The sequence below is a fragment of the Lynx canadensis genome, chromosome C1, assembly GCF_007474595.2.
Source record: "Lynx canadensis isolate LIC74 chromosome C1, mLynCan4.pri.v2, whole genome shotgun sequence".
NCBI classification, from domain to species: domain Eukaryota; kingdom Metazoa; phylum Chordata; class Mammalia; order Carnivora; family Felidae; genus Lynx; species Lynx canadensis.
Genome location: NC_044310.1, coordinates 166,420,509 through 166,649,253, shown reverse-complemented (window position 1 = coordinate 166,649,253; position 228,745 = coordinate 166,420,509). Strand labels below are relative to the sequence as shown.

Sequence of the window (228,745 nt, the reverse complement as noted above, 5' to 3'; positions counted from 1 at the left end):
AAAATGGCTGCTAAGTATATTCTTATATCCTGAAATCTCTGTTGCAACAAGAATTCTCAAGATGAGGCTATAAAAAGTTGACCTTGGGGCACCTGGGTGGCTCAGTCAGTTGAGCCTCTGACTTCAACTCAGGTCATGATCTCATGGTTTGTGAGTTCAAGTCCCGCATCAGGCTCTGTGTGCTGGCAACTCAGAGCCTGGAGCCTGCTTTGGATTCTGTGACTTCCTCTCTCCCTGCCCCTCCATGCTCACTCTCTGTCTCTCAAAAAATAAACAAACATTAAAAAAATAATAAAACTGACATCTGCAGGAGGGGTTAAGATGGCAGAGGAGTTGAGAGACCCTAGTCTTGCCTCATCCCTTGAACACAGCTAGATAAATAAATATCAAATCACTTTGAACACCCAAGAAATCGATTTGAGGACTGGGAGAGCAAAACTGCATGACTAGAGGCAGAAAAAACCCTCCACATCATGGAAGATAGGGCCTGCAGAGAGTTGACCTGGGGGAGAGAAGAGCTGCAGTGCTGCAAAGAAGAGGAAGCCCTGATCATGGAGAGAGGAGCGAGAGAGAGAGAAAGCATACACAGGAATTGCACAAGAAAAAGTCTTCCCCAAAACCACTGACCGGGAAAGGGAGAAGGGCTGAATACTGCAAGTTTTTATAAACAGCAGAGTGCAGAGTCTGACGTTTTGGAAGTCCGTGCCATCGCTGGGATTGTGCCTGGTGGGCTTGGTGGTGCTCTGGTGGGGAAGGAGGGTGGAGACCCAGGAGCCGACAGTGTGGGCCGAGGATCTCCTGGGTTACACAGTGAGAACCAGTTCCCCTGCTTGGAGTGCTTTTGGGAGTGGCGGCACAGCCTCTGGGGACAAAGGAACCTGCAGCATGCTGCCCTGTGTCCTAGCATAGGAACAAAGACACCAGCTGAGGGCAGCAAACCTTGGTGCTGGTTTTTAGCTGCACTTCACTGTGAACTCTGAAGCACCGCACAGTCACACAACTGATTTCTGGGACAAGCCAGCACCAGCCATAGTGCAGCAAGAACCCCAGAGGATCAGCATGGTCCACACTGTGCAGACCTCTAAAATTTGGAGTTTTGAAACCCAGCCACCCGCCTGAGGTAAAACACTGGAGTGCTTTGCCACCGGACAGGCAGATAGCTCAAATGCAGGCAGGGTGAAGGCAGGGATCTGGAAGAAGCTGAAGACCCAGAGAGGTGATTATTTGCTCTTCTGTGAGGACTTCCTGAAGAGTGGTGGGCACAAGATCCCCACTCCAGGGATAAGAGGTCAGAGTGATAACATTTCCCCTCCATCCATCAGCACTGACCAACTTCAGGGAGCAAAACAGCGACACCAGTGAAGGCTGGACACCTTTAACACCAAACGCCGCCCCCCTGTACCCTGTAGGTGCATCTCCACCAGGGCAAGTCCGCCTGAGAAGACCCCTCGCCAGTAAGACCAGACAAACCCTTCACACACACTAAGTCTAATCATAGAGTGCTTCAGATTTTGGCTGTAGGGTACTAGGATCTAGCTTCCATTTTTTTAATTAAAAATGTTATATTTAATTTTTATTTATTTTGGATCTAGCTTATTAAGTGGGCCAAACCACACCTGGGATCTAGCTTTTTTTTTTTTTTTTTTTTTTTTTTTTTTTTGGGGGGGGGGGAACCTCTTAATATAGCCATTAATCTCAGGAGCAGGAATGCAACAGGCTTTTCTAACAATCATACACACATACAAAGTGACCCAGTCAAGGGGCACCTAGGTGACTCGGTCAGTTAAGCATTTGACTTTGGCTTAGGTCATGATCTCATGGTTTGTGATTTTGAGCCTCATGTCAGGCTGTGTGCAGACAGCTCAGAACCTGGAGCCTGCTTCGGAACCTGTGTGTGTGTGTTTCTCTCTCTGCACCCCTCCCCTGCTTGTGTGCTCGCTCTCTCTCAAAAATGAGTAAACATTAAAAAAAAATTTTAAATGTGACCCAGACAAAATGACAAGACAGAGGAATTCACCCCAAAAAAGCAGGAAGAAGTCACATCCAGGGATTTAATCAATACAGATAAAAGATGTCTGAACCAGAAAATAAGACAGTAATCATAAGGTTACTAGCTGGGCTTGAAAAAAACATTGAAGACACTAGAGAATCCCTTAGTACAGGGGTAAAAGGACTAAAAACTGGTGAGGCCAAAATTTTAAAAAGCTTTAATGGAGATGCAAAATTGAATGGATGCAATGGCATTGAGGGTAGATGAATCAGAGGATTGAATCAGTGATATAGAAGATAAAATTACGGAAAATAAGCTGAAAAAAAGAGGGACAGAAACGTATTGGATCATTAATGTAGACTTAAAGAACTGAGTGACGCCACAAAATGTAATAATATTTGTTCATAGGAGTCCCAGAAAAAGAGAGAAAAAGGAGCAGAAGGTTTATTTAAATTATAGCTGAAAACTTACCTAATCTGGGGAAGGAAACCGATATCAGAATCCAAGAAACACAGGGAACTCCCATTAAATTCAACAAAAGCCGGCCATCACCAAGAACTATCATGGTCAAATTAAAAAAATATACAGACAGGAAAGAATCCTGAAAGCATCCAGGGAAAAAAAGTCCTGAACCTACTAGGGAAAACAGATCAGGTTTGCAGCAGATCTGTCCACAGAAACTTGGCAGGCCAGAAGGGAGTATCCTGATATATTTAACATGCTTAATGGGAAAAATACACAGCCAAGAATCCTTTATCCAGCAAAGCTATCATTCAGAATATAAAGGGAGATCGAGTTTCCCAGCCAAACAAAAACTAAAGGAGTTTAACTACTAAACCATCCCTGCAGGAAATTCTAAGGGGGACTCTTTGGAGAAAAAAAGACCAAAGAAACAGAGAGCATCACCAGAAACACCCAACTTTACAGGTAACATAATGGCACTAAATTCATATCTTTCAATAATCACTTTGAGTATAAATAGACTAAATGCAGTCAAAAGATATGGTATCAGAGTGGATAAAAAAAAAAAAGCATCTATATGCTGCCTACAAGACACTGATTTTAGACCTAAAGACATCTGCAGATTGAAAGTGGGGAATGGAGAATCATCTATCATGTTCATGGATGACAAAAGAAAGCCTGAGTAGCCATACTTATGTCAAACAAACTAGATTTTAAACAAAGACTGTAACAAGAGATGAAGAAGGGATTTATATCATAATTAAGGGGTCTATCCATCAAGATCTAACAGTTATAAATACGTATGCCCTCAACTTGGAGGCACCCAAGTATATAAATCAATAACAAACTCACTGACAATACAATAACAGTAGGAGACTTCAACACCCCACTTCTAGCAATGGACAGATGAAGCAGAAAATCAACAAAGAAATAATGGCTTTCAATAACACATTGGACCAGATGGATTTAACAGACATATTCGGAACATTTCATCTTAAAGCAGTGGAATACACATTCTTTTCAGGTGCACAAGGAACATTCTCCAGAATAGATCATGCACTGTGTCACAAATCATCCCTGTGCAAAAAGATTGAGATCATACATTGCATAGTTTCAGACCGCAATGCTATGAAACTTGAAGTCAAGCACAAGAAAAAATTTGGAAAGACCACAAATATAGAGAGATTAAAGAACATCCTACTAAAAGATGAATGGGTTAGCCAGGAAATTAAAGGAGAAATTAAAAATTACATGGAGGCAATTGAAAATGAAAACACACAGTCTAAACCCTTTGGGATATAGCAAAGGCGGTCCTAAGAAGGAAGCACATTGCAGTACAGGTATACCTCAAGAAGAAAGAAAAGTGTCAAATAACCTAAATGTACACCTTAAGGTACTAGAAAGGGAACAGCAAATAAAACCTAAAGCCAGCAGAAGAAGGGAAATAATAAAGATTAGACCAGAAATAAATGATACAGAAACAAGAAAAAAGAACAGATTAACAAAACTAAGAGCTGATTCTTTGAAAGAATTAATAAAATTGATAACCCCCTAGCCAGACTTCTCAAAAAGAAAATATAAAAGACCCAAATAAATAAAATCATGAGTGAAAGGGGGAGAGATCACAACCAATACCACAGAAATACAATTATAAGAAGATATTATGAGAAATATATTGGCCCCCAAAACTGGGCAATATGGAAGAAATGGACAAATTCCCAGAAACATACAAACTACCAAAACTGAAGCAAGATGAAATAGAAAATTTGAACAGACTCATAACCAGCAAAGAAATTGAATCAGTAATCAAAAAACTCAACAAACAAAAGCCCAGGGAGAGATGGCTTCCCAGGGGAATTCTACCAGACATTTAAAAAAAAAGTTAATACCTATTCTTCTCAAACTGTTCCAAAAAATCAGAAATGAAAGGAAAACTTCCAAACTCACTCTACAAGGCCAGTATTACCTTGATTTCAAAACCAGACAAAGATTCCACTAAAAAACAGAACTACAGGTCAATATCCCTAATGAACGTAGATGCAAAAACTCTCAACAAGATACTAACAAATCAAATGCAACAGTGTATTAAAAGAATTATGCACCGCAATCAAGTGGGATTTATTCCTTGGCAGCAGAGGTGGTTCAGTATTCACAAATCAATCAGTGTGATACACCACACTAATAAAAGAAAGGATAAGAACGATATGATCCTCTCAATTGATGCAGAAAAAGCATTTGACAAAACACAGCATCCAATCTTGATAAAAACTTTCAACTAAGAAGGTATAGATGGAACATACCTCAATATCATAAAAGCCATATACAAAAGACCTACAGCTAATACCATCCTCAATGGGGAAAACCTGAGAGCTTTTCCACTATGGTCAGGAACAAGACCTGGATGTCCACTCTCTCCATTACTGTTTAACATAGTACTAGAAGTCTTAGCTTCAGCAATCAGACAAAAAGGAAGAAAAAGTATCCATATCTGCAAGCAAGAAGTCAAACTTTCACTATTTGTGGTTGAGAAAATGCTCTATGTAGAAAACCTAAAAGACTCCACCAAAAAAATTGCTGGAACTAATACATGAATTCAGCAAAGTCACAGGACATGAATTTAATGTGCAGAAATCTGTTGCATTTCTATACACTAACAATGATGCAGCAGAAAAAGAAATCAAGGAATCTATCTAATTCACAATTGCATCAGAAACAATAAGATACCTAGGAATAAACGTAACCAAAGAAGTAAAAGATTGTACTCTGAAAACTATGGAACACTTAAGAAATAAATTGAAGAGGACATAAAGAAGTGGGAAAAAAATTCCATGCTCAAGGGATTAGAAGAACAGACATTGTTAAAATGTCTATACGACCCAAAGCAATATATACATTTAATGCAATCTCCATCAAATTAACACCTGCATTTTTTGCAGAGCTAGAAAAAACAATCCTAAAATTTGTACAACCCCCAGAGACGCCAAATAGCCAAAACAGTCCTGGGGAAGAAAGGCATCACAATCCTGATTTCAAACTACATTATAAAGCTACAGTAATCAAAACAGTGTGGCGCTACCATAAATGTAGACACATGGACCAGTGGAACAGACTTGAGAACCAGAAGTAAACAGCTATATACTTAAACAATACTTAACAAGGAAGTCAACTAATACTTAACAAGAAAGCTAAAATGATTCAATGGATAAAGAATGGTCTTTTCAATAAATGGCGCTGGGAAAACTGGATAACCACATACAGAAAATGGAATTGGAGCCTTATCTTACACCACTCACAAAAATTAACCTATAATAGACTGAAGACTTAAACATAAGACCTGAAACCATAACACTCCTAGAAGAAAAAACATAGGGAACAATCTCCTTGACATTGGTCTTGGCAACGATTTTTGGATATGGTGGCAAAAGCACAAGCAGCAAAAGAAAAAATCAGTAAGTGGGACTGCATCAAACTTTTAAAAAGCTTTTACACAGAAAAAAAAAATCAAAATGAAAAGACAACCTACAGAATGGGAAAAAGTATTTGCAAAGCATATATCTGATAATTCATTAATATCCAAAGCATATAACCAAAACAAACAACCCACAATCATACAACTCAATAGCAAAAAAAGAAAAAAAATTCCAATTAAAAAATAGGGGAACTGTGGGATGTCTGGGTGGCTCAGTCGGTTAAGCGTCTGACCGGCTCAGGTCACAATCTCGCGGTCCGTGAGTTCAGGCCCCGCGTCGGGCTCTGTGCTGACTGCTCCAAGCCTGGAGCCTGTTTCAGATTCTGTGTCTCCCTCTCTCTCTGACCCTCCCCCGTTCATGCTCTGTTTCTCTCTGTCTCAAAAATAAATAAACGTTAAAAAAAATTAAAAAATAGGGGAACTGAATAGACATTTTTCCAAAGAAGACACACAGATACAGATACATGAAAAGATGCTCAACATCACTAATACTAAGGGAAATGCAAATCAAAACCAATGAGATATCACCTCACACCTATTAGAATGGCTGTCATCAAAAGACAATATAGATAACAAGAGTCGGCAAGGATGTGGAAAAAAGGGAATCCTTGTGCACTGTTGGTGGGAATTCAAATTAATGCAGCCACTATGAAAAACAAGATGGAAGTTTCTTTAAACATTAAAAATAGAACTACCATATGATCCAGGAATCCCATCTCTGGGTATATATCCAAAGGAAATGTATCTTTAAAGAGATGACTGCACTCCCATGTTTACTGCAGCATTTTTCACAATAGCCAAGCTATGAAAACAACTGAAGTGTCTGTCAATGAATTAATGGTTTAAAGAAGTGATATGTGTACAATGGAAAATCATTCAGCCATAAGAAAGAAGGAAATCCTGCCATTTGTGACAACGTGGTTGGACCTTGAGGGCATTATGGTAAGTGGAGTAAGTCAGAAAAAGACAAATACTGTATGATCTCTCTTAAATGTGGAATCTAAAAAAAGCCAAACTCATAGGAACAGAATAGAATGGTGGTTCCCAGGGGCTGGAAGATTGGAGTAATGGGGAAATTTTCGTCAGAGTACTAACTTCCAATTAGAAGATAAGTTGTGGGGATCTAATGCACAGTGTGGTAATTATTGTTAACAATGTTGTATGGTACACTTGAAAGTTGCTGAGAGTTCACCTTAAATATCTTCACTGCAAAAAAGAAATGGTAATTATATGAAGTGATGGAGGTGCTAGCTAATGCTACAGTGGTAATTATTTTGCAATCAGCACATTGTACACCTTAAACTACACATGTTATATGTCTCAATAAGGTTGAAAAAAAAATAGTTGGAATACTAATATTTCTAAGTCTAAAGTTTGTGATATCTCAATGTATCTTCAAATATCTCCACAAGAATTTAAATATTTTTTATTTTTATTACTATTATTTGTTAATGTTTATCATTTTAGAGAGAGAGCATGAGCGGGGGAGATACAGAGAGACACAGAATCTGAAACAGGCTCCAGGCTCTGAGCTGTCAGCACAGAACCTGACACAGGGCTTGAACTCCAGCACAGGCGTGACCTGAGCCAAAGTCGGACACTTAACCAACTGAAACACCCAGGCACTCCAGGAATTTAAATATTTTTTAAAACACCTTAAAATACCTGATTAATGTTACAACACAGTTTAGTACCTGATATACCATTGGCAAGAAGGGGTAGTAATGGGTTAGTAATTTCACAGATTAAACTACAGAGGGTAGTATCTTTTTTTTTTAATTTTATTTTTTATTTTTTAAAATTTACATCCAAATTAGTTAGCATATAGTGCAACAATGATTTCAGGAGTAGATTCCTTAGCCATTTAGCCCATTCCCCCCTCCCACAACCCCTCCAGTAACCCTCAGTTCTCCATATTTATAAGTCTTTTCTGTTTTGTACCCCTCCCTGTTTTTATATTATTTTTGTTTCCCTTCCCTTATGTTCATCTGTTTTGTCTCTTAAAGTGCTCAGATGAGTGAAGTCATCTGATTTTTGTCTTTCTCTGACTAATTTCACTTAGCATAATACCCTCCAGTTCCATCCACATAGTTGCAAATGGCAAGATTTCTTTCTTTTTGATTGCCGAGTAATACTCCATTGTACATATATATTGGTATATATCTTCTTTATCCATTCATCCATCGATGGACATTTGGGCTCTTTCCATACTTTGGCAATTGTTGATAGTGCTGCTATAAACATGGAGGTGCATGTGTCCCTTCGCAACAGCACACCTGTATCCTGCGAATAATGCCTAGTAGTACAATTGCTGGGTCAGGGTAGTTCTATTTTTATTTTTGTGAGGAACCTCCATACTGTTTTCCAGAGTGGCTGAACCAGCTTGCATTCCCAACAGAGGGTAGTATCTTAAAGATTGGAAATTATTACATTAAAGTATGAATTAAAGAAGTAGTGGAAAGGTGAAGGTTAGTGGACTCATGTCTTTGGGGAGTCACCCAATGTTTAAACATGGTCCTATACATCTCTACATTTTATCTGTATTAATTTTTTTAATGTTTATTTTTGAGACAGAGCGTGAGTGGGGGAGGGGCAGAGAGGGAGAGGGAGACACAGAATCTGAAGCATGCTCCAGGCTCCGAGCTGTCAGCACAAAGCCTGATGCAGGGCTTGAACTCACTAACCATGAGATTATGACCTAAGCCAAAGTCAGACGCTTAACCAACTGAGCCACCCAGGCATCCCTACATTTTATCTGTATTAAATATACCTGTATTGAAGGTCTGCTCCTTAGAAAACCAATACAAAAGCTAATACTCAATTTCAGAAAGTAGAGGGGATTAAAAAATCATGACTGCTTAAATGAGGACAATTCTACTAGTTAAAGACCTTCATTTTTGGTACAGGCTAATGTTGCCGTACATATCAAAAACCCATGTATCTTCCTTTTTCCTAAGAATGAAGAATATTTAAGCAATAATGTTTATCAGATTTAGAGGGGAAATTTACATTTTAAAAATAATTTTAAGTCTTTTCAATAGTAGATTGTTTTCTCTCTTCACGTAATTATAGTCACCCTTGATTATTCATAATCTGTGTTCATCACCTTGAAGACTCTTTTGTCTTTTTATTTCCTTTACTGTGTATTCCACTTCATTTAATCTTTTATCCTCTGCAAATGTTTTCTAATTCACTTTTCTAATTTTTAAGAACAGTGCAAAAATTCTCTAAGCTCTTTTGTGCCTATTGCATTATTCTTTGTATTACTCTTCCCCTCAAAAAGTAATCAGACTATCAAACTATAACCTCTTTTTACTTGTGAAATTACATCCATTTTCTTTAAAATTAAGATAAAATCAGGCCAGGCATCCTCATTCATCCTTATCCTCTCCAAATTTAATTTAACAGATATTTTTTACTGCTTATGGATAAACCAGAAAGTGCTGAAGAAGCAATAATCCATAGAGAAAATCTACTCCAAGGAGCATATACAATCAAATTTCTTGTATATAAGTGGGGATTATTCACCATTCAATATATCCACATCACTAAGCATTCTAATATTCATTGCTCGTTAATCTGATTTGTTCTGCTGAATCTCTTCATTTGAAGTTCATACCTATCTATCCTTAAAGAGTAAATTTCCTTTACTTCTGATCTTATGATTTTACATCAAATTCAAGCCATTCAGTTCTAAGCTCATGTACATGACCAATGGAGAGATGCCTCATCGTAAATCTACTTTATTAAGAAAAGAAGAAAAGAAGAAAGGAAGAGAGAAGACCAGGAAAGAAAGGAGAGAAAAGAGAAAAGAAAGAAAAGACCGGAAATAAGGCTGGGTAACAAATCCATGAGATTTTCTTTGTACAAAAAGAAACATTTTAGGACATACAAGTCCGTTGTTAGCTTTTGTACATTAAAGCCTTACACTTGCCCCTCTGTTCTGGATTTCCGTTCCTCCCAGAACAAAAAAATAACCTTTTTAAAGCTATTCAGTAAACACTTCCTAGGCATTTTAAGGTTCTTGAAATTACCTATCTCTGAAAAGTAACTAACAGCTCTTCAAAATTATGTTAAATTTAAAATTAATGAATATGGTGAAAACATTGTCATCTTACATATTAATATATCTGTATTAAAATATATATCATATTTAAATACTGAAATAGATATAAATATATATGGTATATAAATTTATCTGTAAATATATATATATAAATTTATAAATAATTCCAATGCACCGCAAGTAAAATAGATTAAATTTCAACATGGCCAATTTCAAATGAAGCTAAATATTATTTCCTTCTCCATGGATTTGTTTTTCTTAAATACCAGCGAGGTACATGGAAAAAAATGAAAATGCAAGAAAGTCATTTAAAATATTTATATTTACACTTACCTGTATAAAGTATGGGGAAATCAGGAAGATAGAATTAGGAATCTGAGAAGGTAAAACTCCATAAAATAGGGCGCCTCGGTGGTCCAGTTGGTTGAGTGTCCGACTTCGGCTCAGGTCATGATCTCAGGGTTCCTGGGTTCCAGCCCCATGTCATGATCTCAACAATTTGTGGGTTCAAGCCCTGCGTGGGGCTCTGTGCTGACAGCTCAGGGCCTGGAGCCTGCTTTGGATTCTGTGTCTCCCTCTCTCTGCTCCTCCCCTGCTCACACTCTGTCTCTCAAAAATAAATAAAGATTAAAAAAAAATGTAAAGTCCATAAAACAGATTTTAAACATTTTTTTTATTTTTTATTTTTTTATATTTATTTATTTTTGAGAGACAGAGAGAGACAGAGTACAAGTGGGGAGGAGCAGAGAGAGAATGAGACACAGAATCCGAAGCAGGCTCCAGGCTCTGAGCTGTCAGCACAGAGCCCGATGCAGGGCTCAAATTCACCAACCGCGAGATCATGACCTGAGCTGAAGTCAGATGCTCAACTGACTGAGCCACCCAGACGCCCCTAAGCAGACCTTTGAACAGCAGATGCTTCAATGTATACTTTGTGCAAATGCCTATAAAATTACTAAACAATCCTATAGTGAATGTTACTAGGGGAATTGATTTCCATTCTTCTATATGTAAAATCCTTGATAATGTGACTTCATTTTAACAACAAACAAAAAAATAAAATAAAAGTAGGAAGAACTCTGACACAATCCCAAAGCAGTATTATTACGATCTTAATTTACATTCATGTATAAAAAACTATTCTGTATTATGATTTCTCACATTGATTTGGGAAGTTCTTTAACAGGGTTCTTGTCATTTCCAGGACATTAGGCTTGGTATATTTTCTATGTTATAAAAACCTTCTTGGGGCGCCTGGGTGGCGCAGTCAGTTAAGCGTCCGACTTCAGCCAGGTCACGATCTCGCTGTCCGTGAGTTCGAGCCCCGCGGGGCTCTGGGCTGATGGCTCGGAGCCTGGAGCCTGTTTCCGATTCTGTGTCTCCCTCTCTCTCTGCCCCTCCCCCGTTCATGCTCTGTCTCTCTCTGTCCCCCCAAAAAATAAATAAATAAATGTTGAAAAAAAAATAAAAGCCTTCTTGTCAGAGTGCTTCATGTATGTATTTTATCTGTAGTTTTCTAATGGGGAGAACTGAGAACACTCTGAGATGACGTTCGGTATGTCTTGGTGTAGGGTTCTGACTGAATGAAGGGTGTGTGTGCCCTCCAAATGAATAATGTTTGACTTCACATTAGGATAAAAGAGCTTCCTCTCTGCGGTACTGGAGCAAAAGACGGAGAGGGAAGTGGCTGGGCTGGCTGTGGACTGACTTGACTCATCAACTTGAATAAAGCCACTGAATTTCTTCTCCCTTAATCCTCCAACTCCTGTGACAGAAATAATAATCCTGTATTAACTGGAGTATAAGGTTGCTGAGGGTCCCAGCCAGATTCAGTGGTTACTCATTTTACAAATCTAAAAGTATTTGATGAGGATGGTGCTAATATAGGAAATCAGGGCCTGTGCACAGCAGGTGCTCAGCAAACATTTTGTGGTGAGGTCATCAGCTCACCCTGATAGCAGGAGCTTAAAGCAGGGACATGCCAGAAGCAGAATCCAAACTCTACATAGAGTAAATTGACTTTGCTTTTGAAGTTCTTCCTTTGTGATGTGGAATTTGTGATAGGAAACTGGTTTGCTTAGGGTGGTGTTAGTTGTGTGGGGTGGGGCACAAATGAGCTGCTACTTTTGTTTCCATGTTTGATTTCCAGGTTTCTGTGAGTTTCTCTCATCTTGTTTCCTGTTTTCCCTAAAACCCCTAGGATATGAATATCTTTTTTCCTGCAGGTGTTAGTAACTTTATCCTTCCGGACATTCTCCGCAATCATTGCCTTTCATGTTGGGTTCGATGACTTGGGTGAGTGATGCATTAACAAAAATGAAGATTCTCATAACAAGGGACCTCTGTGTGAACACTGGTATGAGGCATTCTTACTTGGAGTGAGGATGCAGATCTTAAAGTCCATACAGTAAATTTTTAGAAACTCAGGCCTTAAAAAATATAATCTACAGTAGAATTTTGTTAAAACTGGCTTTGTCATTAAACTGATGCCAATAAACTGTTAGTAAATTATGAAACATCATCCCATATAACTGAGAAAGCCCATTGTAATACTACTTAAAAGAGCCTTATTTTATATAAAATATGTGGAATGCCTGGATGGCTCAGTCAGTTAAGCGACCCACTCTTGATTTTGGCTCGGGTCATGATTCATGTTTTGTGAGATCAAGCCCTGAGTGGAGTTCTGTGCTAATAGCACAGAGTCTGCTTGGGATTCTCTCTCTCTCTCCCTCTCTCTGCCCCTCCCCTGCTCATGCTCACTCTCTCTCTCTCTCTCAAAATAAAAAATAAACATTAAAAAGTTATTATGATATACATATCTGCACACATATGCATATTATTACACAAATGCAATATACATATTTACATTTGTTTCTTTATATCTTTATGTTTCTTACTAAAACCTCATGTTTTAAAACGACACATTTCCTCCTTTTACCTCTTTATATACTTCCTGCTAGAATCCATGGCTAATACCATCCTTTGTAGGATATCTGATTTTTATGTCCTCGGGTTTTACATTATATGATTTTTCCTTCCTTGGCAAAAACTCTTGCTGCGTGGAGAAGTGACAGTTTCCCCTCAGTGTCAGTGCTGGCTTCCCAAGCAGTTGGAAGACCTTCTGCTCTTTAGGCCTCCCTGGGGATTACTCTGGGATGGAAATTCTCAGCCTCAACTAGAGTTTAGTAACAGTTGGGAAAAACAAAAGAAATTTAAATTTCCAAAATCAAATTGACTAAGACTCCTATCTTCTCATATAACCAACCACCCACTGTTCTGAAGGGTAACTCTTAGGACACTTCATTATGTTAAAGGGAACTCTATCAGACAGTGAACCCTGCTACATCAAAGCCTAAGAGCACAGCTCAACACAGGTAGGAAGTCTTGTGACTTAAACTTTAAAAAATAAACACTGCACATGAAAGTTTTTTAGTGATCTTTTTTAACTTTTTCTGGTTTGAAATATTATACAGCTCTCTCATTCAGAAAGGAGTTTTCCCAAATCAGTAATAGTCACATGGTTACTGTTCATTTTAATTGGGGTCTACACATATATTTGACAGTTTTCCAGGTCATACGTTTCTCTCAATGGAGAATTTTCAAGAAAAGATGTACACAAATATTGATATTTTGCACACCATCTTTGGTATACAGTTACTTAAAATTATAATAAACACAAGTCACCTTTGATCTTTTGACCAAGTATTCTTTGGATTTGCCTGAGTTTTGTTTTATTTTCCTTACCATTCATAGATAGGAAATTTGCTGGATACAGAAGTTTTGTTTATAATTATTCTTCCAGGTCTTACAGAAAAGCTAAGGATTTATATGTCATTAAATATGTTTAGTAACACAATCTTTGGAAGTCCATTTACAGAAAGAATAAAACTGTCAAAAGGAGACATGATATTTTGGATATGTTATTCTTCTTAAGTGAAACTTATATCACTATAAAGAAGTATCCCAAAGGAGCATTGTGTTGGTATTTGTGTGTTGGGTACTAAGGAGTTCATCCTACAGTCTCTTCTCCACAAAGAGTGTTTTTTGTTTTTTTTTTTCTTTTTTTTTTTTTTTTAACAATGTTATGTCAAACGATGTCATTCCTTGGACGAAAACCCTGCAACACTGCGCCCTCTCACTCAGAATGAAATCCAAAGTCCTTACTTCAGCTTAATAGCAGGGTAGCCACATAATTTATCATCCAAATAGGACTCTTACAAGTGAAAGGGCCTTAAGAGTAATTATGCCAGGGCAACAGATGTAAACCATGATTGCCCCAAGCAAACCAGGATATAGAGGCACCTACAGAGAGGACCCTAGATGAACTAGGCACCACTAACTCTAGGGCTCATGTTCCATCAGACTCCTTTTCTCTCAAGACACAGCTCCAGCTACCCTGACCTACACTGGATGCTTTTTAAATATAACCTAATCATGCCCCAGCTACCTGGAATGTTCTTCCCTGAGATATGTGCGTGTCTTGCCCTTTTTAATTTAATCCTGGTCTCTAACCAAATCTCATCTATTAGTGACACCTTTCCTGACTCCTTCCTAAAAGTATCCCTCTTCTCCTGTTCACTCTCTCTCCTTACCTTGCCTTATTTTTTTTCCTTAACATTTATTACATCCTAACATAATTATATATGTACTTCTTGTTCCCTATTTGATTATGTCTCTTCCACCAAAAGGCAACTCCATCAGTGAATAAACCTTGTTTTGTGTATTGCTGTGTGCCTGGCATCTAGAATAGTGCCTGACACTTAGTAGGTATTTAACCATACTCAATGAATGAACAAGTGAATACATGCATAGAAGAATAAGCTGATGGCTAGAATGGAGGCTGTTTTAAGAGGAAAGAGCAACTTCCATTTACTTATGAATGGCAATTAAGCGAGAATGCTTGTAATCTAAAATAAATGAGAGATAACAGGAGAAGTATTAAATAATATAAAAAATGACTTAGGAAAAATTTTGGCTAAAGTGAATGATAAAGATGAATTCTAGAAATGATGACTCACTGAAATGCTTCTACCATCTGATTATAGTAAAATAATTTCCTCCCTGGTAATGCATATTTTGTGTCTTTCTAATATATTTAATCCATTTGGGTTGTTAAGCATGTGTTTTAATTCACCTTAATTTTAAAAATTTGTTTCAAATTTTTTGGTGGTTGCTAGATTTAGGATATCCCTTAACAGATATTGTTCATCTTAGAAATAATCACATATGCCTATCAGAATACCACCTATGTACCAGACATTGTTTTAAGTGTTTTTACAAATATTAACCTATTTTCCTCCTTCAAAAAATATGATGTAGGTATTCCCATCATCCCCAATTTGCAGTAAGGAAATAGGCACAGGGAGATTAAGGCAGTGGGACTTCAGAACCCATGCTCCTAACTCATTGCCTTTGCTATATTGGGTGATTTATTTTGTTGTTGTTGTTTTGTGACAACTATCAGTTTATTATTCCTGTTAGTCTCTATATTCTAATAGAAATACCCTGAACGTATCCCCTGATTTCTCTGGAAAATTCTAAATATGTGATTCAGTCTACTTAAACTACTACTAGTTGTTGTTCCCCTAGTTTTTATCACAGTATATTTTTATCTGGGTTGCTTATTTTATTGGTTATGATCCATATTTTCTTCCTGGAATATCACTTTTTCAAGGTTAGGGACCTGTGTTTCACTCACTGCTGTATTTCTAATGCCTAAGTGATTGGCATAGAGCAAATGCTAATAACTGTTGGTTGCATGAATAAATACTGACTTAATTAAAAGTAACTTTTTGTTTTATATAATGTGATTCAGTCAATCAACCAGTATTTATAAGCACCAATTCTGTGCCTAGTGTTGAGCTCTGTATATGGCACTTGCTAAATACCAGGTCCTCTTCCAAGCACTCTATGTAAACAACTCTTAATCTTTGCGATAATCCTAGGAGGTGGTCTGAAAAGATCCTCCAAAATGTTAAGACATGGCTCCTTTCCATACGGAGCTTCAAATCTAGTTGAGAAATAATACTAATGGAAATGAAATAGTTAGAAACAAAGCAAATGTGTACTATAAATATATAATTATTAAATTTTGAGAACAGTCTTATTTTAAAAAAGAGGAATATAAAGGCAGGTATTTCAACTTTTAAAAGGAGTTGGTACTTCATTTTGGTCCTAAGTGGATAGAAGAAGGGAAGAAGGGGATAATACTCCTGCATAGAACAACTGAATTATAATAATGGTGTATGTCATTGGGCAGGTAGAAGGGGCCAGGACATATATAGCTTTGAAACCCAGGCAGAAAATTTTGAACAAGAAGTGGTGAGTATCAGTAAATCAGTGTGTATGTGTGATTTATAAAGTCAGGAAAATAAGTCTTCCAGTCTTATTAGTGGATTAAATAGAATAAAGAGCATAAAGCACTTGTCCCAGTTTGTGCCATATAGTTAACTATCATTAAATGGTAGCTATTATTACTGCTAACAATAATAGTAGCAGAGGAAGTTTTGCCTTGAAATTTTAAACTGGATAAATAGACTCATTCTGTTTTATTTATGTCAGGTCTATCTAATTTGTCTTTATAAAGTTTAAGTATTGATAGTATTAATTAAGACAAACACCTGTGATTCTCTATGAAGAAATGAGCAGACCTCACATATACTCCAACAAAGAAAATATGTTTAAAAATTTTATTTTTTAAAAATTTTTAATGTTTATTTCATTTTGAGAGAGAGAGAGAGAGAGAAAGAGAGAGAGAGAGAGAGAGGGAGACACAGAATCTGCAGCAGGCTCCAGGCTCTGAGCTGTCAGCATAGAGCCCAACATAGGGCTCAAACTCATGAACTGGAGATCATGACCTGAGCCGAAGTCAGATGCTTAACCCGACTGAGCCACCCACGCACTCCAAGAAAATATGTTTAAAAAAATTTTTTTTAACGTTTTATTTATTTTTGAGACAGAGCATGAGCAGGGGAGGGGCAGAGAGAGAAGGAAACACAGAATCTGAAGCAGGCTCCAGGCTCCGAGCAGTCAGCACAGAACCCGACACGGGGCTCGAACTCCCAGACCGTGAGATCATGACCTGAACCGAAGTCAGACGCTTAACCAACTGAGCCACCCAGGCACCCCAAAAATATGTTTTTAATGTGATATCTATAGACAAAAGTAAAATGTAATCACATGATCAAGTTTTCAACTACTAGCTACCTATATTTTATTAAAATGTGCTATATGCCACCATGGAAAATAATGTGATGTTTCCTCACATTTAAGAAATTAAAAATAGAATTACTATATAATATGGTGATTCCATTTCTGGGTATACACCCAAAAGAATTGAAAGCAGGATCTCAAAGAGATAATGTGTACACCCATATTCATAATATAGAAGCAACACAAGTGTCCACAGATGGATGAATGAATATAAAATGTGGTGTACACACACACCACACACACACGATGGAGTGTTATTCAACCTTAAAAAGGAATGAAATTCTGACAGATACTGCAACATGGATGAACCTTGAAGACATTACTCTAAATGTAATAAGCCAGCTGCAAATACTGTATGATTCCACTTCTGTGAAGTATTTAGAATAGTCAAAATCATAGAGACAGAAAGCAGAATGGTGGTTGCCAGGGGATTGGGAGAGGAGGGAATGGAGAACTATTGTTTAACAGGTATAGATTTTCAGTTTTACAAGATTAAAATAGTTATGGGGATAGGTAAGTGTAATGGTTGTACAACATAGTGAATGTATTTAATGTCTCTGAACTGAACACTTAAAAATAGTTGAGATGGTAAATTTCATGTTATGTGTATTTTACCATAATAAAAAATATTGGGGGAAAAAAGTGCTATTTGTAACTCTTTAGAATCCAGTTATAGCCCATGGAAGATGGGCTTGATATACCCCATGGAAGATGCTTCACTAAAATTCAGCTAGTATAAAAACAGGCATTTCCCAGAGGGATAAACAGAGACAGAATAATAACCCCTGAAAGATCCTCCATAAACTTCAAAGGATATGAGAATGCCTGTAAGGTTTTTTGTTTTGGTTTGGTTTTGGGGTTTGTTTTTGGTTTTTGTGTGTGTATGTGTTTTTTTTGTTTTGTTTTGTTTTTTTGTTTGGTTTTTTGGGTTTTTTTTTTGATGATAGGGGAGGTGGAGTATAAACAAACTGTATCTCAAAAAGCTTTTTTTAAAAAAAAAAAACTAATTATAGTGTACCAGTTTCTGTAGTACAATATATTTTATACCAACTATTCTCCAAACTGTTTCCCAGTGTTAATGGTGCAAGTTGTAATTAAATATCATGCTAGATGAAGAAACACAGGTCAAGGTTCAAAACTAGCTAGGTATGGATGGACCTTCTGTAAAAGGGGAAAGGACTAAAAAGTCAAAAAGGAAGAAAATAGAAAGCAAGGGACAGAGAGAAAAAAGTGATTAAAGTCTTCTAAAGGTTTTAAAGCCAAGAATTCGAATTTGAAAATATTAGTCAAAAATCACCTAAATTCATGCATGCAGTTTATGTTATTTTTCATGTCTCCTAACATAGAAAACAATTTCTTAATGCAACACCCCAGGCCTGTTCCATCTACTTAACAAAGAAAGGTCATCTATACATAAAAAGGGAAAAGTACTACCTTTGCTGCTGAAGGGCTGGATTAATCTTTTAATAAAGTCTTAAATATTTCTAATTCCCTTTGTCCTTAAACTGGAATTAATCAGACTTGAAGCCATGTTTTCTGTCCTTTTTATCTCTCTTCTCCTTTGCCTTGGTGTGGGCCAGCGGTGCCACACATTCCACCCTGCCGTCCACACCCGTTACACAATCCTCCATCTGAAGTGGAGCTTTACGGACATAACCACTCTTTTCCCAGCCATAGTCTTTGCAGCCTGCTGACAAAAGGTCTCTCTGCCTCCTGAGGGTCTGTATGCAACTATGACACACTGAGTTTCTAACAAGAAGATTAACTTGGAGTGAAAGTGCACTGTGGATTTTGGGTGCAGGTCACTGTTTGCTGTTCTGGCTGACAATGTACACAGTGATTTAAGCAACGCTCCTTTGGGCATTTTAATTTAGGTTGTGGGTATTATGTGATACAGTTGTCAACTCTTGGTTTTTCTTGAGGGCAATTAGTGGAAAACTGGTTTTTCTCTGTTTGTTTTGGTTTGTTTGGACTATTTGCTCAAGTGGAAGGAACCTGCCTTTGACACTGAGGCAAACTCAACAAAGAGTTCAGGTTGGTTCTCCATCTCTGCCGTGAAATGAAATCATTTATGATATTTTCGACATCATGACATCTCTTGGTATCTACTCTCCCAAGCTTGTTCCAACTGCACCCTTATGGGTCAGACAAATTTGTGGATCCCAGCACCTGGGATCCAGGCGTGGTTTCCGTTTTGCTGGCCAGCAGGCAGATGCTGAGACCAAAGACCTGGGTCATGGCTACGTAATTGCAGAGCAGCCATGACACGTTCTGAGAAACAAAAATAACTGCTGAACACCAAAGTATATGTGAAAGCACTTCCCCACTTTGACTCAAGAATATTATCACGAACCTTAACAAAACAAAGCAATGGCTCTGAGTCAGTCTTCTCAACATTAGGCCTGAACCTGAGCATGCTTTTGAAACGAGCTAAAGGTTTAAACAGTGAGCAGACTCTGTTTCACTCTGTTTATTGCTATATCCTCCATTCTGGCTTTGTCCCAGAGATTTCCAATGGCTCTAGCGGCTTTGGAGTCAGTATCTCTGATGTATTCGCATCTGACCTCTGACCTAAACTTCAGTGTTATTTTCAGCTGTTCTTTGACAGGGAATCCAACAGCTGCTGTTTAATACCACAGACAACTTGTGGCACACGCTGGGTTTCTAGCAATAGGATTAATCTGCTGATCTTAGCTCTGATTTGAAGCTGCATAGGTGGTGGGGGGAGAATGAAAACCAAACCTGAAAGTATGTTGTTATCCTTTTTAAAAAAAAATGTGTACAATATACAATGTTATTCTTTAATTAAACAAAAAACATTTTCGTGATGTAATTAAAAGGTGATAGCAAGATATATTACTCCCAGGTAGTTGTGATAACTGAATTAAAAATGCTGCTCAGTGGAGTGCACTAGTCACAGAGAAATCCTGAAATGGTAGATATCTATTTGATAACTGCTCATTGAAATATTTTTAAAATGTCCCTAAGATATATGAAGCTCTGAGAAAATGTGACCATGCTGCATAAACTTCATTTGACAAAAGACATTAAGTTTTAGAAAATCAAATTGGTCTAAAATTACAAGCAGTTCTGTGGCTTAATCCCAAAACAAATTCTAGAACTTATTTTTAAAGTACATTTTTGGGGGTTTTCTTTGCATAAGGAAGACTTAAAAATCTTAAAAAGATTAATATTCAGGTCCATGACTGGCTGGTTTCAAAGTCCACTGTAACTGTATAGAGTCAATGGCAAAACTAATTTGAATTGTCAGGATGTAATTTTTTTCTTTCCATTTGCTATCAAGCATCAGCTGATAGGCAGAGAGTTTAGAAAATGCCCTCCCTAATTAAGATAATGGCAAAAATAACAGGCACTTAGTGTTACCATTCTAGGGGTGTGGCGATTCTTTCCCATTCTCTCTCTCTCTCTCTCTCTCTCTCGATAAACTCAATGGGGTTGTCTATTTTTAACCTCCTGTTCTTTCCTTTTGGCAGAGTAATCAGTGCAAGCTGAGCTCTTTCCCTGAATGAATCCAAGTAACCCCAGTGATTGCCTTCTGAAATGACCAGCAGACACACTTCTGTCCAGAGGCTGTCCAGAGTATAAATTCTGGTTCTGAAGTACCATGTCCAGCCGAGGAAGTCCCGGTGTGGAGTTTTCCACGACGTCAGTTCAGTAGCTGTTCAGGCCGGAGACTCCAAAATTGTTATAGCTGTCGTAAAGGTAAGGTAACAACTTTCTTTTTTCTCCGTGGCTGTTGGCTTTGTGCTGTGTGTTGATAATCCTAGAGAACATTCCACACAGTCGGCAGCACACAGCATATAGAAAATAACACAGCAAGTACATCTTCCTGCTTTCTTAAATTGGCAACTAACAGAAACAAACCTCTAAGTCTCAGCTACTTACTGTAGTTTCTCTTTCAGTTAGTAGGAAAACATCTGCGGGCAACTTAATTAAAACAAAATCAGAAACCTCTACCATGTACTTTCGGTTTGACTTTGAAAGACAAGGTATTCATGACTACAAGTTCATGATTACCAGGCTGGAGAGTCAAGTGGACCAGTAAAATGTCTGTGATTTTTTGAGAGTGGATATGATGGAGGAGGGAAGAGGTCGGTCCCAGGAGACAGGGAGTGGCACTGTTTTGAGCATGATGGAGGGCAGGGAACACCTAATAAGAGGCTCTGATATGTGCCCTCCACAGCATTGGTTTTGACATGGGGAAGGCACTAGTAAATTCTTAACACATTTTGGGGGAGTGAAGACCCTGCCAAGGAAGGTGCAAAGGGCATGCGTCAAATTTGCCCTTAACAGCAGGAGGTGGAAGCCACTTGAGGCTTAAGGCTATTGGATATTTTATGTCAAACAATTTGCTGATTGCAAAGATGGCCACATGCCTTTAGGTTGAAGAAGATATCCATGATTTTTATTTCCTATGAACATGTCCCGCAAAAATCTCTGAAGAATTTTGCTTGCATTTAGACAGTTCACAACCTCAGGAATTCAGTGTTTAATGAAGGAAACCGGGCAAACAAGCTGATGCTCACCAGCGAGTTACTTCCAGGACCTCACCAGCCTGAGTTGAATGATTTTTCTGGCCTTTGTTAGAAGCCTGAACCGAGTCCTGTTCAGTTTAATGTAGTTGCTGCAAATTTTATGTTAATATGAAAATTTGTAACAGGAAAGCAGCACTTGATACTGAACACTATACTTGATACGATTCACTATAGAAACACTGAATGTGAAGTGTTCCTACCAGCATTATTCCATTGCTCTTGAGACCTGGCCCTCATGTAAACAGCACCTCTGCTGACTACCTTGCCCTCAAGTCCTTTCAAAGGCAATAGGTGAACATGAAAAGAAGCCTGGAGCAGAAGTAGCAAAAGTTGATCATTTGCATGTGATTTTATGATGCTTTGAGTAACTATAAATTTCAGCAATGAGGGAAAAGAGGCAAACTCATTGTTTAAAAAAAGCTAACTTTTCTTTCCCTCAAACAGGGAACGTTTCTTAGAGCAGGAAGAGGAAGAATGTATATGGAATAAACTATATGAGAATCAGAGGTCAATTGACAGTACAGGAAAAAAAACCCTAAAATTACACTGGAAATACTTGTTTTAACTAGACTGTGTTTCTAAGAATGTTCCCTCTGATTACCTTCCACAACTTCTTTAACTCACTGGTGCCCCATATCAAATAAATCTCAAGCTATTCAAAGTAGAAAGGAGTAGAAGTGTCTGTGTCTCATCTGTATGGGTTTGTTTCAAAACTGTCTTAGGCACTAATGATCTGGACTGGCCACACGTTCTTTTTTTTCATTTCTTTTCAGCGATTTGCTTATCCAAGTGCACGTGCCTGTTAGTAGTTCCCCTTGCTTCATCAGTTGTTGCTTCTTAGAAAAGAAATTCCTCAGGAAATGCAGTGGTGAATTACATTTTGGAGCAGTGGAAGTGCCCTAAGTGTGGAAAACAAGCTGGCTGCATTCATATGGCTGTTGTCAAACACATCTAATTTTATTGACATTTTCATACCCACGTTATTGATTACTTAACAACAAAAGTTGGAAAGTGTTATGTTTTTATTTCACTATAAGTTAAAAGTCTGTTGCTTCATCTGCTGTTTATTCTTTCCAGTTGAATGAGCAGGGTCAAGGTAAAGACACTAATCAGCTTAAATTGCATTTACAAAACCTTTCCCCTTTGGTGAAGTTTGCATCCTGCTTGATCAGGTGCAATTTCACTATTTTTATGGTATTAAGTCTTGTGAGAGAGAGAATGTACAATTGTGTCACAAATTCTGTAACTTTGTGCTTTTCAATAATAATCTACTGCATGTGTTCTTCATTTGGCAATTTTCAACTTAAATACAATATGCCAAGAGAAAAGAATTTACCCTAAGAATAAAAAACAAAACAGTGCATGGATTTATATTAAACTGTTAGATTTTGGGGCGTCTGGGTGGCTCAGTCAGCCAAGCATCTGACTTGGGCTCAGGTCATGAACCTGAGGACCTTGGGGTCAGGTTCATGAGTTTGAGCCCCACATCAGGCTCTGTGCTGACAACTCAGAGCCTGGAGCCTGCTTCAGATTCTGTGTCTCCCTGTCTCTCTGCCCTACCCCTGCTTGCGCTCCGTCTCTCTCTGTCTCTCAAAAATGAATAAACATTAAAAAAAATTTAAACCTGTTAGATTTCAATTTAAATAAGGCCTATCTCTATGAAAAGAATAAAGTGTTCACAGTATAACTGAAACTAAAAAAGAAAGAAAAAAGAGAAAAGAAGAAAAAAGAGAAAAGGGAAGGAACAAGAGGAATTGAAAGTACATTTTATTTCATTTTTATTTTTAGTGTGGCAAGTGGGTACAACTTCAATTGGCTGAATCACAGCCCAATCTTCTAGAAATTGGTAGCAGTCAAGATGAGACCAAAAAACTTCTTCATGATCATGAACTTCTTTTGGCCAAGCTCAAGGTAAGATATTAAAATGTGAAGCAGGTACAAAATTAAAAAGAAATAAAAAGCTATTTCTTATACTTCCTCTTGATTTCTCTGATATCACTGGCCTATGGCCATTTTAATATAGTGCCACATAGATAATGGAAAAACTCTATAGTTATTTATGAGCAAATACCAGCATTGGAGAGAAGTAGCAAGATTTTTAAAACCCTTCCCCAAATGTGATCGAAAATATGGAGTGATAATATTTCACTGTGGAGAAATAACTATTTTTTTTCCTGGCTGTCTCAGTGAAAAAAAAAATTCCATCATTTTTCCATTTCATCCATTATGCTGTCAAATCACAACAACAGATCCAAACTTTTTATTGTTAATGATACCTGCTGGCAAGAATAATATAGAAGCTTATTTTGCCTCTGTTGAACTATTGAAAGCATCTGATTTTGTATTTAATATTAAGAGTTATTGAAACCAAATAATAATTTTAGTAAAATTAGAGTTATTATTCCATATATATATTGTGGTTATTTAGTTCAGAATCTAAAAATAAAATTATCTTGAGATTGCCAGATAAAGTATCTATTCAGGGCCAGCTACATAATCTGTGGAGCTCAGTGCAAAATAAAAGGTGGACCTCCTGTTCAAAAAGCAAGAAAATGCTTTTTCTTGACCTGTCATATTGTATTTGATCTACTATTTAATGTCTAGCTCCTTCTGGCATGGGATACGTGTTGGGCGAGTGCATAGCCTCACAGGTTCTGGGCCCTGGCCATGACTCAGTGCACAGGGTGTGGGCCTGATCTCAACCTTTCCCAACTGTGCCCTGACCCCACCAAGCAGATGGCAGAGGTCACTGAACAAGGGCGGGGGAACAGACAGGATAGCAAAGAGAATTTCCCTGGGAGGCAGAACCCCATGTGAGATAAGACTCCAATCCTCCAGCACTTCCTCTGTTGTCCCAGTGAACTTTACTTACAAAACACAAATTTGGAAATCAAATTATTAAGAATTTCAAGGCAGTGACAGGTAGAGTCACTTTAAACCCCAAGTGGTGTCCCCTTCTAAGGACAGAGCTCTGATGCAGCCAGCCCTGTGAGTAATAGCCCTTGCGGGTAAATGAATGTCTTCACTAAGATCAAAGAGTGTTGATTAGGCAGCCTGCAATGACTCTGTGTTTTTAGTACTTTAATATTACTGGCTTCTTTGAACATCTAGGCTGGATTTTATACTTGCTTCCTAGATTTAGAAGCAGATATAAACTGCATCTGATATATACAGACAGTGGTTTCCTGATTGGACAGTAGTAAAAGTAATTGGGTATATCAGACTGGAAAGTTGAAGAAAGAATTAGTACTGAAGGAGGGAGCCATTAGAATCCAGAATTTATTTTCCTATTTAGACAGCTCCTTGCTCTGGTCTCTGTGCTATCTTTCAAAGGAGAAATCCCTGGCCACCAGGAAGTCCTTTGTATATAAGAACAGAACACATTATGATGTGAAAGAACATTGAACCAGGCATCAAAAGATCTATGTTTTAGCACTAATTATACCACTAACTAGCATAATTCAGCTGAAAATTCAAAGTCTTGCTACTGCTACACAAAAAAAACTGAATTCCACGAATTGTGGAAACCCAGCACTTCCTCAAAATTCCTGCTTATCCCCAGCAGTTTACTTTCTCATGGTCTCCTGTGTCCCCAGCTCCTTCTTCTACACCTGCCAGCTGTTTCTGCTGAAGTTAACTTGGACTCGAAACTACATCCCTTCCCCAGTTCCCATTAACAATTCATGCCAGCCAGCATTTCCTGGTCTATTAATGAAGTGTGAGTGGTGGGGAAGCTCATGGAATTCTGGACCTTTTAGGCTACCTCTCTTTTCTCCCAACCCTATTCCTGTCCAGGCCCACACAACTCCTGGGGGAGTGCTCTCTTAGGCAAAGCAGTTCAGCTTCACAGCAACTATGCTCAAATTTTTATTCCTAAATCCATTCAGGAGCTCTGCTGGAAAAGGGCTTCCCATTTAACAGGATCCACCCTCAGAAGGTGCTTGTGATTCTAGATTTTAAAGTTTTGTTGTCCTTTAATGCCAGTCTTCTGACTATGGACTAGCCTTCTGGACATCAGGCTTTTTAACTGTAAAATGAAGAGAGAGGATATAGATCAAAGCTTCATATCCTTTGTGGATCTTACCATAAGGTGCCATGGGATCACAGTGTGGTTTTAGGTAAAAAGGCCTTTGGCTTCACCTAGGCCTCATTTTCATGATGACCTCTTATGTCTATCTCCTATACCCTCCCTGACCCCCCGGGGTAACTACAAATCAACTCAGCCACCCACCGCCAAGAAATTTTAAATGTGTAGCATCATCCTCCAATATTGGAGGATTTGATTAAAAAAAAGAAACCAAGGAGTCTGAAGTCTGTTCCAGATTGGCTGACAAAAGCCTTTTTAAAATAACAAAAAGGTAAATTCCATATTGCAAATACGTAGATCACAATTTTAATCAATTTATTAGCTATTATGCTGTCAGTGTAGGCACAATTTAACCTGTAGCACAAAATTTTGGATCCAAGTTAGTTTTAATATGAGCTTTTGAATGATAAGAACATTAGTAGTTCAATAAGCCAATAATATTTAATATTAATGTTCATTCCAGTTTTTTCCTATGCACAGCATTCTGCAATTTGTTCTAATTATAAGAAAAATGCTCTTTAAGGGGTGTTGGCAGGGTGTAAGCTTCAGCACTGAGTTTACTCTGATTTGGGCGTAACAGCCTCTCTGGTCTCAGGTTCTTCATTTGAAAAATTATGATAAAAGCAATTACCCTCAAACAACTAAAAAGAAAATGTTGGGGGACAAATGCAATGATATATAGATAATAATAATAATAACAATTGTGTTAATAATTGATATATCAGAGTAATCTGGATATTTAATTTGATAGAAAAGCAATTTTCTTCCCTCCATTGAAAATTATCTCAAACCCTAGTATTTAGACTAAAGGAAAAATTTCTGGAAACAACAGAATTTTATGAGTTTTTCTAATGTTGGTAATGTTTATACCTGAAGATATTATTTTCTTTCAGCAGTATAGTACTTAGTTCCAGTGGAATGTCCAGAGAAAAAATATTCCTATTTTCAGTGGTGAAAGCATAATCATGTGGAAAAAACATTAACTCCCAAAAGGCATCTAGATTCCCAAACCTTACCCAAATTATTTCTAATGAGAAAGAAGAAATTCGGGAAAGGGGAGACAGATTTAAGTCAGGTGAAGATCTGCCTATAGTTGCTCTCGACATTACATTCTAAGTGGTTACAGGAGGTAAGAGGAACTGGAAATACCTTAGGGGATATTGCTGAGAATATTCTTCTCCTCAGCCTGTGCTTGCAACAACTACATTGCTATTGTCCAAAGGAATGATACAAACCAAAAAACTTCCGGCCACTGGCTTGTCTATTTATACATATGCAATATTAGCATTCAGTGAAGAATGACCCTTTGGAGTATAAAATACTAAATTTTACCTCTGATTTGACTCATAAAAGTATTGGTTTACCAGATTATGACTAAATTCCTCACACAATGAATACTCATTTTTGTCCTATTCCATTCACTTAGCTGGAAATGAATGAATAAGAGATAGTCAAAGTATATTAGTAGTAAAGCTAAAAGTCTTATTAAAACTTGCCTTAAACATGGAATAGCATGATTTTCTGCTGTAAACTTGATTATTTACTAAGAATATATAGTCTTTAAATTTTTTTGTGGTGAAATATAATATAACGTAAAATTTGCAATTTTAAGTGTTTATTCCATGGCATTAATTACATTAGTAATTGTTGTACATAGTGTTGTACAACCATCACCACTATTTCCTGAACTTTTCCTTCACTCCAAACTATGCCCTATTAAGCAGTAACTCCAATTGCTCCCTTCTCTGGTAACTTCAAATCTACTTTCTGCCTCTACAAATTTGCCTGTTTTAGGTACCTCATATAAATGGAATCAGATAATATTTGTCCTTTGTGTTGGGCTTTATTTCACTTAGCATGTAATGTTTTCAAGATTCATCAATTTTGTAGCATTTATCAGAACTTCATTCCTTTTTATGAATGAATAATACTTCATTGTATGGATATGCCACATTTTATTTATCCATTCATATATTTATGGACACTTGGGTTGTTACACTTTTCCACTATTATGAATAGTTCTACAATGACATTGGCACACAGTATCTGAGTACCTGTTTTCAGTCATTTTGGGTATATTTAACTTTTTGAAGAAATACCAAAATGTTTTCCACAGCAGCTGCATTATACTGTATTCCCATCAGTAACATACAAGTGTTCCAATTTCTCAACATTCTTCCCCCCAAATTTCTATTTTCTGTGTTTTGATGATAGCCATTCTACTAGGTTATGAAGTGCTTTTGATTTATATTTCTCTAATGACTAATGATGTTAAGCTTCTTTATGTACTTACTAGACATTGCATATCTTTCTCTGGATAAATGTCTATTCAAGTCTTTTGCCCATTTTTCAGTCAGGTTGTTTGTTTGTTTGTTGTTGAGTTGTAGGAGTTATTTATATATTCTGGATATTAATCCCTTGTTAGATGTAGGATTTGCAAATATTTTCTCACCATTCTGTGGGTTGTCTTTTCACCTTCCTGATAAGGTCTATTAGAATGTATTTAATAAGTAAATCTGTGTGACTTAACTTATTATGTATTTGTACACTACAGAAAATTTATAGCATGTATGTTGAGAATATGATGGAACCCTTTAGGACAGTATTAGAAGAGGACTAACCTATTTTACATTATCTGCACCATAGCAGTGTTTTATCCTGAATGTTACTTCATACAGGAGATTCATTTTCTCTTTCCCTATTTTCCCATAGCCACAAATCTGATAGATTTTACTCTGTCAGAAATTCTACTCTCTTAAGTTCTTCCACCCATCTCTCCTGCTCCCCTTTCTCTTCTCTACAGGAGTGAGGGGGTGCTGTGTTACCTGACTGGTGAGACAAGGAAAAGTGGCTGCCATGCAGAAGCCAACCTCAATGTCTCTCAGCACAGACCCTGACTGCCCATGGGCTACATGTTCTTTATTCTCTCTGCTGCTGCTGACCTGGCTGGGAGCCCCTGCCCAGCAGAGGCAGGACACCATCTCACCCTCTAGGGTGGTTCAATGTGTGTCTGTGCCTCAGACCCAAAGTCTTCACAGGCAGGTCCCATTGACATAGGTTTTAGGAAAGAAAAAGTAAAAGCCAAATCAACCCATCTTCTAATCCTGATAAGAGCAGATATTTGATTTGTATCTGACCTTGATGTCTACTTTCAGTTGATTTGTAATCTTGACAGTATAGAGGTGAGATTAATTTGTACCATTCAAATTCCAATACTTAAAAACGTTTTTTTTTTAATTTAATTCCAGCATAGTTAACATATAGTGCATACAGTGTATATTAGTTTCTGGTATACAATATAGTGATTCAGCAATTCCATACATTACCCAGTGCTCATCAAGATAAGTGTACTCCTAATCCCCTTTACCTATTTCACTCTTTTCCCCCACCCCAACTCCCCTCTGGTATCCATCTGTTTGTTGTGTATAGTTAAGAGTCTACTTTCGGTTTGTCTCTTTTTTTTTCCCCTTTGATTGTTTTGTTTCTTATATTCCACATATGAGTAAAATCATATGGTATTTGTCGTTCTCTGACTGGCTTTATACTCTCTAGCTCCGTCTATATTGTTGCATATGGCAAGATTTCATTCTTTTTTATGGCTGAATAACACTTCATTTTGTATGTATATATGTGTATATATATATCACATCTTCCTTATTTGTCAAGAGGCACTTGGGCTGCTTCCATAATTTAGCTATTGTAAATAAAGCTGCAATAAACATTGGGGGTGCATATATCCTTTTGATTAGTGTTTTTGTATTCTTTGGGTGAATACCCAGTTGTGCAATTACTGGTTATAGTTCTATTTTTAACTTTTTGAGGAACCTCTGTACTGTTTCACAGTGGCTGCAGCAGTTTGCATTCCCACCAACAGTTCACGAGTGTTCTTTTTTCTCTATGGCTGAAAGGGATCTGTGCCTTAGTATTCTACACTTGTGAAGTACCTGTCATATTTTTCACTTGATAATTTTGGAGAAAGTCACTGGAGGACTATTCCTGGGGGAATAGAAACTAGTAGGCAGTTTAATTTTTCTTTTACACTTTTGAAAAGGAGACCTTTTCTGTTAAAAAACAAAAAAAGCCATCTTACAATTATGAAACAGTATAACTTCCTAGTGATTTTGCCCACCTCACTTGGCACTTTTCTAGTCTACAGGGTATTTCTTTTCTGAGATTGGTCAGCTCCAGTGAGTACTTAGAGGTATGGAGTGAAATAAATTTGAATAGCATTCTTTAGATTGGAAAGTGCCATGGACAATGTGATAAGATATTGTTTTTATAAGAGAAGGTTGGTTTAAGTGAAGTCAGAGAGTCAATGACAATAGGCTTTTCAGACATGGAGTTAAGGTACATTAATATTGTAAATATCACAAATAATTTGTTAGTTCAGGCTAAGCAACAGTTCAGAGTGTGATAATACCTAATGAAGTGTTGATGGGAATTGATTTAGTGGAGGGGAAGGAATTCTAAAAGTGGAATATTTTGTAGGCATAGGGACTGTAGAGTAAAAAATTGGGGGTGGGGGACAGTCTATATTATCCCTGACCCTGGTTCAGCAGTAAAGGTTGGGCTTGACTCCTTGGCAGAAGCTGAAGGGCCTGTGGGAAACACGAGGCACTCACCATATTGCTCTGTGGCTGTGGCACCAAGTGACAAAGAATTGGCAAGAAAGAGAGGCATCTTCCATGTTTCTGTAGAAAACAGATAATGGCTTGGTTATAGCAAATACTGACACGTTTTTGACAACTTAGAAGGACTCAGTACACAGGTAGATTATGGTAGATTAAAGATGGCCATAAATATATTGGCACTCCTCCCATTGAGAATTGGAGTCTGTGTCCATTCTCTTAAAACTGAACAGACTCTGAGACTGCTTTGACTCAAAGAATACAGCATAGATAATGCTGTGCCAGTGTCCAGACCAAGTATCAAAAGACTGGCTGTCTTTACTTTCTGTAATTTCAAATAGTCACTCTTGGAACCTTACCAACTTGTGAGGAAGTCAAGCAGCACTGTAGAGAGGCCCATGTGGAGAAGCACTGAGGCTCCTAGCAACCACTCTGGCTGAGACCTTGGGTAACAGCCACCAACTTGCTACTTACGTGAGTGAGCCATCTGAGCCATGTTGGAAGTAGATTGATTCTCAGGCTTGGTTACGCTTCCCAGCTGAACTGTGTGAAGCAAAGACAAATCTTCCCCATGGAGCCTTGCTCAAGTTGAGGATTGTGAGCAAAATAAGCAATTATTTTAGGCCACTAGAATAGGCAGCAATTTGTCACATAGCAAAATATAACTAGAACTGAGGGTAACAGCAAGCGTGGCATCCTAAGGGGATTTTGAAGTCAGAAGTCATGAACCAAAAGGGACAAGAAGAAGAAAGCAAGATTTTCATGGGGAGACAGTTTAGAAGTCAAACTAAGTTTTGCTAAAATGAAAGATGGTGTCATGGTACTAATGATAAGCAAAAAGAAAATTCTGAAGCTTATAAATGATTTGCTTTCCGAAAATTGAAAGCAGATTAAAAAATATATCTATTATAATGTTACTCTATTTGAGTAGCATTTTGGTATAATTTCTTGAACAGGAGGAAAAGGTTTGTAGTTATAATTCAGCACACAGGTATATGCACAAAATATTATGGGTATAGTATGGAAAGAATGACTAACTGCCAGGGAATCCAAGGGAATCTTGACAGAGAAAGTGATATTGGCTGTCATGAAAATGAAGATGAGTTTTCCAGACACCATAGCCCAATTTAAAGCACAAACAATAGACTAGGAGAATATATTTGCAGTTTATATGAAAGGCAAAGGGTTACAATCCTTCATATTGAGAAGAGAGACAAATAAACCAATAAAATCAATAAAAAATACACAATTCACAGGAGGCAAATCGCCAATAAACCATGTAAAAGGGATGTTCAACAGCAGTAATAGCCTGAGAAGCAAAACTAAATAATAATAAAAAATAAACCATGATTTGCCTAATATCATTAAAAATTCAAGATATTTATAATATCTAATGAGTGAAAATATGAGGAAAGGGGCATTCTGCCCTACTGTTGGTGAGAATTTGGGTTGACACACTCATTTTGGAAACTTGCATTAAAAATGTAAAGTGCTTACATTGTGTGACTCAGCAACCTCACTTCTCTGAATCTCTCCTCAGAAATAAAAGCACCGGTAAAGATATAGATATGAAAGTGATTTTGCTATGATATTGAGCATCTTTCCACATGCTTTTAATGGAATAATTTAATTGGAAACAAAACAATGTCCAACAGGAGGGGAATACGTTTATAAATTGATTGTTTATGCTTCTTTCATCCTGTGGACGATTATGCTGAGTCCCAGGCTTCTTGTGATACAAGATGCTTAACCCAATGTTGGTTGGCTTTGTTAATTGTCACCAAATACATTCCTATTTGAAATCTGGGTCAAAAGTTAGGATCACACCTAGCATGTTTTGAGATCATAGGTCTGTGATCTCCAAGCTATTAGTTATTTAGAAAACAGTGCTTCTTTAAAATATAAATCTACAAACAAAAATTTTTCATTGAAAGTAAAACCCATAGCCTTACTAGTTATCACAAAAATGGTCTTGGTCTGAGATTTGAACTGACAGGACCAAACTCTTGACAGTTTAAGAAACACCAATAAGGGATGGCAGAGATAAGATGGTAGCACAGGACCCACTCACCCCTACTCTCAATACTCATTACTGCTGAGCTAGCTTAAATGTTAGTGTAATAATATCCCTTTTGCATTCTATACAGATGGCAACAGATCCTTCGGCTCTAGAAAAGGCCCAAATATATATTGTACTTACCCAAGAATGTATCTTTTCTAAATATAGACTTTGTCTTAGATATAATGTGTAAATGTGTAAAACTCAAGAGTTTTTCAAATGGCTTGGCTATATCATTCTCATGACAAATTCATGAAGCTATTAGTCCTTAGGAGAATAAAAGGCAAACTTCTGATTCTGTGGTTAGCCCAGTCTTCCAAATTACCCGTATCTTCTATCTCCCTCCTACCACATATTTGAAGTTCAGGGACTTGAATGAGATTAGCATTTTTGTCTTAAAAAAATTGTCTTAAAATGGAATACTGGTTCCAGTTCCAGGCAAGATAGAATAAATACTTTCCATGATACCTTCATTAAATGCAGCTACAAACCCTGGCAGAATGCAGGATGCTGAAAAGTAAGAGCTAATCAGTAGATTAAGGAAAGAGATCAGGATTCCAAATACCACCAAACCAGCAGTGTTTTTTTTTTCTCCCTCTACTATTGCCCAGCTTAGATTCAAAGGCAAGTTGACATCCTCAAGTATGCACCAGATGTGCACAGAAAAGGTTCTAGGAAAGTCTTCTCTTTCACGTCTAAGCAGTAAAAAGAGGACTTCTATGGGCCAGACAGAAAGGGAGGAAATACCCTGCTTTTGTTTTTGCTTTTTGTTTTTCTCTTTTTTCTTCCCCAGCCCAGGCAGTCCCTTAGAGTCAATCATGATGGAGAAAGTGGAGGCAACCAGGCAGGTGCTAAACCTCTGAGAGAGGGGAAACCTCTCTCTGACCGGAGGAATTATTGTCTCAGAGCTTGTGGTGAATTTACATTGCTTTTTTTTTTCTTTCAGGACTTTATTTAAATTCAAATTAGTTAACATTTAGTGTAGTATTGGTTTCAGGAGTAGAACTTATTAATTCATCACTTATGTATAACACCCAGTGCTTATCCCAACAAGTGCCTTCCTTAATGCTCATCACCCATTTAGCCCATCTTTCCTTCACTTCCCCCCATCACCCCTCTGTTTGTTATAGTTAAGAGTCTCTTATGGTTTGCCTTGCTTTTTTCCTCCCTCTGTTCTCCCCACTGGTTGGTCCTGCAGACCCAATGGTGGGAAGTGCACAGTGGAGTGAGGAAACCAAAGCTCCAGGTTTCAGTGCAGAGGACCAGTAAGGGGGCTTCTGTGGCACAAATTTCAGGCAGAGTCAAGCCAGTGAAATTAAAAGAAGCAATCTTGCCTTCCAACTCCATAACTCATATTTTTATAGATGGCTCTCTAACTTTCTTTTTAAAAAGCCCAATTACTATGTCTGTAGGCAAGGAAATCTGAAGAACTATAAGCTCTCAAGTTGTTTCATATGACACTTCTTAAAATTTTAAGTTTCAACTCAAAACATACCAAGTTTTTACATAATTGTATTTGGAGAAACTCAAATCATTCAAGGCTATTGCTCACTGCTTTCTGAGAACCTGAGATTCTTTGGTTCAGTGATTCCATAGGCTACTGAATTTTTATTGATGTTATGGGGAAAAAAAGAAAACTTCTCTGCTAGTGTGTTACACTTATTAAAGCAGCAATAGGTACAAATATATAATGCAAACCATACATGGAAGTCAACATACGTAAATTTAAGTTTTCTAATTGCCATATATAAATTTTAGAGCATAAGATACCTCTGGTAGAAAAGGATAAATGTTTCGGTTCAACATTCTAAGTTTCCACCTTATGAAACTAGAAAAGTAAGTGCAAATTTAAACCAAAGCAAGCTGAATGAAGGAAAAAATAAAGAGCAGAAATCCATGAAATTGTGAACAGGAAAACAATAGAGATGAATGGTTCTTTGAAAAGGTCAATGAAATCAATAAGCCTTTGGCCTAAGAAAGGAAAAAAGAGAGAAGACTAAAATGACCAGTATTAATGCAGGAGAGATAAGGCATCACCGTAAACCTCACAGACATTAAAAGTATAATATGGGAATACTATGAACAACTCTATGCAGATAAATTCAACAACAGAGAGGAAATAAACCAATTATTTGAAGACCATAAATTGCCAAAACTCACCCAATAAGTAAAAAGAAACAAGTGAAATTAATTTAATAATATGCTTAATTAACCCCATCATATCAAAAATATTATCAATTAATATGTAATCATTATAAAAATAATGAATGAGTCATTTTAATCTTTTTTGTATTAAGTCTTCAAAATCCAGTATGTACTTTGTACTTACAACACATCACAATTTGAAGTAGCCGCATTTCAAATAACTAGTGGATATCATGTTGTACGAGGCAGATTTAGAAAATAAAGAAGAATAAACCTTTTGGGAATCAAAATTTTTTACTTATATTTTTTAGCTCAGGAGAAGTCTGCTTATACCCAAGGCAGCATATGTAGGCCTGAAAAGGAAAATTGTGAAATGAGATCTCTTTCAGAGACAAGAAATGAAAGAAAACCAGGCCAATTTATTTCCAATAGGAAATTTATGAAAGCAGTTAGTAAAACCGTTATTACACACTGTCATAGGGGGAGTGGGAATATTTTTCCTAGTGTGATATTTTAAAATATGTGTGTGCATAAATGTATTTGTGCATGTATTTTGTGCGTATTGCAATTGATTTTACTTGAAAAAGTTTTTTTCAAACAGATAAGTTCCATAAGCATTTTTTAAAGTTTTATTAATTTATTTTGAGACAGAGAGAGTGAGTGTGCATGTGCATGTTAGAGAGGAACAGAGAGAAAGGGAGAGAGAGAGAATCCCAAATAGGCTCCATGCTCAGCACGGAGCCCAACAAGGGGCTCAATTTCATCAGGACCATGAGTTCATTACCAGAGCTTAAATCAAGAGTAGGACACATAACCAACTGAGCCACCCAGGCACCCCAATCTACCAATTTTTATTGCCAGCTAATGTTTTATGCTTGAAGAAGAAAGAATCATGATCTGTATATCATTACCTACATAGATGAGGTAAAGTTTTAAGTCTTTGGTAAAGCCTACTTTCCAGAACTAAGCCATTCACCTGGAAACAGTGTTAAAAATTAATTAGGAAGACAAAAATTATACATTCTGGATTTTTTTCTTCTAAGAACAAAAAAACTTTCTTTATTGCCTGAGACTTACAACTGGCTTGTAGAAAAGATTAAATAAATATAGGAATACCAAATGACATTTTCAATTCTGAAATTTCCATCCTGACCAATTCATTGTCATCATGAGAGATTTCTTTTAATTGATCAAATTATACTTCTTCAAAAAGCTAGCTAAATGCAAATGGGATTTTGCCATAGTTACCAGAACTTCTATTGTTAATTTAGTAACCCAATATATAGCTATAGGACCTAATCTGTGTACACACCTCAGAACTGGGTGCACAAAGGGTTGTGGGCATAACATGTTAACAAAATGAAGAGAAATCCCTACCTCTTGAAAAGGTTGCAGATGCAATAATGGTTACTATTTAATGATCATATTCTATGTGCCAGCCATCATAATAGATGCATTAGGTATTTAATGCTCACATCAACTTTGTGAGGTAGGAAATATTCACATTTAACAGATGATAAAACAAATCCAATAGTGGCTTTTGCCCAAGTCCTACAATGGTTTATGCCACTATATGTCACTTCCACTCCACTTTATTTAAAGAGGTAGGATAAATATTCAAAATGTAATCGTTGCCAGATAACATATGGAAAACTATGTACGAAGTACTGACAAATGGCTCATGCAAGAGTCATCAGCGCAATAGAAGAGAGTATTTATTTGAATCTCAAAGGAAGTGATGGGCAAGAATTGGGAGTCAAAATGATATTCAGATCAGAGAAAGGTGTTAGCAAAGCTGTTGAGACAAGTATAAGAAAGATACACATGGTACGTGAAGAATCCTGCAAGGAAATGTCAAGAGATGAGACTAAACTGGTATGATGGAAGCTTGGGCTGGAAAGCAGTACATGCTGGGCTACACAGATTTGATTGTGGCAAAGAGAGGGTTCTTAAAGCAGGGGAAATATTGGGTAAAAATTAAGTTTGAGAAAGATTACCTTTATAACAATATGCAGGGTGGACTTGGATGGAAAATCACTGGGGTTATAAGGTGTATATGGAGGCTTTTAATAGATATTGGAACTTAGAATTCTGAGTGTAAGAGTAAAGAGAATAAAATTTGAAAAGTTGTATTGTAACAGTACCATATATTATGAATAGTAGAAATATACTTTGATGAATTAAAAAATTATAAAATATTATAGAATCAGATAATTTATTTTACATAAGGAGTAAGGGAAAAATCAAGGATAATCCCAAACTTTTAAAGCTTATAGTATAAGAAAAATAGATGTCCCGCTGCTATTGTTACATACTTGCCAAAAGGGTGCCATTTTGGTTTATTTTTTATTTTTTATTTAATTTTTAATTTAATTTAATTTATTTTTATTTAAATTTTAGTGAGTTAACATACAGTACAATATTGGTTTCAGGAGTAGAATTCAGTGATTCATTCTTACATACAACACCCAGTGCTCATCACAATAAGTGTCCTCCTTAGTACCCATCATCCCTCTAGCCAATCTCCTACCCATCTCCTTCTGTCAATCCATAATTTGTTCTCTATTATTAAGAGTGTTTTGTGGTCTGTTTCTCTCTCTTCTCTTCCCCCTCTTCCCATATGTTTATCAGTTTTGTTTCTTAAATTCCACATATGAGTGAAATTATATGGTATTTATCTTTCTCTGACTTATTTCACTTAGCATAATACATTTGACTCCATCCACATCATTGCAAATAGCAAGATTTCATTATTTTTGATGACTGAGTAATATTTCCATATGTATATATATATACACACACACACACATACACACACACACACCACATCTTCTTTATCCATTCATCTGTCAATGGACATTTGGGCTCTCTCCATAGTTTGGCTATTGTGATAATGCTGCTATAAACATTGGGATGCATGTACCCCTTCAAATCTGTATTTTTGTATCCTTTGGGTAAATATCTAAAGTGCATTTTCTGGATCATAAGATAGTTCTATGTTTAGTTTTTTGAGGAACCTTATACTGTTTTCCAGAGTAGATGCACCAGTTTGCATTCCCACCAACATTGCAAGAGGGTTCCCCTTTCTCTCCATCCTAGCCAAGACCTGTTGTTTCTTGTATTGATAATTTTAGCCATTCTGACCGGTCTGAGCTGGTATCTCATTGTGGTTTTGATTTGTATTTTCATGATGATGAATGGTGTTGAGCATCTTTTCATGTGTCTGTTAGCCATCTGGATGTCTTCTTTGGAAAAGTGTCTATTCATATCTTCTGCTCATTTATTCACTGAGTTATTTGGTTTTTGGGTGTTGAGTTTGATCAGTTCTTTATAGATTTTAGATACTAACCCTTTATGAGATATGTCATTTGCAAATATCTTCTTCCATTCCAAAGGTTTCCTTTTAGTTATGTTGATTGTTTCCTTCACTGTACAGATTTTTATCTTGATGAAGTCCCAATAGTTCATGTTTGCTTTTGTTTCCCTTGCCTTTGGCGATGTGTCTAGTAAAGGTGTTGCTGCGGCCAGGGTCAAAGAGGTTGCTGCCTGTGTTCTCCTCTAGGATTTTGATGGTTTCCTGTGTCACATTTAGGTCTTTCATCCATTTTGAATTTATTTTTGTGTATGGTGTAAGATAGTGGTCCAGTTTCATTTTTCTGCATGTTGCTGTCCAGTTTTCCCAGCACCATTTGTTGAAGAGGCTGTCTTTTTTGCATTGGGTATTCTTTCTTACTTTATCAAAGATTAGTTGATACATTTGTGGCTCCATTTCTGGGTTTTCTATTCTGTTCCATTGATCTATGTGTCTGTCTTTGTGCCACACTGTCTTGATGACTACAGCTTTGCAACATAGCTTGAAATCTGGAATCGTGATGCCTCCAGTTTGGTTTATCTTTTTCAGGTTTGTTTTGGCTATTTGAAAAGGGATGCAATTTTGAATTGGAATGTTCTTTATATTGGACAGATTGGAGGTTAGTGATATCATTTGCTAGAGTGGTTTCAGGGGAACACTGATGCTGAACACCAAATTGCAGTTGTTTAAAGAATGAATGTGAAGAGAAGAATCAGAGATAGAAAGAATCAGCCATTTCTCCAATAAATTTGACTGCAGCAAGAGGGTGATACTGACTGAGAAGTTTTTGTTAAGATGGGAAAGGCCAGGTTTAGTGGAAATGGGAAACTTTCACTTAAGTAGTGGAGTGTGAGAATTAGTGAAGAGTATTTTATTCTGAATCTGAATTTCCATGAGATACAATTGTGAATTTGGAAGGATAGAGGAACAGTAAGAGTAAGAGTACAAAGAGGATAGATGACTAGAAGGTCTTACACAAGTGACCAAGGACCAGGGAATATGAGGCAGTTTTGAGCTTCCAAATGGTCATGGTGGATTTGATCCCAAGGTATCCTTGGTGAAGAAGTCTGGGATGGTAACTTCCTATTCCGGTCATTCTCAGTCTGATGATTATTTCCGGGCCTAGAACTCTAGGCAATTCAGGAAGCCAATGGGAGAGAGAATGATGAAAATAAACAATCTCCACATGGGACAAGAGGAAGGAAGGCCTCATTAGGTAGCTCTAAACCTGGCTGGCATCAGAGTTGCCTAGAAGCTTAAAAAGAAAACACAGGATTCATATATCCATGTTTCAAACCTGAAGAAGCAAAGGAAGGCTGGGACACTTGTATGTTTTTAAGATTTGGGGCAGAAATTCTGATGCACAATGAGGAATAAGAGGCTGTGGCCCAAATCAAAAGAAACAGCTACTATTAAACAATCACATTAATGTGCTTGAACAGAAGTGCTGCCAATGGAACTGGGACAAGGGGCCATGCAAAATTAGAGGCAAAAATATTCAGGGACACATCACAAAAGTTTGGGGAAAAGGAATTTCGAGACAGAAGTATTGAATAGTGTTAGAAGCAGCAACAGGTTTGAGGCATTTGTCATTAGATTGGACTGGGAGGAAGTTATTATTGCTCTCTGAAAGCTTTCTGGAGGGCTCCCCATTTATGCTATTGACCATGCTCTCCTTTGAGCCTTTTCTGTAATTTGTGGCCTATGTATCTCTACTTTAGATCCGTTTCATGGAAAACCCTTATATGTTTCATTTTTGGCTTCTTCATCAGACTTAGAACATATTTCTATCCGTAAGGCCTACCACTGTTCTTGGTATATATATTCAGTAAATGTTTGTAGAATGAGTGAATAAATCAGGCATGGAAGGAATGAATACATGTATCCATTATATAACTTTAGGAACCGGTCATCTCTGTGTACTAACAAAAGAAACATGCATAAAAGGACAGTGGGTAAAAAAAAAAAATGAAATAGTGATAATTTAAAGGGTATTCACATACCTTGCTCTTCCTGTTCACAGTGGTTCTGAGGGTTTTAAGGAGACTCAATTATTAATGTACAGAATATTTGGGCTCCTAAGAGAAAATGGTGGAAGTGATAAAATATTCATACTATAAGTTTTTCTGATTTGTGTCATCATTCTTTTAACTGAGCTGGATGATGAGTTTCTGAGTACATTATTGATATCCTCATTTTGGAATGCTAAGTCCCCCTCCTCTGGGAAGTGTTCCTTAAGCTCTGGCCCCATCTTAGGCCATCTCTGTCTATGTGTTTCCATTGCACTTCTCAGTCAGCACCTCATTATATATGCAAAAACTTATACCCTGATGTGGTACTTGTTTGAGTGCAGCCTGTATAATGAATGTATTTAAAGTGTAGTTTATGAATATTTACACCAGAGTTACCTTGGATACCTGTTAAAAGGAATTATGTAGACCATATGAGTTAAGACTGTCTGTAAATAGGACAATTTGCAACCTGCAGCGCCACTGGGCTCTTGCTCAAAATTTAGTATCACTTTTAACATTAGTTTGCTTAATTTTTTTACATATGTATGCAGTTCTTATAAGAGTGCAAGCTTCCTCTGGGCAGAGATTGTGTTGGCACATATTAAGGTATTATCTGGATAATTTTTGTCTAAATTCATTTAAGAGTTTAGGAGTCTAAATCATGACCTAAATGTATACATAATACTTTTGTTGAGTGCTTACTATGTGTCAACCACTTTTTAAAATTCAATAAATTAAATATATTAAATGTTTCAGGTGTATTAATTGGTTTAATCCTTTACATAACATATGAGATAAATTTTATGAGAGGTAATGCAACCTTAGAAGTTGGGCATGTAGGGATGCCTGGGTGGCTCAGTCTATTAAGTGCCCAACTCTTGGTTTCAGCTCAGGTTATGATCTCATGGTTCATGAGACCGAGCCCCGTGTTGGGGCTCCATCCTGACAGCATAGAGCCTGCTTGGGATTCTCTCTCTCTCTCTCTCTCTCTCTCTCTCTCTGCCCCTTCTCTGTCCCATCTCTCTTTCTTTCAAAATAAATGAGTAAACTTAAAAAAAATAAAGAGGTACTGTCTGCAAAGACTGTGTCATAGGAAAAAAGAAGTTTAGCATGTAAGCACACAGCCTGCCTGAATATTTATCCCAATATTTCTGCTTAGTTTTGTAACTCTGGGAAAGTTACTTATTCTCTCTCTGTCTCCGTTTCTTCATCTGTAAAATGGGTATAATAATAGTGCCTGCCTACCTCATAAGGTAGGTGTGAGAATTCAATGAATTAAAACACTAAAAGAATTTAGAACAGGGATACACACATACTGTTAAATGATTGGTAACTATTATTATTTTTACAGATGAGGAAACTAATGTACACACAAGTCATTTGCTACAAAGCTAGGAAGCAATGGAGCTGGACTCCAACTCCAGGAGTGTGCCTCTGTGACATACCTATACTTCGCATGACCATTGGTCATTGATTGTACTATAAAATCCCACTCATTTGGGAGAGTTATAAGGATGGTATGAGTAACTTCTCAGCTTACTGAAAAGGACCACTCAATAATTTCTTAGCAACGTTATGGCCATGGATCCTATAGGATTTGCAGGAACCAAGTCACAGTAGCATCAAGATGGTTCTGCTCTTTCAGGCTAGATTCCCTGTCTACTGTGTTCCTGACTCTATGCTTGGCTTTAGGGGGTAGAGAGACACAAAAGAAATGTGAAAGACATCCTTGGCCTCCAGCAACTTATAATGTATAATAACATAGGTCAAGACCCTGGTAGACCCATGAAGCAATTAAATAGCAATGAAATCACAACATCGAGGCATTGGATGATTAATTAAGTTCCCAGATGAAAGATGTTGATAGGCAAATTCAGAGAAAAAAAGGAAATTAATTCAGCTGGAGTGGTTTCTTAGTGAAGGTGGAATTTAAGGTCAACCGTGAAATATGGGGCTGTGGGAGTAAGTGGTGTGAGAAGAGTTTCTGGGCCAGAGCAGAGGGCTGACTCTTCAAGCCAGAAGTAGCTTTGTCTTTCCTCCACTTTGGCTTCATCCTGTGTACAAATGCTAGCTTCATACTCATATTTATTTATCCTTCTTTTTGATAAAAAAAACTTCCCAATGTTCTAGCTTTCATCTAGTCTTAGGGAATGTGTCATTCTCTTTGTTACTGTTTTTGTTTTTTATTCAAACATGGTAGAGTTCAAGTTCTCGAGCAAAACACACAATGGCATTCTTGATAAGCGTTCAGAACTCTGTTTTTTTCAGTAACATAAAAGACCACAGAACTCTTAGGGAAAGGTAGTAAATCTAAACAAATCCAAGACAACTTCCACAAACAATAGAAGCCACAATTAATAATCTAATCCACACACCTGTATATTACTTCTAATTACATTATTTACTTCATTTCACAGAGCAGGCATGGAAGAGTCATTTACATGTAAAATATCTGAGAAGGAAAAATTAAGAAAATACAGTTTTGAAAAATAATGTTGTAGAACTTTTTGGGTACATTTAAAAATCTGTTTTAAAATGCCATCTTTTATTGGGTCTATGAGAAAGAAATCTTTTTTGAACAACAATTGTTCGACACTAAACTGAGGAAAAGAAAATATCTGGTTCCATTTACACTTAATTATAAAGAGACTAAGTTGTAACTTTGAAGGGTAAAGTTGTTCTGGCATTTTCATTGTGAATGGATTTTATGGTACCTTAGTAAAGAACTCTGGTTGAAAAGTGACCCCTTTTCCCCCTAAAAAACTTACTTTTTATTTTATTTGTTTGTTTGTTTAAATTCAAGTTAGTTGACATACAGTGTAGTCTTGGCTTCAGGAGTAGAACCCAGTGATTCATCTCTTACATACGACACCCAGTGCTCATCCCTAAGAAAAAGCTTACTTTTTAAAATCCAAATCGACTGATTCAGAACAATGTCAGAATTTTTCAAGTTGGTTTTGTTTTCTTTTTCTTTTTTTTTTAAGTTTATTTATTTTTGAGAGAGAGTGCATGCATGAGCAGGGTAGGGCAGAGAGAGAGGGAAACAGTGAATCCCATGCAGTTTCCATGCTGTGAGTGCAGAGCCCGATGTGGGGCTCTATCTCACAAACCGCAAGATCATGACTTGAGATCATGACCTAAGCTTAAATCAAGAGTCAGATGCTTAAATGACTGAGCCACCCAGGTGCCCCTAAGTTGGTTTTCTTAATTTTGCCTCTTTCTGTTATTGCTTATTGTTACTGACATTTTGTAGCAACAACACAATCATCTGATATTTTACTAACTTGGTTTTAGCACAGAAATCCCTGAAAGTTAGAGCTGTCACAAGAATTTTTCATTAAATGAGGCCTCGTCTAACTTTCAGTTAGAGGCTATTTCCACTCAGGACAGCTGTGGCCCATGGGGTTTGCAGCAGCCCATTAGCTGCAGCTTCTATTTCAAACTGGAAGCCAACCAGAAATCTAGTTCTTCCATTTGTGTGCCAGTTTGGATTAGGGGCAGCCCAAACGAATAAAGCAGGGTGATAACACCACCAAACAGGCATGTGCAATTAGGTTTGCCTAGCCAGAATTAGGTGGTGGCTTGTTCATTTCTCTTGCATCAGAGAAATGGCTGGGGTGAACACAAGAATTTGATGCAGGAGGCAGCAATGGAATTAGGACCTGATGCCTAACAGGTTTTGGATAGGCAGAAATGAAAATATAAAATATTCTCATTAAAAAGAACAGCAAACACCAAAACAATCTGTGATGTTATTTGCAAGAGACTGACCAAAATAATCGAACTTAACTGTCTCCTGTTCTCAAAAGTTTGTGAAATGTTCATTCTTTGCTGTCAAGTATCCTAAGTTAATTTTCTTCAGTTTAGTGGTCAAAAATATTATTTCTATGCATTAGTGACTCTACCTGTACTCCACAGTCTATTTTACAGATAGACTGTGCCGTGTCAGGAAAACATATGCAGGATATGCCACATATATTTGCTCTTTTAGAAAATTGCTATTCAGGGGACCATTTAATGCTCCGCTGACGAGAAAATCCATAATCCTTTTTGTGTGCTCTGCGTGGCGGTTGAGGTGGTGTAATGTCCATAAAATATGCTATACTTAAAACCAGTGATTTCAAAGCTACACTTAAAAAGACAGAGTGCATTTTTCAAGTATCATAGAATAGCCTTGGTTCCCTATTCTTTTGGAACCCAAAGGCAAAGTAGTGTCTTTTAGCATCTCTTTAAATAACCAGTTTTATGATGCTGGCCAGAGTGTTTTTTTCTCAGATCCAATTCCAAAATACTTCCCTGAGTTTAATGACTAACCAAGTGGGAGAGGAAAACTTAAATTAAACTGGCCTTGACCAAATCCTGAGGCAAGCCATTTTTCATGGATTGCTCATCTTAGAAGCTCCATAGCTCAATTGTCAACAAAGTCTGCTTACACTGTAAACTGGGCATTCCATTTTGTTCTAACAACTAGCTTTCTAAAAACAAAACAAAACAGAACAAAAAACATGTTATTACTGCTGCTGTTAATTAATCTAAGTGTTATATTTAGCGAATGCCCTGAGGATTCTTTAATTTGAGGATAGATTGTTTTTAACCTGAAAATATCTTGTTTTTCCAAAGTAAGGACAATAAATCAATTTTTTAAGACTTTGAAAATAGATTGAATTATATATATACATATTTGCACCACTGACAGTGTCTGATTTGTCTTTGTGATTTTTTTTGTGTAATCCAACTGCTACTTTCTTCATATTTAAGGATGGCATCCAGGTGAAGGGAGAGCTTTATTATGTTCTAAAGCAGATGACAGGGAATGAGGGTCTAAAGAAGGGCATAGAGAAGACTTGAGAGGTAAAGACCCAGTGTGTTTTACTCCCAGGGATAGGAAGGAGAGATTACCACCCACCTCACCCCCTTATAAAGCATCTTTCTCGGAGGTGTTGGAAGATGGCGGTGTAGGAGGACGCTGGGCTCACCGCGCGTCCTGCTGGTCACTTAGATTCCACCTACACCTGCCTAAATAACCCAGAAAACCGCCAGAGGATTAGCAGAACGGAGTCACCAGACCCAAGCGCAGACGAGAGGCCCACGGAAGAGGGTAGGAAGGGCGGCGAGGCGGTGCGCGCTCCACGGACTGGCGGGAGGGAGCCGGGGCGGAGGGGCGGCTCGCCAGCCAAGCAGAGCCCCCGAGTCCGGCTTGCAAAAGCGGAGGGGCCTGACGGACTGTGTTCCGACAGCAAGCGCGACTTAGCGTCTGGGAGGTCATAAGTTAACAGCTCTGCTCGGAAAGCGGGAAGGCTGGAGGACAAATGGAGGGAGAGCTGCGGAGCCCCCGGACGACATAGCTCAGTTTGGAGGGGAACAAAGGCGCTCGCCAGCGCCATCTCCCCCGCCCATCCCCCAGCCAAAATCCCAAAGGGAACCGGTTCCGGCCAGGGAAATTGCTCGCTCCGCGCAAACACCCAACTCTGTGCTTCTGCGGAGCCAAACCTCCTGCAGCGGATCTGACTCCCTCCGGCTGCCACAGGGCCCCTCCTGAAGTGGATCACCTAAGGAGAAGCGAGCTAAGCCTGCCCCCCCTGCCGCCGTGCACCTTGCCTACCCACCCCAGCTAATACGCCAGATCCCCAGCATCACAAGCCTGGCAGTGTGCAAGTAGCCCAGACGGGCCAACCACCCCACAGTGAATCCCGCCCCTAGGAGAGGGGAAGAGTAGGCACACACCAGTCTGACTGTGGCCCCAGCGATGGGCTGGGGGCAGACATCAGGACTGACTGCGGCCCCGCCCACCAACTCCAGTTATACACCACAGCACAGGGGAAGTGCCCTGCAGGTCCTCACCACACCAGGGACTATCCAAAATGACCAAGCGGAAGAATTCCCCTCAGAAGAATCTCCAGGAAATAACAACAGCTAATGAGCTGATCAAAAAGGATTTAAATAATATAACAGAAAGTGAATTTAGAATAATAGTCATAAAATTAATCGCTGGGCTTGAAAACAGTATACAGGACAGCAGAGAATCTCTTGCTACAGAGATCAAGGGACTAAGGAACAGTCACGAGGAGCTGAAAAACGCTTTAAATGAAATGCAAAACAAAATGGAGACCACCACAGCTCGGATGGAAGAGGCAGAGGAGAGAATAGGTGAACTAGAAGATAAAGTTATGGAAAAAGAGGAAGCTGAGAAAAAGAGAGATAAAAAAATCCAGGAGTATGAGGGGAAAATTAGAGAACTAAGTGATACACTAAAAAGAAATAATATACGCATAATTGGTATCCCAGAGGAGGAAGAGAGAGGGAAAGGTGCTGAAGGGGTACTTGAAGAAATTATAGCTGAGAACTTCCCTGAACTGGGGAAGGAAAAAGGCATTGAAATCCAAGAGGCACAGAGAACTCCCTTCAGACGTAACTTGAATCGATCTTCTGCACGACATATCATGGTGAAACTGGCAAAATACAAGGATAAAGAGAAAATTCTGAAAGCAGCAAGGGGTAAACGTGCCCTCACATATAAAGGGAGACCTATAAGACTCGTGACTGATCTCTCTTTTGAAACTTGGCAGGCCAGAAAGACTTGGCACGAGATTTTCAGTGTGCTAGACAGAAAAAATATGCAGCCGAGAATCCTTTATCCAGCAAGTCTGTCATTTAGAATAGAAGGAGAGATAAAGGTCTTCCCAAAAACAAAAACTGAAGGAATTTGTCACCACTAAACCAGCCCTACAAGAGATCCTAAGGGGGACCCTGTGAGACAAAGTACCAGAGACATCACTACAAGCATAAAACATACAGACATCACAATGACTCTAAACCCGTATCTTTCTATAATAACACTGAATGTAAATGGATTAAATGCGCCAACCAAAAGACATAGGGTATCAGAATGGATAAAAAAACAAGACCCATCTATTTGCTGTCTACAAGAGACTCATTTTAGACCTGAGGACACCTTTAGATTCAGAGTGAGGGGATGGAGAACTATTTATCATGCTACTGGAAGCCAAAAGAAAGCTGGAGTAGCCATACTTATATCAGACAAACTAGACTTTAAATTAAAGGCTGTAACAAGAGATGAAGAAGGACATTATATAATAGTTACAGGGTCTATCCATCAGGAAGAGCTAACAATTATAAATGTCTATGCCCCGAATACCGGAGCCCCCAAATATATAAAACAATTACTCATAAACAGAAGCAACCTTATTGATAAGAATGTGGTAATTGCAGGGGACTTTAACACCCCACTTACAGAAACGGATAGATCATCTAGACACACGGTCAATAAAGAAACAAGGGCCCTGAATGAGACATTGGATCAGATGGACTTGACAGATATATTTAGAACTCTGCATCCCAAAGCAACAGAATATACTTTCTTCTCGAGTGCACATGGAACATTCTCCAAGATAGATCATATACTGGGTCACAAAACAGCCCTTCATAAGTTTACAAGAATTGAAATTATACCATGCATACTTTCAGACCACAATGCTAGGAAGCTTGAAATCAACCACAGGAAAAAGTCTGGAAAACCTCCAAAAGCATGGAGGTTAAAGAACACCCTACTAACGAATGAGTGGGTCAACCAGGCAATTAGAGAAGAAATCAAAAAATATATGGAAACAAACGAAAATGAAAATACAACAATCCAAACGCTTTGGGACGCAGCGAAGGCAGTCCTGAGAGGAAAATACATTGCAATCCAGGCCTATCTCAAGAAACAAGAAAAATCCCAAATACAAATCTAACAGCACACCTAAAGGAACTAGAAGCAGAACAGCAAAGGCAGCCTAAACCCAGCAGAAGAAGAGAAATAATAAAGATCAGAGCAGAAATAAACAATATAGAATCTAAAAAAACGGTAGAGCAGATCAACGAAACCAAGAGTTGGTTTTTTGAAAAAATAAACAAAATTGACAAACCTCTAGCCAGGCTTCTCAAAAAGAAAAGGGAGATGACCCAAATAGATAAAATCATGAACGAAAATGGAATGATTACAACCAATCCCTCAGAGATACAAACAATTATCAGGGAATACTATGAAAAATTATATGCCAACAAATTGGACAACCTGGAAGAAATGGACACATTCCTGAACACCCACACTCTTCCAAAACTCAATCAGGAGGAAAGAGAAAGCTTGAACAGACCCATAGCCAGCGAAGAAATTGAATCAGTTATCAAAAATCTCCCAACAAATAAGAGTCCAGGACCAGATGGCTTCCCAGGGGAGTTCTACCAGACGTTTAAAGCAGAGATAATACCTATCCTTCTCAAGCTATTCCAAGAAATAGAAAGGGAAGGAAAACTTCCAGACTCATCCTATGAAGCCAGTATTACTTTGATTCCTAAACCAGACAGAGACCCAGTAAAAAAAGAGAACTACAGGCCAATATCCCTGATGAATATGGATGCAAAAATTCTCAATAAGATACTAGCAAATCGAATTCAACAGCATATAAAAAGAATTATTCACCATGATCAAGTGGGATTCATTCCTGGGATGCAGGGCTGGTTCAACATTCACAAATCAATCAACGTGATACATCACATTAACAAAAAAAAAGAGAAGAACCATATGATCCTGTCAATCGATGCAGAAAAGGCCTTTGACAAAATCCAGCACCCTTTCTTAATAAAAACCCTTGAGAAAGTCGGGATAGAAGGAACATACTTAAAGATCATAAAAGCCATTTATGAAAAGCCCACAGCTAACATCATCCTCAATGGGGAAAAACTGAGAGCTTTTTCCCTGAGATCAGGAACACGACAGGGATGCCCACTCTCACCGCTGTTGTTTAACATAGTGCTGGAAGTTCTAGCATCAGCAATCAGACAACAAAAGGAAATCAAAGGCATCAAAATTGGCAAAGATGAAGTCAAGCTTTCGCTTTTTGCAGATGACATGATATTATACATGGAAAATCCGATAGACTCCACCAAAAGTCTGCTAGAACTGATACATGAATTCAGCAAAGTGGCAGGATACAAAATCAATGTACAGAAATCAGTTGCATTTTTATACACTAACAACGAAGCAACAGAAAGACAAATAAAGAAACCGATCCCATTCACAATTGCACCAAGAAGCATAAAATACCTAGGAATAAATCTAACCAAAGATGTAAAGGATCTGTATGCTGAAAACTATAGAAAGCTTATGAAGGTAATTGAAGAAGATTTAAAGAAATGGAAAGACATTCCCTGCTCATGGATTGGAAAAATAAATATTGTCAAAATGTCAATACTACCCAAAGCTATCTACACATTCAGTGCAATCCCAATCAAAATTGCACCAGCATTCTTCTCGAAACTAGAACAAGCAATCCTAAAATTCATATGGAACCACAAAAGGCCCCGAATAGCCAAAGGAATTCTGAAGAAGAAGACCAAAGCAGGAAGCATCACAATCCCAGACTTCAGCCTCTACTACAAAGCTGTCATCATCAAGACAGCATGGTATTGGCACAAAAACAGACACACAGACCAATGGAATAGAATAGAAACCCCAGAACTAGACCCACAAACGTATGGCCAACTCATCTTTGACAAAGCAGGAAAGAACATCCAATGGAAAAAAGACAGCCTCTTTAACAAATGGTGCTGGGAGAACTGGACAGCAACATGCAGAAGGTTGAAACTAGACCACTTTCTCACACCATTCACAAAAATAAACTCAAAATGGATAAAGGACCTGAATGTGAGACAGGAAACCATCAAAACCTTAGAGGAGAAAGCAGGAAAAGACCTCTCTGACCTCAGCCGTAGCAATCTCTTCCTCGACACATCCCCAAAGGCAAGGGAATTAAAAGCAAAAGTGAATTACTGGGACCTTATGAAGATAAAAAGCTTCTGCACAGCAAAGGAAACAACCAACAAAACTAAAAGGCAACCAACAGAATGGGAAAAGATATTTGCAAATGACATATTGGACAAAGGGCTAGTATCCAAAATCTATAAAGAGCTCACCAAACTCCACACCCGAAAAAACAAATAACCCAGTGAAGAAATGGGCAGAAAACATGAATAGACACTTCTCTAAAGAAGACATCCAGATGGCCAACAGGCACATGAAAAGATGTTCAGCGTCGCTCCTTATCAGGGAAATACAAATCAAAACCACACTCAGGTATCACCTCACGCCAGTCAGAGTGGCCAAAATGAACAAATCAGGAGACTATAGATGCTGGAGAGGCTGTGGAGAAACGGGAACCCTCTTGCACTGTTGGTGGGAATGCAAATTGGTGCAGCCGCTCTGGAAAGCAGTGTGGAGGTTCCTCAAAAAATTAAAAATAGACCTACGCTATGACCCAGCAATAGCACTGCTAGGAATTTATCCAAGGGATACAGGAGTACTGATGCATAGGGGCACTTGTACCCCAATGTTCATAGCAGCACTGTCAACAATAGCCAAATTATGGAAAGAGCCTAAATGTCCATCAACTGATGAATGGATAAAGAAATTGTGGTATATATACACAATGGAATACTACGTGGCAATGAGAAAAAATGAAATATGGCCTTTTGTAGCAACGTGGATGGAACTGGAGAGTGTGATGCTAAGTGAAATAAGCCATACAGAGAAAGACAGATACCATATGGTTTCACTCTTATGTGGATCCTGAGAAACTTAACAGGAACCCATGGGGGAGGGGAAGAAAAAAAAAAAAGAGGTTAGAGTGGGAGAGAGCCAAAGCATAAGAGACTGTTAAAAACAGAACAAACTGAGGGTTGATGGGTGGTGGGAGGGAGGGGAGGGTGGGTGATGGGTATTGAGGAGGGCACCTTTTGGGATGAGCACTGGGTGTTGTATGGAAACCAATTTGTCAAGAAATTTCATAAAAAAATAAAAAAAAAAAAAAAAAAAAAAAAGCATCTTTCTCCCAAATGAAGACAAAAGCAGGAAGTAGAAGCTCATTTGTAGACAGGTTTCTCTAGTTTACAGTGGAATGATGCAGCTTTTTAGCACAGCCAACACTGTTAAAAAATAGAACTAGAGTTAATTTTTTTCCCCAAAGGTCAACTATTGTTCAGATAGAAATCAAGAAAGTAAGATGTGGTGAAAGTTGGACTAAAAGGCCACTGTCAGGCACTTACTTTTTTGGTTACTATTCATTAAAAAAGTTCAAAATATCTGGATAACATTGAAAGTTTGATAATTTTAACTTACAAGTATTTCTGCTATGTGAAAATAGAAATTCTAAATAAATAAGTGGATGCATTTTTATGCATGTTCAAAATCTACACCATCCCCTACTTAAAAAGAGAGAGAGAGAGAGAGAGAAAATTCTTGAAGCATGGGGGCTGATGTAAGTTTTGCCTGGGAACCAGTTCACTCAAACTTCACCATTTCTGTCACCTTCTACTCTTTAGAAACACAGAATCTCAGCAGCTCATAAAGTCCAGACTCCTCTAGTCCTGAACCTTCACCATAATGTCACCTTCCACCCTCCATCCTCAGCCAGGATTCAACCTATTTTCCACTAGGTAAAAGTTAACTCATGCACCAAAATGTATCAAGATATTAATATGCCTACCCTAATTCTCACCCTCGCCATACCCTAGATTTGAGAAAGTGGCTTCCTAAACACATGATAAGAAAAGCTGAGAAGCAGCCTAGTTATCCTGGAGAAGACCCCAAACACTTAAGAATTGGTAGTATTTCTGAAAATGGGTGTGAAGGTAGAGATTTAAAAAAAAATACTAATGTGTCATTCCTTCTACTCACTAATTCAGTAGGTAGTGAAAGCAGGTACTGGATTATACGCAGCCTGGATTATACACAGCCAACACAAAGATGAAAACAACATTGTCTTTGTATCATGGAGCATACATGAAGGTGGGCCAGCTTTTGCAGCTTTGCATTTTGAAACATTTCGAACTTACAGAAATCCTTTACCTAGATTTACTAATTGTTAACATTGCATTATATTTGCTTTCTTTTTCTCACCAAATGATAAGAAATTATATACTTTTCTTTTGGGGGAAGGGAGAGAACTATTTAAAAGTAAGTTTCAGACATCAAATGTTGGATGTTTGGAGGGGTTTGGAGGGGTTTCAGCAGAAACCCATATAAAATTTAGTTATAGGGAAAAAGGAGAGTATAGGAGGAAATCAGGAAATTCTTCATAAGATTATTTTCCAGGTATATATGGGGTGGGAAGATAGCCTATGTAATAAGAAAAGCATGTACCAAGGACCCAGGACCAACCCAGTGTGGAGCATTGGGAGAGCGGTAAATAGCTTTGCATGGCTGGACCATGGACTAGGGAGAAGGTGTTTAGAAAAAGGATCATGGGAGAGATAGGATGGTCAGGTAGGCAGTGACCAGATATGCCATAGAAAGCAGGATTCTCTTTATCTTACAGTTGATGAATAATCACTGGCAAGTGTTAGGTGGGGAGTGACCTGATTTGTACACTGTTGCCAGAACTTTATAGAGAACATGTCTAAAGTTAGAAAAACTACTGTAAGGGAGAAATTTTCAGATATGTTGATAAACCTAGAGATAGAAATATTTTAGAAATTGATGGCCTTTTAAAAGCCCTAATAGTCACTCATGAATAGATGTTCTATTTTCCATCCCCAGAAGAATGGATATGTGGAAATATGCTTCAAAAAAACATGGTTGTACAGCAGAATCAGTTGAGGAGTTTTTGAGAAACAAAGATCTCCAGGTTGATTTTTTAGGTCTTGGTTTTGGTTTGTTTGTTTGTTTTACTCCAAACCTATTGAGTCAGAATCCTCTGAAGTGGGACCTGGGAATCTGTATTTTTTTATGTTTATTTATTTTTGAGACACAGAGAAAGAGCATGAATGGGGAGGGGGGGCAGAGCGAGAGGGAGACACAGAATCTGAAGCAGGCTCCAGGCTCCGAGCTGTCAGCACAGAGCCTGGCGTGGGGCTCGAACCCACAAACCGTGAGATCATGACCTGAGCCGAAGTCGGACATTTAACCGACTGAGCCACCCAGGCACCCTGGGAATCTGTATTCTAAAGGTCCCCCCCAGGTTCACTGCCTGGAATTTGGGGTCACTGACCAGTAGAGAGGCACAAGGAGAATCAGCAGCAGGGGTCTTTGCAAAGGGCTGGTCAGTGCCTGGGACAACTCTACCAAATGCTAGGGGAATGCTGTTTTGCATAAGCCTGCATTGTTCAGGTCACCATGTCATTCATCTCTTTGTGTCCTTAGAAAATATCACAAAGTCACATACAAGGTAAGGGCTCCACAGATACCTGGAAAATGAATGAGCATTGCTTAACCCTAATGATAGTAAAGGAGATGGCTAGCATTATGATTGTGTATCTTTGGCCAAAGCACTCTAAAGATACCAATTTATTAAAATAAATGATAGAGGAAGCCTGAAGCCCAGATATTTACTCAGACTTTTCAGCAATTCTATTTTTTTTTTAAATCAGACTCAGCCATTAAAAAAAACACAAAGAATCAGCCATTTTGATAAAATGCCTGCTTTAAAGAGAAGAACAATATAGGAGATGACATCAGTCACCTTGTAAACTCTGCCACTGAGATTTTATGGGCTAAACTAAGAAAATGTATTCCCTGGTACTCCTTCTGAATCAATTATCATCACTGTGTGATTATAACAGATAATCTATGTGATGACAGGTGGAGAAAATAATGAGAGTTAATTCAGACATATATTAAATAATGGAGACAGGAAAAATCATTTAAAACTAAACTTGACAGTCATTCCATGATGTTTATTTCAAATGTTTTGAAATAAATGTTATGAAACTTATTATCTTACTTGGCAAAAGCAGAGATAGTATTACTGCATAATCATTAGCTGGCATTTCATTATAGATGTCAAAACCAAGATTCTTGTTAGACATTAAATTTTTTTTCCTAAGTCTTCCATTTCTAACCATCAACTACTTAAACCATCTTATTAATGCATCATGAATATGAGGAGGGACTGAATGGGCAGTCAGAAAGTGGATGTTGGGGAAGAGAACTGATCTTCAGGAATTAATACTTCACTCTGTTCAAAATCCATATTCCAGAGCCACATGCATCTTAAAGTAGCTAAATAATGATATGGATCATGCAGTTCGTTTGCTTACCGTCAATTCAAGAGTGGAAGTGATTTTAAGATTTTAATTTGTTTCACATATTCATTAAGTAATTTCAGCTTGCAGAAGCCATGAAGAATGTTAACTAAATGTCTGAATGTGTTTGTGTAAATAGGAGAATCAGACATGGCCAGAATCAGGAACACAGTAATGCTGTCAAAGCTGTCTGTCCATCTCTTGGAGAAGCTCTCTATACATGGCTGGTAGGATGGCCAGTCAATTACATCAGGCTCATGTCCTACCAACTTAGTAACTCAGGTAGAAAGCCTTTCTAGAAAGCTCCAGCAGGAACTTGGAGGAATTACATTTTTTAGGCTTGCATCATCTTCCATCCCTGATCAATCACATTTTGATCCTTGAGCCAACCAACCAATCCAGGGCTGGGATAGATAACCCCTGTGGGCTAGCCTTATGTCACTGCCTTCCTTTGTTAATTGCCAAGGAGCAGCGTTGGCCCTTGCTAGAGTCACATGTCATGAACTTTTCACATGAAAGAAGGGTTCTTTTGACAGGGAAGAAAAGGGCTATTCTATTGGCAAAAAGGAAAGAATCAACAAACTTTTCCGTTAGTGTTTGTGTGTGTAGGAAAAGAAGAAAAAGTACAGTATTCAATGGCAAAAACAAAATTTGCTCTATTAAGTGAGAAAAAAAACACATTTCTTCGACAATATAGGCAGTGTTTTTATTTATGTATTTTAATAAGGTCTTAAATATTATCAGCCTCTCACCAATTCCAAATTTAGTATGAAATGTGGTAAAAAATGAAGTTAAACATTTCATATACAAGTGTCTAGATTTCAGCGACTACCTATACACTGGAAGTGGTAGGTACTCAATTAATGTTGAATAAATGAATGAGTTATTATACTGCAGAACCATGGAATTCAAAGGGACTGTGGAAATCACCCAGTTAATCTCTTAGATAGATATGGACTTCCCCTACAATATCCTCAGAGTGGTATTTGAACACTTGCATATGAAAATCCCCACTGTTTTCCTCTCAAGGGAGTTTGTTTGCCATATACTAACATCTTATAAAGTGATTAGAAGCTGATAACAGTGAACAAAGGAGCATTCACACTGTTTCATTTGTTTTCTTTCTCTCTCCCTCCCCCCTCATGCATGTGGGATGCAAATAACAAAGTTAGTATTGAGTAATGTCTCAAGTACTATTACCTGCCAAGGAAACGCAAATGAACAAACTGGCCTTTGTTGGGGGGAAATGTGAGGACAATTCTGGTCAAGGAATTGATGGAGGGGAGACAGAAATGAGGCCATGGGGCACCCTTTCAGGTCCAACCCCCTCAAAGTCACGTTGGAGCCGCCTAAGTAGGAGGCTGTGGTAATGGTGGTACCTAGTAGTTGACACCTGTGCCGATTGCCCCTGTGCCTTCCTTGTGGCTGGTACAGGTGTGTCTTCACTGGGATTGCAGAGAAAAGGGACATGAGGTGCTGCCTCATGTGAAAGGTGGGAATATACCAAGTACCCCAGAGACATAGTTTATTTTAAGAAACCCACACAGTATTGAAGCAGGGGTGGGGAGAGTAAGCACACATCTCACACCTCTTGCATTATGATTTGTTACTTCCGGTAACAAAGGTTGTTAGAACATAATGTGTTTGTTCATTGCACTGTGACTTTTTGCTGTTATTTTTCCATAGATGAATCATGTATGAATCTCTAAATACATCTCACTTTGGGATTGACTTGCTTTTGTTCTGTTCTTGGCTTGAATAGAACACCTTAAAATCTTGTCTAAATTTTGGTGTGTTTGGTAATTTCAAAACTGTCAAGAAACCAAAAGAAATTTTGTGGCTTTAAAAATCAAATTTTATGCTCTTCTTTACTTCAGAAGTGTCTTAAATTACCCAATACAGAGGACAAGGTATGGTTTCAAGAAAACCAGAAAATCAATATTCAGATCTCATCTGTAAAATAGATATTTCGGTTGGCATCTTTATCCTGACTCTGAAATGTAATAACTAATAACAGAAATACTTGGCAGTAGAATTAGAATTAGATTGATAGTAAACTCAAATACTTACTGATTCAAACAACGACTGTTACATTTATACATAAACACAGTTCACCTATCAGTAAATGGCTATTATTCTTAAAAATTGGTAGTTAGTATGCATTGTATGATGAGTTTTGAAACAAAATTGTTAGGACAATTATTAGCATTAGAATAAATGGCAGAACATGACTATAAACATTGCTAGAATACATTTGATATCAACACTCGCAAAGTGGTTGCAATAAAGACAGAACATATTCACTTTCACATATGTTTACTCTGTTTTACTGAGGGATGCCTCAGAGATACATAAAAAAGGAATATGTTGATGTTTTCCTTGTCACCAATACAGTTCTCAGCTCCAGGAAACCACAAATCCCAGAATCTAACATTTTATTCTTAAACATGGATTTCAGAAACTAATGGACCTAATTTGATGATGTAGTTGGACTTACTGTGAAACCCAAAATGGTGAGACTTGAACTTTGCATAACATAGACTTTTGTCAAGTTTGCTACATTTCTACACTTAATTTTAAGTGGTGAATGTTTGTATTATCCATTTCATATGTGTTATGAGCATATGTGATATGATTACTTGTTTGCATACATAAAAGGAAATATTTAACCCTAAAGAAATAGTGTAAAATTTAAGGACAAAATGAGTGATTGACAATTTTTCTGAAACAACAATCCTTTATAAAATATATTCTAACATATGTGTCTTTGAAGTGAGTTACTGTTATTTAGACTCAGATTAAAATATTTTATATTTTGAACTTTTATCAATCTTGAATTTACTATCACAGGCTATAGTGATTGGCAAGTCACGTAGCCACTTCAAATCAGTAATAACTTTTTGTTGGAGGCATCTGGGTGGCTCAGTCAGTTAAGCCTCTGACTTTGGCTCAGGTCATGATCTCACAGTTTGGGGGTTCAAGTCTCGCATCAGGCTCTGTGCTGATAGCTCAGAGCCTGGAGCCTGCTTCTGATTCTGTGTCTCCCTCTTGCTCTGCTCCTCCCCTCCTCATGCTCTTGTCTCTCTCAAAAATAAAATAAAAACATTTAAAAAGTTTAGGAAAAAGAAATCGCTTTTTGTTTCCTATTTGGGATATGGAGTCATTTAGTTTATTACTACTCGGACCTCAATGTGTTCTTTATCCAGTGCTATTGAATACATAAAAACAATTATGGTAAGAAGGTACACATGGACACGATTAAAGTAATAGCTAACGTTTATTGAATGCTTACTGTATACCAGGCACTGTGCTAGGAGCTTCCATGGATTATTTCCTTTAATTGTCACAAAACTTTATAAGGTAGCTATTACTATTGTTCCCATTTTATAATACTCTGAGACTCGAAACAAAGTAACTTGTAAAATGTGCAGAGCTACTAAGTGGAGCCAGAGTGTGGACCTCAGATTCTGTGACTGGATCACTGTGTTATATTGCATGCCATGCACCACAAAAGAAACAATATTACTATTTTGTAATGTAGTCATTATATTACAGGTAGGCAATTTCATCTCCACTACTGGAAAAACACCTGATGTTTGTTGGTCAGAAAATAGGTCATCTTCCTTTAGGAAAGACCAGACATTAACCTCAAAATTATTTTCATGAGCAAATTTTATTTCCTCTTTGTGAGAAGAAACAATTTTAATTTCATCAAGAAATGTTAAAATACACAGATGAAAAATATCAGGGTAATTCAATCCAGAAATAAGCACTGAGTAAAAAAGATTTTTATACCATTTTCCAGATTGGCTGGCTGCATAAATCAAATTATCTGAGTAATTCTTCAACTCTTCACTTATGTTTCTTGGCAACCTGTACTTCATAGCTATTGTGATTCTTCAAGAAGCATATCAAGTATGCTGTGTTTGTGAGATGTATCATTTTGATGTGTTTGTGATGCTTCCTGGAGCTTCACCTCATCCATTAAACTGTCCTTCCTGGTCTCAATCTTCTTGCATCAAGCTCTGGAATGACCGGCATCTTCCTGGCTCTGTTAATCCTGCCATTTTTGCCTCTGTTTCCTGAGGTTTCCCAATTTCCAGGTGTTCTGCAATCAAGCATATCTCTTCTCACTTTATACCTCCTTCTCCAACCTTTCCTGTTTAACCCTGTGGTTTTTGTCACCTGAAGCGGCTCCCCTCTACTTACCTCCCCCAAATGGTGCAATCGTAAGGCTGGAAAGGCACAAGTGGTTTCTACTCAGGGAACATATTGATCACATTGTTCTTCAGCATAGAACATCTCTGGTGCTCCTTGCTCTCTTTGCTGCTGCGCATTAGCACAGTTAGGCACCCCCCAGGGCCTACTCATCTACTTCCTCTATTGCATTGTTTGTCAAACGGTGCTTCCCAGATCCCTGGTTGTTTAGAGACATAGTCTCAGAGATCCATGGATACCTAAAATGATTTCAAGTTTTTGATTATTTTTAAAAAATTTAATATAAGACATCAAATTTCACTGCTTACACTTGTGTTTGTGTTTTTCATTTCATTGGTTCCAAAAGAGTGGCAGTTTGACTATTTTGGTGTTTTCTCAAATTGGGAGTCCACGCACTAATTCTGAGTTCCAGAATTCTTTTTTTTTTTTTTTTTTTTTTATGAAATTTATTGACAAATTGGTTTCCATACAACACCCAGTGCTCATCCCAAAAGGTGCCCTCCTCAATACCCATCACCCACCCTCCCCTCCCTCCCACCACCCATCAACCCTCAGTTTGTTCTCAGTTTTTAACAGTCTCTTATGCTTTGGCTCTCTCCCACTCTAACCTCTTTTTTTTTTTTTTTTTTTTTCCTTCCCCTCCCCCATGGGTTCCTGTTAAGTTTCTCAGGATCCACATAAGAGTGAAACCATATGGTATCTGTCTTTCTCTGTATGGCTTATTTCACTTAGCATTACACTCTCCAGTTCCATCCACGTTGCTACAAAGGGCCATATTTCATTTTTTGTCATTGCCACATAGTACTCCATTGTGTATATATACCACAATTTCTTTATCCATTCCAGAATTCTTAAGCAGTGTTGAAAAACACTGCTCTACCATGCTGAAATGGGCCTGGACAAATGATCAATTACCCAGGCCTGGCTACTCATTCCTCATACATCTATTTTATAATTCCTATGAGCCTCACACTCTGCTACACACTGTGAATTTATAAAGTCCCTGTCTTCAAGGGTTAGTGGGGAAGTCAGATATATAAAAAGACAATTTTGATATATTGTGATAGTGCTAGTCAATTGGTACAAACTTGCAGGAGAGCAATTTAGCTGTTTCATCAACAACCTTGAAAATGTGGGGTGCCTGAGTGGCTCAGTTGGTTGAGAGTCCCACTTCAGCTTATGTCATGATCTCATGGCTTGTGAGTTCAAGACCCGCATTGGGCTCTGTGCTGAAACTTCAGAGCCTGGAGCCTGCTTCAGATTCTGTCTCCCTCTCTCTCTGCCCCCACCCCCTCTCAAAAATAAATAAACATAAAAAAAAGAACCTTGAAAATGTGGGGCAATACTTGACCTAGTCATTTCACACTTAGGAATCTGTTTTATGGAGAGAACCACAAAGATTTATAGGAAAGAATCGGGAAATCAAATGAATTGAGAATTGTTGGAATTAACTCAGGCCAATATTACTTACAATCTTACAATAGTTAAAAATGGAGACCACAATTAATATTTACAAGAGAGAATACCTAAATAAATTATTGTACCTTATTAATGGGATATTAAATAGCCACTACAAATAATATTTCTATAAAATATTGAAAAAGAAAAGATACATAATATAATGTTAGGCAGAAAAAACAACACATAGCTGTCTATACCAGGGCTCAGCAACCTTTCTGGTAGATGGTCAGGTAGTAAATATTTTAAGATTTGTGGATCATATTATTTTGTGAGTTGCAACTATTCAAATCTTGCTACTGTAGTGTGAAAGCAGCTATAGACAATCCATAAACAAAGAGATTTGCTCTGATAAACATGGTTGTATACCAATAAAAATGTATGGAAACTGAAATTAGAATTTTGTATAATTTCCATGTATTATGAAATAGTATTTTTTGAGATTTTGTTTTGAAAACACTTAGTGTAAATGTAAAATGTAAAACAATGTAGAAATAATCCCTAGTTTGTAGTCCATACAAAACCAGATTATGGCCTAGATTTGGACTGTGGGCCATAGTTTGCTAATACCTGGTCTGTATGATTCTAATTATATATGCATGTGTATGTGTGCATGTGTGTGTATAAAACCATATGAATATTAATGTGGCTATTTCTGGGTAGTGGGATTATAAGTAATTTATTATCTTTATTTTAAAATTTTTTCCCATTTTTAATATAAAATTATTTTATAATCAGAAAAAAAATAATTTGCTATAATAATTGCTATAATAGTGGAACGCACTTTAAAGGGGCAAACACCCCAGACCCATGGAGAAGGGATGAGGGAAGGCTTGCTGAAAGAGTCAAGCCCTGAGCAGTGTCTTGAAGGATGACGAAGAATTATTCAGGCATAGATGAGTCACAGGAGGGGGCAGGAATAGTGGAGCCAAGAAGGGAAAGCTTTCTGCACTGAAACATGAAGGTTAGTCCATGGGAGGGTCAGGGAACCACAGAAAGTTTAGAGGGCTGGAGAGCAGTGTGAGGGAATGAGCAGAAACAAGATTAAAAAGAGAATTGAGCACTGAAGGTCTTACATGCTATGCTTACACTCTGAATTTTATCATAAGATCAGTTGGAAGCCACTGAAAATTCCTAAGTTGCTTAGTGACACAATCCTATTTCTGGTATAAAAAGATCTGCATGGCCTCAGGACAGAGAATGGATTGGCCTAGAGTGAGCCTAGAGACAGAAGGGCAATCTGAGAGGCTATTGTAGAAATTCAAGTGAGAAGTGATGAGAGACTAACCAGAGGTGAGGGGTGGAAGTAGAGGGGGGAGAAGGTTTGAATGGTATGTGGGAGGTTGACTCAATACAGTAGGCCTTTGTGACTGATTACATATTGGAATTGAAGGACATGTGGGGGAGAGGAGAGTAAATACAGGATGTCTTCCTTCTTTCTGCTCTGAAAGCCAGGTGAGTAGGAGATTTGGTGGAGAAGATGGCATGATCAGTTCTAGATTTTTCTTGAGTTCCCCTGGCTGATACAATATGGACAAGATTGATTCATTACTCATTGTTTTCAATTAAAGTAGAGTTGACATATAATATTAGTTTAGGTGTGTAACATAGTGATTAGACAATTATCTACATTATGAAATGCTTATCATAACAAGTGGGGTTATCATGTGTCACCACAGAAAGTTATTACAATATTATTGACTGCATTCTCTATGCTGTACTTTGTATTCCTGTAGCTTTTCACTTTATAACTGGAAATTTGTACCTTTTAGTATCATTCACCTACTTTACCTATCCTTCCACCTTCCTCCCCTCTGGCAGCCACTGGTTTGTTTTCTATATTTATGAGTCTATTTCTCTTTTGTCATTGTTTGTTTGCTTCTTTGTTTTATTTTTTAGATTATACATTTAAGTGAAATAATATGATATTTATCTTTCTCTGTTTGACTTATTTCACTTAACATAATACCCTCTAACTCCATCCATGTTGTCATGAATGGTGGGATTTCTTTCTTTTTTATGGCTGAGTAATATTCCATTGTGCATATGTACCACATCTTTATCCATTCATCTGTTGGTGAACACTTAAGTTGTTTCCATATCTTGGCTATTGTAAATAGTGCTGCAGTAAACGTAGTGGTGCATGTATATTTTCAAATTAGTGCTTTCATTTTTCTCAGGTAAATACCAAGAAGTAGAATTACTAGATCATATGGTGTTTCTATTTTTAGTTTCTTAAGGAAACTCTTACTGTTTTCCATAGTGGCTGTGCCAGTTTACATTCCTACCTGCAGTGCATGAGGGTTCTCTTTCTTCCACATCCTCCACATTATTTCTTGTCTTCTTGATACTAGCCATTCTGACTGGTATGAAGAGATATCTTATTGTGGTTTTGATTTGCATTTCTCTGATGATTGATGATGTTGAACATCTTTTCATGTATCTGTTGGTCATCTGTATGTCTTCTTTGGAAAAGTGTTTATTCAGGTCCTCTGCCTATTTTTTAATTGGATTATTTGTATTTTTGGTGTTGATTTGTATGAGTCCCTTTTATATATTGGATATTAATCCTTTATTGGATATATCATTTGTAAATATTCTCTCCCATTCAGTAGGTTGACTTTTCATTCTGTTTTAGATGTTTTGAGTATGAGGTGGTTGTTGGATATTTGAGTGAAGATTTTCGGTAGAGCTTAAAAATCAGGAGAAATAAATTATATAAACAGTTGTAGTTATAACAGCTTATGCATTCACTTGCAAAGATGTATTGAGCAATGATTCTACTCTTTCTCTTCTACTTTCCACCCATGAATTATATGGAGACACAATCTAATCAATACTTGTGGCTCATTGTAATAGTCTGCCCAAACTTTGGGATCACTTGCCTTCTGCCCACAGGTCCACCTCCAGAGTTCTAGAAGAAGTATAGTTTGAAAAAGTCACACAAATGACTTTGATATAATCTCCTCAGCCCACTCCTACACCTACTTGTTTAGTGAGAAGAAAATAATAAAGACCATGGTCTCCTGGAACATGTAGACATTTAAAATTAGGCAGAAAAGGTGGATTTGTAAAAGAGAGACAAAGCACAGAAGGAAAATCTGAGTGCAGTAGTAGCCAGTGGAAGAAAAAAAATTTAAGGAGCATGTAACAGTATTAATTGTAAAAAAATAAAAGAGGATTGTTGGCATTGACAAATGTGAAGTCATTGTGGACCTATACAAGAATATTTCAGTAAGGTAATAGAGATGGAAGTTATTCAGAGATGGGCTAAGGAGTGAGTGGGTATTGAGAAAAAGCTGAAGTATCAAAGAAAAGAAAACAATACAATCCTAACTAGATGTCCCCTCCCCAATCTCTCATATCCGTTACCACAGTTTGTATGACTTGATTAAGAGATGCTTGGAAAATTCTTGCTGAGTGGGTGAGAGCAAAGATAAGTGAATACATTCTTGAATAACTTCAGGCCCCATTAGGTGTTATCTTCTCTGAACCATAAGAGTCATTGAGAGTATTATTATATTGTAGTTGAACAAGTGACAGTTTGGTTTTAGCTTCAGTGGAGAATAATGAGCACTCTTTCCATTCAAGTGAAATACCTTCTGTAGCTCCCTGTTGTTTGAGGATATTGTAGTACTTCAGAGATATTACGTAAATCTTTAAACTCTAAAGCACTATATAAATACTATTATTTATATTGCAATATTATTACTGCATTGATAAATAAGACATGCAAAAATGAATTTTCTCCCCTTTTAGATGTGTTTTCAGATACTAATTAATCTTTTTACCTCACAGTTTTTGATAGTTTTTAATGTGGAAGAGCTGTTTCTCCCCATTTAGACAAGCAGTCCATCTGTAGCCAGTAGTGACTGAGAGAGGCAGTTTGAAGAGATGGGGTAAAGGTGGGAACAGCGCCAGACTCACTTCAAGTGTTCAAAACTACATCCTCAAGGTTGTCTTGGCTTAACTTCCACACTACATAAATCCTATGAAACTTTTACAAGAACCCTTCTGGTCTAAATAAGAATGGAGAGCTGTAGAAGACCTGCAGGTTGTCAGAAGTTTCTCCACACTTGCAAAGCTGGGAGGTATGGCATTCTAGGGAATAAGGAGACAAATTTTGGACCAGTCCAAGAAAACTTTTCCTAATAACCATGGAAGGGTTTGATCCAAAGAAAAATGGACAACGGCTACTCTAGAATCAGTGCTGTGTTGCAGTTTTGTTAGAGGGGCTTCCTAAAGTTGATGTCAGATTGGAATGACTGGCCTCTAAACTCTCCTCCTACAGCCTGTGAACTAAGGTGAAATGATTTTCAAGGGAAAGTGAAAGAAACCTCTTAGATCTCTCCCACACACTCTACCGCAAACATTTACTGAGTGCCTACTAGCTGCAGGGCATTCAGTGTTTCTCAGTAGTGTTTCTGTTCGGTGGGACAGTATGCCATCAATCCTCTCCCCACCACACAAACACATTGTGACAACTAAAAATGCTTCAACAGGTTTCCAGACACTCCTTTGGGGCATTTTGGTTGAGAACCAATGATAGATGCTGGAGCTATAAATATGAGTAAGACCAAACGTAGGTCTCTCTTGACTCCTTTACAGACTTGAAATCATTATGATTCGCATGCATAGTTCATTCATCCTCTCCGTTAGCACGTTACTTGGATTTGTGTTTCAGGCTACCTAACTGGTTCACTGATTTTCTTGGAAAATCAGCCCTTTAGATATAGACAATCTCTCTCTTGGAGAAGAGAGAAGAAAGAGGTAGTCTCCACAGGGGCTCAGCAACTAGCATTAAAATAGAATGGTATTTTCTGAGTGCTGGCAGCATATGAGATAGCACCAGATTCAGAAGGGAAGGCTGGCTAATAAGGTGACATGTATGTGGGCAAACATGAAAAGTTGGAGAACACTAAAAAAATCACATGGCCTTCCTAACACCTTCAAGGCTGCAGAAGACAGAGACCCAAGTGCTAAATATCAAACACCTGAATGGTGGATTTTGGCTTAGGATTCAAATCATGCTCCATTTCAGGAATCTCATAGAAATATACTTCAACTGATCATTATCTTGAGATTTTGAATTGCTCAAAAATATCCCTGTTTCATGAATCCTGCCTATCTCACTCTGCCTGGGTACCCTCTTTCCTCCGGTATTTTGGATGATATTTCATAGACCCTGGGGAGCATTGAACTGTACCTGGCCTCTGATCTCAGCACCCCAAGAGTGATCTAAATTCCAACAGAATTTGGAGCAGATAGTTTTCTGCCAATCCTCAAAGCAGAATGTCTGCAGGCTTTCTTGGAGAAAATCCCAAGTGCAACTTGTACCAAATTAAACCCAGAGGGTTCTGCAAGAATGTTCTGGCCTTGGGATTGCAGTGAATAGAACATTTTTGTGGTTCACACTGGAGGTCATGGGAGAGTCCAAAGGAAATATTGGAAGCCAGAATTCTAGTCTTTCAAACTACTTGTCCCCAAAACCTTTGCATCACTGCTTTATGAAGTATTGCTTTAATGGGAAAAGAACAATATTAAGAAGAACTATTTTATATGTGATTAACAAGGCTTAAAAACACTTCTGAAGATGGCCCTATTAGATATAGAAATAGCCAACTTTCAGATTTATCTTATCACCTTGCTGTCAAACCTGAGAAATATCACTGAAAGGTTGTGTTCACTTGTTTTGCTCTAGAATGAAATTATTGCCTATTTCTTTTTTCCCCCTGAATTTCTGCTATGGAATGCTCCAGTTTTCCTTTCAGTTCTTAGTACAGTCTGTCATAAAATGAGATCTCTTAGAATTTAAAACTCCTAATATAATCTCTTTCTTCTCTTGAGCTAACACCCATTATAAGTATAAATTAGGGCCAAGTAATTCCACTTTAATGACAAAGAGTATAAAATGAAAAAGCATGCACAATACAAAACTCATCAGCCCTCCGGATAATCTAAAACTTGTCACAAGGAAGAAAATGCCCAGATACTGTGCTTTCAAATAGCTAGATAAGAATGTGTATACATTTGATCTAATTCTTCAGGCAATTTAGACAATCATTTGTCTGGTTTAGTCCAACACCAAAGAGATCAGAGCTGGCAAATGTTCAGTGCATATCTGAAGAGTTCATTGGCATGTTCAACCCAGTCTGCCTGAGACTTTGAGTTAACCATGATATTATCAGGCTCTGGTCTAGATTTTTTCCTTTCTTGCAATACAAATTCTATTTACCTTCTTTATTAAGCATGAGAGAACGTTGGATGTATAACACATAACTAAAGATTTTACTTTTGTGAATGTATCTGGCAATGCTAGGGTACAAACAACCCCTCAACAGCAGTGACTCAGTGTAACAGATTTTATTTCTTACTCGTATTACATGTTGCCTTTATGGTGATTAGACTTCAGCTTTGCATGTCTTCTTTATTTTAGGATCCAGAGTGAAGGAGCAGTCCCTTCTATGAAAAGAGATCTGGTGGAGTCACTCATTGGTTCTTAAAACTTTTGCTCAGGAGTGGCGCACAAAACCCCTGTTCACATTTCATTAGTCTAAGTAAATCACATGAACAAGTCTGATGTTAGGAGGCATGAGAATATAATCCTCGTACAGGAAGAAACAGCAAGTAACTGGGAATAATAATACAATTAAAATATATAACGTGTCTTAGGGTATAATGTGAAAGCGTAAGGAAGGGAAGAGGGGCGCCTGGGTGGCTCAGTCGGTTAAGCGTCCGACTTTGGCTCAGGTCATGATTTCCTGGTCTCTGGTTTGAGCCCCACACTGGGCTCTGTGCTGACAGCTCAGAGCCTGGAGTCTGCTTCAGATTATGTGTCTTCCCTCTCTCTACCCTTCCCCTCCCTCCTGCTCTCTCTCTCAAAAATAAATAAATATTAAAATTAAAAAAAGAGAGAGGGAAGAACTGCTGTAGAATTCTAACTGGAGATAACTTAGGTCCTCTGTTCCCAGTACAACAATGGCATGGATTTTTGTTTTGTTTTGTTTTTTTGTTTGTTTGTTTTTGTTTTTTCAGAATAGTTCTATTTTATATAATTGCAAAAATGAATATCACATTTTCCCCAATGATAAAATAACATTCTTATAAAAAATTAAAAACATACAAGATGGCATAAATAAGGAAGAAATCAAAACTCATTTAGTAAACACCTAGATAAAACCTAGCAAAAAGAAAATATATATTCATACAAAAACTTACATATAAATATTCATCATAGGTTTATACATTGTAGCTTAAAATTGGAAACACTCAAATGCCGACAGGTAACTAGAAAATTTATGGTATATTCATTTAGTGGAATACTACTCCATAGTGAAAAGGATACATGCAAGAGCGTGAGTCAATCTCAAAAACCTTATGCTGACTGAAAGAAGCCAGATATGAAAGAATACATGTTGTGTGATATCACTATGTGAAACCTTAGCAAAGGCAAATCTAAGGTGGCAGAAAGTATATCAGTAGCAACCTAGGGCATGAAGTATAAACTTTCTGGAGTAATAGAATTATTATGGTGATGGTTACTTAGATGTATACATTTGTTAAAATTCCTTAAGAAGTACATGAGATGAGATTTTATTACATGCAAACTATAATTTTAATAAAGTTGATTTTTGAATTATTAAAAAGTCTCAGAGATTGTTACTGATACTTGGTTATCTTGTTATTAGCCTATTGGACTTTAAAATTAGTTATATAATTATTTAGTTGATTTTCTTGGGTGTGCTAGATGAGCAATCATATCACACATTTTTAACTTAATCACATGGACTGACAATTCCAAGGCAATGTTTAATAAGCAGAAATGGATTCTTGACAGTTCTTTTAACTGATAAAAATTTTTACCAGTGAGGAAGCTTGCTCTTAGAATAAAACAACTATTCTTTTTATTTAAGGAAATATTCTTTTTCTTCTCCCAGGATGAATTTTGATCAGAAATAAATGCTGAATTTTTCCTAACACTATTTCAGTACATAGGTTTTCTTATTTTTTTAAGTTTGTTTGTTTGTTTGTTTGTTTGTTTGTTTAGAGAGCGAGAGAGAGCAGGGGAGGGGCAGAGAGAGGAGGAGACACAGAATCTGAAGGAGGCTCCAGAATCTGAGCTGTTAGCACAGAGCCTGACGCAGGGCTCAAACTCACAAACCCAGCGAGATCATGACCTGAGATGAAGTCAGACGCTCAACCGACTGAGCCACCCAGGCGCCCCTATTTCTGCCTCTGTTTCTTGAAGGTAGCTGAGATTTGCCTTAAAATAAAGCAAGATTAAAAAAACACAAAAAAAAACCAACCAAAAAAACCTCTCTAGGATTGGTAACCATTGGGGACATACTTTCTTGAGAAATTATTCAATATATCCCATAATGAGGACAGTAATGATAGTGATAATGAGGATTATAATGGTAAGATTTTCCTAGGACAATTTTGTTAACATATATTTTTAAATTTTTATTATTTTTATTTTTTTTCTGTTACAGGAGCTTCTATTTTATTTTATTTTATTTTATTTTATTTTATTTTATTATTTTATTTTATTTTTTAAATTTACATCCAAATTAGTTAGTGTAGTGTAACAGTGATTTCAGGAGTAGATTCCTTAGTGCCCTTTACCCATTTAGCCCATACCCCCTCTCACAACCCCTCCAGTAACCCTCTGTTCTCCATATTTATGAGTCTCTTCTGTTTTGTCCCCCTCCCTGTTTTTATATTATTTTTGTTTCCCTTCCCTTATGTTCATCTGTTTTGTATCTTAAAGTCCTCATGTGAGTGAAGTCATACAATATGTCTTTCTCTGATGAATTTTCCTTAGCATAATACCCTCTAGTTCCATCCATGTAGTTGCGAATGGCAAGATTTCATTCTTTTTGATTGCTGAGTAATACTCCATCGTGTATATATGTGTGTGTGTGTGTGTGTGTGTGTGTGTGTGTGTGTGTGTGTGTGTTTATCCATTCATCCATCGATGGACATTTGGGCTCTTTCCATACTTTGGCTATTGTTGATAGTGCTGCTATAAACATTGGGGTGCATGTGTCCCTTTGAAACAGCATACCTGTATCCCTTGGGTAAATACCTAGTAGTGCAATTGCTGGGTCATAGGGTAGCTCTATTTTTAATTTTTTGAGGAACCTCCATACTGTTTTCCAGAGTGGATGCACCAGTTTGCATTACCACCAGCAGTGCAAAAGAGATCCTCTTTCTCCACATCATTGCCAACATCTGTTGTTGCCTGAGTTGTTAATGTTAGCCATTCTGACAGGTGTGAGGGGGTGTCTCATTGTGGTTTTGATTTGTATTTCCCTGACAATGAGAGATATTGAGCATTTATTCATGTGTCGGTTGACCATCTGGATGTCTTCTTTGGAGAAGTGTCTATTCATGTCTTTTGCCCATTTCTTCACTGTATGATTTGTTTTTTAGGTGTTGAGTTTGATCAGTTCTTTATAGATTTTGGATACTAACCCTTTATCTGATACGTCATTTGCAAATATCTTCTCCCATTCTGTTGGTTGCCTTTTAGTTTTGCTGATTGTTTCCTTCGCTGTGCAGAAGCTTTTTATTTTGATGAGGTCCCAGTAGTTCATTTTTGCTTTTGTTTCCCTTGCTTCTGGAGACGTGTTGAGTAAGAAGTTGCTGCGGCTGTTAACGTATTTTTTTTTAGGAAACTTTCCATTTTATTCCAGTTTTGATATTTATTAACAAAAAAAATTCTTTTATACCTAAAAATAAATCCAAAATTTAATATTTTCATTTGTATCCCCTAATCTCCATATTGTATAATTTTGTATTTGTATGTCATTTTGTTCCTTGTTAAATCTGTTAGTTTTTAAAATTTTTTCTTATTGAGGTAAAATTCGTATCATATAAAATTAATCATTTTGAAGGGTACAATTCAGTGCTGTTTATTCACAATGCTGTTTAACCACCACCTCTTTCTAGTTCTGAAATATTTCCGTCACACCAAAATAAAATCTCATACCCATTAAGCAGTGACTCCTTATTTCCCCTTTCCAAAGCCTCTCCACCATTTATCTGCCAACATATTTTCTACAGCAGCTGTGATATTTTGCATTCCCACTAGGAATATACGATGATTTCAGTTTCTCCACATACTTGCTGACACTTACCATTTTCTGTTTGTTAAAAACATTTGCAGTCATCCTAGTGGGTGTGAAGTGTCATCTTATTGTGGTTTTGGTTCTCATTTTCATAATGATTAATGATGTTGAGGTACTTTTCATTTATTGTTAAGTTGGAAGAGTTCTTTATATATTCTGCATACTTGACCCTTTTAGAGAAATAATTTTCAAATATTTTCTTTCATTCTATAGGCTTTCTTTCCAATTTCTTTCCAAATTTCTTTCCAATTTCTTTGATAATTTCATTGATGCTCAAAAGTTCTTAAGTTTGAAGAAATCCAATATCTCTATTTTTTATTACTGTTGCTTATGCTTTCAGTGTCATATCTAAGAAAGTATTGCTAAATTCAAGATGATGATTTACCCATTTTCTTCTCAGAATTTTATATTTTGATCTTTTACGTTTATATCATTGATCCATTTTGAGTTAATTTTTTATATGCTACAAGTTAAGGGTCCAACTTCATTCTTATGCATGTGGATATCCAGTAGTTCCAGTACTAGTTGTTGAAGAAACTATTTTTACCTTACTAAATGGTCTTGGCACCATTGTTAAAAAATCAATTAGCCATAGATGTATGAGTACATTTCTGGACTCTCAATTCTAGTTCATTGATCTATATATGTCTGTGCTTGTGACAGTACAATACTGTTTTGATTACTGTCACTTTGTAGTAAGTTTTAAAATCTGAAAATGTGAGTCTTTTGCTTTGTTCTTCCTTTTTCAAGATTGTTTTGACTATTAGGATCCTCTTACACTTTCATATGAATTTGAGGATTAGGGTTTTGATTTCTGCAAAAAAAAAATGCTATTGGAGTTTTAATAGTGATTACGTCGAATCTAGAGATAGATTTGAGTAGTAGTGCCATTTTAATAACATTAAGGTTTCTAGTCTATAAATATAGGATGTCTTTTCATTCGTTTAGGCCTTCTTTAATTTTCTTGAGTGATGGTTTTGTTTTGTTTTGTTTTCAGTATACAAATCTTTCACCTCCTTGGTTAAACTTATTCCTAGGTATTTTATTCTTTTGGATGATATAAATGGAATTGTTTTCTTAATTTACTTTTTCAATTTTTTATTTCTGCTGTATAGAAGAAACACACCTTACTTTTGTGTATTAATTTTGTGTACTGCAACCCTGCTGAATTTATTTATTACCTCTAGTATAACTTCTTGAAATTTTAGTAGCATCCATCAATGAAACCATTGGACCTAGTGCTCCTTGTTTAGAAGGTTATTAATTATTGATTCAATTTATTTTTTTAACCTATTTCTCTTTGTGTAGGTTTTAGTAGATTATGTCTTTCAAGGAATTTATCTATTTCATCTAAGTTATCAAAGTTGTAATATCCTTTTATTATCCTTTTAATGTTCATGGGATCAGCAGTTATGACCCCTCTTTCATTTCTGATGTTAGTAATTTGTTTCTTGTCTCTTTTTTCCTGATTAGTATAGCTAGAGGTTTATCAATTTTATTGATTTCAGAATGAGCTTTTGATTTCATTGATTTTATCTACTGCTTTGATTGATTTCTGTGCTAATTTTTGTTACTTCTTTTCTTCTGCTTATTTTATATTTAATTTACTCTTTTATCTCTGGTTTCCTAAGGTAGAAGCTCAGAGTATTAATTTTATATCTTTGTTCTTTTCATATATATGTATTCAGTGATATAAATTTTCCTCTAAGCACTGCTTTTGCTGCATCCCACAATTTTGAGTTGTATTTTTATTTTTATATAATTCAAAATATTTTAAAATTTTTCTTGAGTCTTTTTATTTGACCCAGGTGTTGTTTAGAAGTGTGTTGTTTAACCTAAAAATGTTTTGGAATTTTCCAATTTTCTGTTATTTATTTCTACTTCAATTATATTACGTATTAAAGCATACTTTGAATTCAATTCTTTTAAACTTGTTCAGATATGTTTTATGGCCCAGGACATGGGACCATCTTGGTAAATGTTCCATGTGAGCTTGAGAAGACAGTGTATTCAGCTGTTGTTGGGCATAGTAGTCTACACCTGTCAATTATATCTGGTTGATTGATGGTGTTATTCAATTCAACTGTATCCTTAACAACTTTCTGTCTGCTGGGCATGTCGATTACTGATAGAGGTATTGAAGGCTCCAACGATAATAGAATTATAGTTGTATCAGTTTTTGGCTGACATATTTTCATGCTCTATTGTTAGGCACATACACTTTTTTTTTAAATTTTTTTTTCAATATATGAAGTTTATTGTCAAATTGGTTTCCATACAACACCCAGTGCTCATCCCAAAAGGTGCCCTCCTCAATACCCATCACCCACCCTTCCCTCCCTCCCACCCCCCATCAACCAGGCACATACACTTTTAATATTGTTATATCTTCTTGGAGATTGATCCCTTTATCACTTTGGGATACCCATCTTAATCTCTCAAATTATTCCTTGCTCTGAAAGATGTTCAATGTCGCTCCTTATCAGGGAAATACAAATCAAAACCACACTCAGATATCACCTCACGCCAGTCAGAGTGGCCAAAATGAACAAATCAGGAGACTATAGATGCTGGAGAGGATGTGGAGAAACGGGAACCCTCTTGCACTGTTGGTGGGAATGCAAATTGGTGCAGCCACTCTGGAAAACAGTGTGGAGGTTCCTCAAAAAATTAAAAATAGACCTACCCTATGACCCAGCAATAGCACTGCTAGGAATTTACCCAAGGGATACAGGGGTACTGATGCATAGGGGCACTTGTACCCCAATGTTTGTTTTTTTTTTTTAATTTTTTTTTTCAATGTGTATTTGTTTTTGGGACAGAGAGAGACAGAGCACAAACGGGCAAGGGGCAGAGAGAGAGGGAGACACAGAATCGGAAACAGGCTCCAGGCTCCGAGCCATCAGCCCAGAGCCTGACGCGGGGCTCGAACTCACGGACCGCGAGATCGTGACCTGGCTGAAGTCGGACGCTTAACCGACTGCGCCACCCAGGCGTGTACCCCAATGTTTATAGCAGCACTCTCAACAATAGCCAAATTATGGAAAGAGCCTAAATGTCCATCAATGGATGAATGGATAAAGAAATTGTGGTTTATATACACAATGGAGTACTACAGGGCAATGAGAAAGAATGAAATATGGCCCTTTGTAGCAACGTGGATGGAACTGGAGAGTGTGATGCTAAGTGAAATAAGCCATACAGAGAAAGACAGATACCATATGTTTTCACTCTTATGTGGATCCTGAGAAACTTAACAGAAACCCATGGGGGAGGGGAAGAAAAAAAAAAAAGAGGTTAGAGTGGGAGACAGCCAAAGCATAAGAGACTCTTAAAAACTGAGAACAAACTGAGGGTTGATGGGGGGTGGGAGGGAGGGGAGGGTGGGTAATGGGTATTGAGGAGGGCACCTTTTGGGATGAGCACTGGGTGTTGTATGGAAACCAATTTGACAATAAATTTCATATATTAAAAAAAAAAGAAAAAAAAAGAAATTTGCTCTGTCTGAAATTAATATAGGCATTCTGGTTTTCTTTACGTTAATGTTAGCATGATATATATTTCTACATCCATTTACTTTTAATCTTTCTATACCTTTATAGTGAGAGTGGATTTCTTGTAGACAACATATAGTCTTATTTTTGTAACCATGCTGATAGTTTCTGCTGAACCCTGCAGGTGGGCAAGGGTGAGAAAAAATTTCTCAAAACTTTCTTATTATTAATAAGTTGCTTTTTTTGTGTGTCAGTATTCACTTAATGGTTGTAAACCTTTGACTATTTTTCAGAGTCCTGACAACATTGATTAAGACCGTCTTTGCTTGCTTTTGCAAAGTTTGTGTAGAGCGATGAAACATTAGAAATATCTACTCTGCTATTTTTGTGGACATCTGTCAGATATTTTAATGTTTTATTTGGCTTTCCAGTGAACCAACTTCTCTTAAATTAATTCTTATATTTTTCTCTAATTTATTAATTTACAATTTTATACTTAATAACTTAATTCTTGTTTTATTTTATTATTTTTTCTCTATAATTTAGACTTGAATGTTTAATGAATTAATTTTTTTCTTTAAAACAAAGTTGCTCAATGCTGTGAATTTTATATGAGCCTAAAGTTAGCTGGATATCTTAGGTTATTAAACAGAATAGCCTCATTATTATTTTTCTTAAAACAGTCTGTAATAGTATTTTTTATTCTCCATTTAATCTAAGAATTATTCTTTAAAGTATTATCATAAAATTTCTGAGAGGTTTGTTTTATTACCAGGATCTTTTGTTGTTTATTTCTTTGTACTGCATTGCACCTGGCTCTGTTTTTTTAAAATATTTCAGTGCCATAAATATAAAGATTCATGAGTACCTTATATTTACTGTAGATTGCACTGTTTATCAAAATAAAATGCCAGTTTAAATCCCAGTGGTTTTTGTTTTCATTTCTAATTTGTCTGTCATTAATGTTGTTAGTCCTTTTATTTTGTTTGTCTTTGCCTGGTATATCTCATCTTTTTACTTTCAAAAGTTATGTCTTTAGGGATGTCTCTAGCAAACATAAATTAGTTGACTTCTTTTATAAACTTAACCTGATAATGTTTGTCTTTGTTTAAAATATAACTTATTATCAAATTGGCTTACATACAGCACCCAGTGCTCATCCCAACAAGTGCCCTCCTCAATGCCCATCACCCACTTTCCCCACTCCCCTACCCCCCATCAACCCTCAGTTTGTTTTCTGTATTTAAGAGTCTCTTGTGGTTTGCCTCCCTCCCTCTCTGTTTTTAGCTATTTTCCCCCATCCCTTCCCCCATGGTCTTCTGTTAAGTTTCTCAAGATCCACATATGAGTGAAAACATATGATATCTGTCTTTCTCTGACTGACTTATTCATTCAGCATAATACCCTCCAGTTCCATCCACATTGCTGCAAAAGGCATGATTTTATTCTTTCTCATTGCTAAGTAGTATTCTACTGTATGTATAAATCACGTCTTCTTTATCCATTCATCAGTTGTTGGACATTTAGGCTCTTTCCATAATTTGGCTATTGTTGAAAGTGCTGCTATAAACATAGGGGTACATGTGCCCCTATGAATCAGCACTCCTGTATCCCTTGGGTAAATTCCTAGCAGTGCTATTCCTAGGTCATAGGGTAGTTCTGTTTTTAATTTTTTGAAGTACCTCCACACTGTTTTCCACAGGAGCTTCACAAGTTTGCATTCCCACCAACAGTGCAAGAGGGTTCCCATTTCTCCACATCCTTGCCAGCATCTATAGTTTCCTTATTTGTTCATTTTAGCCACTCTGACCAGCGTGAAGTGGGATCTCAGTGTGGCTTTGATTTGTATTTCCCTGATGATGAGTGACATTGAGCATCTTTTCATGTGTCTGTCGGCCATCTGGATGTCTTCTTTGGAAAAGTGTCTATTCATGTCTTCTGCTCATTTCTTCACTGGATTATTTGTTTTTCACGTATGGAGTTTGGTGAGTTCTTTATAGATTTTGTATACTCGTCCTTTATTCGATATGTCATTTGCAAATATCTTTTCCCATTCCGTCGGTTGCCTTTTAGTTTTGTTGATTATTTCCTTTGCAGTGCAGAAGCTTTTTATCTTGATGAGGTCCCAATAGTTCATTTTTGCTTTTAATTTCCTTGTCTTTGGAGATGTGTCAAGTAAGAACTTGCTGTGGCTGAGGTCAAAGAGATTGTTGCCTGTTTTCTCCTCTAGGGTTTTGATGGTTTCCTGTCTCACATTTAGGTCTTTCATCAATTTTGAGTTTATTTTTGTGGATGGTGTAAGAAAGTGGTCTAGTTTCATTCTTCTGCATGTTGCTGTCCAGTTCTCCCAGCACCATTTGTTGAAGAGACTATCTTTTTTCCATTGGCTACTCTTTCCTGCTTTGTCAAAGATTAGTTGGCCATACATTTGTGGGCCCAATTCTGCGTTCTCTATTCTATTCCATTGGTCTCTGTGTCTGTTTTTGTGCCAATACCATACTGTATTGATGATTACAGCTTTGTAGTGGAGGCTAAAGTCTGGGATTGTGATGCCTCCCACTTTGGTTTTCTTCTTCAGTATTACTTTGGCTATTCGGGGTCTTTTGTGGTTCTATACACAGTTTAGGATTGTTTGTTCTAGCTTTGAGAAGAATGCTGGTGCAATTTTGATTGGGATTGCATTGAATGTGTAGATTGCTTTGGGTAGTATTGACATTTTAGCAATATTTATTCTTCCAATCCATGAACATGGAATGTTTTTCCATTTCTTTGTGTCTTCTTCAATTTCCTTCATAAGCTTTCTATAGTTTTCAGCATACAGATCATTTACATCTTTGGTTAGGTTTATTCCTAGGTATTTTATGGTTTTTGGTGCAATTATAAATGGGATCGGTTTCTTTATTTCTCTTTCTGTTGCTTCATTATTGGTGTATAAAAATGTAACTGATTTCTGTACATTGATTTTGTACTCTGTGACATTGCTGAATTCATGTATAAGTTCTAGCAGTCTTTTGTTGGAGTCTTTCGGGTTTTCCATGTAGAGTGTCATGTCATCTGAGGAAAGTGAAAGTTTGACTTCTTCTTTGCCAATTTTGATGCTTTTTATTTGATTTTGTTGTCTTATTGCTGATGCTAGGACTTCCAACACTATGTTAAACAACAGCGGTGAGAGTGGACATCCCTGTCGTGTTCCTGATCTCAGGGGGAAAGTTCTCAGTTTTTCCCCATTGAGGATGGTATTAGCTGTGGGCTTTTCATAAATTGCTTTTATGATGTTTAAGTATGTTCCTTCTATCCCAAGTTTCTTGAGGGTTTTTATTAAGAAACTATGCCATATTTTGTCAAATACATTTTCTGCATCTATTGACAGGATCGTATGGTTCTTATTCTTTCTTTTATTAATGTCATGTATCACATTGATTTATTTGTGAATATTGAACCAGCCCTGCAGCCCAGGCATGAATCCCACTTGATCATGATGAATAATTCTTTTTACATGTTGTTCAATTCGATTTGCTAGTATCTTGTTGAGAATTTTTGCATCCATGTTCATCAGGGATATTGGCCTGTAGTTCTCCTTTTTTGTGGGGGTCTCTGTCTGGTTTGGGAATAAAGTAATGCTGGCTTCATAGAATGATTACAGAAGTTTTCCTTCCATTTCTATTTTTTGGAACAGCTTGAGAAGGATAGGTATTAACTCTGCTTTAAATATATGGTAGAATTCCCCAGGGAAGCCATCTGGTCCAGGACTCTTATTTGTTGGGAGATTTTTGATAACTGATTCAATTTCTTTACTAGTTATGGCTCTGTTCAAATTTTCTATTTCTTCCCATTTGAGTTTTGGTAATGTGTGGGTGCTTAGGAATTTTTCCATTTCTTCCAGGTTGTCCAGTTTGTTGGCATATAATTTTTCATAGTATTCTCTGAAAATTGCTTATATTTCTGAAGGATTGGTTGTAATAAATCCATTTTCATTCATGATTTTATCTATTTGGGTCCTCTGTCTTTTCTTTTTGAGAAACCTGGATAGAGGTTTATCAATTTTATTTTTTCAAAAAACCAACTCTTAGTTCATTGATCTGTTCTAGTGGGTTTTTTTGTTTGTTTGTTTTGTTTTTTTACTCTATAGTGTTTATTTCTGCTCTGATCTTTATTATTTCTCTTCTTCTTCTGAGTTTGGGGTTTCTTTGCTGTTATGCTTCTAGTTCCTTTAGGTGTGCTGTTAGATTTTGTGTTGGGGATTTTTCTTGTTTTTTGAGGTAGGGCTGGATTGCAATGTATTTTCATCTTAGGAATGCCTTTGCTGCATCCCAAAGGGTTTGGGTTGTTGTGTTTTCCTTTTCATTTGTTTCTATATATTTTTTAATTTCTTCTTTAATTGCCTGATTGACCCATTTATTCTTTAGTAGGATGTTCTTTAACCTCCATGCATTTGGAGGTTTTCCAAATTTTTCCTGTGGTTGATTTCAAGTTTCATAGCATTGTGGTCTAAAAGTGTACGTGGTATGATCTCAATTCTTTTATACTTATTGAGGGCTGTTTTGTGACCCAGTATGTGATCTATCTTGGAGAATGTTTCATGTGCATTCGAGAAGAATGTATATTCTGCTACTTTAGGATGAAAAGTTCTAAACATATGTGTCAAGTCCATCTGTTCCAGTGTTTCATTCAGGGCCATTGTTTCTTTATATATTTTCTGTCTAGGTGATCTGTACATTGTTGTAAGTAGAGTATTAAAGTCCCCTGCAATTACCACATTTTTACCAATAAGACTGCTTATGTTTGTGAATGTTTTACATATTTGGGTGCTCTCGAATTCAGTGCATAGACATTTATAATTGTTAGCTCTACTTGATGGATAGACCCCATAATTATTATATAATGCCCTTCTTCATCTCTTGTTGCAGACTTTAGTTTAAAATTTAGTTTGTCTGATATAAGTATGGCTACTCCAGCTTTCTTTTGACTTCCAGTAGCATGTTATATGGTTCTCTATCCCCTCACTTTCAATCTAAAGGTGTCCTCAGGTCTAAAATGGGTCTCTTGTAGACAGCAAATAGATGGAGTCTTGGCTTTTTTATCCATTCTGACACTCTATGTCTTTTTGTTGGAGCATTTAGTTCACTTACATTCAGTGTTGTTGTTGAAGGATATGGGTTTAGAGTCATTGTGTTATCTGTAGGTTTAATGCTTGTAGTGATATCTCTTGTCCTTTGTGGTCCTTGCAACATTTCACTCACAGAGTCTCTTAGGATCTCTGGTAGGGCTGGTTTAGTGGTGATGAATTCCTTCAGTTTTTGTTTGTTTGGGAAAACCTTTATCTTTATCTCTCCTTCTATTCTGAATGACAGGCTTGCTGGATAAAGGATTCCTGACTGCATATTTTTCCTGTTCATCACATTGAAAATTTCCTGCCACTCCTTTCTGGACTGCCAAGTTTCAGTAGATAGGTCTGCTACTACCCTTATGTGTCTACCCTAGTATGTTAAGGCCCATTTATCCCTAGCTGCTTTCAGAATTCTCTCTTTATCTTTGTATATTGTCAGTTTCACCGTGATATGTCGTGCAGAAGATCGATTCAGTTATGTCTGAAGGGAGTTCTCTGTGCTTCCTGGATTTCAATGTTTGTTTCCTTCTCCAGATTGGAGAAGTTCTCAGCTATGATTTGTTCAAGTACACCTTCAGCCCCTTTCTTTCTTCTTCTGGAATTCCTATGACATGGATATTGTTCCATTTCATTGAATCAATTCTCTAATTCTCCCCTCATGATCCAGAATTTTTTTATCTCTTTTCCTAAGTTTCTTCTTTTTACATAATTTTGTCTTCTGTTTCATCTATTCTCCCCTCTGCCCCTTCAATCCTTGCTGTGACCTCCTCTATTTTATTTTGCACCTCATTTATAGCATTTTTAAATTCATCATTACTATTTTTATAGTTTCTTGGTCTCTGCAGCAATAGATTTTCTGCTGTCTTCTATGCTTTTTTCAAGCCCAGCGATTAATCTTATGACTATTATTCTAAATTCTTGTTCAGTTATATTGTTTAAATATGTTTTGATCAATTCCTTAGCTGTCATTTCTTCCTGGAATTTCTTTTGAGGAGAATTCCTCTGTTTTGTCATTTCGGTTAGTTTTCTGTCCCTCATGTGTTTTAAAAGCTTGTTATGTGCTCTTCACCTGCAAGCACTACTGTATTAAAGAGGGGTCATACACTGTCCAGGGCATGTCCCTTCAGAAGACATTTTTTGGAGAGTGTTACTTGCTCTCTGTTGTTGTGCCTTTGGTTATTTATCTCCCTTCTCCTAGTGATGTTTTGAACCCTCCACCAGGTGTGCTTTGATTATTCGTTGAAGTAGCCCTGGAAAGGAAAACAAACAAACAAACATAAAACAAAACAAAAGCATGCAAACACACAAACAAACAAAAAACGCAGAAACAAAAAACCAGAAACACCAGCTACAAGTAAACAACAGGGTAGAGGAGGTGCTGATAGAAGAGGCCTTATCCCATACAAAAAGAGAAATGACAGGGGTGGGGGGGGGCAGTAAAAGAAAGAATAAAAACTGACCAGAGAAACTATACAGTTTAATCCAGAGAGAGAGAAAGGAAAATAAAGAAGGAGGCGGGGAAAAAGAAAAAGAAAGTTATCCAGACAGAAAAACCATATAGCTTAATCCAGAGAGAAAGAAAGGAAAATTAAGAAGGAGGCAAGGAAAAAGAAAAGAAGATAAAGTTGTCCAGACAGAGAAACTACACTTGTGGCTTAATCCAGAGAGAGAGTGAAAGGAGAATAAAGAAGGAGGTATGGACCATGTATCAAGAGAATGGATTAAATATGTGTGCTTAAACAAACCAACAACTAGAGTAACCAGACTAGAGGAGGGAAGAGACAAGGAGGAGAAAAGGAAAGAAGAATGTATCTATATAATAAAAGTTGTTGGAGAGTTAAACCAGGCAATGGAACAGTGCTGATCTGGAGGAGGGACCGTCTGGTTAATCAATGTCTATCCCTCTCCAGTAGATAGCAGTTACCAGGTGAAGAGGGGCATGGTTTGGTGTAGACAGTCCCGCCTCCACTGTGGGCCCTGCTGTCTGATCCCTGAGACCCCACCTTGGTGGTGGTGGGGAGAGAAATGGTAACCCCTAGTCTCTTCTCCATGGAGCCAGTGCCCAAACCACTCTGTTTGAGCCATCCTCACTGTGCTGTGGGTGCAAATGAGGCAGTTTGTTCCACTCAGCCGATTCCCATGCCCTGGAGCTTGGCTGGGATTTAAACTCTTGCTCTGCATGCACTGGTACTGGGGAAGTCCTGCTCCACGCTGCCCAGTATGTGGTCCCTGGCTGGCAGATGCATGCAGGCTTTGTCCTGTCCCACAGCACTCCAGCGAGGGGATCACTTTCTCCCACTGCGGACTGCACCTCTGACCTAGCCACTGAGCCCAGGGCTGGCTCCCCTCCTCCACAGGTTCATGATCCAGGCAGCTGGCTCCAGTCCAGAGAAATCCCTCAGTTAGAGATTGGATCTTTCCCCATCAGGGTCAGTGTTTTTTTCTCTTGTCCAGATACAGTCCTATGCTTCGCCAGCTGCTCATTCTCTTCCCTTTGTCTCTCCACAGAAGGGTTCCCTCCCCTCCATTTGTTTTATTCTCCCAGTTTGCAATCACACACATATGACCTGTCAGTTTGTCCCAGTGGGTCCCTGGAAGCACGACTGTCTCTTTTCCTCCTGGACTCTTGGGATTCAAAGGCCTCTGGTTTCAACACTTCTTTGTTTGAGAGAAGAGAGAAGTTCAGATCCCCCTACTTCTCTGCCATGTTGGCCCCTCCTCCTTCCAATGTTTGTCTTTTGATTGAGAAAACTAACTCATCCACTTTTTTGTGTGTTAACTGGTATTTAATCATATTCCTATCATGTTTTGTTTTTTGTGTGTGTATCCTGATAAATATGCTCTATATTTCTTTTGTTTTCTTTTGCATTATCACATTTTAGTCACATTTTTTGCTTATATTTTAGAATTTGTTCATATTATTTTTAGCCTATTATATTTTTAAAACTTTTCCCATTATTTTGGTGCCAACTTTAAGAATGAAAGAATCTGTGAGATCCTCCTCCTATCCCTAAATGAAACAATTAGGTAAGCACATGGTCCCCTTCATCTTCCATATTTTGTTCAATCTGTATTATTGGTTACAGATATTCTAATGTTGACATTATGAATATTGTCTTTCAAGAACTTATTCTTGACATTTATATTAAGCTTCAAGAGCATATTGCCAATAATAATTATTTAGGATAAACTAAGCTTTACTGGGTTTATTTCTCACATTTCCCCCCCCTCTATCACTCTCTTCTGGATGTGTTCCAATTAGGTTTCTATTTTTTCATTTTTATTTTTTTGAAATGTGAGGTCAACATAATATTCTGGACCTCTGGGAATGTAAATTCATACCTTTGATAAATCTCTACAGTGTTTGAACAGTGTTTAAATGTAAATGCCTTTAGCCTGGCCATGCTTTCTAGCTTATCACAATTTCCATGTGCTCCCTTCTGTCTACTTGATCTACCTACCTGCCCTGCCACTTTTGTTTATAAATTCTATATAAACTTTCTTAGACCACATGCAATTTTAAATATTCAAGTGTTTAAAATATGATTCCAGGCTCTTACACTCTTTTCTTTCCTGAACTTAGGCTTTGGAAGATCAGGTGTGGGAACTCTTGCAGGAAGCAGACAAGACAGCTGAAGAGAACAAGGATCAGAGTCAAGTCTATGATGCCATGGCCAACACCTTGGGTGAAGCATGGACAGCGCTTGTCTCTATGCTTGAAAAAAGAAGGGAGCTCCTCAGGTTGACCTCTGAATTTTTTGAAAATGCCTTGGAGGTTTGTGTTTTAAAAAACTACCCTCTTCACTTCAGAGCTAATGGATAGCACTTCTGAAAATGTTCTATTTCCACAAACGGACGTTGCAATCACTTTAAAAAATGGCAGAATGACTAAGTTATATATAATGCATTTAATTTTTGATTGCCAAAGAATAAAGTTGTTAATATTTTAAATGTAGTCCTTCAAAAAAAACTTTTAACTATAAAATTAAGTAAAATATTAAGTAAAAATGGAAACTCTTATTCATAAGTCAGTATAATTAGTAAATCAAACAATTATCCCTGATTACAGGATTATTGGGAAATGTTGGTATAACATGTTCTTGTTGACTAAAAGATGGAGGATAGAGTTTCTTTGGCTATTTACCAAAAGGCAATTGCAGAATATTCTATGGAACATTTGACTTGTAAGCATAGTATTTTATAGAATGCTTTCTTAAGGCATATAGTTGAATTCCGTAATTTGAACTTATTAAAAATTTAAGTAAAAGAAAAAGTCCTGGACCTAAGAAGGTCATTTCTTCCTGTGACTTTTCTTGAATTCTGAGATTTTTTTGCAGTTCCCAATTTCAAAATGTGAGACTCAAAGAACATTATCAAAAGAGCTGTTGTATTTGGTGTAAGACAGTTATTGGAAATTTCACTTTTAACTTCTCTGTCAAGTGGCAGTACATTCATTTTGATGTGAGAGCACTGCTTCATTATGATAAAGCACTAGCTTTGAAAAATATGACACTTCTGAACTCAAAATTCGGGTCTTAAATCCAAAATAATGAAGGAAGAAAGATTAGTAAGAGAACATAAAAATTGGGGTAGGCAATCTCATGCATCATGAACTTGTTTAAAAGTAAAAACAAGGAGCAAAAACCTTATTGTAACTTTTAAGGTTTGTTTCCTACAGTTTGAATACAGAAGTCCAACTACAATTCATTTTATAGATCATCTTGAGAAAAAGTTTCACACATAGTTTTCTTTCCTGAACAGAAACCAGGTGAAATGCACCTCCAGGGGTCAAATTGTAGATACATCGGATTCATTCCATCTAAGTAAGTGGGGTATAGATGTCAACTGCCCTTGAAATTCACCTCATTTGAGCCCAGGAAATGATCTTCCTTCAAACATTAGGCCCAATATTTGTTTCTCACAAGGTAGTAGCATTAATGCTAGCTGATTTTCTCTGTGATGAGAAATTATTTCCAGATATTGCATGAAGTAAAAGGAAATACTAAGTCAACTCATAATTCAGCCCAGCACTCTGATTTCTACTGAAAAGATACTGTTTCTTGTATTATCCTGCTTCCAGTTTTGTGGGTCACTTCATACTAAGCTGAATGCAGACTCTTACATAATCTTTCCTGCCCCTTCTGTATGCTAAAACTATTGTCATTACTTATTTAAAAAAAAACAAAGATGAGAATAAGGTCTTTGCAAAGTGTCCCACCATTGCCACTTCTATCCCATGCACGATGCAAAAAGAAAAGTGGGTAAAAGAAAAATACCATCAGGTAAAAAAAAGTTAACAGAACTTTAGAGAAAACTTTTTTGAGTAAAGCATTGTTTGTTTATTTATTGTAATTTCAAATAACAGTTGAAATATAGGTATAAGTTATACAGTGACTCCAAAACTTTTTAGTGTTCTAAAGAGAAAAACCAAATCACCTTCTAGAGTTGGGTTTGTTTATTTATTTGTTTGTTTGTTTGTTTTGAAGCTTCTCTTCAAAGAATACCCTCAAGGGGCACATGGATAGCTCAGTCAGTTAAGTGTCCCTCTTGATTTCAATTCATTATGAAATGAGCTCATGGGTCATGAGAAGGATCACAGAGCCTGCTTGAGATTCTCTCTCTCCCTCTCTCTCTACCCCTCCCCTGCTCTCTCTCTCTCAAAATAAATAAATAAATAAACAAACATTTTTTAAAAAAACCAAAGAATACCCTTAACATAAGCTATTATAAATGGAATGGATTAGAGATGTAAATGATGTGTGGATAGGATCCTCTTATTGAATTATGATGCATAAAGTTCCATAAGAAATGGAATGACTTCTTATTGCATGGTTGATATTTATTACAGGACTGTTTCAGACGCACAGACTTAACCATTAGACAGGTTATTCTCTTATCAAACACCAAGCTAACTTTCAGAACATTGTCCATAAGTGGCAGTGGCTGGTATCACTAGATTGTTCTAACATGATGGCGTAGGCCTTCTCCACATTTCCAAAGAGGGCATCCTCATTAGTCTGTCTCCATCATTCCATGCATTTATAACTGGATTTTATGTGGTTATTATAATAATCAAAATACAGCACATCTCGTTAACTGGATAGTTACATAAAAATATTAAAAATCATTAAATTCATAGATGATAATTTGCAGAAAACTTGAAAAAGAAGCATGTGATAAGCTTTTATGTCTTTTTTAAAAAATGTTTTATTTATTTTTTAGACAGAGAGAGACAGTGCATGTGTGGGGTTGGGACAGAAAGAGAGAGGGAGACACAAAATCCAAAGCAGGCTCCAGGCTCCAAGCTGTCAGCACAGAGCCCAACACAGGGCTCGAACTCACAAACTGTGAGATCATGACCTGAACTGAAGTCAGTTGCTTAACCAGCTGAGCCACCCAGCTTTTATATCTTTCTCACTGATACTTTACCTTTATGAATCAGTTCAATACCTAATCCACAGGTAAACAAGTTGATTGAAATATTCTTATAAACTATCATAATTACCTTTAAATCTGAGTGTTAAAACTAACTATTATCTAGCTAGACTACCACTATGTCTACTACCATGGATATACTGTACTGGTAGAACCAAAGATGTTTTACCCTCTTCTAAAATTTGTTTCTAAGATTATTCCCCTGAGAATATTAATATCACTTCAGATACCTCCCCTTCATATTTCCTCCAAGGAGAAACAGAAAGACTGGTCATATTCATCACCATTTAGGATGTCAAATTGCTTCTTGTTTTTTGAAACAGTGGAGAAGTTTTCCATTTTGCATTCTTGCTGTATCTAATTTCATTTTTATTTATATAAAGAATACATAAGATCATTGATAAAAATGCAAACAAAATTACAAAGTATAGATTTAGGAGGTAAAATGCATTCCCCCATCCTAAATCTCATTCCTTCTTATAAAGGCAGTCCTTTGGTTTATATCTCTTCAAATCATTTTTTGCACAAAAATATATATTTTTGTTTTGTATAAGAAATGAGATTAGACATTGATTCTCAGTCTTTTTGAAATGGCATTAGACTTGTGTTATTTTGAAAGTTACATTTTTTTGGTTCTAGGTCTAATCACAGAGGAAAACATTATATTTCAACTTTCTTAAATTATATTTACTTATAATTACATAGGCTACTGGTTTACCAAACTTTCATTGTTTTGTTTTTGTTGTTGTTAGTTAGCAAGCTTTCTGGTTATTCTTTGATGAACTGCTTTACATGTTGAAAAATGGCTGCTTAAACACACTAATTTTAGTTGAAAATTCCAATAGACATTTATTGGTAAACTAGTTAGATTATTTCAGCATATATGACATATTTCCAAGTATGAAAGGAATACAAAGGAAGGAGAAGAAAATTTTTACTTTGGCACTTTGTAAAGTGGCAACGTGCAAACACACAGCCTCATACAAACACCCTAAGCCAGCATGCACTCACACAAACACACACATCATTATACAAACACACACATTTACAGTCAACTAGGCCATGAATTAATGAAAAACTTGTACAAATAACCCAAAGTGGCACATTAATTTTTATTTTTTCAAATGTCTTTCCATTGTATTTCTGTTGTAGTTTGCTATTAAAATAGACCAAGCTGAAGATTTCCTCCGGAACACCCAGGAGTTTGAGAGTGCCGAGTCCTTAAAATCCCTTCTGCAGCTTCATGAAAATCATACCAAAGGCAAGAAATATGTTTATTCCTCACCTAACCTTTTAGAGGTTTTACAATGTGTTCACATGAGAATGCTCACGTGTGACATTGTATTTTAAATTTGTCTGTTTATACCTCAAACTGTTCCAAGAGAGGTTAAATAAAGCTTTATTTTTGGTCATATGTTTCAGAAAAGACATAGTTGTAAATGATTCTAAGGGGATGTTAGAGGAATAGCCTCCAAAGATTTGGTTATTCAACCTGCCACATTTATCTCCTGAGATCAGAGGCCATTTCTACCTTGTTCAGCCTTGTATCCTCAGCATCTAGCACAGTGATGGCACATGGTGGATCCTCATGAAATATTTCTTGATTGAATAAATGGTTGAATTCAGTGAATGTACCTTCTCAAGGTCAGGAAATGAAGAGCAGTCTTCAAATAATAGCTTTGGATAAGGAAAATACTGTTTTTTCTATTACACTTATTTTTTAAAAAGAGAGTAGAGGAAGTCTACAATTTGGTTGGGGCATGTATACATTTATTGGTGAGTAACCTCCGTGCTTCCCGTGGGTCCCTGTTATACCACCCAGCACACTGTGTAATAACAATTTATTTCCATATTTGTCTCCATCACCAGATTGTGAGACTCTGGAGGGTAGGTATTAGTACATCTCTGAGTCTCTACGATGTAGAATAGCATCCAACCCAAAGTATGTTTATTGAGTGTCATTTGTATTTAATTCCAGTGTAAGACACAACACAATGATACAAACCTGAGGAATAAACAAGGCACTACATTAAGGAAGAGACAGTTGGTTCTAAGCTCTGAAAGATCACAACTAAGCCCTCCACTTTTCCAGTGGTCTTCTTACAATGAACATAATACCTAAGAATATTCCTCACAGTAGCAATCGTATTATTATTTCCTTGTTCTTAAGTGTTTTATATATATTTTAAATGTGGCTGACATATAGGTTCATTAGGGTCCATTATACTATTTTCTTTACTTTTGTATATATTTGAAAGTGCCCACTGAATGAGTTTAGGAAACACCATCCTGCTGCGGAACATTTGGAATATTTTAAAATCTTTTAGGAAGAAATATCACTCATGATCTCGATGCCAAGACTGTAACTTTGATACTTCTTAGAAATTACCCATTTGGAAAGATTATTTAGCAAGTTATAAAGTCACTTAAGCTATGTACATCTCTATTTATCCATCTTGAATTTATTATATATACTTAAGAATGGCAAACTGTACAGGTATTTGTATAAAATCTACTTTAATATTAACTTGCTTAGATATAATGGCAATCAAAATAAATAATAAAAAGCTATTAAATATCTACTTGCCTCACATCACAAGGCATTATGTCAGAAATGGGGATTTTATGTATGCAAAAATGCAGTCTTTAAAATTAATACACCATAGGGATTTTGTATTTCTTGAAGCTCATGATATTCTATCTAGTTTACCCTTGAGGAGAAATACATTACTTTGTATGATCAACTGGTGGAATAAATAGCTAGGAAAGCATGAACAATAAATAGTTAAGATGGAAGAAACCAACAGAGGAAGAACCAAAGGAACTGACAGAGGAAACTGAGGGAAGAATTGATCCACTTTAATGGGTAGCAGTAACAGACTGAGTGTAGTCTAGGTACAGTTTACAAGTTATCTTTGGCCAGAGACTCTATTCCTGGTGGTACTATAGTAGTAGTTACACTATTTTGACAGATGTTGAAACAGAAAACCAGAAAAAGATTGCAAATGGAAATTTTGGATTATTATATGCATTCTGTAGGAACCAGAACAGGTTGGCATGATCCACTATCAGTGTGCAATACCCTAGCACTTAGAGCTATACTTTTCTCTCTCATTGGAAAAGTCTAGTGTGTAGGAGCTAGTTATGGAAGGGAAGAAAATAAATACTATGTGGAAACCCTGCCACTTATCCATATTTCCTGTGTGTGTGTGTGTGTGTGTGTGTGTGTGTGTGTGTAACTTTTCACAATATCATAACAAACTCTTCAATGCAAAGGAAATACATATACATATAAATGGAGAAGCAAAAAGTAAATAAATAAATGGAGAAGCAGTCATACTGATTATCACATAGGCTATACAAATTAAAATTCTTCAGTTTGATACACAAGGCCCTCTATAACCTGTCTTCACCTCATTTGCAAGTTCTTTTTTTTCACTTCTATAAAAGAACGTGTTCTAGACAGATAATTCTTTTTATGCCCCTGCCTCTCCCATCTTATTCATGTTTGTTTCCATATCTTTAAGAGATTTACTCTCATGTTCTCCCTGCCTCTTCCTGCTCTATTTGAATGATCCCATCCTCTTTTTGGTTCAAGTTGTTCTTGCTGGTTGTTGCTTTGCATAGTTAACTCCCGATCAAATTGCCCATTGCACATAATCACACCTTGCTTGCTCTGAGCAGATAATACCATCTAATACTTTATTTGACAGCTCTAGGTCATGTGACACAAACTACTTCACATTCTTTCTTTTTCATGTCAAAATCTCTCTCTCCAATATCTTCACTTATATCATTCTCTCTTCCAGATCTCCCCCCCGCAAAAAAAAATTGTCAAGTTAAAAGAGACAACTGGCACAACTACCACAGCCTAATTATTGCCACACAGTTAACTGTGGAATGTTAGAATGCTAAAGTAGAGTGCCATGGCTCTAAAGTAGAGAGCCTGACACGGGGCTTGAATCCACAAACTGCAAGATCATGACCTGAGCCAAAGTCAGACACTTAACTGACTGAGCCAACCAGGTGCCCCATCAAAGTCTTTTTTTATATCTCTAGAGGACCACTGATCTCTAGCACGTATATCTCTCTTAATTCTTCCCCCTCTTTTAATACTTTGATCTCATTCAAGCATTCTACAAAAACTGTTGAACATTTCTCCTATGCCAGTCACTATGCTAAGTGCTAGGAATGTTATCCTGGTCACTGTCCCCATATTGCATCGGAGCCTGGTGGCAAAGGGAGACAATAAATCAACTAACCAAACACATAAGTATAAAACTACGGTTGTGTTAAGAGCTATGAATGAGAGGAATATTGTATCATGAGAACAATTAATAGCAGGATTTGATTCAGACTGGTTTATTCATTGAAGAATTGGCAGTTGAATAAGGCCCAAAGTATGAATAGAATAAAGGTAGAGAAGGAAGGGTTTGAGGAGAATGGTGTTCCTGGCAGAGGACACAGTGAAAAGTTCTGGGGCAGAAGGGAATGTAGCATTTGTAATGTATGTAAAAAGAGAGGGATGAAGAGTAGAAAGATTAAGAAAATCTGAAAGGGAAGATAGGGACCAGACCATGCCAGACTTAAATTATGTCAAGGAATCTGTCCTTAATTCTAAGGCTATGGGAAGCCATTGTTAGGTAGGTGTGTGTGTGTGTGTGTGCGCACACACACACACACACATGCATGCATGTGTGTGACATACTGTGTTTAGAAAAAAATCTCTCTGGCTAACTAAGGAGAATAGATGAATGGATTGGAGAAAGATGCCATTCAGAGGTGGCTGCACAAGTCCAGGCAACAAATAATGTTTTCTGTAGTGAGGACGAAGAGAAGTAGACACTTGTAGGAGACAGAGGGTGAAATTGACAGGTCTTGAAAATGAGGGAGGGGAATGTGTCATGGATGACTCCTGGGTCATAGAATTTAAACCTCATTAGCAGCCCATTCACTTCAGAACATAGAACATGTCAAGGAGAGCAGGCACCTTAACAGTATCACACCACTAAAACCTGACTGAAACAGTGCCCAAATCCCACCATCTCTCCCCTCCTGTACTGTATTACACTATCACTGAACTGCAGCATCCTATCATTTGGCAGTTAGTGCTACAGAAATTGTTAGGTTATGGTATCTGGCTAGTTGTATCACAGGCATTTTATGTTTACACATTTGAATTCCTTACAGTATAATTTATTGTTAATATAAAGGTTACATGCATTTGAAATTCTACCAAGAGTCTGAATATTACTATAGAAGAGCTTGCTCATATCACTATTCTTTCTTCTTTCTAATTTTCTTCTAGAACTCTTAGAACGATCTCTAGCCCTTTTAAACAAAAGTCAACAACTCACTGACTTCATAGAAAAATTCAAGTGTGATGGACCTAATGTGAATTCTGAGTTGATTCAGGGAGCTCATAACAGCTGTCTGAAGATTGACAGCCTTCTTGAGCTTCTACAAGATAGGAGACGGCAACTAGACAAGGGTCTGAAGCAACAGCAGCAAGAACTGGGTCAGGTTCTGAAGATATGTCAGTGGGACCAGCAAGAAAATCAGGTAACTCAAAGGGGAGTTAATGATATCCTGACCTCAGCTAATGAAGTTTGGCTATTATGTGGATTAGATCTTTCCTGGGATGGTTCTTCAGTTGCCATGATCAAACTCCTTGGTCTTTGGTCCAAACTAATAGGTTGTTTTCTCACACGAGTTAAATGAAAAACAAAGGTTTGTATTTCCTGTCATCATAATATTGATTTTATAAATGGGAGAGTACTTATGGGTAGTTTTGAAAATGACTATGTTCTATTGTTGGATTCTCTTTCTCACATCCTTCTAGGTTACTACTTTTAGACACATTTCTTTGAAATTCCAAATATAAATTGTAGCTTTCTTGAAAGTTAGAGAGGCAGGATGATGCTGAACTGTATTACATTGCTGCTAATGTCAGTGAAAAAGTCTGTCAGCCCCAAATAGTGTTCTTAGAAGACTGGTCTGGTGCCAACGAAGGACTATGACCTTGGCCTGTAGCTAGATGTTCAATGGTTAGAAAGCGTTGGGGCAAGAGGTTCATGAGTTTGCATGTTTTTTAGAGCTCATTACCCCAACTGCAGGTGCAACTCTGATCAGTTGTCAATATTCTTGCCGCACATTCCATCTGTCCCAATTACTTGAGGCTAAGTATGGATAGAAATCTCTTTGCAAACCCCCAACTCAAATAGGTGGGATATTTATTGCATTATTTCTAATTGTCCCCATCCCATGCTTAAATCTGTACCGATTAATTGGAAGGAATTTTCAGGGGGAAATATGTGAAAGGAGGTCTCCTGGTCTGGATGTATGGGGAAGGGGTCCCTTCACATGTTATATATTGCTGCTCTGATCCCGATTAGACAGACAGACCTATGGCTGGGAGCATAGATGAGGCCAGGAAAAACTGGTTCTTATTTCAAACTGGAGAAATGAAGACTTAAATGATGATCACCCCTTCAACTAACACTTATTCTACTAACACCTACTCTGTGCCAGGTGCTATCCTACTGGGAATAACAACACACAAGACAAAGTCCTTTCCCTCTGGGAATTTCCCCTCTAATGCAGTTTCTGAACCTCAGCACTATTGACAGTTGGTGCTGGGTAACTTTGGAGGACTGTACTATGCACTCTAGGATGTTGAACAGCATTCCTGATCTCTACCCACTAGATGCCCGCAGAATATCCTCATTGTGACGACAAACAATGTCTCTAGACATTGCCAAATATCCCTTGGGGGGCAAAATTGCCCCCAGATGAGAACCATGGTTCTAGTATGATTAGAAAGATACACCATAAACAAATGAAAATGATGTGTTATAAAGAAAATAAAATAGAGCAGTAAATTTATCTTGGATTGGTCTACTTTTAATCAGAGAAAGCCTCTCTGAGGAGGTGGCATAGAGCAGAGACCCAAATGCAGAGGCCTCCATTCATACATTCTGCTGGAATTTTATTTCCTCCCCCTGAAGTCACCATACACTTTCCAACTCATCTCCACTTTTAGCCCTTTGGCATAGACTACTGCCAGCTGCTGTCTTGTTTCTGCTGTGTTTTGCCTGTCAGCCCTCATCCACTCCCCAGTTTACTTCTTTGCCCACCCCACCTTCATATCCTCATTATCCAAAGCAATGGTCTTTTTACTGGTGATTCTGGCACAACAAAGGAAAATTAATGCTCAGGACAAGAATTAACTTAAAATTGTTTATCAGACAAATGTTTCCGGAGTTCCCAACTTCCCTGTCATAAATGAGTCTATTATAACACACTCTTTTTCCTTGTCCCTCTTTTCTCTTCCCTAATCCTGACCTGACACCATCTTCCCAGATCTCCTGTCCCCTTAAAGAACCCTTCCTCTTATGTCTTTGCATTGAGTTTATAACCCAAAGCCCTACCTCTAGGACTTACAAATTTCAAAATGAACGTTTTAACTCAGACACATACTTAAGAGGAATATTGTCATCCCTAGAAATCAGAAATATTTTTTTTCAAAATGACTTTATTTATTTATTTAGAGAGAGTGTGTGCACAAGTCGGGAAGGAGCAGAGAGAAAGGGAGAGAGAGAGAATCCTAAGTAGGCTTGATGCTGTCAGCTCAGAGCCTGAGGTGGGGCTATATCCCACAAATCATGAGATCATGACCTGAGCTGATATCAAGAATTGGAGGCTTAACTGACTGAGCCACCCAGGTACCCCCAAAAGATGTTTTGATAATAACTAAAGTAAGGTATTGCAGAAGGTTTCTGACATGGTGAGTTCTCTAACTTTTGGCGTCTCATCATTTTTAGGAGGAGTATATGCTTTTATTGATGAGGTGCTTTTTAAAAGTAGACTTTAGGGGTGCCTGGGTGGCTTAGTTGGTTAAGCATCCTAATCTTGGTTTAGGCTCAGGTCATGATCTCCTGGTTTGTGAGTTGGGGCCCTGCATCAGTCTCTATGCTGACAATGCAGAGCCTGCTTGGAATTCTCTCCCTCTTTCTCTGCCTCACCCCACCTCTCCCTTTCTCTCTCTCTCTCTCAATAAATAAGCTAAAAAAATAAAAGTAGACTTTATTTAAAAAAAATTATTTTAACATTTTATTTTTGAGACAGAGAGAGACAGTGCATGAGAGGGGGAGGGGCAGAGAGAAAAGGAGACACAGAATCCTAAGCAGGGTCCAAGCTCTGAGCTGTCAGCACAGAGCCCGATATGGGGCTGGAACCCACGAGCAGTGAGATCATGACCTGAGCTGAAATCAGATGCTTAACCAACTGAGCCACAAGATTCCCCCAAAATAGACTTTATTTTTTAGAGCAGGTTTTAGATTCACAGTAAAACTGAGTGAGAAAATACAGAGTACCCCCTGTTCCCACACATGTACAATCTCTCCCAGTATCAACATCCTGCACCAGAGTGGTATATTTATTATAATCAGTGAATATACATTGATATATCATTATCACCCAAAATCCATAGTTTATGTTATGGTTCACTCTTGGTACAATATGTTCTGTGGGTTGGTTAAATGTATAATGACATGTATCCATCATGGTAGCATATAGAATAATTTCACTGCCCTACGAATCCTTTGTGTTCTGCCTATTCATTCCACCTTCACCCTAGTCCTTGGCAACCACAGATCTTTTTACTGTCTCCATAGCTTCGCCTTTTCCAGAATGTCATATAGTTGGAATCAGTATGTAGCCTTTTCAGATTGACTGTTTACACTTCGTAATAATACATTTAAGATTCCTCCATGGCTCGATAGCTCATTTCTTTTTAGCGCTGGATAACATTCCATTGTCTGGATATGCCATGGTTTATTTATCCATTCACCTACTGAAGGACATCTTGGTTGCTTCCAAGGTTTGGTGATTATGAATAAAGCTGCTATAAGGATTCATGTACGGACTTTAATTCATTTGGGTAAATGCCAAAGAATACAGCTGGTGGCTCATACATAGTAAGAGTATGTTTATAAGAAACTGCCAAACCATATTCCAAACTGACTATACCATCTTGCATTCCTACCGGCAATGAAAATTCCTGTGGCTTCACCTCCTGACCAGCATTATCAGTGTTATCAGTGTCTCGCACTTTGGCCATTCTGATAGGTGTGTAGTGGTATTTTATTGTTTTAATGAATTTCATCTTTAAATTGGGAAAAATAACTATTAATTCACAGAATTGTTCTAAGGGTTAAATGAAATAACATATGTAAAACACGTAGCACGTGGCACAAGAACAGACACTCAGATCAATGGAACAGAATAGAGAACCCAGAAATGGACCCACAAACGTATGGCCAACAATCTTTACATAACAGGAAAGAATATCCAATGGAATAGACAGTCTCTTCAGCAAGTGGTGCTGGGAAAACTGGACAGCTACATGCAGAAAAATGAACCTGGACCACTTTCTAACACCATACACAAAAATAAGCTCAAAATGGATGAAAGACCTAAATGTAAGACAGGAAGCCATCAAAATCCTCAAGGAGAAAGCAGGCAAAAAGCTCTTTGATCTTGGCCACAGCAACTTCTTACTTAACTCTATCTCTGGAGGCAAGGGAAACAAAATCAAAAATGAATTATTGGGACCTCATCAAAATAAAAAGCTTCTGCACAGCGAAAGAAACAATCAGCAAAACTAAAAGGCAACTGACAGAATGGGAGAAGATATTGCAAATGGCATATCAGATAAAGGATTAGTATCCAAAATCTATAAAGAACTTATCAAACTCAACACCCAAAAAACAAATAATCCAGGGAAGAAATGGGCAAAAGACACGAATAGACACTTCTCCAAAGAAGACATCCAGATGGCCAACCAATGCATGAAAAAATGCTCAACACCACTCATCACCAGGGAAGTACAAATCAAAACCACAATGAGATACCACCTCATACCTGTCAGAATGGCTAACATTAACAACTCAGGAAGCAACAGATGTTGGCAAGGATGTAGAGAAAGGGGAACCCTTTGGCACTGCTGGTGGTAATGCAAACTGGTGCAGCCACTCTGGAAAATGGTATGGTGGTTCCTCAAAAAACTAATATTAGAACTACCCTATGACCCAGCAATTGCCCTACTAGGTGTTTATCCAAGGGATACGGGTGTACTGTTTTGAAGGGACATATGTACCCCAATGTTTATAGAAGCACTATCAACAATAGCCAAAGTATGGAGAGAGCCCAAATGTCCATCAATGGATGAATGGATAAAGAAGATGTGGTATATATATGTACAATGGAGTATTACTCAGCAGTCAAAAAGAATGAAATCTTGCCATTTGCAACTACGTGGATGGAACTGGAGGGTATTAAGCTAAGCAAAATTAGTCAGAGAAAGACAAATATCATATGACTTCACTCATGAGGACTTTAAGAGACAAAACAGATGAACATAAGGGAAGGGAAACAAAAATAATATAAAAACGGGGGGGGGGGACAAAACAGAAGAGACTCTTAAATATGGAGAACAAACAGAGGGTTACTGGAGGGGTTGTGGGAGGGAGGATGGGTTAAATGGGTAAGGAGCATTAAGGAATCTACTCCTGAAATCATTGTTGCACTATATGCTAACTAATTTGGATGTAAAAGAAAAGAAAAGAATAAAAAAAGCCCATGTAGCACAAAGTCTAGCATTTTAAGAGGCACTTAATAAATATGAGTTTAAGAGGCACTTAAATAAATCTGATTAAAATTTACAGTCTATGAATTCTTTCACATCTGGTCCACAATCTTTCCCCTGGGTTTGTCATTACTGTTGGTATATACGTCGAGGTCTCTCAATACTGTTTAATTTTTGGAGGCTGCTCTAGGTAAGGGAAAGCTTTAAGAATGTATATTTGTGGTTAAGAGAACTAGCCTTTCAATTAGACTCCATTCCCAACAGTCTTCAACCAAACTCAATTTTAAAATAATAATATGGATAAATGTTATTTTTAATAAAATTGGCCAATAATTAAGACAGTCATTTTCTTAAGTATAAAATTTAGGCTCTTATTTTTAATTTTCTTAATATTTATTTATTTTTGAGAGAGAGAGAGAGGGAGAGCGAGCATGAGTTGGGGAAGGGCAGAGAGAGAGGGAGACAGTGAATCCCAAGCAGTTTCCATGCTGTGAGTGCAGAGCCTGATGTGGGGCTCAAACTCATAAATCGTGAGATCATGACCTGAGCCAAAGTCAGATGCTTAACCAACTGAGCCACCCAGGCACCCATAGGCTTATCAGTCTTAAAACATCCCATGTTATATTTTCTCTTGTTAACACCAGTGACAACAGCTGGAGTAATTAATAAAGTAACTGGTGCTTCTTTGGGCTCCCTTGCTTGTAAGAGCACAGATCCTGGATCCAGACTTTTAACTGAAAGCAGTTAAAGTCCTGGTTCTACCACTTACTAGCTGAGTAACTGAGAAAGTATTTAGCCTTCCTCAGACTCAGTTTCCTGTCAAATGTAGATATAATAGTATCTACTTCAAAGTGTTGTTAGGATCATCAAAAGAGTTCTTATATGCCAAGTGCTTAGAAGAGTGACTGCCACATAGTAATTGCTATATTGGTGTCAGCATTGTTTTGTCATCTTGTCTGAAAAAGATAGACATATTGCATATTTCTATACTCCTACCCACCTCCACCACCATGCTTAAGTAAAGACTATGCTTTAAAAAAATTTTTTTAATATTTACTTTTTTATTTTTGAGAGAGAGAGGGAGACAGAGTGTGAGTGGGGGGAGAAACAGAGGGAGAGGGAGACACAGAATCCAACGCAGTCTCCAGGTTCTGAGCTGTCAGCCCAGAGCCTGACATGGGGCTCAAACCCATAAACCATGAGTTCATGACCTGAGAAGAAGTTGGACACTCAACCGACTGAGCCACCCTGATGCCCCTTAAGCAAGACTATTCTTGCATTAAAAGCTAGTTTCATTATTTGTCTTGAGTTCAAAAGGTGTCATCAAATAAAACTCACTTTTATAATTTCAACAGCCATTCTTGCTCAATGGGCATTCAATTAGTAGTAAAACAAAAAGATAGTTGTATTGTTTTCTGCTTATGATTTAATAATCAAATTTAAAATTGTAGATGAGATCACTATCCACACAGATAATTTCTATTAGCATTTGGCATACTACGACCTTCCAGACCTTTATAAAAGCATGAGGCACAATCACAGGCACACACACATTTATTAAAGGAACACCCAACCAAACAAATAAAAACTAATGGAATTAACCTATACATGCTGTATCATTACCTCATTTTTATTTATTTTTTTTCAATATATGAAATTTTATTACCTCATTTTTAAATTAAATTGAACAATAGGTATATTCTTGTGTCAAAAGTACAATAAATAATTTTAATATAGTATTTCACTATTTGAATGTAGCATAATTTTTTTCATTGAAGTAGAGTTGACATATAGTATTATATTAGTCTCAGCTGTACAACAGTGTTTTGACAATTCTATGTATTATTCAATGCTCATGCTTACCAGGCATAAGTGTAGTTACCGTCTGTCACGATATTACACAATTTAAATTTTCTTTTTTTTAATTAAAATTTTCTTTCCAATATACATTTATTTTTGGGAGAGAGATGGAGCAGAATCAGGGAAGGGGCAGAGGGAGAGGGAAACAGAATCCGTAGCAGGCTCAGGCAGCACAGAGCCTTACACGGGGCTTGAACCAATGAACCATGAGATCATGACCTGAGCTGAAGTCAGACGCTCAACCAACTGAGCCACACAGGTGCCCCAAGCTATTACACAATTTAAAGCAAAATCATATTGATGAGGAAGTAGAGTCTTTCTAGTTTCTCAATATTATAAGCAATAATTAATACTTTGTGTGTTTATAATTATGTGAACAAGGAAGTATTTTAAAATCCAGGTAGATACAAGCATAATTATATTACCTAAGTTTTTAAGTTTTTTTGTTCTCTTTTAAAGTTTTGTTGATGCAATGGTGAATGAACAGTGGCAGCAGCAGCAACACCGAGTTGGGTGTGTCTCTGTTAGATAGTAATTGGGCTCTATAATTATCATGTTCCTGGATAATCTACCTGATAATCCTAGAACATTGTTGAACCATGAGTTTATACAGAGGCACATGCTTCATTGGAAGATAAAGATTTTTTTGTCAGGTCTGTACTTATTTTAAGGGAACATAAGAGCTGTTAAATCTTACATTAATAAAATTCCAGCTTTGTCAATCATTTTAACTACTTAAGAAAAAGGAAGATTAAGGGGGGAATTAGAGCAAAGATTACTGATGAATAATAATGTACATGTCTGAATATCTGATGCGTCTTCTCTCATAAGGGCCGTTTAAAAGGTACATTTCGTGCTTCTCTGTTTCTAAGTGCTTATGGCCTAATGCTGTGAACTATGTAGTTCAGCTAACTCTCCTTTGGAAAAGAAATTAGCCGACCAGAAGGGTGGTGATATAGGGTTTGTATCAGTCACAAGAAAATAGCAAATGAAAACCACATACTTTTCCATCTTAATTGGGATGTGATGGTCTGATAAACATAATCATAGCATGTTCTCTCGTTATCATTGTTTTTCAGATATAAAAATGTGCACTTGTTTTGCACTTAAAGATGAGCGGCTGGCTGACCTTTCTTCCTAACTCCAGCAGCATTTTATTTTGCAGATAATCTGCTTCATTAATGAAAATCAGAAGCAGCTTGGAATATTTCGTGCATAATTAATTATCTTGGCAAGAAGATTTATGAATGTAATTTTTCTCAATTGCTCCAATCAGGCATAAGTGAGACAAACAAATAAATTAAAACTAAGTTATTCATGATCTCTTTGTATAAGACAGTGTCAAGGACATCTAAAAGAATTAAGTAAGACATAAGGGCATATAATCTCTTTTTACTACCCAGATCACATATACTTATAAGATACAATTCTTTGCAAGAGGAAAAACCGGTAACAGAATTCACATTTGGAAGGTTTTATAATTTCAGTACCATGTATATCATAATCATGTAGCCATATGTAATCATATTCTTCATCAATAGGCAATTAAAATGGCACAAAGATGGCACATATAAGCACAGCCTCAGGGCATCAGCCTTGTACCTGGTGGGAAGCTGTAAAGCTTTTGTGTGGGTGTGAGCGTATACACTTACACACATACAAGTGTATTCTCCTTTATATGATCCTATGTTGTAAACAGGACTTAGAGCTTGAACGGTTGACCAGATTAAATTAACATGAGGTAACATAAAAGTGCCTAGGTTAGTGTGTTTTTTAAAAAAGTCTCTGTTTGAATGCAGCTTTCTAACACTGGCTGGCATAAAATCAAAATAAGGATTGAATTATCTTGGAGATACTGATATCTAATAGCTCAGCCCAGTAACAGACATACATGACTTTCTAGCCACTCATAGATTAAAATTTATCAGAATTTTATTTAAAAAAAATTTTTTTTAGTGTGTGTTTATTTCTGAGACAGAGAGACAGAGAGTAAGTGAGGGAGACAGAGAGAGAGGGAGACACAGAATCTGAAGCAGGGTCCAGGCTCTGAGCTGTCAGCACAGAGCCCAATGTGGGGCTGGAACTCAAAAACCATGAGACTGTGACCTGAGCCAAAGTCAGACGCTTAACCAACTAAGCCACCCAGGCGCCCCCATCAGAGTTTTATTTTAACACATAGACGAGCTCTAGAATTTACTCTAAGACATGCCAGCAGTAAATGCAAAGTATCTTACAGTACAGGAGAAGCATATGATTTTACAGCAATAGCAACCCCTCCTAATAAGAATGCATGCTAACCGGTATTGCTTTCAAAGACACTGCATGTCAAAGGCCATGACAGAGGGACTCTGGTGCAGATAGCATGGATATCACTTCTAGCTTTGACATTTACTAGTTACTTCTACACTTCAGTTTCCTTTTCTGAAAATGAGGATAATAATAGTATTTATACATTTTTATAGATTTTCTATAAAAAATGACATTATATATGTAAAAATGTTTAGAGCACAGCTTAACATAAGGTAAGTGCTCAATAAATGTTCAGATGTTCACCATATCATTATATATATTGGTGATCACTTTCTCAGCTTTACTGGATAATGTCTGCACATAAAATCTTACATGTTGGCCAGATCCCACACCAGTTCTCTAAATTACTAGGTAATCTTAGCTTTCCAAAATACTATGATATGGAGGGAAAATAAATGCCACTTCATGGCTTGGTAGTGAGTATAGTTTCTTCAGAAAGGCAACTTTATTTGTAAGTTTAAAATTAATTTTTTCAGGGTGCGTGGGTGGCTCAGTCGGTCCAACTTTGGCTCAGGTCATGATCTAACAGCTCATGAGTTCAAGCCCCGCATTGGTCTCAATGCTGACAGGTCAGAGCCTGGAGCCTGCTTTGGATTCTGTGTCTCCCTCTGTCTCTGCCCCTTTTCTGTTCATTCTCTCTCTCTCTCTCTCTCTCTCTCTCTCTCTCAAAAATAAATAAACATTAAAAAATCTTTTTAATTAAAATTAATTTTTTTCTAACTTTTTTACCCTTTAGCTATTTTTTTTAGCTCATTTATACTTCTTATGGTTGATTATGTAATCATTAAGCTTTGTCATTTCTAAATACTGTTCAATTGGCTTAACAACATTTTAATTAGGAACAATTATTTAAGCCCCTAAATAGTCACTAAGAGGATTGGGGGACACACACTGTGACTAAATGGCATTCTCTGCAGTGGTAGGACCGGTGATAAAGCTGTTTGATATGGGTGCTCGATGGGAAAGGCTCCACATTGATCCCTGACCCTCAGACCCTTCCATTGTGTGACAGAGTTCGCTGCTGCTACTTGAGCTGTCTGCTCAGCCCCATGGCTGCCTGTGATCTCCTTCTACCACCCCAATCTCTTTTTCTTCCCTGCCCCTGGTGCTGAAGATTGTTGGCTTTCCTTTTCTCAGCACTGCTACCACCCCAAGCTGGCCAAGAAGTGGGACTCATTCTTTCCTCTTCCCTCATTCTCATGGTCCCCAAAGACAAGTAAAGGGTATGATTAATTTTAATGATTTTTATAGGAAGATTTATAAGCAAATAAGATAAACAGCACATTTTGAAAGAATGACAACATCTCTTAAAATTGAGCAGTTATCCTGTCAATATGAGAGTTTCTGACTTTCAGTTTTTCCAACAACCAAGAATGTAGGCCAAAGCTTCAGTGTCAAATCTATTTGTCTGCATGGCTTAGAAATGGGGATGGTAATGTGAGAATGTCAAACTTTGGTCCCACTCCTAAGTAGCCCTATCATGTCTTTTCTTTGTCTCTCTGTCTCTGTCTCTCTATCTCTGTCTCTGTATGTCTCTCTATGTCTCTGTCTCTGTCTCTCTCTCTTTCTCACACACACACAGGGAATATAATTAACTCCAGGTCACTTATGGTAGAACTCTAAGTTATATTGGGAAAACTGTGCCTTAGATATTTTTGGCAGTAATGCACGTTGCTGGGACACTAGGCTAGTCTCTGTTTCCTTTCTTGAAATAAAGACTTTCTTCTACTACTGGGAGGGTTTGCCCCAATGAATCAGAGGTAATGCTAGAAATAAAATTTAGGCCCAGAGGTGTCCACTGTACTGATTTTATCCACTGGACTAAATGGCTTTCTGTCATTAAGTAGTTGAAAGTAAAGAGCCTACATAAACACAAACAAGAGTTGAGGCCAGTCTTGGGAAGGGAAGGGAGGAAGTCCTTAGTGCCATTTTTCTTCTGTATAGATGTGAGAAGAAAAATGTTACGTCAACACAAATCAGAATAATCAAATACATAAAATTGTGACTCCAGACAAGGAGATAGATTATCTCCGAAGCTGTTTATAAAGTAACAAATTTGCTTCATGACAAACAACACCTTTTAGCTTTCCTACTACCCACAGTAGAGGATACTGGGATCCCATAATTTGTTGAGGAGATACTAATACCTTCCAGTTGACTTCAGTAATTCATGGAGGGCTTCCAGATTCCACAAAAGAAACATTGTGAACTTTATCCTCCTAGAATCTCTGGAGATGAAGGCCAAATAATCATAAGCCAATAGTTAGTCCCAGAATGCATCTAAAAAGAAACCCAATCCATGTTTTTGGGAGTAATTCTTCTTTCTTCCCCTGTTCCCAAGTCCTCAGGTACAAAAATTAGCAACATGGCTTTAGTGCCTCTTTCCCTAGTATACATTATCACCCAATGGAGCAAATGGATATTTGAAGTTTGGTTATTGCCTAGTTAAATACAGAGCACATTTGACCATATTGCATAGTACAAAATAATGACTACTGGTTTCCCTACTGTAAAAAAGAAAAAAAAAAACTTATGGGAGATAAAATAGTTGTTATAATACTAGCATGCCTTCAAAAACAAAGTAGACATTAAAACTGTCACCTGTGGCCATCCACTATGATTGAAAACAGCTTTATAGGGGCGCCTGGGTGGCGCAGTCGGTTAAGCGCCCGACTTCAGCCAGGTCACGATCTTGCGGTCCGTGAGTTCGAGCCCCGCGTCAGGCTCTGGGCTGATGGCTCAGAGCCTGGAGCCTGTTTCCGACTCTGTGTCTCCCTCTCTCTCTGCCCCTCCCCCGTTCATGCTCTGTCTCTCTCTGTCCCAAAAATAAATAAACGTTGAAAAAAAAAATTAAAAAAAAAGAAAACAGCTTTATATATGTGTGCATTTTTGATAATTGGAAGAGAGATTATCAAAAATTCCTTGGTTAAAGAAGATAAATAACTGATGTCTTTTCCTCTCCTTTATCAGTTTTTGTCTCTAGTAGTAACCAGTTATTTGTCAAGAATTGTTCTCCACATGGAAAAGAAAATGAAAGTAATTTGAAGAGATTTTCATCTTCCCTTAAGCATTTCTATTAAGGTGGTTTGAATTGCTTATTGCTAGCTCGCCTCCTCCAGCATAGTTTTAAACAAAGATCAAAAAATAAGATCTGATCTCGGATTGTAGAACAAATTGCAGAAAAAGAGACTGGTAGTTTTTGGCGGTCTGATGCATCGCTTTGGGCTGCAGCAGCAGTTCACCTTCGTGCCACCTGAGTGTTTTATTCTTGACTGTCAGCATTTTCTATCACTTGTGCTCCCATGTTTTACTCCTGTCTTTGGAATTCTGTTTGCCCTTGCTGTCGCCTCTACTCACAGCTGGCCTCTTCCTCTCAAGCACTGTTCCTGATGGGCCTGACCCACACATCTGTTATCTCTAATGCAATATTTCCATTGATTCCCCGTGGTGGTATATAGAACCTATTTCCATGTTAGAGTTAGATTCTATAACTATGGTGTTGTGTTTTGGTTTTTTATCTTAAGAATGTTCATAAACATAGCCTATAAGAACCATTTCTTTCCTCTGGAATCCTTTGGTTCTGCAGTGAGAAGAAAAACATTAGACAAGAAAGTATGAATTCTGATCATGACATTTCTGCCTCTACCTGTGGAACTTTCCTCTTACTGGTTGTGTGAAGTTGTTTAACCTTGTAACACACCTCCTGGGTGTGTTTCCTCATCTGCTGAAAAGCAAATCTCTCCATAGAGGAGGGATGTAAAGATTGGATGAGGTAACTTGTAACCTGGCTAGAGTAGTCCCTGCCCCCTTTCTTCAAAGGTTGGGTTCATATCTTTTACTTTCATTTTCATTCCCAACAGGGTGTTGAGGTGGGGATGGGTTGTCCAACAAGCTAGCCCTTCTTTGCCCAGTTAGTGCTCTCTTCCCGCCTTTCCCCTCAACTCTCCTTCATGCATCTTCAGTTGCTGCGTTTGAGTCTCAAAAAATGCTTGAGTCTCGTCTAATCAAATAAAGAAAAAAAGTGCAGAGAAGCCCCTTTGATTGCCTCTCCTTCCTTAAAGCTGTCATTACATCCCTCCTTTACTGAAGCAATAAGCTTCTTTGGAAGTGTCATTAACTCTACTTCCTTAGCCTCCACTCAGTGGTCCATAAATGCTTACCAACTGAGATATCATTTCAACGTTCTCCTGTCTCTACTCTTTTAAATTGCCTTTAATTAAAACTCAGTCCTGGAGCACTTGGGTGGCTTAGTCAGTTAAGTGTCCGACTTCAGGTTAGGTCATGATCTTACAGTATGTGAGTTTGAGCCCCGTGTCGGGCTCTGTGCTGACAGCTCAGAGCCTGGAGCCTGCTTCCGATTCTGTGTCTCCCTCTCTCTCTTCCCCTCCCCTGCTCGTGCTTTATCTTTCTCTCAAAAATAAATAAACATTAAAAAAACTCAGTCCTTAGATGTACAATTAACCAACATGGATAGTCTGAATATCCTTGAATAGTGGAACCATTCAGTAAAGATACAATTCAAGTCACATATGTGATTTCAGATTTTCTAGTAGCCACATTAAAAACATAAGGAATCACATAAAAAGTGAAAAGCAATTATACATGTTGTTTAAGCTAACAAATCTAAAGTAGTAATTCAATATTTAACCAATTCTAAACTTCTTAGCAAGGTATTTTTATTATTTTGTATACAAAGTCTATGAAATTTGCTGTATATTTTATACTCAGAGCACATCTCAGTTTGGGCTTGGCACAATCCAAGTACTCAATAGCCATTTGTGGTCAGTGGCTACCATATAGGATGGTGCAGGTGTACATACAGCATTTGAGTGCATTTTCCTGGCACTCATCCCTAACTTCCAAGGCAGCTCTTGGTTCTCATTGAACATCCCTGATCGCTCCTTCTTTGAATCTGCTGACTTCCCTTCTCTATTTCCCTTCACTCCCTGATAGGTGTTCCCCTTCCCTCCCCAAAAAAGATCTCTACTCCTTCTCTATGTTAGTTTTACCTCCACTGGGCACTGAGTACCTAGAATGTCATATAAAACTGGTAGGATGATCATGAACACATTACTGAGATTAAGCTGGAAGGTAGGAACTGAGAAGAGAGAGGAAAAATGTTGCCATTTCTCCCTTAATCCATCACTGCCCAGAACTGATTTCCACTGCATACTCTGAACAGTTTATTTCTTCCTTCCTATCTATATCCCCTGAACTCTTGGCTCATGTTTTCATCCTCTTGCAAGGACCATGTTCTACAGAATGTTCTGATGCATCATTTACTGTACTTCTCACTCAGGCTTTTGGACAGCAGCTGATATAATTTAAACGCTTATAAAAAGTGCTCTTGGAATATCTATGCAGCTGTCTGCACTAGCTACTTTGTGAGATGCAATGACTGATTTATTAGGTGGCAGAGTATTATGGTTGACATACTCTCAGTAATTTAGGTGTCCTGATTTTACATCAGAAGGACTCTGAGAGCCTATTCCGTGTGCATCCCACAGCACCGCACAGTAAATCTGATCTAAGAGGCTGCTCATGTGTGTGATGCCTCATGATGAGATGTAACACCCCTACGATGAACTACTTCTGAGTTTTATACCAACTTGTTTTTATGTTTCTTCCCAGGGTGCATTTGGTAGTAAAAATGTGTAGATCTAGAGAGTCAGCATGCTTTATCAGGAAGGTATGTGATCAGAATGCACAGAATACCAACTTAGATCTTAAACTGCATTCGCCTATAGGGAATAGTATTGCCATACAGGAACAGTATCCTTTGGGTGTTGAAATAGTATTTGCCAAATCTAGGGGATGAGGTCAGTAGATACCTTTTAAAAATCAAAACAACTCACTCCTTCCTTTCATCACTGATGGCATGTGCTAGATGACAAGACTTTGACTCACAAAATTGAGTAGGATTATCTGAGAGTTCAGGGTTCTCACCTGTTTTTAGAGATTAGCAAACACCTGTTTGTACCTATTTTTTATTCACTCAGATTCTATATTAACTTTCCCTATTAAAGCATTCTTGAAATTTCTGAGTTCCTCCCACGTTGGCTAAGAATAAATAAAATTTACTTCCAGTATTTAATAAGATAAATGCTCTCTTTAAGTTAGTTATATTCATGATCCATTTTTCTTTGATGAAGCCTTTAAATCATTCCTCTAGTTGTGTATTTATATGGGCTTACTGCATCTTTTGTGAGAAATTATTTTAATAAAAATAAATTAATGAATAAATTTTTAAAAATTTAATGTTTATTTTTGAGGGAGAGAGAGAGAGAGCGAGCGAGCGAGCACACATGCAAGTAGGGAAGGGGCAGAGAGAGAGAGGGAGACACAGAATGTGAAGCAGGCTCCAGGCTCTGAGCTTTTGGCACCGAGCCCGATGCGGGGTTCAAACTCACGGACCGCGAGATCATGACCTGAGTGGAAGCCAGATGCTCAACTGACTGAGCCACGTAGGTGCCCCATTAATGAATAAATTGTATAGCTCTTGATAAAATACTCTCTGTGGGCTCTAATATGCATACTGTACATATCATCTAGTTCTAATTGGGTTAATAGAAATACAGATTATCTTCAAATAATTGTAAATACACTAATACAATATGTAGATATGGAGGTTATCTAATGTGCGCATTATCCACAGCTTACCAAATATTCTGAAAAAAATGAGGTGCACTTCACATGAAAATTGCTGTAGGGTTACTATTACTTTTTAATTGCACGGTTGTTGTCTTAAAATGCCAGTTAGCAAAGATTTCCAGTTAGTGGAAAGCTGGAGAAACCCTCTTGCCCCCAGTTGTACTGCTTATTCCATGCTGAAAAATGCTAAGTGTTGGTATAAACCATTTTATCTCATAACCAGCTTTGTGTTATCAGCCCTGTATTGATAATGGAATGTTCTATTCTAGGTAACTCCTAACTTGATTTTTGTGTAGTGTGTGTGTGTGTGTGTGTGTGTGTGTGTGTAGGGGGTACATTTATTATGTGGAGAGCTTCAGGACTAACCTAGCTTTCTCTTTGACCACCTGGTTCATGCATTTCTCCATGTTATAGGAGTTCAGAGAAATCCTGAGGCTGTTGCAGACAAGAAAACCTAGTCTGTAAAAAGGCATAGTATAATGTTTGAGCACTGCCCACCATTCTGAATGCGGTGCCAGGATTCATTTTTCAGGTTTGAAGTAATTCTCCCTAATGACCAGGGCTGTAAGACTTTAGGTGATCTAAGATGGCAGCAGGGCACAGTGGAAAGAGAATGAACTTTGGATTAATGTAGGTTTGCAGGCAAATCCTGGTTCTGCCTCTTACTGTATGGCCCTGGGTAAGCTGCTTCACCTCTCCTCACCACTACAGTGATGATATCGTACTTGTTAGACAGTTGTGGAGAGAAATAGAAATGAGGCCCAAAAAGCAAGTAGCAAACTGTCTAGCATGTTGTGTGTGGGCTCTTAGGGATCAGTAGCTGTGATGTGATCATGAAGATAATACTGCGTAGGATTTGAGAGTGAAATCCTCTTTGATTTAACTGGAATAAGGAATCTGCATCTAGGGTCTCCATAACAGCAGTCCTATGTCCACTTATGTCACCATTTAAAAATGTGCAGCTTCTTTCAAGTCTTTTGCTATTTGTTGTTTCAACCCTGTGTAAAGCATGTATTATAAATCAAGTCTAAATGAATGTGAGTCATGCCCTTAGCTATTTACTATATCAACAGAATTTTAAAAACTTCTCCATTTTCTGAATACAGATTTTCAGCAATTGCAACAAACTAAGTATTTTTGCATTGTCTTTTTAGAGTGGAAATATAATTCTACATATGCTGTTTAATAGCTTCATGTGAGTTTATGTAATAACTATACTCACATTCATATTCTTATCCAGAAAAGATTTATATCCTAAAAGAATGCATGATTTATAGACTGCAGGAACCTATTTTGTTGTTAGCAGATTTTTGAATTATTTTCTTTATTCCGTGTAATCTACTGAACTGATATATCATTTTCATGCTTTTCAGGAATTGCCCTATTTTTTTCTCTTATGTAGAGATTAAAATGAAGAAAAAATAAAAACCCAATCATATGAATTTAACATGTGAAATGAGCTTATGTAAAAAGAGACTGAAATAGCTTAAGTTTTGAAAAATTAAGAAAATACTTCTGAATTTCTACTTGCCTTTTCTAATCACTTGAAATTTGGTTTCTCTTTGTTGCTTCTTACCTAGGTTACTTGTTGGTTTCAGAAAACCATAAAAGATTTGCAGGAACAAAGTCTGGGCTCATCACTTTCAGATAATGAGGAACTAATCTGTAAGCATGAGGAATTGATAATAAAAGCAAAGGTAAGAGACACATTAAAAAATAATTTAAAAATGCATAGACTTCTTTTGAATACACTTCTGTAGGTAATATAGAGAAATACCAAAACTCTCTCTGAGTAATCACTATTTACACAGAAAAGATTCTGATAGCATTAGCTAATACCACTGCCTACTGACTGGGCTTCTAGAATAATAACCAACAAAACAGCCTCTACAACAATAATAACTATCTTCTTTTGAATAGTTAGTATGTATCAGACACTGTATTCAAGAGATGCGTTATATAAATGATCACAAACCCGTAAGGGGTAGGTATTGTTTTAGAGATCAAAACAAACAAAAAACAGAGGCTTGGAGATGCAAAGTAACTTGACCAATGTAATGTATCTTGTCAGTGGCAGAGCTGAAATTTGATTCCAGGTTTTGTCTAGCTCCAAGGACCAAACTCTCAAACTACATTCTTCTAGCTTTCTAAAAAAATCTTTTCCCTACACTGAAGTCTCATTATGCTATCACTTTTATGATTTCCGGGTATAGTTTCTTGCTGTTCCCACTTATATTTCCCCATTTCCTTGACTTGTTTCACATTTCTTCTTTTTGTAAAAAAGTAATGGCTACTGGCCAGTCAACCACTTGTAGGTATGTGGAATGTGCAAAATGGAATCATGAGATACTGAAAGCAAGATGAGCAGAGTGGCCGGCTGTGTAGAGGGGCTCCTCTCCCCCTGGCGTCTTGTTATTTGGAAATTGATTCATTTGTATGTGTGGGGTCTATAAATACTTTCCAAAGTTCTTTACATGTGCCCCATTTTAATCTGTAAGGAAACAAAAGTTCATTTGTAGTAGATTGAGTGGGAACAGTGAAAACTTTAATCAGTATCAAGAGAACTTTCTATTATTAATATCTTGGGTGGTTGATAGCTATAGATTACAGCAAGTCTTGAAACTCTGGAAAACAATGGGCGAGCACTACTAGATAAGGGTTGAAACTAAGGAAGACAAACCAAATAACTATTTACATGTTTGGAAGGGTGGGATTGGCAGCAGGCATGGGGAGGGGGGACAGGCAGGGGAAGCAGTAGACTGCATTTATCTGGACTGAAGTCTCAGAGAGATCATGATGCTTTTGTTTGTTTATTTATGGCTTCTCTCTGAACACTGCAGTATACATAGGTATCCCATGTGTTTGGTTTGAATATTTGCCTGATCGATAAAAGATTCAATTACAGAAGACTGTTACGGGGGATGATTTTTTAAAGTTCTTTAAAGTTTTTCCGCAATTGGTTTATCTGTTTAGGAAATTGTTATTATTTTTTGTTGTTGTTAAGGCTAAACAGCAGTTTATTCTCTGGGTGTCAAACTCTTAAGTGTTTTTCAGTGAAAATTCTATCAAAATCCCTAAATGCTAAGCCAAAGAGATGACCTGAATTGCACAGAATTGTCGCCTCCTTTAAAACAAACAAAAGTGGTTTATTCACAAAATTTAGACATACTTGGAGTTATATTCCCTGTAATACATGGTTCCTCAGAGCCCTGAGGAAAATCTCACAGTCTGGAGAAAGTATTTGTTGACCTATAACCTCAGTTCTTACAGGACTTTGACAAGTTCTTTCATATAGATAGTAATGTTCTACTTCTATCTTTCACAACTTTAATTGGCTCCTATTTCTGTATCCCTTCTTAATGCCTGACCTTCTAGCTCATGGGTGCTTTTACTGAACTTCTTCTGTTATTCAGCCCTGTTGCCAAGTTCTTCACTTCAGCGATTCCGTTTTTCATGCCGTTGCCTCACACTGATTCATCTTTGTAATTGTTTTGTCCTGCTTCATTTATCTCATGTTCTTCTTTATATCTTAAGATATAGTTTATTCATATATTAAATGTTTGATCTGCCCAGGGCCTTAATTCTACTTCCTCTGATTCAGGTATTTCAGTGTGTTGTGTGTGCTCATCAGATGTTATTTTTCTCTAGTTAATATTCCCTTGGGATATCAGCAATTTTTGACTGGTAAGGCATGGAAGGCTAGTGGTCTAACCTAGTGGTCTAACTGGTAAGGCAGTGAAAGCTAGTGGTCTAACTTGACCCCTTCTAGATGAGTTGGGGTGGGGGGAAGGGGCTGGGTGCCCTTGAGTGCAGAGAGCTTCTGTTGTTTCAATTAGGGTTCAATCATTCCTGGTTTTCCCCTCTACCCCAGACACATACAAAGAAGGGGGCCCCTTGAAGGACCTCCCACTGATTGGACTTTCAATCCTGCTTTGTTTCAAGACCCATTTCCCGGGGTTAAGTTCTATCCCTTTCACTTAGTGAGAATTAGAGAGGGCTCACTAAGAAACAGATCAGTTTGATTATCTCTCATATAGTAACCATCTACCTGGTCAGATTCCAGTGTCATCTTGATGTTATTTCTTCCCTCTTGTATTGAGGGAACTGGACTGGAGCCACTATTTTCTGTCCCAAAAATGGTACATTGACAAGCACTGACCAAGTAGGTGCAGAAAGAAAGCGTCAAACCCAGAAAGTTGCCCCCTGGCATATCTCCTGCCAGGGTGTCTAACTTTATTCTATTCTAAGACATATGCTCCTGACACTGGGACCCAACCACCTTTTGTTCCTCATAGAAAGTTCTCATATCTGTAAACTTTCTTCTCACTTTGTTGGCCTTTAGAAAAAGGACTAACTACAGAATATGTAGGGCCCATCGTAAAGTGAAAATGTAGAGGCCTTTCTTAATAAATTGCTGAGATTTCAATACAGCAACAGCAGAGCATTAAACCAAGCATGGGGCTCTTCTAAACTCAGGGCCCTGTGTAATTAGTCTTATTTACGGTGTTAAGTGTTCTGCAAGGACCTACCAACATTTGCGGGTTAGATACTTTCCTTAGCTACCTTGGACTGACTGACCCTCTTCCTACCTGGATGAACAAGTTTTCTAAAAAATAGATTATAATGTTATAATGGGTTATGTCCACATTTTAAAAATGGCTCAAATCTCTGCTGTCACTTGCTGTGTAACTTTGGGGGCATTTGATGTCTTTTAGCCTTACCTTCCTCACCTATAATGAGGAGGTGTGAAAACTCAATTAGAAAATATTTGTGGGAAGGGAAGAAGAAAAAAAAAAGATAAGGAGGGAGCCAAAGCTTAAGAGACTCTTAAAAACTGAGAACAAACTGAGAGTTGATGGGGGATGGGAGGGAGGGAAGGGTGGGTGATGGGTATTGAAGAAGGCACCTGTTGGGATAAGCACTGGGTGTTGTATGGAAACCAATTTGACAATAAATTTCATATTAAAAAAATATTTGTGAAAGCACCCACATTTTAGTAGTGGCTCAAAAATGTTTTTCTTTCCCCATGAATGGTGTAAATGTTCAAATAGTTTTCATGTGTCCTTTTTCAACCATCTCATTCCTTGCTCTTAGGGAAGGATTCCAATTTTATATGACCTTAAGCATGAACCGGCATATTATATTTTGGAGTTTTGTTTGGGTATGGGTATGAGGAAAGGAAGGGGGAATGTTTCTTTCAAAGGAGGTTTAATGTATAAATAAGGCCTCAAGCTGGGGATTTATTAGTGAAACTCATAAATAATCTGGTAACACAGGGAAAGTAGGTGTTTCTGCTCCCCAGCTAAATTGAACAGCAGGAAGCTGTTCTGTATTGCTTGTTAGTCTACGCAGTAAGTTCTTTCTAAATAGATTTTGAAAATGCCTCTATCATTTCTCACTGGAATATATTCAAATAGGAATTTGGAAAACTTCCTATCTCTTAATAAATATGATACCTTATTCAGAATGTGTTGAAATAATTGAACAAAAGGAATTTTTATTATAATCTTTGACTATGAGTAAATTGTATTAAATCATTATACTTTGTTTACCAAATAAGAAAGATATTTTCCTTTTACATATGTCGCAGATAAAGAAATAGCAGACATTGATGATTATAAACCACCTTTTGGTTAAGAGCCTTACATACTCCTAGATTTTCTCATATATGAATTTGATTCCCCAAGGCTTGAATTCAAACTTTGGAGCTCACAGTTGTTTTTAGGATGTGTTAACATAGTATATAAATAAATACTTCCTTATTATCTCTTTTGAGGAGGTATAATCATTCCTTCGCCTATACATCAGAAATAATGTTCATATAAGAACTGCCTTCAGGAATGAACTTGAACTTCTATTGGGAGGAAAACTTTTCCAATTTGTGTGCAGTGATTGGTGCCTACAAATTAATTGACAATAGATTAACAGGAGTAAAGACAAGGTTTATTTTCATATATACATGGGAGATCACAGTAATGGAAAATTTGTGGAATAGCCAGAAGTTCAGGTTTATGTATATCAATTTAACAAAAAGGGGGTGGGGGCTGAGGGCCCCAGTGGAAGGGTATGGAAGGTTCTGTTGGGCTTTTTGATGTAAATGAAATGGGCAGTTTGTATTCTTCCTGGCTGGAAGTTTCCCAGTGGGAGAGTTTATGGCAGCTGAATTTATACTTCCTGGTACTAAGAGTCAGTCTTCTTTCAATTAGGAAATTCTGTGGGAAGAGAGTCAATGGTAGTGATATTTTCAGGAGACTTTGCTTAAGTTTAGGTAATATTTCTTTCTGTGACTGCAGATTGTTTAGATGTTTTCAGTTTAAAGTAATTCTCATACCACTGTGGTAGGCTATTAATCCTCTTCTGTTTCTTCAAAGCTTGGTTTAGTTCAGACCCTTTGTAGTTCATGCATACTAGAAACACCTGGGCTTTGTAAAACTACTGAGATCTGAACCTTGTGCTCAGAGATTCTAGGTAGTTTGGGTCATCAAATTAATTAATTTTGTCAATCTTAAAATGGTTATGTTTTTATGAAAAATTAATCCAGATTTCTCCTTCTAAAAAAACTGGGAGATATGGTAATATCAGGCTCACCTTTTCATATAGACATAACAACACTTGGCTGGAGCCCTGTAATAGCTATTTCCTTTAGAGAAGGCATATGCACTCCAGTTTGCCACAGTCCCTACCGTTCCTCATTACTACCTCCCCTCCCACCTTTGTTTTACCTCATTCACATTATGTGCCCAGCCCCTGTAAGCATTTGGGTTAGAGACATGATGGGCAATGAGGTACCATCCAAGTATAGTAGTGGTGAAACTGATTTGCATTTTTGAAGATTACCTTGGAAACTGTGAATAATCAGAATGAGAGGGAGTGATACTGAAGACAGGAAAGTCACTTAGAAAGTGTTTCAATTTTGATGAGAACAACTTTAGGTGGAGTGTAATGTCTTTTGAGATTGAGGATATCATGCCTTGTTTTTTTTTTAATATATTTATTTATTTTGAGAGAGAGAGAGAGAGAGAGAGAGAGAGAGAGAGAGAGAGACAATCCCCAATAGGCTCCATGCTGTAAATGCAGAGCCTGATGTGGGCCTTAATCCCACAGACTGTGAGATCATGACCTGAGCTGAAACCCAGAGTCTGATGCTTAACTGACTGAGCCATTCAGGCACTCCAATCCCCATCTTGAAGGCTTAAAAGAGACTTATAGCCTTGTTGTTCAACATGTGGCCCACAGACAGCAGCAGCATCTGAAAGTCTTAGAAATACAGAATCTCAGACTCTAACCACTAAACCTTCTGGGTCAGAATCTGCATTTTAACAAATTTCCCCAGAGGATTTGAATTGACACTAAAGTTTAAGAGGCACTGACTTAGAGGTTTTCCCATTTATTTCCTGTATGTCCATATTCTCCTTAATTTTCCAGATGACTATATGTTGTTTATGAAGTCCTTGGCTAACAATGATCTTTGGTATTCTGACATGTATAGAAATATCATCTTCAATGTTTTCATATAGTAGAATTCACATTCCTCAGTTCAAGATTAAAACCATCTTCCATGATTCATCATCTAATCCGATTTTCCAAGTCATTGAAAATATTTTCCAGTTGTTGCTGAGTGATTTCATAAATTGGATTTGTGATCTTAGCCTCAAGTTCCTTCAAAAAGTATTATTTGGAGATCTTAAAAAATACCAGTCCTTAAGTCCCACATAAACTGTATTTAGAGGAAAAAGCCAAGTTTAAAGTTACAAAATATTTATAACTATAAGATAAGAAAGTAAAGCAGAATCTCTTGCAAGCTTATTTGAATAATTTAAATGCATAATTATCATCAGTAGAGCCACTACAAGGAAGCGGCTCTTTAAAAATATTATGTTTATTGTTTTATTTTTCTGATTACATAATACATTTTCATTTTAGAAAAATTAGAATATACATAAAACTAAAGAAATGTGAAACCACACTGTGTGGATGTGGATGGGAATGGGAAGGAAATAGAAAATATACATAAAATTGAATATCCCCAAACTGGGTATGTGAGTATAATATACTATATGTTTTTATATACAAAATTGTGTATGTATTGTTTTTATATACAAAATTGTGTATGTATGCACTGTGAGTTTTCCAGTTAGCATTATAATCATAAGCATTTCTCCATTGAAATGCATATTTTAAATATTTTAATGATTACATGTTATTAAACCATATACCTATATCATACATCATTTTCTTCTCATTGTGGCACGTATTAACCTGTATAAAGAAGCTGACTATTCTATTTAAACTTTCATTACATCCCCAAATTCTTTCACTGAAGGTCTGTGAGAAAATGGTAAAACCACTATAAAACATACTGCTGCAGCGAGTCAGCTTACATCATCTCCGGTGATTATAAGGAAAATGTATAAAATGAAGCAGAGTTTGTTTCTTTTATAATGTTTTATGTAATGGAAAAAATAAAGTGGGGTCTGGATCTGAAATGTCTCAAGGCAGAAATTAAGTGAGTCCCCAAACAGTAAAGGCACCTGCATTAGTGCATTTCAATTCCTCTGTCTTCATTTTAGTGAATAATTTGTTTTACCTGTCTGATTTTTTAATGAACTTCCCAATTAAAAGCAGATGTCACTTTTTACAGAACATAAATTAGAAACAATTTCATTACTAACAGGCAAAATAAGTATAAATAGTACTGCATTTGCCTGTAAGCATTGGGAAAATCTACAATATGATGGGCTTTTTCACATTGGTAAACTTACTGGAGCCTTAACTTGTGGGTTAATTTAAAGCTTAGTGAACCATATGCTTTCATTTCTAGGGGAAATTTGATTTAGAAAGTCCCTCAGAAATGTTTATGCCCATCTAAGAAAGAGGTGAGTTAAGGAAGGAAATAAAGAACATTGTATTCCATGATCACCAGGTTTAAAACTACCTGCTGTCATTTTGTTTACAGAATCTTCACCAGCTCGTTAAGTTTAAAGGCTTAGAAAAAGTTTCCTCTCCCTCTTTTTTTACTTATGACTTTTACAATAATTCTTTATACGTTTTCTTCCAACCCCCCCCTTCCCCCTCCTCCTTTCCCTCCTCCTACCCACTACTACCATCCACCTTCCTCCTCCCTGTCCTCTTCCTCCTTCTTCTCCTTCTCTTCCTTTCCTCCTCCACCTTCTTCCTCATTTAGCCCTTAAATAAAATTTCCACAAAACATGGATTTGTATAGTTAAACTATTATTACAACTCAAGGTAATACTGCTATCATAATCATAATAGCGAAAATGAGTCGATTTAAAGCAGACACCAGAGAAGCATTTTCTTATGGCTTAACACACTCACCCCTTAAATCCCTACAACCTTTCTATTCCACTTCAGCATCCACTTGGAGACTTCCAATACTGAGGCCTTAGATCTCTGTGATGTTCATCATTCCAAAGGCCTTCACCTCAGCTTCCCAGTCCTGTGGCCGCACTTGGTTCCAGAGCATCATCTGACCCTGCTCTCCCCACACTCCCTTTCCTTTTGCCTTTTCCTGGCTTCCCTCCTCATAGTCTTCAGCCTGGGCCACCAGCGCTACTTGTGAGTAAACTCAATCACTCATTTTCTCTGTTTCTACTTCTGAAAGAAGATGAAACATTTGCAGAATTTTCTGATTAGATCTATTTAAAAGGAAATGGCCTATTATCAGTTAGCCTCATGAATCCCTTTATTTATTTATTTATTTTTAAATGTTTTTTTTTGTTTGTTTTGTTTTTTGAGAGAGAGAGAGACAGAGAGAGTGCGTGCACACAAGTGGGAAAGGGCAGAGAGAGAGAGAGAGGGAGACACAGAATCCGAAGCAGGCTCCAGGCTCTGAGCTGAGCTGAAGTCAGACACTTAACTGGCCGAGCCACCCAGGCGCCCCATGAATTCCTTTATTTATCATCTGTTAACTCCCTGCTCTGTTCTCCATAATAACCAGTACAAACTTTTATCCTCTTTTAAAGCTCCCGGACAGGCTTTGCTTAACCTCAGAGTCACTCAGCCACAAAAGGTAAAATTGCTTGACTCTTTTCTTCTCTGCCCTTGTTGTCTGAAATTTCCACCTCTTTTCCAAATCCCCTCGTTTCCAAATCTAAGCCTCTGTCCACTGTTCTAGGTCCTACCTTTTCCATCTCTTCAGTTTGAGTCTCTCTTCTTAATACCTCATTTTTCAGTCACCCATTCCCATCTTCTCTCAATTACATTTTAGTGTCACAAAATCAAAAACAAAACACTGCTGCTCAACCCTTAAGATACTATTCCACTTTTTCCTTGGCTACTGTTATGGCTTGAATTGTCTTTCCCAACATTCCTATGTTGAAGTCATAACACCCAGCATGTCAGAATACAATCTCTTTTGGAAACAGGGTGATGGCAGAAGCAATTAGTGAAGATGAGGTCATTAGGGTGGATCCTAGATCTATATAGCTTTTTAAAAGGGGACATTTGAACCCAGAGGCAGACATGCACAGAGGAAAGATGATGTTAAGAGACACAGGGAGAAGATGGCCCTTGACAAATCCAGGAGAGAGGCTGGGAACAGGTGCTTCCCTCACTGTTCTCAGGAGGAACCGACCCTTCTTTTTTTTTTTTAATTTTTTAAAACTGTTTGTTTATTTTTGAGAGAGAGAGACAGAGCTTGAGCGGGGGTGGGGCAGAGAAGAAGGGAGACACAGAATCTGAAGCAGGCTCAAGGCTCTGAGCCATCAGCACAGAGCCCGACAAGGGGCTTGAACTCATAACTGCGAGATCATGACCTGAGCCGAAGTCAGACACTTAACCGACTGAACCACCCAGGTGCCCCAGGAACCGACCCTTCTTATCATTTCCATGCCTTCCACATTTGTTCTCACCTTTAGTCTTGATTTAGTCTGTGCTCTCAGCATTCAAGTTTTTCCCCTCATTTTCTTCTTCTTTTTCAAAGTTAATTGCAAGTGATAGTGTTGGAGTTGACATGGGAAGAGTGAAGGTAAAAAAAAAATAGGCATAGCCTGAGGTCAGCTTGGTTACCAAAGAGGAAGAGGAGGAGAATGAACACAGAGTGCGCTTCAAAAATGAAACCAGGGACAAGTGTTAAACGCCTTAGTCAGAAAAGCTAAGCGGAGACAGAAGCTGTAAACAGACTTCGGTATGTAATTCAAGATTGGGCCCCACAGAAGTTAGCCCAGAAGCAAAACAAAGAGAGTAGCATTCACATTTAGGGTGTCTAGACAATATTTTGAGGTCAGCACATGGGGCAGAGAGGGTCTATCTAAAGCTCTGTCTCCATTTCAGCCTAGACGGTGAGCCCTATGCAAATCTTAGCCCGATGACCTTGGGACACAGTGTCAATCCAGACTCCTTCTCTGGGAAGCTCTTGGATACTCCCAGCACTTGCCTTTCCCTTCTATTATTTTTTTAAGTTTATTTTTATTTATTGTAAGAGAGAGCAAGTGGGGGAGGGGCAGAGAGAGAGGGAGAAAGACAATCCCAAGCAGGCTCATTGCTCTCAGCTCAGAGCCAGATGTGGGGCTTGAACCCACGAACTGTGAGATCATGACCTGAGCCGAAGTCAGACATTTAACCACCTGAACCACCCAGGCACCCCTCCCTTCTTTTTCTCACAGAGCATTGCTTATTGTTTAATTAAAGCCTTTTCCATCCTTGCTGGCATTTCAGTTGTTCACATGTCTGGTATCTCCACATGTTTAATTTCTCCACGGCTATGAATTTCTCTAAAACAAGGCCATGACATATTCATTTATGGATTTCCTGAAGCATCCAGTAGAGGAGTCTGGGACACCTAGCATTTGTTGGGTCAGTAGATGACTCTATTAGAAACAAAGTTGGCGGCAACATGTTACCCCATGTTGGCCCTTGCCAGACTTCTAAATTGCTGTGGTTTGTAAGTGACTTTCAGTTTGGCTGGGAGGTCATGAGTCGTTCTCTCTACTACATAATTATGGATTAAACATAATTTGATAGGAAGACTTGATTCTAAAGCAACAGAGAAATAATGGTCAAAACTTTGTGAAAGATGGATGCAGTGTTAGAAGGAAAGAAATCTGATCTACACTAATGTGTGAATGTCTGCCACCTTCTTAACAATCCATGACTTTTGTTTTTCTTCTTCTTAAAATTTTCCACCACCCCATCCCATCTCTAATTTTTTAAAGTAAATGTTTATTAATCTAAACACAAGAGTGGAATTTCAGGCAATGTTGAAAAGTGAAGTGATTTGCAGAATGGCCAAACCCAACGCTGCCTCTAACTTCTACCTGCTATTTTTTTTAATTTTTTTAAAACATTTATTCATTTTTGAGAGACAGAGTGCTAGTTGAGGAGGGCAGAGAGAGAGGGAGACACAGAACCCAAAGCAGGCTCCAGACCCTGAGCTGTTAGCACAGAGCCTGACAAGGGGCTCAAACTCACAAACCATGAGACTGTGACCTGAGCCAAAGTCAGAGGCTTAACTGACTGAGCCACCCAGGCACCCCTAAGTTCTACCTATTCTTAAAAGTGAAGTGTTTCTTTGTCATCTTTTTCCCCCTTTTTTTTCTTGGAAGTTTGTCCCTCTTAATTCCCTTGACTTATTTTGCTCATCCCCCACCCTTGTCTCTTCTGGCAACCACCAGTTTGTTTTCTATATTTCCTGAGTTTGTTTCTGTGTTCTGTTCTTGTTTATTCATTTAATCATTTGTTTTGTTTTTGAGATGCCACATGTAAGTGAAATCATGTGGCATTTGTCTTTCTTTGTCTGACTTATTTCACTTAGCATGACACCCTTTGGTCCCAAATGCCACGTTATCTTCTGAAGCTGAAAAATAGCATGTCCTATGATGGTAATAGGGCATTACAGGCACAGAAAGGGTGTGCAGGGTGAATTCTTTGTAAACCTGGTGTTTGTAATACAGAGATCCCCTGCATTGTGAATCTGGAGATTTGAATCATTTTTTCCTTTTTCAGCTTGTTGAGATATAATTGACACATATAATTGTAAGATATTTAAAGTGTACATCTTGATGATTTGATATATGTATACACTGTGAAAAGATTGCTCCCATAACAATTAACACATCCATCACCTCACATATTTATCTTTTCATGTGTATGAAAACAGTTAAGTTCCACCCTCTTAGGGAATTGCAGTTATACAACAGTGTTATCCACTATAATCACCCTGTTATACATTAGATCTTCAGACCTTACTCATAACTGAAAGTTTGCCACCCCTTTTACCAACCTTTCCCTATTTTCCCAGCCCCCAGCCCCTGGCATCCACTTTTCTACTCTTTTTCTGAATTTGACTTTCTTTCTTTCTTTTTTTTAAGATTCAATATGTAAGTGATAAAGATACTTAAAGATTCTCATTCATGTGTACAGTAAGTCCCTGAGAAAGATTTAAAGAAACTACTCACAAGGGGGTTCATAGGGAGTATTCAGATAGGGTTAGGCACCTCTCCTTTTGTATGAACTGTCATGCTAACATGATCACAGTGTCTGATGTCACTGTATGTATAGTACAGATGTTCTACCCAGACACTCACATCTTGAAAAATACTGTCACTTCTTGCCTATCAGTAACCAGCACTTTCAAACACTGAATGTTCAAGGACACATGTTACGGGCTTCAAACCATTTCTGTAAGATGTTCCTGCAATCTGGGATTGCTCTGCAGCATTACCTTACACAGCAGTTGGCTTGTGCAGTCATTTTGCTTCTCTGCATTCCAGGAACAAGAAGAACCACTGGCTGTATATATTACACACATGTCTGCACATTTGTAAATATATCTGGAAAATACTGGGTATTTGGTTTCTTCTTGCTACTTTAGATTTGTGATCTTATTTTTCTTATAGGCAACTTTAAGCCTCTTTTCTTCATAGCCCTTTTGAATAGGCTGTTCTCACTGAAGAGGCTTGGAGCTTATTTGGGAAGAATCCATGAGAGCATTTGCCAATGGGATAGGAGTGTGTGAGTGTATGTGTGTGTATGTAAGAGTGCATGAGTGTGTATGTGAATGTGTGGGTGAGAGTGTGTGAGTGTGCATATATGAGTGTGTGTGTGTGTGTGTGTGTGTGTGTGTGTGCGCGCGCCTGTGCAGGCAAAGGTCGGTGGTGAGTACTGAGGTGAGTACTGAGGAGCCTAAGCACAGCCTTTCCAGAGAGACAGGGTCAACAGGGTCTCATGAACAGAATTCCCACTCAAATCTCTTCCACCTGGTTCCCTCACCTTAAAGGCAACTCAATCCTTGCAGCTACTTAGATCAAAAAGTCTTCACTTCCTAGAGGAAATCACCTGGGCTGTATCTTCTAAATAGATCCAGAATCCTGTCATTTCTCACCATCTCCACCACTGTCCTGGGGACTGAGCCACTTGCATGTTTGCCAAGCTCATTGCAGTAACCTCCTCACGAATCGCTGTGCTTGCATCTGCACCCGTGTCTCTGTACCCCTCCCCCTCCATGTATTCTTAATGATAGCCCTGTGGTTTTATTTATTTTTTAATTTAATTTAATTTTTCTTTTAGCTTTTCATGACTACTTGTTATTTACCATCAATTTTAAATGCATTTTTTATTATTTTATTTTTTTCAACATGATAAATGTACTTTTTAATCCTCACCCCCTATTTCCCCTATCCCCCTCCCCACCTCCCTTCTGGTAACCATCAGTTTGTTCTCTGTAGTTAGAAGTCTGTTTCTTGACCTGCCTCTCTCTCCCTTTTTTCCTTTGCTCATTTGCTTCCTAAATTTCACATATGAGTGAGACCATATGGTATTTGTCTTTTTCTGACTTATTTCACTTAGCATTATGTTATCTAGTTCAATCCATATTGTTGCAAATGGCAAGACATCATTATATTTGATGAATAATATTCCATTGTGTATGTATACTGCATCTTCTTTATCCATTAATCTATCGATGGATACTTGCACTGCTTCCCTAGTTTGACTATTGTAAATAATGCTGCAATAAACATAGGGGTACATATACCCCTTTGAATTAGTGTTTTTGTATTTTTTGGGTGGTGAGATTCCTGGATTGTAAGGTAGTTATATTTTTAATTTTTTGAGGAACTTGTATACTGTTTTCCACAGTGGCTGTACTAATTTGCATTCCCACAAACAATGTGAGAGGATTCCTTTTCTCCACATCCTTGCCAAAATTTTTTGCTTCTTGTGGTTTTGATTTTAGCCATTCTGACAAGTGTGAGGTGATATTTTATTGTAGTTTTGATTTGCATTTCCATGATAATGAATGACATTGAGTATCTTTTCATGTGTCTGTTGGCTCTCTGTATGTCTTCTTTGGAGAAATGTCTGTTCAGGTCTTCTGCACATATTTAAACTGGGTTGTTGTTTTTGGGTTTTGAGTTGTATCAGTTCTTTATATACTTTGAATACTAACTCTTTATTGGATATGTCATTTGCAAATATCTTTTCCCATTCTGTATGTTGACTTTTTAGTTTCATTAATTGTTTCCTTTGCTGAGCAAAAGCTTTTTATTTTGATATAGTCTCAATAGTTTGTTTTTGCTTATATTTCCCTTGCCACAGGAGACATATCTAGAGAAATGTTGCTGTAGCTAATGTCAGAGAGATTACTTTCTGTGCTTTCTTCAAGGATTTTTATGGTTTGCAGTCTCATATTTAGGTCTTTAATCCATTTTGTGTTTATTTTTGTGTACAGTGAAAGAAAGTGGTCCAATTTCATTCTTTTACATGTGGCTGTCCAGTTTTCCCAGCACCATTTGTTGAAGAGATTGTCTTGTTCCCATTGTATATTCATTCTTCCTTTGTCAAAGATTAGTTGACCATATAACTGTGGGTTTACTTCTGGGTTTTCTGTCCTATTCTATTGACCTATGTGTCTATTTATGAGCCAGTACCATACAGTTTTAATTACTATAGCTTTGTAATATAACTTGAAGTCTGGAATTGTGTTTTATTTCTTTTTGTTGTGTTTTTCTTTCTTAAGATTGTTTTGGCTATTTGAAATCTTTTGTGGTTTCATACAAATTTTATGATAGTTTGTTCTAGTTCTGTGAAAAATGCTGGTGGTATTTTGATAGGGATTGCATTAAACATGTAGATTACTTTGGGTAGTATAGACATTTTAACAGTATTTGTTCTTCTAATCCATGAGCATGAAATGTCTTTCCATTTCTTTGTGTCATCTTGAATTTCTTACATCAGTGTTTTATAGTTTTCAGAATAGAAGTCTTTTACCTCTCTGGGTAAGTTTATTCCTAGATATTTTATTATTTTTGGTGCAACTGTAAATGGGATTGTTTTCTTAATTGCACTTTCTGCTGCTTCATTATTAGTGTACAGGAATTCAATGGATTTCTGTACATTAATTTTGTATCCTGTGACTTTACTGAATTCTTTTATCAGTTCTAGTAGTTTTCTGATGGAGTCTCTAGGGTTTTCTATATAAATTATCATGTCATTTGCAAATCATAAGAGTTTTATTTCTTCCTTACCTATTTGGATGCCTTTTATTTATTTATATTGTCTAATTCCTGTGACTCGGACTTCCAATACTATGTTGAATAAAAATGATGACATTTTTCATGATATTCATGACATTTGTCTTGTTCCTGACCTTAGGGGAAGCTCAGTTTTTCACCATTGGATAAGATGTTGGCTGTGGGTTTTTTCTATACCTATATTATGTTGAGATATGTTCCCTCCAGACCTGCTTTGTTAAGGGTGTTTATCATGAATGATAAGCATGAACGATGTAGTTTGTCAAATGCTTTTTCTCCATCTGTTGAAATGATCATGTGGTTTCTATCCTTTCTCTTATTGATGTAACATATCATGCTGATTATTATGCCAACATTAAGCCACCCTTGCATCCCAGGAATAAATCCCACTTGATTGTGGTGTATGATTTTTAATATATTGTTGGATTTGATTTGCTAATATTTTGTTGAGAATTTCTGCATCTACATTCATGAGAGATACTGGCCTGTAGTCTCTTTTCTTGTGGTATCTTTATCTGATTTTGGTATCAAGGTGATACTGGCCTCATTGAATGAACTTGGAATTTTCCTTCCTTTTGTATTTTTTGTAATAGTTTGAGAAGAATGGATATTAACTCTTCTTTAAATGTTTGGTAAAGTTTGCCTGTGAAGCTGCCTGGTCCTGGACTTTTGGTTTGGGGGAGTTTTCTGATTACTGATTCAATTTCATTGCTGGTGATCCATCTATTCAAATTTTCTATGTCTTCCTGCTTTAGTTTTGGTAGGTTATATGTTTCTAGGAATTTAGCCATTTCTTCTAAGTTGTCCAGTTTGTTGGCATATAGCTTTCATAATACTATGTTACAATTGTATTTCTTTGGTGTTGCTTATTATTTCTCCTCTTTCATTAGTAATTTTGTTTATTTGGGTTCTCTCTCTCTCCATTTTTATAGTGAGTCTTGCTAGAGGTTTATCAGACTTTTTTTAATGGTTTTTTTTTTTTTTTGAGAAAGAGAAAAAGAGAGAGAGAGGGAAACAAAGAGAGGGAAGGAGGGTGGGAAGAAGGGAGGAAAAGTGAGAGAGAGGAACAGAGGGTCCAAAGTGGGCTCTGCACTAACAGCAATGAACCCAAAGCAAGACTCGAACTTGTAAACCGTGAGATCATGACTTGAGTTGAAGTCGAATGCTCAACTGACTGAGCCACATAGGCACCCCGTGGTTCAGCAGTTTTGTTGATCTTTTCAAAGAACCTGGTTTCATTGCTCTATTCTATTGTTTTTTTTTAATTTCTATATCATTTATTTCTGCTCTTATCTTTATTATTAGACTTTAGTGGGTTTTTTGTTATTGTTTTTTGTTTTTTTCTGGGTTTGTGTTTTATTCTTCTTTTTCTAGCTCCTTTAGGTGTATGGTTAGGTATTTTCATTGAGATTTTTCTTGCGTCTTGAGGGAAACCTGTGTTGCTATTTACTTAGAACCACTTATGCTGTATCCCAAAGATTTTGTACTGTGTTTCATTTTCATGTGTTACCATGTAGTTTTTCATTTCTTCTTTGATTTCTTGGTTGACCCATTCATTGTTTAAGAGCACATTATTTAACCTCCATGTATTTGTGGTATTTCCAGATTTTTTCTTGTGGTTGATTTCTAGTTTCATGGTGTTGTGGTCAGAAAAGATGCATGATGCATTGTATGACTGATTTTTTTTAAATTTGTTGAGACTTGTCTTGGGGTCTTATACATGATCTATTCTAGAAAATGTCCCATGTGTACTGGAAAAGAATATGTATTCTGTTGTTTTAGGATGGAATGTTCTGAATATGTCTGTTAAGTCCATCTGGTCCAATGTGTCATTCAAAGTCACTTGTTGATTTTCTGTGTGGATAATATGTTCATCAATGTAAGTGGGGTGTTAAAGTCTCCTATTATTATTGTATTACTATCGATTAGTTCCTTTATGTTTGTTATTAACCATTTTATGTATTTGGGTGCTTACATGTTGGGTGCATAATATTTGCAATTGCTATATCCTCTTGTTGCACTGTCACCTTTCTTATTATATGGTGTCCTTCTATGTCTCTTGTTACAGTCTATTTTAAGGTCTATTTTGTCTTATATAAGCTGCTATCCCAGCTTTCTTTTGGCATCAATTTTTATGGTAAATGTGTCTCCAGCCCAACACTTTCAATTAACAGGTGTCTTTCAGTCTGAAATGAGTGTCTTGTAGGCATAATAAATATGGGTCTTGTTTTTTATCCACTCTGTTGACCTATGTCTTTTGATTGGAGCATTTAGTCCATTTACATTCAAAGTAATTATTGATAGGTGTGTGTTCATTGCCGTTTTGTTACTTTTCCCCCCCAATAGATTTTCGCTGATCCTTTCTTCTCTTGCTCTCTTTCATGGTTTGTTGGCTTTCTTAAGTGGTATACTTGGATCCCTTTCTCTTTATTCTTTGCATATCTGCTACGGTTTTTGATGTGTGGTTATCATTAGGTTTGTATATAACATCTTCTACATCTAGCAGTCTTTACTAAGTTAATAGTTGCTTAAGTTTGAATCCATTCTTTATTCCTCTCCCTTCCATATTTTAGGTATATAGTATTGTATTTTACACACTTTTATTTTATGAGTCTCTTGACTGATTTTTACAGAAGTACTTGGCTTTACTGCTTTTTTTTAATATATATACTCTTACTTATGATCTTCCTTTCCACTCATGGAGTCCCCTTTAATATTTCTTATAGAGCTGGTTTAGTGGTCATTAACTCCTTTAGTTTTTATTTGTCTGAGAAACTCTTTATCTCTCCTTATGAATGATTCCCTTGCTGGATAGAGTATTCTTGGCTGCAGATTTTTCCCTTTCAGCATTTTGAATATATCATGCCACTGCCTTCTGGCCTGCAAAGTTTCTGCTGAAAAATCTGCTGATAGCTTAATGGGGATTTCCCTTGTATGTAACTGTCTCCTTTTCTCTTACTTTTTTAAAAATTTTTTCTTCATCACTACATTTTTCCATTTTAATTACTATGTGTCTGGGTGTGGACCTACTTGGGTTGAACTTTTTTGGGGATCTCTGTGCCTCCTAATCTGGATATCTATTTCCTTCGCCAGATTAAGAAAGTTTTCAGCTATTATTTCTTCAAATAAATATTCTACCCCCTTATCTCTTTCCTTATTTTCTGAGGTCCCTATAATGATGGATGTTATTATACTTGATGGAGTCACTGTGTGCCCTATGACTATTCTCAATCTGCATAATTTTCTTTCCTCTCCTTTGTTCAGCTTGGTTACTTTCCATTACTCTGTATTCCAGGTCATTAATTCTTTCCTCTGCTTCATCTAGCCTGCTATTTATTACATCAAGTGTATTTGTTTAAACTTTTTTTTAAGTAATTTTTTTGTTAAGTTTATTTATTTATTTATTTATTTATTTAGAGAGTGCATGAGCAGGGGAGGGGCAGAGAGAGGGAGAGAGAGAGAATCCCAACCAGGCTCTATACCATCAGCATAGAGCCCAATGCAAAGCTTGAACTCACAAACTGTGAGATCATGACCTGAGCTGAAACCAAGAGGAAGACTCTTAACCAACTGAGCCGCCCAGGAACCCCTCCATCAACTGTATTTTTAATTTCATTTTGTGTTCCTGATCTCTTTTTGGTCCTTTTATATCTCTATGTTAAAGGTCTCACTGATGTCCTCCACTCTTTTCTCCAGTTCAGTGGGTATCTTTATGATCATTACTTTATTTATTTTTTTAATATGAAATTTATTGTCAAATTGGTTTCCATACAACACCCAGTGCTCATCCCAACAGGTGTCCTCCTCAATGCCCATCACCCACTTTCCCCTCCCTCCCACCCCCCAGCAACCATCAGTTTGTTCTTAGTTTTTACGAGTCTCTTATGGTTTGCCTCCTCTCTCTGTAACATTTTTCCCCCTTCCCCTCCCCCATGGTCTTCTGTTAAGTTTCTCAGGATCCACATAACAGTGAAAACATATGGTATCTGTCTTTCTCTGTATGACTTATTTCACTTGGCATAACACTCTCCAGTTCCAACCACGTTGCTACAAAAGGCCATATTTCGTTCTTTCTCATGGCCACATAGTGCTCCATTGTGTATATAAATCACAATTTCTTTATCCATTCATCAGTTGATGGACATTTAGGCTCTTTCCATAATTTGGCTATTGTTGAAAGTGCTGCTATAAACATTGGGGTACAAGTGTCCCTATGCATCAGCACTCCTGTATCCCTTGGGTCAATTCCTAGCAGTGCTATTGCTGGGTCATAGGGTAGATCTATTTTTAATTTTTTGAGGAACCTCCACACTGTTTTCCAGAGTGGCTGTACCAGTTTCCATTCCCACCAACAGTGCAAGAGGGTTCCCGTTTCTCCACATGCTCTCCAGCATCTATAGTCTTCTGATTTGTTCATTTTAGCCACTCTGACTAGCATGAGGTGATATCTGAGTGTGGTTTTGATTTGTATTTCCCTAATGAGGAGTGACGTTGAGCATCCTTTCATGTGCCTGTTGGCCATCTGGATGTCTTCTTTGGAGAAGTGTCTATTTATGTCTGCTGCCCATTTCTTCACTGGATTATTTGTTTTTTGGGTGTGGAGTTTGGTGAGTTCTTTATAGATTTTGGATACTAGACCTTTGTCTGATATGTCATTTGCAAGTATCTTTTCCCATTCCATTAGTTGCCCTTTAGTTTTGTTGATTGTTTCTTTTGCAGTGCAGAAGCTTTTTATCTTGATGAGGTCCCAATAGTCATTTTTGCTTTTAATTCCCTTGCCTTTGGAGATGTGTCAAGTAAGAAATTGCTACAGCTGAGGTCAGAGAGGTTTTTTTCCTGCTTTCTCCTCTAGGGTTTTGATGGTTTCCTGTCTCACATTCAGGTCCTTCATCCGTTTTGAGTTTATTTTTGTGAATGGTGTAAGAAAGTGGTCTAGTTTCATTCTTTTTTTTTAATTTTTTTTTAATTTTTTTTTTCAACGTTTATTTATTTTTGGGACAGAGAGAGACAGAGCATGAACGGGGGAGGGGCAGAGAGAGAGGGAGACACAGAATCGGAAACAGGCTCCAGGCTCTGAGCCATCAGCCCAGAGCCTGACGCGGGGCTCGAACTCACGGACCGCGAGATCGTGACCTGGCTGAAGTCGGACGCTTAACCGACTGCGCCACCCAGGCGCCCCTAGTTTCATTCTTCTGCATGTTGCTGGCCAGTTCTCCCAGCACCATTTGTTAAAGAGACTGTATTTTTTCCATTGGATATTCTTTCCTGCTTTGTCAAAGACTAGTTGGCCATACTTTTGTGGGTCCAATTCTGTAGTCTCTATTCTATTCCATTGGTCTATGTGTCTGTTTTTGTGCCAATACCATACTGTCTTGATGCTTACAGCTTTGTAGTGGAAGCTAAAGTCTGGGATTGTGATGCCTCCCACTTTGGTCTTCTTCTTCAATATTACTTTGGCTATTCGGGGTCTTTTGTGGTTCCATACAAATTGTAGGATTGCTTGTTCTAGCTTCGAGAAGAATGCTGGTGCAATTTTGATTGGGATTGCATTGAATGTGTAGATTGCTTTGGGTAGCATTGGCATTTTAACAATATTTATTCTTCCAATCCATGAACATGGAATGTTTTTCCATTTCTTTGTGTCTTCTTCAATTTCCTTCATAAGCTTTCTATAGTTTTCAGCATACAGATCTTTTGTATATTTGGTTAGGTTTGTTCCTAGGTATTTTATGATTCTTGGTGCAATTGTGAATGGGATCAGTTTCTTTATTTGTCTTTCTATTGCTTCATTATTAGTGTATAAGAATGCAACTGATTTCTGTACATTAATTTTGTATCCTGTGACTTTGCTGAATTCATTTATCAGTTCTAGCAGACTTTTGGTGGAGTCTGTTGGGTTTTCCATGTATACTATCATGTCATTTGCGAAAAGTAAAAGCTTGACTTCATCTTTGCCAATTTTGATGCCTTTGATTTCCTTTTGTTGTCTGATTGCTGATGCTAGAACTTCCAACACTATGTTAAACAACAGTGGTGAGAGTGGACATCCCTGTCATGTTCCTGATCTCAGGGGGAAAGCTCTCAGTTTTTCCCCATTGAGGATGATGTTAGCTGTGGGCTTTTCATAAATGGCTTTTATGATGTTTAAGTATGTTCCTTCTATCCTCACTTTCTCAAGGGTTTTTACTAAGAAAGGATGCTGAATTTTATCAAGTGCTTTTTCTGCATCAATTGACAGGATCATATGGTTCTTTATGATCATTACTTTAAATTATCTTTCAGGCATATTACTTATATCTATTTTGCGCCGGTCTCTTGCTGTGATTTGGTCCTTTTCTTTCATTTGGGAGATGTTTCTCTGTTTCCTCATTTTGTCTGACTTTGTGTGTCTGTTTCTGCATTTTAGGAAAGTAAGTTACTTCTGTTGCACTTGATGACAATAGCCTTATGAAGAAGAGGTTCTATAGTGCCCTGCAGTACAGCGTCCCCTGTTCCCCAGATGCTGGCACTTTAGAGAGTGTCTCCTATATATGTTGCATGTGCTCTGCTCTTGGGTCTTGGCCTCTTTTCTTCAGTTCAGTTGTCTACATCAGCTGTCTTTGCCTATTATTGGCAGCAAGATATGCAGTGGTTGCTTGCCAAACAAGAACTACCCTTTCTGCTGTCCAGACTGAGGTCTCATAAAACATGTGGGTCAGGGGCACCTGAGTGGGTCATTCGGTTGAATGTCTGACTTTGGCTCAGGTCATGATCTCATAGTTTGTGGATTTGGGCCCTACATTGGGCTCTCTGCTGTCAGTACAGAGCCTGCTTTGGATCCTCTATTTCCCTCTCTCTGCCCCCTCCTGTTTTTTTCTCTCTTTCTCTCTCTCTCAAAAATAAATAAACATTAAAAAGAAAACATGTGGGTCAGGAGATATGGTGTTGGTAGGGTTGGTGCTGGTCTTCTAAGGGAGGAAACTGCAGTGCTGGGACTCAGGGGAACATGGCTGGGAAGGGCAGATCTGCTGAAGCCTGAGGTGCAGGGATGGGGAGGACAACTTGGTGCAAGAAAGTTAGGTAAGTAGTGTGGATGCATGCTGGTTTCTGCCAGCAGCCTTTGTTTATGCTGGAGGGTGGGTTGGGGAGTGAAATGTCACCTGCCAGCTCTACTTGTCTTTATTCTACAACTTCATCACTTTATAACAAACTAGATAATGTACTGATTTTTATGTTGATTGGTTATAAACAGAATAAAATAGTGGTGCACCACCGCTATCACTAACATTGGAGTTCCCCTGCCAGCCCATTACTGATTTCCCTGGCTTAGATGAAGTATTTAGGGGAATGCCTTACATGGAACAGGACTGCCAAATAAATGTTTGTTGATTAAATCAATAATCAATAATTGATTAATCAATAAATGTTTGTTGATTAAATGAACAAATGAGTACTTCATAATTTTTGTTGCTGTTATAAATTGGATCTTTATTAGAAGATCTGTATCTTCTAACTGAATATAAAATTAACTATTGTTGGTATATAGGAATGTTACTAATTTTCTTATATTGATCTTATATACAGCAACTTTAATGAACTCTTATTGATTTAAATTATTTTTCTAGATTCTCTTGGTTTTGGTATGTAGAAAATCATAATCTACAAATAATGTCAATAATCTTTCTTTCTCTCTTTCTCTCCTTCTTTCTTTCTTTCTCTCTTTCTTTCTTTCTCTCATTGGATAAGATCTTCAGTAAAATGGAGACTAGCAGCAGTGATAGAGGACATTTTTGTTTTATTCCTGACTTTAAATAGAAGGCTTCAAATGCTTTACCATTAAGTATAGGGTTTCTTAAGTTTTTAGTTTGTTTTTTTTTTAATTTTGGTTTGGTTTTTACATCTATCCTTTGTTACATTTCTTATTTTCTTTTTAAAATCATGGATAGACACTGAATTTTATTGATGCCTCTTTTTGTATTTATTGAGATTATCATATGGTTTTTCTCTTTTGTTTATTTGGCGAATTGCATTTCTTTGTTTTTCAATGTATTTAATTTACTTTTTGGCCAATATATTTCCATTATTAAAAAAAATATTAAAGGAACGTAGAAAAACCTGTAATAAAATATTTATCTTTTCACCTACCCGATTCCCTTCCATCATGCCAAAAGTAACCATTGTTATTAGTTTTTTATTATATGTCTAATTTCCTTATGTTATCTAAACAAATACAACTATATATTCATATTTTGTCCCTTTGTTACCTCATTAGTGGCCTACTTACACTCATTGTTCTGCATCTTGTTTTTGTTACTTGGTTACTTTTCTATATTAGTATATAGATGTTGTTCTGATGCTTTTGCTATAGAGTATTCCATTTATAGATGTATTTATTTAAAATAACCCTCATTGATTGACCTTCCGATTGCTTTCAAAGTTTGAGTTTTTTATTTTTTTTAGTTTAATAAAACTAAACAGTTTACTTTAGTAAGTCGTTTTCTTTTTCCTTAACTTCTTATTATTAACTATATTAACTCTTCTTCCTTAACTTTTAATTTTGAAACTCCACACAGCAAATTTAAAAGAATAGTACAGAATGAATACCTATATAGACTTTACCAATTTAAAAGTTTTGTGACATTTCCTTTATCTCTTAGTATGTATTTGCATATATATACTTTTTCTTATATCATTTCAAAATAAGTTGTGAACATGATGCATTTTCACCCTCAGCATTTCAACAGATATCCTAATGATAAGGATGCTTTCTTCTATTGCTGTAATCCAATTATACGCCCAGTGAATTTCACATTGACACAATATTTTCTGCTCTGTTGTTCATTTACAAATGTCTTCAAATTGTCCCAAATTGAGGATAATGCATTGCATTTGATTGTCATGTGTGTTTCTTAGTAAAACTCTTCTGGTTTGGCTTGTGTAATTTCTTCTCCTGTCTATTTCTGTTTCTATGGTGTGGGCTTTTCATTGTCCAGCCATTGCACAAGTGCAGGCTCATCCCTCCATTTTTGTCCTTAATTCTTTCCAATTCTCATTCACCACACTGCTCTTTAGTGAGTGGTGTTTTGCTTTCAAAGATTCTCTCTGAAGAGTGTTATTCACAAATCTATGTCTTTGGTCCTGAGCACTCTTATCTGGTACTGACCAGCTTTCTTTTGGACATTTGCCCAAGAACTCACTCTTCACTCTCCACCATACCTCCACTCCTCTTTTGTCTAGGTAACCCCCACCCTTTGTTTTAAGTCTTAGCTCAGATATCACTTCCTATGAGAAACACTTATTAATTTTCCAGATTAGATAGTTCTATCTCCTTATGAGCCAGGATCATAAGGAGCCTACATGCTCTTGCTCAGGCTGTCTCTCTGCTTGAATCAGCCCCTTGCCTTCTTCCCAGTCCCACACTACACTCACTAGTTGAAGGTCTCACCCATAATTCAGATTGTATAAATCTGATTCCGAAATTCCCAAATCAGATTCCCAAATCAGAATTTATTTTTTCTTCTACTGAACACTGTTTTATTTTCCATTTGAACTTACAATGATCTGTTTATATTAGTTAGGTGTTCTTAAGATTTGTTAAATAATGCTTTTTAGATTGGACCATATTTGGTATAGGAGAGTTATAGAAGGTCAAACCCAGTATCACATGCTGCTGATTCAGAGATTATTGAGTATGGAATCAGAATCCTGTGTATATACATAGCGATTAGCTGAAAAACAGAACCTATATGAAGGGAGACAAATTGAAGAAATTCTAGCCTTGACTAGATTTTGTTAAAAGACAAGTGATTTCTTCTAAACCATTAGAGGTAAGGGGTTTTCCTGTAATAAAGATATAGTATATATGTATTATAAATATGGTTATAAAAAGTTTGAAGGAAAGTTAAAGATAACCATATAAATGTATAGAAAAGTTTGGGAAACAAAAACTGGATGAGTTTTGTACCTTCACAGTTTTGTTTTTTGTTTTTGGTTTTTTTTTTTTTACTTTCTGTTTCCCTTTTAAATAAATTGCTCCTTTGCCTAACACACTGTGAAGAAAGTACAAAGTAGAAAGAAATGCTTTGATTTCTTCCTTATGAATTAAGACTAATGATTTAGTCTTAGGGCTGTTTTAAATTCATGATGGATTGGCATATTAATCATTTAAGGAGTGTAAGGTCAAAGATTTTATTTGTCATTGTATCTTCTGCAGCCTTACACAATACTCACTGAATGAATAAAGTAATTTGTAAAACAGAGGTTAAATTTTAGATTTGGGAGTCATCAATACAAAACATAATTTCACAGAGTTAAATTAGCTCAAAGTTGCAAGGTTAAAACACTTTTATTATATAATCATTCTTTCTCATTTACTGGTATGATTACCTAGTCATTAACTATTTTGGAATATTCTAGTCCAGTTCCAAAACTTCACAGATTATAAGTATTTTTTGTTTGTTCCTGATTTCAAATGAAATGCTTTAGATTTTTTTAATGTTTATTTATTTTTGAGAGACAGAGAGAGAGTGTAAGCGGGGGAAGGGCAGAGAGAGGGAGACACAGAATCTGCAGCAGGCAGCAGGCTCTGAGCTGTCAGCACAGAGCCCAACCTGGGGCTCAAACTCATGAACCGAGAGATGATGACCTGAGCCAAAGTCAGATGCTTAACTGACTGAGCCACCCAGGAGCCCCTAAAATGCTTTAGATTTTTTAAAATATGCATTTTTCCACCCTGCCAATAATGATTCAGTGTATCAATGGGGTGGGTGTGAGAATATAGGTTTTAAAACTTTTTCTAGGAGATATTGATAGCCAGATTTAAGAGCCATTGTTCTAGTCTATAGCAGATGTTCATTGTGGATGTAGTATATATGGATTTCCTTCCCCCCACTTCCCAACGTAATCTATTTCATTTAGGAAAATTTTCACAAGAGATGAACATCTAAACCTAATAATTGAATCTATGTTGAGATCCTAAAAGGTATCTCCAACAGATGCTCTAGAAAATGAAACAATAAGTCCTCTGAAAACATTAATATAAACTGGAGTCACCTAGTCAGCTAGTGGCCCAATCTGATTGTAGGCAAATTGTGTTAGATGCCAACAGTTTGGCCAGCTAGACTTTATTAATTTTATTAAAAAACTGAAACACCAATACCCCCCAAATCTGGATATACTCCTTACTTATTCAACTCAAAGAAACTCTGATTAAGAGGAGCAAAAAATTTAAGAAAAACAACAAGGACAAGAGAGTAAGAAAAAATAATGATTCTTGCAAAACACAAATCTTCAAAAAATGTCTCCCCAACTTTCCATGGAATTAAATTTTCATCCCAAAACTATGTTGAACTAAGGAAGAAAAACTAAATGTATTGTTGCTCCAATCATTCTTTCAAAGATTTGCTCACAGTGTAATTTGTTAAGCTTTTATTTGATTTTAAAAATTTATTCTGCCGCATATTCATTTGCTTCAGTATTAACAACAAGCTCTGAGCGATTAAACAAAAAGCTCCCCTTAATGGCCATGCATTGAACAGAATAAGGGAGACAAGAACCTTCCAAGCCATGGTTTTTCCTGTGACTTTTGGAACATTTGAATGGACAGAGAAAAAAGAAAACAGCCATTACTCAAAAACTATTTTGGTGATACATGTCGTTTCTACTATAGACTGTCAGTCCTAATCCCACTAGGGTTAATTATGGGGAATACAGCTAAAATACCCAAATTTTGGTAGGAATTTGAAGCACAGCCATTTCATCATTGAATTTACATATAATTCACTAGAGAAGCAGAAGCATATGTGAAGTGATAGAGGCCTGTCATTGTACTGCAGGAAAGTAAGGCTCGGTAAAGCAAAATACCCTGCTTGAGACCACTTACTAGGTTTGGAATAAAAAATGTATTTCTAGCTCCAGTTCTTTGCTCTTCCCCATGAGCTCTGCCTGGTTCAATAGCAATGATTGTCTGCCTCATGGCTGGGAGGTGAAACACCATACTTCTTTTATCTTTAGGTGACACAAAATTGCAGTTCTTCCTGTTTGCAAACAATGCCTTTGCTGAAATGCATCACAATGAGGGCCAGGTTCAAATGGCCTGTGGACACTGAACTCTGCACTCATCCAACAGTGGGATGGGACCCAGCTCTCATATGATCCTTGCTTTTGCGTAGGTCAGTGTAGAAATCCTGGGAACAGAGCATGAGAGGAAACTGTGGCCCAGTGTGCAATCCGACTTGGCATAATCAGAGTTTCAGCTTTTCAGGGGCTCATTGCTGCTCTTCAAAAGCATCAACATTTCCTCTAAAAAGAAACTCCTGCTCAAAACAGATTCTCGAATATTCTCTGATTAAAATTGCCAGGTTTATTTTGTTTGTACCAGCTGTTAATGCAATCATGTACAATTCTATGCTCTTGTGTCAATGAGTTAATTCTCCTTGGTGCCGAACCAAATGGGACTGTAGACTTAAAGAATGAACAAGAAATGGGCTGTGTCTAATGAGATGCCCTAGGAAATAACCATGCTACGAGAACTATACATGAGCTCCACACATGCTTCGGCCAGATGTGATTTTGGCCAGTCATCTCCACAGCTGGTATTTTCTTAGTAGTTTATAAATATGTCCTCTCTTCTTTCTTGTCCCCCACTTAAAAATTACATTCTGAAGTTTCAAGTTTATAATGAAAATAATTTACCACATGGTGTTGGGTCATTAAACCCCTTCATCTACCCTGAAGTTTTCATGTGAATAAAAATTTACTAAACATATTGTGATTATATTGTTTCTTTTCAAATGGAATAGCTAATCTTCCTACTTTTTGAATTTACTTGCTGGATAATTTTTATGCCAATCCATAACTTCATTTGAAGAGCTAACCTGGGAGTATAGAAAAGAAAGAAGAAATCATTTTCACCTTCTTGTCTATCAGCACTAATCCTCTTAAAAGTACCCTTTCAATCATCGGATTCAACAGAAGCTCAATTTCCTCAGCGGATGGAACACTGAAAGGTACCGTTTAAAAGGGTTACCACTGAGGGTGAAAAAAGGAAAATAATGGAGTGACCTGAGGAGACACCCTGAGCCCAGGATCACACAGTGCCACACATCTTTACTAGGTCAGACATATGCACATATCTCTGTCAAGATTGAAAAGCCAAGGAAATGGTAGCTTTGGCTTTCAGCTGGTAGGGACACGTACTGGAAATATTTTATTGTAAAGTGACTGAAAGTCAGATGTTTAACACTTAGCAGGCAGGCAGCAACGGCTAGAGAAAACGGACCATGGTTTTCTCCACTGGGTTCCTCCAGCCTTGACAACAGTGACAACTAAGTTTTTTGAAAATAGTGTGATGGATTCAGATGACTCTGGAACATTTTATGTTAAAAATAAAATAGTGGAAGCATCCCCTAAGAAAAATGGCTGGGTAAATTCATCATCAGAATGTTACAGAAATACATTAGAAAATGCCTATGGATTGCCCAAAGAAAACAGAACCAATTTTCTGAGAAGATTGAATAGAAATATTGAATGGACCCAACTTCATTTAATACCCACAGAGTTCATGTGAAAATGCAATTAAGAAGACTGGAGATGGAGAATAAGAAAAGATACGAGGCCAAAATGGTCCTTTAACAGTTTCCTTGGAAGGTCATAGCCTACTTTTTATAAATATGATGTGAAGCACAAAGCTAAAGTGGTTTTTCCAAGATTTGGCTCTACTCCAGATGTCTTTCTTTAAAGTTGTTTGCAACATTTATGCTAAAGGCAGATTTATGAACACTGTTAGAGAACAGGTATTTCCCTTCTTAGAGAAGTGTTTTATTATTTTGGTCCATTGGCTAAGCAAAATTAAGCTTGAGTTTGGGCTGTAAATTTTCAGTTCTATATGTAACAGCATTGTATTTATTTAGAAAGAATGAAGCTTCTGATTCCAAATCAGAAAATCTCAGGGTCTTAGAAGATTTTTTTGTAATTTCCAAGACCTTATCCGGGTTTCATGGAACTTTCACCTGTGTAATTCTAAGCCAATAGATTTAATCCTTTTATGCTGTAAAAAAAAAAAAAACAAAAAACAAAAAAAAAAAAAAACAAAAGACAAAAAACAAAAAACAAAAAAAACCAAAAAACCACAACCACTTTCTATCGCCTCTCCTCTCTGAAGTGCTGAGGTCAGTATACTGATTGAGAAACAGATTCTAGAGTCAAACTACTTCATTTTGAATTCTGGCTCTTTCACTTACTGGTGTTGAGAATTCAGGAAAGTTCTTAATCCTTCCAAACTTCAATCACCCCATCTGTAAAATGAGGATGGTAACACTTTGCACCTTCCAGGGGTATGGTGAAGATTAGGTGACATAATACATGAAAAGCATTTAGCACAGTGCTTAAACAGAAAGAAAAATCAATACTATCTTGCAGACAGTTAAGACACCTACACCTTAGGGCTTCGTGTTGTCTAGGTTGAACACATAATTGCCATATCCGTTTCTCTATGTCCTAACTCCCGTTCCATTTCCTTCCCCCTAGCTTTGTAGGCCTTCCCGAGGTTCTTCATATTTGTTAAGTGGTCTTCCTCTAATGAGCAAGAAGATTATGGTCAATGATAACTTTTTGAATAACCTGCTTTATTCTGTTTTAACACCTGAAGCATTTCTTCACTTGAGTCTTTGAGGATTAATACCCCACAGATTTTAACAGACAGAAAATGAGAGAATGGGTACAAGAGACAGAAAATGGACTAGTTGGGTCTGGAGGGATAGAGACAAAACAAAAGAGTAAAGAAACAGGCTTGTGAAAGCAGGTGAACTCATAGGTGATTCAGCTGCTTTTAGCCATAAGAACAGAATTTCCCAACATTATTCCAGCTGGAGCATTGGTCCCCTGAGATGATGAGTAAACACATGGTTTCATGGTCAAAACAGGTTGTCCAAAATATTTCACACTGCGTTTCCATCTCGGAGTCTCAATGCACATCAACGTATTGAGGATTCTGAGAAGTCCTGCAGTAAAGAAACCTGCTTTGTTTTGTTTATCCCATAATACTGATCGATACATAACGCTGATCAATAACATTTGGAGAATCCTTCCACTACCATTATTTTAGAGCTGAGAAACAGAAATTCTCATAAAGAACAAATTTTGGGGTGCTAGTGAACCATGGTAAAACTGATGGAATGAAAAGGGGGACTAACAGTGAGTGTTTATTACATGTGCCAGAAATTGTGCTAACTGCTTTAAAAACATTTGCTCTTTCCTGATAAGGTTAAGGTAATGATTTTTAAGTGGGAAGGATATTTACAGTGCTTTATGAAAGAATGTCATGGAACATATTAGCTATCTTTAAGTGGGGACAGACTAGCTCCTTAAAAAATGAAGGATCTTAAGAAATCACATAGCCCATATTCATACCTAAGAATATTGATTTTGCACTCACTGAGAAATCTGGAGTCTCAAAAGTTCATAAACAACTGGAAAAAACCCACAATGAATCACCAAAGTAGTAACTGGTAAAAGTTTATTGTGCACACACCAAAAAGACAATATGCAAACCAGAGCACTCACCCCAAAACATGGAACAAGGCTCAGGGGTATATTATTATAAAGCAGCCTAAATAGTGAGGAAACGGTGACTTCTTACTCTTCACAATTATTGGTTATAATATCAGAATTTCCTTAAATGATGGGGAATTGGTCAGTGGTTACCTCATAGCAACCTTGGGAAAGGTTCAAGTTTTGCTTATAATTTCCAGAGACATAAACAAGAAATGACCCAGGTCAAGTCAGCCTTGAAAAATAAGCTAAATTAAGCTTTGTTTGTATGACTAAACTGGTTATGTCTGCTCAGGCCATTTTAAGGCTGGTCTTCATTTGTTTTTTATTTTAACAACCCCCTCCCTCTTTGGTCATTCTCTTAGAAGGCTGAGAGTATGATCAACCACTATAGCATTATATTTGGTTACCACCATTGATGTGGTCAGGCTGAAGAATCACACATTAGCTGTTTCCATTAGTTGAGTCATCAGGATGTGTTTATAGGACCAGCATACATTTCATACATTTGATGATGTAAGTATATATGAAAATTATGTAAAATAGCAGTTTATATATTGTTGAAGGAAAGAACTACACTTTATTCTTTCTTCATATTCCCCAAGCCATCTATCCTAGCATGGTACCAGGTACATAGTATTTAGTGTGTCTTGTGAAATGAATGAATGGAAATGGTAGTGGTAAATTGCACTAAAAATTATACTTATTTTACATAGTATAATGTAACAAATGTAACTTAATAATAGGACGTTTGCCTTAGGGAACAAGCCAGGATGGAGCTAGAATGTAATTTTTGAAATTTGGCGCTAAATTTCTGGTGCTTTAACAAACAACCTATGCTGTTTTTAGCCACAGTCTTAGCTGAGATGGGTACCGAAAATTCACTCACAAGACATCCATGTTAGAGATATTTTATGAAGTTGAATCTGGCTTCATCTTTTGCAAGAAATTTGAGTTTCCCTTTAAATAAATAAAGTGTTAATATGTTCAGTTAACTCCAACTTTTATTTTCTTCTCTACTTACTGTTTTTCATCCTTGTGTAACAGAAAGTAAAAAACTACCTCCTTTCTTTTCCTGAAATGTTTATATAGCACTAAGAATGAAGTATTGAGAGGTGAGACTCAGGTCAGGAAGGAGGGAATACTGCACAATACCAACTATTAATTTTGTGGAGAATAACAGATCTTAATTTTAGTTCTAAGTGTAGGCACAATACAAACACAACAGCCATAAAATATAAGATTTCTCTTCCTGTCTTGTACATATTTGCCCACATTGGCAGTGAGACCGAATTGTGGGAAGTAGACTTTTTATATTTAATTAAATGAATACAGATCAAAGTGAGTTAGAAATTAAAAAACGCTATTGACTATACTTTGGGTATGTTTTCAGACAGCGTTAATGGAAGAAGTAGCCTGTATTTGGGGCAACTGGATATTCTATCGATCACACATCCCAACCTGCCTCTTCCTAGCCTCTTTCTTCTTTATCTACCTTTCTTTTTTACCTACATCTTGGTACTGAAACCTGGAATGTAGCATTTACTCCTTCATAATTTGAAAATATAGTGACAGATGGTTACTGATACATTCAACCCATCTAAATGTTCTCTGAGTCTTAGCACAGTTGCAAAGGGGAGGATGTGTAAAATAAACTGGAGTGATCTCTTGTAGGAATGGAATTCTGCTGTTGAGAAGCTAAAGAGTGATGCGCTTGGGATTCTGCTGTCCAAGGACTACGTGGAGAAGGAACATCTACAGCTCTCTAACCAGAAACTGGATCAGCTTCAAGGAGAATTTGGTCGGCTCATGGTGGAAAGGAAAACTTGGTTAAAAAAGGCAAATGTTTTTTTTAACAGTGCCAATAAGGTCAGTGGGAAGTTACGTTGGTAATTTTAGGTAATCAGGACAAACCAGTAAGAGACTCATGATTTCAGTAGGCTGGCGAACATCACAGAGGTCTGGATTCCACATAGAGTTTCAAAATTAATAGCAGCAAAAGTGAACTTTTAAAAATATATTCCTTTATGATGAGTACTGGATGTTATATGTAAGTAATGAATCACTAAATTCTACTCCTGAAACCAATGTTACACTGCATGTTAACTAATTAGAATTTAAACAAAAATTTGGAAAGAATATATTCCTATCATGGCCATTATTTGGTTCTCAAAACTAGGAAGCTCTATGCTTTGACATGTTAAAAAAAATCCCCATGAGGGTTTCATCTTAGAGCCGTCATTGAACTGCTTGAGGGGACACTTGTGCCAACACTGCCATATTTCTCATGGAGTAAGGGAATTATCATAAAATGTATCAAGGTTAAAATAACACCTTGAAATTTTCACCAAAAAAAATATTTCCCCTTTAAAACTTTTTTTTTCATTTATCAGGGAAAGGTACATGAATATTGTAAGCCTTCTGCATACAAGCCATAAGGCTAGAAGCGGAGTCTCAACCTGACTGCCCTGCCTTGGTCTTGCCTTTTAAAGTCTGCCAAGGGGAAATCTTGCTTTGGACCATCTCCAGGTCTTCTTGAGTTGGAGACTGTGCTCTGTTTCTCCTGGTTGATTCTTTTAATATTGACTGTAGCAGATGGTTCTTAGTGAGTGGTAATGTCTACATGTTCACATCACTTGTGTATCTGAAGCTGGCGATATTATTTGAAAATTTTTGTACCTTTTCCAATCTAATATACACCTTCAAACTGCCTTCTTGGAATTGTTTAATACCTTAAATTTTACTGATGTTTTTGAAACTGGACAATGTGACAGGAAATCAATGGGTAACCCCCAGAAGGTGGGTATATTGTGATTTAAAGTCATGATATCAACAATCTGAATACAATGTCCTGGTATATATCAAAATAGTTACTTAATTTTGAACTTCCGTACTAATAGGAAACTTGCAGAGTAGAATTTCAAAATAGAGGTGCTAGAATTACAGTAAAAAAAGTGTTAAAGAAAAATTTGACAAATATGATAAACATCTGTTTGGGATTTCTTTGTTTTAACAGAAGAAACAGTCATAGCATATTACTGGAACTGTTGAACTAAGTAAATGGTAGGTGCTAGTTAAGTTTCTCTTGAACAGTCCTGTTTTTGAATAAGAGATTTCTTTTTTTTTTTTAATTTAAATCCAAGTTAGTTAACATACAGTGTAATAATGATTTCAGGAATAGAATTTAGTGATTCATCACTTACATATAACACTCAGTGCTCATCCCAGCAAGTGCCCTCCTTAATGCTCATCACCCATTTAGCCTATCCCCCCCCCGCTACCTCCCTCCCTCCATCAACCCTTAGTTTGTTCTCTGTATTTAAGAGTCTCTTATGGTTTGTCTCCCTCTCTGTTTTTATCTTATTCTTGCTTCCCTTCCCCTATGTTCGTCTGTTTTGTTTCTTAAATTCCACATATGAGTGCAATCATATGACATTTCTCTTTCTCTGGCTGACGTATTTCGCTTAGCATAATACACTCTAGATCCATCATGTTGCAAATGGCAAGATTTCATTCTTTTTGATCACTGAGTAGTATTGAATAAGAGACTTTCTAACTTACATTGCACTTTCATTCTACAAAATGAGTAGGTCATCTGTCAATCAAGTAATGTCATTTTTAAGGAAGACAGTTATAGAACATGTTGCTAGAATAAAACAATGCTTCTAGAACAAACCATATAGTTTCAGCCCTGCAAAATGTAGTTTCTCTCCCTTCAATTTGTACCCCCCTGCTCTTGCTTTCTCTGCTCTCATTATGTGGTAACTTTCCAGGGAGACTTTCTCCTGACATTGCTTCCGGGCCTTGAGGGGGAAAGGAATGACATTTATTGCAATAACAACAACAACAACAACAACAACAATAATAATAATAATAATAGAACAGAGTGGTTACTTTCTCAAATTCACGTAGTAATTCAGCTTAAATCATAAGAAACTATATTTCTTAACCCTCGAGACTTGAATTTTTTTTTTTTGAAAGAGAGAGAGAGGGAGAAAGAGAATGAGTGGGGGAGGGGCAGACAGAGAAGGATAGAATCCCAAGCAGCTTCTGTGCCACCAGAGCACGGCTCAAACTCACAAAGACACTTAACTGACTGAGCCACCTAGGCTCCCTCCTCCCAAAACTTGACTTCTAAATTAAAAAAAAAAAAACTTAAAAAAAATGTTTGTTTATTTTTGACAGAGGGTGGGGGGGGGGAGAAAGAGAGACAGAGCGCAAATAGGGGAGGAGCAGAGAGAGAGAGGGAGGCACAGAATCTGAAATAGGATCCAAGCTCTGAGTCATCAGCACAGACAGAGCCCGACATAGGGCTGGAATCTACCAAATGGGAGATCATGACCTGAGCCCACCAACTGGGAGATCATGACCTGAGTTGAAGTCTGACACCTTAATGACTAAACCACCCAGGTGCCCCTAATTTTTTTTAATGTTTGTTTATTTTTGAGACAGAGACATAGAGTGTGAGCGGGGGAGGGGCAGAGAGAGGCAGACAGAATCCCAAGCAGGCTCCAGGCTCTGAGCTGTCAGACCTACAGGGGGGTTGAACTCATGAACTGTCATGAGATCACGACATGTCTGAGTCAGATGCTTGCCTGACTGAGCCACCCAGGTGCCCCAAGACTTGACTTGTACATCCCCTGTTTCATCATTGGAAAGCCATGGCATTCAAATTATAACAATTTCAGTTGGAATTTGTTCATACTCTATTTATCCATATTATATCATTCTCTATAGTCAAGTGGAACTTAGAAAGGTATAGAATTTGTTCTCCCTTTTCAAAGCATCAAGGGAATAATTTCTGACTCCAAATTTAAGAATCAATGTGAAAGGTGATAGATACTTTTACTTCAGCAAAAAATAGAAGATGGAGTGTGGAAAGTGGATATTTAATCATGATTTTTGAAATGAAATATTTGCCCTATTATTAAGAAGCAATACACGATTAAATAATGTAGTGGGTAAATCTGTTTAAATTAAAGAGGGAAGCTCCTTAAGACTTGTAAATGGCATTTTTATTTTTTATTTATATTGTGGAATCTCCAAATTTTACAAAATTCGCACCATTTTACCTAACTTTTGGCATAACACTTATAAATAACCCAGTTAAAATAAAGAGCTGGATTTGAAACATTAATATAATTTTAAAATCCCTTAAAATTGTGTTTTCTAGGCTGAAAATTCTGTTTATACCAGCAAACGGGTATTTTCAATTTGTATCATCAATTTATCTCTGAAGCACTGACTTTTCCTTTTGAAAATTCACTTTACCATACCTTGGGTGCATTGGATTTTTCTAGTTGTGAGCATCCTTAACCCTAGATGAAGTCATGTTGTCAAGAACTATGAGGCATGTGAAATTTTACCCAAACTTCAAGCTAACTTGCTAACTTGTCACAGTTTGTGGATGCTCACAAAAGACACATGACTTCTGTGTCAGTTTTGAAAGACTTTATTACAAAAACAATGATCGAAATGTCCACATGCCATATCAATTTCCCAAGTCCCAGTCCCCTGGGCGGGGGTGATGTAGATGGGCCCAGATGGATGACTGCATCTGTGGCAGGTGGTTTCCAAGAGAGGAATCCTAAGCTTGGGGAATCTTTTTTTTTATAGCAAACAATAAGCCAACCTGCTATTTGTCTCAGAAGGAGACATTTCCTCCACCTTGAAGGTTGGTTGCTGGCTGCAAACCCAACAGTGAGAAAGGGCTCCAATGAAGAGGGGTCACTGTGGGCCGTTCATGGCACACCTATAATGATGGGTGGAAGCACTAGCCACTCTCCCAACACATGCAGCACTGTGGAAGAAAGAGGAAGTCAGCGCTTCCAAAAGATATTGACTTTGAAAATCAATTCCATTCTTGATAAGTAGAATTATTTTTTCAGCAAACAACCTCTTATTCCAAATTTGTTAAAGCTAGGTCAATATTCTCCTTCAATATCTGTGCCAAATACCAGCGTGAGAAAATATGCTAGTGTCACAGGTAATATAAATGACAGGATGTGACAGTTTGCGTATTTGTTCAATAAAAAGTGAAATGTGTGATTTTTAAAATACAACGTTCACTTTTTAAAAAGTTTGTTAAGTTAAAAAGGTGGTCATAATATAATCTACAAAATGGACTGTTGTTAATGCTTTCCATATCATATATATTTCTTTTTTAATCTGGATTTTTATCATATGTTGCTGGTATTTTTGTTGCAAGCATCTGGAAATTCCTCTTTTTCCCTTGCTTACCTTTTCATTTTAATTTATTCTTCTCTCTCCCTACCAATTTTAGATAGGGATATTCTTATTTACTAGACAAAAAGTCATAATAATTTCTTTTATTGAAGTCTCTAAATGAGTAAGTAGTGTGGTTAATAATTCTTTAGAGAATTCTTTATTTAGAGATTCTTTAGAGATACATTTGCTTAGTAAAGTTTTACTATACAATTACCGTGTATCAGGTACTGTTCTAAATGCTGGGGTTACAGCAAAGAACAAAACATACAAAATATCTAGAGTATGTTTCCAATTTGCAAAATACAATAAAATATAATTATTGCCTAATTATCTACATTGACTAGACAACCACATTGCCTTTGCCTTTGCGTTGTGGCTCTAGGAGTGAAATTGATTACCTTTTAATCCTGCTAGGGGTTGATGATTACCCAAGGCTCAAGAGTCTGTTTCATACCCAGAGTGCCTATAGCCTTTGGCTTGAGTGTGGTAGTTTGTACCTGGAGTGAGCGATAGGTGGCAATGTTAGCACACAGGACCTTAGCATATTGCTACTGACGCTTTTCCTAAACCAGACACTGGATTCAAGTGGAGATTGAGCCAAGTAATTTAAGAACCCTAGATACTTCCTTTCTGTTTTAGAGTTATCTACTGTGTTGGTGAATTTATTGCCAAATCACTTAGCAACAAATACAAGTAAGGGTTGATTATCAATATTGGATGATAGCTGATTGGAAAAGAATTTCTCTAATTACTAGATGTTGCTAAAAGTAGGACATGGCATGAAATATGAACATAGCACCTATTATAGTGACTCATCTTGATCCCCCCAAATTTTCATCTTTTCATGATTATAGATTATCTTATTTATTTCTAACAAGTTCACAACCAAGGAGTTGGTTAAGATATGTCAATCATCCAAATTGTATTTATCATTGTTTAGGGAATGTGGTTAGAATCAAACAGAGATAAATATATATGTTTCAAGAGCAGAACAATACGAACCTGTATTTAGATGACAACAATGATTGAACCTAAATCTGTAAAACATGGCTGATTGGCCATAAAGTTTCATTTCCCATGCTTCCTATTCATAGGCACATGATTTCATTGGGGGAAAGCAAGCGGTGAAGACTGAGGCCAAATTTACATGGTGTGCTTCTTGGGTGATTAGCCTAAAAGCAAAGGTGAAGCAAAAGCTGGGGCAGCTAAAGCAACACCCCAAAAGCAGTTTGAAATGTAGTGATTGTCATAGCTTCTACTGCTTCTGCCATCACTGCTGAAAGTTTTATGTCTTCTAAAAAGTTAATGTTGCTTTTTCAAGATATTTATAGCCATGCAAAACAGTAATGCCTACAGCAACATAATTGTTTCAGATAAAAACAAAATAATTAAGGATGACGTTTGGTACAGTTTTTTCACTTATATATACACTATTCTCCCATTTTCAAAATAGATACATTTTAGCCCAGATGTGGGAAGCAATTAAATAAAATGACTCAGTTGTTGCACAGATTGAAGAGTGAAGAAATCTGTCCAAATAGAGAACCTAAAAAATATTATCCAGAAGGAATTTGTTAAGGTGATGTAAATGAATTAAAGAAACTAAGCTAATTGTATTGGAAATTAAGGAAAACGTACTTGCTTTCAGTTTCATAATTCTTAGGCAGCCTGTTTCAGATTTCTCTTTTCCAGAACAACTTCCCTTTCTCTTACAAAGAACTAAAGCATCTTTAAAAACAAAAACAAAAAAACCCAAAAAAACCAAAACCCCCAAAAAACCTCCCTCCATGCTTCTACATTTCCCTTCGCCTGATGTGTTGTATAGCTACTGTTTTCATATGTCATATGTGTACTTTAGCTAAAGCAGTTAAAGATACTTGCTTTAAGATCCTTGCCTTCAAGACCCTTTCAGTCTGGTCTGGAGGAGAGGCAAGGGAACAGAAGTGCTGTATGCTTTGGGAAAAGCCCAAAGTTTTGGAGTGAGCCTAGAGCATTAGGGAACACAGAAGAGAGTCTCAGGGAAAAAGTGTCAAGGAAGACTTCTCCACAGGAGGTGAGCACTGAGCTAAATCTGAAAGGCTAGGACAAGGAGCGATTGGAGGAGGACTGGGTGGTACAGAGTTGTGCCATGCATGGGGAATCTAAGGTAATTCACTTTGCCACGAGTGTAGGGTATAAGACCAGAATGATGAGAGAAAAGTAGTAGAAGCAGACAGGGGGTCAGGAAGGGTCTTGAATAGCATGCTAAGAAATTTCTATCTTATGCTGAACATATCCATAACTATGAACAGATATTAAGGACTTCAAAAAATCGTGATGAGGCAAACCTCCTGATATAGATGCAAATGATGTCTTAATTTACTCTCCTCTTGTATCTCTCTGAGAGACTGGTGTAGAAACTTTTGGTTTTAGAACTTAAGGAGAGGCTATTTAAACCATGCAAATATTTGATAAATATGGCTAAACATAAAATTATATATATATGTTTATATATGTATATATAAACATATATATAAAATAGAAAGATTATCAAAACAAGAAATGCATTTACCATCTTACGTTTTTCATGAGAACCCACAACTCAGCCCCTATTTAATTAGTCTTGTAATAAAGACACTCAGTTTTTTTTAATATAATTTATTGTCAAATTGGCTTACATACAGCACCCAGAAGACACTCAGTATTATCATTCACTCATTAGTATCCTTCACAATAAAGCTATCATGTGACTTCTAAGTGAGTCATGAGTGTTATTTATTGGTTTCCCTTCCATGTACAATTTTAAACTGCTGCACATCTCCATTGGTATTAAATATATTCTTCCTTGTATTGTAGGCATTTCTGGTAGATTTACTTTCCTTTGCTGAATTAAAATTCCTTGAGGGTAAAACACACGTCTGTTTTACTTTGTGTTTACCAGAATGGATCATCTAGAAAAGCACCTTTCAGGCAGTGAATGCTCAATAATTATTTGAATGATAGAAAGTAGTGAAATAGTAGAAACTATGGAGTTTCAAGGCCAACTACGTTCCATTTTCATAAGAGATTATACTGATCCAAGGTCATTGGAATGAAGAGAGCTTAATTACTTTAATATACAAGGAACACAAATTTTGAGCTCAATCTCTGTGTCATAGCTGAGAAGGAAGGTAATGCTGGGTGAAGAGGTTTGTAATCACCCATGCCACCTGCTCCAAGAAGTCTCCAGGAAGCATTAATTGCCTATTTTTCATTATTCCTGTAGTATTTCTCTGTGCTCCTTAGAGAGAGGGGGTGTCTTAGTTATCTTTGCACGCCACCTAGCATTTAACAAACTTTGTTGAATCAATGAATGAATGACTGGACATGTGACAGGTCAATTACACTTTGAGCCTGAGTTTTCACTTCTCTAAAAGAGGTCTAACGATCCTCAGGGAATACCATTCAGTAATAAAAGTTCCTGCAACTGCTGATACATGTTCAAAATCTTTCCATGATAGAGTTGGAGTATAAATAAATAAATGGAATTGCAGAGTATTAAGTGCAAACTTTAAAATGTTTCTTAGGATGATACTTTTCTAAAATAATATAGCAGACTTTGGAGCCAGGCTGCTGAGGTATGAATATGGTCTTAGACATTTATTAGTTCTATGACCTTAGGCAGTTCCTTAACTTCTCTGTGTGTCTAGCTTTTTTTATCTGAAAAATGGAAATAATAATTATATGTACCTCACAGAGTCACTGAGCTTCTAAATGAGTTAATACCTGACTGGTGCATAGAACAGCCAAGCACTCACTGAGTTCTAGCTATTATTTTGTCATTTTATATGCATTTAATACTACACTAGCCATTCTAACATGACTTAAATGCTTTTGTTCCATTTTCCTTTTCCCAGCATGTACCAGAGTACATGCTTCATAAAGTCCAATAAATATTTGTTGAATAATGAAAAAAAAAATAAATGCTTTGCAGATTGTAAATAGATGCTTTTCCATGTAAATATTCCCAAGATTATCCTAAAACTATTTAGGTCAATAGATTAAAAGAAACCAGAAAGTATAAACAGTGACTAGCTGGCTAGGATTCTACTTATGTGTCTGGTTTATCCATTTCGAAGATGAACTTACCTCAGAAAGAGTAAGAGTTTATTAATACATAAACTTCCTCCATTCCTTGTTGATAAAATGCATCAGATGCATGCCATTTTCTTTCTTTTTAGTTTTTATTTTAGAGAGAGAAAGCACGCAGGGGAGAGGGGCAAAGAAAGACAGAGAGAAAAACAGAGAGGGAGAGAGAGAGAATCTTAAGCAGGTTCCATGGTCAGTGCAGAGCCCTAAAGGGGGCTTGAGTTCACAGCCCTGAGATCATGACCTGAGCTGAAATCAAGATTAGAATGCTCAATTGACTGAGCCACCCAGGTGCCCCATACATGCATTTTCAACCCCAAACTCCTTTTCCAATGTTTTGTTTTGTTTTGTTTTTTGTTTGTTTGGGTTTTTTGTTTTGTTTTGTCTTGTTTGTTTGTGTGTTTGTTTAGCTTTTCAGATTGTGAGGCCAAACCAGTTTTAGGTTCCCATGATTTTACACACCTCTCATTAACATCACTTGTAATGTGGAGTGAGTTCTGGGGCCCAGCAGCGACAACCTTGGAGTGGCAAGAAATAAGCTGGAGCACCGGTAGGGAGCAGCAAACACTGGGAGCTGAAAATCCCATCACCCTTTTGCCCTGCTTTTCTAGCATTTGGAAGCCTGGGCAGATTTGGGCAGGACCTGAATCAAGTATCAGCTTGCCAAACTGGGAGCCATGGGAAGTTATCTCAGGTAGTATTTAGGAAAGGAAACTGAAGCTTTTGGTTTTGATGAAAACTGAACCCAGAGGAAATCTCTGCAGACAGTGGGATTCAGTGCTCTAATGAGAAGCTGAATATTGTGTCCTTGGTAATTATAAAGGTTCCAACCAAACTCATTCTCCAGCCTTGGAACTCACGAAAGGAAAATTTCAAGGTTCTGTAGCATTTGGGCTTTTTGTTTTTAATGTTGATTCTCTTAAGTTAGTCAAGAAGCAAACAATACTACTTATTAAACATCTTTGTGAAACAGCATGAAATATTTATGCTGGATGACTAACTCATGGTTCTTGCTTAATTTATTAATCCCATAGATATTTTAAAAAGAGTACAATGTGCCATGTCTGATACCATCTCTATTTGATTTGGTCCAGCCTGCTTTGGATCCTGTACTTAACAATGGAAAAAAAAGAAAGATCTTGATGAGCGTAGTAAAGAAAAAACACCAAGCAACTCCTTAGTCTTTTCCAAACCAAGGCAAAAAGAGCTGGTTGGTCTCCTTATCCTTTTAAGAACCATGTGGTTATACAAAATAGTCAAGAAGAGCTAGAACCAAGAGGGAGAAAATATTATCCTTGTGTTTATAATCCTTGTTTTTGCCTCTAGTCATAAAACCTGTATTTGACCAGGTGTGAAGAAAGAGGGGGATGGGGAGAGTAAACTAAAGGGGAAATATTAATTCCAAAGGAGTTTCTATGGGCGTTATAGTGTCATTGCCAGAAATAACCTGTTCTATAACATGTGTGAGACAAAGAGATTCTTTCCGGGCTAGATGCAGTATATCAGGTTCCTTATGGATTTGGTAAATAGAAAAGCATTAAGTCCTATTCTGGGGATAGATTAAGTGAGAGCAATGATAGTTAGATCTTTTCTGGAATTGGTATGTGGATTCCTCATTAAATGCTGCATGGGGATAAGAGAAATGAGTTTTACATGTGACTCTGACAATCACAGGGAGTATAACTTTTTTAAAAAGGAACCCCCCTTTAAATCAATACATTTAACATGTCTTTGTGTTTAGATCATTCCCATTAGGTCTAGGTTAGGATTAAGGGTAAAGAATAAGCTCTCTTATAGTATCCAGCTCATCTTATTTACAAATGTATTTGTTGAGCTGATGAAGGAATGAAATCACTCACCTCCTTTCTACTGCCATAGTTCTATCAAGTGTGATACATAGAGCAGTGTATAAGTAAATGTTTTCCTAACGCTTGGATATTTTTGAAAAAAACCCTGACAAAAATTTTGCTATTTTGATTCTAAGTTATGGGTTATCTTAATATACCGCTTTTTCCTTCTACTGACTGTTTAGACCTTCAGTTTATTCCCATGTTATTAAGCTATAATACTTTTATAATAACATTCAGGAGTGGGGTGGAGTCACCTCAGACATGCATTTAATGTACATGTGGCTTTAGAATCCAACTCCTGTGAAGAGAAGACCACTTCTTCTGACCATATCACTGCCCAAGGATATGAGAGTAGCAGCTGTTCACGAGAGGAAAGGCCCAGTGGGATGAATGACAGGCAGCAGGTGGCCACGCTCTTCCCAGTGACTTTTCAAAGATGTGTCCGATCGAGATGTAATCACAAGCAAATATTTTCCGAGTACTTAACTACCATTATGCCCTAACTTTCATATTTTTTTCTTTAGTTATTAAAACAATAACAAACATGATATGTATTAAGGTTATACTGGCTTAATACTAACACAGAGTGGAGTTAAACTTGTAGAGAAGAAAAAGCACTTTGGAATTCTCTATCCTTTCCCCCATTCCCACTAGGAATTTTGGGAATTATCTTAAGGGAAGAAAGAAGTGAATACCCTGACATCTAAATATATATGTTTTCTCTTTATTTCTTCCTTTAGCTCAGTGGCTCTCAATGCTAAATGTGAATATGTATTACAGTAGTACTGGTTCACATATACTAAACTTTAAGCATGATTTAGGGCAATTCATGATAATTTTGACTACACTGGATTTTTGTTTTAGGCACTGACTTTAAAACTTTTTCTTTCTTTCTTTTCTTTCTTTCTTTCTTTCTTTCTTTCTTTCTTTCTTTCTTTCTTTCTTTCTTTCTGAGAGAGACAGAACGTGAGCAGGGGGAGGGGCAGAGAGAGAGGGAGACACAGAATCTCAGGCTCCAGGCTCTGAGCTGTCAGCACAGAGCCTGACGCAGGTCTCGAACTCACAAACCGTGAGATCATGACCTGAGCCAAAGAGCCACCCAGGCACCCCCTGACTTTAAAACTTTTAAAACTTTAGAACCTTTGAGTAACATGAGACTCCACTTCACTTAAAATAAGTAATAAAAATTTTAAATATAAAACAAAATTCCAGAAACAGTGTTTACTGCAAGCGGCATTTCAATGTGTTATGGAAAGATTGAGAAAGTAATTCAAATAATCTTTTCTAACATCGGCATCTTGACACATTTGGCTCTGTTGCCCACTACAGAATAAAAGGGGGAGTTCAGATAAGGAGAGTCTTCAGGTTCAAAATTTCTTTAATAAAGCTATCTTTCTTTTACAGTTCTATATGGCATAAGAGAAATCACTTAACTTTTCTCTGTATCTTTTCATACCTATATTTACAAAAAGTAGGTTTTAAAATCGCTTTTAAAACCACCTAAGATGAACAGGCTTCTTGGAAATGCCCCTCCTGTCTTAAGCCTCCCCTGAATCTTTGCTACATGACTCCATGGGCCAGGGTTTAAGAGCAGGGGCCTCAGGGAGACAAATTGAGTACAAAGACCAAATCTGCCACTTAATAGAAACATCACTTTGTGCAACTCATTTAATCTCTCTGGGACTCAGTTTCTTCAGTCACACAATGGAGATCATTTCTCACTTCCATCTAGGGCTATGCAGGACAATGTGTCTGAAACCCAGCAGACATTCAAAAATATTTGTTGGCTGAATGAAACACATAGTATAAAAGGAGCAGAAGTCGGTTCTCATTAAACTGTAATTATTATTATTACTTTCCTATCATCTAAATAATAGGAATGATTTTGTTTTAATCATTTTAAGTGATCAGAAAGAACAGATTCCGGGGACATGAAGAAATTGACGAGAGTATAGACTATCAAGATATAAGTAATGCAACAGTATTTGAGATATTTCATTTGTAAATTCGAATTTTATCCAGTTCCAGTTCTGGCATTAAAACTCACTCCCTTAGATGGCAGCCAGGTGTAAGTTCTTGTGTGCTTTTACACAGCTCCATGGTGGTAGCCTCTACATTTGGCTTAAACTGTGTGCCTTCAACATCAACTCAACCTTGCTCCTCTGGTCTCTCTTCAGGTCTCAGTGGTTACCAGACTCATGAAGCCATCTGCTTTCATTTCTTATGAGTCTTCTTTGGAGTCTTCCTACTCCACCTGGTGGGCCCCTATCAAGCTCACTGGTTTCCAACTGACAGTCCAGGAAGGCTAGATTTCAAGGCCCCTGCTGACTGTGGCACTATCAGTGTTCCTGGGATAAGAGTGTTCTCCAGACTGATATGGAGCATCCCATAAGGTTGCTTCTTCTAGTAGTGCCAAAGGGCAACATGTCAAGAGCCCCCTTGCCATTCAGCTTTTCTTCAGCTTACCTAATTCATCTCCTGCTGTCCAAGCCCAAGGCCAGAGACAGGTTATCAGGACACGTATGGAGACCATTGCACTCTACTCTGTCTTTCTGTTTTTCTCATGTTACCATGGTCCTCTTTTACTACCTTCATATCGTATACTCCTCCCCCTTAATGCCAACTAAACCTTAATGGACAAAAGGAAAGCTCCTCTCTACTCTATGGTAACTCCAGAAACTTAATCCCCCATGGCTGGTTTTTGATCTGCTAATAAAAGAAGAAAATATAGGAATTTAAAAAGCTTCTCTTAAGACAATATCTTGATTTGCAAGGTGATTTTTTTTTCTGCATAATCCTATTTTGCATGTCAGAAGCTAAATATTATCTTGGTCTTAATCTTTGCACAGCTTCAGAACCAAATTATAATCTCCTTTGTAGACAGATGGATGTCCTGGATGAAGTAGGTGGAAGGTCTTACACTGGGAAAAACAAGGGATAAAAACATACTAGTCATTTCTTGAATATTGCCCTATAATGTTTCAGGTTCAAAGTGAAATTTACTGGGAAATTGTCTTTTAAGAACATAAGGGATGTTCAGGTTGTGAAAGTCTGCATAACGTTTTTAAAATATCTCATCCATTATTGGTATACATTAAAGCATGTGCAAAAAATAAACCTGGCTCTCTGAATTCTGTACAGTTATAACTGTGTTGTATAGATACATTCTCAATGTAAACTATTGTGGTAACTTTATGGTGTTGATATTTATCTATGCCGAGCTAAGCTGTGATCAGTTTCCCTAAATGGAGCCTTAGAACTACACAGCTGTTTTCTCAGACCAAGATTGTTGTTTTTGGTTATGATCAAACAAATAAATTGAATAGGCTGGTTTAATCTCTAGTATTTCATGTACACATTGATGTAGATTTTAAACTAGAAAAGCAGAAAATGAAAGTATGTTTTCGTTGGCAGGCATTTGATGTACTTGGAAGAGTTGAAGCTTACCTTAAGCTCCTTAAATCAGAGGGTTTAAGTCTGCCTGTCTTGGCAGCAAGGCATGAGGAATTACACAGAGAAATTAAAGACTGCACAGCTGATGCTTTGCAAGAGGGACAAGCCTTAATCAGCCAAGTAGACTCCTGTAGGTAAGTCTATTTCTTCCTCCGTGTAACAAGCTTTTCCACAGTTTCCATAACCTGTTAAAAAATAAGTTACACAATTTTTTTTTCTGCTTCTGATGTTTTGCTGCATTATGACATGGCTTAACAGGATCTATTGAATTTTGGTCAACAGTGATTCTGAACATAGCAATACTCATCTACAAGTGAGACCATATTCTGAGACTGAGGACCCAAAGATGCTAATGCTTTTTTTCTATGAGTTTCTGAGGTGGGGAGAAAGAATGGACAAAGGAAAAAACAGAGCTTAATTCTCAATGCTTTTGCTAGCCTAGCACCTCTGTGGGGTCTTTTCTCATTTTTAATTCTTGAAAGTTGAGTCTACCCTGTCCCTTTTTTCCTTTCTGAAAAAAAAAAAAAAACAAAAAACCACAAGAGTACCAGAATCCCCTTTCACTTATGACTTTCGTGGCTCACCAAGCAAAATCCCAAATAAAAGGTGACATTATTAATAATAACAATAGCTCACTTTCTGAAAACCTGAGAGCCCATCATGTGCCAGGCACCGTGCCAAGAAGTTTAGGAACATTGTGGCATTAATCCTCACAGCAGCTCTACAAGACACACAGAGTAGTCCCCCCTTTACCCATGGGGGAGTACGTCCCCTCAGTGGGTGCCTGAAACCACAGATAGTGCCCAACCCTATGTATATTATGTTTTTTCCGATACATACATACCTATGATAAAAGTTAATTTATAAATTAGGCATAGTAAGGGATTAACAATGATCACTAATAATAAAATAGAACAATTATAACAATGTACTCTAATAAAAGTTATATGAATGTGATTCCTCACTCTTTCTCAAAATATCTTATTGTACTGTATTCACCCTTCTTGTTGTGATGATGTGAGATGATAAATGCCTACAAGGTGAGATGAAATGAGGTGAATTACATAGGCATTGTGACATAGTATTCAGGCTGCTATTAACCTTCTGATGATATGTCAGAAGGAGGATTGTGTTCTGGACCATGGTTGACCATGGGTAACTAAAACTACAGAACAAATCTGCAGATAAGGAAGGGACCTTGCACTATTAATGGTCTCCTTTTTATGAGTAACTGAGGCACAGAGAGGTTAAATAACTTGCAGAAGGTCACACAGGCAGTTAATGACAGAGTCAGAATTTGAATCCAGGAGCATGGGCCCTAGACCCCACATTTTTTAAAAAAATTACATCCAAGTTAGTAAGCATATAGTACAACAGTGATTTCGGGAGTAGATGCCTTAATGCCCCTTACCCATTTAGCCCATCTCCCCTCCCACAACCCCTCCAGTAACCCTCTGTTTGTTCTCCATATTTAAGAGTCTCTTATGTTTTGTCCCCCTCCCTGTTTTTATATTATTTTTGCTTCCCTTCTCTTGTGTTCATCTGTTCTGTGTCTTAAAGTCCTCATATGAGTGAAGTCATATGATATTTGTCTTTCTCTGACTAATTTCACTTAGCATAATACCCTCCAGTTCCATCCACATAGTTGCAAATGGCAAGATTTCATTCTTTTTGATTGCTGAGTAATACTCCATTGTATATATATGCCACATCCTCTTTATCCATTCATCCATTGATGGACATTTGGGCTCTTTGCATACTTTGGCTATTGTCTATAGTTATGCTATAAACATTGGGGTGCATGTGCCCCTTCGAACCAGCACCCCTGTATCCCTAGACTCCACATTCCTAACCAGTGTGCTAGGGCAGGTTGTTTTTATGAATGCCTTTGGTGAGTGTATCAGTGTGAGTTTAGATCTGGGAGGAAATGAGGAGAGATAAGGACCTTGAGAAACAGAAATAGGATGCTGTGGGAACGTATGAGAAAGAATAGGGATTGGAAGACAAAGGGAGATGCTGGGGCAGATGATGGAACACGTATCACTCAGGAAGAAATAAAGGCAGGGCTTACATTTTGACAGAGCGAGACAAAAAGATTTGTGCAAATGAGATAAACCCAGTTGTTTATCTTTCGTATCCACAATCTTCCTAAAAAACAGACATTAAAATTGAAGAATAATTAAATAGGTCAGAAGTGGTAAAATTACCTTATTTCTATTTAAATCTTCATTCTGCTCTATTTTAGATGTGTTTAAAAGTGTTGATTTGGTGAGTTTGGGTTTAGGGAATTTTCTTTTCAGAAGACAGTCTGAATCTGGATGGAGGTATTCAGTCAGAGCTTGTGATGGTTACTATGGGACCATGCAAAGCCAAGATCAGAAATAATCCACGATCTTCCAACAGGAGCCAAACAGCTGAGGCTACCAGAAAGGCAGATGGTTCTCCCCTTTTAAAAACTAACAACTGTAGCTACTAAGTTTCTTTACTTTAACTCCAACCCATACATCTGGTAATGGTGTGTCTGCTCTGTTTCAGGAGCCCCAGCACCCCCATGTCTGGCCCCAAATTGTGGGCACAAGAGCTCCTTTCTCTTCTTTACTGTTTAAAGGTCCAGTCTCCCAGAATGTATATGCGTCTTGGACCATGCAAAAGATATTCTATGGGGTGCCTGGACTCAGGGTACCAGGGTACATGTTGGACACTGATCTGAGTCATGTGATGATAGGATTAAGTATTGAGTTCTCCAGTTAGAACTGGGGAATGGCCCCATTTCAGTTTCACAAGTGAGTCTCAGAGCACAGACACTGTTTTCTCTGTTTAGGCTACTCTTTACTTGTGGTACTTCCTTGGCCAGTTTCCTTTCATGCATGGGTAGATCAGGAGGCAGCTAAACACCCTTCCCTAGATCTTTGGAGGTCTGTATCTGGTACACTGCCCCAGAAATTCTAGGTGCTTTGGCCTCCCAAAGTGTGAGCTTTGTTCCCTCAACTCAGCAAGACCCCTGGGCTGTCTTTGGGTTCTACCTCCCTGAGCTTTGGTCTGGAAATTGCCTCTCAGGTAGTAAGCTGATGTAATCATGAGGCATATCTTACTCATTTCCCTTCTCTCGGGGATCATCGTCTTGTGCTACCTGTTGTTAAATGTCTGAGAACTCTTGTTTCATATAGTTTGCCTATTCTAGTCGTTTAAAGGGGGAGGGTAACTCTAGTCCCTGCTGCTGGCCAGAAACTGAAGTTCCCTTTTAGTTTTGATGCTTAGCTCCTAGAGTTAGAAAGCTGGTCACAATTTAGTACTCTTAAACTTTATCCCGTTTGCTCTAATTAGTAATGTTTTATCTTCAATACATAAATATAAAAGGGAAAGTGCTTGTATTTTATATTGTATTCTGTTTTCAGGGTTTTAGTGGTGCTTTTGGCCATGCACTTTGTCATGGTGGACACGTTTATTTATTTGGTTAGTCTCATTCTTTCTGCGTTCTTTGTTTTTTCCAGTCTTAATTCATATATGTATATTGTTTTTTTGAAGGTGAAGGTGAATAGTTCTTTTCTTCAAGCTTCAGACTGAGTCTTAATATAAGAAGCAACATCTAGGGACCATTTCAAGAAACTTGAATTTAAATGGTTAGGTAACTGGGTTTTAAAAAAAATTATTAGCAGTATGGTTTTTGTCTAAATCCTAGACAGATGAGCTTTCATAGTAGTTCCAAAGTTTCCTTGGTTCCTAAGATTTCACAATAGTTTACAAATATATCCTATTTTCCACTTTGCAGGAGGAACTGAAGCTAAAGTGAAATTGTTACTTGGCAAAGGACATTTTTGATTCAGAAGGTAGATGTAGAATAGAAATCCATTAAAAACTGAATTGAAATGCATTAGAGTCTTGGTAGCAAACTAAACCCCACATAGCTACTGACCTCAGTCCTGTGCATGACATTTGAGACTTGCTTCCTTTCCTCATCTAATGATTCATCTGTTCAACGATGTGGGTCACCAATCATAGGAAAGAAGCAGAACCTAAAAATAAGATTTCAAGTTGCAGCCACTTGAAAGTGAAGGTGGAGTTTAGAAAACTGGCCGTGAAAATAAACATACTACAAATTTCAACAGAAGAAAGTACATGTCACTGGACATCACAGTGGGCTTCCTAGACTTCTGAATGCCAGCACACTGCTAGGACATAAAACACTAAGGCCCCCACTATCACACATTTAAAAACTCAGATGGGTAAGAAACTTTAGCATCAAGGGGGTTTTGCTTTATGCATTCTTAGGGTCAAAATGATGTCATGACTTTTATTTATTTTTTAAAAAAAATTTAATGTTTTTATTTATTTTTGAGACAGAGAGAGAGAGAGAGAGAGAGAGAGAGAGAGAGAGAGTCTGAGTGGGGGAGGGGGAAAGAGAGGGAGACACAGAATCCAAAGCAAACTCCAGGCTCCAAGCTGTTAGCACAGAGCCCGATGTGGGAATCAAATTCACAAACCCTGAGATCATGACCTGAACCAAAGCCGACTGAGCCACCCAGGCACCCCGTGATGCCATGACTTTTAAACTTAACTTCTCTGAACCTATTCCCTCATCTGTAAAATGGAGATGTACACTTCTTAGAGGATTTGTTTTTGTTTTTTGTTTTAATCAAATGAAACAGCACTACTCTTAGCAATTGGTTTACCTTTTTTTAACCTTCTCTACAAAGAGTTTTAAGAGAAAATACTAAGAGTCACATGGTTGTTGCAAATAATTCCAATAGAGTCAGCTGTACCAAATCATACTCATTTTCATGAACTGGGGAAGGTTATATTTGAAATAGGTCAGATACACATTTATCTTAAGGTAATAAAAGACAAAATTTAGTGTTGGGGCAGGCAGATAGGAATTTCAGACACCCTTAGATCTAATTTTTTTTCCTGTTAGTCAATAAAATATGACTTCAGAAGTTCACATTTCTCAGAGATGATGCTTCCCATTAAATTTGAGACCCTTGTCATTATTTTCTTGTAACTATTACCTTATGAGGAACAGATCCACACTGTTTTTCTATCCTGAAATCAAAACCCTTTGAAGTTGGAGCAGCCTCACAAAATAAATAATGGTTGTTTACATGTTTCCTTACCTTTCTATTTTCTCCCTGTATTTGGGTGATAACTCTGAATCATTGCTAAATAGTTTATTATCTTTTCAGAGTTTAATATCTGCCATATAACCTAAATATACTTTAATTTTAAAGACATTTTAGCAAATTCATTTTCACTTAGTTATGATACAAGTTACTGCATCTGATAATGGTCACACTTAGACTTAAAGGAAGTTGAAGCTTGGCTACAGGAAGGAAGCCTGGCTTCCAGCACCTCTCACCTCTTCCTAAGCTTTGCTTGACACAGTCTTTGAGCGGGCAAGTCTAAAGATAGACCAAAGGAGGCCTGCTACCAAGTAGAATTCTGCATTGATTAAGCCATAGAAAGCTGTGGTGATTGGAAATACTGGGTTGGAGACCTGGTATGAAGGTGAAGTTTTCTATAACTGGACAAAAACAAGGAATCTCTTTTTTCTCTGTGTAGCTACCAGTTCGAAGCTAAAAACCATATAAGGCCATCTTGTGCAATATCCATTTGCCTTTTCATGTTTACTAAAATTAACTTAAAAGTAACTAAAATTAACTTAAACTTGCTTCCATATTGACTCAATTTCTATCTTTGCATAAAAGACTGTATCTACCAGTTTTCATTCTACCTTGTTACAGTGAATTTAAGCTTTAAACCTCATCCTGACTGAATAGGTTGCTGTGGCATAACCGTAAGTGCTGTCTGTTTTGATCGAACACCCATTGCTTATTTAATGTTAATCTTCATATTTTTGTATTTTACAAAGAAATAAAAATAGGAGTTCATTGGGATTTTGCATTCTCTTTTCACAATTTTCATTCTGTTGGCTACCACTACTTCTCTTGGTTCATGTTATGAATGGTGATGAATTTTAGACCAGACATGGTTCATTCATTTATTCATTTATTTATTCCAAAAATATTATTGAGCATCTTTTATAAATCAGGTGCTCCCATGCATCTAATGTAGTTGGTGGAATGTCTTCCCTCATGCTGTTTATATTCTAGTGGGAATAAATAGCCAACCAACAGCTAAATCAAAAAATGAGATGTTCTTATACACCAATGAGTACTCTGAAAAAAATGTAAAAGTGAAATGGGATAGAGAGTCACTGTGGGCAGGGGACCATGGTAGACACTGTAGTCAGGGACAGAATCTTCAAGAAGAAGGAGCTACCATGCAAATAGCTGGGAGATGAATGGACCTAGCAGAGCAACACAGAGACGTAACAGAAGGGTGTGTAGAGTGTGACTGGAAGAGATGGAGATGGGAGAGAAGGGCATGAAATAGCATCAGAGTAGGTAGGAGTTAGACTGTATTCAAACACTCATTGGCAACAATGGCAAGCATTTGTGTGCTTTATATACATTAAAAGTTTTAGTCCCTAAAACCACCATGTGATATAGGTACTGTTATTATCATGGTCTCTATTTTGCAAAGGAGGAAGCTAGGGCACAGAGAGATTCAATAACTTTCCCTATTACCAGTCACATGGTAGTAAGAGGTAAAGTGAGTACTAGAATGCAGGTCTGAACCACTATGTCAGTTTGCTAGCTCTCTGTCTACTCCTTTCATTGAACTTTAATCAATAACAAAAAGCCTGATCATGTGGATTCTTTTTTTATTCTAGCATGCTTAAAATGTGACAATGTACTCCACCTATCTGCTAGCTTCAACTCAAGTCTGCCCTTCCCTGCAAAGTTTTTTCTTTCAGTTTATTTAAAAAGTTGTTCAGTGTACATATAGGCATCACATTGACATGCCAGCACCAAGCTTCAAGGGTAGTCAAAGATATATAAACCTGGCCCTGAATCTCAAGAATGTTACTAGAGGCTAGTCAGGGAATAACACATCCAGGGAGTGTGCATAAGGCATGAGGAAACCATGGGGACAGTGGGTGTTGGGGCCACCTCTTCAGAGAAGGGAGACACAATCCCTAGCTTCTAGGATCAGGATAGGTCAAGGGAAGGACTTGAGAAGGCCACTGTTGAATTTGATAATCTGACATGGATGAAGGCTCTGCATCTAGCCAGGATGAACAGAATCAGTATCCACCATACAATACTTTTTGAATTCCTTTGTATTAGTCAGCTCTACCTCCTGGCTTCACTTTTCATTCTGTGGTGTTCTGAATCATTCTTTAGTTGTTGGATTTGTAACAGTGTTGTCTCCCCTCCTAGCTCATGACATCATTTTCAGGTCAGCCTTCAAGGTCAATCATGTAGGAAACCTTTTTTATGTTCCTTATCTTATTATTTACAAACTAGGTGGCTTGATTTGAAATGTTATGGTGCTGGGATGATATTAAAAGAAAGATTTTATCATAGTAAAAATATTTTAAAAGATCCTAAGTGGAAAACAAACAAAAACAATCCCCACCCTCCAACAAAACAAAACAAAACAAAGAAACAAAAACAGAAGTTTCCTTTTCCTGGTAGAGTTATCTATGGTTGTATTTACTGGAATTCTACCAAACATTTAAGGACTTAAAATAACTTAAAAGAAAACTAAAACAAGTTTGATAATGCATTTAGATGGTAAATGTCAGATACTGAAATTTAGGATATTACAAAGTTGAGTTCTTAAGGTAATTGTTAACTCAGCCACTTTCCAAATATTTTCAAGTGTATATTAAATTGTTCCTTTTAGGGGTTGAGTAAATGTTGTAACTGTAAGCTGGGCCTGGTAACATTGTCAATGCTTTTATAATTCTGAAACTGTTAGTACGGAAGACATCCTAAGTTCACACTTTCCCTTGCATCTGGAAGTAATTAGATTAGGTTCTTGTCAAATATCTAGGAGTCATTCATTACAGTGTGAATTTGTTCATGTATGCTGTTGATGGTGTGATGTGGAAGTAGCAAGAATGCCAGAGGAAGAAGGCCTGGGGTTGTGGAGTCCACAGAGAAACTCCGACTAAAGAGGCAGAAATATGTGTGATGGATGACTGAAAAGAAGTCCTCTCATATTAGAGAGAGAGAAAAACAACAACAACACAGGAAAGAGTAAGGGAGAAAAGTGAGTGGGCCTATTTATGAATAAAATGCCCATCATGGTGCTGTTTAGAATAGTGCAAACCTGAAAAACAACCTAAATATTTCCAGAAAATCAGGAAATGTTCAAATAGTTTGAGGGCAGGCACATCATGGAATATTCTGAGCCAATATGGAAAGTGTGTTTTTGAGGATTATTTGAAGACAGAGAGTATCCTTACCATATAATGTTAAGTGGGAGAAGCAGGTGTGTAGAGAGCACCATTCTAACTTTGGAGGGAGAAAAGGGCTGCAAAGAGAAACACTTTTTTAGAAAGAAACACATTAAAATGTAATTTCATATTTTCCAAATTATCTTAAATGAGAATATTGGTCTCTTTAGTTCTTGCCATGCCCTTTTTATCTGAGGATTTGTGTCATCAATTATGGAAAATTTTCAGCAATTATCTCTTTAAATATTGATTTGTTGTTATTCCCTCTTTTCTCTTCTCCTTTAACTCTTTTTTTTAAATTTTTTTTTCAACGTTTATTTATTTTTGGGACAGAGAGAGATAGAGCATGAACGGGGGAGGGACAGAGAGAGAGGGAGACACAGAATCGGAAACAGGCTCCAGGCTCTGAGCCATCAGCCCAGAGCCTGACGCGGGGCTCGAACTCACGGACCGCGAGATTGTGACCTGGCTGAAGTCGGACGCTTAACCGACTGCGCCACCCAGGCGCCCCTCTTCTCCTTTAACTCTTGGCAGAGAATGCTGGGGCCTCTGGGTCTGTCTTCCAGGACTCTGACCTATCCTCTTTGCATCTTACTCTCATTGACTCCCTCACATTGATCTCTTTTGTTGATTTTTTCTCCAGTTTTCATAACCATATTGATTTTGTTTCTGGGATTTCTAGCTCATTTTTTATATCTACTTTTGTTTTAGTTCTGACTGTTTTTGTTTCAGAGTTTCTTATTCTTTTATTATAGGTGTTGGCTTTTTCTTTGTCTTTCTAATGATCTCAGTTATGTTGAAGTCATCTTCAGATTGCGCTACTTGCTTTGTTTCAGATTGAGTACACTTCTTTCTTGATTGTTGAATGTCTTTTCTTAAGATTTATACTCCTCATGTGTCTTGAAATTTTAGATTGTACTCTCACCTGGAGGAGAAGGGTTATTTTCCCTGCTTTCTTCTCTCCTCCCTGCTCTTCCCTCCTTACCAGCTTTGAAGTAACTTCCACCTGCATTCAGTGTCTCCAGTCTAGCCTGTGCTGTTTGATCAGGGCCACCCGCAGAGATGCTGTGGTTTCTAGAGATGCAGCAGAAGGTGGGGTGGGCTTCCTGACTCCCCTGATGTGTCTGATTCTTGGCCTCAGTACCAGTTGGCTATAGCGTTTTTCAACCTTCTTTTGCAAGGAGAGAGAACACCATCCCTTTTGATTTCAGGTAGAATCCTAGCTATGGTGCCCTTCACACAGGACATATTTTGCTGTGTCCTCCTAGGACTGGAGCTTGTGGCTATCTCTGCAAGCATCTGGACCAGAACCCAGGAGACCTGTACTTTAAGCCTCACTTATCTACATTTTGGTGGTGAGGGATTGGCAATGTGTATAACTTGAGTCAGAAAAAAAATTTGTAAAGACATACATTTCACTTCTACAGTATGAATAGCACTTTTTTCAAAGTAGGGATAAAAACCAGAGAGTAGGCATTATTTCCTCCAAAATAAAGATCATAAACATGAAAGGGCACTGTTTGGGTCCCTGCAGCAAGCTATGGATAAGGAAAATATTTTTTCCCATTTTCAGAGTATAATTTGTTCATAGACAAAAAAGAAAAACTATGATCAGCTGATTCCTTCGGATGAGAGAGTAAGCTGTCAAGTACTTACCATCTGGTTCAGCTCCTAATCCAGATGGGCTGCCAATAGTAATTTATGAACGGTTTGAAAGCAACTTGCTGTCCTCCAGAAAGAACCATGAGAACACATTAACATTGGGAATTGCTCCCTTCCCCCAGCCCCAATTTGCGACAGATGCAGAGATGGGGCAACTGCTTCTGAACAACAAATAGAACTGTCTATTTTTGAGCCAGGAGTCAATATGTCTCTGCTCTTTAGAAAAAAAAAAAGTCAGTCATGTTCCTTCCCCCCTTCCCTCTCTTCTACTGACTCAGTGAATAAGGGAGTAACGCAGCCATGATGGAGTTTCTGACAAATGTCTGCAGAAGCCCTCACAGTCTGTCATTTCTGAGTATCTGTGATGTTTGGAAAAGTCAAAGTCAACATCGGGAATAATCTGGTATACCTCATGTTCATGCTACAGACAGGCACCATCTAATCCATTCTTAATAGAGGAAGCCGAAAGATCAATCATTAGATACAAAGCAAATTATAGAGCCACAGGTTGTTAGACCCAGAAGTCCACGGTTGGCCCCTATCCACCCAGTCAGGCAGCACCTAAGTAGTGTGGCTTCAGAATCAGAATGAAATGACAGGGCACTTTGTCCAAGTTTCTGTTATCTGCCCTCAGTTCTTGCCCTGTCATTTAGTTAATATTACTGTCAAGTAATAAGACTCATTCCTGAGTGACTGATGGAATTCTAGTAATTTATTTTCAGTTCACGTAAGAATTGCTGGCAGAGAGTGAGGTCATATTTTTCCTTTGATCAAACCATCTGCTTTTCAGGCTCTGAGGAAATTGCCAATATGCATGCTATACATGTTTTAAAATGTTCTGGAATGTTCAAAAGAAAAGTCTGGAATCAGTGTTTAAAATTTCTAACTGAGACTGATGGAATCAGAGCTGGTTGTAACCCACACATTAGGCTTTCAGCAAGAAAGAATGGAGAGGGAGTGGTTACTAGGGTTGGAGTTCTGACAGATATATGCCCATTGGGAATCCAGGAAAGGGAAGAGATTAATGCTTGATCAAATGATCTAGCTGACATAGGGAAAGGAAAACCAGAGCTGGCTAGGGTAATTCAGAACTCCTCATACTGAGGAAGGGGTCCATGCCACAAGTAAAAGTGGAGTGCACACTGGACAGGCAATAACAGCAGACCTAGGAGATTCAGTGGGCCCCTCTAAGGCTTTAAATAGGGAAGATGTATCAGTCAACCTAATGATAAATGCTAAACATCAAAGAAGAATTTAGTCAGTCTTTGGATAGCCCAAAACTACTGTAAATGAGCAAAGAGCAAAGTCATCATTGTTTGAAACCTAGTGGGGACTAGTGACATTTTATACAGTAACTATATGTGCATATGTTTTTCTTAGTCTGTCTTCTCTTCCCTTAAATTTTGATTAAAGTATATTTTATTTCATTTGGAAATATACATTGATCTACTAACAAGGCTCTGTGCTTAGCACTGCAGGAGATATTTGATAGATGAGTGAAAAGAATGTTGTCTTTTCCCTTAAAGAATTTATAGTGTAATAGATATATACAGTAAGACACACATTACCACAAAATGAGACCTAATCTGGATCATTGAAAAATCGAAAATGAATGGTCCTTCCAAAGACAAAGAGAGATTGTATTTTCTTGGTTATGATTCATCTAAATTAAAACTGTAAGTTGCTAAAGAGCAATATTTTTACCAAAGGAACGCTTAACCTGGTTTTGTTTCCTCATTTCTGTCCTCTGTGCTAGAGGTCCCTTTAAAATGTGAACTTGGACAAGTGCCCCTCTAGTGATCACTTCGCAAACTACAAGCAGACGTTGCCTTAGAGAAGTCTGCCAATTTCAAAAGAACATGCCATGCCAGCCAGGCTAATCCTGTTTCCCTAACAGTCAACTCCAGAGAAAGTGAAATTTTAGAGGACGAATACCCTCCCACCCTCTGTCATGTGTCAAGACTCTGAGGTCATGTGTGGACTCTGAGGTCAGATAAAAGGCTCAAACCTCAGCTCTGCCACTTAATAATGGTGATCTGGAGAAGTTACTGAGCCTTCCCGTTTCTCAGTTTGCTCATCTGCAAAGTGGAGATATCAATTATACCCAGATCATAAGGTAGCTATGAAAATTAGAAAAGAGACTACTTCAAAGATTAAAAATGCTGCCTTGTCACAAACATTAAAAATGCTGCCTTCAAACATTAAAAAAGTGCTCAGTTACACATTTACTTTCACAAACTATTCTCTGTACCTTCTTTCCACATTGCTGCTGGTTTTTCACTTGTCTTTTTTATTTATCTTTCTCATTCCAGATTTGCATATTCTACAGAGAATATGCAACTTATATAGGACAACTTATATTGGAACTTATATAGGACAACTGGGCTTTTAAGTGCTTTTTTAGTATAGAATGTCCCAAAGTCTAAAGTCAAACTATAGTTGGTATTACCAGTATACTGCTTTTATTTACAAAATTTGTGGACTTTAGGTATCACTAGAATTATTTCTGTGAAACTCTCCTGATTTCTTGATTATACTCTTCACCATCCCTGAGTTGTTAAAATGCAAAACTAATTGTTTTAAGTGTAACATCTGTGGAATATTATGTGTGAGGAGTAAGATTTCTCACAGTAGTTTCATTTTCTTCCCCCAATTAAACTTCTCTGGGGCTTCAGTGGAACCCCCAGGACATACATGAATCCCATGCACATCTGACAAGATTCTCAAGCTGCCCGATGAACCCTCACCCCTTTGGCAGCTTTATTGTCATTCCTGTGAAGTTACTTTACCTCTCAGTCATTTGGGATCTTGCCCTCATTTCATTACTAATTAAATTTGTTTTTACAGAGTCATAAATTAATTATTTGAGGTAAAAATTACTGAAATCTATACCTTGCTCCAAGATCTTTTTTAACTCTGGGTAATTAAATTTAAGAGGTATCGTGTTCATCTTTGTTAGTATTTGAAGGAAATGACTGACACAAAGTTAAAGACTTCAAAATTTCTTACATAGTAGGAGAGGCTCTGTCTTAGGGGTAGGTTGAAAATTAAGAGGTGCTCACTCCATCAGCAGTGTTTGTTCATTGTCTTGCATTGCTGGTAGGCCTAAATTGGACGTGGTTAGGAAACTTGCTAATTTATCTTTAGACTAGAGCAAATGGGATCCAACTCTAAGGTCATGTATTGTTTTAAGGGCATGTGCATTTTATGAGATCTCATGTCACTTTTCTCTTTCTCCTGAAACCAGTACACAGGTGAAAAATGACAATATGAGGCTTAGTCTCTTTTTTATGAACAAGTACACTAGATTCCTAATTGTTGGTGATAACTTGGTTTTCATTTAATGAATACAGCCTTGAGCATTTGTAATCATTGAGAACAAGGAACTTTGTGTTACATAAATATTTTACCGTATTGGATTAGTAAATGGCTTGTTAATTGGTTGATCCACATTTCTATTCGAAGAGCATCTTTAGATAAATGAAGCTTTTAAATAATACCCCCAGGAAAACTCTTGGCAAACATACTGTGTTTTTTGCCATAGGGTTCTCAAAATATTTTAGAGAAATATTAAAAAGTAAACCTTTAGAAAATACTAGACTTGGTTGCAAAAACCCATAACTCATCTTTTCCCTCAGGACCAACTGATTTAAACAAAGGAACATAATTTGGTTTTACTTAACTTCTGTTATCCTAAAGCCTGAAGCTTGATAACTTTTATCAACTCATCCCTATCCTGAAAGAGCAGATCCACTTTCAAATGTTCCCTGCTTCTGGGGCTTCTGTATCAAGGTGGAGTGAACTAACAGCTGACTGGTTCCATTCAGCTCTCAGATAACCGGAGTCCATGAGATGATGGGATGCATTCAGAGACGAGTGGACCATCTGACCAAACAGTGTTCAGCGCACAAGGAATTTGCTCTTAAGAAACAGCAATTAACTGCCTCAGTGGAGGGCCACCTGAAGAAGGTAGTTTCTTAAATGTGTCCTCCTTTAGCTACTAATTAGATGCAACTCCTTACCTGCTGTTACTAGATGGTATGGCAACCACAGAATGGGGTGCATGGCGGGCAGGTAGTGGTGGGTCTTCTTTGGCTTCTCTTAGGTTCCTCATTGGGTTTTATAATTGAACAGCATAGAGTTGTACTTCACTATTGCTCATCAACCATTCCTGTCCCAGGTTGCTAAAACTTGACATGTAATCCTACCTGCCATACCAGCCCTGAACACAGGTACACAAAGGCAGTTTTTGCCTTATGCAGAACTGAAATGTGTGCATGTTGAGATTGTGTGTCCTTGTTTTACATGGTTCGGTGTTGGAACACCATATTGGAACATGGTTCAGTTCTAATATGCACAAATTTCAAGTAACATGGTATTGTACAACACAAGGACAGCAGATAAATACCAAAAATGATGTCTCAGAGATTTCCAGAACAAATTGTTGTTATCATACTTTATTGAACTAGATCAGTACAAAGGACATGGCCATTCTGAATAAAAACATAGATGTGAAAATCCTCTTCTCAGAGTGGAGGCAATGGCTTAGTACAGGAAAACTTTATTTCCTGTTTTCAAAGAGGAAGAAAACCAGGCAACTACTATTTGACTAAATTAAAAAATTACTTATCTGTAGCTGGGACATACAGCAAAAACTAGTAATATCTCAATGACATTAATGTTAATGAACCTTGATACCCACACTGGGTCTCAGATTTTCAATGATGTCTTCATCCGATACAGTGGACTCCTGTGCCTGACTCAAACAAGTAGAATTAGTAGGCCTCACGGGAGAGGGCATTAATTAACTGTGTCTCTGTCTAAATTGCCTTCCCACCTGTTATTGATCAAGCAACTTGGGAATTTGAGCCTTGTTCTGATGCCTGCGTCCAGAGAGATTCCAAATATGGAAGCAGCTGTGGTGCCACATTCTCTAGAGCTTGAGACTCACGCTAATTTGGTGGTGGTGGGCAACACAGTAGGAACTCAGACAACTGTTGCTCTTTGTCTTTCTGCCAATTCAGAGCCAATTTGACAATGGAAAGCATGGACTCTAGTTAGAACCAGGAGATGAAGAACGCAACTTGGATGGAATAGAACCCTTTAAAGCCTACTTTTTCATTGATTCATGGGTACTGGAAATCAAGTCATAGTCCCCCACGTTCATCAGTTAAATGGCCTAAGCATGTCCCTGTGTTTTACTGTCACATATACAGGGTTTGGTGCTATCCCAGTGTCCCTAAATATAGCGACCCATAGCATACCCAGGCCTTGGACCTTTACTTCAAGATGTGCCTATAAACTGGGCCCCATTCAACTTACAGTAGATTATTGTGAGTTAATTAATCAGATAAGTTCATCTCTGCTGATGTGTTAGCAAGTGCATTATCCTTTCTAGGAAATATAGATAATAAATTCTTAGAAGATATGGATGATTATTTATATCTCATTGCTGTTAATAAAATACATGTCTGTTAATAAATGTATGTCTATATGCCCTCTGTTGGTGGGTCAATAGTATTATGTCATATGAAGAGCAACATTAATTTAAACACAAAATTCTAAAATATTTAAAACTGTTTTTAGATGAAAATTGGTATACCCACTTAAAATACAATGGGAATGTGGGGTAGAATTTATGTTTTCTATACATATGCAAACATGTATGCAAATATATATTACTAACACTGCAATATATTCTTTATTGGTAAAGGTGGAAACGTCAATTCAGAAAATCAGTCCAGTACTTTCCAATGCAATGGATGTCGGTTCCAGCCTTTCTGAATCAGGGAAGATTTTGAGTAAATATTTGGAACTAGATATTCAAGCTAAGGTAAATTAAATAGGAATTATTATTGTGGTTATGATTTTATAAATATGATTTCTTTTCTTTATATTCAGTGGTTATAGAACTTAATGCTAGCTCTTTTGAGGGTTATAATTCTAAATATTGTGGCAAATAATGGCTTAAAACTTCTATTGTGTGCATCTAAATTACTTATACTTCAATGTGCATTTATTAGGGTGTTGAGCTCACTAAAACTTTGTAACCTGGTATTAAACACTCATTTGGCCCCTTTTCCTTGCCTGGGAGATGTTAGCAACTCCTTTTGGGAGGCCAGAGGAGGCAAGGGAGAGTGCTTCTCTAAGACTATTTGTGATTTTCTGCTAGAGTAAGTTACAAAAGAAAATTACCAGAAGCAACATGCATTAATGCAAGATTCCAGAAAGCAAATAAAAACACAATCTTGTTTGCAAACCCAATGTTCAGGGACAGAAAATACCCTCCTCTTCTTAACATCTTCTCTAGCTTCCCCTTACCCCTTTCACATGACACTTAGTTCAAATATTCTAGCTAGTGGCTCTCATCTGCCCTGAGTCCCAGTGTGCCCCAACGGGTGTTTAGGAAGGTGAGTCTAGCGCCTCTCCTGGCTCACCCAAGTCAGTAGGCAATGGCCTTGTTACTCCATTCGTTCTAAGCCAAAGGACCTTCATCATGTTCGGGAAGTCACAGACAAGCCGATTTTTTTTTAATGGAGTGTTTTTTACTCATTATTTAAAATGTTTAAAATAAAACATATGTCTGAATTCAATTTCATTGTTTTATTTTCAAAATTTTAGAAGGAACAAGGAAATTACGTGGGGAGAAACTCCCCTGCTTCCTCCTACCCAGAGTGCTATCTGGATGCAACACTTGGAAATGAAAATTAGCTTCATTCAATGGAGTACTTGGGAAGCATATTAAATACAAGCAGGGAAGCAATTCCTCCTTGCTGTAATGACAGTGAAGCTTTTTTCTTTGGTTTTTGCTTGATTCCTAGCTTAGTCTCATGTAAAATTTTACATGGTTCTTTCTGGGTCAATTGTATATGTAATGTCTACAATACCTGTTTATCCATTTTATCAGTGAGATTTTACTGCCAGAAATTGCACCCAAAACAAAACACAGAAGAGTAACCCTTTAGGCTGTTTAGATTTCCTATGTAACATTTCCCCTACACTTGTTTAAAAACACTTCTAGATCGAGATTTAAATAAGACTGCATAATTGACATGCCATTATTTTATAAATTAAAAAAGGAGTAAACAATTTCTATTAACTTGCCATCTCTTGTATAACAAAATTAGTTTAAGTATTTGCTAGAGCTATTGTTAAATTCATAAAGCCATTCTCGTGTATAATTATTATATAAATTATTTAAAACATATCTGCCATTTGGTTTTGTAACTTTTCATACTAACCTTTCTTCTATTTGTGACACAGAAAATAAATGCTCTAAATAAGAAGTGGAGCTGACATTCTCTCAGTGGAGCTGAGAGAATGGTTTGAAATGGTTTGCATTTTAAGATGACTTTTTCTTTTTTTTTTTTTAATTTTGAAAGTTGTGCCTTTCTTTCATTGAGGAGAGCTGGTCTGAGTCCAATTAATAATTGTAATAGATGGTGTACAGCAGGTAATGAAGTGTGAATGTTCATGATTCCCCTGTCAGCTTCTGACCCCCTGTGCTTGGCTTCCATAGGAGACAGCACAAGAATTAGAAGCAGCTACAAAACTTATGACAGAGAAAAATGAATTTGAACCTGACGAAGTGGCATTGCTTTCTTCTAAAGCTAAATGGCTAGAGGAAGAATTAAAAATACTTGGGCGAAGCATCAGCTCCAGGTCACAAGTCCTGCAAACTTATATGGCATTTCTAAAGTCATCAGAGGAGGTACAGTGCCTATATGCTGACCTTCTTCAGCTAGGTGGCCTCTGCCCATCTTCCTGCTTTCTCTGGGGATGGAAGCCCTGGTGGGTGGGTCCATGTCCTCCAGTCCCATGCATGTACTCACTTACAAGCTCTTTATTCTCCAAGGCACCATACAAGGACTCAAAGAGTAAGTTGTTTTACTAAAAAATAATACAAGTGTGTAGGTGTAGATATGTTCACAAATAAGCAAAGTGGTTGTATCGGAACACTTTCTACTGTGGCCTACAAACATTTACAATATCCTAAACATAGAACAAAATTATTTAAAAATAAGTTGCCTTCTACCATGGATCTTTTTGAATACTCGAGCAATTAGTGTGATTCATTTAAAATACATATACAGAATCAGAAATTACGGGCGTTTGGGTCCACTCTCAGATCTGTCTTGTTTGATGCCTTTTAACGAGTTTTCTCTGAGAGCTTCCTCTGAGGCACTATTTTGATAGGGTTGTACCAGAGACTCTGTAAAATCCTGTCTAGTAGACCAAGATTCCCTCTCTCAAAGGTCTCAGTCTCTGGAACATGACATCAGTAATGGAAAAGTGCTAGGGTCCCACCTCATTTAACTCTGGTGGCAGTGCACACAGGTGCACACAGACCCTGCTGCTTTCAGGGAGGTGGGTACTGGCCTAGCAGGAGGTAGAGCCAACCGAAGTTAGGGAGCATGCTCGATTTCAATTTTCCCACTGACACCCTTGCCTCCTATGGCCACCGTCCTGTCTAAGCACATTTCCTCCATCAGTTCTCATTTTGCAATGTTCTCAATTCTCACCACTCTGGAGAAAGGCCATGCCCGGTCCCTGCAAATCTCAGGTAATACCTTTTCCACCTCTCTCCTCCTCCTTTTGTCATTTCTTAGCCCTGAACCCTCATGGTTTGGGGCAAAGGTATTACAATTGACAGGATTATCCAGTGGATGAACATATTTGCTTGAAACTTGAAATGGTGGAGAAAGTACAAAGAAGGGCTGTTTTCTGTGTCTTCATTGCCAAAATGCACCTGCTTGGCTTCTAGTTCAGCATCTATTTCCATGGCCACCCTGGCCTTCATAACCAGGAGTCTCTCTAGGGCTGGAACCTTAGCTTTGTAAGAAACATTTTCTCAGAAGGACCTCATGCCCTTTCATCCTCCCTGCCTTCACCAAATCTGTTCTCCACCCTGGTGGAGCCTTCTGTCCTTCTCATCTTGGCAGTGCTCCTCAGTCTGTCACCCTCCTACCCCCTCAGGGTGGCCTTCTCTCCTCACCAGCTCCTGCTTACTCATTTCCAGCCTGCTCCCCATGCTGTCAACTCCCTGCCTTCTACCCTGACCTACGCTGCCAATTCCCAATTCTAGATCAGCACAACACTCTATTTACTCAGCTTCCACTTCCAAGCTTTCAGACACTCCTGTGGAAAATCATACTGTTGTGCTGATTGGTACCATTACAATTTGTGGGTCTCTGCTTGGGTCCCCCATATACTCCCTAGTTGGTGCCCATTCAGTAGCAATTCTCAAACATCTTACTCCAGTTTCCATCCCTAAATCTCAGCCAATGCCTATTCCTCATATGTGACTGAAAAAAACAAGACCATCGAGCATAACTGTCTTGACCTCCTTGGACTTCCAAACCTATTGACATGTTCACTCATCCTCCATTTGCCAATAACATGAAGTCTCTATTTGTGCCTAACACAAATCAGTCATCAGTCTCTCCCTGTACACACCTACATCCTTCAGAGTCTAGCTTCAGCTAGACCCATCCTCTAATTGTTCAAATCTGCTTTTTCTGTTGCTTCCTTCTCTTTGGTCTGTATCCATGCCCAATGGTCTTGCCCTCACCAAGGCTGTCACTCTGTACTTTTCCTTCTCTTCACACCTGCACTTCTAGAATGGGAAGATGACACTTCTTGTCTCTGCCTGCTCCTCAAACCTCACCCCACTGCCTCTAGTGTCTTCCCTGTTCTGTCCTGGCAACTTACCAGTTGACAAATGACATGGTGTATTTTCAGTCTTCACCCCGCTTGATCTATCTGCCACATTTATTTAAATAACTCACTCTCACCTCCCATGACTTTTTAAAAGACAGATTTGTTGAAGTATAATTTACATAGGGTAAAATTCACCTACTTTAGAGTGTAATGATTTTGAGTATATTTACAGAGTTGTGCAAAGCATCACTGCACTCCAGTGTTGGTATATATATATTTCCATCACCACAAATAGAGCCCTGGTGCATATTTTTAGCCAATCCTGGCTTCCAGCCCTCAGCCTCAAGCAACCACTGATCTGCTTTCTGTCTCTATAGATTAACTTTATTTGGATAATTCATATAAGTGACATCATCTTGTCTACTTCTTTATCTGTTCCTTCTCCTTCTTCCTCATTTGGTTTTCTGTTCCTGAAGTGTGGTGGATCATGGAGCTCTTACCTGTGCTCTCTCTTTTGGACATTCTATATACTTTCCCTGCAAAACTTGCATCCCCACCTATGGTTTCAATTCACCAATAACAAAAAACAGTTTCTCAGCCCCAGCTGTCTGAGCCCCAGGTCAATGTTTTCAACTTCTAATCATACTAATGACCTGTGTTTCCTATAGGCTCCTGAACACAACCAGTTGTCTCCTTTTCAAATATGTTTTTCTTCTGTATTTTGGCATAAATAACCCTGTCATTTTTCAAAAGTCCAAGGTAGAAACTTCACAGTCTTTTCTGAGCCCTCTCTCTCTCGAGGAGCACATGTTTTGTACAAGGCCCCATGCTTTTCATTCCTGACTTCATTTAATCCTTATAACATTTCTATGTTTAGTTACTATTATGCCTACTTTAAAAATGGGGGAAACTGAGACTCTGAGAAGTTAGGTATCCAAGATCAAACAGCTAGTAAACATGGAAGCTGAAGTTCAATCCCCAGTCTCCTCCCTTTTGTTTTTTTTCCTATATCAAAGGCCATGCTATCCCTTGTTTATGTATAGGGGCAACCTAAAAGATTTCTGAATCCCCCTCCCCTCTACTTGTGCCTCCTCTTTCTTGGTTCAAGCCCCCATCATCTCTTGCTCAGCTAAAAGAAATTGTCTTCTATCTGTTCTCTCTGCCTCCTTTAATTCTCCCCTACACTCCTTTCAGAAAACGGTCATTCTAAAGCAAATCTGATTGGATTACCTCCTGGCATTCAGATACTACGAAAAATTTAATTTGTGAAACAAAGTATAAATACCTTTACCAAAAATGGATGAAGTATTAAAGTTTATCACTTATCCAAAACATAAACTAGTACTGATTGAAGGGAATTCCTGTACTTACTTGCATTCAAGGCTTTTTTGAGAAGTTGGAAAAAGAGGATGAATTAAAGTTTATGTTTTTACAGTTGTACATTACAGACAGCCCATCAAATTGACACTGATAGAAGTACTGATAGTTGTCATGCTGATTCTGAATCATTGTGATAGCTATCGGTTGTTTCACACTAATGAGAATCTGTCACATCGTGTTGGTTACAGCAGAAACCAAGCTGAAACCTGCTGGCCAGTTTTATCCTGCCACAGTGATCCCTCTAGCTTCTTTCTTAACCTATCAGCTTATGCAACCTGAACTTCACTCACACTAAGAGCTTTTATCATGCTCTGAACCAGTCAGTGTTTTCACACCTGTGCTTTTGCACATGTTATTCCTTCCATCTGGGATCCCCTTCTACTCCCTCTCACCCTGGACAATTCTGAAAGACACAGATCAAATGCCACTTCCTTTGGGAAGTTCTTCCCTATTTACTCTGTGTAGAGTTGGTGGTCCCTCTGTGTATACTTGTTTTTGTGTTATGATAATTTGCTTATGGTTCTCTTTTTCCCAGAACTATCTTTGGGAACCCAAGGAAATAAATGCTTAATTCTTACTAGGGAATCTTAAAAGACTCCATGGAGGAGGTAGCATTTTAACTAGCTCATGAAGCATAGGTAGGAGCAGAAAATTAAGGAAAGATCATTCTTGGCTAAGGAAAGAAGCATCAGCAAAACAGACGCATGAATAAATGGAATTGGGAAAGGAGAATAGAACTGTTTCTGAGCACATTTGCAGGCTCACCTATTAAGTTCATTTAGATGAAGGATGATGTTAATGCCTTTAAAATATAGTGACTAACCATTGCCTGAAATTTCTCACCCTGTTTAGATTGCTCTTTCAGTCTCATCCTATTGGCTATTAAATATTAATTTAATGCATAAAAGCTTGTGTCAAAAATTTTATACTATTTCTACATTATCCAATTACCTGTTAATCCATAGTTCTGCAGGTGCATTTGGTTTTATATAAGCTCTGATCAAAGTCAGTGATTTAAAATAATCTAGTATTGCTAGCATTGGTTACCAAATGAGGAAATAAAATTTTAGGCAGGTGAAGTAATATACCTTAGTAAGATTAGCTCCTGAGGCAGCTTAATATTAATACTTGCACAGAAAATTAGTAATTGTACTTTTTATTCTGGTTTATCACTGATTAGAAATTGTGATTAATAATCACAAATAATTTTTCACAGGCTTATATTTCTTTCTTTCTTTCTGATTTGTATTCCCTGGTTGTATGTGTGTATGTGTGTCGTATGACTTTCTTCTGAATTATAAAACTCAGCTTTAAATGGAGCCACCCTGGTCTTTGACATAAATTGTCCCCAATTGCAAAACATGCACATATATAATACATAAATATGGTTTTGGCTATGGTAAGTAGGTCTTATAGGTAACAAACTTGTCAGCTTAATTTGCTACTGAGGGGTACTCCTGTCTGTCAACAACCTAAATAGATTTGCATGTCTTTTCAGTTAATTGACAATATTGAATAACTATTTAAAAAATTCTGAAATGTTCAGGGCGCCTGGGTGGCTCAGTCGGTTAAGCGTCCGACTTCGGCTCAGGTCATGATCTCGCGGTCCGTGAGTTCAAGCCCTGCATCGGGCTCTGTGCTGACAGCTCAGTGTCTGGAGCCTGTTTCAGATTCTGTGTCTCCCTCTTTCTCTGACCCTCCCCTGTTCATGCTCTGTCTCTCTCTGTCTCAAAAATAAATAAACGTTAAAAATAAATAAATAAAATAAAAAATTCTGAAATGTCGTTTCCATTTGGTTTTTAAATAGGCTTTTATTAGAATCTACTGTTATTTTTCTTTAAAAATGTTTTTAAGGAGTGCCTGAGTACCTCAGTTTCTTGAGCATTGGACTCTTGATTTCAGCTCAAGTCATGATTTTATGGTTTATGAGTTCAAGCTCTGCATCGGGCTCTGCACTGACAGCACGGAGACTGTTTGGGATTCTCTCTCTCTCTCTCTCTCTCTCTGTCCCTCCCCGATCATGTGTGTGTTGGGGGTTGTGCACGTGCACACATGTGTGCATACTCTCTCTGTCAAAATAAATAAATAAACTTTAAAAAATGTTTTTAAGTGTTTTTAATTTTCATTTGTATTCTCATTTTTTTAAGCTAGAGGAGCAGTGTCAGAGCCTAAAGGAGTTTTACCAAACTGAAATCCCACGGAAGGAAGAGGATGATGCTGAATCCAAGCGTCAGTTTGACTCAGCTGAAAAGCAGTGGCAGCTATTTTTAAACAGGAGCTTTTTAACTCAAGACCTAGGGCTTGAGTTCCTTAATTTAATAAATATGGTAAGAATGATATTAAATGTGTCACACCTTCTGCAAGGATTACTATCAACGTCAAAATCATAAATTCAAGTTCAACTGTCTGCTAATCAACCTTGCTGGTTTAGGAAGTTTTTTTGTTTGTTTGTTTGTTTTAGCTTTATTCAACCTAGAACAGTCCTAAAGCCCAGCATTTACATGCTTATTTGGTCTTAGACTTTCTATTAATTTATAATGAAGGCTATGTTTTCAGTCAGGATGGATTTATTTTTATTTATTTTTATTTATTTTTTAATTTAATTTTTTTTTAATTTACATCCAAGTTAGTTAGCATCTAGTGCAACAGTGATTTCAGGAGTAGATTCCTTATTGCCCCTTACCTATTTAGCCCACCCCCCCTGCCACAGCCCCTCCAATAACCCTCTGTTTGTTCTCCATATTTAAGGGTCTCTTGTGTTTTGTCCCCCTCCCTGTTTTTATATTATTTTTGCTTCCTTCTCCTTATGTTCATCTGTTTTGTATCTTAAAGTCCTCATATGAGTGAAGTCATATGATATTTGTCTTTCTCTGACTGACTAATTTTGCTTAGCATAATACCCTCTAGTTCCATCCACACAGATATAATGAAGGCTATTTTAACTACTAAGAAGAAAGAGTGACTGTCATCCAAATACAACATTGCCACTATTACACAGAGACGTCAGTAGAGGTTCATGCAAAAGTTCTGTGTTATTTTGAGAATATGTAACAAGGTCTTTACAAAATTTCCAGGAGCTTAAGACAATATCTAGGATGAATCATCATTTTGAAAAATTTCATACCATAGCAGATCTTTCCATAGTGAAGCTCCATTATATTTAGAAATGTACTCTAAATTTTAGTTAAGTTGTATTTGTAAAATACCCTAGAATCTTTATATCAACCTGTGGCTGATAAAGTTCTCTACAGAGTTTTAAAAAATAGCTACTCCAACTCTCCTTTAATGCCTCAAGTATCTTCCTAATGAAACTGCTCATTTCATTGTTACAAAATCCCAGCTACTAGAAACCTTTTTTTTTTTTTTTTTAATGTTAAGCCAAATCTGTCTTTGTATCTGTTTCTGACCCTCTGTAGATACACAGGGGAAAAAAATTCACATTTCATTCTTCTTACACATGTAAGTCCTTCAAACATTGAAAACAGTTGCTATGTCTAATCTGAGTTTTTTAGGCAGCTAACCACATATAAATCCTTTCCATCATTTGTGAGACAGTTTCACTTCTCTCTGCATCCTAATTATCCCTCCCAGAATTTTCTATGGTTTGCCAAAATCATTCATGAAATGTAACCAAAAAGTGAGGTACAACATCAACACAAAGTACAACAAAGTGGAAATCATTTTTTACCAAGGAGACCTAAGACTATGCTAGCATTTTTAGCAATAATTTCACTTTGCTGATTCATATTAGGCTTGTGATCGAATACAACTCCCATTACATTTTCATTGCAATTCCTGCCAAGCTAGATCACTCCCATCTTATATTGGTCAAGCATTTATCTTTCATATACAAATGTGGGCCTTTATATTTATTTATTACTATTTAATTTCATTTTACCTATGATTCCATCTTATTAAAGTAAACTTGACTCTGCTATCTACTATATTAGCCATCTTTTCTAAGTTTAAGTCTATATATTTGATAAGTAGGCCTTCTATGGCTGCAAGTAGAGCTTTAATAAAAGTGTCTATGGGGCAAGTTGACGTCCCAACCCATTCAGCAATTGCTTGATTAGACAGTTTTTTTAAACAATCACAGACACTTCCAATAGTACTTTATTTCAACCATTAATTCACAACTTTTTCCTAAGCTTGTAGTGAGAGAGACAGCTCAAAGAAAGGTCTGCCTACAAAGTATCCTATCCATTACATAAGTATAATTTGACATAAATCAGGTTGACTCCTTGTGATCAGGGAATTCTTCCCAAAGTGCTTACAAGCTTCTTGATCGATGATGAACTTACTGCACTAATTATCAATGTAGGGCTTACCAATCTGTAAATTATGTAGTCTATCCTTTTCCCCCTTGTGAAAACCAGGGCATTCTCCTTTCTCTAACTTTCTGGCACTTTTCTTATTTTCTGTAGATTTGCAAAGATAACTGACATCTGCAATTTTCCCAGTGCTCTGAAATGTGATCAATCTCAGTCTGGAGACTGAATTCATCTGGAAGAATTAGGTTCTGTAACTCTTCTCATCACTCTGAGCAACTCTTTATCTTCTCTAGCTCAACCTTCGTGGTTTGAAGACCATTCTTATTAAGTCTATGTGGGGAAAAAAAGCATTTATAGTGCTGATTTATCTAATACTATTCTTAAGCATCAGAGAAAACTTGCTAAGCAATTCGCCCATGTTCTTATGTTGTACGGGTGCTTTACTGTAAAAACTAATTAAGTGATTTTTCATTTGGAACATTTAGAACATGTATTATCTATTGATCTGTCACCTTTCACATTTTTACTTTGTTCGTTATATAGTCTTTAGTCTCTTAATTGTGTACTTCTCTAATTTACACCCAGAAGGAATTCAAATATTTGCAAATTGCATTTTTATCTATCCTTTTTATTACGACTTCATTTCAGAAATTTACTTTTCAGTTATGAAATTTCCAGTTGTATCTTTTTTTTAATTAGATTTCAATTACCAATGCAATTATCTCTCCTGTCCTCTCTACATCTGTCCTGTACTCTCTTGATCATATTAATCATGGGTATTTCAAAGTGTTTGTCAGCTAACTCCAACATCTGAGCCTGGAGTTGTTTCTGTGGTCTACTTTTTTCTCTTGGTTTCCAGTCATGTAGCCCTGTGTTGGCAGGACTGGTGAATATTCATCAAATGTCAGACATTATGTATAAAAACACATGCTTTACCTCAAGGTCCTTAAAAACTGTCATATAATAAAATTCTTCCTTACTGGTAAGAATTAAGATCCACATAATAGTTAACTTTATCGGTTCAGTAACATTCTGAGATAGGAAATCATTGGTAAAGCAAGTAAAGCACAGTTTTAATTTCTTCATATTTTTTGGACCATCAGGATTTCAAACAAACATTATTGTTGAAATGTGGTAACCAGTTTCTGGTTGCTAAAGAGGAAGAAGGCCTGCTGGGATTTTCCACTGAATGTTCTGCTCTTGATTGGGTTGCTGTGGCTCATCTTTTCAAGGTTGACACCGAAAATTTTTCAGTTCATCTAAAAAAATCATCAAGATCAGAGAAATTGATTTATGTGAGAACTCTGGGCAGACATGTTAATGAAAGTGCTAATTTACTAATATATGCAGTGAATATCAAGGATGCTATCCAGGATACTGCCTTCCTGTTATCAACGTGTCTGGAAAACAAGACACACCATTCATTGTGCCTGAATCCAAATGGAAAATGGGTAATTTAGTACCCTATTAGATAAGATTATGACAATTTTTTCCATGCCCCTAAACAGAAGTAGAATGAGTAGCGTGTTTACTAACTAGACCTTGGGCAAATTATTTAATCTTGGTGAGTGGTCAAAATACTCAAGTCTGCCAAGTACATAATCACTCTTCTTGAATCCTGCTAGCTAGATAGCACAAATACTATTGTGCACTCCCTTTTCCAGGCCTCACTAGAATCATACCCTGCTGATTATAGTCGACATTGATATGCTGCAATTTCCAAGTTTACATTAAATTATATATTATATTTTGCTTAATAGTTTCTTAATAATATGTGAAAGATACCCTAACTTTATTTATAGCATCTTTTAAAAAAATATTGCTCAGGATGGGTTCTGCTGAAGTTGTCTGATATCTTTCATGATATATTATCATCTTGTTAACCATAGTTACAGCATATATCATTTTATTTCTGAATCCCCAAATTCATAGGAGAGATCTGATTTAGAACTTGCAATTATATTCTTTTGTAATTAATTGGCACTTTATAATGTCTAAATTAATATAAAAATATAAATGTGAAATATTAATGTCATTTAAAATAATTTAGAAATAAGATGGCCTGTTAAAATACTCCAGCACACATTTATGACACTGTCTTCTGACTACAATCTAAAAGATCCCTTGACTTCTAGATCCCTAGCTGTAATTGTGATTAGAGTAAAACCTTGGATTATGAGTAACTTGTTCTGCAAGTGTTCCACAAGATGAGCAAACATTTCTAATACATTTTAATTTGATAAACAAACGATGTCTTGTTGGAGTACAAGTAGGAAGTGATGCCGAATGTCACACGATCACAACTGAGCCAATGGTTCTTGAAGTTGGTTTTGATATACAAGTGCTTTGGATTATAAGCATGTTTCCAGAATGAATTACGCTTGCAAACCAAGATTTTACTGTATAGAAATCTATGCACATTTGCTCCTGAGAAATTCAAGGATTTATTGAGAAAGGCTAGCCATCAAAGTAAAAAACCATCGTTTTGTCAACTAAATATTCTTCTGCATTTTTTTTAATGTTTGCACTCACAAAAAAGTACATGGTCTTACTCTTTACTTCTTTTATTCTTCTGACTGCAATTGAATTTCCCCTGTTTAAAACCATTGTTTATAGGCTTTCAAATCAGGCAGCCAGAACATGTAGAAATTGGACATGTAGAAATGAAGAGGACTCTGAATTTAGATGTTGTGATTCTGATTAATAGTTTCTTAATAATATGTGAAAGATACCCTAACTTTATTTATAGCAGGGATTTAAAAAATATTGTTTAGGATGGGTTCTGCTGTGTATTATAGGTAGCATAATAGAGATAAAAATACAGAGATATATAGATGTACATTTCAGTTCTTACAAAAGGGAGTAGCTTTAAGAACTGTTCACAAAGAAAATTTGAAATAACTGTAGTATATACAATGAGATAGTTGAAAGAGAAAAGCAGACCCCTCATATTTCCTGGTGCTGAGACTTTGACATATTCTAATGAGTTATTTAACATTATTTACAATGTTAAAATAAAAGATGGAATATACTTCAAAACTTATGCATTAAAATAATCTTAACTTCAACATTTCTGGATCCTGACACTCATTTAATCACCCCTTAAGCCCCAGGAAATAACCAGACTCTGGCCAGGGGTGGAGAGGGTGGGGAGTCAAACACTACTAGATTTTAAAGTACTCAGGACCTGGTGTCCGAGCATAGACCAGAGGTTCTGAGAGCCCCGCTGTGCCTTTACACAAGCATTCCAGATTTGTCTTGATCTCAGAACCATGCTCCGTGGTGGCCATGATCAAGTGTTTGTCTCCTAAAAGAGTGTATACAAAAATGTTGTGTCTCTTGGGGAAGAAAAGCCATTATATGGATTATTAATTTAACAGGCAAAAAAGAATGAAATACTAAATGTGAAAAATGAAGTGTACTTTATGGAGAACACTATGGAAAGCCAGAAGGCAGAAAGAGAAGAACTCAGCCACCTTCGGATGACATGGCAACTTAAAGCCACAGCAAGCAAACCTGTGAAACAGCAGTGGGGAGCATTCAAAGAACAACTTAGAAAGGTACAGGAACATGCATGGATATCATTAAGTCTTAAAAAGGAATGAAATTCTGATGTACACTGCAACATAGAAGAGACTGTAAAACATGATGCTAAGTGAAATAAATGAAATGTTGTATGATCCCACCTACAGGAGGTACCCAGAATCATCAAATTCGTAAAGAGAGAAAGCAGAATAGAGGTTACTAGGGGCTGAGGGAAGGAGGGAATGGAAGTTCCTGGTAAATGGGTATGGGGTTTCTGTTTGGGATGGCAAGAAGTTCTGGAGATGGTGGCGATGGATGCACAGCAATGTGAATGTCCTGATGCCACAAAACTGCACAATTAGCAACTGTTTAAAATGGTAAATTTTGTTATGTGTATTTTACCACAAAACAAAACAAAACAAAACAAAGTAAAGGAAACCCAGGGCCTGTGCTTTTGTTCATTGGTAGTTTAGGACCACAGAATCACTTGAGGTAGTGAGTGTTTTCATGGGGACTGAAAAGTTTGATGATGCACCAGTCATCACTGGATTGCCAATGGTGTCCAAGAACATAAACACATAACTATCTAATATATATTTCAGACCACTTACAACTTAAAACTTCTTCAGGAAGCACTTATGCCCGTGTCTGCACTTGACCTTGGAGGGAGCCTCCAGACCATTTTAGGTCTACAGAAAAAATGGAGTGAAATGAAGCCTCACCTCCAGGTGAAGAAACAGATTGATGGACTTGGGTGAATGGGAAAAAAAATCAAAAACTGTTCAGTTGAGGTTTACCTAATTAATTTTAACAGACTGGTGAATTGTTATTTTTTAAACAAAAGCATGGTTTGTCTAAAGCTCCACTTTTTTTTTTTAATGTTTGTTTATTTATTTTGAGAGAGAGAATGAAAGTGCATGTGCCCACACTAGAGCGGAGGAGGAGCAGAGAGAGAGAGGGAGAGAGAGAATTCCAAGCATGCCCTGTGCTGTCAGCGCAGAGCCTGATATGGGGCTCCATCTCGTGAACCATGAGGTCATGACCTGAGCTGATATCAAGAGTCGGACTCTCAACCAACTGAGCCATCCAGACACCCCTAAAATTACACTTTAAAAACACATTTTTCTTACTGTTTTTCTGCACTATTCTGTATTTGATGATACACAAATATTCAGGCTACAAAATGCCTGATATATTATCTTAGATTATTTGAATTTACATTAAGCTATCACATATATTCATTTTAATTATTTCCCTATAGACATGTTTTAGATAAAGACATCTCAGAACAAGGGTGAGCAAGCTCTGACACAGAGGCTCTGCTCCCCTTTGTCCTTGAAATCACCACTATGATGTCACCATCCCCATTCACTGGCACCCCAGATTCCTACCACTCTCCCAGGAATCTTGCTGTGCTCTCCCATTCTCCCTCTCAGAGAGCCCTCAGAAGATGAGAGATAAAACCATGAGTCATGTTCCCAGGCCCAGACTGCCCATGCATTCCATACCCTCCACCTCCTGCCACTCCTAAACCTGATACAACTGTCAAAAATAGTTGCCAGTCATGCTGTCCTCTTGCCTGACTTCTTGTTCTTCACTGCAAAGTTAAGATATCTGCATTGCTGTTGGTTACTACTTCAAAAATGTTGGCTTTAAAGAATGCCAAATCAGAAGACTGAAGATTCCTTTAGGGACGATCTATTTCAGATTCTTTTTTTTTTTTTATTTTTTTTAACGTTTATTTATTTTTGAGAGACAGAGAGCATGAGTGGGGGAGGGGCAGCGAGAGAGGGAGACACAGACTCCAAAGCAGGCTCCAGGCTATGAGCTGTTAGCACAGAGTCTGACACGAGGCTTGAACTCATGAACCATGAGATCATGACTTGTGCCAAAGTCAGACACTTAACCAACTGAGCCACCCAAGCACCCCTATTTCAGATTCTTTAAAGGTAAAACTGATATAGCATAAAACTACCTCCTACACACACACACACACACACACACACACACACACACACCATTGTAGCCCATGGTGAAGTCTTTTCTATAAATTCTTAGAAAATTCAATTAGCCTACATGTTAGCTACTTTGATATACCTTGTGTTATATGCCTACTGGCATTTTGTGTATGTATGCATGCACGTGGCCCTGCACATGCATGCGTGAGTAAATTCTTCTAAGTCAGGGGCCATTCCCAAGCTTCATTAGTTCTGTCACTGTGGTATGCATATATTTGATGCCCCTATGCTTGATTTCAACTTGAAGACCTTTATTAGGCTACTCTTCTGCAAAGTATTTCCTTAGCCTAAATGATTTCCACTACTTTTCTCCTTGATATAAGCTCCATCCCTGACATTATAGTGGCTTCCTCTTTGAGTTGTCCAGCATTTGCAAGTTCTGTCCCAAAATCTGGATTCCTACAAGGGGTATCTGAGTGGTCCTAGGGAAAAGGAAGCTGCTTTATCCCTCTCTACATGTGGTGTCTATTTGTGGATTCTGGGACGACTGTTTTTAAAGTAGCATATCTACCACATTGCTCAGCTGGTAGTTCATTCTGATCATTCTGTTATCATGAAGGACAAATAATTCCCCCAATGTATTTTTAGACTTGTCTTCTCTTGATGTTTTTATCATACTGATTCTAGTTTACATTAAATATCAGAGATGATCATGGCTTCATAAAATATCTAAAATGCATTCATTTAACAGATAACTGGAGTATTTGGTGTGCCACAGAAATATGTGACTTTCTATTTCACCACCTAGCTTTGAAACATGTTTTTTGCATTTATAGCAAATTTTTTTTAATTTCTAAGAAGATGGGAATAGAATAATGTATCCTTAGCATCAAACACAAAGCCTGGATTTGCAAGGATGGGGTGGGGCTGACAATAAATAATAGTTAGCAAGTGAGAGAATAGTGATTGAGACCTTCCTATAGTCAGTTATAAAGGAAAAAGGCTGTCTAAAAGCTGGATATCTTTTATTTCTTTCAACTTCTTTAGCAACTGAACGTTGAAGTTCAATACATTGTAAAAGAATCAGAAGAGTTAACTGGCAAAGGAGCCCCTGTTAAAGAGAAGTCTCAACAACTGAAGGAGCTTATTCACCTCCATCAAAAACAGCAAGAGAGAATCCAAGATTATGAGGATATCCTGTACAAGGTAGTCCAATTCCATCAAGTTAAGGAAAAGGTAGGATTTGTCATGGATATCTGGAAGACCCTCAGCTCTATTTTTTTTTATTATTTATTTATTTATTTATTTGAGAGAAAGAAAGAGAGAGAGAGCAAGTGAGCAGTGGAACAGGCAGAGAGAGAGAATCTCAAGCAGGTTCTATGCCCAGCGTGGAGCCCAAGGTGGGGTTCGATCTCATGACTGTCATATCATGACCTGAACCCAAATCAAGAGTCATATGCTTAACCAGGTGCCCCAGGACCCTCAGTTTTAAATTATGAAATTAGAAGGGCACCTGAGTGGCTCAGTCAGTTAAGCAGTGAACTCTTGATTTCAGCTTAGGTCATGATCTCATGGTTCACGAGATCAAGTTCCACATCAGGCTCACACTGACAGTGCATGGAGCCTACTTCTGATTTTCTGTTTCCCTCTCTCTCTGACTCTCCCTGGTTCGCACTTGTTCTCAAAATAAATAAACTTTAAACTATGAAATTAGAAATAAATTATTGTGTAATAAAGGCCAAGTTGCTTTTTCTGGTATCAGAAGTTTTCCACAATCTGGCCTTTAACTTTTTCTCACTAGCTTCTATCCTCCCTTACATTCCAGCCAAACTGAGCTTTTCTTTGTCCCTTAAAGATGATGCACACCTTCCTCACTCCAAGCCTTGATTCTCAGGCTGCTATTATCTGACAGGTCCTTTTTGCTCTTCTCTACTATTTAAACTCTATCCTTGCTTCCAACAAGCCTACCTTACTTGGAGTGATTTGTTTCTTTTCTAAATTCCCAGAACTTTCATAGTTTATCTCACACATCTGTCATTTTTAGTATCTTGATTCTTAATTACTTTCTCCCTTCAAGTGTAAGCTCTCTGAGGAAAGAAAATAAATTCATGTGTTTTTTGGTTTTTTTTTTTTTTTGTATCTTAAGTACCTGACATTAAGGAGTGCTTAGTACAGGTTCAAGTTATTAGCTTCTACTTTCTTTTAAATGTTTATTTATTTATTTTTGAGAGAGAAAGAGAGAGCAGGGAGCAGCAGAGACAAAGGGAGAGAGAGAATCCCAAGCAGGCTCTGCATTGTCAATGTAGAGCCTGATGAGGGGCTCAAACTCACAAACTGTGAGATCTTGACCTGAGCCCAAATCAAGAGTCAGATGCTTAGCCAAATAAGCCACACAGGCATCACGTTATTAGTTTCTATTAACAGAAAATGGAGATGTGTTGATATCCCTTTAATATAGCCTCTGAATTTACTCGGATCACAAGCCTAGATCTTGCAAAGGTTTTAGGCTATGACCTTCTTTAACAGAACTGGTAGTATTAGTTCCTCAATTTTACCCTCTTGGTTTGAAGCCCTGTAACATTTATTTGTCTATAACACTAGTAATTATAGATGAGCTTGGCAACATTTTGACCAGGTAGTAAAATCGGTTATAGGAAGTAGGCTTTTTGTTTAAAAAAAAAATCTGTCTTCCTGAAAATATGAAACCCATGTTAATTGTTAACATCCTAAATTTCAGCTGGGTCATCTCATCAAATCAAGAGAAATGGAGTTTTTAGAACAGCCAAAGGAGCTGGAGGATGGCCACGAAGCCCAGGTTCAGCTCAGTCGCTCTCAGGAGAAGCAGGCACATATTGAGCAGCTCCATAAACTGGCCCTTTCCCTGGGAGTGGACGTCATCTCTTCAGTACAGCGACCTGTAAGCAACTTAGAACACCATACATAATTCATATCTAACTAAAGCTGAGAGTTGGGTTATTATAATATCAATGAAACCAGGCAGATTGCCTAGTACATGTTAAGTTAAAAAATACATTAAGCCACTGGGATAGTTATTTGTGGTGAATGTCTACCACCTATAACAAAAGAAAAAATATTTAAGGAGAAAATCTGTTTATACAAGTCTTGTTTTATACACCTATTCTCATGCTAATTAAAAATAGAATTGTAGAGTTGTGTTGTCTAATATGGCAGTCAATTTTTCACCTTTGAAATGTGCCTAATGCAATGAAAGAACTGAACTTCTAATTTTATTTATTTTTAATTAATTTTAAAAATTTAAACTGACAGTGTAATTATGGGAAAACTTTTATGTATGTTGGGAACAGCTTGGGTATGTGAATCTACATTTTAAGTTATCAACTATGAAATTTGAATACAGATCAAGTATTTCTGACAGAAGTTTAGCAACAATTAACTAGATTTCAAAGACTTAGTATAAAAACTGTATTAATATTTTCTACATTTGGTTACATATTAAAATGATGATATTTGGACATATTTGGTAGAACAATCCACATTATGAAGATGAATTTCACCTGTTTCTTTCTTACTTTTTAATATGACTACTACAAAATTTTAAATTATTCATGTGGCTCAGATTATATTTTGATTGGACCAATGCTGCTTTAGCATTTCAGATCTGGAAGGTATTCTAGACATAAGCCAGCCCACAACACTCATTTTATAAAAGAAGCATCTGAGGCCCAGAGAAGCTGCTTAAGCCATGAAAACTCAGAATGGAGGAGCCTCCTGGCTTTGCAGAAGGCTTGGGCACCAGTCATTGGACATGCTTTATGCCAGTGGACTGACATTAACAAAGGAGCCTAAAAGAGAAGAAAATATTTCCAGATCAAATTTTTCTAAATAATATATTGGACTCTGATTTAAAAAAAAATTCCTTTCTAAATTTCTAAGTTTAGTGAGAAAAGATTGTTTTTTCTATCCAATATGTATAACATTAATAAATCATAATGGTCAATTTTATTTCAAAGTTCATTTAAGATATCCATTAAACTATATGGAATGCAAAGAACATAATTTTTTTAAGCTAAAAGACAGAAATACAAAATAGAATCAGTTTTTACCAAGAAGGAACTTTCTTTCTAAAGAGTTTTATTTTATTAGTAAAGATATTACAAAAAAAAAAAAAGTAAGACATCTCACTTTGCACAAATAATATAAATTGTTCTCTAACTCTTGTCTGCCTTGGCCTCAGCAGCCCTCTGTGCTGAGCAGAGATTGGTGCACTTCCATAATGAATCTGAGGTTAAGTTCAAGTTGACAGGAAAATTATAGTGCAGAAGCTGAAGGTTTCCGATGCATATTTTATGCTTTTGAAGTAAAAATTATACCTTATAATAAACGACGTCTTTGAAGACTTGGGTGTGATGAGTAAATCTTCAAAACTTAAGTTTCAAGACTGGAAATGCAATGGTTTGCCTTCCCTGACATGTTGGTGTCTGGCTTCTTTCTGAAATCATTACAGCATATTCAGATATGCTTGAGGTAAAGTAAACCAGGAACCTAGTTTTTAATGTCCTCTATGAGTTTCATAAAGCAGGTAAATAGCACATCCGTCTCATTGCTGTTTTGCCTGTTCCCTTTGTCACTTGCACTTCCGTTCCATTTTCAGAACTGCTCTAACATTTCTGCCAAGAACCTGCAGCAGCAGCTGGACGTCCTTGAGGGGGATGGTGTGAACTTGCGTGCCAAAGCCGAGGAGTATGAACGGACCCTGATCCGCTGCTTGGAGTACTGCACCACAAGGGACAATATAAATGAGGTGGGGTGGTGGGAGTGAGCAGCGATATTGCCAGAAGTTGCTCTGAACCTAAAGCATGTGGCTCAAGTGTCTGCACCCATGCACACACAATCAGGCGACCATTTATTCAATGTTGACCTTTAATCTACCAAGCAATAGTCTCAGGGCTCTGAAAGTTTGAGTAAATTTCAAGCACCCAAGTCAGTATGTTGTCAATGAATAGAAAAACCTAGAATGTACCATTATGGCCTTTTGTTTGTTTCCTTATCCCCACCCAAGGCTGTACAGCAGTTGCTTGCTTGAGTGGATACAGCCTGTCAGGTTAGAAAGAGTGATGCTGTCTCCAGGCAGCCAGCTCCAACCTGCTGAGATTCTATTTAAGCACCATTGACTCATAGTTAAGGGGGTGCCAAGGGCCAGGGGAGCAGGCTCTTTGCCTCAGAGGCTACAAAGTATTATCACCAAAATCAAGTGGCTGGTTTCATGTTTACTCGAATGAAGTAGCCTACTGGCAAAACAACTTCTAGAGAAAAAAAGAGTAACATGAAAGTCAACCTCTGCATCCATGCTCCCCCTCACGAACACATAATTCTACCTCCTCTTCCTCAATTCTACCCAAACCCAACTCCCAAATATGTAGTGAGTCACAGTCACCTTCCCCTAGTTAAACTTCCATTTAAATAAACCTACCCTTGGGGAAAAACACAGATCAGGATGGCAAGGGTCCTGATTTTTTTTTAATTTACATCCAAATTAGTTAACATATAGTGTAACAGTGATTTCAGGAGTAGATTCCTTAATGCCCCTTACCCATTTAGCCCATCCCCCCTCCCACAACCCCTCCAGTAACCCTCAGTTTGTTCTCCATATTTATGAGTCTCTTATGTTTTGTCCCCCTCCCTGTTGTTACATTATTTTTGCTTCTCTTCCCTTATGTTCATCTGTTCTGTGTCTTAAAGTCCTCATATGAGTGAAGTCATATGATATTTGTCTTTCTCTGACTGACTAATTTTGCTTAGCATAATACCCTCCAGTTCCATCCACATAGTTGCAAATGGCAAGATTTCATTCTTTTTGATTGCCAAGCAATACTCCATTTATATATATATATAAATATATATATTTATATATATATATATATATATATATATATATATATATATACCACATCTTCTTTATCCATTCATCCTTTGATGGACATTTGGGCTCTTTCCATACTTTGGCTATTGTTGACAGTGCTGCTATAAACATGGGGGTTCATGTGCCCCTTTGAAACAGCATACCTGTATTCCTTGGATAAATGCCTAGTAGTGCAATTGCTGGGTCATAGGGTAGTTCTTTTTTTAGTTTTGTGAGGAACCTCCATACTGTTTTCCAGAGTGTCTGCACCAGCTTGCATTACCACCAGCAGTACAAAAGAGGTCCTCTTTCTCCACATCATCGCCAACATCTGTTGTTGCCTGAATTGTTAATGTTAGCCATTCTGACAGTGTGAGGTGGTATCTCATTGTGGTTTTGATTTGTATTTCCCTGATGATGAGTGATGTTGAGCATTTTTTCATGTGTCGGTTGGCCATCTCGATGTCTTCTTTGGAGAAGTGTCTGTTCATGTCTCTTGCCCATTTCTTCATTGGATGATTTGTTTTTTTGGTGTTGAGTTTGAGAAGCTCTTTATAGATTTTGGATACTAACCCTTTGTCTGATATGTCATTTGCAAATATCCTCTCCTATTCCGTCAGTTGCCTTTTAGTTTTGCTGATTGTTTCCTTCACTGTGCAGAAGCTTTGTATTTTGATGAGGTCCCAATAGTTCATTTTTGCTTTTGTTTCCCTTGCCTCCAGAGATGGTGTTGAGTAAGAAGTTGCTGCAGCCAAGATCAAAGAGGTTTTTGTCTGCTTTCTCCTTGAGGATTTTGATGGCTTCCTGTCTTACATTTAGGTCTTTCACCCATTTTGAGTTTATTTTTGTGTATGGTGTAAGAAAGTGGTCCAGGTTCATTCTTCTGCATGTTGCTGTCCAGTTTTCCCACCACCACTTGCTGAAGAGACTGTGTTTATTCCATGGGATATTCTTTCCTGCTTTGTCAAAGATTAGTTGGCCGTATGTTTGTGGGTCCATTTCTGGGTTCTCTATTCTGTTCCATTGATCTGAGTGTCTGTTTTTGTGCCAAGGGGTCCTGATTTTTGACTGAGAACTGACAGCAGAAGACAAGGTACTATATAATTCCAGACTTATCTCCATTTAGAGTAAAATGTTTCTGAGTCCATTAGTCACAAGTCCATTATAAAAGTAGGTACAGGAAAAGGAAGCGGTAAAGCTTCTCTAACATTCTGTTAGCCTCAATTTACACATTTTCTCCAAAGTTATCTTCTTTCTTCCCTTCGTCCTCCTCCTTCTCCCCACCCTGTCCCCTGCCCCTTTCCCCTCCTCTTCCTCCTCCTCCTTCCTCTTCTTCTTTGGTAAACTTTTGTTTTGCCAAAAATCTCTCTCCCTGCAGGGATGTTCAGCTCTAGACTGACTGAAGCCACAATTGGAGGAGGCTAAGTCTTATTCCTAGCTCCCTATGGCTGTTTCCATCTTCCTGAAGTGCTGTGGCATTTATGGAGCTCGGTCCCCCTGTTCAGGCCCTTCCCACAGTGGTTCTATTTACAGGCTGCCTCGTGATGTGCCTCTGCTGGGAGCCAGCTAGCCAGGATGACAGATGTACCTTGTAGTCACAGTAGGGACACCCTAGGATTGTCTGTACCGTAACAGGAATGAGCAACCAGATACATGTGGGTTTGCTTTAGGAATCAGATAACACTTTAACATGATCTTAAACATTAAGAGAACTAGTCTTCCCATTTGCTTCTACTTCATATCCAACTAATCTTTGATGTAAGTTACAACTTCACATTTAAAAGATCTTTGAAAATCTTTGATCTATTTCTTCTTTCCTTCTTATAGAAATGTAGTAGGCATGTCACAGTTTAGCATCCACATCCTGGAATTTCCAACCATAAGCCTAATGGGAAAATAAGCAGAAGGAATATTTTCAGTACAGTTTAGTAAAATAAATGTATGTATGCTCTAGTTTTATTGTGAAGATCAAAGTGCAGATGGGTAATTCCAAGTGGTGAAAATATTTATACACTTAGAAATTTTTTTAATGCTTTATTTATTTATTTTTGAGAGAGAGGGAGAAAGAGCACAAATGGGGGAGGGGCAGAGAGAGAGAGAGAGAGAGAGAGAGAGAGAGAGACAGACAGAATCTGAAGCAGGCTCCAGGTTCCCTGCTATCAGCGCAGAGCCCAACATAGGTCTCCAAGTCAGAACTACAAGATCATGACCTGAGCTGAAGTCGGACGCTCAACTGCCTGAGCCACCCAGGCGCCCCTAGACATTTTTATTATATTATAGTTATTAATATTTGGTGTAGGTACTTGAAACATTATATAAAATTAAAAGCAATAGTTTACACTACTTTTTGGTATAAAAAAATGAAGTCAGACACCCCACTAGGGAACTAAACCAAACATTACATTTGATTTTTTAAGTTGATTGGAAAACACATTGTTTTGCTTCTAATGTGCTTAAAGTGCTTCTTGGAAGTTCACAGATGCTGAGTTGAAGTAGATTTTGAAAGATCTCTACTTTGACATCTTCATTTTTAAGATGAGAAAACTGAAGTGTGTAAGATTTTCACTTGAGCAGTGTGCTACCAAACTGCAGAGTTTCTGTTCATGTTGTGTTAAGGAGTCAGCTTTGGGCCAAAAGCTCATTTATTGGGCATTGGCATTTATTGGGCACCGACACACTGTCACTTGCTAATCTCAGAGTTCATTACTCGTTCCTGTTTTAGCCCATTCAACTACTGCATGGTCTAATGTTCCATGAATCCTTTTTCTGTGTTTTCCTCTTCTAGCCTTATTTTACGACATATCTGTTACAAGCTGTTTATATGCTGATGCTAATAGCACAGTTCCTTTGATGATGCCCTAACTAACTTACATGGTTATAACTGCACTAAAGGCCGTCAGAAGAGGACTCAGTACCTCAAGGCAAAATGAAGTGGGCTGTTCTAAATATGATTTTTTTAAATGTGATATGATATTCTGTAAAGATAAAGAACCATGGTTTTGTGCCTTGATTATCTTTGGGTAAAATATTCTCATTGTGTAATTTTATACACTATGTAAGACATAGGAAATTGTAAAATCTCATTTTCTCCACATCTACCTTCACAGCCTTCAGACTGCCAGATTTTGGGGAGTTTTTTTTTCATTCGTTTTACCCAAAGATACATTTGTATGCATGAATGTTGAATTTCACTATATATTTTCTTGCCTGGCAACATAAATAAGCTGTTAATACACAAGGCATTTACAGACACTCTCTGTGGTAATATGTGACGGAACACTATTAGTTACTCATTCATTTACATATATTCATTTAGAAATGTAATACGTTAATATTGAGCATGTTTTCTACCTGCAACTTGACCAAAAAAATTACTTTTACATTTACATAATGTTCATGGAAATTTGTAACTGGAGTCTATTTATGGGTCACAAACAACTAGCTTGCTGAAAAAAATAGCAATGACAGAATTGGGTTGGTGTCCATTCTTCCAAAATAAGTTTTGCAAACAGAAGCTTTCATATAATTTTATTTTTTTAGCCAGAAATTTTTATACTGCAGCAACATCAGAGAAAAAGACTTAGTGCACACATAGTATATTCCATATGTCAGAGTCTCATGTTCCACTTACACACATTTTTATGTCAATTTGGGTGAGTCGGTCATCTGAGTTACAGGGATAGAAGGCAGATTAGAAGCAGTAAATTAGAATCGAGGGAGAGACACGTATCCAACTAATAAAATCAGACTTCCTGACATTGTATAGCACTTTGCTATTGATTGACAAAATGACCATGGAGAGTCACCCACTGGCAGGACAAGAAGCAGAAAAAGAATGCATGGATGCGGAAAACATGCAATGGGGCAGCATTGTGGTATAGTAAAGGTATTCCAGATTGATAGCCCTCACTAGTGATTTTAAGAAAAAACTAAACTATCATCATTCAACACATATCACCAATGTGGCTACTATGTACTGGACCACAAGACTACAACAGTCCTCAGGAAACATGGAGTCCAGAGTGAATTAAAGCCCATGGGACTTCAAGTCACAATGAGTCGTGACCAGGCCACACTGTGGGTCCATTCAGAGGGTATGTATAAGAGAATAGGAAAGATTATAATTTGTTCTGAAAATGCCCATCCCATAGGCATAAAATGTGTTAGAAGTTTGGTGTTTAACATCTGCAAAGTGACTCTTTTTCCTGAAGAATATAGAGAGTTGAAGTTTAAAATCATAGTTTTTGGGTGCCTGGGTGGCTCGGTCGGTTAAGCATCTGACTTCAGCTCAGGTCATGGTCTTGCAGTTCGTGGGTTCAAGTCCCTCATCGGGTGAGCTTGAGCCCCACTTTGGGTGAACATGAGTATTGCTTCTCTCTCTTTCTCTCTCATTCTCTGCCCTTTGCTCACTTGCGCCCCCCCAAAAATAAATAAAATAAAATAAAATAAAATAAAATAAAATAAAATAAAATAAAATAAAATAAAATCATAGTTTTCATGTCCAGAAAATAAAACAAATATATTATGAAGACAGTGAACTTGCAGAGTTTGTAAAATACCCATTACTGAGACATGCTGCCGCATCCAGTGTCAAATGGAGCACCCATCTTCTCTGTCCAAGCTGCCCCACTTCTGCTGCTACAGTCCTGGCCCTGAGCACAACAGGCAATGGTGCAGTTGCCAAGCAGAAGGAGGCCAAGGGAGCCTTGTCCCCAAATCTCTCCAGGACTTAGGCTTAATATTCTACCCATAATTATTGTAGCAAATCATTCAGGTTGAATTATGAAACTTTGGGTCCTTTCATTTCAAATGCAAGTATCCCTGGGCCATAATAACTGTGAAGCCTCTGTTACTCAAAATGAACACCAGAAGGCTTTTTTCTAAAATGGGCAAAAGGATGGGCAAGAAATGAAGCTCATGAAGTGGACCTTAAGAGAAATGGACTGTTGATTTTGTATTTTTGATTCTGGCCAAACCTGTGCCATAGGTCCAATGAAAGGCTTTTGTCTTTAATGTGTTTCCTTAGTTTTAAAATATCCCATTTCCCTCACATCAATTGGCCTTGCCAGCTCCAGACTCACAATAATACATTCTTCTGCCAAAGCAGCCTTGACCAGCTTCGTCAAGACTAAGAATAGCAAGCCAGCCTGGTTGTCATCAGCCCCTTTTGCTTCTGGTTCTTCCCAAGGAAGCTTTGTTCATTCCTAACCCTGAGAGAGGCTTACTGCTCCCTGGGAAATCTGGTGATGATGTTCATTCTGCTAGTTTCAAAAGAACTACAATTAAAAAATTTTTTTAAATGTTCGTTTATTTTTGAGAGAGAGAGAGAGAACACACACACACACACACACAGATAGAGTGCAAGTAGGGGGAGGGGCAGAGAGAGGGGGAGACACAGAATCTGAAGCAGGCTCCGGGCTCTGAACTGTCAGCACAGAGCCTGATGCAGGGCTCAAACCCACAAGCCGTGAGATCATGACCTGAGCTGAAGTCGGACACTTAACCGACTGAGCCACCCAGGTGCCCCCAAAAGAACCACAATTTCAAAGTCTTAATACTTTTTTTCCTAATTATACCTCTATTAACTTAGTCTGCATGTTCCATAACAAATATGGAGGAGCTGAACAAGTAGATAGATTGGAAAATCACATTATTCATTAGAAAAAGAAAATGCTCCTGGTGTTTTAAAGACTTTTAGAAAAAGTTGTTAATGTGGATTATAACAACATTAAAAATTTTCTAATAGGGTAAACTCTCCCGTCCAGCTTTGGGTGTTCTTTCCTGCTTATGTCCTCCTGTTGAGCAGTTGTCTTGGCCATTTTCACCATTCCCCATTGTTGACAAGCTAACTAAAGTTAGAAACAGCTGTGGGAACGATGATCCCATAGCCAAGCGACCATGGCACTCAGTTTCTTTAAAAATATGACAAGTTATATGGGGATTAGATGGGAAGTTAAGTTTTCATGTTGGAACATTTAGGTAAGAAATTTAGGCACGATTAGATTTTTCTGAAAATCTAGTTGCTAAAGGCAGTTTGTTCATGTTGCCTTCCGCTTGTATCTGCAATAGTCTGAAATTTGATCTGGGAAAGGTACAAGATTTAAACTGCATTTCTGGTGGGACCAAAAGGAAAAAGTGCCAGCAACTTTGTCAAAGGAGCTCATGTGTCAGAAAGAAGCTGAGTCCGTTTCACATACCCATAGTGCCATGAGCATTCTTTGGTCTTATAAATCATCTTCAGTGGAAGTGCATACATTCTGAAGAAACAGAAATAAAATTGTGCTCATCATTTACCAGTCTTAAATTTTTTGATCCAAAGTAGATTTAAAATTTCATGGTTTAGAATTACAGTGCTAAGGCTCAGCCTTTCTCCATTCATCACATAGTTTTCAAATAGATGTTGATCTTTCCCATTTCAACAAGCCGATGTAATCCAATGATTATCAGATTGATGACAGAACCCCTCTTCCTTTCTCTCGACTGAAGTGTATAATATATATCATGTTCCAATACGAGAAAAAAAGAATATAACATTTTATTTTCTAATGGATACGTGTTAGTGACAGGACATATATTTCCCCTGTTCTTTCCTCTTTTCTTATGTTTATTTTTATTAAAGATAAAAATTATGTTTTAAATTGTGGTAAAATACACGTAACATAAAATTTACTACCTTAGCCATTTTAAGGGTACAGGTTAATGATATTAAGTATATTCACACTGTTATACTACCACTACCACTCTCCATTTCCAGAACATTTTCATCATCTCAAATAGAAGTTCTGTACCCATTAAATAATAACTCTTTATTGAGACCATCTTTTTTAATACAAGAATCTGTATTTTAATACAAGAACTATCCTCAGATAGTTGCTGATTGTGACTTTGGGGAAAAAAGTTCCTGCCAAAGCTCTATGTGAATAATGCAGGATGTAGTCCCTTTGTATTTTAATCCCATTTGTTTTTTCCCCCACTAAAATCAAACATGTGCAGATTAAAACACTGAATGTCAAAGAAGTTAAATATTTATTGGTTATTTCATAAGTATAGCAACAGAAATATGATCTTCTCAAATATTTTCCTGAGTTCTAATAGAGAAATAGTTTTCAAACTTTGGAACTATAGTTCTTTCCACCTCTTCAGAATGTTACTGATTTATCAGTTTCAATGTTTAATATGGTCTCTGTGCTTGGCTTAATTGGTAGCTTAAAACTCATCTTCAACAATTTCATTTACCATATAAAATAAACAACGCCGATTAGGTATAAGTGTGTCAGGTGCAAAAATTGCATCAGCATAATAATTTCCATGCATGCAAGTCTGCCAGGGCATTTCTAGATAATCGTCTCCAAGAAATGGTAAAGATAAAGTCAAGGTTCTGTTTTTATAATATGCAGAATTTGAAGTAAGCATTTTGAGAAAGGAAATATTTTTTTAGGGCAGATATATTTTTTTTATGCATTACAAGTCTAGAATCTGCATGTACACAGCTCTTATTCCCTTCCAAATAATTTATTTGCTGCCATTGAAAAGAATTTTAATATGCTTCTGACTTTTCTTATCATTGCTCAGATTTATCAACCATGACATTGTTCATTTTTTGCTGTTAAATGCTTCCATATAATCTAAGGAGGTTTATGTTTTCTCTGTACTTCCCCTTGCTGATAATATAAAGAACCTGTCAATATGTTTATCTTTCTTGAATATGGAGAAGGGCACAGAAAGTGGTGTGTTTAATGGAATGGGCTGCTAGAACTTTGGTCACTGGTAAAGGTGACCTGTGTGTTCTCCAGGCTGTCATGATGCATGCCCTAGTCTCAGTTCATAGCCCTATGCTTGGTTTATACACAGGTTAGCATTGCCATCAGTGGTGACACTGTCACTTTACTTTGGATTGGAAGGACATCTGAAGTTAGTGGCCTATACCTAATAAGGAACTCTCTTCTGGAAACTGCTCATGAAAAATAACTTTTTTAAACTGGATTTGGACAAATAAAGTACTTTTCCTACTAAATCTCATATTGGGTCTCCTCTTACATCTCACTATTGTCCTCAGTGCTCTGTATATCAACTCTTCATTGACCTCTTCAACAGGAACAGCTCGTTGGAGCCTCATAAATTCATACCTGATGGCCATAAGGGTGCCTTGGGGCACCTGGGTGTCTCAGTCAGTTAAGTGTCTGACTTCGGCTCAGGTCATGATCTCACTGTTGGGGAGTTCAAGCCTCGCACCAGGCTCTGTGCTAACAGTTCAGAGCCTGGAGTCTGTTTCAGATTCTGTGCCTCACCCTCTCTCTCTGCCACTCCCCTGCTTGTGCTCTCTCTCAAAAATAAACAAATAAACATTAAAAAAAAAAAGAGCCTCTGGAGGTAAAAGGATCTGGGGCAAATGCTAGCGCACTGAGAATAGAATGAATGGGGGCATTTGATGTCAAATCAATACAAATAAGAAAATTTGAGTTGTTGAAAATCTATGGTGTGTTAACAATTGTCATGTTTGGAGGCCAAAGGATATTCTATACTTATAAATCTAATTATAAATTACAAATCAAGAAGTACAAAGAACAATTTATGCTTACTTATATTTTGGGGATATGTTTAATTTCACATATACCAGACTTGTTTCCTATTGCAAAATCACTGAATACATTTTGAAGATTATCAATATCTTGAAGTGTTTAGACTTTTTATTTTTTACAAGTTAATATTAGTGTCCTCATTTTAAGGAAATCACCTCTTTCTTTTTACTGAACTACAGCTCAAAGAGTCATTCAAAGATATAAAAAAGAAATTCAACAATTTGAAGTTTAATTACACTAAGAAAAATGAAAAAGCTCGGAATCTGAAGGCTCTTAAATATCAAATTCAACAAGTTGATGTGTATGCTGAAAAAATACAGGTAAAGAGAAAGTGTGGGTGGTGCATTTGTGTGCGTGCGTGTGTGTGTGTGTGTGCATGTGCATGAACTACTACAGTTACTGCAAAACATTTTGCATTTTAATTCTAGATGCTTAACCTTTGGGCCTTTTTGTAGCATTGGGACTGAGAAGGTAGTTTTCTGCTTTTGTGACAATTGGGTTCCCATGTAAATTGTTTAAGTTAATTTATCTCTTGAGGCAGCTCTGGAATGGATTGTACCAAACTTATCCAGCCTCTCTGCTTCCATTCTTCCCCACAGCGCATGCACACACACACACACACACACACACGTGCACACGCACGTGCACACACACGCATGTCTACACCTTTTGTGCACCCCTTTTCCTTTCTTGCACCTGCCAATGTCAGGAACCTCCTCCACTGCTCCTAGAACCCCTGGCTAGATTATTTGAATACCTTTCCCAGGAAGCAGTGAGCTTATTGAAGACAATAAAATATTTTATTTTATGATCGTTGTCTTTTTTAATCATAGTATCATTCTCAAAATCTGGAATAGAACCTGGTACATAGTGAATTTTCTATATGATATTAATACTGGATCAATAAAATATGTGGAAGAAAACCCATTCTTTCCAAAATACATTCGTGATAATTATTATTTTAATATTATATAATGGAGAAAGCTGCAAAAATCTCTCCAAGTTTTTCTCTTATTATATAATCACTATCTAGCCTCATAAATAAAAATTGAGTGTTATTTTAAAAGCTGGGTGTTTTTTTTTTTGCACAGGCTTTGAAAATGAAAATGGGAAAAGTTGAGAATAAAACTTCTTATTCTCTCTTAAATTATCCAAATAATAAAGTGAATGTCCTTTTGGAAACCATGAAAGATTTGCAAAAACATGTGGATGAGTTTGAAAAAGTTGTGACAGATTACAAGATGAATTTGGACCTGACTGAACATCTCCAGGAAATGATAGAAGAGGTATCTTCTTGTTGTTGTAATGATATCCATATGTAATGTTGTTTTATAAAATTACTCTGCTACTTTAAAACAATGCTGCTTTAGACGTTATTGTCATGAAATCTATACATCTCCTCCTTTTCATGATTATTTTCCTAGGATAATTTCTTAAAGTAGAATTGCTAGACCAAAGGGAATGAATGTTACAAGGTTTTGATTGTATTGTCCAAATGTTCTTTGGAAACATTTTACTAATTTTCTCTTACCAGCAACATATAAGAGTTTCCCATTTCCACATGACCCCATCAACTCAAGATGTTTAACCATCATGGAATTATGTTCACTGCTTTTTAAAATACTCAAAATGACTTACTTATTTCACAGAATTTGAAAATGTTTAGAAAGAAATGTGATACTGGGATTTTTCAGGTAAAAAGATTGTTATTGGCGTTATTTTTGCTTTTGTCAAGAGGATAAATGGTAGAGTGCTCGTACACTGTACAAAATTTGGCAAGTTAAAATTATTATTTGCACACTTCATATTGAAGAAATTCCACACTTGAGGTTCTTTGAAGCCCATTATTCTGTGAGACAAAATGTGTCTCTCTTTACCACTGATGCAGCAGTGTTTAGATGTAACACCATGCTAAGGAGAATGAGGATGATCATTCTTCTCTATCTGATGTGTAGGTTTGCTGTAGCTCTCTGGCACGTATTTAAAGGCAGCTCTTAACAGAGTCATGTGCTTCTATTTCTTGCTCATCATAATTGCTCTGGCCTTGGTCAGACACATTCCTTCCATCACAGTTATTTAGTATTTTTTGTGAGAAACTGTCTCAGTTCTCCACTGTATTTTGAAAATATTACATGAGTATCTTCTATTAAAAAAAAGTCAAATGCTATTCTTTAGATGATACTTCCTTAATTGATAAACTAGATCTCATTCTTAAAAGAGAATTTATTTATTAGAGTGTTAGTCAGGCAATACTTTATCCATGTATTGTTAATTATTTCAGTCAATTAGACTAGATTTTGTATGTTTGGGCTTTTTTCTTTTCTTTTAGCTGAGATTTGAATTATTTTTAGTGCTATACACTTTTTTTACTGCATGTTCTTGTAAGTGTATAATGTTCTTAGGAATTCTATTTTAGGTAAATCTAAGAAGGCAGGAAAATCAAATGAACTTCTATACCTTTATTTTCTTAACTGACTCTAATACCCTAGTGCAAAAACATATGATCATATTTTGATATTTTCTTTATTATAACTTAGAAAGTTCAAACTAATGTGATTATAAAGTTTGAGGGATTTGAAATTTGATACTTCAGTGGTCAAAATGAAGAACTTTAGAAGGATGGTGTCTCCTTAATCTATACTTTATCCCATTTTAATTTAGTGTCACTTTTGGTATGAAGACGCAAGTGCCACAGTTGTAAGAGTTGGAAAATACTCTACAGAGTGCAAGACAAAGGAAGCTGTGGAAATTCTCCACCAGCAGTTCAATAAGTATATCATGCCCTCAGTGCCTCAGCAAGAAGAAAGGATTCAGGAGATCAGTGACCTAGCCCAGCGCTTATATGGTGAGGTCTTTTTAAAAATATCCAGCAATTTGCCATTGAACAAATCTATAGCCACCTAATCCAGCAGAAAGCAGAGCATGGCAGGCCTTCAGGGTCCTCACTGTAGCAACTACTTGGGGGAAGAGACTCAAGATAAGAGCCCATCTCTATAAAAGTAAGCAGGAGGGAAAATAGGAAGTAACTTCTGCCTGCAGGAGAGGAGGCCTTTGGATTTTCACTGTCTTGTGTAAACCCTCCTTCTCTGTGTTCTTTTCTCCCCTATTCCTGTCGCTCATCCCCAGGGTAATAAAACCAGAACAATGCTCTGCTTATTCCAGTGTATTTTATCCACTGTATTCTATTCAGTTTCCAAACACACTAACTACTCACAAAGACCAAGACAAGTTAAATCCCCCTCCCATTATTCATCATCCTGCATCCTGCTTTGTCTGCATTCCTGGCCCTTATCACCAACTGACAAATTGTATAGTTATTTGTCTATTGCCTGGCTTTTACACCAGACTGTAAGCTCCATGAGAGAAGGGATTTTGCCTGTTAGTTTACTGCTTTGTGGTATGTACTAAGTACTTCACAAATATTTGGTGAATAAATGAATCATTGAGTAAATACCTTGTATAAATAAATGAATGTCATGAATCTTCATCTGCTCAGTATGAAAGCTATGCAATTTTGAAAATTTTCATCAAGTAAGATGCTTTAGGAATATTATTTTAACTCTTACAGGCTACCCAAACATCACTGGACCCAGAATTTTAATGCAAATAAATTTATCTAAAAAAAATTTGAGTACCTATTATCTATGAAGAGGTGTGATTGATTTAAAGACAAATAAAACTTAGTTTCTTCATTTGAGAATCCACAACCTAGGCCTAGAAGTCATGTTATGGTTAATGCAGTAAGAAAGGTATGAAAAGTGAGTATTGGTTTGCTAGGGGTAACATCACAAGATACCATAGACTGGGCAGCTGAAACAACAGAAATTCATTTCCTCACAGTTCTGGAGGCTGGAAGTCCAAGATCACAAGGTTGAGGTGCTGACAGGATTGGTGTTGCCTGAGGCTTCTTTCCTTGGCTGGTGGCCGGCTGAGTTCTTGCTGCCTTTTCATACAGGCATTCCCCTGTGCACAGGCTCGCATTGGTGTCTCTCCCTCATCTTTTGTGGGAGGGATCCAGTCATATTGGATTAGGGCCCATCCTAATGGCCTCATTTTTACTTAATCACCTCTTGAAAGACCTTATCTCCAAAAGTGGTAACATTCTGAGATACTGGAGGTTGAGGCTTCAATTTACGAATTCTGGAGGAGACACAGTTCAGCTCATAACAACGTGAAATACAGCTTAGTCTAAGCCATGGAGTCTGTAATCCTGGTTTCAAATCCCTGCTCCTGCAATGATTGTCTGGGTAACCTGAGACTCTTTGAGTCTCAGTTTCGTCATTTGTAAAATGCGATAGAACCTAGAGAATCCAAGGAGAATTACATTAATGCGTATAAAGTGCTTAGCCATAACCTGTTAACAACAGGGATGAGCCTTAAAGACATAATGCTAAGTGAAAGAAGCCAAACACAAAAAGACAAATATTATATGATTCCGCTTACAGCAGGGACCCAGAGTAGTCGGATTTAAGAGATAGAAAGTAGAGTAGTGGTTACCAGGAGTTCGGGGCAGAGAGAAATGGAAGCTGTTTTTTAATGGGTACAGAGTTTCAGTTTGGGAAGATGAAAAAGTTGTGGAGACGGATAGCGGTGATGGCTGCACAACAATGAGAATGTATTCAATGCCACTGTACTGCACACTTAAAAATGGTTGAAATGGTAAATGAATGAATGAATGAATAAGTAAGTAAGTAAATAAATAAATAAATAAATAAATAAATAAATAAATAAATAAATTACAACGTTTAGCCATAGTCAAACAATGAACACTCACTACATGGTAGCTATTTTTATTGTTATTCAGGTAGAGAGAAAAAAAATCTAGGCGGGCAAAGATTAACAACATTTCAGAGATTATGCTATTTGAAGTAGATCTTGAAGAGTACATAGGGTTTTGACAGCAGAGAGTGGGGGAAGGGTATTCTTGGTATAGGAAAGAATACTCTGGCTATGGGGATTCGCAGGGGGAGAGTTGCTGGTTCAGTTTGACCAGAACTAAGTGTGTGAGGGAACTAGGGTGGCATACGTTTGGGAGAAGCACCTTGAAACTATATTATGGAGGGCTTTGAATCCATGAATAAAGAATGATTGAATGTTCAAAAACAGGAGAAAATGGATTGGAGTGGAGCTTTAAGAATATTAACAAAGCAACATGGTTTAGGCTACATGAAAGTGATGTGGTACAGCAGATTTGTAACCATTTTCCTAGGGTACCTGTTTTTCATGCCTTCATTCATTTATTTATCTATTCAACAAGTATTTATTAAGCACTTACTATCTACCAGCCTTTACACCAGACACTGGGGAAATGAATTAACACCCTAGCAGAGTTTGTTTGTTTGTTTGTTTGTTTTCTGTTAAGGATTTGACTTCAAAAAATAGTTGTTTTGTTTTGTTTTGTTTTTTGTCTTTTGTCCCTTCTCCTCACCAGGTTTTGAAGAAGGGCAGAAATATGCTGAGAAAATAGTGGCAAAACACAAAGAGGTTCTTGAATCTATCACTGAATTATGCGTCTCTCTCACAGAGCTTGAAGAAAAGCTGAAGGTAATTTCTTCTTCCCAGAGTATGTATTTTCAAGTGATATAAATAAAAATGTGTTGATAAGTGTCTTCTGGTCCAAAGATGTTCTAATGGAAATTCTCAAGGGACATAATGTGCACATTTGTTTCACAGCTTTCTAACATAATTATCTGGGTGTTTCTGATAATTAATTCTGTTTCTTTTCCATCACTGCAGAGAAAAATATTGCTGGGAATGAGGGCTAAACACAATTAAGGTGTCTCATTTACATTTTCATGGATCACATCCTAAAGGATAAATGTATGCCATTAAAATCAAAGTAAAGTCTGTATTAAGTAGCCTTATACTTTCATTCCCAGATAATAAATGTAAGGGTTCTTTTTCCTTCCAAATTGTGGCCCCGGAGAAAATAAAACTAAATCTTCACGTATTAGATTCATTGAACATTTAGCTTCATGGAAGTATTGAACTAATCATTAGCATCTTTCATGAAGTAATAAGCTGATGGAATAAAAAATAGAAAATATGTTGATGTCTAATCCCTAGGCAAAAATCCAGTTATGAGAGAGAAATGCATATATTGTTTTGTCTGTATTTTATGAAAACTAGCTTCATTAGTACTATTTTAACAACTGGCTGAAAGAACTAGTTACTTAAGATGTAGAGAATGACAAGGTAATTAAGAGCACAAGCCGTAGAGTAAAATACAGCTGCCTCAGAATACCAATTCTCCAAATAACTGGATTTGTGATTTGGGGCAAGTTACTTCATCTCTTTGAGTCTCAGTTTCTTGATCTATAAAATGGAGGAAATAGGGGATCCTAATCACAGAGTAACCCTGAGGATTGAATGTGAAGACACCCATGGTTATTGTGATTATTGTTGACATGGAGACATAATGGTGCTCTTGCAGTTTAGAGCAGAATTCTATTTCTAGCAACCTTTTTTTTTTTTCTGTATGAATTTCCACATCATAAATTTGAGTACTCAGTCCATCCAGAATAGTTTGCTTATCTTTTAACTGACCAAATTATCTTTTTTCTTTAAGAAACAGATTTTCAACTTTTTTCTTTTTTTTTTTTTTTTACCATTTAATTAACACTGCAGTGAACATCTTCTTGCAAAAAAGATTTTTTTTTTCTCTTGTATTGTTACCTACACATAAGCTCTCCAGGGCAGATTTGGGTGAATGAGTACAAAATTGTTAATGTTCCTAATATACATATGTTAAATTAAATTCCACAAATATTTTAGAATTTTAATGCCATCAATAATGTATGAATGTGCCATGGGTCTTATATTATCTTTTTAAACAATGATCATTTCCTCCCCACCTCCATCCAACCCTCCGAGGATCTGTTTCTTCTCTTGACTTCCAGGACACAGCTTGAAAACTGCTACTTCCCCTGACTCTTTGCTCTTTACTATCTACAACATCCCTCCCATTTCTGTTGTACTTCTTCAAGTGAGGTCCACTTAATAACATTTACTCTCTCAAAGTGATATTCCTTTCTGCTTTCACCTTCATGGCCATTCTTTCTGAAAGCTCTACCCACTCCCTCTCCTCACTTCCTCATTTCCCATTCTTGTTACACCCCTGTAATCAGGATTGCACCCTCTTTTTCTTATTCCCAACCCATCACTTGGATTCCCTTTTGCACTAGTCAGGAGCATCCTGATTATACACTCCAGCTGGATTACCCTTCCTAATGCTAATGTCATTTTTACACTCAAAACACTTGACTACAAATTCTTCATTGCTTACTATATAAAGTTTAAACTCAAGGCCTTCCGATATTCCAAGGCTGTCTTTCCAAATCAGTGTGCTTCTATACTCATCGTAGGCCCCTGTCTCACTGGTCTGCTACCCCACATTTCTGAGTTTTCTCCTCCTAAACCTTCCTGTACATGACCTTCTCTCTCTGCTTATCTAAATTTTACTATCTCTCAAAGCCAAACCTAAATGCTGCCTCCTCCACAGTTCCTTCGTGGTCTGGGTCCCTGCCTCTCTGATTCCCCCATTCTTTCCTACTGTGATCATCACATATAACTACCATTAGTACCCCAAACCATTTACTCCATTACACCTGAAGAAACCCTATGACTCTGTTCAGCTTAGGGTCCCACACATTTAACACTATTCTTTGCCTGAAGCTTGTTCTCCAGAAAGAGTTGTGGCATTTGTAGTAAAAACTCAAAGGATACAGAGAAGAAGAATCATTCAATACATAGCTCAAAAAGATGTGATTTGGGTGGGTATAAAAGTGAGGAAGAGCCTCTCTGGCAAGAGACAGGGGCATCAGCAAGGCTCTTACCAGTTACAGCCTGAACAAAAGCTTGTCAAAGAATGCTTACTAACGGTTTACATATGTTTGCATGAAAGCATAAACATCTAGTTTTTATGTTTTTAAGGTTGGTGCTATGGCTCTTTTGTAGGGGTTATTAAAAATAGGCCCAGAAATCCCTATCAAGGCTAAAATAGTGATAATAATCCTTTCTATTTGGATAGCAATTTGAGATTTACAAAGTCTTTTCATATATATTACTTCGATTTGCAAATAATCTTGTGATGGTAGTAAAGCAAATGTTGTTTTCCTTGTTTTAGAGGTGAAGTTCAAAGAATGTAAAAGTGCTTTGCCCGGGGCCTCACCATCAGTAGTGGAGGTTCTGGAATTAGATACAATTCAAACTCTAGCATTCTTTCCACAACAACCACCATTTTGGAATTAGATGTCAAGTGTGTACCAAAGCAGAGTAACTTAACCAATAGCATAAACCAGCTTAAGTTTTAGAGTTAGACTAAAAGTTGAGTCTCCCCAGTAAGCATCTCCCCAAATTCTCTGAGTCCATATAGCACGTTGAGCACATTGAGGAACATGCTATTTCTTTAAGGCCCATCTGACCATGGGCCTGATCATGTTTCAGGTGGAATAGGGAATGTTCTGGTGCAGTATAATTAATCATCCTAAATGTGGTGTACCTGAGGCTCCTTTTACCTTTCCAAAGTCTTCTCAGCCCCCACAGGGGTTCCCCGGCAGCTTGCAAACACCTATACTTCCATGACTAAAACAGCCCTATGAGCTACAGGAGCAAAATATCATCATCCACATGAAGCATCCTTTGTTCTCAATTGTTTTTTCTTTAACATACTCAGTGATATCTCCTTCCTCTCTTCCTGAGTCTCCCAAATATTTGCTTATGTAAAATCTCTGGATTTCCTCTTTGCTCTCCACCAGAACCTTCAGACATTTCTTCCTCCTCACCACTCCCCCAGACTTTCCTGATGGCTTAGACTGCCATGCACAATGTTTTTTTTCCTCTGGAGAACGCTCCCTGTAGGTGCATCCTATTAGAGCAATGACTTTGTTCCTGCTGGGCTTTTGAACCACCAGTTTTTACTGGCAATGAACTTGATCAAAGAAGTGAGGTAGGAGGGGAGCTGGAAACTTCACAAGATAATTTTGTAAGTCACATCCTGGGCTGGGCATAGTCACTCTCCTGTAGAATACATTTGCTGAAAGGTTGCAAGTGGCCTATGTTTTCTTCCAAGTGGTTGTTGTGTAGCACTGTGCCTCCAACTTTCCTGGCCCAGACTCTGACTAACCATCTCTTTGTACAGCAGGGAGACATTTTAAAAATGAATCTGAATTTGGAAGATCTCCATGATGACTTCGTTGACCTGCTAAAAGAACCAGCAAGAAATAAGCAGACACTATTCAATGAAGAAAGAAATAAGGTAATGAAAACCATGTAGTCTCAGTTTTGCATTTTGAGATTAGAATCCCTTTTCATTGAAAAAAAAAAAGTGAATTAAAGCCTTCTTATCTATCTGAATCAAATCTTTCAATGTGATTGCCCTCATCCTGTACCTCCTTTCTACCCTTTACTTAGTGCTTCTCCCACCTGTTATTTCCCTCTGAGCACTTCCTATTGAATACTGGGACCATAGTAGTTCACAGTGGTATTGGGATAGCCGTTTAGTCACCATACTGTCACTTCAAACCACTCTTTTTTTAAGTTTATTTATTTATTTTGAGAGAGAGAACACTCGTGTGAGTGTGAGTGGGGGAGGGGAAGACAGAGAGGGAGAGAAAAGAGAATCCCAAGCAGGCTCCACACTGTCAGCATGGAGCCCGATGCAGGACTCAAACCCATGAACTGTGAGATCATGACCTGAGCCAAAATCAAGAGTCGGACTCTTAACAGACTGAGCCACCCAAGAGCCCCCCAAACCACTTCTGTCACACCACCAAGCTATGATTTTGTTGTTTTACATTACCCACTAGAAAACCATAATACCTGAAATTAACTTTTTTAAAACTGCATGTATGTATGTATGTATTTCGGGGGACGGGAGGGTAGAGAGAGAAGGAGACAAAGGATCTGAAGTGGGCTCTGTGCTAACAGCAGAGAGCCCGATGCGGGGGTGGAACTCACTGTGAGATCATGACCTGAGCTGAAGTCAGATGCTTAACCAACTGAGCCACCCGGGTGCCCAAAATTAGCTTGTATCTTGTTCCCACAGAAGTTACCTCTAAGATGATATTTCCATGTACATATACTAAAACATAGAACCCAACTGAAATATAAATACTAAAGTACAAAAATGTTTAAATTACTTTAAAATTTATGTATTACAGATAAATTGAGCATGTAGCAAAAACTGCAAACATTCACAAAATGCAAATATTTTATGATTTCAAAAGCACTATTTAAATCACATCATTATGCAATTTTTGGTATAAGTTGCTCACTCTTTATTCATAGCTGCTGGACTATAATTAGCTCTTGTCTTTTTGCTTTGCCAGTTTTGCTTCCAATGTTCCTCTCTCTCCCAAGGAACTGAAGGAACAAACAGAGTCAACATTATTCTCAACTGTCCCCAAATTAATAAAGTATACTTCTTGTGATATGAGAGTTTAAAATAAATATCTCCCCACTTGTTGTAGTTATCTCATGGAAAAAGATTTATCTTTTCTTAAAGTCATTACCATTCTTAGATCTTCTATATAGGTCGTGTTCCATAGGTTCAATCTTTGTCAAGGTCTAGTGCAATTATACAACCTCCAGGCAGCAAGTGTCATTACGCAAACTGACTTTGTTGTTGGATGGCCTTGAAGCACTTAAACCCTGATTCCACCCTGAGGCAAAGGAAAGCTGCCAAACCTTGATGACTTTGTTAAACCTTAGTCTTATGTCTAATGATCTTTGGTTATTGTGATTGGTCTAAATCAGGTCTTCTCAATCTCAGCACTGTTGACATTTTGGCCCAGAGAATTCTTTGCTATGGAGAGCTGTCCTGTGCATTACAGGATATATAGCAACATTCCTGGCCTCTATCAACTAGATGCCAGTGGCACGCCTCCCCCACCCACCCAGTTGTCACAACTAAAAAATGTCCATGGACATTGCCAAATGTTCCCTGGGGAGCAAAATCACCCTCAATTGAGACCAAGTGGTTGAAATAAAAAAAGAATAACACTAAATGCATCAATGTTCATTCTTTCTTCCTTCCTTTCTTTCCTCTTATTCTCAAGTTAGTTAACATACAGTGTAGTCTTGGCTTTAGGAGTAGAATCCAGTGATTTATCACTTACATATGACAGCCAGTGCTCATTCCAACAAGTGCCCTCCTTAATGCCCAGCGCCCATTTAGCCACTTCCCCCCACCCATCTCCCCTCCAGCAACCCTCAGTGTGTTCTCTGTATTTATAGTTTGCCTCCCTTTCTGTTTTTTATCTTATTTTTCCTTCTCTTCCTCTATGATCATCTATTAAGTTTCTCAAATTCCACACCTGAGCAAAATCATATGATACCTGTCTTTCTCTGACTTATTCCACTTAGCAAAATATCCTCCAGTTGCAAAATATCCTCCAATGGCAAAGTTTCATTCTTTTTCATTGCCAAGTAACATTCCATTGTGTGTGTGTATGTATGTAATATATACATACCACATTTTCTTAATCCATTCATCAGTTAATGGACATTTGGGCTTTTCCATAATTTGGCTATTGTTGAAAGTGCTGCCATAAACATTGGGGTGCATGTACACATGCCCCTTCAAAATGGCATTTTTGTATCCTTGTGATAACTTCCTAGTAGTACAATTGCTGTGTTTTAAGGTACTTCTATTTTTAATTTTTTGAGGAGCCTCCACACTATTTTCCAGACTGGCTGCACCAGCTTGCATTCCCACCAACAGTGCAATAGGGTTCCCCTTTCTCCACATCCAACATCTGTTGTTTCCTGAGTTAATTTTAGCCACTCTGACCAGTGTGAGGTGGTATCTCATTGTGGTTTTGATTTGTATGTCCCGGATGGTGAGCAATGTTGAGCATCTTTTCATGTGTCTGTTGGCCATCTGGCTGTCTTCTTTGGAAAAATGTCTATTCATGTCTTCTGCCCATTTCTACTGGATTATTCATTTTGGGTGTTGAGTTTGGTAAGTTCTTTATAGATTTTGGACAACCCTTTATTGGATATGTCATTTGCAAATATCTTCTCCCATTCCACCAGTTGCCTTTTGGTTTTGTTGATTGTTTCCTTTGCTGTGCCATAGCTTATTACCTTGAAGAGGTCCCAACAGTTCATTTTTTGCTTTTATTTCTCTTGCCTTTAGAGATATGTCAAGTAAGAAGTTTCTGCAACCCAGGTCAAAGAGGTTGCTGCCTATTTTCTCCTATAGGATCTTGATGGTTTCCTGTCTCACATTTAGGTCTTTCATCCATTTTGAATTTATTTTTGTTCATCACATCTTTTTTTTATTAACAAAAAAGTTTAATGTTTATTTTTGAGAGAGCCAGACACAGTACAAGTAGAGGAAGAGCAGAGAGAGAGGGAGATACAGAATTTGAAACAGGCTCTCGGCTCTAAGCTGTCAGCACAGAGCCCAAAGTAGGGCTTGAACTCACAAATCACAAGATCATGACCTGAGCCGAAATCAGACACTTAACTGACTGAGCCACCCGGGCACCACTGTGCATCCCATCTTCTTAACTAAGTTTCTAAGAGATACTAAATTCCTCTTATCTTTTAAATTCTGCACATTTGTCTGCACTGCCAACCAACCCACATTTATTAAGACTTAAAGTGAAGGTTATTGCTACCAAAGCAAGCAATTTATTGCTTTGCTTTTAATTCATTTATTTTATTGCTTTTATTTATTTTTCTTAGAAGAAAAATTAAATGAACAGATGGTTTTAAATAAAAAATCAAGTTTATTTTCATTGAGAAATTGGTTTTATTTTAATATAAATTAAAAGGTGATAGATCATCTGTTATTTAGTATAAAAGTGAAGGAAAAAAACAGGGATATCCACACTCACCACTGTTATTTAACAAGTACTGGAAGTCCTAGCCTCAGCAATCATACAACAAAAAGAAATGAAAGGTATTCAAATCAGCAAGGAAGAAGTAAAACTTTCACTATTTCCAGATGACATGATACTCTATATAGCAAACCCAAAAGAGTCTACCAAAAAATTACTAGAATTCATAATGAATTCAGTAAAGTTGTAGGATACAAAATCAACACACAAAAATCTGCTGCATTTCTATACACCAATAATGAAGCAGCAGAAATAGAAATTAAGGAATCAATCCCATTTACAATTGCACCAAAAACAATTTGGTTAGGAATAAACCTTACTAAAGAGGTAAAAGACCTATACTCTCAAAACTATAAAACACTGATGAAAGAAATGGAAAATGATACAAAGAAATGGAAAGATATTCTGTGCTCAAAGATTGGAAGAATAAATATTGTTAAAGTTTTACAATAGCCAAATAGTCAAAGCAACTTTGCAAAAGGAAAGCAAAGCTGGAGGCATCACAATTCCAGACTTCAAGTTATATTACCGAAGTGTAGCGGTTCAAAACAGTACATTACTGGCACAAAAAAAGACACACAGGTCAATAGTACAGCATTGAGGACCCAGAAATGAACCCACAAGTATATAGTCAATTAATCTTCAACAAAGCAGGAAAGAATATCCAGTGAGAAAAAATACAGTCTCTTCAACAAATGGTGTTGGTAAAACTGGAGAGCAACATGTAGAAGAATGAAACTAGACCACTTTCTTACACCATACACAAAAATAAATTTGAAATGTAATACATGAAGACATAAACATCCTAGAGGAGAATATGCAGTAACCTCTTTGACATCGGCTATAGCAACTTCTTTCTAGACATGTCTCCTGAGGCAAGTAAAAAAAGCAAAAATAAACTATTGGGACTTCATCAAAATAAAAAACTTCTACACAGTGAGGGAAACAATCAACAAAACTAAAAGACAGCCAACAGAATGGGAGAAGCTATTTGCAAATGACATACCTGTTGAAGGGTTTGTATCCAAAATCTATAAAGAACTTACCAAACTCAACACCCCCAAAAACAAATAATCCAGTTAAGAATTGGGCAGAAGACATGACAAGGCATTTTCAAAAGGCATACAAATGGCCAGCAGACACATGAAAAGATGCTCAACATCACCAGTCATCAGGGAAATACAAATCAAAACTATAATGACATATCACCTCACACCTGTCAGAATGGCTAAACACAACAGAAGATACCTGTGTTAGTGAAGATGTGGAGAAAGAGGAACCCTCTTACACTATTGGTGGGAATACAAACTGGTGCAGCAACTCTGGAAACAGTATGGAGCTTCCTCAGAAAGTCAAAAATAGAACTACCCTACAATCCAACAATTGTACTACTAAGTATTTACTCAAACTATACAAAAATACTAATTCAAAGGGATACATGCACCTCAATGTTTATAGCAGCATTATCTACAATAGCCAAATTATTAAAACAGCCCAAATGTCCATCAACTGATGAATGGATAAAGAAGATGTGGTGTGTCCATACACACACACACACACAATGGAATATTATTCAGCCATAAAAAATAATGAAATCATACCATTTGCAAGGACATGGATGGAACAAGAGGGTATTATACTAAGTGAAATAAGTTATTCAGAGAAAGACAGACACCATATGATTTTACTCATGTGGAATTTAAGGAACAAAACAAATGAGCAAAGGAAAAAAAGAGAGGCAAACCAAGAAACTGACTCTTAACTACAGAGAACAAACAAACTAATGATTACCAGAGGGGAGGGGAATGGGTTAAATAGGTAATGGGGATTAAGGAGAGCATTTGTTGTGATGAGGACCAGGTATTGTATGGAACTGTTGAATCACTATATTTTATACTTAAAACTAATATTACATTATATGTTAACTAACTGGAATTTAAATAAAAACTTAAAAAAGTAAAAAGAACAATTCTACCAGACTATTACAAGAATATACTCATCACAGGATTTTCTCTTGGTGATAATAAAGTGCTTCTCATTTTTCTAACCCCAAAATGCAGCAGGTGGAATTAGGCAATTTAGTAAATGCAGTGCCCATTGCACTGCTAACAGATTAGAGATAGTGTCTTCCCTCCAAGGTGAGCACCAAAGCCAAATCCATAGTAATATTTGAAAACTCCTAAGGTTAAACAGACACCCAGAATATTAAGAGACTCCCCCAAAACCACAGAACTATTCAGTAGAGGATGCAGGCTTACAATGCCCACATTTAGAGTTATAGAATTCAAGTGCTACAAGGGATTTAACAATCATCTGATCAAATCTCATTTTATAGTTGAGGAAACTGAGACTAAAAGAGATAAAATATTTTGCCCTCCAAGAATCATAGAAAGTAGTGTCGGCCTTGGGCAGGCAGTGCCATTCTCCTGAGTTTCAGACACGTTAACTTTTCCCGTAAGACCGAAAGTGAGCTCTAAGGAACGGCTCTGTGTAAATAAGCTGCTTTGTAATGACACTGCAGATTCCCCTGCCAACCTGTTCCCTCGCTCTTCCCCTTCATCTGTTTACATGATGACTAATAAAGCAATAGCATGGAAGTACTTTTTTTTGGTATTAATAAGGACTTTTAATTCTATGAGATAGATCTATAAGTTAAGGGTTTTCCTGGGCCACAAAGGAAATCATAGCCAAGGAAATGATGTTGCCAGTTTAAGACTCAGGTATATTAGTTAATTCTCATAGGTTAAAGATACTGCCAACAAAAGCAGGGAATTTGGGAGCCTACTCTGAACCGAGCTCATTTAAACCACATACTTAAATAGAATCATTCATTTTTGCAGGGAAGTAAAAGAATTCAATCCTGTATGACTCAGAGTCAGGGACACATGGGCAGTGAAGGCATCAATCCCCACTGCACAATGGTGTTCTGTGGTTGCACCCCAAGAAGAGCAAGTAATATAAAACAAATTTATGTTTTCAAAGTTCTTCTCAATATACATACATTATCTCAGAGTCTAGTTTGGAGATAACATATCATAGAAATGACAATTTAAAAATTTAAGAACCAGTTACTTAACTTTCCCCACAGTCTTAGAACCAGACTAATATGGGAGAACAGTTGCTCAGATGGAAGAGATCATAAGACCCACAGGTTAATGGATACTGTCTCACCTCACGGAGAAAGTTGTCTGGATTCACCTGCTTGAATAAAGTACATAACTGCAAAAAAGAAAAAAAAATGGCACATAGTGTTAATGCTTGCTTAATTACAGGTGGCAACATCAAAAATATCTATTGTAAGTACTTTTTATCATTTGCCTTATAATTTATTATTTTTATAAATTCAAGTTTAGTTGACACACAATGTTGTATTAGTTTCAGGTATGTAACATAGTTATTTGACAGGTCTATACCTTATGCTATGTTCACCACAGCTGTAGCTACCATCGGTCACCACACAGTGCTATTACGACACCGTTGGTCATATTCCCTATGCTGTACCTTTTATCCTCATAACGTAGCTGGAAGTGTGTACTTCTCATTCCCTTTCACCCATTTTGTCCATCCCCCTCTGGCAACCATTAGTTTGTTCTCAGTATTTGAGTCTGTTTCTGCTTGTAGTTTGTTTATTCATTTGTTTTATTTTTCAGATTCCACATACAAGTAAAGTGCTGTGGTATTTTTCTTTCTCTGACTTATTTCACTTAGCATAAATACCCTGTAGGTCTGTCCAAATGTCCCAATAGCAAGATCTCATTTTTTATGACTGAGTAATATTCCATTGTGTGTATATGTGTGTGTATGTGTATATCTATATCTATCTATATCTGTATCTGTATCTATATCATCACATCTTCTTTATCAATTCATCTATTGACAGACACATTCATATCCTGGCTTTTGTAAATAATGTTTTAGGGGTACCTGGGTGGCTCAGGTGGTTAAGCATCCAACTCTTGATCAGCTCAGGTCATGATCTCATGGTTTGGAAGTTTAAGCCCTGCATCAGGCTCCACACTGAAAATGCCAGCCTGCTGGGGATGAGATATACTCTCTCTCTCTCTCTCTCTCTCTCTCTCTCTCTCTCTCTCTCTCCCTCTCCCCTTCTTTCCCTCTCTTCACTCCCCACATGCTCTATCTCCCAAAATAAATAAATAAACATTTGTTTGTTGAAGTTTTTTTTTTTTTATTTTTCATATTTTGTGAGAGAGAGAGCACAAGCAGGGGAGGGGCAGAGAGAGAGGGAGACAGAATCTGAAGCAGGCTCCAGGCTCTGAGCTGTCAGCACAGAGCCCGACACGGGGCCTGAACTCACGAGCAGTGAGATCATGACCTGAGCTGAAGTCGGAAGCCCAACCGACTGAGCCACCCAGGTGCCCCCAATAAATAAACATTTTAAAAAAATAATGGTGTTTCAATAAACATAGGGATGTATAATCTTTTCAAACTAGTATTTTTATTTTCTTTGCGTAAATACCCAGTAGTGGAATTATTGGATCATATGGTATTTCTATTTTTAATTTTTTGAGGAAACTCCATACTGTTTTCCATAGTAACTGTACCAGTTTATATTCCCACCAACATTGCATGAGGGTTCCTTTTTCTCCACATCCTCACCAAAACCTATTATATTTTGTCTTTTTTATTCAAGCCATTCTGAAAGGTGTAAGGTGATATCTCACTGTTGTTTTAATTTGCTTTCATCATGGAAGTCCTTTTATACCAAACAATCAGTGGAGTACTCTTATCAAACTGGGTGAGGACAGCCCTGTGCCCTCTTCTAATCCTGATCACCTGGTAGGTGGCAAAGGCGTTCTTAAGACATTTGCTTTGGAAAAAAATGGGAAAGGGACAAAGTGTTCTTCACCATCTTTCTGTTCTCATCTCTTTTATTTTGTCTACCCCAAGTGTGCAATGCTACCAACTCACCCCTTGGCTGCCCAAAGCCCCTTCCAAAAGCCTTCCCCAGAAATGTCTTTCATAGAGAAGTCCTGTGTTCAAGATCATTCTTTCTCTACTTCCTATTTACCTTCATTAAATCTTATTTATACCAGGATAAGAGTATTGTGGGACTATTTGGAAAGGTAAAGTCTTCTGATGTTCCCTTAAATTTACCATATAGATGGCTCCCCACTGTGTGTACTTTGAGAATTTGTGCTACACCCTTACTTCAAGGGATGTAGAATATTATTATATTCTCTATTCCAAACACTCACTTTGTTTGCCTACATGGCAATGGTTGTAAATCCAAGTGGTTATGGCTATCAGTGGAAATGAAAGTTTAGAAATCGTGACAGATATAAGAACTGAGGCCACAGATTTAGGATTAATTAAAAGTTAATTGATCATTAGACATGAAAGTGGGTGAGATCTTTGAGGGGAAAAGTATAAAGAGAAGATTAGAGAACTTAAGATCACACACTATCCATATAATTAGAAGGTTGGGGAAGAAAAAGGAATCAACAAAAAGACAAACAGCAGCCAAGGATATAAGAGAAACAAGTTGAGAGTGAGCAGTGTTGTGGTGAATTAGATCAGCTTCCCAGCCATTCTGCCAGAACTTATTAAATTGATGCAAATGTGCTCTGTCTGGAAATACCCCTTTCTGGAAACACACACACACACACACACACACACACACACACACACACACTTTTTCCCTCTACTAATAGTAAAAATGATTTCATGGTGGGGAAATGTTAAAAAAAATAGTATATGTGAATGTTTGAAAAACATTTTCATAAAGGAAACTGGTAGACCCAGAAAACTGTAACTCAATGAGATTTAAATAGGTGAAGGGGATTAGCAGCACACTTAATTGTGATGAGCACTGAGTAATATATAGAATTGTTGAATCACTTATTGTACACCTGAAACTAATAGAACACTATATGTTAATTATACTTGAGTTTTAGAAATTAATTAATAAAAGAAGTTTTGTAAAATTCATAATGACTTAAAAATGAAAAGCTTATTTGCCTTTGAGAATAAAGGCAAAAATGCCAAGAGCCTACATGGATTGACTCAGAAAAACTTATATTAAATTCACCTTATTTTGCTTTTGCTTTGTGAGATGACTATTTAATGGATAATTCTAGATTAGTGTCATAAGCAAATTTATTCTGACTTCAAAAGTCATTTGATAAACATATTTATGATCTCTTTCTTAAGGTAAGTGTAAGTACGTGAACTGAATAAGAGTTTGATTAGATTATAATTGTTCCAAGAATGTTAGGTAGTTCAACAGTGTCAACCTGGAAGATAGTTTGCCTTGCTTTGGGGAGACATCTGACTTTGTTTTAAACTCTGCAGTGTTCAACATTTTTATCAATGGCATTAATAGAAGAGGTAGAAAATTTTGGCTGATTAAAAACTCAGTATGAATTGGGGCACCTGGGTGGCTCAGTCGGTTAAATGTCCAACTTCGGCTCAGGTCATGATCTCATGGAGTTAGAGCCCCGCATTGGCTCTGTGCTGACAGCTCAGAGCCTGGAGTCTGCTTCAGATTCTGTGTCTCCTTCTCTCTCTGCTCCTCCCCGACTCATGCTCTGTCTCTCTCTGTCTCTCTCTCAAAAATAAATAAATATTTAAAAAATTTTTAAAAACTCAGTATGAATAGCCACATATGGTTCTTATAAAAACACAAAAAGAACTAACATAATCACTTTAATAAAAATATATCACATAGATCAAGGAGATGTTGGTTCCATTGATTAGTTCCCATCTGGAAAGTAGATAAATCCTGGAAATAAACATATTTAGGGGAAACAGTAATAAGTTGAAATGTTTCTGGAAAAGATTTCAGAACATTCTCTCTTATTGTCAGTAGAAATTATCTGCTAGTGTTATTTGCTGTGGAAAGTATTTTTCTACCTTAGGAATTGTAGGGAATAAAAAAATAATAGTCTTGGATTCCCTTCTGAGTTTGACACCACTGAAAGAGAGTCACGGGAGTCAGGAATCAATAACTAGTAAAAGCAGGATTAGAGAATATGGCTTGGACTTTTCTAGTGGGTTTCCCAAAACTTTATCTCTGATTTAGATAGACTTGCCTACCTAAACGCTTGGGTGCACAGCTAGACAACCAGAGGCTTTCTGTACAGGGGCTTTTCATAGTTTAAATCTAACATGAATACACACATTTGGTAGAAGACAGATCCACAGGAGAGGCCTCAAAAAGTCAGAACTGAGCATGCTCAGTCTAAACCTGCAGTTAAGTAAGTCATTTCCTCCCCAAGCAGGAGGGAAGAGTGAGAAGACTAGCCTGGACTTTTATTCAAGTTTTTCTCCTAAGCCTGTTGCAAATTTTCAGACAATTCTTAAACATTACTCTTCTCTAGAGAGACACACATTACCCAAAGAAGGCATTAAGAAGTTGCATGGCCATGGATGACCCTCAAATCAACAAATGCCTAGTAGGAGTGGGGCTTCCCAGAAGGTGACCTTGATGATAAAAGTTCTAGAGGCAAGGCAGAAGAAGACTGGAGGTTTTAGTAGAAGAAAGAGATTGACAGACTGCGAGATCAATTTTCCAAATAGTCAAAGAGCAGTTAAAAAAAGAGAGAAATTGGACATCTTTGTCGCTCCAGGAGGCCGGTTCAGATCCGTTGTTGGATACTGAGTGAAGGCATATCTTTGCTAAATATAGGAAGAGATTCTTAACACAAGTAAAGCATAAACTTCTATTCAAAGAAAAAACTCTTTCAGGAAAAGTGTTCAAACATAGGCTACCAGAATGTCATAGAGAAGTTGCCTATACTGAACAGGAAGTTGGACCAAAGTCCCTATGAAAAGGAAAATAAATGCAGAGCTAAGCCAATGTAGGAAAATCAAAAGAAGGAGGGGCATTTCCTACTGGATATGTGTTTATTTAGTTTTTGGGTTTTTTTAATGAGAAGGACTTTAAAAAACTTCTGGCTTTGGGGCGCCTAGGTGGCTTAGTTGGGTAAGCATCTGACTCTTGATTTCAGCTCAGGTCATGATATCACTGTTCGTGAATTTGAGCCCTGCAATGCGCTCTGTGCTGACTACAGGAAGCCTGCTTGGGATTCTCTCTCTCTCCTACTCTCTGCCCCTCCCCTGCTCATGCTCTCTCTCTCTCTCAAAATAAATAAATAAACTTAAAAAAATAACAAAAATAAAAATTCTGGCTTTTAGGCCCAGAGTTTAAACTTCTACTAAACGGCTGAAGGAAACCACTTTCTCAAAACCTATGCTTATACTTTCTCTGAGGATAAGTCATGTCTCTGGGGTAGTCGAAGGAACACTGTTTTTACTTCTAATCTTCAACATGAAAACACATTTATGTCTCAAAAATTATTTATAAAGTGAATGAGCTAAAATGAAGAACACAAAGTCAAGGCAAGACATAACTTTCTTATGTGCAAGCAGTGGCAATGGAAAAATCTCAGTAATTTTTAAGTAAAAATGCACCCAAAAAGAGGAAAGGCAAAGAAGAAGTAGATATAAAACAACAGGCTGAGATAGATGAGATCCCCTTCAGCGTCAATGCTCTTTTGAGTTTGTGCCAGAAAGGATGGATATTTGAGCCTCTTTTTTAAAGCAGACATGGACATGGATTAGTGGGGAGAAATACTAGATCAGTGTAAGCAGGAGGTGATGTACTGCTGTTCACAGTCTCCTAGCATGACCTGCCCTCCACATGGCATGGAAAGATAAGTGGCAGGCACTCCTCTTTTGTATCTTGTGTTCTCTTGTGAAGGACCGTAACCTGTGATTGTTCCATTAATATCTACCTCCCCCACTGGGCTATTATCTCCCTGAGGGCAGAGACTGTATTTACTTTTACTCATTTCATCTCACCAATGCCTAACATGGCACCTAGTATGAAATAAGTGCTCAGTAGATATTTTGCAACAGGAGAATAAAAATAAGGCGCTTAAGAAAATAAAACCAGTCATTAAAAGTGACTTTATATGGCCTAGAATTGTCAAATTCATACTGACAGAAAGTAGAAGTGGTTGGGGGGATGGGAGAATGGATAGTTCAGTGTTTAATGGGTAAAGAGTTTCAGTTTGGGAAGATGAAAAAGTTCTGGAGCTGGATGATGGATGGTTGCACCAATGTGAGTGTACTTAATACCATTGAACCGTGCACTTAGAAGTGGTTAAAATGGTAAATTTCATGTTATATATTTTACCATAATAATAATAATAATAATAACAATAATAATAATAATAAAGGATGGCTTTCCTAAGGAAAAAAAGAGGGGTTATTCTTAGGAGGGTCTGAGGGATCACCTAACAAGGGAGCCTCTGATGTTTAGGAGCTACGTGTTCACATGGAATGTAGACAAAACAAAGCAGAATTTGCCGGTGGAATAAGGTTCCTCAGATCATGATTTGAAAGACATTCATCTGATTCAACCCCTTCATTAGAGATGAAAACTAGGGCTTTCTCTCCTCTCTTTCATAAGGTCTATCACATTTCATTCAGAGACTAGAGGTCAGTTTACCCATTTCTTAGTCATGGGATGGGACTGTGCCCAGTTTAAACAGACAGATGGTTTCAAGTTCAGTAACGCTTGTGTCAGGGCCCCGAGCTCTAATTCACTGTAGCTTTTCTTAGGTTGTCTGTCTGAAGTTGAGTTTGTGACTTGGAAAAAAACTCAATGACTAACTCAAAGCTTTGGCTTTTCTGTGTTGAAGGAGAAGGCGCAGGTAGAAGATATTTTGACTGTCAATGGAACAGGAGAGGGTCAGCTCCCACAGCACCTCACGCAGCTGCTCTCTGACAAAGAGGATGCTGTCCAAGGCCATCTCCTTCCTCCAGACATGCTTTCGGGAGAAGAATATGAGTGTGTCTCACCTGATGACATCTCCTTGCCTCCACTCCCGGAAAGCCCTGATTCCCCCCTTGCCCCTGCTGACATGGAAGTGGAGGGGCGGTCTAGCCCTCCCCGCAGCCTTCCCATGAGCAACTACAGGATGCAGACAGGGGCCAGCTGTCCAGGGGAGGCCCAGGAATCTGGCATCCCACCACCTGCTGCTTTTGCTGATGCTTACAATGATAAGAGAGAAACATTTTCAAGTCATTTTGAGAGGCCCTCTCCCCAGTTCAAAGCTGAAGTCCCATTAACCTCCCAAGGAATTTTGGAAAAAAGTACTGCCTTCTGCAAAATCAGTGCTAAACATCCAGAGAGCATGCTGAGTGAAGTGCATGAGAGAGCTTTACAGCAGCACCCTCAGGCTCAGGGAAGTTTGCTAGAAACATGGGAGAAAGTGCATGCTGATAACAATGTCACTAAAACCCAAGACAGGCTGCATGCTTCCCAGGATGCATTCTCAGGCCTTGGGTTTCCATCAGGCTCCAGCCAGGCCTATCAGAGGCAAACGGTCCCCCAAGAGGAGATTAAATGTACATCAGCAAAGAACACCGTGGTCAGCCTCGCTGGCCAGGCACCTAATTTCTCCAGGCATCAGTCTAATGTAACTGTCATGGAAGGTTCTCCAGTGACTTTGGAAGTTGAAGTGACAGGATTTCCAGAGCCTACACTGACATGGTGGGTAGCTTACAATGACAAGTCATAAACAAACACATTGAATGACTGAGCAAATCATTCTGTGTGCACTAACTGAAAGGTTTAGGGACAGATGATTAATATTCTGCAACACTGCAAATCTGCATGATTCAGCCTCACACCGGCCCCCAACTCTGACTGTAGTCCCAGCATGGCTAAAACCCCCTAGAAAGAAAAGTAACCACATAAAATAATAGTTGACTAACTCCAAAAGCACTGCAACTTAGCTGTGTTCTTTTTTGTTTGCTTTTGTTTTCTGGTATTAGTTTAACATTCCACATTTCTGAAGACTATGGGTTGAAATTCTTTCCCCTTGTTTATGTCTACAAAAGCATGACATTTTCTTAGTCTAACATCCCATATTCGATTCAAAAACATACGAATGTGGGTTTTTCTGTTTTCCTTCATTTGCCTATTTCATCTTTTCCCTCTTCCCAACAGAGTCACACACCACTTTTGTGATATTTGTTTGTTTCACTAAGATTTCTTTCCATAAATTTCTTCAGTGTGAGAGATGGAATAAAAATATTTCTTTCATAGTTGCTCCCGGTGACAGGTAATAAACCCATTTTTGAAAGGTGGTGTAATAACTGAGCTGTAAACAATAGGATTTCCCTCTGGAGACATCATTATTTTTTAGTGTGTTTGTTTTAATAGAGAGTAAACTGCAGAATACAGGGTTTGAATCACTGTTGTTTTAAAAAGTAGTTCTCACTTTCTCAACACGTGGGTTACTTCTAAACATTTAGAAATTTTTTTATCTTTGAAAAACAAAATTAATTTTTGTTCTTAAGTAGATTTATCTGAGGACAAAGTTACAAATAGGTGAGACTGAATTCATACTCATCAACTAAGATAAGTAAGGTAACATTTACTTATCATAATATTTCGGTAGACATTAACAGTTCCGATGACTGTGTGTGCCCATTGACGATACTTGAAGTGTGAGGTGGTTATCTGAAGAATCTATGGGAAAACTTTGGTTCCTCAGATCATTAAAAGAAACTGCACTTATGCTACACTGCAGCTGTTTGTGCTTCTGTTTTATTTTGTTGTTTTTACAATTGCATGTTTTTGACAGATGAGGAATTTCATATTTATGAATTTGAAAGATATTTAATTCATTATTAAATATCAGTTCACCCCAAAGAAAATGTCGTCTGCAGTGTTTCTTGGTTTTGTCCACACAACAAATAACTTAGTTAGTATTTCTTGAAGAACTATTGCAATATTGTGAAAAGATACCTTGCTTTTGGATTTACAATTAAGTTTTGCTCAATTAACAACTGGCAAAGTCTTGGAATCATACATGCTTAGGACACTCATAAAAATGCAAAGTTATCACTTAGGCAATGGGAACAGAAAATGACTCAGGTTTGTCACCACTTCTTAGGTGAAGGAACATGGGTGTAAATAAATAGAAAAGAATCTAGAATATACAAAATAAATTATTTGCTTTCTAAAAAGAGGCAGCTGCTTGTGTTCATAGGAAACTTTTCAAAACATGTCATTAACAGTAATAATCCAATTACATAAATGCCTTTCATAATTAGAAATCATTTTCTTCTAATGAAATTAATTCATGGAAATTAAATGAGTTCATTTCATCAGGAAATGCTGTATAAGTGCCTTTCTCTAAAACAGCATATTGATACTCTGACATGGATCTTGTGGGGTCCATGAATACGATGGGATGGATGAGTCTTGCTCCAACATAGATTCCCAGAAGTCACAGGATGCTGTTCCATAGCAGCTAAAAGAATGACACAGCCCAAAGAGAGGTGTGCCATTTCACACTCTAGGTGATTGTTGCTCTAAGCAAATGGTGGCCCTGTGCGGCCAGATGGTCTGGGGTTTTTCAAAGAGTAGTTGGATATCTGGATTTTTATCTGCAATATTCCAATTGTTAAATGTTGTTGAAAAATTCAATTTTTTAAAAACACGGTCTGACTCAATCACACACTTCTCTGGCCACAAGTCGCCAACCTCTGCTTGAAGGATGAACAGCCCCATTGGAATTTGTGGCAGCTGCAAAGTTCCTGCTAATACTAGAGACTATTGCCAGTGGTAATGGGTTTGTTTGCAATGGTTTTTAGATCTTGGAAATGATGTGAATATACAGTGATCCTAACTTTAAAAACTGACTCTCTGCTTCAGGTACAAGAAGGGCCAGAAATTGTCTGCAGATGGGCACTTACAGGTTTTACACAAGGAGACAAGACATTCGGTGTTCATTCCGAAGGCATGCGAGGCAGACGCAGGCCTCTATGTGGCTCGGGCCCAAAACTCTAATGGCATTCTCTCTTCCAATGTCATCCTCCACGTGACAGGTAACCACAGGCCGCCAATCACAAGAATAAACTGGATAACGCTGTGTGTCGTCTATATTAGTGTGTCCCTAATGTACTGGGTACTCACACAGTAACTGTGGGGTTAGCACTCCTGGATGTCATTCTCATGAGCCTAAAGAACAATGCTATGGTTGTTTATTTTCCTGTATCTCACACAGAACATCCTCCATGAAGTGTACCCCCATTCTGGTCATGTTGTTTGTTCAGCTAATCCCACTGCTCAGTGAAATAATCACATTTTCTTTAGTGTTTTAGTATATTTAAAGACGTTGGTAAATTATTAGCAGTGGATAAGCATACATTTTTGTATTCTAGAGAGATGTGTTCAAGACAAAAGCACAGTAAAATACACTATGTTTATTCCCTCCCAGTTTAAGAGCATGTATATTAAGGTTCACTTCAGTAGAAAGATGTGAGTTAAATTTCAAATTCAATTGTTTGACAATTTTTTTAAGTTTATTTATTTTTTTTTAATTTTTTTTCAACGTTTATTTATTTTTGGGACAGAGAGAGACAGAGCATGAACGGGGGAGGGGCAGAGAGAGAGGGAGACACAGAATCGGAAACAGGCTCCAGGCTCTGAGCCATCAGCCCAGAGCCTGACACGGGGCTCGAACTCATGGACCGCGAGATCGTGACCTGGCTGAAGTCGGACGCTTAACTGACTGCGCCACCCAGGCGCCCCAAGTTTATTTATTTTTAAAGAGAGAGAGAGGGAGAGCAGGGAGGGGCAGAGAGAGAGGTGGAGAAAGAGAGAGAATCCCAAGCAGGCTCCATACTGTCAGTGCAGAGCTGGACACAGGGCTTGAACTCACAAACCATGACATGATGACCTGAACTGAAACCAAGAGTCAGACACTTAACTGACTGAGCCACCAAGACACCCCCAATAACTTGTTTTTAATTGTGGTCATAAACATCTCTTTGTAGAATAACAGTAGAAATATTGAAGTTGTGGTTTTCATTATTGCATAAGCTGTCCTTTCATTTTGTTTTATGTCTTTATCTCATTTATTGAAATACATTCTATATAGTTTCAACCTAGCCTTCCTTCCTAAGTCTGGGGAGGCCATCATAAATAATCATTCCTCATGCTGATCTCATGGGTTTCACGGTGGAGAATAGATGTGCTGTTAACTTCAAATGAAGTTTCAAACTTCCATCAGCTGTACATGTCATAGAGCAAAATGGAGCACAGGCTGCAGATGGACCAACATAATTCCTGTCATGCCACTGTCACCTTTTGGGTAGCCATGTATATATACCAGCAACCTGCTCTTCCTGCTTCTAATCTTGATTCTTCAACTGAGTATTTTTGCAGCTTGTGGTATAGACATCTCAATGCCTCAGTTTCCCATTTGGAAAATGGGTTCATCATCTACCTCTTGGGCAATTGAGCATTTTTGTTTCATGTCTTGTAAACATTTGGAAATGCAGAGCATTCTATGAAGGCTAAACGTAATTATATTGGTTGATATAATTTATCATCACACTGCCTCCTGCCCACTCTTCTCTTTCAGATGCTATTTCTTTAGGATATTAAAGGAATAATATTAGTCTGTGATTTCCAAGCTTTCCCGTGTGGGATGTTGATGGTTTATGAATTGGAAGTCAAATTCCTTTCTAATTTTGTAAGACTATATCTTATTCAAAGACTTGAAATTAACCATAGTAGGATGCATTTAGTATGATAAAAGGGAAAAAGAAGAGTGTAATAAGACAACATAAGGTGAATTCTATCCTTCTAATTATCACTGTAATACTGAAGAATGCTCTATACATTTCTGAAATATATCATTCAGAAAAGAGGGTCTTTTTCTGGTTCCTTTTAAAAATAAACATGAATGAGAGAGGCATTTGTTTTTAAATTTTAAACATAGTCTTGTCATAGGGTAAAATCATTGGTTGAAAGAATAATTTATTACATATTTTAATGAAGAGAAGGAATTAATTATGTTGCTGCAAGACTGTCTACAATAATAATATTTAAATGTAATATATTCAAGTTAATATTAAAAAGTTACCAAAGGTTATCTGAAGACATGAAATGTGTGGTTGTGTAAAGCTGACATATTTTTCCTATGTATTCAATTTAATTAAAAAATTAAATCACTTAATTTTCTTCCAAATTTTGACAGAAATCTATTAAAAGCTTATATATAACATCCTAGGGAATCTTTGGTCCAGTTTCACATATTTTTCATTCTTGCCTAACTGCTGCTCCCATGTTGAAGCTAAATAGTAAAATCTATTCATGTCCAAAGAGGGCGGTCAGGACCAGGTAACAAATTCTTCTCCCACTCTATGTCTCTTTCCTGTTAATTCAGTAAGATCTCCCTTCCCACTTTGTCATCTTGATGAAATTTGTGGCTTAAGGTTATTAGGGCATGGAAATAGCTGATTTGCTTTACCTGTTGCATGCCACTTAAAGGCTAATCCTTTGAGGATTGTATATCCATGATGTATGACTAAATAAGGCATAAAAACCTCTGATACATTTGATGTATATATACCAAATATAACATGTATTTGATATATATTTCAAATGTATGTATATACATACACATATATGTACACACATAGAGCCCAAATATTGGGAAAAAGCATTATACTGATATTCAAGATATATAGGTCAAGATATATAGTTCAGCTAGCTATCTGTATATCAGTCTATCTGTCCAACCATTCATCTATCCAACCATCCATCCATCCATCCATACATCCAAGTATTCACCTATCTACCTACCTACCTATTACTTACCTACCTTCCTATCTACCTACCTACCTACCTATTCTTTTGTGCTATTGACTATCTAGTAATTCCAGCAGCAGTGAACAATAATCAACTATTCAATTATTCTTCCAGCTATATTTTAATTTCAAAGACTTACATGTGATTTTCTTTTTGCCTGGATTTCTGTCTTGATAAAAGAATTCTCCCTATGCAAGTGTGAACTAAACTTATTGATTAAAAATGAAAAACCTGGGAAATTCAAGTGATGTTTCTATTTAAAAATATATACATTTATACCCATATACTTTAGAGAAAATTCTGGACAGTTAGTAATACCAAAACACTTTTCAACAAGAAAATATAAATGACAAGGAAGATTAAAAGGAACATATACTTGACACCTTAAAGGAATGCAGAACAAAATGAATTTGAGTTTCCTATGAGGCATGATAACTGAGCTTTCCAGTTCTGATTTTCTAATAAAAAGTGTATAAACATTTGGTGGTAAAATTTTTTTCATACTCAATTCAAAGAGAAATTTATGCAGGAATCCTTACATTCAGATCTCTACACATTCTAAAATTTCTAAAATCTTTGGAAAAAGAAGCAGTAAACAATTAGTTATCTCATTCAATAATACTAACCATCACTTATAATCAAGATGCAGCCTTAAAATAGATGACTGCAAGATCCTTCTAACTACTTCACTCAAGTTTTAATTTCTTCAAGTGGTGCACAAGGCCTTTTAGTACCTGGCCCCCCCTCCAACCTCTATTCCATCGCTTCTGATCCCCCCACACGGTGACATTTTACTTTAGGTTTTTAACCTATCATGTTCTTTCTTCTCTCTGTCCTTTCTTCCCAGAACTCCTTCCTATATGCTAACCTATCTTCATGTGGCTTAACTACTGCATATCCTTCTTGGTCCATTTGAGATACAACTTCCCCCAGGAAGCCTTCTGAC

General features: G+C 37.4%; 1 protein-coding gene across 1 annotated transcript; it reads left to right on the top strand.

Annotated features, from left to right (window-relative positions):
- The first annotated feature begins 20,672 nt into the window (after positions 1-20,672).
- CCDC141 (coiled-coil domain containing 141) lies at positions 20,673-225,481 on the top strand. The gene is given in 25 exon segments (XM_030326780.1): positions 20,673-20,864; positions 20,867-20,922; positions 23,544-23,666; positions 82,108-82,299; positions 86,112-86,220; positions 90,268-90,521; positions 108,009-108,125; positions 140,121-140,315; positions 154,046-154,218; positions 167,879-168,020; positions 169,765-169,884; positions 171,571-171,762; positions 177,239-177,418; positions 182,746-182,925; positions 183,493-183,618; positions 185,896-186,084; positions 187,586-187,765; positions 189,482-189,631; positions 199,488-199,628; positions 200,400-200,594; positions 201,970-202,153; positions 204,740-204,852; positions 208,448-208,564; positions 221,825-222,678; positions 224,854-225,481. Coding segments are annotated over 25 exon segments (4,590 nt in total). The 5' UTR covers positions 20,673-20,824; the 3' UTR covers positions 225,122-225,481.
- Positions 225,482-228,745: the final 3,264 nt, after the last annotated feature.